The following is a 271747-nucleotide window of genomic DNA, read 5'->3' on the forward strand; positions in this document are numbered from 1 at the left end:
GATCGACTCTTCCTGTCCCAACTTCTCGGTGGCAGGTGATGCTGTTTGCCAACATTTAACTGCAGTAGAACTGCTTTCTGTAGCTGCTTTCGAAATTGGAGTCAATGCTCTAAAACCCTGCTGCTGCTTTACCAAGTCTGTGTGATAGTCCAAATCCTCAGTTGTCATTTCAACAACGTGCATAGCATCTTCTCCAGGAATAGCTTCCGACTCGGGGAAGCCCTCTCTTTGTTGCTCCTTCAGAAGCGGCTCCTCGTCCGTTTGAGTTTGACCGTGAGCTTGCCATGGTGCAGTCCCTTCTTCAGGCTCCACAGCAACTTCGGGTTCTCTTGCTCTTCCCACCACTCCGATAATGACTTCCTCCCTGAAGACTTGAGCCCTTCAGAGTCACCCATGAGGGTTGGAATCCACTTCTTCCAAATGCCTGTTAAGGTGGGAGCTCTTCCCATGAATTACCAATGTTCTTTTATTTTTTTAAGTAGCCTCCATAGGTGCAGAACTTGAACTCACCACCCTGAGATCAAGACCTGAGCTGAGATCAAGAGTCGGATGCTTAACCAGCTGAGCCACCCAGGCACCCCAAATCCCAAGTGCCCTTAATGGCGTCTAGAATGCTAAATCTTCTCCAGAAGGTTTTCAGTCAACTTTGCCCAGCTGCATCAGAGCCATCTCTAAGGCAGCTACAGCCTTGCAAATCGTGTTTGCTCATGCTAAGACCTGAATGTTGAAAGGACAGGCTGCAGGACGGGTGTTGTGTTCGCAGGTGTGAACACAACATTAATCTCGTTGAACATCCCCATTAGAGCCCATGGGTCACCAGGTGCATTGTCACCAGGGACAAGGATGGTTGTTTTCCCTCTGAGCAGTAGGTCTCAAGACGGCTTAAAATATTCAATAACCATGTTGTAAAGAGATGCGCTGCCATCCAGGCTTTGCTGCTGCGCCGACGGAGCCCAGCAGAGGAGATTCATCATCATTCCCGAGGGCCCTAGGAGTCTCAGAGTGTCCCTGAGCACGGGCTCCAGCTTAAAGCCCCAACTGCCTTAGCCCCTGGCAGGACTCAGCCTGTTCCTCTGCGGCTTTGAGGCCGGCACTGACTTCTCTCTAGTGATGAGAGTCCTACATGGCATCCTCCGCCAGCAGGAGGCTGTCCTGTCCACACTGGAGATCCATGGTTAGTGCAGCCGCCGTGGCAGATCACGTCAGCTGGCTCTGGGTAACTCGCGGCGGCTCCTGTGTCAGCACCAGCTGCTTCACCTTGCACTGTCCTGGGGACGGCTTCTTTCCTCCCACCTGCTGAACCACCTCTGCGGGCTTCAAACGGGTCTGCAGGCTCCACGCCTCCCTGGGCCTTCACAGAATTGAAGGGAGTCAGGGCCTTGCTCGGGATGAGCTCTTGCAATAGTGTTCAGAACCTTATCCTTTGTGCTTACAGCTGGGCCGTTTGGCACAACAGACCTGGCTTTGGGCCTGAGTTGGCCTTCGACCCGCCTTCCTCCCTAAGCTTAGTCAGGTCTTGCGCTGGATTTAGAGGGAGAGACGTTCAGCTCTTCCTTTCACCAGACCCTGGCAGGCCACGGTGGGAGTATTAACCAGCCTCATCTCAGTACTGCCGGGTGTCAGGGAGCAGGGAGGCCCGGGGGAGAGGATGAGAGACGGGGAACGGTAGGTTGATGGGGCGTCGAGAACCCACATTCATTGTCTTATGTGGGTGTGGTTTGTGGTACCCCCAAAACAATGATGATAGTGACGTCCAAGCTTACTGATCACAGATCACCATCACACACACAATAATGATGATAAAGCTTGAAATATTGGGATAATTACCCAGATGTGACCCAGAGACACAAATTGAGCAAAAACTGTTGGAAAAAATGGCACCAGTATATTCGCTGGAGTCAGGGTTGGCAGAAACCTTCAACCTGTAAAGCACGCAATTATCTGGGGAGCGCCCAGAGGTGAGTTGAGCCTATGTTCCCTCCAGCCCCTTCCTGTCTAGAGAAATGCCATTCACGCCAACGGCTTCACTGATCAGTGTTAGATTGTGTTTAATGAGCATCTTAAATATCGAGGCTAAGAATTCTGCATATAATAACTTACCTAGGAGTCCCCTCAGAGAAGCTGCCTGACCCCACGATAGCACCACGGTAGACACCCAAAGACCACTAACACTATGATCAGGCCTGTGTTGCAGAGGCAGAGACTGAAGCCCCAAAAAGTGGCTACAGAGCTTGCCCCAGATTACACAATGTGGGAATAAGCGAGAAAAGACGTGACAGGGCACCTGCGTGACTCAGTTGGGTAAGTGGCCAACTCTTGATTTCAGCTCCGGTCTTGATCCTCCGTGTCATGGAACGGAGCCCGTCATGGGGTTCCATGCTCAATGGGGAGTCCGTTTGTCCCTCTCCCTCCTCCCATTTGTGCTCTGTATCTGTCTCTTGCTAAAATAAATTACAATCTTTAAAAATAAATAAATAAATAGAATTTTTTTTTTAAAGGAGGCTATTATGGCAGGAACTTAAAGATGGGTGGAGGAGGGGGCAAGCCTATAGTGGAAGCCTTGGAAAGCTGCCCTCGAACCTTGACCAGAGCCAATGTGCCCCGGGGAGCTGGAGGCAGCCTCACTATAAGGCGTTGTCCTGCGTTATCAGTTAGGGGAGCATACTTGGCTTTCTGTTGATGGTCTTAAATTAGAGCCAGGGACAAAAATTAGGAAAGCCGTCTGCTATTAGTCAAGTCCTGCTATTAGTCAAGCCAGTTTGGACCTATTGTTACAAGGGTATCGTGTGGCTTCCCGCCCTGCTACTAGAGGTGGCAGGCTGGCCTCCTGGGCACGTTGTTGTAGGCTGTGGGTCAGAATCCTATCTTCGTAGCTGGTGTGGCCATCATCTGTTTGCCCGTGCAGTCTCTTAACAAAGAAGGTCAGGCCAAGGTTGGAGCTGGGACAGCCTGGCCCCATAGCTGCCCTCTTCAGCGCTGCTCGGTGCTCTGTGCTCATAGCGGGCAGAGTCCCCTCCTTGGAGGCAGCTCCACTCTAGCCAGATGCCTGGGTTGAAACCTGCAGCCGCTTGCTCACCCAAATCCCTTGGACACATTTCTCCACCATTCTCTGCGCCCGCGTCCTCCTCTGTGAAATGGGGTTGTGCCCACGCTATCCTGTTACTGTCACCAGGTACTGCGAGGTCTTCCCAGCTACCCAGTTCATTTCTGTTCTCTCTCTCTCTCTTTTTTTTTTTTAAGATTTTATTTATTTATTTGACAGAGATCACAAGTAGGCAGAGAGGCAGGCAGAAAGAGAGGAGGAAGCAGGCTCCCTGCTGAGCAGAGAGCCCAAACGCAGGGTTCGATCCAGGACCCTGAGATCAAGACCTGAGCCGAAGGCAGAGGCTTAACCCACTGAGCCACCCAGGCGCCCCCATTTCTGTTCTCTTGTTTGTAGATTAGCTCCCAGACGAAAAGGTTATAGGAGGGCAGGGCCTCACCTGTTCTACTTATCTGCGTCAGGTTCAGCTGTAGTCGATAGTCACTAAATTGTTGAATATACGAAAAGCTAACTATATGCATCATCTCCAGACTGAATTTTCTCACAAACCCCTCCTCCAATTCATTAATTTGCTAGAGCAGCTCAAAGAACTCGGAGGAGCATTTTATCTCCCTGATCACTGGTTTATTAAGGGAGAATGTAACTCAGGAAGAGCAGATGGGAGAGCTGCCTAGAGCCAGGCATGGGGAGAGGGCAGAGAGCTTCCATGTCCTCTCCAAGGAGGCCACTCTCTCCCCATCTCCACATATTCATCCACCCAGAAGCTCTCAAATCCCATTCTTGGGGGTTTGAATGGTGGCTTTATTACATCCACAATTACATCCCTGGCAATTCATGAGTGACCCAACCTTCAGCTCCTCTCCCCTCCCTGGGGGTCATCTCATTAATATAAACCCAGGTGTGGTTGAAAAGGCTTTGTTAGGAATATCGACTCCTTTATGGCTCTTAGGAAATTGCAGGAAATTGCGAGCCTGTTAGGAGGTCTGAGCCAGGAATGGGGATGAAGGCCCAATGCAAATTTCTCATTATAAATCACACTAGTGATAAATGGTAAGGCAAATATACCAAGAGAGAAGGGGCATCCAGGAAGGCTGTTAAATTTTAAGGTAGGGTTACCACGGAAGGCCTGAGGAGGTGACATTGCAGGAAAGACCAGTGGGCAGTGGGGGACAAGACCATGCAGCCACTAGGGGAAGAGCCTTCCAGGTAGAGCGATAGGGGCAGCATAAGCATGGATAAGAGATGCAGATGGGGACAGGGAACAGACAACATGGACCCTTTGCTTTTACTTTGAGATGGGAAACTGCTGGAGAGTTCTGAGGAAAAGGGACATTGTCTGACCCACATGATGGGTCATTGGGACATGATGCCAGTCATTCTGTGAAAACAGAGGATACAGGGGCAACGATGAAATCTGAGGAGGTGAGGAGCCCGGAAGCTACTGCAATCCTCCCTGTGAGTAATGTCGCTTCTGCCCACATGTTGGCCATGAAGGTGGAGTGGTCAGATATGGGTCTACAGTGTTCGGAAGGTGGCATGCATAGGGTGTTGGTTTTGTTTTGTTTTGTTTTTAGATTTTTATTTATTTATTTGACAGAGATCACAAGTAGGCAGAGAGGCAGGCAGAGAGAGAGGGGGAAGCAGGCTCCCCACTGAGCAGAGAGCCCGATGCGGGGCTCAATCCCAGGACCCTGAGATTGATGAAGTTCTAGAACCTAGGTGAGGTTTGGTGGGCTGAGGTCCAGAGCCGATGACCAAGAAAGAATTCTTGAGACATCTTTGGTGCAAAATGGTGGTTTGTTAAAGCACGGGGACAGGACCCGTGGGCAGGAAGAGCTGCTGCCCCAGGTTGTGAGGGATGGCAGGTTATGTACCCTGCTGTTGGGGGAAGGTGAGGGGAAGGGAGGTTTCAGTGGAGTTTTCATATGCTAAAGAGGGCCTACAAGGTGCCAGGATGTTCCAGGCCTGCCGGAGGCCTTGCCCTTGCTGCTGGATCAATGTTGTCTTTAGACCAGCCATTAAGATCTTTGGGAGACTTTTTGGTGGGGTGTCACAATCCTGCTATCAATCGTCTTTGTTAGTGAGATTTAGAACATTTGTAAGCCAAGGGAGACTCCTGTCTAGCAGGATTGTGAGCTCTGCAAGTTAACTATTTGCTTATTGTTCATGGCAGTCAGGGCTGCCTGAGGGATGCTACACTTATGGAGGGGAAAGGGTGAAGAGGGGGTGCAAGGCGCCAGCTTTTGCTTTGTCCTTAGCCAGCCTCCTGCTCCCTCATCAAGATCATGTCCTGAGCCAAAGGCAGAGTCTTTAACCCACTGAGCCATGCAGGCGCCCCCACAGGGGTTTTTTAGACAAGTTTAGGCTCATGGCAAAATTGAGAGGAAGACACAGAGATTTCCCTTGCACCCCAACCCCACTCATGCCCGGTTTACCCACTATTGACTTCCCCCACCAGAGGCTGCATTTGTCACCACTGATGAGCCTCTATCAATGGTCATCAGCAGAGTGCACAGCTTGTGTAGCGGCCACTTGTGATGGCACACTGAGGGTTCGGACAGTTGTCCAGTGACCCGTATCCACCACTACGGTCTTACATGGAGTCGCTTCACTGGCCTACGAATCTGTGCTCCTCCTGTTTGTCCCACCCCCCCCAACCTCCAGCAATCGTTCATTGTTTTACTGTCTCCAGTTGTGCCTGCTCCAGAACATCCTACAGTTGGAATCAGACAGCATGCAGCCTTTTCAGATGGTCTGCTTTCGCGTCATAATGTCCGTTTGAGGCTCCTCCATGTCTTCTTGTGGCTTGATATTCTGGCTCTCCAGCACTGAAGGACACACCGTTGTCTGGACAGGCCAGCTGGCTTAGTCCGCCATCTATGACGGATATCTTGGTTGTGTGCAGGTTCTGGCCATGATGAGCGGTGCTGTTGTAAACACCCACGTGCAGGGTTTTGTGGGGTCCTACATATTCAGTTCCTTTAGGTCAATACCAAGGAACATCCTTGCTGGAGACAGTCGCACCAACTGGGGTGCCTGGGTGGCTCAGTGGGTTAAAGCCTCTGCCTTCAGCTCAGGTCAGGGTCCTGGGGTCAAGCCCTGCATTGGGCTCTCAGCTAGAGGGGGAGCCTGCTTGCCCCCTCTCTCCCTGCTTGTGATTTCTGTCAAATAAATAAATAAAATCTTTAAAAAAATAAATAAATTGAACAAAACCATAAAACAAAAACAAAACAAAGAAATCTCCAGACTGTCTTCCTAAGTGGCTGTATCGTTCTGTGTTCCCACCACAAAGAACGAGGGCCCCTGTTGCTCCACAGCTCCCCAATATTTGGTGGTGTCAGTGTTCTGGATTTTGGCCGTTCTGATAGGTATACAGTTGTATCTTGTTGTTGCTTCCCTTTGCATGTCTCGGATGGCACAGGATATGGAGCAACTTTTCATGTGCTCACGTGCCGTCAGTAGAACTCCTTCCGTGAGGTGTCTGTTAAGGTTTTAGGCCTATTCTGGGGGTTGAGGGGTTAGGTTCTTGTTTTGTTCTTAAGTAGGCTCCATGCTCAGCATGGAGTCCAACGTGAAGCTTGAACTCATGACCTTGAGATCAAGAGGTGAGCTGAGATTAAGAATCAGATACTTAGGGGGTGCCTGGGTGGCTGAGACAGTTGGGCTTCTCACTCTTGATCTCAGCTCAGGTCTTGACCTCAGGGTTGTGAGTTCAGCCCTGTATTGGGCTCCATGCATGGAGCCTTCTTACAAAAAAAAAAAAATTAAAAGAGTTGAGTGCTTAACCAACTGAGCCATTCAAGTGCCCCTGGTCAGGCTGTTTCCTGTTGTTGAGTTTTAAGAATGATTTATATTTTTTAGCTCAGGTCACGATCTCAGGATCCTGGGATCGAGTCCCACATCAGGCTCTCTGCTAGGCAGGGAGTCTGCTCCTTCCTCTCTCTACTTGTGATCTCTCTCTGTTAAATAAATAAAATCATTAAAAAAAAAAGAATGATTTATATTTTTTGGACAGCAGTCCTTTATCAGTTCTTTTGCAATATGTTCTGTGTTTCATTTTAACGAAGTCCAGCTGATCAATTCTCTCATTGGCCCCACCTTTGGTGGTGTGTCTGAAGTGTCACTGCCACACCCATGGTCTGCTAGGTTTTCTATTATCTCCCATGAGTCGAATAGCCCTACATTTTATACTGAGACCTATGATGCATTTTTTTAAAGATTTTATTTATTTATCAGAGGGGGGGAGAGAGGGAGCACAGGCAGACAGAGTGGCAGGCAGAGGCAGAGGGAGAAGCAGGCTCCCTGCTGAGCAAGGAGCCAGATGTGGGACTCCATCCCAGGACGCTGGGATCATGACCTGAGCCGAAGGCAGCTGCTTAACCAACTGAGCCACCCAGGCGTCCCCTATGATGCATTTTGAGTTAATTTTTGTAAAGAGTGTAAAGTCTTTATCTGTATTTTTTTTTTTAAAGATTTTATTTATTTGAGGAGAGAGAGGGTGAGAGCTCATGAGCAGGGGGAGGGCAAAGGGAGAGGGAGAAGCAGGATCCCTGCTCCGATGCTGGGCTCAATCCCAGGACCCTGGGATCATGACCTGAGCTGAAGGCAGATGCTTAACTGACTGAGCCACCCAGGTGCCCTTTTTTTGTGTGCATGTGGGTGTCCTTTTGAGTTTGTTTGTTTTGTTTTGTTTTTGGTGTGTGTTTTTTTTTTTTTTTTAAAGTAAGCTCTAGACCCAACATGGGATTCAAACTTACGGCCCTGAGATCAAGAGTCACATGCTCCACTGACTGAGCCCACCAGGCATCCACAACATCTTTTTGTTTTCTTTTCTTTTTAAAGATTTTATTTTTTGAGAGAAAGCAAGAGAGGGAGAGAGCATAGAAGGAGATGCCTACTCTCTGCCAAGCAGGACCCCAAGACCATGACCTGAGCCAAAGGCAGACATTTAACCGACTGAACCACCCAGGAACCCCCCATCCACAAGTTTTTTAATGAGGAATTTTTTAAGGGAAGACTCAAGACAGAGATACTGAGTACTGAGTCAGTTAAGAACTCTGTTGCAAAGAAGAGAGAGCTTGGAGAACATATTTACAAGCCAGTTACCAAGGAAGCCCAAAGAACAGTGTTAACTGGGCAGGGGTTGGTGTCCTGTTTTAAATTAATCTAAGCTTATAGGAAATTGAGGTTCGAGCAAATCTGTTTACTGAAAAGGGTAGGAAAGAAAGAAGGAACAGGCACCACAGAAATTGGGAAACCAGAGATAGATGCTTTCAGCCCCAGAATCATGACCGCGTGACAGTGTTTCAGTAACGAAACCTATGGGACGAAATTACACATTTTAAAAATAGACATATAAATACTGGAAGTGGGTACTGATAACATTCAAGTAATTTCTTAAGCAGAAAGGCAGCTATATGAATCATCTCACAAATGTGTGTTTTATTCATATGTGTTTCAGCTTTTAATAGAATATATGTATAAAAAAAGACCTGGATCATAAATGTATGGTATAAAGTATAATTCTACACACCTGAATAAACACCACCCAGGCCAAGAAAAAGAACACCACCCGCATTCCACCAGCCCCGAGTCCTTCCTGACCTTCCCCTCCCCAACCCGAACCTGTCCGGAAAGTGCAACACTCATGTTCTTCTTCTCTTCACATGTTACTTTGATTTATGCCTTTATGTGCACCTGAAACGCTTCGTGAAGGTCTTCTCAAAAGGAAGTTTAGTGTAGGGGGAAGAGCGCAGACCTTGGACTCAGAAAGACCAGGTTTTAAGTCCCAGCCCAGCGGGCTACCTCCTAGAGGCTGACCTCCTCCAGGCCTTTCCCTCATCTGTATAAGCAAATGCAAACACCCACACTTCCCAGGACTGTTGCCCGGATTCAAATCACAGACTCCGCGTTTATTCAACAAGTTTACTGAGCCCTCTTGAGACCTAAGCCCTGTAGAAACTGGAGATGAGTCAAATCCAGTCTTTACCCTCAAGAAGCTCACACTGTGGAAACAGGAACTACAAAACATCACAGCCAGTAAGTGCTTTGAAACAGGGAGGGAAAGAATGAGGATGTAGTGTTTCTCGATCTGGAGTCAAAACCTAACTGCAGAGAGAGGCAGGAGGGTTCGCAGCCTCCCATATGCAGAGATGAGCTTGGGACCACCCGGAAAGGCTCTGTCCACAGATGCAGCCACATCCCCAGGGTCTCTGGAGTCACTCACTGCAGGCTGGCCCACTGCAGGGACGTGTAGACCACCTTACCATCAGGCTGAGGAGAACAGAGCAGCAGCGTCTTTCTGACGCTGGTTCCCAGGCGGCCAGCGGAAACCAGGTCCTGCAGTGGAATGGGGTCCCCCGGAGCCCAGCACTGAGCAATGTAGTGGGCGTGGAAACGAAGTGGGTCACCTGGGTGAAAGACAGACACACAGAAGGTCCCAGTGACACAGCGCTGGAAGACACCGGAACGTGTACACGGAGACAGGAATCAGCTTAGTAATCACTATGAATATTTCAAAATAGCTATTCTTGGACCCAGCAATTCCACTTCTTGGAATTTTTTACTTATAAGGATAACAGTACCAAGATATACCTATGAAGATGTTCACCCTGTTACCATTTACAACCGCTAAACCGCTAAGAAAGGGAGACAACCAAACCACGGACTTGCTAAGTTCATGGTCTCGCCACAAGACCAGCTGTTAAAATGACAAGAATGTATCCAGGTGGGGAGGTCCAGGATACACTCGGGGCAAGCCGTATGTCACACACATACAGCGATCAAGCCATCACACACATACAGCATGATCGTGTTTAAAAAAACAATACAAAACAAATATACAAATATACAAAAACGATACAAAACGATACAAATACAAAACAAAACAAAAAAAGATAAAAAACAATGAATAGATCATTGTCGTGACATAAGCACCAGGACCACGAAGTCCATCAAAGCCACGAGGAGTACACAGGATGTCAGGTCCAAGGAGAAGTGACTCTAACCGACCACCGGAAGAATTTACAATATGATGGAGTAATGAACAGATGGGTGATGAAGATGTTCCAGAAAAGGGCCCGACAGTAAATACTTGCAGGTTTGTCGGCCACGTTACAAGGGCTCACCTCTGCCACAGGCCATATGGAACAAATGGCCAGGGCCGCCTCCCAGTAGCTTTCCCTTTAAAACCTGGGTGGCGGTCTGCCCCCGATTAGGTAAATGACCACGCAGAGCAGGAGCTGGAGTCGGGCCCCAGTCAGAGGTTGGTAAGTGCCAGGAAGGAACATCGACAAGGGCAGGGTGGTGAGGTGTCCCACCTGAGAGGACCGTCCGCTGGGTGTCCAGCCAGGAGCCAGGAGCCGGGCGTCGCTGGGACACCTCTGCCCGCTCAGGAGGAAGCATCGGAATATGTGAGAAGGTTCCCTGGAACCGTTCCGGGAGGCTTAGTGCCTTTTAAGTTCAGACACCTTTACTGTTAGAGACAGGCGATGGCCTCAGTCCTTGAATATTTTCATCTTCAGGGCGCAAGGATTCTACGTACATCACGTTTACTGAGTATGTATTGTTTTAGAAATATTGACCCATTAGAACTAACAGGTCAGCCGTGCAGTTTGGTTGCAGATGTGTGATTTGAGTTACTGGTAGATTTAACCTTGTTTTAACTGGAATGTTTTAATTTAGTAAGCATACTGACAGTATTAGAACATATAAACTTAAAACTCACCCCATTTAGAACTTATTAAATCTGAATTTTTGACAAGTTCCATAATGAGGACACCATACAACTTAAAGAGGAAAATAATCATATTAAAATTTAAAATACAAGGGTGCCTGGGTGGCTCAGTCCGCTAAGTGTCTGCCTTTGGCTCAGGTCATGATCTCAGGGTCCTGGGATCGAGTCCCATATTGGGCTCCCTGCTCAGTGCGGAGCCTCCTTCTCCCTTTCCCTCTGCCTGCCGCTCCCCCTGCTTGTGCTATCCAATAAACAAATAAAATCTTTTTAAAAAATTTTAAATACAGCTTATAACATTGAAAATTATGTAACTCCTTTCACGAGTGGGATCAAACGCGGACTAACAGTCCCCTTAAAATCTGCTAGATTGGAAAAAAAGATTTGTAAATTAACCTGAAAGCTTAGAAAAGAACTAGATATCAGTATCCATATGTTTCGTGAGTCCAACGTTCATTTTCAAAACCAAAATAGTCTTTCACATACAGAAAAACAGTAGCAAGGTATGACCGTATGGTCATCTGCAGAGCACGGGGCGGTGAACTGCTCTCAAGCTCCTGAGTCAGTCCCTCAGTTGAGTGTTTGGTCTGAGAAGACACGAAGGCTCGTGTCGTGGCTCATCCACAGGACACTCCTTCGGTCTCCAGCCAGCAGCTAAAATCTGACTACTCACCTGGTGCTTCTATCCGCTGGTGTTCTCAGGAGGAACAAAAAAGGCGATTTCTTGTAGACTTACTTTTTTAACCTTTTAGTTAGACAGTAAAGGCACTCATACTACAAATTCAAAAATTACCTGGTACACTGAAAATCTCCTTTACCTACACCTGATGCAAATTCCCTCCCAGAGGTAACCGCTGTACTGGGGCTGGAGTACGTCCCTTCAGGCCTTTTTCCATTTGCTACTTGCTTTCTAGTCAATAATCTATTTTAAGTTCTTCTCATGTTCTTTCACTCGAGCCACATAATTTTCTTTAAGTAATCTCTACACCCAGCGTGGGGCTTGAACCTACAACCCTGAGATCAAGAGTAGCATACTGCCCCGACTGAGCCCGCCAAGGTCCCCGCAAGCCATGATTTTTAAGGTTATTTAAATAATGTGTATATAACTCCGTGACAACATAAAACACAATTCACTATTTACCATACCTGTTTTCGACACGTAGTTTTTTTTTTTCCTTCCCCCTTTGGTCATTTTTTCATAAATGTACGTGGACCTACATTAATCTTTTACAACTAACACCAGTAAGTAACCACTAACCTATTAACAATCACTCTGGCTGCTCTCTAATATTTCGCTACTGTAAAGAATCCCACAACAACGATTTCCTATATGTTCTGTGCACGTAGCTAGGGGTCCCTAAGTGAAACCTCTAGATCAAAGAAAGTGCTTAATCAGATTTGCTAAATTGCCCTCCAAATGGGCTTGGGTTCCCAAGTGTGGCTGTCCTTCTATGGGTTTCGGAGGCTGAGAAAAGACAAAAAAGGGAAATGGAGAGGGTCGGGGGCTTGTCAAAAAAGGGGCAGCAACAGGAGGTCCCAACAAAACTCACCAGGATAGACCAGGAAGTCACCCCCGAACTTGCCAGCAGCACTGAGGAAGAAGCCTCGCTCCCACAGGTCTCTGTAGATGCTGTAGCGGAGCTCATGGGCAGGACGGCCAGCATGAGGCCAGTCTTTGGACTGGACACGCCAATCCAGGGGCCTTGCCTTGATAGGCCGAGGCCTAGCAGTGGCCAGCTGGACCAGCAGGGCGGACCTGGGCAAGGGGGCCACCTCATTTGAAGGCCCTGGCTGGGGAGAAGAGGAACCTGGGGGCGGTGAACGCAGGAGAGTGTGGTGAATCCAAGGACAGGGTCTTCGCATCCCCCAGAGAGTTCCAGTCCCGAGATTCCCACCCAAGATTCCCCAAAGATCTCCCACCTCCTTCCACTGGCCCCTGGACTCCACTCCCACCCTCACCTGCTTCCTCGGGCTCCGCAGGAGCCTGGCTAGCGCTGGCTTCACTCTCTGCGGCAGCCGGGTTCACACCGGCCCCCTGGCTCTCGCTGACCCCTGACTCCTGTTCCAGCTTCTGCTTCTTCGCAGCCTGGCCCTCCGCAATCTTCTCTAGGAGCTCTTGACGACGAGTCTCGCGGGCCTCAGCTGCCAGGGCGCTTTGCTCCTGGAAGCCCTGTTCTTGCTGGCGTTTGAAGGATGCCAGAGCCTGAGAAGTAAGCCGGCGGGAATGCCAGGATCCAAGTCTGCCCCGCCTTAGGAAGCCAGGAACCCTGACTCCTCCCAACCCCAAAGCCCGAACCCGGGGATCCTAGTGTCCTGCATGCACACTATTCCAGAATCCAGGGCACCCAGAAGCCCTCCCACCTCAGAGACCCCGAGTCTACTTCCGCAGGTCCAGGGCGTTCGCGTCCCTGGCCCGCCCCTTACCAGGCCGTGTTGCCGCGGATCCGGGCGCGGGGCGCTGACCAGGGTCACGGCGCCGATCTCGGCCAGAAGCCGCGCCTCTTCGGGCATCAGCAGCAGCGGGAGGCCCAGGCGCGAGTTCTGGCGGGGCCCGCGGGGCAGGGCGCCCACCGTGCGGCCCCCCACTCCCAGACGCTCCCGCAGTGCCTGCACCGCCTCGGCCCCCCATACCAGGGAGCGGCCGTTCGCGACCTCCACCACCAGCATCCTCCTGCGGAAGCCAGGGGAGCACAGCGGTCACCTACACAGCGCTCCCACCGCCTGGGGTGGGGTGGGGAGTGGAGGGTCTCAGCGAGGTCCCGCCCCTGAGCCTGGAGGGTGGAGCCTTGCCCGGGCCGCGTTCGCCACCTGCCGATTCTCCAGGCCGGGCCCCGCCCCCTGGGCGCCGAGTCGCTAGGGCGCCGCTGGGCCCCCCGGACCCTGAGGTCAGCTTTCCGGCCATCACGCCTTCTCGGCTCCGAGAGAAGCCTCCCTTAGTGCGGGGCCACGCCCCCTTCGAGTGACTCCGAACTGGGCCCCTCCCCTTTCCAAACCACCGAGGCGTGGCCTCAGAACTTCCTCGCGCGGTGTCAGACGCCCACCGTGGAAGCCCCACCCCCGCCCGGACCTCTCGGCTCGGCCGAACTCGCAGCCCCGCCTCCTCCCGAAGGCCGGCGGCTCGGGGTTCGGGCGCCCTCGGCTCCCGTCAACCCCGCAGCCAGGCCCCGCCCCCTCCGGCCGCAAGAGCTCCCGGTAGGGGAGTACCCGCCCCTCTGAGCGAACCCCACAGCCGGAGGCTCCTCCTACTGAACACCAGCTGTCCGTTCCCCGCTTGGGCTGGCTCACCCCCTTCGCGAGCGTTCCCCTCAGAATGCCGCACCGTCCTCCGACAGAACAAGTCAGTCACCTCGTAAACACCAGCTCTCACTCCCGGCGGAGCCTCCCCCTACGTAGCGCGCCACGCGCCGCTTCCTCCACCCTCCCCATCCCGACCCCCTGCGTCAATTTCGTCACGCCGCCACCTCAGCGAAGCGGGAAGTCTGGGATCCGCCCCCAGTTTCGCCGTAGCCCCGCCTTCCCGTGGAGTGGCACACCTTGGTCCCGCCCTCGCGAAGCGAACCTCCCCCAGCCGCTTGGGCTCCGCCTCTAGAAAAAGTGAGGTTAATTACCTTGGTCCCGCCCTGGTAGCCTATACGTCAGCTGGGGTGCCGCCCCCTCAGGCTGGAACTGCTGTTAGCCCCGCCCCCTTGGAACGATCCAGATCGCGGCCTCCCTTCGTGTTGCTTAAGTCTGTGGTCCCGCCTCCTTCTTACCCTCTACCCCGGACTCCGCCTATCTCTTAATCTGAGTCAAACAGGGCCTGTGACTCCGCCCACTTCCGGCCGAAGCTCTTGGCCCCGCCTACATCCGAACAGGGACCGAAGCTCGTGGCCCCGCCTCCAAACTGCCGCTGATTGTGTCCAAAGGAACCCGAAGCGGAAGCCCCGCCTCCTCCCGAAGCTTCGGGCCCCTCCTCCTGGCAGGCCCGAGGCTCCGCCTCTTTACGTGCTCCTGGCTCGGCTGCTGTGCGGTCCAGGTGCGGTGGCGGAGTGGTCCTCTCCCGCGCTCGGAGCCTGCCGCTTCCCCGCCTGGCCCGCAGCCTGACGGAGCCGCGCAGCCGGCCCGAGCGGGACCGCGACGGAGCGGCGCGCGCTGGGCGGGGGAGGCGTGGCCGGAGCCAGGGTGCCAGTGAGCCAGGACTGCTCGGTCGCCTCTTGCCCGGCGGGCGGCGCGGAGCCGGGCCCAGGTGGGCCGGGGCGGGGCCGCTTTGGGTGCCGGGCTGGGGGGTGGCTGCGGACCCGCGGGCCGACCGGGGCGGGCGTGGCACCGAGAGCGCGGCCGAGCGGGGAGTGGCGTAACCGCCTGTGGCTCTGACCTGAGCTTGGGGGGAGCTGGGGAGGAGCTGGAGGGGGCGTCCTCCGGGCTTTGGGTGGGAGAAGCGTCTGCAGCTCCGGAGCAGGTGGAGGCTGGAGCCTGGGTTCCGGCAGAGGGAGGCCCGCCGGGTCCCTGGATCCTCGGAGGAGGAGACTGGAGCTCTGGAATACTGGGCTCTCCACGGGAAGGGCCCGGGACAAGGGTTGTTGCTGGGTTCTCAGAAAGCGATGTCTGAATCTTTGGGTCCTCAGTGAGGGGGGAGTAGCTTTGATTTCTGCGATCGCAGAGGGGCTGAGAGGTCTGGATTCCAGGAGAAGAGAACTGGTGGCTTGGGTTCTCAGAAAAGCGGGGCTGGGGGTGGATTCCTTTATCTTCAAAGGAGGAAGGTTCTGGAGGTCCGGATTCCCCTCTTCGCAGAGAGGAGCTGAGGGTGAGACTCCATGATCCTCGACAACTGGGGACTAGGGAGAGTGAATTCCTGAATCCTCCGAGGGGGAGGGGTGAAGGCCCGGACTCCTGGGTTCTCACCGAGAATCTCTGCCCCTCCCCCAGACCATGTCGCCGGAAGAGTGGACTTATCTAGTGGTTCTTCTTATCTCCATCCCCATCGGCTTCCTCTTTAAGAAAGCTGGTGAGTCAGGTTCCCTCCCTAGTGGAAAATGGGGGGGGGGGCAGGCAGGGGACTCCCTGGAAGGTTCCAGGCTTATGCTGTCCCTTCTCCCTGCAGGACCCGGGCTGAAGAGATGGGGGGCAGCAGCTGTAGGCCTGGGGCTCACCTTGTTCACCTGTGGCCCCCACACTTTGCATTCTCTGGTCACCATCCTTGGAACCTGGGCCCTCATCCAGGCCCAGCCCTGGTGAGGATTTGGTGGGGAGGGTTTGGGGAGGGGGGGAACAGAGGAGGGGGGAGCGGAGGGGGAGGAGGAAGCAACCTGTTATCCTTTTTGGGTCTGTCTCCCTTTCTGCCTTTGTCTCTGGGTGTCTCTTGATTATCTCTGAATACTCTGTGTCGTTGTGTCTGTTTTTCTTCCTCTCCTGCCTCTTCTGGGTCTCATCCTTGTGTGTCTCACCTGGTCCCTGAGATCCAGTTCATGTATTCAGGAGAAAAGAGGACTTGTGCAGGCCCTGCTACCTTTCGCGTTTCTATCATGTCTCTCTCCCTCCTTTTTCTTGCCTCCCGCAGAAAAAATGGAGGTTTTTCACCCGAAAGCCTCTCTTGAGCCCTCCTCATTCTCTTCTCTGTCGTCGTGCATTTCTATGTGGTTGTGTCCTTTCTTCCACGGTCCCTCCCCCATTTTCTGTGGGAGGTGGGGGAGGATCTGTAGCTAGAATCTGGGGGAGGCCGAGGCGAGGGCTCTGTACCCAGCACGGCAGCCTTCTGCCTTTGCCCCAGCTCCTGCCACGCCCTCGCCCTCGCCTGGACCTTCTCCTACCTCCTGTTCTTCCGTGCGCTCAGCCTGCTAGGCCTGCCCACTCCCACGCCCTTCACCAATGCCGTCCAGCTGCTGCTCACCCTGAAGGTCAGACTCCCCTCCAGCCCTCCCTTTGTGCGAGGGGATCTCCCCATCCTCACTTCCCCCTCCCTCGCACTCCCCAGGGAGCAAGGGAGGCGGGCTTTCATCTCCCACACACCCCAGGGGTGGGACTTCACCTCTCTCATGCTCTGGGGCAGGCCCTCACCTCCCAGCTATGCTCTGAGGTAGAGAAGCACATTCCCGCCCCCTGCCCCCCACCCTCCTAGCATAGCGGGCTGTGTGCTTCCCCGACGTGCTCATGCTCTCGAGGACTGCATGTTGGTAGTGAGCCATTTAACGAAGTAGGAGAAACAGCTTGGGAGAGAAGGCACTTACCTAAGGGTACAAAAGCAGGACGCCTGGGTCTGGCTGTCAGTCACTGGGGAGGATAGGTGAAAGTGGATCCCTAGGTCCCACCGGAGACTGAAAAGTCAGGAGCTGCCGGGTGCTGGACTCGCGAACCAGGTCTCACCTGCGTCCTGCCTTCTCCGCGGGAAGGCGAGGACAGGCAGGAGTCCGTTAGCCAAGAGTTGGAGGGAGAGCCTTTCGTGATGTCGGAGCAGTATGTGCAAGGGAGCAGGCCAGTGTGGGGGGGTGGGCAGGCCACACGCATTCAGCCCCAGGGATGGGGGTGGGGAGCAACCCCAAAGCGACAGACTCCAAGACCTACTGGTTAGATTTGGGGAGGAAGGAAGGTTTCTGGCCGGAGCAGTTAATTGGCTGCTGGTGCGGTTGCCGAGGAGACAGGCCGGAAAAGGACCTGCTCTGGGGAGTGGGTGACCCTGTGTTCCCCTCTGGGTGCGTGAAGTTTGAGGAACCCCGGAGGCCTAGGACTGTCAATGGCCAGAGGCCCCGAAATGGGTTTGGGGGTTGTAGGGAGGAGCCCAGTCTGGGGGTACAGTTCGGAGATCCCAAGAGCATGGGTGATACCAAAGCATGGGCTGCAGAAGAACCCAGGAAAGGGAGCACGGAGGGGGAAAGGCCCAGGAGGGAGGGTGGGGGACACCCACTGGCGAGAAGCCGCTACCCTGCCACTCCTGACTCCAGACTTCTGCTGCCCGCGGGAACGGACCTCAGCTCCCCGCTAAGCTCCCAGGGGCACGCTGGCCACAGCATCCCTCGGCTGCTGTGGGAGGGGTAGATGAGGAAGGCCCAGGGTCTGTCTGATCCATACCCCACCCGTGCCTCTTCCCCGCAGCTGGTGAGTCTGGCCAGTGAAGTTCAGGACCTGCACTTGGCCCAGAGGAAGGAAATGGCCTCTGGCTTTAGCAAGGGGCCCAGCCTGGGGCTCCTGCCCGACGTTCCCTCTCTGATGGAGACGCTCAGTTACAGCTACTGCTACGTGGGAATAATGACAGGTGAGTGTGCCAGGCCTGTCCCCTGCCCCTCGTCACCCTCTGTCTCCGCTCAGCACCCCGGGTTTGGTGCCCGTCTGGTATCCCTGCCTCCGCTCCAGTGTCTGCTCCTCTGAGGGCGAGCGTCGAGGTGTGGGTCTAGCTCAGCCTCTCCCACTGCTCTCCAGAGCAGACACAGACTGTTCTCGGCCTCAGTGATGGCTCCCGGCTTCTTGGGGGGACATGGGATGAAGCGGAAAGGTCCACAGAGCAGCGCTATTTCTGCCACCCGGGGAACAACTCTTCCTGTTATGCTCCCACTTGTGCCTTGGAATGTTTTTCACTCGTGTTGACCTTCCAGTAGGTTCTCTTTTCAATGGCAGCTGTGACTACTGAGCTGTAATTGGCATGTTCAGCCATTGAAATGACATGCCATTCGCTCACTCAGTGGAGTTGGGGGTTCAGCCACCACTGCATGTCATTGTAGGACAGTTGTGTCACCCCACAAGGGGAGCGCAGGCCCTGCCGCCATCATCCTTCCAGCCTGCATCTGCCCCCAGTTCGTGGACACCACCGGTCAGCCTCCTGTCTCTGTAGACTTGCCCATTCTGATCATTTATGAATGGGATCCTATTCTCTCTGGCCCTGTGTGACCTGAGAGGCTGACTTCTGTCCATCCCACTGCCCCCTCCCCTGGCCGGGTCTACAACTGTTTCCTCTCCGTCAGTGACCCCCTTTGGTCCCTGCCCTGCTTGGGATGGTGGGAGGGCAAGGGAAACTGGATTCCAGCACTTTGCAGCCTGTGGTGGTTTCCTAGGACTTTGAACAGAGCTCCCAGTCCTCAGTGCCTATAAGGCTGGGCGCCTCGCCCCTGCAGGCCTCTGACTTCCCCCACCAGCCTCTTCCTCCCCAGAAGCACTGCTTGACCCTCCCTCACTCACAGCTGCCTCCCACCCCCACCCTCGGGGTCTGGCTTGTCCATCCCCATCTTCCTGAGGGACTTGTCTCCGTAGCGTCCCTTCTCCAGGTCTTTGTTCTTCTCGATCTGGCTGTCCTCTTTCTCTTTGAGTCCCGTGAACTCTCCCTTTCTGGTGTCTTTCTTTCTTTCTCTTAAGATTTTATTTTATATTTTTGATTTCTCTCTCCTTCCAAGTTTTATTTAAATTCTTGTTACTTAACATATAGTGTCGTGTTGGTTTCTGGAGAATTCAGTGCTCTTCACAAATGCCCTCCTTAATGCCCATCCCCCATCCAGCCCATTCCCTGCCCACGTCCCCCCATCAGCCCTCAGTTTGTTCTCTATCATTAAGGGTCTCTTACAGTTTGCTTCCCTCTCTTTTTCTCCCCTTCCCCTGTGTTCCCCTTTTCTGTTTCCTAAAGTCCACATATGAGGGACATCATGCAGTGTTTGTCTTTCTCTGACTTATTCACGGAGCATCGTACTCTCTAGTTCCATCTACGTCATTGTGAATGACCGGATTTCATTCTTTTTGTTGGCTGAGTAATATTCCTTTATGTATACACACCACACTTAAGATTGTATTTTTTTTTTTTTAAGATTTTATTTATTTGGCAGGGAGACAGTGAGAGAGGGAACACAAGCAGGGGGAGTGGGAGAGGGAGAAGCAGGCTCCCCGCCGAGCAGAGAGGCTCAATCCCTGCTGCGGGGCTCAATCCCAGGACCCTGGGACCATGACCTGAGCCACCCAGGGACCCCTAAGATTGTATTTTTAAGTCCCCTCCACACCCAGCACCCAACGTGGGGCTGGAACTCAGGACCCCCAAGATCAAGAGCCTCCCAGCTCACTGGCTTCTTGTCCCTTTGAGTCTCCCTCCCCTTGTTCCAGGTTTCATACTCATCCCCCACCCTCTGGGCTTCCAGACCCTGAGCTGCGGCCCCCCTCCCAGCCCTAGGAGTTCTGACCAGCTGCCCCCTCCACAAGTCTGCTTCCCCCCCCCCATCCAGTTCGCAGTCTCGGGCCCCTTCGCCAGTCTCTGCTTCCACCCCGTCCCACCCCAGCTCCCCAGTCTCAGGCCCCCAGCCTCCAGACCCCAAGCGTCTGACCAGCTGCCCCCTCCCTCCCTCCCTCCCGCCACAGGCCCGTTCTTCCGCTACCGCACGTACCTGGACTGGCTGGAGCAGCCTTTCCCGGGGGCCGTGCCCAGCCTGCGGCCCCTCCTGCGCCGCGCCTGGCCGGCCCCGCTCTTCGGGCTGCTCTTCCTGCTGTCCTCGCACCTCTTCCCGCTGGAGGCCGTGCGCGAGGACGCCTTCTACGCCCGCCCGCTGCCCGCCCGCCTCTTCTACATGGTCCCCGTCTTCTTCGCCTTCCGCATGCGCTTCTACGTGGCCTGGATTGCCGCCGAGTGCGGCTGCATTGCCGCCGGCTTCGGGGCCTACCCCGTGGCCGCCAAAGCCCGGGCCGGGGGCGGCCCCACCCTCCAATGCCCACCCCCCAGCAGGTCAGGCAGTGGGAGGGAGGCCTCCCCAGACCCGGCAGGCCCCATCAGCACAAACTGGCCCTGCCCCTAGCAGGGAGGAGAGTGGGGGAGCAGGGGGGCGGGGTCACCACCTGTTGTCAGTGCAGTGTCGCCCCTGACCACCAGAGCCCACCTGCCCCTGGCCTAGGGACCTGCCCCTCTCCTAGGGAGCAGCACTCCCGGGACCTCCCGCTGCCCCTTGTGCTTGTCCCCTCTCGGGATGGTGGACTGCTGTCTTTTGTCAGGAGAAGGAAGGTGGCTTCTTAGCGACCATGTGCCTCCCCTATGTCGCCATGGAAGTGTCACCCCAGTAACTCCTTTGTTCTGGTTACTTGGGATACCATCTTTGGGCTGGGCTGGGCCCACTCTTGGTTGCTAGGGCAGTGGTTCCCTAGCAACTGGCCTGCCCCTCTTTGCTAGGGAAGCGGTTCCCTAGCAACCGTGGTCTGTCTCTTCCTGCCCCGGGACTGGCTTACCCCCACCCCCACCCACCAGACTGCCCTTTGCTGCTAGAACCCCGCTCCCCTTCTCCCCAGCCATGGGGTGCCCTGGCAGCCTGCACTTTCTAAGGAAATGGCATCCCTGAAGTGCTGCCCTCTAGCGAGGGTGGGGGTGATACTCCTAGCCACCGCAGGTCGCTTTCCTACCATTGCCTGGGACATACCCTGGTAATGATGAATTGACCTGGTTAACAATGTCAGACCCCCCTCCCACCCCATGCCAGTTATTAGGGGCGTCTTGTTGCTAAGGAAGTGTTGTACCTCCGTTGCTAGGGAAATGATGCTCCCAGCAACAGGGAATGGACCTCCCCACTGTTCTTGGCAACCAGCGGTGGCCTTCTGCCTGGGGCTAGGACTACAGGGAGCAGCCCATTTATGCAAATTATGAATTCCTCCTTGCTCAGGTGGGGCCATCCCCTAGTTGTCATGGACAGCCATTCCATTGGGGGGAAGCAGCACCCCCACACAATTTTGGCCACTGCCCTAGTAACCATGGTGGACCTCTGGTCACTAGAGAGGGTGTCTCCCAGAAAAAGTCAAGCAGGAATTGAAGGCTTTTCTAAATATGCTGGGCCCTGCTCTCAGTAGATGGCTCCTGTCCCATTATCAGAAGCCACCAGCGGTTCCAGTGGGGGTGGAATGTTCACCACTGCTGGGATTGTTGGCACCAGGGACTCAGGAACCACTGTATTGCTGGAGATGACACTTCTTCAACAGTCATAGGGACCAATAGCCACGAAGGGCCCTTTCTGGAAGCGTTTCTAAACATCCCAGGCCTTGTTGCTAAGGAATGCCCTTTCCCTAGCAACAGAGACCGGCCAGGTGTCACGTGGGTCTAGAACATCTCCCTAGCAACCACAAACATCCCTTGTTAGGGATGCTCCTTCCCTAGCAATCACAGCATCTGGACCACTTAGAAGGGACCACACCTGGAGGCCCCTGGGAATGTAGTGAGCTTGGCTGCTGACGAATGGCCTTTCCCTAGCATCTAGAGCAGTGAAGGGCCAGGTTGCTAAGGACTCGTAGCTTAGCAACTATAGCCCCTCCAGGCCTTTGTTGCTGCTGCAGCCCCCTTACCAAGAGGAGGAGGACCCCGCTGTTGGTGAACTGTGCCCCCCCCACCCGTCTTCCCTCCCCCAAAAGGCTCCCGCTGAGCTACCCTCCCCTGTTTCCCTAGCACACGTGGCAGCCAGAGCTCTTCCCTGGCCAGGATCCCCTCCTGAGCGGCCGGGGCTGGGACAGGAGCCAGCGTCGGGAGGGGGCGTGGCTGAGCTGCATGTATGTCCCCCACCCTCACCCTCCACCCCCCCAGTCCGGAGAAGGCGGCTTCGCTGGAGTACGACTATGAGACCATCCGCAACATCGACTGCTACGGCACGGACTTCTGCGTGCGGGTGCGGGATGGCATGCGGTACTGGAACATGACGGTGCAGTGGTGGCTGGCGCAGTATATCTACAAGAGCGCGCCCGCCCGCTCCTATGTCCTCAGGTGAGCTGGCCGGCCCCCGGGGAAAACACGAAACTACAGCTCCCGGCAGCACGTGAGGCTGCCCACGGCTTTCCTGCAGGCCGCCGCCCCTGAGGATCATGGGAGTTGTAGTTTCTTGAGGCTGGTTCCCTGCTGTGGCTTCGCGTTGCTCCGGGGCTAGACCGCTCCCCTTCCCTGGGCCTCACCTCTGTAAAGGCGGCCTCCTTCGACAGAAGCAGCGTACTGAATCCTGTGGACTCTGGCCAGATTCTGGAATCCTGGCCCTGCCAGCTCCAGAGAAAGCTTACTGAGTTAGGGGGCCTGTGTTTGTTCCAACTCTTGAATGGGGGGAATGATGTAAACAGCTACATAGTTCACGGTGAGGGCGAAGCGCGGTAAAGTGTGCCGTGTCCTCACTGTGGGGCCCGCTATGTGAGGGGTCACCGCATCTTAGCTTTTTCTCTTCACTCATGTGGTATTTCTCCGGTGGGAGCCGAGTGTGGCCATTGTGCTGTTCGCAGCCTTAGGACGCAGGACTTGGGAGGACATGGAGGCCCAGCGAGGTGATCTAACCCACCGGCATCCCTCGGTCTTCCCAGAGCCGGCAGATGAGGCTGCTGGGGCGCGGCTGACACGTCTCCGCTGGAAGCAGTTGCTCGTGGCCCCAGGCGCCCCTCAGAGCCAGGCTTATGATGGGTGTGGGGAGGAGGAGGTGGCGTCCTGCCAGATGCTGGCTGTGGGGGACTAAGGGCCCAGAAGGGCCAGTCTGGGGGTGGGGAGATCTGGAGGGAGGTGGGTGCAGGAGCGGGATAGGTGAGGGACCCCGTTGGGTCTGAGGTCACCGAGCCCAGGGTGATGGTCACGTTCAGCCAGGGTTACTGGATGGGGCATTAGATGGATAACATTGAAGACCTGCAGGAGAAGGTCAGGGTAAGAAGTGGTCACTCCAGTGTTCTCAGGTGGTGGCGATACCAAAAGCTCTGGAGCTGAGCATCGGGGCAAAGCCCAGTGTTTGCATTAGAGGTTTTCAGCTGGGAGCCATCATCCCACACACAGTCTGGGGGGCACTGCTGGGAGGTGCTGCTGGCGGCCAGGGGTTAGGGCCCGAGATGCTGCTCCTCCAGCCTGGGAGGCACAAGACAGCCCGCCTATAGCACAGAATCATCAATCCAGGCCCCAAATGTCCACAGTGTGGAGATGTAGAAATCCTGGTGTGGACTAGGGACGAGGAGGAGCTGGCAAAGTCACAACCAGTGAGCTAGGAAGACAGTCATGAAAGTGGGAGCCAAGTGAACCAAGTGTTGTGAGGCGGATGGAGGATCTCTTGTATCAGATGATGTACAACGAAGGGTTGTGTTGAGCAGGGCAGGAGGAGGAAGTCTCCAGAAACTTGAGCAGCAGTTTGGAGGGCAAGTGAGAGCCAGCTGGAACCATTGGAGGGAGACCGGAAAGAGGGAAGGGGTGGGGGTGGAGGGAACGTTGTTCTTTGGAGAGAGGTCACTGCACAGAGGAGCGGCCAGACGGGCGGGGGTGGGGGGTGCCGAGTAGGACCGAAGCCCAGAGCTCAGGTTCACCTGCGTGAAGTTCTGGGTGCCCAGCGCCTATTCATGTGCGACCCACTGCCTTGCTTCCCCCTGTCGGGGACCCTCACCTAAATGCTCCCAACCCATAGGGCTCTTTCTCCACCAGAGGTAGAAAAGAAAGTTGTGTTCATGAATTAGTTTAAACCAGGCTGCGCTACACACTGAGAGGAACCCACTAGAGAAATCACCGCAACAGGAAGAAAGCTCCCCTTTTTATAGACCCGAAGACAAGGAAGAGCCCCCTTCCCCAGCCCAGATCAAAGTCCGTGGCACAGCCTGCTCTCATTTCTCCGTCTTCCGTGGAAGTGGGACCAGAGCCTGAATTTGTGGGTCATTAACGGAGAGCATGTTTGAGTCCATAAAAAGAGGGGAAAGTGATTGGAGATTTCTGAGTCTTCCTGAATTGGAAATTACACTGATCCCCAAAAGGAAGTGGCTGGGGGCTCAGGTTCATGGGTCTTAAAGAAAGATCTGCTGAGAGGATTAACTGGGTTCCTGAAGCTCTAGAGAGTAGTGACTCCTGGGTCTGAGGGAGGAGGGGGCTGGGGGCTGGACTCCTGGGTCTGAGGGAGGAGGGGCTTAGAGTCAGGACTCCCGGTCTGAGGGAGGAGGGACTGGGGGCTGGGCTCCCGGGTCCTGAGTCGCAACCTCTCCCCCCAGGAGCGCCTGGACCATGCTGCTGAGCGCCTACTGGCATGGCCTCCACCCTGGCTACTACCTAAGCTTCTTGACCATCCCGCTGTGCCTGGCTGCCGAGGGCAGGCTGGAGTCAGCCCTGCGGGGGCGGCTGAGCCCCGGGGGCCAGAAGGCCTGGGACTGGGTGCACTGGTTCCTGAAGATGCGTGCCTACGACTACATGTGCATGGGCTTTGTACTGCTGTCCCTGGGAGACACCCTCCGGTACTGGGCCTCCGTCTACTTCTGCGTGCACGTCCTGGCCGCGGTCGCGCTGGGGCTGGGGCTGGCTCTGGGCGGGGGCGGCCCCAGCCGGAGGAAGACCGCGCCCCCGGCCGCCAGCCTTGCCCCGGAAAAGCTCCGGGAGGAGTAGGCAGGAGTCAGCCGCCACCGCACTCCCTTTGCGCGTCAGTCTGGCCACCAAGCTTTTGGCTGGGAATTCCGTGAACCAGGCTGCTGTCTCCTTTCCCAGAAAGCGCTGAATTTGGCTGGGGGCCTGGAGAGGATTCCCGTTCCTCAGCTCGCCCCCACCCCCACCCCCGCCTCCGATGCAGCAGGGCGGGGGGGCTCCCCCTGCTCCCCTGCTGTCTGCCCTGAGGGCTCAGTAAGCTGTCATCCCTCCTGGAAAGTCAAGGTGTTGTCCAGAGGAGAATCTCCCCTTGTCCCCACCGCGGCGTCCAGAGCACGCTGCCCTCCCTGCAGGGACCCCCGGGGCCACGGGGTTTCCCAGACGGATTCCCCTTTCCGGGGCGCCGGCTGGAGGGCAGCTTCTGGGAAAGCCACCCTCTCTCCCCAGGCTTTTGCCCCACATTCACGGAACAGTGTTTCAGGCCCGGAAGGGAACATTACCCTCCCATTTCATAACGGGGAAACTGAGGCACCGAGGAGCCGGCCTTTGGACATGGTTCTTGCAGCTTCCATCTGAGCCACCTCAGGGTCACAGCGCTTCTGTCACCCTCTTGTCATTCTCTGGCCTAGAATAAGGTCGGAATGTGTGAATCTACTCCCCCCCCCCCAATAAAATGTCTCACAAAGACCGTATGTGTGTCTGGGGGTGATCATAGGTGTGGGGCTCCCCCGGATGCAGGGTGATGGGCTCTGCTCCCAGGAGACACACGGGCATCAGGGGGTTTCCGTTCCCAGGGGACCTTCCGGAGCAGCCGTCGTCCTGATGGTACTCCCCGCCCCCAGCCACCTGGTGGCCAGGTACGGACCTGCCCCAGTCCCTGCCTTCCCTGGGGTAGTCCCCGCCCGGCTGGCCGCTGGAGACGGAAGCAGTTTCACCTGGGGCCGTGGAAGAGTGCCCGATGTGGGAACCGGAGGCCCGGGACTCCTCTGGAGGGTGGCCGGTACCCCGGGGAGCCAGAGCAGGTGCGGGAGTGGGTGGTGGGAGGACCCAGCCCCAGGGAGGAAATCCTGAGGGAGGCAGAGAAAGGAGGCCGGAACTCCAGGGTCCGGAGGGCAAAAGGGGGAGGGATTTCGATTCCTGGTAGTTTTGAGAGAGAGGGGAACCAGAGGATGGGGGTCCTGGGGAGGATTCTGGAGGTGCAGACTCTAGTCTCAAGGGAGGGGGGCCAAGTTCAAAAACTGAATAAGCTTTAAAAGGAAGCTGAAGAGTGGGCTTCTCAGTCCTGAGATAGTAGGGGCCTAGAGGGCCCACATTTGGGTGCTTGCGGGGCACGAGGCCCAGACTCCCGGGTCTGAGGGAGGAGGGGCTGGGAGTCTGGACTCCTGGGTCTGAGGGAGGAGGGGCTGGGGGCCTGGACTCCAGGGTCTGAGGGAGGAGATGCTGGGGGTCTGGACTATTGGTCTGAGGGAGGAGGGAGCGGAAGCTGGGACTCCTACGCCCTCCCAGCCCCTGCTGTCCTGCCCCAGGACCGTCCCTCTCTTCTGTGCTGAATGAGCTCCCCAGTGCTGCTACCCTTCGGTACCGAGGCCCTGGGGTTCTGCCATGGGGGGCATCAGAGGAGGAGGAAGAAGATGGAGACAGGAATATCCAGGCCATCGCAGAAGCTGCCCAAAAGGAGCTGGAGGAGCCCCTCCCCTCCCGGGAACTGCCCTGGCCCCTGCAGGCCCGCCGGGCACACAGGTGAGTCTCCTGTCCCACCTCCCAGCCAGGTGAGGGCCATCCTCGGGCTTGCTGGCGCTGTGTCTCCTTCTTACTGGGATTCTCCCTGCTTCTCTTGGCATCTTTCGCCCATGCCCTCATCTCTGCTTCTCTGACTCCAAGAAGTCCTGTCTCCCTGACTCTGGGACTCTTCCCTCGGCCGGGTTCACAGTCTCCGTCTCTGCTCAAGCTCTTTCTCCCTGGGCCTGAAATCTGTTCTTCGTGTTTCCTTCTCTACAGTAAGTCTGTCTCTGCCTCCGGACTCTTCCTTCTTTCCCTCCCAGGTCTGCATGATTCACTGGGCTGGGGAACAATGAACGTGCTGGCCGCTAGGTCAGCACTGAGAGGTGCCCCCCCGCTATCCCAAGCACAGTGTCCTAGCAAACCTTTCGTAAACCTGCTCTGCATAGAGCAGAGTCCTGTGCGTCTTTCCTGAAAACAAAGAAAGCACTGGAACTTCGGGCAAGTGGGGAATACCTGTGGGATACCATATGTTCCCAGAAACAGCAGAACCTAAGAAGCAGGTGTGACGCCCTTCTGAGAATGGGGTCGTGTGTCTGGAAATTGTTTTCTGAACCCCATCGTTCTGGGGGTTTAGGGCATTTTGTCACACAGCCATGCTTGGTGAAATCTTTGGCCACTAGTGACAGGACGCACCACCCAGCCCTGCTTCTCTTCCTGCAGCTGCGGGAGAGGTCCCCTAGCAACCAGCCCCCACTCTTAGTTGGGGTCCAAAAACACCTCACTTATTTTACAAAAGACACATTTATCGCATCACTTAGGGCATCCCAGAGGTTTGCCAGGGACAGGGACAGAAACCAGATATATATTTATAAATCACAGGATCATACCTTCCTTTTTTCTTTCCCTTTATGACGTTTGCCTACAGAAAAGTGTACATGGCATTGTGTATACACTGAGAGTGTTCCCATGGTGAGCTCCCAGGCAGACTCCACAGAGGGCAAGAGACACCTCCCTGGGACCCAGAGGCACCCCACATGCTCCATATCACCCCCTTTCTCCCCACAGTGTCTCCTCCCAGACTTCTAGGATGAGCTCTCGTTTTCCTGTGGCACTTTGCCACCGACGAATGTGTCCCTACAGGGCAGGCTGCGTGCTTGCCCGGAGCTCTGTGTGGGGATCCCTGCAGTCTGAGTACCCTGCCGGGCTTCTGTGCCTCTTCCTGTCGGCCCGGGGTATCCCCAGTCACCAATATGCTGCCTTTGACTTCCTGGTCCCGCTCTTGTCTTGTTGCTACATTTGGGTGGTGTCCAGCTGGGGCTGCTGGGCCCTTTCTATTCTGCTCTGAATCTGTTTTCCTACCAGGCAGAGCCATGCCAAGGACCAGAGGGCTCAGAAATCAGGTGCCAGAGGCGAGCAGTGGGCCTTGTGGCTTCGGCGGTCCAAGGAGAAGATGAAGGCGGGCCTGCACACCTTGCAACCCTGGGCGTGGACACTGAAGAGAATCGGGGGTGCAGTGGGGTTGAGGCTGGTGTCTTGGGGCGGGTCCCACTCCCCGGTCTGAGGGAGGAGGGGCTGGGCTCCTGGACTCTGGGTCTGAAGGAGAAAGACCTGGGGGTCTGGACTCCTGGGTGTGGAGGAGGAGGGGGCTGGGGTCTGGACTCCCGGGTCTGAGGGAGGAGGGTCTGGGGGCCTGGATGCCCCAGTCTGAGGGAGGAGGCCCCAGACTCCCAACAGGGAAAGGAGCCCCAGGCCTCTCTGGCTCCCCCTGCAGGCCAGTTTGGCGCGGGCACGGAGTCCTACTTCTCCCTGCTGCGTTTCCTGCTGCTTCTCAACCTGCTGGCGTCCATACTTAAGGCCTGCATGACATTGCTTCCCACCTGGCTGGAAGGGACTCCCCCGGGTCCCCCGGGCCCTAACGCCTCCTCACCCTGCGGCTTCTACGACCCCAACCCCCAAGGCCTGGTCGCCTTCCCCACCCATCTCTTCAACCTGCTCTCAGGAGAGGTGCGTCCCTGGGAGAGCCCCTCTGAGCCTCAGGGCCCCCCAGTTCTGATCGCCCAACTGCATGGTGCGCTTTCCCTTTGCAGGGTTTTCTAGAATGGTCTCCTCTCTTCTATGGGTTCTACCCACCCCGTCCACACCTGGCAGTCACCTACCTATGCTCTGTCTTTGTCATTGGCCTCCTGGACCTGCTGCTCATCCTTCATCGGTCAGTAACACCGGTCCCCCGGGGCCCCGGGAAGCTGGGCAGAGACTAGTGCTGGGAGAAGACCCCTCCCCAAGGATCTGGAGTCTTGCTCTGTGATCCCTTTCTCTCAGTTGGACTTGAAATCACACTTAAAAATGCTTCATATATGCTAAAGACCAGGGACAACGATGGGCTGTTTCTCCTTCCTGGGGCTTAGGGGTTAGGAGGGGAAAGTAAGATAGTAGCCGAGCAAAGTGACCACCTCTTTTCTGGAGGGGCAAGTGCTCTATGGGAAACAAACTGGGGTGGTTCATTCATTCCCACAAGAAATACATTTTGAGCCCCTACTATGTGCCGGCCAGTGTTCTAGACAGTGGGCAAAACAGGACAAGAAACAAACCCGACTGATTCCTGCCCCGGTGGAGCTGACAGTTTATAAGCTGGAGACAGGTGATTAACAGCCATCCATACATGAGTCAGTGACGGGGCATGTAAGCAGGTGATCAGGGCTCTAGACACAGCAGGTGAGGCGGGCTGCTGTCTTATTAGGTGCCCAGGGCTGCCTCATTGAGACAAGACTTCTAAACAAAGCCGTTGAGAGGGAGAGGGATCGGTCAAGTAAATACCCGGGCAGAGAGCATCGCAGGCAGAGAACACAGCCAGAGCAGGGCAGGAGCAGGGTGGTGTGCTGGAGGTCACCCTGGGAAGCCTGTGGGCCCAGGGCAGAGTGGGTGGGGGGAGCTGGTGGGGCCCCCCTCTGTCTGTAAAGGATTTGGAGGCTTTTGGAGGGAGATGGGACTCCCTGCAGGTTCTTGAGCAGAAGATCACCCTGATCTGATTTAGGTTTTATAAAGGATTCTTCCTTTCTGGCTCTGTGGAAGAGGGAGGGAGGGAGGGAGAAGAAGCAAGAAGGGAAGAAGGAAGGGAAGGGGGTAAGGGATGGACAAGCTCGTGGCAGGTGAATTGTTACAAGGCAGGAGACGGTGGCTGCTTGGAGCAGGGTGGTGGCAGTGGCTGATTTGGGGTTTTTCTTTTTTTTTTTTTAATTGAATTTCTACTCCCCACTCCCAGCTTTCTTGAGATACAATGGACAGAAATAACATTGTGTAAGCTTAAGGCATACAAAGTGTTGAACTGATACATTTATATATTGCAACATGATTGCCTCCATCTCTAGCCAGTGTTGGGAGACAGGAGACATCAGGTCGTTTCTGTATCTTGGCTACTGTTGGTAATGCGGTGAATGTGGGGGTGCAGATGTCTCTTTGAGATCCTCTTCTCATTAACCTTGGATACATACCCAGAAATGGGATTGCTGGACGATACGGCAGCTCTATTTTAAATCATTTTTTGGAGGGGGAGGGAGACCTCCATATTGTTTTCCACAGGGACGCACCAGTTTACGTTCCCAGCAGTACAAGAGGGTTCCCTGCTCTCCACGTCCTCACCAACACGTGTTATGTCTTGCCTTCTTGATGAGAGCCATCCCGACAGGTGGGAGGGGATCACTCATTGGGGTTTGATGGGCACGTCCCTGCTGACCAGTGATGATGAACACTTGCTCAAGCACCCGTTGACCTTCTAGATCTTTGCAGAAAAATGTCTAGTCAGTTTCTCGGCCCCTTGAAAAATTGTTTTTTGCTGTTGGATATTGTCTGTGTTCTTTTTCAATGTTTTTTTCTATTAACCCCACTATCAGGACTGGCAAATATTTTCTCCTATTCCCCAGGAACATTTGTATTCACTCTGTGCAGTTTCCCTTGCTGTGCAGCAGATCTAATGCGTGGGGTCGCCCCGCTTGCCCCTGTCTACTTTTGTTGCTTGCGCTCTCGGTGTCCTGTCCAAAAGATCGCCCCCAAGGCAGAGGTCAAAGAGGTCTTCCATCATTTCTGTTTCTAGGACTTTTTTCAGCTTTAGGTCTTATGTTGAGGTGTGTAATCCGTTCCAAGTTATTTTTTGTGAGTGATGTAAGTGGAAGCGGTTTCATTCTTCTGTGTATGGCTGCCCAGTTTCCTCAGTATTTGTTGAAGACTGTCCTCCCCTCCCACTGAGTGTGTGGGCTCCCTTGTCAAATATTCGTTGTCTATTTTTTTTTTCATTTAAAAAGTATCTCACATATCCATAAAAATGCAGAAACCCAAGAACAGAGGTGGGTATGTGGCCATCCGTATCAAGAAATAATACCTGACCAGCCTCCAGAAGCCCCCTCAAGACCTCAGGTTGCCACATATCCCCCTGAATTCCCCCCATCCCATCCTTTCTTTTCGCACCATGGACCACTTCCATCTGTTCTGTCCTTCATATAAAAGGGAGACTCTGGATGTATGTGAAGGGGAGAGCTATAGAGAGAACCACGTCAGTGGGGATTGTGGCTTTGGTGGGTTGATCCCGAAGTGGCGTTTGGACAAACCAAGGGACTAGTGAGTAGGTGGTCGCACACATGGGTTCTGCAGATGGGTCTGGACTGTAGGCACAGATCTGGGACACACTGGCATTCGAGCAAGATTAGGAGTTCCGCCAGGGGCAGGGCTGTGGTCAAGAAGGAAACCAAGGACTTAGAAAAGGTGGAGTGTCTCCTGATGCCATGCCTGGGACATCAGATGGAGGTCCCCCTACCTGGGTACACCTCACCACCCAGGAGCAGAGATGAACAGAGAGAGAGATAGAAAGCAACTTTTATATTAAAAAGCAAGTCAGTGATGTCCGTTCGGGAGCAGTACTATATAGAAAACCAACGGGAGGATATGATGGGGAAGAGAGAGCAAGGATCAGCAGTTTTTTGCTGATAAAGTCCAGATAAGAAACATGTTCATATTTTTGTTCATTTTCCAGCCATACGGTCTCTGTCTCAATTAAACTCTGCTGTTGTAGGACTAAGGCAGCTGTAGAGAATAAGCAACAGCAGCTGTGTTCCAATAAAACTTTATTTACAAAATCTGGTGCTGTAGTTTGCCACCCCCTGGGATAGAGAAAGCGTAAGAACCCTCATTAAAGGGAGCGGTCAGTGAAGGACTTGAAGAGGTGACCTGTAAGTAGAGACCAGAAAGAGAAGGAACCAGTCAGGTGAGCAACTAAGACCTGGGCATTCCAGGCAGCAGGAACTGCACATGCAAAGGCCCTGTGGTGAGAAGAGGTTTGGAGTGTTCTGAGCTATGAAAGGCCAGGAGGAGAAGGTGCAGGGACAGTATTTGAGTTTCAGGAATTAGGTGGGGTCGAGATCAGGTGCGTGCTGGCTGGCTGTGCTACGAAGGAGCTTAACTTTCAAGGACAGGGAGAAGCTGTGAAAGAGGGTTTAAAGGGCAGGACCATCTGATCTGAATAAAAAGAAGGTTCCACTGGCGCAGGAACAGAATGGATTCAAGAGGGTGCAGGTGGAATCAGAGACTGGGGAGCAGGCATCTGTAATCATCCACTCGGGAGAGGCCAGGGGCTTGCACCAGGGCATTGAGCCTCTTGGCCCACTTTTCTCCGTGTTTTCCCCTCTCTCTGATTCTTTGTCCCCTCCCTGGGTCTTTGCCCCACCCCTTGGAGATCTCCCCTCCTTTCTCTGGGCCTTCCTCCTCTACCCCCTTCTCTAGACTTCTCTGATCCCTTTCTCTAGACCTCTTGCCTTCGTTTACTGTCCCCCTTTCTCTGAATCCTACCCCCTTTGGTCTCCAGTCTCCCTTCTTAATGCGTCTCTCCCCAGGGTCTTTGTCTTTCTTACTCTGGGTCCCTGTGCCCCTTTCTCTGGAGCTCTGTCGCTATCTGCTGAGTGTCTGTCTTCCCGAGTCGGCCCCTGAATCTCTCTCTTGGTCTCTGACTCTTTCTTTGCTAGGTGGCAGCTCGTCCAACGCCCAAGGTCCTCAGATTCATTTCCCCGTGTGTCCCATAAGAGGGGTGCCCCCGCACTCATGACTGACCCTCCACACCCTGTCTCCTGGCTCTCCCCTCCCTTAGCTCCGTGTCAGGACTCAAACAGACGCTGTTGGCCGAGTCAGGGGCCCTGACCAGCTTCAGCCACCGGGTGTTCACCGCCTGGGACTTCGGCCTCTGTGGGGATGCGCACGTGCGGCTGCGCCAGCGCAGTATCCTCTACGAGTTGCAGGTGCGCTTAGGGATGGGGTGTACAAGCAGGTAGGTAGGGGGCGGGGCCAAGTACGTGGGCGGGGCCCCGAGAGGGGGTGGGACTCAGAAACGCAGGAAGGGTCTAGGAAAAAGCAGGCGGGGGGGGGGGCTGAGGGGGAAGGGGCGGGGCCGGAAGCTGCCAGAAGGAGCTTGATAAAACTGGAATTCCGTACAGGGCATGCGCGCTGGGCCTCAGGGCGCGGGGGCGTGAGGGGGGCAGGATACCGAGCACAGGTCCAGGCCTCTGGGGGGGTGCGTGGGAGGACAGGCTGTGGAGCGCTAGCTCAGCCTTCAGAGGGCGGGGCTTGGGGGATACTGGGTGGGGCCTTGAGGGGGCAGGGTGTGGAGTGCTGGGGCGTGGCCTGTGGGGCGCTGGGTGGGGCTGTGGAGGGGCGGGGCCGGGAGATCTAAATTGTCCCCTAGAGGACCAAGGAGGCACTGTGACAAGGATTGTAGAATTCCTTAGAGGGGTGTTGCTGTATCAGTTCAGGTTGACAGAAGGCCTCTGTAGGACCTGGGGGAATTGATCCCAAATGGACATCTTTCCTGGCCTCAGGTGGAGCTGGAGGAAGCTGTGGTGCGGCGCCAGGCGGCGGTGCGGACCCTGGGCCAGCAAGCCTGGATGTGGTCGGTGCGCATTCTGCTCAATCTGCTGGTGATTGCACTCCTGGGAGCAGCCTTCTATGGAGTCTACTGGGCTACAGGGGCCACTGTGGATCTGCAGGTGTGGAGGGTCCTGGGGGAGAAGGGTCCTGTGGTTCCAGCACTTACACTTGCAAGGTTAAAAGGGACTGAAGTCTATAATTCCTTAGGATCTTAGGAAGAGGGATGGGGTGTACGTTTGGACCTTGGACTTTGGGATGCTGGAGGAAGAGGCTGGGGGAGGATGTTCAGCAAGGTTCTGAAGGACCAGAACCCTAGGGTCTCTTTGCTTGGTCCCTCTCTCCCAGGAGATGCCCCTTGTCCAGGAGATGCCACTGCTCAAGCTTGGGGTGGATTACCTTCCGTCCATCTTCATCTCTGGGGTCAACTTCTTACTGCCACCTGTGTTCAAGCTCATTGCCCCACTGGAGGGCTACACCAGGAGCCGCCAGATTGTTTTTATCCTGCTCAGGTTCTAGCCTTTGGGGGTGTGCTGGGGATGATGGCAGGGCTGGCCTGAAGGACACTGGCTCTGATACATAAGCACGGAAATCCCCAGAATTCTGGACCCAGTGAGATCTGGACTCAAATCCTGATTCTTGTTCACAGAGCTTAGGTTTCTTCATCTGTGAAGTGGGGAGAACCGTGTGTTCCACACTGTTGCGGGTGGCGAGTTTCAGGTGAGCACTGGTCAGTGCTGATTCCTTTTCCCTTCCCCTTGCCAGGACCGTGTTTCTCCGCCTGGCCTCCCTGCTCGTTCTGCTCTTCTCTCTCTGGAATCAGATCACTTGCGGGGGCAAGGCTGAGGCTGAGGAGTGCAAAACCTGTGGCTACAATTACAAGGAACTACCGGTGAGAAGGAGAGGGGCCCCGAATCCTGGGTCTATGAGGGTCCTGACTCCAGGTTTGAGAGGAAGGAGGAGTTTAAGGTGCTAGAAACCCTCCCATTGAGGACAAGGGTACAGATGGTAAAAACAAAAACAAAACAAAAAAACTGAGGCCCCCCATGCCCCAGAGAAAGAATTGTTAGGCTCTCACACGCTTGTGATTTGGAGACCTGGATGCTTGCGCCTCTAGGTGCCAGGGTCCTGAGGTCTTCCTGACCCATGACTTCCTTCCTCAGTGCTGGGAGACTCGGCTGGGGCAGGAGATGTACAAACTCCTGCTGTTTGATCTGCTGACTGGCCTGGCTGTCATGCTGCTCATCCAGTTTCCTCGGAAGTGAGAGCCCCGCCCCTCACAGTGCCCCACCCCCTTCTCTAGCCCCGCCTCTGCTCCATCTCTTTGCCCTTTGTCCGCAGACCCCTCCCCTCTATTACCTAGTTACTTCCCTCTGCCCCCGCCCCTACCTCTAGCCCGCTGGGGTCGACCTCTGGACACACCCACTCCAGGACTTTAAAAGCCCCACGCCTATTCGATTTCTTGACTTCCGATTGGTGGGCGGGACGGCAGAGGCGGGGCAATGCGGGCCACCACGCCTCTGACTCGGCCCCGCCCTGTCCCGCCCCCAGACTGCTCTGCGGCCTCTGTCCCGGGGCGCTGGGTCGTGTGGTGGGAACCCAGGAGTTCCAGGTGCCCGACGAGGTGCTCGGGCTCATCTACGCGCAGACGGTGGTCTGGGTAGGGAGTTTTTTCTGCCCTTTACTACCTCTGCTCAACACGGTCAAGTTCCTGCTACTTTTCTATTTGAAAAAGGTGAGGAGTGTGGCGGATTCCTGGGTCCTGGAGGAGGATGGAAGCAACGGTCCCCAACTACTAGAAAGAGGAGGGGTCTGGAGGACAGATTCCTAGATGTGGGAGGAGGAGTTTAGGGCGTCTTAACTTGTCCGTCCAAGGGAAGAGGGGACCCAAACTCCCGGATCTGATGGCAGAAAAGGACTAGAGCCTTGCGGTTCCTGACTGAGAAGGGGCCAGGACTCCTGGGTGATGAAAAAGGACAGGCTAGGACTCACAGTCCTGTGTCTCCTTCTCGCCACAGTTCACCCTTTTCTCCACCTGCTCCCCGGCCTCCCGCACCTTTCGGGCTTCCACAGTGAATTTCTTTTTCCCCTTGGTCCTTCTCCTGGGTCTGGCCATCTCCGCCGTTCCCGTGCTTTATAGCCTTTTCCTGTAAGTGTGAGAGGCGCCTGCCCCCGCCCCCTCCACCCTCATCCAGGATTCTGAATCGCCGCCATCCTTGAACACTGCCTGTCTCTGCGCTCTTCAGGATCCCACCTTCCAAGCTGTGCGGTCCATTCCAAGGGCAGTCGTCCATCTGGGCCCACATCCCTGAGTCTATTTACACCCTCCCGCAGACCGTCCAGGACTTTCTCTTTTTCCTGGGGACCCAGGCTTTTGCCGTGCCTCTTCTGTTAATCTCCAGGTGAGGGAGCCCAGACTCCTGGATTTGAGTTTGTGTGCCCTGGGGACCCCACTGCCTCTTTCCAAGGGAGGAGGGGGCTGGGTCCTGGACTCCTGGGTCTGAGGGAGAAGGGAGCTGGGGGGCCTGGACTCCTGCGTCTGTGGGAGGAGGGAACTGGGGGTTCCACACTCCTGGGTCTGAGGGAGGAGGGAGCTAGGGGGTCCGGACTCCTGGGTCTGAGGGAGGAGGAGGGACCTGGGAGCTCTGGATTCCTGGGTCTGAGGGAGGAGGAGGGAGCTGGGGGGCCAGGGTCTCCTGGGTCTGAGGGAGGTGGGGCTGGGGGTCCGGATCCCTGGCTTCTAAGGAGCCATTACCCTGAAGATACTCCAGGAGCGTTCTGGCTTCCATTTGTCTCCTCTAGCATCCTGATGGCATATACCTTGGCCTTGGCTAACTCTTACGGACGTCTCATCTCTGAGCTCAAACGCCAGATAGAGACGGTGAGCCAGACTGGGTTCGTGGGAAGAGGTCCTGGTTATAGAAAGAAGTAGCGGGGGAGGTTTGTCTCACCTCTACTTCTCTTTACCCTTTACTCAGGAGGCGCGGAATAAGGTCTTCCTGGCACAGCGCGCCGTGGCCCTGAGCTCGGCCAGAGGGGCTCTCTGACCTCCCCAGCCTCCCTTTGTAAGTCTCCGGCACGTCGTCTCTAAGAGGAGAGAACTGGACAAGACCCCAAGCCCTCACAGCCCTGGAATTCGGAGATTTCCGGGGCTCTGAAGCTCCCCAACCCTGCCAGGTCCCTCACTCTCCGGCAAACCTCCTTCGCGCTTCAATAAAGGCAGCACAGGCTTCAGAGCACTCCTCCTAACTTGCATCCTGAGGATCGGGCTGGGGGCGGGTGAAGAGCAGGACACAGGCCAATCAAATGTAGAGGCCTCGAGGACCGGACGCGCATGCCAGCCAATCAGCTGCCGCATCCGGTAGCTTCGGGGCGGGGACACGTGATGGGCTCGGACGCTTGATAAGAGGCGGTTGCTAAGCTACGCCAACCCCAAATTCGACATCTCAGCCAATAAGCTGTCGCTACGGAGTGGGGGGCGTGGCAGTCAGCCCAGGACCAATCCGTGACTGCAGCAGGAACCACAGGGAGGGTCATCGTCTCGCCAATAGGAAGTACTCGGAGGCGGGCCTGCCAGTCGGCGGACGGCTGAGACGCCATGAATATCTTGCCCAAGAAGAGTTGGCACGTCCGGAACAAGGACAATGTGGCCCGCGTGCGGCGTGACGAGGCTCAGGCCCGGGAGGAGGAGAAAGAGCGGGAGCGGAGGGTGCTGCTTGCCCAGCAGGAGGTAAGCCCCGAGTGCGGTCGGGCGGGAATCCCGGGCCGAGCGCGCAGGCGTGTGGGGAGGGGCCGGATGCTGGGGTGGCGCGCAGGCGCGCTGCGTCCCGTGAGGCAGGCGGGGCTGGGCGCGGCTGAAAGCGCCGGGCCCCACCTGCGTGGCCCCCGCCTCCCCATCTCCCAGTGCCAACTCCCGACCCGCTGCGGGGGGCCCCACCTGCGCCTCCCCCTTGCCCAGGTTTTCTCCCACTCGCGTAGTTCGCGAGGCCAGAGTGCGTGGCACAGGAGGGGCTGGTGAAAGAAGAATCCTTGCGCAGTTCAAGGAAACTCGGTCCCGTTTAGTTTGCCTGCGCAACCTCCCTGTTGAGCGCCTACTGTATGCTCGCAGAGCGCCTGACCTGCGGCCTCTCATTCGTGGTTGGAGGGGCAATGTCCCGCCTGTGCAGAGAGGGGGGATGGCTTCCGAAAGGCCACGACGGTGGGGCGAGCTCCTTGCCGTCCCCCCCCACGCCCCCGGGCTTACGGTGCAACTGCTAATCTCTAGTTTGCAATCCTTTGTCCAGTCGGGCCCGGAGGTGATCTGCGTTCTTAAAGTTCGCTTTTGCCAGTAGAGATTGCTCGTCGTCTCCGGGGCGGTGACTGGGAGCCCTACCTTTAGTTCCGGTCGCCTGCTCTCCTGTTTTGGGCTGCCTTCACAGCTGTTTTGATGGTCACCTGAGCCTGGGACCCTACTGGTTGACCGAGCGGCAGCGTACAGGCCCAGGTGTTGCCTCCTTCCCCTGTCTCCCCGGTCCATGTACTCTTCCTTACAGCCCCCAGCACCAGCACTGGGGCTCCCTCCGACATACTCAGAAACTGTCTCCCAGTCCTTGGAGTCCCGTCTAGGTTCTGAATACTCTGCCTGTAACTTTCTTTTCCCTAGGCCCGCACAGAATTCCTGCGGAACAAAGCCAGGCACCGGAGCTCTCTCCCTGAGCTCGAATCAGCAGAGGCCGGAGCCCGCGGTTCTGGCCCTGTGGACCTATTTCGGGAGCTGCTGGAGGAAGGGAAAGGGGGGACCAGAGGCAATAAAGAGTACGAGGAAGAAAAGCGACTGGAGAAAGTAAGCTGGCCCCCCACCTAGTGAGTCCTGGGTAGAGCCTGGGGGTGACTGACTGGAATAGTTGGCCGGGGGGCCTGGGGGGGGGCGGTGGATGGTGATGAGATGAGCTCAGTATGGAACACCGTACTCAGGAGTGTGGGTTATTGCCATCCAGGCCTGCAAGGGGCTTGGAAGTGGGTGCTGGAATCCCCTCCCCGCCCAGCTATGGGACTGTTAGGTATAAACCCCTTGATGGGACAGGGCCCTCTAAGGGTTAGGGGAAGGTTACGGAGCTCTTTCAGTGTCCATCACCTCACCTGCTGTCAGGGATTCCTACCAGATCCTAATCTTGCCTTTGTCTTGCCTCACTTTTACTTTGCGAGCTGCTTTCAGGTCTGTCTTCAGCTTATCTCCCCAGAGTTGCCTGCCTCTGAACCCTAAAGTGTACCCTGTCCTTCCCTGATGCTTGTTACTGTCCAGGGCATGAGCCCCACTGTCCTTAACACATTGCTGGGCTGGCTAATGCTGGTTCTGCCTGTCCAGGAGCCTCAGGTGTCGTGTGGTCACGTGGAGGGCTCCCCGAGGGGACATCCTCACCTCCCTAGTTTCTGTTCCCCTCAGGAGAGGCAGGAGAAAGCTCTGGGCATCCTGACATACCTGGGCCAGAGTGCAGCGGAAGCCCAGACTCAGCCACCTTGGTACCAGCTCCCCCCGGGGCGAGGGGCCCCCAAGCCTGGCCCAGGTCCAGATGAGAAGATCAAGAACCGCCTGGACCCTCTTCGGGAGATGGAGAAGCATTTGCGGAGGAAGCGGCGGCACAGCGGAGAGGATGGCGGCCACAAAATGAAGGGGAAGGGGGTGCCCGAGAAGCAGCGGCCAGGAGGGTAAGCAAGCTGGGCTGGCCTGTGGGCTCGAGGACTGGGGCTGCGCGGCTGAGAGGCCACTCTCCACATGCAGTTTTGGGACCCTGACACGGCAAGCCTGCTTTCCTGAGATCCCTAGGCAGTGTTCAGTGTGGAGTGGCCGGTGGCTTCTGGGGAGACACTGCAGGTACAGGACACCTAGCCTCGTTTTGAGTTTTTTTTGGTGTTTCCATGCAAAATAGTGGTTAGACCCCAGAAAGCTTTAGGTCTCAGGGGTTTTGAGTTTGAGAGCCATGGGGTCAGCAGGTTTGTGTCCCAGCAGGACAACCCCCCCAAGCAGACAGTTGGGTCATCCACAGAAGGGGAAACTGAAGCCTGGATGTGTTGTTTCAGCTGATTAACAGGGAGCTTTCTGGATCTGGAGAGGCACTGACTGTAAAGGGCCGTGATGGGATCCTTGTGCGCAGCATGAAGCCAGCTTCCCACCCCCAGGCCTCACAGTCCAGAGCGTCTGCTGCAAGGTGGGGGTTGGGGGAGTGTTCCAGGGGCTATGAACTTCCTGACCTGACTCCTTTCCCCCAGGCCCCCATCCCTGGACCAGCTTCGAGCTGAACGTCTTCGGCGGGAAGCAACGGAACGGGCTCGTGCAGAGGCCCTGCTGGCCCAAGTCCGTGGCACAGCCCCCCAGGAAGACCAACCTGAAGAGGAGGCCGATGAACGGCGGAGGCGGTACAACTCCCAGTTCAACCCCCAGTGGGCCCGGCGTCCCGCCAGCAAGACCCAAGTGCTCACTGACTCCTGGGGGGAGAGGAGAGGCCGTAGCTGCCAGCCGTCATATAAAACTATTTATTCATAAATATTTTCCAAAATGAAAATAGGTTTACCAAAAAATGTCCCTCACTGGGGAGGGGAGGAGGGGGCAGCCCTCGCCCCCGGGGCCCCCAGGTGGGGCTGCTTCCTGGGGGAGAGGGCTGCCCCTGGCCTGGGGCCTCCCCCAGTCTTCCAGGGCAGGGCCCTCGCCTGGGCAGGGGGTGGGTGTCAGCATGCGGGGGGGTGGGGAGGGTGGAGGAAGGGGCCGGTGTCACTGGAGGTCCCGGTCCTCCAGGTAGCGGTACTCAAAGGTGAAGCCTTCCTTCTTCCGCTGGCCCCACTTCTCGTAGTCAAAGTAGATGTAGGTGCCCTGGCCAGGGGAGAAGGTGGTCAGTGAGTGGGCGCGGAGGTGCAGGGGCTCTGGGTTGCACGGACAAAGGGGACAGAGCTCAGGGCCAGATTGTGCCAGGCGCTGGGCCAGGGGCCCTGCATGCACAGGCCGTGTCCCTCCACCCTCACCAGGCTCTTCTCAGGCTCTCCTGCCCGTCAGAGGGAACGGGGAGGCGCGGAGAGGCCCCAGCTGGGTCTCCACCCCAGGCACGTTTACACAGTGTCTGCGGCTTCTTGGATGGCTGCGGCGTGAGGGCCAGAACTGGCGCTCGGTGCCCGAGCTGGGTCCTAGCATTTAGTTTTCACACAACCCTGAGGCCGTTACCCCATCCGAGAGAACGGAACAGGCTCAGTCTACAGCCAGGCACGCTGTTGGGACAGATGTTTTATTGGTGACCGTGGTGGTGTGATATTTCTGAAGGAGGGAGGCCTTGACGGGCACTTGGAGGAGTGCATGGGCCCAAACCAAGATGGGACAGGGAATCTGGTTAACAGCTGAGAGGATGGGGAAGGAGGCTGGGTCTGCATGATTGTCTGATATGCTTCAAGGAAGCTGAAAGAAGGGAGGTGAGGGGACTGAGCTCCAGGAGGACAGGGTTTTGTTCAGTACTTGGCCTCGGGCAAATATTTGGTGGAAGAGACCAATGCGGAATATAGTGATTCAGAGTTACTGGAAACGAAATACATGCCTGATGCCTGATACCTGACCACGGAGTGGTCGTCTTAAGTACTTACACGTCATTAACTCAGTCCTGGTAACAACTGCACACGGGGTGTGGCAGCCTGTGTTTGCGTGTGAGGAGAGGGAGACAGGTCCAAGCCACTCGCCCAAGGTCACCCAGCTTGGGCTGGCCTCAAACCCAAGTGGAGTGCAGCAGATGGGGGTTCTGATTAGCATCCCCCTTCGTGTGTGCTACAGAGCCCCAGCTCTGCTGGGCGAGGGGCGATGGGTCGGGGAGCGGCTCATGCTCCCAGGTGGGAGGCAGCACGCACAGTATGGGCCCAGGGGCTACGGGACCACTAGCAGCCCATAGAAAGGAGAAGATGACAGCCCCCCCCCCCCCCCCCGCAGAGCACAGGGCTCATGCTGGAGGCAGGGAGTGGGCGGGGCACAGGGAGGGGCCCTCACCTGCTCAAACTCATCGGTGATGGTCTTAGGCTCCTCGTGCCTCTGGAACCACATCATGTACTTGGTGTGGAATCGCCACGACTGCTTCTTCAGGGCCTTGGCTGCCAGGTACTGCGCCTTCGTGCCCTGGAGGAGGAAGGGTGGAAGCAGGGGTCAGGGGGCCCCCACATTGGTGGAGGCACGGGGCACAGGGCCTCAGGCTGACCCGGGGCCCGCCGTAGGCTGAGGTGGGGCCGGTCAGTCCGCTTGCTGAGGGGCTGGGGCATGGAACCTACCACTGCTGGTCAGCGGGTATAAACCGCTCAGAGCAGCTTCAAGAGAAGAAAAACTACTGCGTGCTGAGTGCGGAGGACGGGCAGTTAGAAAGCTTCCCCTGGCAGGACTGAGACTGGGAGGGGGAGCTTGTCACGACTCCCTGGGGTCATGCAGAGGAGGCAGTTCCCTAGTGGCCTCCAGGGGCTGGCGAGACTGCATGGGGATGGACACTGTGGGCACAGCCACGGGCGGCCGGAGTGGGGCTGAGGCTCCCTGGTCCCCGCAGTGGACCGACCTGGCCCTCGACCTCAACACAGACATGTCTGTGCTGAAGTGTGTGGACAGGGACGGGTCTGCCTGTGGGGGAAGTGGGGGGCAGGGAGGGCAGGACTGGGGGATGGGGAGGGGGTGCGGTCCCGGTGGCCGCAGTGGGGCACCCACCTCACCCCTCCAGCCCGAGGGGGGACGGCGGCGGTGGCGGCGAAGCCGGGGGGCCCGAGGCTGCCCCGGGGGCCCTGCTGTACCTCCAGATAGTAGAAGATGAAGAAGAGCGTCTCTGTTGACAGGCGCTGGTAGAACTCCACGGTGTCCGAGTGTGGGGGTGGCATCTGGTGGTGGTAGGGGGGCGTCGGGCAGGGATTCCGGGGGAGGTACTGCCTGTGAAGGGACAGGAGGTTTGGCGGCCATGCCCAACAGGCCTTGTGGTCCGTGGACCGGATCGTAGCCACGACCTGCCCCCTGTGCCCCACTGCTCAGGGGCAAGGTCTCCAGCACCTGGTCATCCCCACCCCAAGTGCCTCGGACCCCAGCTCTCATGGACAGCCCCAAGTCCAGTGCCCAGCCTGACCTCATGTCCCAGGACCAGGGGACCAGGTCCCTGGCCTGGACCGCCTCCCACGTGCCTAGGGGTCCCGGTGCCTCACCGGATGCGCTCTGAGTCTGAGGGATGAGGCATGTGGTGCCAGGCAGCCTCCTCCATAGCCTGCTGGTACAGCTGCTCCTTGGTGAGGGGCACAGGCCCCAGCGGACACACGCCCAGGGACAGTGGGATGTTCACCTCTGACAGCTGTAGGGGCGGCTGCGCGGAGGCTGGTGGGGCAGATGTGCTGCTCAGGATGATGTCTGTGGGGGGAATGGGGACAGGCCCTTCGGTGAGGCTGGTGGGGGGCCTGTCCCCCTGCTCTCCAGCCACCTTCCGCCTCCCCCAGACCCACACCTCGCTCAGTCAGGTGCAGCGCTGGCACGGGGTCCTCGATGCCGGAGCTGATGGCTGCCCGCTCCGCCATGGACTTGAGAGAGCTCAGGGGCTCTGGGGCCTGCAAAGAGAAGAGTGCTGGCACCACGCTCCACGTCCTCCGATGGGCGTCGGGCCAAGGCCACCAGCGTGAAGAGCCCTGCTGCCACCCCACCTAACGGGGAGATGGTGTAGATGTGGGGGCAGGTGCAGCATCTGAGGAGTGGCTGTTTGCTGGGGCCCCTACCACGCCGGACCACAACGGCAGGTTCGGGAACACTGGCCTGCACACCCCCACCCCATTGCCCAGGATGCTACACCGCGTGCGCCCCACCCCCCTGTCCAGCTGGCACAGGGCCGTGGGGCAGTCTCCTGGCACCCATGGCATCCCAGCTCCTCGCTGGCGGACAGGCGGGCCTGCAGGTAGTGCTGCCTGCCCAGGCCTCCGTGCTGCCCAGGCCTCCGGGGCCGTCCTCGCGAACCTGACCCTCACACCCTCCCGCCCCCCATGCTTTTCTCAGTGGCCCCAGAGGGACTGGTCTAGCCCCATCCTTCTCTGTCCTTTCTCCACTCACAAGCCAGCAGACCCCTCCTCCTCAGAGACACGCAGTAAATTTCCTGTCTGTGTACCTCTGAACCACGTGCTTACTCTGGGCCCCACACCATTCCCAGGGCTTGTGTCCTGTCATACCAGGGGTGCAACTGGGAGCACCTGCTTTGTCCAGAGGGAAGGCCATGCAGGACGGGGGCCCAGACTCTGACACGGCAGAGCTAAGGTTAAACGCAGGCCTAGAAATTCACTCCCACATCCTACTCCCCTTTCGGACTCTGGCAGGACCCCACTGCCTCCCCAGAACACCGGACCACGCTCGCAGCCCTGCAGCCCACTTGTGCCCCCATCTCGTATCTGCGGAGCCCTGCCCCAGCGTTCTCCCCCGCTCCAGTAGCGGCCCTCCTGCAACCCTGGCACGAGAGACACAAGAGAACCACCCCTTCCTCAGCCTTTCCTGACCCTGGGACCCCCATTGCTCCCAGCTTAGGTCTCCTCGCCAAGGCCTTGCTGAGCCATCACCCCAAGTCCAAGGCACCTCTGCAGGTCCACAGCACCCACTGCCCCCAGCCCTGTGCAGTCCTGGTCGGCTTCCTATAGAGGAGGTGGAAGACCTGGGTGTGCTCACCCAGCACGAACCATGGCCCAGAGTGGACGCCAGTGAAGGGAAAAGGAGGGCGGTGAGCCAGAAGGTGGGGTGTGTGCCGGAGCAAGGGGATACGGGGATAGAGAGGACGGTGGGAAGTCAGAGCACAGGACAGAGCTGCAGAGTGCCAGAGCCTGGGGACCAGGTGAGGGTGTATGGGGTGGGGGTGGCCAGCAGACCCGGAGGAAGGGGACAGCACACGTGCAGGGAAGCCTGCGGCCCACCTTGATCTCCGGGGCAGTGCTGAACTGCGGAGGCCCGTTGAGCAGGGCACCGGCTGCCTTGGCCTCGCTGAAGCTGGGTGTCGGGGAGCTGGGAGGGTTCACAGGAAGTGGCACCAGGAGGCTGGGTCCCCCTGTGTTGTTCCCTGAGCCTGGAGCTACACCCCCAGCTCCCGCTGAGGCTGCCGCACTGGGTTCTTTCCTGGGAAGGAGGGAGAAGAGGGCTCAGAGAACAGGAGGCCTGGGCAGGTGGGGGATGAGTCGGACCTCTGCACCAGTCTACGGACGGGGACCAAGGGAGAGGTCAGTGTTCCACCCACAGCATGGGTCGCCTCAGGCAGATGCCCCGTGAGGTGGCCCACCCAGAGCCTGGCGGTCGGGCAGACCCTGGAAGAAGGTCTTCCCTATTGTCCTTCGGACGTCACAATCTTTCTGGGGGCAAACTTCTGAGAAATGAGGACTCTCTCGAAAGGTCTGACCTGAGAACTGAACAAGCAGCTTTTGGAGGGGAGTCAGGTGGGTCTAGGGCAGGCTCTGGAAAGGGGACGTGAGGGGACTCTAAGAACAATCCCAATTGCCCGAGAAATGTTTTAAAACATTCCAAAGGGTCAAGCTAAGGGACTGACTGATACTATGTCCTGGGAGGAAAGAAGTGGGGACATGACGCCCGACCAGGTGGGCGAAGTCCTGGCAAAGGCAGGGGCAGACACTCACGAGGTGCTGGGAGGTGGGTTGTGGGGGCCCGACGGGGGGCCCAGAGCCTGGCTACTGGCGCTGCTGCCCCCACTGCTGCTGAGTGCCACCTCTGCTGGGCTGTCTGCCACCACTGAGCTGTAACCTGGGGGCAGGAAACGGGGCATGAGAACGGGCTGACCACAGCAGGACCCCCTCCCCCCCCCAGCCACCCTGCTTACTGGTGGCGCCGTTCTGCTTGCCAGGGCCTCCACCTCCACTGCTGTTACTGCTGCTGCCGCTGCCGCCCCCTCCGCCGCCTCCCCCTCCCCCACCAGGCTGGACGCTGGGCGGCCGGGGCTGGGTGCTGCTGGACCCACTGGGGGCTGGCGGGGCCACAGCCTGGGCATAGGGGGCAGGGGTGCCTGACCCGTGGCTGGGAGCCGGGCTGGCCTTGGGGCCCAGGGCGCTCGCCGGCGCTGCTGGGGTAGAGGCCCCATTGTTGCCAGAGGCAGTGCTCAGGGCGGAGGCAGCAGGCGGGGGGCCAGGTGGGTAGCTGGGCGGCATAGCCGGGGACTGAGGGTGCTGGCTGCTGTGGACAGGCTTAGAGCCATTTTTGGCTGGAGACTGCAGGGAAGAGAGAAAAGGGTGAGGCCCCACTGGGCCAGTGGGTCTGCTGAGCCCCCCTGCCCCAAGCGGGGCTCCACCATCCTTGCAGTGCCCGGCTGCCCCTAGCTCTCCCCTCCCCTTGACCTTACCCTCAAAGCTTCAATCACCACCTTGACACCTAAACTACTCACACGCATTCCCGTCCACACCCAGCCTCCCACATCCTGCGTGGACACCTCCCCGTGGCAGCCCACAGGGGAGACGCCCCCACCCCCGGACGTCAGGACAGCAGCTACGTCCTCAAGGGAAGATCAGCTGGAAGCAGCTAACAGTTCAAGAGAAGGAAAAGCAGCCTGAAATGGGCCAGTGGCTCTGAAGGTCACTGAAAGGCTCACAAAGTAACTGGAAGGGCCGCTGCTGACCAGCCCCCAGAAAGCAGCAGGGACACGCCTGCCACCCAGCACTGCCTGGTGGCCCGCGGCCCAGCCCTCGCTGCACACCCCAGGTCCTGAGAACCTCCCCACTTCCTCTCAAGCCCTCCCAGCAGGCCACTCCTTGACACCCTGGTTGAAGCACATGCTCCTGCCCCGGGAGGTCACACCTACCTGGCTGACTTCGCTATCCGTCGAGCGTCCCCTTTTCTTATCATCTTCAGAGTTTTCCTGAGGTGGGGTGCCGAGTGAAACTGGTGTGAGCTCGAGGGACCCAGTAGAGAGGCCCAACTCTGATGCCCCCGGGACCGCTGTGGGACCTGTGTCCCGAGCCTCACCGGGGAGCCAGCACCCCGCCAGCCTCTACAGCCCGGGGACTGCTCTCCTTAGGGACTCCAACCCTCGATTCCCTGCCCGCGCCGCACGCCCAGGACCCATCCTCAGGGCCCGCACCCAGGACACCGAGCCCCCACTCGCTCAGTTCCCTCAGGTTCCCCTTGGGTCACCTCCTCACCGTGGTGCAGTTGGCCGGGCTGGGCGGGATGGGAGAGCTGGAGGTCGTGGAGGTGGGTGTGCTGCTGGACTGGTTGAAGATCTCATCCTCCATGTGACTGTGGCTGGGGGGGGAGGTGGCGACCAGCGCCTGTGCTGTGGGGGCAGGAAGAGGCAGGCTCGACGGGCTGGGACACCCCCCCCAACCGGGCCCTCACTGCCCCATGCCCGCAGGCCAGCCCCGGGCCTCACGAATGTCCTCGAGGTCCAGGTCGTCGTAGAGGAACTCGTTCTCCTCGAAGTCGGGGTCCTGGGACGAGTCGACGTAGTACTCGACGTCATCCTTGATCTTGCGGATGGCATCCACAAGGATGGAGTCATTGTCCAGCATGCGCAGGATGGTCTCCAGCATGCGGACGTGGTAGCGGTGCTTCTCGATGTGCCGCTTCAGGCCCTCGATCCGGTCCTGCTTCTGCTGGCGAGCCCAGGGCCAGGCTCAGGGGCTGCAGGGCGCCTGGCCAGGCCCCTCCTGCCTCCACAGAACCTGTCCTCAGTCCCTGACCCCCACAGAGACCCAGAGGCTCCACTCCGGCCCCTCCTGCCGTAGGCAGTATGGAGTCAGTCTGTGCCCCATCCCAGCCCCTCAAGGATCCCCAGCTCCCACCCAGACACCCCAGGAAGCTCCCCCAAAACCAGAAAGCCTTGTGCTCCTACCCCATGGCCCCCTGCAGCGCCCAACAGCCCGGACCTCCAAACTGCAGCCCATCGCACCCCCATCTGCTCTAACCCCAACAGTGATGACGCCCGTTTGCAGGGAGCCGGCATCTCTGTCCTCACGTGGCCCACCCTGCGGGATACACATTCAGCAGCTTAGCCCCTGGGCTCTCCAGGCGCCAGCCCCGGCCAAGGCCTCAATTCTAAATCCTCTCCCTCCACAATGACCTATTCCATCTCTCCTTCAGGCTCCAGCTTCCCAAACCCCTTGAGGCTCAGACGCCCAAACCAGGCTCATTTCCCACCGCCCCGCATCCTGGACCCAGCTCTCCATTCTCTATGTTTCCTGTGCCAACAAGTACATGTGCTCTGCAGCCCCCGGAACCCACACCCTATGACCCCGGAGTTTCGGCATCGGGGCCCCTAGATCTGGCTTTGCCCCAAAACTACTCTTCTCAGCGCAAATGAGCCTCATTTCTCCTTGCGGCCTCAGGACCTGGGCCTTCTCAGAACTAGGATGCCACGGCTTCAGCCCTCAGACCTCCCCACCCCGTGTGGCCAACCGCTCTTGCTACGTCAGCGACCCTGGCAGAACCCAGCATGTTACCCCAAACTGCTCCTCGTTTCCAGGGTGCCACTGCTTACTGAAGCTGGACCCAAGACTGGTTCACCAACATGGGTCACCCCCAGTGGCCACTAACCCCCGACTCGCCTCAGCCCGTCTCTTTCCCCTGGGCGCAGGGTCCCCCACTCACATCCTTGTCCCCCTTCTTCTTGCGTGTCTGCACGGACAGCGACTCCACTTCACTCTCGAACTGGTCCACCTGCATGTTCAGGGTGTCGATGGTGTTCTAGGGGAGAGGGCGAGCAAAGGCAGGTGGTCAGCCAGGGTCCCCATGGATGCCCGGGATTGGGGCCCTGAGGTCCCCTCCTCTTCTCTTCCCTGACTCACCGTGAGCCACTGGCCAACCTCCTCCTTCTCCTTCTGGGCAGGGTCCACCTTCTGAGCCAGGCCCAGGCCCTCTTTGCTGTAGGCTTTAGTCTTGGTCTCTCGCTCCACAACTTTGAACCGTTCCATTTGCTGTGGACAGCACAGGTGGAAAGAGATCTCAGCCCACTGCCTCTTCCCTTCCCCCTGGGAGGGAGAAACCTTCCTCTTCTAGGGACTTCTGGGGACCCAGGAATCAACCACCTCCCACCTCTCAGGTTCCAGGCTCTGGGCTCCTACCGTCTCAATGAGCTTGCGGTTGTCTATGAGCTGCCTCTTGTCCTTGATCTCGTTGGACGCTACCCATGTCTTGATCTGGTCCCTCAGCCGCTGCAGGTGGAGGAAAAGCGAGACAGTTCCACCGCCTCAGACCCGGGCACGGAGGCCGCCAGCCCCTCCTCCCTCCGCCCTCAGGACACAGGAATCCAGGCTAGTCCCCTCACTTGGAGCTTCTTAATCTCCTTCTTTAGGTCAGCCTCATACTTTTCTTTCTGGTTCGCGTTGGCTGCATTGTGGAGCTGAGGGATGAAGAGAGCCCAGGCGTCAGTGTGGGACTTGGGGCCCTCGTGCCCACTCCAGTGGTAAAACTTGTCTCCTAGGGCTGGGGACACCCACCCCCCACCCCAGTCCATCTCAGAGCTGCTGCTTAGGTCCTCAGCACCTGGACCCACAATCCCTCTCCCTGGCCTACACCCACAGACCTGAACCTCGTCCTGTGCTCTCCTCCCCGGAGACCCAGATCTTTAGGGTCCCATGCCCTGTACCTTCTGCCAGATATCTTCAAACTGCTCCACGCCCTCGGACACCTTCTTGAGGCAGCGATCAATCTCACCTGGCCAGGGACGAGAGAAGGCTGTGAGCACCCTGCCAAGGCAGCAGGCATCCGAGGAGGACCTCTGAGGACAGTGAGCATGTGGCTACACAGGCAGCGGGCGAGGAGACCAGTACCTTGGAGTTTGCGCTTGTCCGCCATCTTCCCTGCCCTACAGATGCAGGCTCTTCATACTCTCTTGGAGACGGACGCTGCTGAGAGAGAAGGAAGGGACGCGTGTTTACTCCCTGGCTGGTCCAGACACGGAGACATGAACGAGGCTGGGAACGGGAGGGTACATGGCATGGTAAAGGGAAGACGCATTTATTATCTGATGACAGAGATCAGGCCGAGTTCTACTTATGCTGCCCAGACAGCCCAGCACAGGGGCTGAGTTCTCTGGAAGATTGCTGGAACAAGGAACCAGATGTACTTTTTCCCAGGAAGTAAGAAATTCCTAGAGCGTAGAACACCTTCTTGCAGATGACGCTCTAGATGATTTAGAGCAGGAAGCAGCCAAGCAGCCCACGGCTGGGTGCAGGGGAGGAAGGCCCACAGTGGGGTAGGGCACACAGGTGACTAGAATCCTAACACCAGAGAAGTGACCCCTCAGACAGCTCAGAAGATGAAGACTTTGCGGGAAAAAGAGCCAGACGCTGTCTGTGTTTAGTAACTGTAGGAGACGGAGTGGGAGCAAGGGGAGATGGGAAGGGCCTGAAATCAGGAAAAGCTAAACACACCCGTCTTGTCAGGGCTGGGTCCCAAGCAGAAGAGGGCTGTACACCACCAAATTTATTCCACAGCAGTCGTTCAAACACGGGGGACAACCCAACCAAAAGAATTAGATGTATGGGGGCAGAAGGCATCACCCCAGAGAGGGCCAGGAGAGTGAAAGGGGACCTCAACTGTAGGAGAGCTGTCTGTGCACACGAAGGAGATACTGATCAGATGCGATGGTGACACAGATGTGGGAAAACATAAACCACTAGGACGTGTGCCCAGTAAGTACTTAGAGAGTGGGGCATCTTCACCCTGAAAGTACATGCAGCCCAGAGGAAACCAGGAGCTCTGGCCCAGGAAGAAGAAGCCACAACTTAGGGTCTGATATCAAGATGGGGGGGGGGGATGCAGGAGCCTTGCAGAGGGGTTAGGCCAAGGGGACTCGTGCACTGCCCAAGGTCACCCCCCAGAGAGGGGGCCTCTACTGAAAAGCACAGCTCCCTAAGAGAGGCCCCAGAGCAGCTTTGAGGACTAAGAGCCTCAACCCAAAGGGAGGCCACACCAAGAGGATCCCCACCCACAAAAACAGTCCCAACCGAAGACACTTTCTGCAACAATAGAAACATTCCACATCTGGGCTAGCTGTACCCCTGAACGCTGAAGATGTGGCTTGTGCACGAAACAGTGGACCTTTTCGTTTTTACTTCAGTTACTTCACTGCAGGTGGCTAGCAACTACCGACGGGACAGCGAATGACCACGCTTGAGAAGGACAAGTCCTAAAGCTGTGTATACCAGCCCCCTCCACAGGAGTCCATTCTGGATGGTAGGGAGAGGCTAGGACACCTTAGACTGGAGGGGGCACAAATCTCCAACGAGGGCCGACCGAGACAATGGCTATACCCCGGGCCCAGGGCCAGCTGACACACTGAGGTGGGGCCCAATCCCCACACAAGGAAGATCCCAGCTTTGGGAAGGAGAGGTAGCCAGTAGCCCAGAGGGGATGCGAACTGAAATGGGGGAAGGGCCTTTGGCCTGGGAGCTCGGGAGAGGGCCAGGACCCCAACACAGAAACTCCTCTTACTGCCCCAAAGTAGGTACAGGGATGTGACACAGGACCTTGCACTGCCTGCCTCCAGCCCAGAAAAGAGGACGCCTACTTTACAGCCCTACACAAGGCACGCCACATGGAGGAGTCGGGTCATCTAGCTTAGAGGAGGTGGTGATGCCCCCAAGAAGGGAACAGACGGAGGGAGCAACAAGCCCTCATGGAGTCGGAGGCACGGGGCCAGGGGAACAAGAGCCTCAGCCCAGGCAGGTGAGGTTTCAGACCCTCGAAGCGGGGAGCAGCTCAGGCCCAGAGAGGACAGCACGGGATTTGCAGGAGGCATCACGGGCCCAGCTGGGCACTGCAGTGGACAGCAGTCTTCCCCACAGAGGTAACAGCCCCTCCCTCTGAAGACAGACCGCCCCACCCCCAGCAAAGGATGAGGGAGAAACGTGGAGCTTGAGCCTTGAAGTGAAGGTACAAGCACAGAAAAACCCTGTTCTTACGGAGCTGGGGGCCCCCACTGCTCCTACGGGGGTCCACCAAGATCTCCCAGGGTAAGTAACCACAGTAGGCTCACCCTGAGACAGGGCCGGGGGGGGGGCATCTCAGGCACCCCAGAGCCTTCTCGTTCACGGCATGGGGTCTCAAACAGAACGGAGGAACCGGGGAACCCTGGCCCAGGAGGCTTCACCAGGTCTCGTCCCCTCAAGGAGCCCGTTCTAGGTCAGGGAGAGTGATCAGTGTGCCAGACTCACAGCAGCCAAGAGCCGTTTCACTGAGGGGCCCAGAGAATGGACAGCCCCTGAAACCTCAGCTGAGGGCTGAGGGCACAGTCCCAGAGACCTGAGGACACCAGGCAGGAAAGTAGAAGGCTCAGGCCTGGGACCCAACACAACCCTGGGGGCTGTCACCGCCCCTGGTGAAGAGGCCTTGCACCGGGGCAGGAGCGCCGGCAGGCAGTCCGAAACTGGGAGGCTGCCGCTGCCACCCCAAAGAGCGCCGGGACTCTGGGAGAGGGACGTGTTCGGGCCTGGGGTGCAGGCAGCTGTGTCCCCACTGGGAGGCCCAACAGCCAGGGCGGGGGTCTGGGAACCCCAGCTGGGAAAGACAGCAAAGGGACAGCGGCGACGTGTCTCCGTGGTATCTCCAGCACCCCCTGGGCTGGGAAGGCAGAAGCCTTAGAGCCACGCAGGGGGACCGCGCAAGAGAGCAAAGCGTCAGCCTGGGCACCGCCAAGGGCAGGACCCTGCGCCTGGGGAAGGCAACCCTGACGGAGCTCCCTGATTCCGGAGCAGAAGGCGCACCCCAGCCAACACAGTCTGCACATCCCAGGGCCAGACCTTAGCTCCCTGGGTTCCAGCTGCGTGCGAGGGGGGACGCGTGAGCCCCGGACCCCCGGCAAGCGCCGGCGTGACCGGGGGCGCGCGCGGGCTGCGGGGGGAGGCGCCAGCACGCCCACACCCACGGGCAGGGGCGGCGTCTGGGGGAGGAAGGGGTGCTTGCACGGCCCACGGCGGACCTCGGCTGCGGCACGGAGCGGGCAGCGGCGCCACGGGGGAGCCCTGCGCCCGGCACAGCGCTCGTTAAGTGGGAGTGACATCACCCGGCCCGGCAGAGGGGCAACCCGCGACCCGAGGCGGGCCCGCACCCCTGCCCGCCCCGCAGGCGCAGCGCCCCGGGCCCCGACTTTCCGCTGCAGGGCAAACTTTGGCGGAGACCGGCGGGCCGTGCAGGGGTCCCGGCCGTGGGGCAGATGGGGGGACGGAGACGTCCGCCCCGCCTGCGGGCCCGGCGCCCACGGGGGTCTGCCGTCCGGCCGCCCGCACCGACGCGAAGAGGAGCGGCCCCGCTCGCCCGCACCCCCGCGGGAGGGGACCCCCGGCGCGGCCGCGGGGCGCGGAGGAGGGCGCGGGGGCGGGGGGGAGGCCAGCGGCGGGTGCCGCGGCCGCCCCTGCCGGGAGCCCACGCCGGGGGTCGGGGGCGGCCATGTCGCGACAGGCGGCGGTGGCGCCGGGGGAGGAGGGGAAGGGGTCTGGCCCAGTCGAGCCTGACGCTCTCACCACAGGAGCTGGCGCCGCCGCTGAGGAGCGTATCGCGACAGGCGGGGGAGGCGAGCGCCCGCCGCCTTTTTCTCGCGCCCCGGGTCCGGGCGCTATCGCGATAGCGGCGCGAAGCGGAAGTGGGGTGGGGGAAAGTGGGCCCGGGGTTGTTCTGACGACGGGGTCGGGGCTCAAGGGAGGCCGCGGCGTCTGCCGATGGCTCCGCGGAAGCTGACCGGGCCCGGTCCAAGATGGCGGCGGCGGAGGAGGCCTCCCCTCCTCTCTTCTCGTCTCTGGCGCCGACCCGCCCCCGAGACCCGAATATAGGCCTGTGATTGCTCCTGCGGCCTGTCGCTCTTGCCCCTCGGACGCTCCCTATTGGTCCTTGGCAGGGATGCAGCCGGCCTCCTCTCGCCGATTGGGCAATCGCTCCAAGGCGCGGCGTTCGATTGGCCTCCCGCGCAGGCTGCTAGGATTGGCTCAGGTTTTCTTCCCCGCTCCTCCTCCTCCCCGCCTCAGGGCACAACACGCCAGCGCGAGGGCCCGTGCGTCAATCAAGAGGCCACTGTCGTGCTGATTGGATACACCCGCCCCCTTCTCCTAAACTAATTGGCCGGGGGGAGGAGCTAGGCTGATGAGGGGCGGGAAGACGTTCGTCTAGTTTAGAGCCGTTTGTAATTGGTTGTGAGAGGATATTCTGCCCTGAAGCTATTGGTTGGGTTCGGAAGTGGGTGGGGAAAGTGGAGGAAGGCATGGCGCGTGGGCGTGAAAGGCAGCACACCTAATGAGCGGCAGACAAGTGCCTTCCGGGCGGGGGCCGGGCGGAGGTCGCCTGCCAATCAAAGCCGCCCTGGGGCCCCCCGGAGGGAAGCGGTCCCCTCGGTGGCCCTGCCTGCTGCCATTACCCCTGGCCGGTGTAGAGGGTAATGGTGTAGAGGGCAGCCTCCCGCGTTCCTCGTGTCCCTGCAGCTGGCCGGTGTTCGGCATGGGTCCGGGACCGGGTCCTGCGGGTGGGAGGGAGCAGTGGACGGCGCCCCACGTCGCTCGCGCCTGCACGCCCGCGGGGGTGAGGAAGCTGCAAGGAGGTCCTACTCCCTGCACGTCCGCGTCCTCGGCGCTGGCACGACGCTGCAGAAGGCACTCGGGGGATCCCCGCTTTCCCACTCTGGCGCCGCTTCCGTCACTCCGGGATGATTCCGGTGTGCTCTCCCGGAGCTGGCCTCCGCGGGAAGACAGGAACTGTTTGCTGAACGAGCGAGCGAGTGAATGCGAGGGCTGACTTGCCGCTGCCGACTCCAGGGTCAGACAGTCACGATGGGAAGGTGGATGGAGGGAGGATGCACCGGCATCGCAGGGCAAGGGAGGGGACAGGGTCCACCTGTCCCTGGGAAGGAAAGCCTGGAGGTCGGCACTGCGACACCCTTCCCTGCGCGATCCCCATGCTCACTGGAGTTGGGAGAGTCACTCCTCTAGAGCACCGCTCCTCCCAAGTGGGGACCCTGGCTGGGGCAGGGCCTCTCACACACCCCGGGAACCATCTGAAGATTTGTTAAAATGCAGATTCTGCCTCAGGAGGTCCCAGGTGATGCTGATGCGCCACAAGATTCAGAGCGGTGGTTCTCAAACTGGCCTGCACATCAGAATCACCTGGGTGGCTTGAAAGAAAAGTCCAGATACTCATCCTTTTACCCTAGACCACTGAAATCTTAATTTCTGGGGATGGGGACCAGAAGTAACTTTTAAATCTACTGAGATGATTCCAACATGCAGCTCATCTGATAAAGAATTTTCTAGAAGTGGTTCTCAAAGGGAGTCTCAAGCATCACCCAGGAACCTACCAGAAATGCACACTTTTGAGTTCCCACCCTGGACCAACTGAAGCAGTAACCCTGGGCCCTCCAACCCTGGTTTTAACAAGCCACCCAGGTAATCCTAAAGCATACTAGGTTTCAAGCATCTCTTCTAAGACTGTGCAGGACTGCGGCACAAAGTGAGTCAGATCCTTTCCTGACTCCCACCAAGGAGGTGGAGGTTCTGAAGGGTGGCAGACAGAGCACCCTTCCCCAGAAGACCTATCAGCAGAGAGAGCCAAGTTGGTCACTCTCCAACATGGCTGACCTAAAGCCTCAGGGATAAAGTTGGGGAAACTGAGTTCTGTGACCTGGGGTAACGTGGCCATTAGAAGGAATCTCCCAGGTGGTGTAGACTCTGATTTGAGGGGAGAGATTCCGAGAGCGGCCGAGGTGCAGAGCGAGCCTTGCATTGAGGCACACTTGGATCAAGTATGGCAGCAGCAGCCCAGAAAGAGGAATCAGGGAGCTCTCAGACAGGACCCAGCCAACCAGAGCCCCAGGGAGAAAGCGTGAACCAGCGGATGGGAGATGGGCAGAGATAGGAAGCATCACCTTCTCAAGGATAGGTTACGCACCCACCTCCTGGGCAACTGAGAGGGGCGCCAACTGGCCTCATAGGTCGGTGACCAGGTCTCTGCGCTGTGTGCTGGGCAGCCCAGCTCCAGAGCCCAGTACATGGCCCCCAGGTGGTGCCTTCCTGAAATAGCGCTTGCAAGGTAGCCCTCCTGACCGCCCCTGCCTACAACCTTGTCCCCAGCTGCCTACAGGCCACCAGCCCCGCAGCCTGCACCTTCCAGTGAAGCAAAGGGGACCTGGGCTGAGCCCCTGTCCCAGGACAGAGGAACCTGGCAGGAACTCTTAGAGCACTGTGTCCGTGCCGGCAGGGAGTCCGTCTGCTTGGCCCCATCAGGGCTTGGCACAGCAGGCTGGGCAGGGAATGCCTTGCAAATACTGGTCCCTGACAGGAGCCTACCACCTCTCACATCCTCACAGGTGGCCCTGTGTTAGGGGTGCAGGCTTGGAAAGGCGAGGCCACTCACCTGACACCACAGCTGCCCAGGCTGGCCTGTTCACAAAGCTGGGGCTTTCAGTAGCTGCATCCCTTGGGTGTTAGAACACATGACCTTCTCCAGGCAGGCTGGAGACAGAGAGGGCTCTGCTCTTCCTGGGATCCGTGACAGGGAAGTGAAAGACCAGGGACAGGCCCAGATACACCTGGATCTGTGCCCCCAACCCCCACAGCTCTGACTCCTCCAGTCACACGTTTGACAAATGATCACTTCCCAGGGACAGAACCTGATAATGTGCTTTTAATTGCACTTTTTCCAAAAGTATCTCCCTTCCTAGTTAAAATACAAAAGATGAGGCAAGATGAAGACTGGCTCTGCCGCTCTGCAGTGGGGAGCAGTCTTGGTGCTTGGGGGGCCGGGCCTCCTCCCAAGCCACCCCGGACAGTCCTGGCACCAGGCTGAGGACCGGCCCTCCCAGCCCTATCCTGACCAGGATCCCTTCAGAAGGGCAGGGCCTGCGCAGCTTCAGGGTCATCCCCCGAGGGCGCAGCCCCTCAGGTGGACATGATGCCGCTCTTCTCGCCCTTGACCTTGAGGAACTCCGCCATGCTGGAGAAATACTTCTGGTTGGCCTCAGCTACCTTCTTCTCGGCTGCTTGTGGGTTCACAATCTCCAGGCCCTGGGCAGGTACAGGAGGTGATGATGGAGTGGGGAGATGGGCCAGCCCCTGACAAGGCTCGCCCATCCCGTGAAAGAACGTGAAATGTCCAGGACGCCCTTCTCAGTTGTCCTTGGGCTCCAGGGCGATTTGAGAACAGATGACCACTCACCAAACTGCCGCCGCCCCAAACCTGGGAGATTCTGACTCCAGGGGTCTGGGATTGGGGGAGAGTGGGGAGGACCTGGGCATCTGAATTTTTAACAAGTCGTCCAGGTGATTTTAAAAATACCAGTGTTTCAAAACAGCTGACCACGTTTGGTTCCTGAGTAAGGAAACCAAGTCACAGAGCTGAGTGACTTGCCTGCGGCCCTAGTACAAACCACAGCAACACCACTGGTGACGCAGACCCACGCTAGCTCGCAGCATTCCCAGCATCTTCCTGGGCAGTCCTCACCTCCTCTCTCAGGCTCCCTGGGCGGCTCCAACCAGCCACCGTGCTCCCACTCCCTTTCCCCTCCATGCACTTCCTACCTACCAGCAGGCTCTGTATCTTACTTCCGGCCCCTGCCACACCACAAGCTCCAAGAGGGCAAGGCTTCCCGTCTCGTGCTTGTGGCTCTATCCCCAGCGCCTGCAATGGCGCTCGGAGCTCAGTACACCCTTGCTGATGGGGCGAATGAGCTCACGTGAGACACGCTGGCCCTCCCTGGGGGAGCAGAGAGACAGACAGATGCAGCGGCTCCACCCAGTGCATCGGTGGCTGGGTGGGACCTCCCCGTCCCAGCCAGCTAGCTATGACCTTTCTTAGTCTCAACCCTGAGGTTGTCCCCACCACCCAGCGCCTCCGGGAGGGGCTGAGCCAGCTCCAGGTCACAGGGAACAACTGGTCACCCAAAGTCCCAGCCTGATCCTAAAGCCAGCCTGTGCTTGCTGGCACGACGTTTCCCTTCTGTCCCTGTGAGCTTGAGCACCAGGAACTGCGCTCTCCCTTCCAGGGCCTTCCCTGAAACGCCAGCCACAACAGCCCAATGAGGAACTCCATGTGCCCGCCTCAGAGGCAAAGAAACTGGAGCCCAGAGAGGGATTTGCTCAGGGCCACTCAGACCAGAGGGATTTGCTCAGGGCCAGCCCAGACCCGGGCCCCCTGACTCCAGCACCCAATACCTGGAGCGGGGTGAAAGCCACACTGGAGGCGGTCCCTGAGGAGCGGTCGCGGATGGTGGACTTCCCTCCATACACCACGCTCTGCTTCTGCAGGGTCCGCTGTGGGGGGAGTGGACGGGAGGGTTGGGCTGGGCCCAGACTCTCTCCCCGGAGCTCCCCCACCCTGGGCCCACTCCGGCCAGGCCCGTACCTGCAGTGTCTTGGAGATCCTGGCTTTGGTGGCCTCGTTCACCTGTGTCTGCCGTACCCGCCCGCTGCCCGACTTGCCCAGATGGCCCAGGCTGAAGCCCAGGTCCTCTTGGTAGGCGTCCTCCTCGATCTGGCAGGAGAGGAAGGCATCCCAGAGTTCACCAGATGCCCAGGCGGTCACCCGATTCAGGTGCCTGCTGGGGCCCAGTGAGCACGGTCCTGCTACCACTCCCCAAGCAGACAGCCGAGAGGGGCTGTGTGTGTAGCTCCGCGCGCATGTGCATGCACGTGCACACGCACGGGGCTCAACAACGGAAAGCCGGCTTGCTGGTGAAACGGCATCTGAGCTCGTTCTTGCAGGACCGGTAGGAGGATGCTCAGCGAGACTGACAGCACAGGGGAAGTCTGGGAATGGGCACATACAGAAGGGCAAGGCTGTGGGGAGGGACAGGGCCGGCACTGAGTACTACATTGGTCCCGTGGGGGGCACGGATGTGGGGTGGTGCCCGGCAGAGAGGAAGAAATGTGAAAGGGGCGTCAGGGTTAAGGGCCTGACCTCTCCAAAGCTCATGCGATTGGCTTGCTTCCGGATCTCAGTCAGTCCTAGCCGCTCCTTCATCTTGCGGTACCTGGGGATGGGCAGCAAGGGTCAGCTGGGCGCGTGAGCCCCCCTTCCCACCCCCATGTTCCTTAGGGCCCACCTGCGGCCGCCTCGCTTCTTGCGCTGCCCGTCAAGGGGCGCAGGCAGTGGCTTCACCTGCTTCACAGGTGGTGGCTCCTGCCACTTGTCGAACTTCCGCTCAATCTCGTCCTTCAGTTCGTAGCCCACCTGGGGAGGGCAGAAGGGTCCCATCAGGGCCTTGCCCCGCCATCAGCCAGAGTGTCATGCCTGTCCCCAGGCCTAGGGGTCCTATCCTCTGTTGGGGTTTAGTTCTACCTCATGCTCAGGTCGCGGGCTCAGACCTCTCCCCGCACCCCTCACATTACTATCTTCTTGATGGGGGATGGGGGGGATACCAGCAGCCCCCCAAATGCAATGCCTGTCTCCCCTCCCCAGCCTTCAGCTCTGGCCTGCACAGGTGGCCAAAGGGGGTCACCTGGGAGCCTCACCTCCATGGTTTCTATCCCACTGGGCTTTTTCTTCTGGAAAGACCCTAGATCGGCCCCCGTCAGCACCTCTGCTAGTAACCGAGCTCTCTCCGGGGCACACAGGCTCCGCGTGACCTGCCCCCTCCCAAGGCCTTCTCTTCCAAGCTTGCTGTGTGCCAGGCCCGGGGCCTTTGCACTGGCCGTTTCCTCTTCCTGGGACTCTTCCCCCAAACACTCGCCTGACTTGCTTGTTAGCTTCACTTGAGTACATGACGTTCATCTTTCCAGAAAGGCCCTCCCTGACATACCGGTTAACCCAGCACCCACTCTCCCTCACCAGCCCAGGACCCTCTGATCCCATCTCCGCATTTACGCAGCACCCTGGACATACCACAGATGTCCCCGGTCTCCTCACCCCGCCCCCGGCCAGAACATGAATGCCACCGAGGCAGGGCTGTGGTCTGAGTGGCTCACTGCTCTCCCCCAGCACCTCGACCAGTGGTTCAGAGGGAAAGAGAAAGGGTGAGGGAGAAGGTGGGGAGGGGAAGAGAAACGAAGCCCGAATGCGGTCAGGCTGGGTGTTTGAATGCCAACGTACGAGACAGAAAACACACCCACTTTCATGGAGCAAGCCTGCCAAGGGAGACAAGTAAACTGCACCATGACAAGGCTGGTAGAGCAGACAGATCAACAGAGACGGACACCTGCCCGCGCCTCCTCACCTTCCCTTCTGTGCTCTCGTGGAAACTGTCCACACGGGCTGCCAGCGTGCACTTGGCGGCCACCAGCCGGGCCGCCTTCCGCCGGAGATCCTGAAGCGGCGGAGATGGGGCAGACCTGAGGGGAGGCTCCCTTTGCCAGCATCGAGCTTTCCCCAAACCCCAGCCACCACCATTTCCACCACATGTCACCATGATAGAGTGTTATGGCACCACCATCACGGTTTTCTTTCCCCAGGCTTATTATGGACAGCCGGAAGCCGTCTGCAGAGACAGCCGCCTTACTGCAGGTAGAAGATGATCACATGCTAAAAACAGTGATTAAGACAGAAAACATCCACCTGTGTAGCAGAAAGGTCAGTGGCCCACGCTCTGAGACACACAAAGATGGTAGACGTAAACCCCCAGCCACACATCTAGTTGGTAGTGATAACAAAGTTAGCAGCAAGCGCCTATAACCCTGCCCTGAGGCCAGCCCTCAGTCCTCAGCCCCTGGGCGGTGAGCTCTGCTGGCCTGGGGGCCTTGGACAAGGCAGAGACCAACCATGGGATTGGAAATAGGGTCTTTGGGTGACGGGGTCTCAACCTGGAGCCCAGCTCAGCCACCTGGGCTACCCGGTCACGTCTGCACAAGTGAGCCCCAGTGGAGACTCCGGAATTCGGCTCAGCCAGGCTTTTTTGGGGGCGGGTGTCCCTGCACGCGGGCAGGTGTGCAGGCCAGGAGTGACGTGTCTTGACAGGGAGAGGACAACTGGGAGTGCGGTGGGTGGCACCATCAGGCCCTGCCCCACATGCTTCCTCCCCTGGCTGATGTGAGTCTATCCTCTCACGACCGCAAGCCCAGGTGGGTCGGCTTGGAGTCCGTTCGTCCCTTTAGGGGGTTACTGAACCTGAGGACGGTTTGGGGACCCCTGCCACTTGCAAGCTAATGCTGACACTGCTTGTTACATCCAAGTGGGGTCTGAAAGAATTCCATTTGTAGCAGTCCTAATCCCAACCCCACGAGGCAGGCTCTGTTCCCATTTGACAGACAAGGACACTGAGGCACAGAGCTCATGCCTCTTGCCTTGGTAAGTGGAGCTCTAGAACCCCAACCCTGACACATCGGCTCCAGCATCCTCGTTCTGATGCCCCGTGTGACCCTGTCGTCTGAGCTCCTGACCATGGTCCCCAGCTCTGACCAGTGGGAACTGAGGAGCTGAGGCTATGTCTGACACAGCGGAAGCTCCACGGGGAGCCACGCTGGGGGCAGAGGGGACTCACCGGGGGCAGAGATTGCACGATGTCGCTGTGGTAGATGTAACCAGTGTGTGGCAGCACGGATGTGGACGAGAAGCCGGACAGCGTCTTTCGTTGTGCCCCAAGCAGCATGATGTTACAGGCCGGCATCTTGGAGAGGTTGGTTAGGCCCCCCGCCACCCCTGCAACCGGAGGGAGGATGTCAAAGCCGCTCAGGGTGTTTATTTGGGGGCTCACTGCGTGCCTGTGTGTGTGTTTCTGATTGAATTCCTGAGTTGGCCCTGCAGAGAGGGCTGACAAATCCCGTTTTAGAAGGAGGATACGGAGGAGGCTCAGAGAGGTGAAACCACTGGCCTGAGGATGCACAGCAAGAAGTCAGCCCAACAGTAACCCGCGCCCCGAGTCTGCAGAGCTCTGTGTGTCTCCCACCAGCTGCCAGCACCCGGGGGACACCTGGAGGATGGGCCTGGCATCAATCACCCCGGCTTCCCATGAGCACGTCTGCAGGCTGGGGGCAGGGAAACTGCAGCTAGAAATGCTGCAGATGGGGGTCTGCTGCACGCCAAGCCCTGCACTGGGGGTTTTTAAGGTCGAGGTCGACTGTGTCATCAAACACACGCCTCCCGCACAGGGACGGGCCCCCACACACCCCCTGCCCACACACACACACACACACACACACACACACTCTGATTCAATCTGCATAACCTACGACGCTTTGCAGATACGATCATGTGAAGGACTCTGAGACGGGGTAAGTGGAAGAGAAAGGCAGAGAGTCACAGGGAGGTGAGACAGGAGACTTTAAGACGGGGGAATGCAACAGCCTCTAGAAGCTGGAGAAGACAGAAGCGGATTCCTCTCTAGAAGCTCGTAAATACAAAGGAACGCAGGAACTGGCTGACACCCTGATTTCTGCCCAGCACTCACAGGACAGTAGCAAAGCCCTATCACACCTGGGGAAACCGAGGCACATGCTGTCACCTGCCCAAAGATGTGAAGTCAGTGAGGAGGGAAGGAGGACCCACACACAAGTTTATCTTGCCCTGAAACCTCTGCTTCTTTCTACCCTGCACACGTTGGCCACCCAAGCCTGAGCTATGACCCAGATTCCTATGTCAAAGCCCTGCACCTGGTTCTGTAGAACGGGACCGTGTTTGGAAACAGGCCTTGAAAGAGGTGATTAAAGTGTTAGGACATCAGCAGATGGGCCCTGATCCAGCACAACCAGTGTCCTCGGAAGAAGAGCTGAGGACACAGATGTGCAGAGGGGAGGCCGTGGGAGCAGCTGGCCACCGACAAGCCGAGGAGAGAGGCCTCTGCGGGGCCCAGACTGTTGACACGCTGGTCCCAGCCTCCCAGCCTCGGGGACCATGTGACAGCGAACCTGGGAGCTCAGCCCCTGCCCCCGCCCGCGGTGCTTGTTAGGGCAGCCAGAGCAAAGCCGCACCGGTGCTGCACACAGCTCCCCTGAAGACTCTCATGGCTGAAGGCGTGAGGAGCCCGAGAGGGCGCTCTGAGGGGATCGAGGAGGAGTGCCCACCTCACTCCTGACACGTGGTCAGGACTGCAGTCCCCATCTCGCGGGTGAGACCAAGGCCCCGAGAGCTGTCGCTGCTAGTGCCGGGCTGCCCAGGCGTCTGTGCAGAACCGGGAGCTGCTGGAACGTGGCAGCCAAGGGGGCAGCCTCTCCAGCAGCCATGCTCCTGCCTCCTCCAGCCTGTTCAGTCCAGCCCTGCTCAGGGCTACCATTCTGTCCCCGCATGTCTGCAGGAAGAGCAGGGCAGCTGACCTCCGTGACCTCTAGGAGGGGTGACAGGGGCAAGGGCAAGGGGGACACAGTGCTGAGGGCCCAGGCCAGATGCCCCATCTTGTAAAGGAGGGACGAGGCTTCCCCAAGGTTGCATTATTCAAGGACAGCCCTGTGTCCGCACTCTGCCCTGGGCCTCACCCATGATCTTGGCGGCTGTGGACGCCCCTATGATGATGGAGAGGTTGGGCGCGATGAAGGACATCCGAGACTCCACGTACTCGTAGATGCGGTGCTTAGAGGCATTCAGCTCGAGCGCCATGTCGCAGGCCTCCTCCAGCCGCTCCAGCTCCTCCTCCGACAGCTGCTGCCTGCAGTGGTGAGGGACGTGGCTGGGTTGGACCCCGGCCTCCACGGGGTGTCCTGTCTGCCTGGCACAGGAGCCCATGTCCCCCCAGCTGTGTGCACAGCCAATGGCCCTGAGGCCTGGAAGCAGGGGCTACTGGGAATCCTGGTTTTCAGGGGGCACCTTGCCAGCCTGGGCCTTGCCTGCCCACACCGGTCTCTGCCTTTGCCCACGTGTCCCTGCCAGCTCCTCCTCCAGGTCTCACCCTTGCCTGCCACCGAAGCCGACTGCTGACCAACGACGCCTCTGTAAGGCCGCTCCATGACCCGCCCACTTCTGTGCCAGACCAGCTGGCCCCAGGAGAGGGACCCCACAGCTGTGTGGCCCTCAGCAGCATGCCCAGCGCATACCTGGCACACAGAAGATGTTGGGCGAGTACTTACGGCAGGAAACCACAAAGGGGGGGCTGTTATTGCTGTCATTTTACTGAGAAGGGACACGAGGCCCAGATGGTGAAGGGACTGGCCTGAAGCCACAGAGCTGGTAGCCAGACCCAGCCATACCCCTCCCTCCTTCACCCCATCTGCTATAAGCCGCAGAGAGGAGGGACCATGGAGCCGGCCGAGGCACCTGCAACCACAGCCCAGTGGGCTGATGCTCACGGCTGCCCCCAGCAGTGGCAAGCTAGGAGCCCACTTGCTCTCCCACTGGAGAGCTTGGTCCCTGCCTAGAGCTGCGTCGTCACCTCCTCTAGGAAGCCACCGGCCCAGGAGGACAGGTCCCTCTTGTCTTGTTCTCCATGCCCCTTGGCACCCCGTGTGCATTCTAACACTCGCCCTCCAGCCTTCGACCTGTGTGTGCACCTGCTTTCCCTCAAACAGGAGCATGGGCAGGGCAGTTTCTGCTCTGCTGAGTTCTCTAATCTCTGACCTCAGAACAGTGCTCAGTGCTCGGTAGCATTTACTCAATGAGCAGAAAGGCAGCCCAAAGGAGGAGGTCTCCATGCCACTGGACTCTGCTCTGGGGTTACAGACATTTCCTCCTCATGGGCACAGATGCCAGAGGGGAAGGTAGAGACCAAGGGGCCAACACAAAGTCCCTGCCTTCACAGACCCCTCCATTCCAGCGAGGGATGGCGTGCCAGAGACAAATGCTTCTACTGTGGGTTTGCCCTCTGCCTCGCCAGTTCCGACTACAGGTCCCTCGCTGACTGAGCATCCCCGGGAACAGCCCGGTGCCTGGCTTACAGCGGGCCCTCGTCAAACATGTGAGGAACAAAAATGACCTGTCCTCTTGAGACGGACACCTGTGCCACTGGGACCCCAAGATCTTCATCGGCCACTAGATGGGCCTGAGGGGCCCCAGTGACTTCTCCCCCTGTGCACGCACCCCTGGGTGGTAGAGGCGGTCACACTGACGACCATGATGGTGGCGTTGGTCAGGATCTGCTGTAGGTTCTCATTGTTCTTGCACTTGTCCAGGCTGTTACCCAGCTCCTAGGGGTGAGAAGGCAACAGAGGGGAGGAGCAGAGACTCAGGAAGGCCCTAGAACCTTTCTTGCTCCTGCACACACCTGGGTCTCTTCTGCGGACACAGGGACAGCTAGGGACTATACACAGGGTGCCTGCCGCCTCCCAGTCCCAGGGACTTCACTGCTCAGAGCATCAGCAGCATTTGCCCGGCGCGGCCACTCAGAAACTCGGCCCAGGCAGACCCGCTGCGTGCATCAACTGAGGTTGCCAATCTAACCACACTGCCTCGCTGTGCGTAGGCCCCCCAACCATCCGCACCTTCTCCTAGCCTCACGCAGGAGACTCCTCACTGCTGTCCCTGCCCTCCCTAGCACCTGACCCTCTTGTGGCTTTCCCAGAAGGCCCACAGCCTTGGGGTCACATGGGACCCGACCTCATCAACTTTGCTGGTCACTTCCTCCTTTCTGAACACAGCAGGGCTTGTGACCACCCAGGGTCTTGGTACTTGTGACCTCTTCCCCCAGATCTCTGCACAGCTACCCCTGCATCAACCTTCAGATCTCGACTCAAATGCCACCGGCTCCAACCACTGTTGGTGGCACAAGGGACCCCCTCATCTCCCTGCCTGCTTCCTCGGCCTCGAGCAGCTCGCAGACCTTCCTGGGAGACCCATCCAGGGAAGCGGCGGCACTGGACGTGAGGCAGAGTCCCAAGGACATCCTTTCCAGGCTCCATCCGTCTCTTGCTGGGAAGCCTGGAGCAGATGACCTACCACCCATCCCCTCCAGTATCTCTAGGTCTCAAGAGAACAAGGAAGGCAGCTAAGGCTCGGGCAGCCTCACTCTGGGCCCTTTACTTGCTCTCTGCCCCCACCTCCCACCTTCACATGAGGGGCGATCCAGGGGACTCAGTTCCTCCTGAGTTCTGACCTCTCTCTGCTCACCTTGACTGTGCGGATGTAATCCAGTGCGTTGGGGACCAGAGATTCCAGTTCAGGGAAGCGCTTTGAGTACTTATCTCGGATGAACTTGTGGATGATGTCTAAGAAACATGGGAAAGGCAGTTATCTGATGAGGGCAGGCAGACTTTGCTGGCTGTCCCCAGCACCCATCCCCCCTCCCTCCTCTGGTAACCAAACCCCTGAATTCAGCTGGGCTCACGGATAACCAGCAGCCCGTTCTGCTAGATGTGGCCACATGAGATCATTCTGGTCTACAAGATGTGATCTTAAGTGACACGTGCAATTTCCACGTCACCCCCTTAAAGAACTGTGCCCTCCTCTTCTTTCCCATTCTGCTGGTGGGGACGTGGAGGTGATGGCTGGAGGTAGGCAGTCATCCTGTGGCCCGACACAGATGGCAGGTCAACAAGACAGAAAGAGCCTGATCTAGAGTCTTGCATCAGAGGAAAGCACGCTTCCTTCTTATTCAGGCTGCTCTGTTACAGCAGCTGAACCTGGACTTGAACTAGGATGAGGATTTGCAGGCAGGACCCTGGGGAAGGCAAGCAGGATCCTGCTTATTCCCTCCTTAGGGATGCGAGGAGGAGGTGAGGGACACCACATGGGGCCATGTCTGCTCGCCCTCCCAGAACTCACTCAGTTCATTCTCGATCTCCACGGTCAGGTTGTTCGCATCCACAATGACCCGGTATTCAGGTGCTGCCTCGACCGGTCCCATCACTGTGAGGACGACAAACCACCTGGGTGGTTGGGTGTGTATCAAAAGGCTCCCACAGCTGGGGGAGTCAGGGGGCAGCGGCGTATGGCTGGAGGGGAGCTGGGGACTGAGGACAAAACCTGGAGCGGGGCTTCCATGTCAGCCCACCTCCCATCGCTCTCCTCCAGGCCAGTTGAGACATGACCCCATTGCACTCCAGGACTAACACCTCCAGGGGCTCTCCATGCACTCAGGCAGAGAGTCAAGTCCCACAGAAAGGAAGCCCTGTGAGGACAGGTACTGCGTGTCTACCATGGCTACGCCGCCGGTGCCCAGCACAGTGCCTGGCTATTTGCTGACTGTCTGGCTTTGCAGTTTCTCTCTCCGATGGCCTCGGCACTGTCCCAGCCCCACGCTCTCGAGACGCCCCCGTCTTATCGCAGGCCAGCCAGGAAGGGCTGTACCACCCGGGCACTCGGCACTGCTTCGCTCTCCTCTGGGCCTCTGCATATGCTATTCCCACTCGCTGGCACATCCCTTCCTCACCTGTTTCTGAGAAGTTCCTCTCCAGGTTTTAACAACAATCATAACGATGAGGACACTGCGGGCGTCATAAGCACAGTGGCCGAAACCCACGACTTACCACGTGTGCCGCTGCTCCTGCAGCCTTATGGGTACTGCCCTGATCTCCCACAACCACCAAGGGAGGCTGGTGTTACCAGTGAGCAGGGAGAGAAATGGAGGGACGTGGCCTGATGCCACAGAGCCAGCACACAACAGAGCTGAGATCTGGCCCCGGGGCCCCCATTTGTAACCCTGACAGTTTAAATGTCTCTGCTTCCTGAGGACTTGGTGGCACCTCAGGATCCTTTCCTCTTTTCAGGGTCTCTCCTCTGTGCTCCCGGGGCACTCTGGCCCCATCCAGTAGACACAGCCGCCACCCAGACTGGAGATGCTCCGTGTCCACCTCCCCGACCAGACACCAAGTAGGATCAGGTCTGACTTAACCTGAAGGCTGACCCACCACCAGGGAGTGTCCCTTCCTCCATTCCCCACAGCTCTCCGGCCCACCGCCTCTGCCACTCCAGACGAGTGAGGCTCTGCACACACAGCTCCCTTCACCAGGGCATACAGCCACTGCTCTTGGCCTGGGGTGTGTATTCATGCTTCGAAGCCCATTTCAGCGATCAGCTCTTCCTAACCTCTGAGGCAGGGTCAGCCCCCACCTAGCAGCTCGTGTCCTGCACTCCCCCCACCCCAGCAGGCACTGCCCACAACTGCCCAGACATGGGCTGTCTGCTTTGCCAGATCCTGAGCATTCTGAGAGCAGAGAGCTGGGTAGATTCCCCAGGGCACCAGGTGCCCACACAGGCCTGCCTCGGGGCATCTCATGAAAGCTTCAAAGGAAGGAAGGAAAGAGCAGGTCTGCCCGGGACTCTGCTCTGCCCACACCGCGGCTGTGCCCACAACATCTGCTAACAAATCCCAGCCTGGAGCTCCACCCCCTCAAGAATCGGCAGCAACAGGAGCAGCACCCAGAGCTGGGCCAAGTGCTCCAGACACAACCCAGTGTCCCCCACAGCTGACGGTCTGATAACTGCACGTCGGAAGGCTACTCTCTATTTACCAAATGACACCAGTTTTCCACTCACGGTAGCAAAGAGCCCCTCTTAGGCAAACTGAAAGAAAAGACTACGCTGAATTAAAGAAAGCAGGAAGTAAACAACAGAACAAGTGGTTTACGGATGTGGCAGGACCCTTAACCAGGCACAAGAACCCTGGAAGGTGAGCCCTAAGGCCACGAGCAAGCACTCGGCTCCGAACACGGACTTAAGGAGAGTCAGCCTTACAGCATGACGCCATCTCGGGGAGAAGCCTGTGCTGGGATGGAGATATGGGCTCTCCAAAAGGCCGAGAGAGCGAGAGACTGAACTTTCAAAGCTGTGCGCAGTGAGAGAGCCCAGGGGCTGGGAGGGCGAGGGGGAGCAGGAGGGGAGAAGGTACCTTCCGAAGCCTTGGCCTGCTTGCTGATATACTCCTCAATCTTCATCATGATCTCGGCAAACTGCTCAGGGAAGACAGAGAGTCAGAACTTGGGACTGGGAGGAGGCAGAGCGACTGCACACATCACCCCTCCCCGCAGCTTCTCTTTGCAGCCGGCTCACCATCTTGCTGTCCCACAGCTTGGCGATGCTCTTGACCGAGTCCCCGGAAAGATCCAGCTGCGTCTCCTCCTGCACATCTTCGATTGCTGGCTCCTCTTCTTCCTCCCCATAGCTTCCTCCTTCCTCCTCCTCTGCCGCCTCCTCAAGGTCAGCCAGGAGCTCATCTGCCAGGGACATGCCGAGGCCTATGGGGAAGGAGAGCAGGGTCCCCCCTCATTAATGCGAAGGGCTTCTCCCCGCCCAGAAGGGCTGGTCCTTCCTGGATCGACACCACAAGAATTTTCATGCGCTTTTTCTTCAGCGCCTGGCACGTAACAGGTGCTCAGTCACTACCAAACCACTCTGTGAGCAAACCTCCCAGAAGCAGGTGGTCTCTGGTCACAGCTCACACCACTCACTGTTCTCACACTCACGTCACTGGAAAAGATAACAGGATACCCCACACGCCACCACCTCACTAAGACTTAAAAAATTTACATCCTCCCCTTGATGAGATGGGAACCTTGCCTCAGACCCTTTTTTGTCCTATACCAGAGACCCCTTCCCCAAACCGTTGGGCCCTAAATGAATGACAGATGTCCTAAAATACTGATCTCCCCAGCCATCAGGGCAACCAGGTGCAGCCTAAAACATCTAGAGCCCCCAGCCTGACCCCCTCTGGCCACGAGCAGCCTCCTCGTTGACTCCAGGGGCTGGACAAAATGAGTATTTTCTCTGAGTCCCATGAAATGGAAAAGAATGAGAGGGACTACTCAACAAGGTATAAACCTACCATCCTTCTGGTTGCTCTTAACTTTTTTTTAAAGTGAGAAAACTGTCCTCCTTCCTGTTCTTTTCCATTTTTCGTAAAAACAAACCCCATTTCTCACTTCCTACTCTTCTACACCGCCCTCTCCTGAAGTGTAAAAACAGAGACTTTGCGTGGGTGATTTGTGGAGTGAAGCACGCGGGGGGGCTGGGCAACAGGAAGAGCAGAGAACTCCCGGCCAATGTAAACGCGCAGCTGACGCAAACCTATGGACTTGCTTCGCAAGGGGGACCATCGGTTGCATGGTGCCAGGATTTTTCTTTCTTCAAGAAATTCCGAATTTTTATAATCTTTTAGTTTCAACGTTGCCTCGTAATTATTCAAATGGATAATTTAACTAAATCTAAAACCCTCCAGACCACCACACACGGCACAGGCCGAACCTGAAAGGTTACAGGACGGATCTAGCCCTTGAAGTGGGAGTTTGGGACCCCTGGGTGCCCAGCTATCCCTATGAGATCAGTTTCCCTCACACCCTCCTCCCTCCCTTGGACGCAGTATCCTCTTTACTCTGACTTCTCTTTAACACACCTGCGTGGTCTCACATGTGTCTTTCTCTGAAACTCACCTCCTCACTTTCTCTGCACAAGAAAAACTGTATTTACTTTTGTACTTATTTGAGAGTGAGAGTGAGCACAAAGGGGTAGGGGCAGAGGGAGAAGCAGACCCCCCTCTGAGCAAGGAGCCCGATGCCGGATACCCGGTTTGATCCCAGAACCCTGGGATCATGACCTGAAGTGAAGGCAGACGCTTAACCGACGGAGTCACCCAGGCGCCCCTCTTCCTTACAGAATATAGGGCGCTCCCCATACATGTAACACTTGGTGTCTGTGCGTGTCCTGTCTGTCTCCACTCAACGGTCAGCAGACCCAGGCACCGCATCTGTCTGCTCACAGCTACATCCTCACATCTAACGGAACGTCTAGCACTGTGGCTGGTACCGAAAAATCACCTGCTGAACGAGGGAAGGGCTCGATCTAGTCCTTACGCCGGCGACATCACGCTTTCTCCAGGTCTCTGAGTGATTTGCTCGTCCCTCAGGGGCACAAACACTGCTTCCCGCCGCGTGCGTCTCTGAGCCCCGGACCAGACCCCATCCCGCTGTTAACACATCTCGGAGCCCTTTCGTTCGTCCAGACACTTAAGGCTGTTCGGACTTCTAACACTTTCAAATGCGCGTCTTCCCGGTTCGGAGGACATTTCCGCAGGAACCGGGGCCGTGCCCCCTTGGCTCACCGCTCGCCCTGCCGCGACCAGCCCACCGCAGGCCAGCCCGCCTCTCCGGCCGCGCCACCGCCGGGACGCCCCTCGCCCCCTCGCCCTCCGCGGCCCTCAGCTCCCTCCCGCCTTCCCACTGCAGACGGGACGCGCCCCGCGCGTCCAGGCCAGTGTAATTACATAATCATTACCCGACTAAGCCGGGGCACCGGGCACGGCGCTGAGCGGCAGGGAGCCGCTAGCGCACGGACGCTGCAAAACACAGAGGACCTCCGCGTAACCAACCTACTAAGGCCTGCCTCTCTCCCTGCACACGCCCGCCTCCGGGCCCCGTCTCCGGCCTCCCGTCCTCACCCCGTCTCCCTCACACGAACCTCTCTCCGCCTCGCACGACGGTTTCTAGGGAAAGTCGCTTCCGAACAGCGCTCGACGCTCGCTGATGACCTCTGATTCTCGCGCCGGCGTCGCGGCAAAGGCGCGCTCTGATTGGCTCCTGTCCCGCGTCATTCTCGGCCGCCTTTGGAACAACAACTTTATTAGCTCTTGCCGCTAGGCGCAGAAGCGGTAAGGACGAGAGGAGAGGGGACTTGTCGGCCTGACGGCCCGCCGAGGACTGACCCTGCTAACTGGGGAATCGCCCTAGCCAGACGGAAGGTGCAGGGACAAGAATAAAGACGGGGGCAACTCAGACGACTCGGGAAGGAGTGAGACGAAAAAGCAAGGACTTTAAGCCGGGCGGGACTCAGGGCGGAGGTGGAGGGGGGTGGGGAGCGGAGCCGGAAGCCGGGAACTACAAGTCCCAGAGGGCCTAGAGGCTAAGTCCCGGATGTGGTGGCCGTGAAGCCTGATGGGACAGGTAGTTTTGCGAAGGACCTAACCCAGAGGTTTGCGAGGTTGGACGTTCTGAGACCTGAGGCGCCGGGAGCGGGAGACATGGAACTGGAGCAGAGAGAGGGGTGAGTGGCTTTTGGGAAAACTTCTATTCCCAAAAGGCATTGCGGCTGCATCACGTACAGCCATGTGCACTTTTCCTGGAGGGCGGATGGGGACTGTAGTTCATGCGACTGCTTTCGTTCAGCGGTCTTAGGGACCAGGGTCTGTACTCGGACATTCTGGGGGAGAAAGTTACGGCTTTGGAGTTCTGGATCTGAGAGATGACGAGGTTGGAGCCCCGGCCTCCCGAGCTTGAGTGAGGCGATGGGGATTTGAACTTCCTGGGATCCTCTGGGAGCAAGTTTGGAAGTCTGGACCCCTGGGTCTGAGGGAGGAGGGGCTGGGGGGTCTGGACTCCTGGATCTGAGGGAGGAGAGGCTGGGGGTCTGGACTTCTGGTCTGAGAAAGGAGGGGCTGGGGGTCTGGACTCCTGGTCTGAGGAAGGAGGGGCTGGGGATCTGGACTCTCGGGTCTGAGGAAGCAGAAGCTGGGGGCCTGGACTCCTGGTCTGAGGAAGGAGAGGCTGGGGGTCTGGACTCCTGGTCTGAGGAAGTAGAGGCTGGGGATCTGGACTCTTGGGTCTGAGGGAGGAGGGACTGGGTATCTGGACTCTCGGGTCTGAGGGAGCAGAAGCTGGGGGCCTGGACTCCTGGGTCGGAGGGAGGAGAGGCTGGTGGTCTGGACTCCTGGGTCTGAGGAAGGAGGGGCTGGTGGTCTGGACTCCTGGTCTTAGGAAGGAGGGCTGGGGGTCTGGACTCCTGGGTCTGAGGAAGGAGAGGGCTGGGGGTCTGGACTCCTGGGTCTGAGGAAGGAGAGGGCTGGGGGTCTGGACTCCTGGGTCTGAGGAAGGAGGGGCTGGGGGGTCTGGACTCCTGGGTCTGAGGGAGGAGAGGCTGGGGGTCTGGACTCCTGGTCTGAGGGAGGAGGGGCTGGGGATCTGGACTCTCGGGTCTGAGGAAGCAGAAGCTGGGGCCCTGGACTCTTGGGTCTGAGGGAGGAGGGGCTGGGGGTCTGGACACTTGACTCTGAGGGAGGAGGGGCTGGGGACTGGACTCCCGGGTCTGAGGGAGGAGGGGCTGGGGATCTGGACTCTTGGGTTTGAGGGAGGAGGGGCTGGGGGTCTGGACTCCCAGGTCTGAGGGAGGAGGGGCTGGGGGGTCTGGACTCTCGGGTCTGAGGAAGCAGAAGCTGGGGGCCTGGACTCTTGGGTCTGAGGGAGGAGGGGCTGGGGGTCTGGACACTTGACTCTGAGGGAGGAGGGGCTGGGGACTGGACTCCCAGGTCTGAGGGAGGAGGGGCTGGGGATCTGGACTCTTGGGTTTGAGGGAGGAGGGGCTGGGGGTCTGGACTCCCAGGTCTGAGGGAGGAGGGGCTGGGGGGTCTGGACTCGCGGGTCTGTGGAGGAAGGGTGGCGGCAGTGGGGGGGTGTGTCTGGACTCTCTGGTCTGAGGGAGAAGGGAGCTGGGCCATAAGTTTAAGGCCTCTGAACCCCCTGACCTTACAGGACCATGGCAGCTGTGGGCTTTGAAGAGTTCTCGGCACCACCAGGCTCGGAGTTGGCGCTGCCTCCACTGTTCGGCGGTCACATCTTGGAGAGCGAACTGGAGACAGAAGTGGAGTTCGTGTCTGGGGGTCTGGGCGGCTCAGGGCTCCGTGAGCGAGATGAAGAGGAAGAGGCCGCCCGTGGCCAGCATCGGCGCCAGCGGGAACTAAATCGTAGGAAGTACCAGGCGCTAGGGCGGCGCTGCCGGGAGATCGAGCAGGTAGGTGAGTGCGGAATCCCCCATTTTGGGGCCCCCTGGCCAAAATTACCCCTTCCTGGTCTCCGCCTGTCTGCGTGCCAGCCTTCCCCACCTACCGAGGGGGCACGGGGAAGAACCTGCTACCCACATCTCTCCTTGCGTTGGGTAGTTGCTGGTAATCACCGCTGCTCCCCAACTGGAGGATCTCTGCCTTCGTGTTCACGTGGCGTTCTCCCAGGGTGTGCCTATCCGTGCCCCAGTTTCCTCCTCCTGTGAGGACCCGGGCCCACTTACTGACCTCATTTCACTTGATTATTCTCTACGAAGACCCTATGTCAAAAGAAGGTCGCGTTCGGAGGTACTGGGAGTTAGGACTCCACGACGTTTTGGGGGACATCATCCCACCCCTATCGGTGGTGTTGGGGCGCTGGGGACGATGGGAGGCTGGTGTCGTGTGAGCCGGAGCAGGGGTCAGGAGGCAGAGCCGGTGGAGAACAAGGACGGACATTCAAGTCCTCTTTGGATGCAGAGCGTACCAAGTTGCCTGGAGCAGGACAGAGGTTTGTGCTGACAGATGGCAGAGAGGATCATGCACGAAGTGGGAGCAGGGCGAGTGCTTGGAGCAGGTCGGCTCCGTGTATGAAAATGTACTCCCAGAGGCTACACCCCATGGCCAGCCGCTCCTGCACACCCAGTGACAACTAGGAGGTTCGCAGGGCATAGTCTGCCGCATGGTTGCATATGTGCACAGGTGTGATAGACAGTAGGGGACAAGTCGGACGTGACACAGACCAGATATTCTACTTCCGGCATGAGGCGGCTGTCGGCCCCACCCCGTCCTCAGCTCACCCCAGCCTCCTTCCCTCCTCCAGCACCCCTCTTACCTCTTCTCTCTCTGGTGACTTCCACCATAGCAGTGACATTTCATCCCTGGCATTGTGTTTACACAGCTCCTCGGTACACGGGTGGGGACATCAGAGCAACCACGGTCACACGGGAGCGTCCACAGGACCTTTCAGGACGTCCCACTGCCCCTACCCGTCCCCACACTCCCCCAGCTGGCAGCGGGATCCTGAGCCCCATTTAACACATGGATCCTGAGCTCCAAAGGGACTCAACCGTTTGCTCAGATGGAGCTGGCACTGGAGTTCCTGCTCCGTCCTCCCCGTCCAGGTGGGCGGTGGCCTGATTCCTCTTTTACAAACACAGGCTCAGCAAGGGTCTAGGTGACTCACCCAAGGGCACGCAGCTGGACGGGGCAGGCTGGGCTTCCAACCCAGGTCTTTCTGACCCGGAGTAGTACCCACTCATTCGTGTCCCAGCCCGCACACCTCTCTGCTGGCCCTGACGTCGCCACCGCCTGCCTCATCTCCAGCAAGTGGGCCTACGTGGCGCCTGTCAGCACTTTCCACAGCAGAAGTCGTGCGGAAAGTCACGCGTTCAGCAAATACTGATGGGGCACCCCTGCCGCCAGGTTCTGCTCATGGCATCGGACCCTGTCCTTTGGAGCTTGGGGTCTGGTGGGGGAGGCAGACAGTGAGCAGGGAAAATGGATAAGCTAGAAGGCAGTGAGGAGTTTTGTAAGGGAAACTGAGGCAGAGAGGAGTGACTGAGGGCACAAGGAGGGCAGAGGATGTTGCAGTGTAGCAGGAGGTCCCTGAGGAGGTAACCTCTGAGGCCAGACCTGAGGGAGGGAGGTGTGCAGGCACGTGAGAAGGACTCCAGGACAGGGGAGGCCAGCCGGGGAGCAGCGGAGGCGAGGGAGAGGGGCAGGGAGAGAGTGGGTGCAGCAGGCCCCGGAGGCCGTGGGGCCAGCTCCCTGGGTCCCCGCTGGGGCTCAGTTCACTGCGAGAGGAAGTGAGCAGAGTCTGGGTGACTTGAGCCTTCTGTCTCCCTGCAGGTGAACGAGCGGGTCCTGAACAGGCTCCATCAGGTGCAGAGGATAACACGGCGACTTCAGCAGGAGCGGAGGTAACCCCTCACCGGCCCCCTGGGGCCCGTGCCTCTGCCCCCAGCCACTGTTCCCGCCCACTCTCAAGCTTCTTGTTGGCTTCAGTCTTCCCAGGCCTTGCGGGGAAGGGGATGAGTGAGGGCAGAGCCAGGGCGGGGAGGCAGGTCCACTCCCTTTAAATGGGGTGCGCAGCAGAACGGATCAGGACAGAGGCCCTCGCATGGTGTCAGGCAGTTTGCCCTCTGCCTCTTAGCAAGCAGCAACCCTCTCTGAGCCCATTTCCCGTCTCAGCTGAGGTGGGTAATGCCACAATCTCGTGGCTACTGAGGGTTGAACAGGAGCTCAGGGGAGGGGATGAGCCCAACCAGAGCCTCCCGCCACACGCTGTGTCCCATGTCCCGTGTCTGTGGAATGTGTCCAGCAGCTCAGCCAGTTCTTCCCGGCACCCACCTGACCCACAGGAGGCGCCGGCCCTCACCCACCTGCTTCCCCTGCCTCCTCTGACTCCTCGCCATTCCTCCTCGCCCCAGTACCCCAGGGCTCGGCCCTGGGTCCCTCCTGTCCACACCTCCACTGTCCAGCACGGTAGCCCCAGGTGGCGACTTAACCAGACTTCGTTAAATTTGAAATCTAACATCGGTCCAAGTAAATTTTAATTCACTGGCATGAAAGAAAGTTCCATTTCTCTGTTCATGTGCTCAGCAGCCACCAGTGGCGATTTTTACCCAAACTGAAATGAAGTGAAAACTTCCATCCCGCGGTGGCGCTCGCCACACCGTAGCTCAGTATCACATGTGACAACTGACATCGAACCCCAAATAAATTACCTCAGAAAGTCAGTTCCTCTGTGGCTCTCGCCACATGCCAGGGGCTCCATGATGGCAACAGGTGGCCAGTGGCTACTGTAGCGTGTTGCATGGGAACGGGACATTTGTGTCCTCATAGAAGGTTTTGTGTGTGCTTCCAGAAAGTCTTAGAGCACCATCGTCCTATGAATCCTGGCTGCAACTCTTTGAACTCTGTGTCCCTTTGTCAGCCACCCACTGGACAGTGGCTTCAGGTCCCCTCACACGCACGCGAAGCTAAGCCTGACCTCGCTCCCTGCTCCTGATCCGCTCCCCCTCAGAGAACAGATCCTCCCAGCTGCTTCTCTCTCTTACCTCCTCGCTTGATGCACCCTCGGAACAGACCCAGGAGGCCAGCACCCTGGGCCAAGGGACTGGGTTCCTCGCCCCACGCGAGCCGTACTTGCGCTGGCCTCCCTGACCCTCCGTAGGCTCCTGCCACATACCCTGACCGAACATTTTCCCCCAGTTGTACCACTAGCCAAGATTCTCTCCTATAGTAAAACCAGGAGAGTTTATGGAAGGGAAGGCTGGTCTTTCTAGTTCAAACTTCCAAAGTTCGGGAGCGCGTCTGCATGTGCTAAACTTCCCTTAACCGTACAGATCAGTTGGGGTGATCATGCTTTCGGAACGGTCCACCTGGAGCTCAGCCCCATGCTTCTCGGAACATGGCTCCTGGACCAGGGACCTGGGCACCTGTCACAAATCCAGGTTCCAAGGCCTCACCCCAGACCTACTGTGTCAGAAATTCAGGGGGTGGCGAGAAAGTCTTCTAAAATAAGACACGCCACTGCGTAAAAACTACATGGCCATTCCCCCAAATTTAAAAACAATTACTCTACGATTTAGCAACTCCACCTATCTGTAAACCCCCCAGAAGAGTTGAAAAAGGGGTCACTGATGTGTCTGCCCACGATCATAACAGTACTCAAGATACCCCAAAAGCAGAAACATAGAGGGTCTGTCTGTGGGTGGATGGAGAATGCAGGGTGGTCCCCATGGAGGAAGACCACCCACTCTCAGAAAGGGTGCCGCACCATGAACCGCGAAGACATCGTGCTGAGTGCAGTAGGCCAGTCCCAAGAGGACAAACACTGTGTGATCGCACTCTGGTGAGGGCTGACGATCGCGGAGCCTGACAGGAGAGCGGTGGCTGCTAGAGGCAGGGGCGTGGGGAGGTGTTTAAATTTGGGGAGAATGGAGAGTCATGGAGACAGATGGGGGTGACGGCTGCACAAAGTGTGAATGTGCTTAATCCACCAAGCTGGACACTTGACTATGGTGGCAAATACCCTGTTAGGTGTATCCTACCACAAATTTTTAAAAAAGGAAAGGCAAGTAGACCAAGTCACTTCTCTGTCCAGAACCCTGCGGGGAGTCCCACCTGAGTCAGAGCCAGAATTACCTACAACGGCCAACAAGGAAGGCCCTTTGTCACAGCACACATGCTACTCAGGGCCTCGGCACTGGCACTGGCTCTTCCTCCCGCCAGAAACGTTTATCTGCCACTCCCTCACCTTCTCAGTGAGGCATCCCCCATCATCTTTTGGAGGTTTCAGCCCTCTTCCCGGTATCCAGTGTCTGCCTGCCTAGCTTGCTGTGTGTTGATTTGCTGATGTCCCCGAGTTCAGTAGGCACAGGGGATTTTGTGTGGTTCCCCGATGTAGCACTAGCATGGAGAACCCGTGAGCCCGTGGGACACACACCCAGTAAGAGACTGGGACACATGGGGCATGTGAAGTGCCCCGCCGGGGTGCTGGCCCCGAGGCAGCATTCAGAGCTTACAAAATCCCCGGCGTTCTTAGAAGCAGGCACAGGGGGTAAGCAGAGAAGGTAGTCCCCGCAGGAGGGCTCCGCACCCGTCTTTCTCTTGCCCTCCTGTTACTGATAAGGACAGTGGCTGACAGCGGAATGTAGGCCAAGCACTAGGAGATGCCCTTCTACCTATCCTGTCACCCAACCCCGCTCAGGGTTGTCCTGAATTGTTGACAGAGCAAGAAACAGGTGCAGAGAGGTCCTCTTGTTTGGCCCAGGGTCCCGCAGGCTGCTCAGATACTTGGCGCCCAGGTCTCAGACGTGGAAGCTCCAAATCTTCTGGGTCTGTGGGTCCAGGGAAACCTTGGCTTCAGAGCCAGGGCTGGGCTGTGGGGTGTCCCTTTCCCCACCCACCAGACGCTGAGGTTGCAACCCTGGTGGCCCCTGACACAGGTTCCTTATGAGAGTGCTGGACGCTTATGGGGATGACTACCGCGCCAGCCAGCTGACCATTGTCCTTGAGGTGAGTGGGACCTCAGGGCAGGCGGGGGGTGGAGGGGGGGAGGCAGGGGAGTGGGGGCTGGGCACCAGGACAGAGCCTTCACCTGCTGCCCCTTCTCCCCACCAGGACGAGGGCAGCCAGGGTACAGATGCCCCCACTCCTGGCAATGCTGAAAATGAGCCTCCAGAGAAAGAGGGCCTGTCCCCGCCCCGAAGGACACCTGCACCCCCAGAACCCGGCAGCCCGACCCCCGGTGAGGGGCCCAGCGGACGCAAGAGGCGGCGAGCGCCCCGGGATGGACGCCGAGCGGGAGCCGTGTTGAGTCCAGAGCTGGCCCCGGTGCAGGTGGGACCAGGGCTCCCGGGTTTGGCAACAGTGCTGTGGGGGCTGGGGACCACTGGGGAAAGGAGGTAGGGCGGGAATGGTTGGGGGTGGGTAGGGATGGAGAAAAAGCTGGAAAAAGCCAGGTGAGGGCTCTGGTGGAAAAGGAAGGAGAGAGACCTGGAGGAGGCTTCGGGGAGCAGGAAAGAGGACTAGAGCAGAGAGGGAGGGACGGTCAGAGGCCACGGGTGGAAGGGAAGGTGGAGTGCTGGGGTTTTCGCCCAGGTGCATAGAGGAAGCCTACTCACACCTGCTCCTTCTCTCCCCCAGATTAAGGTTGAGGAAGACTTTGGCTTTGAAGCAGATGAGGCCCTGGACTCCAGCTGGGTTTCTCGGGGGCCAGACAAACTGCTGCCATACCCCACCCTAGCCAGCCCTCCCTTTGACTGACCCCCACCCCCAATAAACTGACCCCCACAAACGCCTTGGCCGCTGTCTACTGTTTCCACCTGTGATCACACACAAGCTCAGATTCTGGGGTTGCTTTTCGCATTTTATTGACTACAGGGGAGGGGCCTCCTCCGTGTCACAGGGCGTGCTCACAAGTTCTTCAGCCACTCCAAGCTGGGGCCCTGGGGGTCCTGAGGGTGGCTGGGCACATCAGGCATGTTTCCATCATCCCGAACGGGCACTGTGGGGCGGGAGGGTGGGCCACTGAGACTGGTAGATCTTGGGAGGCTCATAAAGGCTATTCAAAGAGGGAAAGGGAACCCCAGGGGAGAGAGGGGACACAGAGAAGCAGGAAGATAGAGACCTAGAGGCATGGGAAAGCACAGAGAGAGACAGAATGACGAAAATCCAGAAAGGAATACAAATGTGGAATGACAACAGAAACTCAACAAAAGTGTGAAAACAGACAGGAAATGAGTTTTAAGGCACATGGACTAGATCTCAGAAGAAAAAGCCCATCCCATACTGCAGATTCTCAGACCACGGCAGAGGAAAGACCTGCCCATGACTCTTTCTCCTCTGGCAGGAGGTTACCCCCCAACCCCCACGCCCACTTGGAGCCAGTCCTTGCTCCCACTCACCCGGATAGTTGTAGGGTGTGACCTGGTTGATCATGGCGGCATATTTGGTGAAGGGGCTGAAAGCCGGCAGAATTATAGCTGTGGAGAGACAGGGGTGAGGCCAGAGGAGGGGGTGGCTTTCAGGCAGGCGTGGGAGGGGAAGGGGCAGAAGCAAAACCTTGGCAAACTATAAATCAAATACATAGGAGGAGGGGAGCAGGGAGTTCCTGACCCTCCAGGAGACCCCTTGGCATTATGGGATCCCCGTTTATCAGCAGGAGAGGAGATGGGAGCCAGCAATTCAAGGACATGTGGGATCTAGAGAGCACGGGGTGCGGGGCGGGGGAGCCATGGGGGTGGTCACAGTATTCAGTGCATGTGCAGAGGGGGTCAGGGAACAGAGGGTGGTGCATGAGGGGAGTGCTTTGGGAATCCTCCAGAAGAATCATGAACTGTTACAAACTGAGGAAGGGAGGGCTGTACAGGGACTAGTCGCTGGGAAATTACAGTCCGCCCAGGGTGGGAGCCAGGAGTCTGGGGGGCAGGGGTAGGGGGTAAGAGCAATGTTCAAGGTGACGCTGTCCGATAGAATATTAAGAGCTACACCTTAGTTTTAAGCCTTCTAACAGCCACATTAAAAATAAAGTTGAAAACATCAATTTTTGAAATGATTTAAGCCGGCATACGGGAAACGTCGTTTCAACGTATGATTGAAAGAAGCGGAGGTATCTTGTAGACTTGTCACCCTCTCCGCAATCCAGCGTGTCCTTTCCATGAGCGGAGTGTACCAGCTCAATTCCTAGGAGCTGCGTTTCAGGCGCTCAGCGGCCAGGGTGGCCCGTGGCTGCCAGAAGGGACAACAGCTCTCGAACCTCACCCACGGCATGTGGCCCACAGACGGGCCGCGCGGACAAGATCTGGGGCCCCGGGGGATAGGCTGGGGCCCCGGGGGATAGGCCGCGTCCCCGGCCCCAGCCCAGCCCAGCGCAGTGACAGCCTGCATCCTAGCGACCTCCCGCACCTGACTGCGCGGGCTGCCCCGATCTAGGACAGAGCCTGTCCACAGAACCGCGAAGGGATTTTCACAGCACACGGCTTCCCCGGCGCCACCGCCACCCCACGAGCTCCCCACCGAGCGTGGAGGGGACGAGGGTGAAAGGCGGGGAGCATCTGGACACTTGTTTTTGTCGCTCAGGCGGTTTCAGTGCACAGCGGGGTTGAGAACCTCTCCTTGGGGAGTCGGGTTGGTGTACCCAGGGTGGGAAGGAGCGGGCTGGTGAAGGGGTCATAATATTCGGGATGGGGTGGGCAAGAGGTCGTCGTGGGGGGGGGGGACACACGAGGGGGCCACGGAACGTGGATGGAACGCTAGTGGGGAGCGACGGGGCCTTGGGGCACGGTGGGGGCGATGCACGCTCACGCACCGAGGCCCCCGATGGTGAAGGACGCGACCAGCACCGGCTCCTTGGCCCAGGCATCCTTGAGGAAAGTGGCGAGTCCTGGAGGGGCGGGGGAAGAGGGTCACCCCAGCAGGGGACGCCTCCTCTGACCTCTAACCCTCCCGCGCCGCCCCCGCCCTGGAGAAGCCCTCTCGTGACCTCGGCGTCCCCCTCCGGCCAGGACCCCACCGCCTCCACGGAGGTTCCGCCGTGCCCCAGTCCCGGCACTACCGGGGCTCCCGGAACCACCGGACCCCGCGCGCCCGCGGCCGCCCTCACTTACTCCCGGCCATCTTGGTCGCAGCGTCGGCGGCAGCCGCGAGCCAGCGCGCGGAGCACTCTGGGAATTGTAGTTCCTGCACCAGAGTCTTCCCTCTCCGAGTCTGCGCGAAAGCCCCGGCACCGAACTACGGTCCCGGGCGGGGGCGAGGGCGCGAAGCACTCTGGGAGTTGTGGTCTCCGCGCGCCAGCCTCATCCCGCTGAGTCTGCGCGTGCGCACTGGCGCAGAACAGCTGTCAGGAGCTGTCGCGGAAACGCTGGCGGCGCTGCAGAATTAAACGCCGACCTGTCTCTTCACCTAGGAGTCCAGCCTGAGGTGTGCTCCATCCAAGCCACGGCCCATCCAAGGCGGAATGCAACAGTCTTCATTTTAGAGTTTACTCACGAAGGCCCGTTTCACAGACGGAGAAACGGAGGCCGGGAGAGGACAGATGACAGTATCATTTGCGGTCGCAGCTCGACATCAGTTCGTCCTGGAACCTTTCACTTTCGTCCCAGAGGGTTAGGGGTCGTCTGTGGATCCTCTCAGCGCCACCTGTGACCTCTAGGGTAGCTCACTTTTTTTTTTGTAACCCAGCTGGTCCGCCTGTCTTTAATTCAGACTGGGAGCTGCGCTAGGGCATTAATAGGGTCTGACGCCTCTCTGTGCCCCCAAAGTAGCGCCGCACAGGGTCTGGTACATAATACGTGCTAGTTTCTAGTCTCTCTCTCTTTTTTTTAAGCTTAACTGGTGAACACAACTGGTTATGACTGCCCCTTCTCCCAGGTTTTTCCGCAGCACCATGGGGCTGTGACACAGTCTCCCAGAGGCCCCCACTTCCCTCCTCCCTTCCTTAAACAGAGCTCTGGCTTTGGCTCTCAGACATTGCATTTCCTGAGAAGAGAGAGGACACAGCTGAGCCCTGGCTCCTGCTTCTGCTCCAGCCAAGATCTGCCCGCCATGGCTCTGGTGCTGATCCTCCAGCTCCTGACCCTCTGTGAGCCACTGCCCTCTTCTCCCTGGGTCTCGGGCTGGTTGGGGTGCAAAGAGACAGGCTCTGGGGACCTGGGCACCCTGAATAGGGAGGGGGAAAGGAAGAGGGCTACTGACTCCCCTGGGGCAGGTGCACCATGGTCAGGCAGCACAATCTGAAGGTTTGGAATTCTAGACCGGAATAAGGGGATAGGACCTAGATCCTTGGGTCCTATCAAGGAAGGACACGGGGGTCCTGAATTCCTGTTCCTGGACAAGGAGAGTGGGGGCAGCATTTTCTGGGTGTTGAGTCAGGAGGGTGCTAACTCCTGGGGATAGCAAGTAGAGTTCGAGATTTCAGAGCAGGAAGAGATGGAGCCAGAACACCTGGGTCTCTGGGAAAGGGGGGAGCTGGTGACCCAGACTCCTGATGCCCAGGGAGAAGGCACTGTGGACTCTAATTATTGCCTCCTGGAAAAGGGGGATTCCAGAGGTCTGAACACTGGGTGTAGAGGCAAGAGGGGGCTGGCGCCAGACTTCAGGCTTCTCAAGTAGGTGGGGATTACGAGCCTTGAGTTAGAGCAACTGAGAGAGGACATATGGGTTAGATTCCTGTTTCCCAGAGGAAGGATTTAGATTCCTGAGTTTGCAGCGAGGTAGGACTGGGAGAAGCCTAGCTCTCTGAAAAGACTCAACCCCTCCACCTTCTATAGGGCCTCTGTGTCATGGAGACGTCACTCCAGCTGGTGAGTAATATCGCCCATCCACTCACCTGCAAGCTGCTAGAAGCCCATTTCCAGTTACTCACATTTTATTTTGGTGCTCAGCCTCACCTCAGGTTTCCATATTTCCCTCCCTCTCCTCTCTTCTTTCATCTTTTCCTTCCCTCCCCTCCTTCCTTTCTTTCCTTCTTATCTTCCTTTAGTGACCAGCATAGGTGGGTAGAGAAGACCATGAACTTTGGAGCTAAAGAGACCTAAGCTGGAACCCCACTTTCACCAAGTTATTCATTTACAACTTTGAATGAACCACTGCTTGCTACTCAGTTTCCTTCTCTGTGAAATGGGCTGTTGTGAGGATTTAATAAAACCACCCACGTGTACGGGGCACCGGGCTGGCTCAGTCTGTGCAGCATGTGACTCTTGATCTTGGGGTTGTGAGTTTGAGCCCCATGTTGAGTGTAGAGATTACTTAAAAAATAAAGGTATTTAATGAATTTTTAAAAATCACATGTGTAAAACCCTTGACTCAAAGCTTGGCACAGTGTGGGGCTCAAGAAATAGGACCTCTGGCAATGCCAATTATTCACCCATTTGGAAGCCCATTTCCACCAGAGTAGGATCATTCACCCAGAAAGAGCCTTGAGTTTCTTTCCAGGTCTTCTGACTGGTGAGATCTCTGTCTCTCAAACCTCCCCACTACAACACAACTTCAAATAAAAATCTCCTGGAAAACCACTGATACCTTAGCTATCAATTTATTTTATTTTTAAAAATATTTTATTTATTTGTTTGACAGACAGAGATCACAAGTAGGCAGAGAAGCAGGCGGGGGGTGGGGTGGGGGAAGCAGACTCCCCACTGAGCAAAGAGCCCGATGCAGGACTTGATCCCAGGACCCAAGGATCATGACCTGAGCCAAAGGCAGAGGCTTTAACCCACTGAGCCACTCAGGTGCCCCAGCTATCAATTTATTTTAAATTATTATTTTTAAATGCTAAAGCTAACATATATTCATGGTTTAGAATATGATTCCCAAAGGACATATAACCTCCCTCTTCCCCTTCCTCATCTTCCTTAAATAAGCTCTGAATCCTTACAAGAAATTTCCATGTATTCAGACGCATACATATATTTATATACTCCCTTGTTTTCTTGCCAAGACAAAATGATATTTCATGACACATTGTTCTGCACATTTTCCACTTTACAATCTCTCTTGGAGATGGGGCCATATCGTTATAATTAACTGCATGGTTTTTTTAAAAAAAAGATTTTTATTTATTTATTTGACAGATAGAGATCACAAGTAGGCAGAGAGGCAGGCGGAGAGAGAGGAGGAAGCAGGCTCTCTACTGAGCAGAGAGCCCCATGCTGGGCTCAATCCCAGGACCCTGGGATCATGACCTGAGCAGAAGGCAGAGGCTTTAACCCACTGAGCCACCTAGGTGCCCATAACTGCATGCTTTTAACAGCTACGGATCATTTGCCACTGTGTAGCTAGGGTCTAGTTGGCCCTCTTCATGCATAGTTAGGTTGTTTCCAGTGTCCTTCCCCAGCCCCACCCCAGTCAGCACCTCAGTGAGTACTCCAGTGTGAGCTTTCTGTGCTGGTGTATGTACCGTTGTCTAGCATGAAACGGTGGAATCATGAGGGTATGCCCTTCGTGTATTTAGACAGAAAGGAATAAACCGCTTTCTCAAAAGGTACACTCAAGTGTACCTACATACCTGTTTCACCGTGTCTTCACCCAAATAGAATATAAACCATTATTTTAAGTTTTGACAACCTGGTAGGCAAAAAAAACCCCTGTTGTTTTAATTTTTTTAAATGATTGCTAGTAACATTAAACAACTTCCCCCCCTCCCCATGTGTTTTCTATTGGACTTCCTCTTCTGTGCCCTGCCTGATTCATGTGTTTTGTCCAATTTTCAACTCGGCTGGGTTTGCGATTTTTTCTATACTCTTAATCTATGTGATGAATGAGTCCTTTCTGCCTGTGATGTTGCTTGCCATCTAGCTCCATTTGTCTATTCTCCTACACAACTTGAAAATTTCGCAGTCATCAAATTAACCTTGTCTCTTCTGAATCTTTTGTTTTATATTTTAAGATCGCTTTCTCCATCCCCAGGACAAATGCATTTTCCTATATGTTCCTCTAATACTTTTACAGTAAAATAAAACAATATAGGTCTTTAATTAACCTGGAATTGGTTTTGGGGAATTTGGTCTGAAATTGGTCTGCGGTAGGGCTATACCTTCTTTTTTATTTTATTTTTTTCTCATATAGATAGCAAGTTTTGGCAACTACTGAAATATTTTGACTATGTCACAAATAGTCTGAAGAGCATTTAAAATTACAGATTTCTGGGACCCGATCCCTTAACACTATGTTTCAAAACCATGGAGTAAAGCTCGGCAGTTGCCCAGCTACGCTCATTTGCAGCGAGGGCTGCCAATCCCTGACTGGGGTCCACCATCTCCCCTATTTTAGAAGCAGGAAACTAAGGATGAGAAAGAGGAAGGGGCTGCCCCAGGTGATTCTCTTCCCACCCCATCTTCTCAGGCTCCCAGGAAGCCCAGGGACACAGCAGCCCTGTTAATTCAGTCCCCCCAGCCTTATCCCTCAAGCCATCGCTGGGGGCTCAGCCTGCGGCAATTGTAACCCCTGGGGTCAATGTGACCTTGAGGTGCCGGGCACCTCAACCTGCCTGGAGGTTTGCACTCTTCAAGTCTGGGTACATCACCCCTGTGCTGTACCGGGATGTGTCCATGGAGCTGGCAGAGTTCTTCCTGGAGGAGGTGACCCCAGCCCAGGGGGGCAGTTACCACTGCTGCTACAGGAATCCAGGCTGGAATCTGGGTGTCTGGTCTCACCCCAGTGATACGTTGGAACTGCTGGTCACAGGTGAGGTCCTGGCAAGGGTGGGGGCGGTGGGAAGAAGGGACTTTGGGGTGTGATGAGGGATGGAGAAGGAGGGACGGAGAAATACAGGGAGAGATATAGTGAAAGAGACATACGGAGACAGACTTGTACTGACCCAGAGCAACAAGATCTATGAGGGAGAGAGAGAGAACTGGAGAAAGGGGTGATCCTTAACCAGGGGACTGTGCTCCCCAGGTGACCTTTCTGGCAATATCTGGGGACACTGTTTGGTTGTCACTACCACCAGAGATGCTGCAAAATATCCAACAATGCACAGGACAGTCCCCATCCCCACCCCCTACAACAAAGAATTATCCAGATTTGAGCGCTGAGGTTAGGAAGCCTTGGGAGAAATCCAGAACACCAGAAGAAGCAATTCCAGAGGCTGCCTCTGAGATCCAGGGTAGTGAAACACACAGGACCGGACACAGGAAGAGAATTTTGGTGAGGCTTAGGCCAAGAGAGAAAAGGGGACATCGAGGGAGAGAGAGACAGAGCCGCAGAGAAAGGTGCACTTGGGGACAAGACACACAGGGAGCCAGGGACAAGGATGCAAAGGGCACAGACACCGACAGGGAGGCAGAGACACTGGGAGACACTGGCAGAGATAAAGAGAGACACGATGTGGGGGAGGTAGTGCAGAGTGAGGTACAGGTTAGGGGGCCGGTGACGCGACTGAGGGAGAGAGGGCAGGCGGGAGGGCATGAGGAGGGAGGTGGAGGACAGGGCGGGGGAGGAGGGGCGGGAGCGAAGAGGGGCGAAGGTCCCGCGGCGCAGGGCCACGCCAGCGCTCGTCCCGGTCCATGCCCCTCGCAGACCAGCTACCGCCCCCGTCGCTGGTGGCGCTGCCCGGGCCGGTGGTGGCGCCCGGAGCCAACGTGAGCCTGCGCTGCGCGGGCCGCCTGCGGGGCATGAGCTTCGCCCTGTACCGCGCGGGCGAGGCGGCGCCGCTGCAGTACCGCGACTCTACCGAGTCCTGGGCCGACTTTCCGCTGCCCGGCGCCCGCGCGCCCGGCACCTACAGCTGCTACTACCACACGCCGTCCTCCCCGTACGTGCTGTCGCTGCGCAGCGAGCCGCTGGTCATCCGCGCCGACCACGGTGAGAGCGGCGCGCCCCGGCCCGGCCCGGCCCCTGCTCCGCAGCCCGGGGGTCCAAGCCCCCAGCCTCTCTCCCTGCTTCCCAACCTGGGGGTCAGGACCCTACCCCCTCCTCCCCAAATCCAGGAGTCCAGGACCCCTGACCCTATCCACTACAACTTTGAGACTGGGAGCTGTGTCCCCAGTCTCACCCTGGAGGCTGGAGACCGAGAGGGTGGGGCCCGGACGGTGGGTTCCGGAGCCAAGCCTCTCTCCCTTGCTGTCCTGCAGGCTCAGGCTCCTTGGACTACACACAGGGCAACCTCCTCCGTCTGGGGCTGGCCGGCCTGGTGCTCATCTCTCTGGGCACACTGATTATTCTTGACTGGCGCAGCCAGAACCATGCCCCAGGTGTCAGGCCCTGAGCCCCAGAGGACTGGATACAGATGGCTGCAGTGTGAGAAGACCTCCCAGAGGCCAGGATTCCTGGGGTTGGACCGGCCCTCCCAAGAGCTCCACAGTCCCCCTGGCTGTGTCCAGCTTCTGGGTCATAATAAGCTTCCTACAGTGTGTTCTAGCTCCCTTCTGGGTCATTCCTCTAGTAGGTCAGTGGAAGGCTCTATCCGGCTTCCTGGACACAAGGGTTCAATTCCCAGTGCCAGCCACCGCTCACTCACTGGATTATTAAGAAAGAGACCTTTCCCAAGTCTCATTTGCACTGATTGTAAAATGGGCTTACTGGTAATACCCACTTCTTAATCTTGTTGTAGGATAAAGTGGGCAATACAAGCAAAGCCCTTGAAAGTGACTGGCCCATAGTAAATGCTCAATAAATGTTAGCTATCCTGTATCTGCGGTTTCATCTGGGCTGGAATGAACTTAGCTTTTTTTCTCCCCCTCCAATGCACATGAAAAGCTGATCCTTTAAGAAATTCACTGCCACTTCCTTCATGACATCATTGCAAACCTCTTCCAAACCCCTTCTCAGACATTCCCCAAAGGTAGACCGAGATCAGATCAAGGACAACTTCTTCCCTATTTAAAGCTTCATTTGCATGCAGTGCAGGCTGATTTTCTGAAGCTGTCATTATGATTAAGTGGAGTCCATTGTCAAGGCAACAGCAAGGGCAGTGTGTGCCCTAGAGCTCTGACCTAGACACTTACACCTGATGCCTAGCCTGCTTCCCACGGCTCTTGGTGGCCTCCACAGTTGTAAAGATAATGCAGACCCTTCCCCCTTGCATCCTGTTTGCTCTCCCCTCCTGCCTCTCTCTCTGGAAGGCCTGACTACATTCAGTTTCTCCAGAGTTTATTAATTTAACTTCTGTTTTAATCTTGGTAGCTCAGATGCCTTTATCACCCTCATACACACATTTTCTGTCTCTAAGCACCTCTTACTGCTCCTTTCTTGCTTTATACGTAATTTTGATGGAGCACACATCCTCTTCTGTTACTAAATTTTCCACCGTCCTCTCCTCCTCTCCCCACTTTATGAAGGAGAGGATGCCTTCCATTTTTTGGAAAGTCCCTCCAGGGGGATGGAATAGCCTTGAGCAATCTACAGACCCTCCTGATTTTTTATCTCTGAAAGAGGAGGGGAAGTATCTACAATGTTGGTTGGAGATAACCAAACAAGATAACTTCTCCCCAACATGTCAGAGAGAGATCAGAAGAGCTCAGGTCAGCAGTTTTAACCTATCCTGCCCACCGCCCTTTTGGGGAGACATGAGCAGGAAGCAATGCTTACATCACAGCCCTGTACACAGATCCATTTACATCTATGAACTAGAGTTCGAGTTCTATGAAGCCATATTAACATATTATTTTATTATAATCCACTTTACTAAAAATGCTGATCACGATTCCCTTCACTGATGGAGCAGCTCCCTAACACCCACGATGAGACACGATTTGAGGAAATTGAGCAATATTTGTTGGTGTTCTTTGGTTACAGAAACTGATCTCTGGACTTGTGTAAAGACTGGGAAATTCAAAATACAGCTAAACAGCATAAAACGGTGCTGTTTCAACACCCAGTTCTCCTGGTGGCTGAGATTTGGGTACTGCAATTAAGCAGAACTGAAATTTGAAGTCAGATTAGCTGCCTGGGTCCACTGACTTGCTGAAGGGATGGGAGGAGAGACTGGAAGCAGGATTCTCTGGGTCCGTACTGAGTCCTGATGCGGGACTCCTGCGAAGCATATCCTGGGCTATCTCCCCGTGGACTGGATGTGCATGTGGGAAATCAAGGGGGAAGCAGGGACCCAGTGTCACAGGAGGGACCCAGACCTGGATGGGGCTGCAAAGGCATCAAATCCAGGTTCCTCGTTCTACAGATGGGCACTGGCGGCATGGAAGGGTCGCACGAAGCCCCCGACAGTCACACGGGAAGTCAGTAGCCCATGAGGGAGGCTCCCCATAAGCTCCTACTTCAGCTCCCTGCATCCGTTCATTCTCCAGTTCCTTTGCCATCCAACCACTCCCCCCACTCACTGTCATCCACTGATTCTCATCCTTGTGTCTTTCTGTCCTACCCAACCATTCATCCCCTTTCCTCTTGCTCTTTTTAAGATTTTATTCATTTATTTGACAGAGAAAGAGACACAGCCAAGAGAGGGGAACACCAGCAGGGGGAGTGGGAAGGGCAGAAGCAGGCTCCCAACAGAGCAGGCAGCCTGATGGATGGACGCATGGGCCGGGCTCAATCCCAGGACCCTGGGATCATGACCTGAGCCAGAAGGCAGCCGCTTATCGACTAAGCCCCGCAGGCGCCCCTCCTCTTGCTCTTATATGAATATATACCCTTCCTTTTGCCCTTACGTATCATCCATTCATTCTTACATTCATTCATTCCTCCCTTTATTAATCAGTTTGTCAATTTATGAATCCACTGACCTATTTATACTTATTCAGTATCCATCAACCAACCTATGCATTTATTTATCCAACAAGCCTGAAGATTTCTTCTTCAGTGGGCAGAGGGGGAGGGGAAGTTGGAAAACTTAGTAACAACAGAAGAGGATGTGTGCTCCACCGAATATAGGCATAAATCAGGAAAGCAACACATGAGTGTTGAGTGGTGAGAAGTGTTCTGAGGTGGAAAATGTGTGTATGAAGATGAGAAAGGAATCAAGGCTAACCAGATGAAAAATATAATATTATTGACAGATAATATTGATAGGATATTATTTTTATTTTTAAAGATTTATTTATTTAAATATCTTATTCATTTGTTTGAGAGAGAGAGAGAGAGAGAAGCAGCACACGTAGTGGGGGGAGCTGCACAGGGAGAGGGAGAAGCAGACCTCCCGCTGAGCAGGGAGCCCAATATGGAGCTCCATCCCAGAACCCTGGGATTATGACCTGAGCCCAAGGCAGACGCTTAACCAACTGAGCCACCCAGGAGTCCCTATTCATTTATTTTAGAGAGAGAGAGAGAGAGCACATGAGAGCATGGTGATGGGCAGAGGAAGAGGGAGAGAAAATCCTCAAACAGACTCCCCACTGGGCATGGAGACTGACATGGGGTTTCATCCCAGGACCCTGAGATCACAGCCTGAGCAGAAACCAAGAGTCGGCTGCCCCACCTGCTGAGCCACCCAGGTGCCCCGGTCACTTCCACTTTTGAAAGAGGAAGAGAAAGGGGAATATTATCACATTTAACTATTGCAAAGCAATTTACTGTTCTTGAGGCAGTGGTTCCTCTTTTTCTTTCTTTTTTTTTTTTTTTAAGATTTATTTATTTTAGAGAGGGGGAGGGGCAGGGAGAGAGGGAGAGAATCTCAAGCAGACTCCCACTGAACGCGGAGAGCCCCATGTGGGGCTTGATCCCACAACAACCCTGAGATCCCAACCTGAGCCGGAACCAAGAGTCGGATGCCTTCCTGACCGCACCAACCAGGTGCCCCCAGGCCGTGATTCCTTTATTTGTTACCCACAAATGCTCATCACTCCCAGGATGCTCATAAGGCCCTTGTGACAGACCTGCTACCAGCTCTCCTTTCTATGTGCTCACGCCTGTGCCAGCACGCCCCTCCTTCTGGTCTCAGACTGGATGCTTCTCCACTGCAGACTGCTACTGGGCCCAAGTGTGTTCCCACAGAGCCCTATCGGACCCGAACTGAATATCTGCACTGTATTCAGATCCTCTCTCTCCCAGACCGAGACCACAGCTACTCCCAAGAGGGACCAGGTGTGTCCGGGGCCTCGCAGTGTGGCCCGCGGAGCTCAGCATGCTGCAGGTGACCCGAGGGAGCTCCATACCTTTGGCCTTGTGCCTTGGGCAGAGTGAGGTCCCCCACCACCCCCACCCAGATGTCCCAATTCCTGGAACCTGGGAAAATGTTGTAGTGGCCAAAGGGCCCTCACAGGTGTGATGAAATACAGCATCATGAGGTGGCGGTGGGAGTGGGGTTATCCCAGATTATTTAGGTCCCATGCAGCCACAAGGGTCCTTATTTGTAAGAGGGAAGGGATCCGAGTCAGGGAAGCAATGTAGACACGGAAGCAGAGGTCAGCATGATGCAGGATCACGAGCCAAGGAACGCGGGCTCCTCCAAATCTGGAAAAGTCAATGAAGTGGATTCTGCCCTAGAGCCTCCAGAAGGAATGCAGCCTCTCAACCCATTTCGGACTTCTGACCTCCAGAACGCAAGGATAAAAAATTTATGTTTAGGCCACTACTTTGTGACCCTCTGTCACGACAGTAAGAGCAAAACTAATACTGTCAGCTTCAAGGGAACCTCTTTCCTCTTCCCACAAATCCAGGCATGTTCGCCCTTAGGATTTTCATTTCTGTCCCCAACCCTGTTTGTCCCCCCAAGTTCCCACTCATCTACTTGCACACATCTGTTGAATGCTCACCACGGGCGGCATGCTGTGTTGGCGGCAGGTGCAAGCCTGAAGCTCAGGGGGAGAAGCTTTAACCGAATTGCGGTGTGTACCGTATTGTTTAGGGAGCACCTCAAGTGGCTGTAAAAAACGGATCCCCTCCAAGGAAAAAACTATGTGATTTTATTTCTCGGGGCACCTGGGTGGCTCAGTTAGCTTTGTGCCTTCGGCTCGGGTCATGATTCCGGGGTCCTGGGATCGAGCCCTACATTGGGCTCCCTGCTCGGCAGGGAGCCTGCTTCTCCTGTGCCTGCCTCTCCCCCTGCTTGTGCTCCCTCTCTCTGTCAAGTAAATAAATAAAAAATCTTTAAAAACATTTATTTCTCTCTCACTTAACAGTATGCTGTTGAAACAGCCTAGGGCCATTATAACAGCTCTGCTTTTGTCGACATGTGGCTTTCCTACATGGTTCTGAGCCAGCATGAAGGGAGGAAGAGAGAGAGAGAGAGAGAAAGAGAGAAATCACATGGTCATTTTTAAAGAGTGGGACCCCGGATTTGAACATGTGTCTTCTGCTTTCATCCCATTGGCCAGAACTCAGTTCCACGGCCAGGTCTAGCTGCAAAAGTGGCTGGGCTCCAGTGTGTGCCCTTCTAAAAATGGGGGGCTCCTGCTACTTAAAGGAAGAAGAAGGGGCACCAGGGTGGCTCAGTGGGTTAAGCCTCTGCCTTCGGCCCAGGTCATGATCTCAGGGTCCTGGGATCGAGCTCCGCATCGGGCTCTCTGCTGGGCGGGGAGCCTGCTTCCCCTCCTCTCTCTGCCTGTTGCTCTGCCTACTTGTGATCTCTCCCTCTGTCAAATAAATAAATAAAATCTTTAAAAAAAAAAAAAGGAAGAAGGAAACTTGGGTTCTAGGAACCTGTGAGCCATCTCCATCAGTACAGCTATAGCAAAAAAGAAGAGGGAGATTTGAAAGCCTGTCTTCAAGGATCTGATCTCATCTCGGAGATCTCGGATGGCTTTGCTGAAATGCAGAGGTGAGATCTGAACGTTGAGCAGACTTCACTATAGGTGAAGGTGCTGGAAGCCCAGCAGGTGCAGAGGCCCCCTGCGGAGGAGCGATGGCGATGGGGAGCGGTGGGGAGGGGAAGCAGTAGCGGTGGGGAGGGGAAGCAGTGTGCTACTGCCACCTTGTGGTCACATCTTTTCCCCGGAAATCCCTGAACGCCCTAACGGGCGCTTCAGGGGACTGTAGCCATCCTCCTCTATTCTGGCTGGACACTGAGTTGTGACTGGCAGCGACCCCTGTCGCTTCCGAGCTGGAGCGTGTCACCGTAAGGGCTCCCTCCTCCCCACTCCGTGCTCTCTCTTCTCCTGGACACAGTGACCAGCAATGTTGGAGATGGCGGCTGCTCCACTGGTCTGCATGCCTGAGGGACCAGGATGAACCGCGGCCCCAGCCACGAGTTTCTACGACAGTCTCCCTGCCCCACCAGACTCCAGGCACTCCTCCCAGGAGCCCATCGAATACCACCATCTTTTTGTCCACTTGTCTCAGTCAACTCGGGCTTTTAAAAAATGCCATTCACTGGGTAGCTGGAACAACAGAAACTTACTTCTCACTGTTCTGGAGGCTGGGATGTCTGAGACCAGAGTGCCAGCATGGTTCTTGTGAAAGCCCTCTCCCTGGTTGGCAGTGGTCTCTTGTATTCTCACAAGGCAGGGAGAGAGAGGGAGAGGGAGGGGGGGGAGGAGGGAGAGAAAGAGATCCAGGGTTTCTCTCATGTCTCTTCTTTTTTTTTTTTTTTTTTTTAAAGATTTTATTTATTTATTTGACAGAGAGAGATTACAAGTAGGCAGAGAGAGAGAGGAGGAAGCAGGCTCCCCGCTGAGCAGAGAGCCCGATGCGGGACTCGATCCCAGGACCCTGAGATCATGACCCGAGCCGAAGGCAGCGGCTTAACCCACTGAGCCACCCAGGCACCCTCATGTCTCTTCTTTTAAGTAGGACACTAATCCCAACCATAGGATCTCCACCCCCATAATGTCATCTAAACCTAATCACCTCCCAAAGGTCCCACCTCTTAATACCAGCACACTGGGGGCTAGGGGCTTGATCACAAGAATTTGGGGGAGAACCCTACATTTAGCCGGTAACAGCATCCGTCTGGAGATCCGGTATCCCCTGCTTATTTTTAAAGAATTATGGAAAGTTCAGGCCGTGGGAAGGGGGTGGGGAGGCTCTTCTATGGGATCCTGGAAACCCTTCCCACGTCCGCAGAGTCAGACGCTGGCCCTGCAGCTACTCCGAGTCTGGGCACAGGGCCTTGGGATCCTCCTGGAACATGAGAAGACGAGAGGCTAGTGGGAGCCTCTGGGAGGCTGGGAACCCGTGTCCCACTCACCTTACTTCCCCCGGGAAACTTTCGCCACACGCCTTCAAGGTGCTTCTCAAGTTCCAGTGAGCTGAGGCGCTTTCTGCCCTTTCCCCTCAGAGGAGAGGCAGTAGATAAGCACACTTAACCACAGTCTAGATTGCGCTTTTGTGATTCAGTGGCCTTTGTTTCTGGTTCCTGGCACAGAGCTCCTAAACCCCTTACTTCCTCAGTGACGGGAGCATTTTTTGTGCAAAGGAGGCCACTCTTGATGAGCCTCTAGGTACCTTGGGGATGGGGGCGGTTGTCAGAAAGGCCAGCCATGCAACTAGAAACTTGGAAACTTTAGCACCAGCCCCATTTCTGGGGAGAGGGGGAAAGGCTGGATGTTGAGTGAGTCACTCAATGGCCAATAATTTAATCAATCGTGCCTCTGTAATGGAATAATGTAATGTGATAAAGATTATTTAAGAAATCTGGTTAGGAACACCTGGATGGCTCAGTTGATTAATCATCTGACTCTTGATCTCAGGGCAGTGAGATCCCCGTGTTGGACTCCATGCTGGGTATGGAGCCTGCTTGAAATTAGTCAGTCAGTCTGGTTAAAGTATGAAGGTGAAAGCTTTGCCCAAAGTATCACTTTTGTTCTCTGATGCAAGTAGGAGAATGATGCAAATATTCATTCATGACTTTTTACTAAACTCTTCTCTGTTGAAATAAATCTATGCACAGAAGTGATATTTAAACAAGAGTCTTATAAGAGTCTCAAGACTTTAAAAATTGTCACCACATCTGTTGAAAATCACCTTCAAAGAAACGCCTGTCATTATAGTTGGTTTCTCTCCTTGATAATCCATTACCTTGTTGATTTTTCTGTGTCACTAAATGGAGAGACAAGTAAGCCCTGTCAAGACAATTGTCTCAGGGGCATGGCGCTTGTCTCCCAAAGGAATGGTATGAAAATCATAAAAACCTACGATGTGCTTGATTTCTTATTTTCACAAAGAGATTGAAAATGTTGTCTTATTTAAATTAGCATATCTATCAAATACAGTTTGTAGACTTGTAGTTTTCAGATTTGAATCCTGATTTTTAAAAGAAAACTGACAAAAAGAGTGTATTTGAGATGATTGAGGACATTTGGATCCTGGGGGGACATTAGAAGGTATCAAGGAAGGACTGTTAGTTTTCCTGGGATGATACTGCTTTGGTGGTTACATATTTTTTTTTAAAGATTCTCATCTGAAAAAGATAGCTGTGTACTGAAAAATTGGGGGATTAAAAAGATGAGTTCACAAGAGAAGTCACTCAGTAAAATTTAACTATTACTTTATAGCTACTATATATTACTTCTTTGTCTGATTGCTGTGGCTAGGACTTCTAGCACAATGTTGAGTGCAAGTGGTGGGAATGGACATCACATATATATATGTACGTGTGTATATGCGTGTGTATATGTTTGTGTGTTTATACACATACACATATATATGTACATACTATATATAGCTCCTGACTATTATTTAAAGTTATTTTTTAGTATGGTTGACACTACTGTTTTCAGGTGCACAACAGAGTGACATGGCTTCTCTCTTTGTTACGCTGTGCTCACCACACGTGTAGCTGCCATCCGTCTCCACGCAGCACTAGCACAGTATCAGGGATACATTCCCTGTGCTCTCCCTTTTATTCCTGTGACTCATTCATTCCGTGGCTGGAAGCTGAATCTCCCTCTCCCCTTCACCCATTTTGCCCATCCCTACCCCCTCCCTTTCTTTCTGGAGACCATCCACTTGTTTTCTGTGTTATTAGGTTTGATTCTGCTTTCTGTTTATCCACTTGTTTTTTAGTTGGATTTCACATATGAATGAAATCATACAGTATTTGTCTTTCTCAGTCTGACCTACTTCACTTAGCATAATACCCTCTAGGTCCATCCATGTTGTTGCAAATGACAAGATCTCACCCTTTTTATGGCTGCATAATATTCGTGTGTGTGTGCATGTGTGTGACTTCTTTATCCATTCATCTATTGATGGACAGTTAGGCTGCTTCCACATCTTGACTGCTGAAAATAATGCTGCAATAAACATAAGGGTGTATATGTCTCTTCGAATTAGAGTTTTCATTTTCTTGCATAAACATCCAGTTGTGGAATTATTGGATCATAAGGTATTTCTATTTTTAATTTTTTTAGGACCCTCCATACTGTGGCTGCACCAGTTTGCATTCCCACCAACAGTGCAAGAAGGCTCTCTTTTCTCTACCCTTGTCAATACTTTTATATCTTGTTTCATTACAAACATTTTTTTAAATTGTAACCATTCAGACAGATACCTCATCATGATTTTGGTTTGCATTTCCCTACTGATGTTGATGCTGCTCATCTTTTCATGTGTTGGTTGGCCACTGGTATGTCTTCTTTTAATTGGATTGTTTGTGTTTTTTCTGATGTTGGATTGTATAAGTTCTTCATATACTTTGAGTATTAACTTCTTATCAGATATACCATTTGCAAATATTTTCTCCCATTTAGTAGGTTGCCTTTCTGTCTTGTTGATGGTTTCCTTTGCTGTGCAAAAACTCTGTTTTGATGTAGTCTCAATAGTTTATTTTAACCTTTTTCCTTTCACCTTAGGAGACATATCTAGAAAGATGTTGCTATGACTGATGTCAGGAAAATTACTCTCTGTGTTGTTTTCTAAGATTTTTATGGTTTCAGGTCTCTTAGATCAGGAACAAGACAAGGATGTCAGTTCCCACCACTTTTATTCAAATTGTCCTAGAAGTCCTAGCTACAGCAATCAGACAAGAAAAAGAAGTAAGAGACATTTAACTGGTAAGGAAGAAGTAAAATTTTCACTATTTGCAGATGACATGATATTGCACATAGAAAACCCTAAAGACTCCACCAAAAACAAAACAAAACACCAAACTTGGGTGCCTGGGTGGCTCAGTGGGTTAAGCCTCTGTCTTCAGCTCAGGTCATGGTCTCAGTGTCCTGAGATCGAGTCCCCCATCGGGCTCTCTGCTTAGCAGGGAGCCTGCTTCCCCCCTCTCTCTCTGCCTGCCTCTCTGCTTATTGTGATCTCTCTCTGTCAAATAAGTAAATAAAATCTTTTTTAAAATTTCTTTAAAAAACCCACCAAACCTACTAGAAGGAATAAATGAATTCAGAAAAGTTGCAGGATATAAAATTAATATCCAGAGATTGGTAGCATTTCTATATACATTAATAATGAAGTAGCAGAAAAAGAAAACAATCCAATCAGAATTGCACCAAAAAGAATAAAATACCTAGGAATAAATTTAACCAAGGAGGTGAAAGTCCTATACACAGAAAACTGTAAAACACTGATGAAAGAAATTGAAGGAACGCAAAGGCATTCCATGCTTGTGGATGACAAGAATTGATATTGATAAAATGCCCATAGTACCCAAAGCAATCTACAGACTCAATGTGATCCCTATCAAAATATCAAAGCATTTTTCACAGAACCAGAACAAATAATACTAAAATTTAAATGGAACACAAAGACCCCAAAATGGCCAAAGCAACAAAATCTTCTATCAGGCATAAGCACGGGGCCCTGATCTATTTCCCCTCTACCCCGAAAGGCTACCATAACCTGGTGCAAGTTCATTTCTTTTCTTTTTTTTTTTTTTAAGATTTTATTTATTTATTTGACAGACAGAGATCACAAGTAGGCAGAGTGGCACGCAGAGAGAGAGAGGAGGAAGCAGGCTCTCTGCCAAGCAGAGAACCTGATGCGGGGCTCGATCCCAGGACCCTGGGACCATGACCTGAGCTGAAGGCAGAAGCTTTAACCCACTGAGCCACCCAGGCGCCCCAGTCTTTTTTTTTTTTTTTTTTAAGATCTCTTTTTTTTTTTAATTTGAGAGAGTGAGTACGCCTGAACACATGAGCAGGGGAGAGGCAGAGAGAGAGGGAGAAGCAGGCTCTCCACTGAACAGGGAGCCCAATACGGGACTCGATCCCAGGACCCTGAGATCATGATCTGAGCTGAAGGCAGACGTTTAACCCACTAAGCCAGCCAGGCTCCTGGAAATTTTCCTTTTTAAACACTGCTGTAAACATAACATGGGAGCACCTGGGTGGCTCAGTGGGTTAAGCATCTGCCTTCAGCTCAGGTCATGATCCCAGGGTCTTGGGATCAAGCCCCATATCAGGCTCCCTGCTCATCGAAGACCCTGCTTCTCCCTCTCTCTCTGCCTGCCTCTCTGCCTACTTGTGATCTCTCTCTCTCTCTCGATCTGTCAAATAAATAAATAAATAAATCTTAAAAAAAAAAAACAAAAAACAACTACACAGAACGTGCACCATCTCAGCCATGTTTAGATGCATGGGTCCATGACGCTAAGTACATTCACCCGTTGGGCAGCCACCACCACCGTCCACAGATCTCCTCGTGCTGCACAGCTAGAACTCTGTGCCCATCAAACCATGCCTCCCACTCCCCTCCCCCAAACCCTGGTTCCACCGTCTACCTTCTGTCTCTACGAATCTGACTGCTCTATGGACCTCATTGAAGGGACTCGTACGGTATTTGTCTTTTTGTGTCTGACTCATTTCATTGAACATAATGTTCACCCCCATTGTGGCAGGTGTCAGAATGCCTTTCCTTTCAGAGGCTGAATAATATTCCATTGTGTGTATAGACCACATTTTGTTTGTCCGTTTATTCGTCAATGGACACTTGGGTTGTCTCTACCTCGTGTACTGTGAACATGGATGGAGAAGTATATCTTTAAGATTCTACTTTCAGTCCTTCTGAATATACACCCAGAAGCGGAATTGCTAGTCAGTGATTAATTTAATTCTGTTTTCAAGCTGCAGTGAAGCCCCAGAGTCAGGGGTTGTGACTTTGCTTTTTGGTGCCCCATGGAAGGCATGCACCTGCTTCTTTTCCAGTTCCTGTAATTGTATCAACATTTCTTGTCCTACATTTGCTCCTTCCTCATTCCCTTTCTTCCTTCTTAGCTTTTGCCCTCCTAATGAATCCCTTTACTGTGTTTCAGTGAGGTTTTGGGAAGAGATATGTCTGCCCCATCTGCATGGTTCTGTGGAAGTTCTTGTATCTGTCCCTAAATCCAGCAGTCCCAGATTCTAAGCTTTACAAAAATTCACTTCTTTTTTAAACTTTGAGTTTTTTCATCCCACAACACCTCACTTAAAATTTCTAAAGGCTTAAATTTCAGTAACATCTAATGGGGTAAAATTAACTTATCAGTTTCAGCCAATTTAGAAAGCACATATAAGCAAAAGGAACAAAAAAATATCGAGCACGATTCTACTACTCAGAGTAAAACACTTTAAATAAACTAGATTTACCTTCTAGATTTTTCCATGTGCACATCAGCCCCTGCCCGTCGCCTGGGTCGGCCATCTGGGTTGTCTCTCACTGTCTACACCACCACTAGATGTAGAATACAGCTCCTCGAGTTCTCCTGAAGAGCCTCCTTCCACCCGAGACCTAATGACAGGGGATTTCACAGAAGAGATTTCACGGAGGCGATAGTTCCCATCGTGTCCTGCCTGCCAGTGAGGGTTCTTCTGTCTTACCTTTTTTTTATAGGGCTGTTGCCACATTCTCCTGGATCCCCACCGCTCCCTGATGCCCTACGGCTTCCCACTTCTTTGCCCTCAGCTCTGACCCCATTGCTGCCCTCAGCGTCCCTGGGACATTACCCAGAAGTTGTGCACGTCACTTCACTCTCATCCTGTGACCAAAAGGGCCCACAGTTTCCTGAAGGAGAGAATTATTGTTTGTTTGTTTGTTTAATATTTATTTGAAGGGATGGGCAGAGGAAGAGGGAGAGAGAGAATCAGACTCCCCACTAAGTGCAGAGCCCAACATAGGGCTCCATCTCACGACCCTGAGATCACAACCTGAGCTGCACCCAAGAGTCAGATGCCCAAATGACTCAGCCACCCAGTGCCCCGAAAGAAATGTAGTTCTTATTCTGGATCACTGGGAGCCCAGGTATTTGCTGTCACTGTGCAGAAGGGGATGATGGTGATTGGGTTCCCACCGGCCCCATCTCCCATGTTTTGCATATTCATGGTTATGCCCTAGAAGTGGGTGACTGACTTCGTGCTTTTGGGAGGACTCAGTGTGTCAAGCCCATGGGAAGTGGCTTGAGAGCATGTTGCAACAGTCATTTCCGGATAGTCTAGAAGACAGAAACGGGTTGTGCAGAGTGGAGGATTGAAACACCAGGGGCAAAGCTGTTCCTGCACGTCCTGGAGTCAAGACAACATCTTGGCTTCTCACCGACAAAAAGACTGACGGAAGATCCTTGGAAGAAGCTTGTGGGTGCCGCCATGATGTCCCAGCTGCTGGCTCTGCTCTGCACTGGTATGTTGTCAGGGGGCGGGGGGGCAGCTACTGGAAGGGTGGGGCTGGGCTGCGGTAGCAGCTGGAGTTGGTGGGGCTTGTGGGGTGGGTAATGGTGTGGGGTGAATAAACACAGGCTAGAACCTTCCATTCCCTGAATGCAAATTAGGTGCAAGGAGAGGTGTTGGGTGCTTTACACACATTCTCCCGTTTCCCCAAACTCAGTCATCCCTGAACTTCCCCCATGACATTTTCCTCTATGTACGTGATCGCTGTATTCTTTCCCACGTGATCTTCCTCTTCAAATTTCCCAGGTTTTTATATTATTATTTTTGTACTCAACTCTATTTTAAAAGAAAACCTGTAAAACACTTCTATTAGTAGAAAATCAGTGTCCCTCATCAAAAACAGACCCTGATCACCTCTGGTCCATGGTTTCCTGGGTCCTGTTTCTGAGAAGAGGCAGTGATTCTGGGAAGCCAGCTTCCATCAAGCAGCTGGCTGTGATATTCTTCCATGGGATCCAAGAGAGAACCAAGAACAGAGAAGAGAGACTTTCTCACACAGGCTCAGTGACCCTTCCTCTCCCGTCATTGTATGACCTGAAGTCACCTTCCATCTCTTAGAAAAAGCCTCCCAAATAGTTCTCTTGACCATACTGCATTCAAGGAACCTGATAGTCACAGCTGACGTATGTGCCAGGGTCACTCAGGTTCTAAGCAGAGAAGGTGAATTCAAATTCTGGTCCGCACAGTGCCAAAGACCATAGTTTTCCACTGGTTCATATGAAGGAATCAAAAAGGTCCTATTTTGGGGACATGGGGGTGGAACTATCTGGAGGGTGCATGAAGGGAGTCGCGATTAGAAAAACCTCAAGAAAGTAAATGAACCGTGGATCCAGTGATCTTAGTGGGTGCTAACAACCTTCTCCTGTAGAGGGCCTCATAGACAGGCTCTGTGGTTTGCGTGGTCTTTGTTACTTACCATCCAACACCTGTCAGGATGGCTCTCACCAAGAAGCCACGAGGCAAGACATGTTGGTGAGGACATGGGGCATAGGGACTCATGCACTGGCGGTGGGAATGAAAACCGGTGCAGCCCTGCAGAAGACCGTATGGAGGTTCCTCAAAAAGTTCAAAGTGGGGGTGCCTGGGTGGCTCAGTTGGTTGGGGACCTGACTTGTGATTTTGGCTCAGGTCATGATCCCAGGGTCATGAGACTGAGCCCCAGGTCAGGTCCTCACTGAGCGCAGAGCCTGCTTGGGATTCTCTCTCTCCCTCTGCCCCTCCCCTCTGTGCTCATGCTGTCGCTCTCTTTCTAATAATAATTTTTTAAAAAGCTAAAAGTAGAACTGCCATATGATCATCAGCCCCACTTTGGGGTTATATATCTAAAGGAAATGAAAAGAGGAAATTGAAGGGAGGTCTGTGTCCCCATGTTCACTGCAGCGTTATTCACAGCAGCCAAGACATGGAAATGACCTCAGTGTCCATCCATGGACAGACGGTTATAGAAGATGTGGTCTGTATGTATAATGGGCTATTATTCAGCCACGAGGAGGAAGAAAATCCTGCCATTTGTGACAACATGGATGGACCTTGAGGGTGTGACCTGAAGTGAAACAAGGCAGGCAGAGAAAGACAAATACTGTATGACCTCACTTAGGATGAGTTTGGTCTAGATCTGAAAGTAAGGCCACCAGAGGGGAAAGGTGAGGAACATGCACCTCACCCTTCCTGGTAATACCAATCTTAGACTTTTGAGATTGATTCTGGGGCACCAAAGAGAGGACTCATGGCCAAACCTAACATCAGGAATGCATTTAGGCCATTCCCCAGGGGGCAGACAGAAGCTTCTCCATGCAAAGGACTGAGTTCTCGGGAGCTATTTCTCCCTTCTCATAGGGCAGGGATCTCGCCACCCCCTTTCCTCACTCTCGGTTGACTCAGATGGTTATGCTGTTGTGTTCAGAGAGAAATTGGGGAACTCATCATTTCTGGAACTTACCACGTAAGGAAATGCAAGGCGGCAGGTGGAACTGAAGTTGCTTATCAGCTGGTCTTAAAGGAGGAGGCTCTTCCGGATTATCTGAGTGGTCACAGTGTAACCACAGGGTCCCTAGAGCAGTGAAAGAGGCAGAAGAGGGTGTCAATGCACCAACCACTGCTACTTGTAGAGGCAGAGGCAGAGGGAGCCACCAAGAGGTGTGGGCATCTCTAGAAGCTGGAGAAGGCCAGGAAATGGGTTGTCATCTAGAGCCCCCAGAAGGAACGCAGCCCTGAAGATACCCTGGTTGGAGCCAGTGGGACTTGTGTTGTTGGGCTTTCCTAACCCACAGAATGGCAAGATGAGAAATCCGTGTTGTCATAAGTCACTAAACTTGTGACACCTTGAGACACCAGCAGCCCCAGGAAATTAGCTTAAGGGCAAACCAGCACTCATGCTAGATGGGTTCTCTGGCAAGAGGCTAGGACTGCTGCTGACTGTGATGACAGGGATCCCTTCTCAGCGGCAGCCCCCGGGAGGCCCCGCAGAACAGGCTCCAGGTGGGTGCTCGTGGCTCATGGATGGTTCTCTTGCAGGGCTATGTGCTGACCAAGGAAGCAGGGGGACTGACGGTGAGTTCCCTCAGACTCTCCAAACTTCCCGTATCACTTCTCTTTCCTTCAAGGGGTTTCCCGGGAGCAGACAAGGGCACCAAACCCCATCCTGATCTCTGCTTCCTTCCAGAGTCTCTTCCCAAGCCCTCCCTCAGGGCCTGGCCCAGCTCGGTGATGCCTCGCTGGAGTAATGTGACGCTGCAATGCCAGACTTCTACCAAGAAAGTCAACTTTGTTCTCAGAAAGGGAAAAGTTCCTTTGGAGTCTGTGCAACCATGGATTTCCACAGATGGGCTGGCTGAATTTCAACTCACTGACCTACAAGCAGGCAATGCTGGAGAGTACACCTGTGACTACTACAGACAGCGGGCCCCGCGCACGCGTTCAAAGCCCAGTGACATCCTCCTACTACTGGTGACAGGTGAGGAGGGTGCCTTGGAGGGACACAGAGTCTTGCAGAGACAGGTGTGGGGGAGGAACCGAGGGAAGGAGGGGGCAAGGGGAGACGGAGAGACACAGAACAGAAAGAGCCAGGGCTTGAAGGGGAAATCGCCTTCCCGTAGTCAGAGTAGAAAGAGGGTGAGATCAGGGATCTGTCATTTCCCCCACGTGGCAGGAACCCCTGCCGGGAGAACAGGGTGGGTGGGGGATGCAGGGCTTCTCCCCATGACCTTGGAGCCCTCCTTCTCTTCCAGGAGATTTACCTAAACCTTCCCTGCAAGCCTACCAAAGGGGTGAGGTGACCGCAGGTGACACCGTGACCCTGAGGTGCCAGACGCCAGCCAATGTTTATGAGACTATAATGTTTGCTCTACTGAAGGCGGGAGCAGCAGGGCCCATTCAGCTCCAGGGTCCAGTAGAGAAGGAGACAGACTTCTCCCTCCAGAATGTGACAGCTGGTGACACTGGGAACTACAGCTGTGTGTACTTCCAGACCAGTGCTCCTTTCTGGGCCTCCGAGCCCAGCGATCATCTGGAGATCTGGGTGACAGGTGAGGTTTGTACTGCTGGGTGGACCATACCTGGATTACCTGCTGCTGAGATGCTGGGACCTGAGGGAGTACGGTGTGGGCACAGTCTGTCTCCATGAGACTCTGCAGCTTGGAGAAATCTTGAGAAAGAACCAAGGGAGGGCCGGGATTCTGCAGAACAGTATGGAGGATCTTCTGCCAAGATGGAGCTCAGAAGGTGGAGAGGCTGGTTGAGGGCTTCCCACTGTAGGTGGCCACTTGTGCTCTGGGTGAGGGGGAGAAGCCTTCGGGGTGAGGGGAGATCTGTAATAATTGACCCCCCCCCCCAGGCAAATAAGATGTAGCCACAAAACCATCACACATCTCCTGGGCAGGGCGCAATTCATTTAGACTTAAGTGTGAATGACACCTCCTGGGGTTATGTGGGTGGAGATTCTAGCAAAAAGGCATAGGAGGAGGGAGAGAATAACAGAGCCCAGGAGCATCTTCTTGAGAAGGACTCGCAAACTCCAGGAAGATCTGTGTTCCATTTTCATTGGGACTCCAGCATTCCTGCCTTTTAGCTTAGCTGAGTCGAGCTTTTCTCTTCCCGCCAAGCCCTTTCTTTCAAGACACCTGATTTTTTACAAGTTATGGCAAAAGTGCATAAGGTAACAGTTACCACCTCATTTTCAAGTGCACAGCTCAGTAGTAGTGCACCTACACCAGTTGCCTCCACAAAGCCCTTCGTCTTGCAGAACTGAAACTCTGACCCCATCAGACAGCCTCTCTGTACCCACCGGCCCCCAGCCCCTGGCTCCCACCATCCTACATTGTCTCAGTGCATCTGACTAATCCAGGAACCTCACATCACTGGGATCATATGCTACTTGTCTTTCTGGGATTGGCCTTTCTCACTCCAAAATACATTCTCAAGGCTCACCCATACATTCAGCATGTAGCTGGATTTCCTTCCTTATTGAGGCTGAGAATGTCCCATTTTAGGGACAGACCACATTTCACTTACCTTGTCATCAGCTAATGGACATTTGGGTCCTTTCCACCCATTTGGCTACTGGCTTGTCACCTCCTGGCCACCAAGTGGCTATCAGTTCTTCCAGATGTTTATGCAGAAACGCGATTGCTGGATTGTAGGATGGTTCTCCCTTCATTGGGAACCCACCATCATACTGTTTTTCCGAATGGCCACACGGTTCTACATTGCGACCGACAGTGCACAAGGATTCTGCTGGTTTGTTCAGGAGGGGGATGTTTCCTGACCCTTGTGTATGAGGGCTATTTTTGATGACTGAGTTTGTCCAGGACAAGGGGAGGAAGAGAGACCATTAGGAACCAGGCCTCCTCCTAGATGGGGGCTGAGCTCCCTAGTCCCGAAAGGATGACCAGTCATATCAGCACAGGGCAGAAAACACAAAAGTTGTGTGTTCCACAGTTTCATGTTGAAATCCTAACACCTAACGGGACAGCACTGGAGGCGGGGCCTTTGGGAGCTGTTTAGGTCATAAGTGTGGAGCCCTCATGATGGGTCTAGTGCCCTTATTAAAGGAGACCCCAGAAGCTCCCTTGTCCCCTTCTGCCACCCAGAAGAGCCCCGCTCCCACCCGTGGACGATGCTGGCACCCTGATCTCAGACTTCTAGTCTCCAGATCTGTGAGAGAAAGATGTCTCTCGTTCACCTGCCCTGCTCCCAGCCTGTGGCATGCCATTAGATCAGCCCAAAGGGACTAAGATGTCTAATGAGGGTGAGTGCTCAGCAAAGCTGTTTGCTACAGAATTATAGAGCCCTGGCCAGAGCAAGAAAATTCCAAGGTCCCGATGCTGATCTGGAGACCATGGGCAGCAGCAGGTGAAGGAGAAGTTTTCTCTCTACCCCAGGGTCAGGCCTCGGAGCCCAGGCAGGGAATTCCACGTGCCTAGGGACCCCTTCCCTGCATCTAAGACCCAGCTACTCTGTTGTCTTCCAGGTCAACGTGAAGGACATCCCCGCCCCCCCACCCGCCCTCCCCTCCCCCTGCCGCCCCAGGGAGAAGTCAGGTAATCAGGAGAAAGGGAAGACCAGTCTAACAACCACAGCCACTTGACCAGGGACAGCACCTGCCACTTGGGTAGATGGCCCCCCTGCCTGGAAGGCTGTGTACCCTCTCTTGTTTTGCAAATAATTACAAGCGTTTGGATTTTAGCTCGTTAACAAGCTATCTGCCTTCAGATTACTTAGCCTCTGCCTCAGCTTCTGTCCCTGTTGAATGGGATTGATAGTAGCACACACACAAGGGCCTCAGAGGTGAGATTTTGAGGAGTTAATTTACCTAACTCCTTTCTAAACTGCATCTGGTGGATGGCAAGTATCATCTAAGTCTTTCCCATTATTGTCATTATGAACGCCCAGAACTTCTCTCTCTGCATGCCAGAGCAGCTCTGCTCAGAGCTGCACTCCTAGTGGGAGACTTTCTAGGAAACAGAGAATGTGCGTGCACTGCAAAAGCTGATGGCAAATATCTTCACCGTTATAGTGACTTACAAATATCAGTGGAGCATTACATGACCTCCTGAGGTCTTCCAGGGTCTAAAAAGGCCGAGGGTGCCCATCTGTGTCTCTAACTCAGCTCTGTTGCATGTGACAAGGCTAAGCACAGAGGAGATGGTCTTTTCAAGACACAACGCTCAAAGAGACAAAACTGGAAGAAAAATATGGTAGGCTGGACCTGCTCTCTGCAGAAGGCAGAAATTTTAAATAATTTCGGGGTATTCAATGACTGGCGAATCACTTTTTTGGTTCTCTTCTTGATCCTTGGTGTATAAGGAACTTTCTGAGTTTCTTGCGTGATGGTCATCCACAGGCTGTCCCTAGCCTGAGTACGTGAGTGACAGAACGGCTCACCTGGAAGGACCCAGGAAGCTGTCATCACGCCCACTCGCCACCCTTCCCGTGTTCCTTCAGCCCCCATTCAAACCCTGACAATCGTCACCAGGGGCAACAGGCTGAGGAAGACAGGAGGGTGTCATCTGTGGGGAGGGGGGTGTTTGGCACGGAGATGATTGGATACAGGTGCAGGGACAGATTACTGCAAATGGGGCCCAAGAGTTTCCCTCTGGGATTCGCCAGAGCCTTTCATGAGCCCTTCTGGCATTTCTGGTGGTCACCGCTGGGGATGGGGGATAGAGGATGCTCCCCGCATCTAGGAGGTTGAGACCATGGAAGACACAAAACACCCCGGGATGCCCAGGACCCCTCCCCACCAAGAGCCTCTGAAAATTGATGGCGCTCAAGTCAAGCAACCCTGCTCCAGACCCTCTGTCTGGTCTCCAGCTAGACACCAGAGTGCCTGCAGGGATTTTGAGAGTGGAGACCACACTCTCCTCCAATTCCTGAAGCCTCTGATTACTTAAACTATGTGCCCGAGACCAGCAGCTGTTCCAGAAACCACCTACCAGAATACTGGCATCGTTGCCTTCCTTCAAAGTCACTTGCGGTGTTCCAGGTGTTTTTCCCTTTTATTCCAAAGTATGGTTTGTCTCCAGTTTCCCAGTGATTTCTTCAGAGCCAGACCCTAGGGTCCTGATGGTTTGTGGGGTTTACTCACCATCTCTAAAGCTGGAATGAGATCAGTGCAGTCTCTGGTTTGCAGAGAGCAGAAGGCAGCTGGCAGGGGCAGGAGGAGAGAGTGAGTAGACAGGAGGGGGTTGAGTCCAACTGTTCCACTTCTTGATGGTGTGGCTCCGTAGGACAGAGGCGAAGAGCTGCGGGTGATACCACCCGGAACAGAGGACACAGTGGCCTGGAGTGAGCACACATCCCAGGCCTGCTGCCTTTTTTGAAGCATGAGGCTGGGGGAGGAGGTGGGGTCTTCAGATGGTCTCAGGGATGTGCTTCTTCTGCTTTGGTCCACTCGCAGCCAGCACAGCTGTGGATGGTAAAGGCAATGAAGAGTGACATGGTGAGTATCATCAGATTAGTGGGAGTCCCACCCCTGGCTCTGCTACTCACTAGCTGTGCGTCCCCAGGCAACTCATGTGGTCGGCAGGGTAGACGCGTGGAAGAGAGCTGATGCTGAGTCTGGGGGCAGCTGGAAGCAGAATTCCTTCATCCTCAAAGGAGATGGGTCTTTCTCTTTGGGCCTTCAACTGATTGGATGAGGACCACCCATATTATGGGGAATAATCTGCTCTACTTACACTCTCCTGACTTAGTGTTAATTACGTCTGTTTTTAAAAATGAATTTAGTTAAGATTGCATTTCTTTTATTTTATTTTAACTCCAGTGTAGTGAACATGCAGCATTATATTAGTTTCTGGGGTCACCTTCCTGGCAACCGGTCCAGACTGGTATTTGACCAAGTAACTGGGTACTGTAGCCTAGTCAAGTTGACACAGAAATTTCACTATCACACCCGCCACCCGTGAGTCTTGGGGTCCCTGAGTGGGGTCCGGACACTTCCAAATACACTTGCCTTTTCTTTCTGTTCTGTTCCCTAGATAGACCCCAAACTCAGCAAACCCTCCCATGACCCAGCAAGAGACCTGATAAGAATTTCCTTTCTTTTGAGTAATCTGAAAAATACTGCCTAATAGAAGTAACAATCAAATAACAGATAGTCCCATATCCACAGCCTGGAGTTAGACTTGTTTATAGTTTGTCATATTTGTTCCAAGCTGTTTTCTTTCCACAAATAAAGATTTTTAAAAAGAGAGTTCTCTTTCCTTCTCAACATTAATCCCATGATTTTCCCCCTTCCCAGTAGAACCTTCTGCCCTGAAGTTCGTGTTATTTCTGTGCATGGTTTTATATATATTTTTTTTACTACAGGGGCATGCCTTTGTAAATAATGTATAGAGTTTGAAATTTTATTTTAATTTGTTTAAATTGAAAACCTGAATAAAGAATTCTGTCTTCTAGATAAAACTGAAATGAAGCGTCCCAAGACGGTGGGAACAGGAATAGGTAAGAGAGCAGAGCTTCCCGGGATATGCACTCATCCACCCGCGGGATGAGACGTCCTTGCGAAGCCACGACTCCATTCCACCCACGAGTCATCCTCCTATCCATTCGGGAGGATGTCTGTCTTCTGGTGGTGCCTGAAGGCTGTGGCTCAGTGCAAGGTCTTTCGAGGTGGGGAGGATCACAGGCACAGCTCTACCTCCTCGGTAGCTGGGCCACTTTGGAAATGGTACTTCAACCCTCTGATGTGCAGCTTCTGCATCTGTAAAATGGGCATCGCTGTCTCTCTTCCAGGAGACCTGTAGGTATGAACATAATGTAGTGAGCTCTCCGGCGCGTGGGTAGGAACTTGATCGATGGTAGACACACTGAGGCACCAGAATGTGTCTCAGGAGACCGCAGGCCCTCTTAGCCCTCTCCTCTCCCCAGGGACCCCTGGGATCACCCTCCTTGTCATCTCCATCCTTCTCGTCCTCCTTGGAGCCTTCCTCATCTGCAAATACACCCGGTGTGGTGAGTTCGGGAAAACAACAGCTAAATATTTGGGAGGAAACGGGAGAAACAGAACAGGGAAGGAACACCACGGGGTTGATCCCGTCTCTTTTTTGTCCCCAGGGGCAGCTCCTCAGAAGGTGACCAAACGGTAGGGCTGCTCAGCAGATCCCATGAGCCCTACTGAATGCTTCCTCCATTGCTGCCCTGACTACTCAAGACCTTCTCTCTTCCCTCAACAATTTATGTGGCCCCAACCAGCCCCAGCGACCCTCCCAAGTGTCTCTCTCCATGTCCTCTCTTCTTACGACCACCCTCCACTTCTCACCCTGCGTTCTTTCCTTGGGTCCTTACCTCACGGACCACACTGACCCCAACCACTTCCCATCCTCAGCTCTCAAGACTGGGCTGAGCACCTGAACAACGTGGGGGCCACAGAGGGGGGTTAGAGTGTGCAGGAAGTGGGGGGACTTTGGTTTACACATGATCTGGCTTGACACCTCCCTCCACCTACCCACAATGATCCCAATGTCTCACTCCAACTACCTTTACCTCCAATGCGACTCAGTTTCTTTCCTTTAGCTCCCACTCTGAGGGACCTGAAGAAGTGTGGACAAGTACTCAGCCTGAGAAAGAGAACGGCGGTGGGTCCACGTGTGTGCATACTTGTATGGGTGTGCTGTGTACGTCCATGTGTGCGGCCTGTGCTCACGTGCGCATTCATTTGAGCGTGCATGCGAGTGTGCACGTGCAGGCGTGCGGGGATCATGTGTGCGTGTGAACATTGTGCGCACACATGCGAGAGCATGCATGTGCGAACATGTGTGCGAGTGTGCTGCGCTGTACATGTGTGGTTTGCACCTTCGTGTGCATGTGGGTATGTGTATGAGTGTTTGTGCATGCACACATATGTGCATTGAGAGAATGTATGTGTGTGGGCATGTGTGTACATGTGTGGTTTGCACGTTTGTGTGCGTGTGGGTGTGTGTATGAGTGTTTGTGCATACACACATGGTGCATGTGTGTAGGCATGTGTGGTTGTGTGTGTGCTGCATGTGTACATGTGTGGTTTGCACATTTGTGTGCGTATGACTCGAATGTGCATGTGTGTGTTGAGTGTCCGTGTGTGCACATGCATGTGCATGCGTGTGAGAGCACACACGGGTGTAGGTGTGTGCACATGAGAGTATGTACGGTGAGTGGGCATGTGAGTGGGTGTATGTGTGCAGACTTAACCCCCAGTGCCTGGGATGAAGCAACAGTGCCAAGTTTCCCCCTCAGATCTGTCCGCAGCTATGACGAGCAGCTCTCTGGCCTTGGTAAGTCTCCCCTGGGCCATTCCCGTTCTACCCGTAGTCCCAGGCTCTCCGTCACTCCCTCCCTCCGGCTTTGTTAGTGGTTTCCACATCTGCCATCCTCCACCCCTACCCTCACTCTACTGTCCAGGAGAATCTGGTCTGAAATCTTCTGTGGTTTCTCTGACCAGGGAACCTCCATCCCATGACGAGTCCTTTCGGGGAACATTTCCCCCGCCTGACATGGGGTTGATGCTGCTGTTATTATAAACTATCTGTTTCAATCATGGGCCGGTGACCATCCCACCCTGAGCCTCTGTGTCTTCATCTGGGCAAAAGGAACAAGGTGCCGCACATCTGCGAGCTATTTATGAAAATACGGCAGCCGCCGACCGTGAAGTGGCCACGTAGAACAGCCTGGAGTAGCCCTTGCTTTTGGCATTTACACTCCAATTTTTAAAAAATTGTGGCAAAATGCTCATAACACAAAATTCACCATTTAATCAGTACAGTTTAGCGACTGTTGGAGTATTTATTCATGATGTTGGGCAAGAATCACCATCATCTAGTTCCAGAACATTTTCATCACCCCAGAGGAAACACCTGTAAGCACAGTCCGCATGCCCACCCCCTGCCCTGGCCAAGCCCCTGACCACCACTAGCTTTCTGTCCCTAAGGACGGACCTATTCCGGACATTTCATACTAACGCTCTCTCTGACGGCTGTTTGTGTGAATTATCTATGGTTTCATAACCAATCAGCCCCAAACACACGACTGAGGGCAACACTTATATCTCAGTGGGGTCTGCAGGTCGGGAATCTGGGTGTGGCTCAGGCTGGGTCCCACAGCCTGGGATCAAGGGGTTGGCCAGGGCTGGTTCAGGCTTCAGTAAGAAAGCGTTTGTTTCCACACTCACTCAGGTGGTGGCTGGTGGGGTTCTGTTCCTCACTGGCTATCCACCAGAGACCACCCTGGCCACATGGGCCTTTCCATAGGACAGCTCGTAACACAGCAGCTGGCTTGGTCAGCATGAGCGAAAGACCTGAAAATAGGTGGGAACAAGAGGGAAGTCCTGTCTTTCATCACCTAGTCTTGGACACGAAAGCACAGGACAACCCATCCTTTTCACTTATCCCGTTGGACACAGGCATGCCCCTAGGTCCCACCAACCTTCCAGAGGGTAGGGGAATGCACCAAGACTCGAAGAGCAGGAGGCTCTTTCTAACACAGCTATCTACCACACTGCTGTCGCAAATGCTGAATCTTCATCACCAACCTCCTCCCCAGGAATACTTGGTCCTCTTCTCCTTGCTTCCCTTCAGGATAGAGCATCCCTGGTCTCAAGAGCTGAGGAGCCTCACGGAGTGACTTATGCTGAGCTGAACACCAGAGCCCTAAGCGAGCGTCCTTCCAGCCAGACAGAGCAGCCTCTGGAAGCCTGTGTGTACTCAACTCTTAAGGCATAGCCAGGAGACCCCAACAAGGGGATGGATGAAGGAGAGAGGACCCTTGAGGCACTCGATAAATGGGAATCCCTTTCCTCAAATCTCCAATGAAGACGTGTTTCCTTCTTCTAAAAATTTATTTATTTTTAAACGAGAGGCATCATTTGCATGGAGAAAACTACACAGACTTTGCTAAGTAAATAGATATGTATATATATAGGATATTGCTACCTATCCCCTTGGGTATAACCACTGTCCAAATAAAAACAGTATTTCTAGCACTCCAGAAGGCTTCTTTGTGCCACTCTCTGGCTAACCACCCTTCCCCTGAGATCATTCCTTTTTCTGACGTGCATCACCTTGGAGGATTTGGGCCCGTTCCTCGTATGAACTCATACACACGCATGACACCACGCGCACTCTTCCACACGGGCTGCTTCCACCCGAAGACATTGTTTCTGAGGTTCATTCCGGATGTAGTTACTCGCCTTGTTCCTCCTTCGCTTTTTACTGATGAGTATTACTCCATCGTGTGTTCATGCCGCAATTTGTCGATCTGTTCTCTGGTGGGACGACATCTGGGTTGTTTCCAGGCTGAGGCTTCCATGCGTCAGCTTGCACGAACGCTCTTAGCTACATCTTTGTATAACAGGTGCGTACGCAGGCCTTCCCTGGATTATACACAGTGGGGCGGCTGGGTCAAAGAACAGGTGTGTGCCTCATTCCATGAGACACTTCTGAACAATCTCCCAGAGGGGTTGTCCCACTTCCTGCTTCCTTCTCAAGTGCCCAGTGCCTTTCTTTTTTTTTTTTTTTTTCTAAGATTTTATTTATTTTATTTGACAGAGAGAGAGATCACAAGTAGGCAGAGAGGCAGGCAGAGACAGAGGGGGAAGCAGGCTCCCCGCTGAGCAGAGAGCCCGATGCGGGGTTCGATCCCAGGACCCTGGGATCATGACCTGAGCCGAAGGCAGCGGCTTTAACCCACTGAGCCACCCAGGCGCCCCATCCCAGTGCCTTTCTTGACTGCCACCCTTCTGCTCCCACCCCTCCTCTCCACAGAACTGCCCCCATAACCCCACACACATCTGTGGGCTTGATGAGCCTCCACTGTGGCCTGTGACCTCCAATCATTCTCACTCCTGGTATCCGTGCCCCTGTGTGATCCCCTCCCCTGGTTTCAGAGACTTGCTCCTAACCGACAGAAGACAGCAAAGGAGACGGGATGTCACTTCAGCAGTCGTGCTGATAAAGGATACACCCACCACCTGGCCGGAAGGCTCCTTCCTGCCTGTTTGGACTGTGCACTCACACGATGATGTGAGCTCCCCGTTTTGGAGAAGCCCCCTGGGCCAGGAACCGAGAAGAGTCTCCAGCCAGGGAGGAACCAACCCCTGCTAGCACGCATGTGGGCCTGCGTTGTATAATAAAGAAGCGGACTGGTCTTTGTCCTTGGTTCTTGGGAGGTAATCTCCATGTGACATGCGTGGAACCTCTCGCATAGCAGAAGCATCTTTGTTCTTTGCGGTGGATGCTTAGTACCACACCCGGGTTTATGTTAGTGAGGTAACCCAGAATGAGGGCTGGTGATGCCAGAAAGACTAACCCTGTGATTACAGGGTTACAGCCTTGACCTCTGGGGATGACAGGGGGCTGGAGACAGAGTTGGGCATGTGGGCAATGAGTCAATCAATCACACCTGTGAGAGGAAATCCTGATGAAAATTGGGGACATTCGGGGAGCTTGCCTGCTGGTGATGCATCCTGAGGACATAGGAAGCTTCGCTTTGGGGGCCCTCCCAGACTCTCCCCTGTGTGTCTCTTCAGCTGGGTGGTCCTGATTTGTATACTTTATAATAAAAACTATTATCATAAGTACAGTGCTTTCTTGAATTCTTCGAGTGGTTCTAGCAAGTTCATGCACCTGACAGGAGTACAGGACCCTCCAGTATTTTCGGACATCAGCTCAGAACTGCCGGTGACTTGGGAACACCCGAGCCTGTGGCTCGTGTCTGCAGCGAGGAGGTCTCATGGGCGCTGCACCCTCAGCCACGAAGTCTGTGCTGACTCTGGGTGGGTGGTGTCAGAACGGCAGTGCAGCTCGGAAGTTGATCCTTCCCCAGCTGAACTTTCAGATCAGACCCCAGCCCTGGCTGAAGTGGTGACTGCAGCCCATGGGGGATCCTGCTTGCAGTGCTTGGGTTCCTGGCCTCACAAACTATGAGATCGTGAAGGTGTGTGGCTGAAGCCACTGTATTGGTGGTAAGGTTGTTACAGCAACAGATAACCAAAACGCTGAAACCCTCGTGTGCACCCTCCACATACTGAGCCCAAGACGAGGACGCACCTGCACCACTGTTAGGGGAGCCTCCAGTGGTTTTCTGGGTTCCAGAAGCTGGGTCCCAACCCTTGCCCCTGCCTCTCCCACCTCTATGCCTTTGCACAAGGGAACCCACCCCGCTGCCCTCACTTTACATATTTCTAGTTAACTTGCCCCTGCTGCCTGGATTTTACCAAACACGGTTTGGCACACTGGTTCACCTGCATCATGAACTCAGCAAGTTGGTCAAAATGTAAGTGGACGGGGACTTACATTTGTAAGTGGCAGAGACATACTTTGCTACCTAGAGATAAAATCAGGGAGGGCGGGGAAAGAAAATGGGAAGCTGTCATTTCAGACCTTCTGATAATTTCATTTCCTGGCTAAGAGCGAGTCACACACAGCTTTTCCAGCAGACAAAAATGATTTGGGGTACAGAGACCATGGCCTCATGAAAGTCATGGCAAGTCATGAAGAACGTGGCGCCGGGCCCACGCATGCTGGTTATTTGAGCATGGTGCTGTGAGATTCGTTCCAGCAGGAATTGTCTGAGCTCCTGTGCTGACACACAAATGTACCCCACGACACCGACCTCTGCTCATGGGACGAAACCTACTGGTTAGTAGGGTTGCTCTGTAACCCTGGATCCGAACAGTCCTGGAGGGCTCTGTGCCAGCTTCTCAGCATAATTTACTCATAAACTTTGGCACGATGCTTGAAACCGGCTCCTGTGAGACCCTCCAGAGGGCTCTGTGACTGGGACCAACATCACGCCCATCATGGAATAGGAAACCTCAGCCAAGGACCCGTGCTGGGTCTCCCGGTTCTGGGGGCTTTGCTAGTGATGCCTGCCTCAAGAGAGAAAGTCCATCTAGGAAGTTGTGTGAAAGGAGAGAGATCCTTTTTGCCTGGGGTACACACTCCCACTTCAATGCCAGGCAGCTGCTCTCCTGTATTCTCCGGCCACACTCGGTGTTTGGGTCACACATGCCTGCTTGAGCAATTGAACCTCACTGGCAGAGTCAGCGGAAGAACTGTCAGGTGGGGCACCTGGCTGCTGCACTCAGTGGAGCATGCGACTCCTGATCTCAGGGCTGTGAGTTCGAGACTCGTGATGGGCAGGAAGTCCACTTAAAAAAAAAAAAAAAAAGGAAAGAAAAAAGGAACTATTTGACTGTAGTCCTTAGCTCTTAAGACAGTGGGCAATGTTGGGGTGCCTGGGTGGTTCAGACAAGGAAGCATCTGCCTTCGGCTCAGGACATGATCCCAGGGTTCTGGGATGGAACCCATATCAGGCTCCCTGCTCAGTGTGGAGCCTGCTTCTCCTTCCTCTTCTGCCCCTCCCCCCTGCTCACATTCTCTATCGCTCTGTCTCAAATAATAAAATCTTAAAAAAAAAAAAGTGGGCAATGTCTAGCAATCTGTCTGTCCAGGATTTTCCAATCTTCTCGACAGTAGAGTACCCTTATGTCTTCTGAGGAATCCTCTAGACTCAAGCCTTGGGCACTTGGTGGGAGTCGCACATTTGACCTCTAATGTCTGAGACAGAGGAGGAGTTGCTGTGAGCCACATCCTTGGAGCTCAGTGTGTAAGAAATATGTTGTAATCAGCAGGACCAACACTGTTTTCAGAACACAGTGTGGAAAGAGGAAGTGAAATTCAGAAAAATCATTACTTCCCACGCTGTTGACACAGAGCAAAGCTGCAGCCAGCCCAGTTCGTTGCCCATCTGCGGACGGCAAATCCAGCAAGGCATCGAAAGCTGACAGGGACGTGCTGCCATGATCTCTAAGCTAGTGACGCTCCTCTGTCTCAGTAAGTATCCGGTGGAAACATGTTGGGACCATAGAAAACAACAGAACTGGTACGAGGTTTGGACTAAGGACAGGAAGAGAAAAGGTAACACCAACTTGGGTTTATCGAGCGAATACTATGAATCAGAAATCTTGTGGAGTGTGATGTGTCTGTCACCTCTGAACCGAGGCTTTAGAAATCTCACTCTTGTTCCAAGTTCATGATTTCTGCCAAATGCCTTTATACCTGTTCTTATTGGCTTAATGAGTTTTGTTTTTCATACAGAGTCGGCTTTTTGTGCTTAAAGTAAAGTGCTTACAATACAAACTCTCCATACTATGAATAAAAATCCAGGTCAAATACAAGAATTATAAAGTAAACACAACAATAAGGAAACAATGTTAAGATATTATAACTACACGCGCTGGTCCTCGTCAGCTTCCGAGCCTGAAACATGCTAGTTCTTTGCTATAAGGGCAATTAGCCACGGGGCACCTGGGTGGCTCATTGGTTAAGCATCTGCTTTCAGCTCAGGTCATGATCCCAGGGTTCTAGGATCGAGTTCTGCCTCAGGCTGCTTGCTTAGCCAGGAATCTGCTTCTGCCTGCTGCTCCTCCTGCTTGTGCTAGCTTGCTCTCTGAAAAATAAACAGTATCTTAATATAAAGGCAATTAGCTACAATCCATATATATCAGACTAGATTCAAGGAGGCTTGCTTTTTCTTTTATTTTTAAGATTTTATTTATTTATGACAGAGAGAGAGAGAGCATGAGCAGGGAAACATCAGGCAGAGGGAAAGAGAGTGGGAGGGGGGAAGCAGACTTCCTGCTGAGCAGGGAGCCCGATGCGGGCTTGATCCCAGGACCCCGGAGATCATGACCTGAGCCGACAGCAGCGGCTTAATCCACTGAACCACCCAGGCGCCCCCCAGTGCCTATTTTTAAAAGATTTATTTATTTAAGAGAGAGTGCTCAAGCGCGCGTGAGAGAGTTGGGGGAGGGTCAGGGGAGCACAGAACCCCTCCTGGGGCTCGATCCCAGCACGCTGAGATCATGACCTGAGCCAAAACCAAGAGTCCGAAGCTTAACTGTGCCTCCCAGGGACCCCCATGTACTGCTTTGACTGTCCTTCCTTCCACCTAAAATCATCACACAAAACACAGGTGGGATGTATTCCTCATTTGGGGAATACCACTCTGACGCATCCCCCTCAAAAAACCCCAAAAATTTATGAAAGAGAACAAGGTTCACTTTTACAAATGAGGAATCACACTTGAAGAGATTTGCCTCAGACTGCGCAGACTTGCCCCCTGTGCCAAAGGGCAGCCAAATCTCAACCCAAAGCTGTCGAGCCCCAAAAATGTTTCCACTCAACCACGACATTAAACCAAGAGGGACACATGCACGGGGTCCAAGGTATGGAGCACTCGAGGCATGTCTGGAAGGACTCTGGGCTGGAAAAAGCCTGAGGATGTAGAGAGGGGTGATTCAGAATGTCCCCAGTTACAAGACTGGAATTGTACCTCAGAATGAACTGGTTTCCAGAAACCAACAAAGATCATAGCCACATAACGTCAGGGGATGAGGACTCGCCTCCGTGTGGCCCTATGCACTCAGCTTCCTGTTCTGGCCACGGTTCTCTGATCCCAAGACCTCAGGCTCTTCCCTGGAGCGCCCCTGACACCAGAGGCTCGCCTCGGGAAGACACAGCTGCTTGTGTGCAGAGAGAAGACAGGGACACGGCGACCGCCACCGAGTTCTGAGGACTCCGCTCACGCACACAGTCCTTGTGGGGCCTCAGGGAACACATGCCCATCGATGCAACTTCCCTCATCTTTTGGAATTACTTTCACAGTCAGGTTCAAGCATGCACGACCAGTCCCTGCTCAAAAAGATGCTCTTTTCATGTTTACCATTCCTTGCATCATTCATTCTTCTCTGGCCCAGTGAGACGCTGATTCCACTCGCGCCCGTCCGGAGAGCTTCCCTGGACACACGTATGAGACTTTCTTTCCTTCTCGTGGCTGAGGACTATGCTGCTTATGTATGGGTCCCATTTGATCTGTCCACCTGCCGGTGGTCCCCTGGCTTGTTTCGACCTTTCGAAGGTTCCTGATCTTTCTCACGATAATGAGATTAATCTTTCCTTTTTTTTTTTTTTTTTACTTTTCAAAAGATTTTATTTATTTATTTGACAGAGAGACGGAGAAATCACAAGCAAGGGGAGCAGCAGAGGTAGAAAGAGAAGCAGGCTTCTTGCTCAGCAGGGAGCGTAATGCAGGACTTGATCCTAGGACCCTGGGATCATGACCTGAGCTGAAAGCAGACGCTTACCCCACTACACCACCTGGCATCCAGGATTAACCTTTTTTCATGTTGTCTTTGAGAAATAGTGAGTGTCTCCTAGTGGACTTCCTATTGCTCCCCTAAGCATCAAGGTTTCTGAGCTGAAGACTAAGATAAGATGAGATGAGACAGGCTGAGCTAAGCTGTGCTGTGCTGTGCTGGGGCCTGGGAACCCATGATGAGTCCCACGTGACCTGAGGGTGTGTCCCACCACCAACCACCCAGCTCTGCAAAGCCCTGAATCCGCTTTGAGCTACCAGAGCACAGGCCATTAAAGGGGTTAGACCCGTGTTTCTGAAAGATTCCTTTTTACCCCATGTGGACCAGTTTTGTGTCTTGGAAGTGAAAAGGGGGATGTTACCAGGTCTTTGTGCTAAAACTGCCTCCCTACCACCAAAGTTCTCTGATCCCAAGAAGTCAGGCTGCCCCAGAGAGCGTTCCTTACATCACCTCCTACATCCCTCACAACACCTCCCTCAAAGGCACTGGAACCTGAGTGTCTGGGCGAGTGCAGGAGAGGGCTGATGGAGGAGGTTTTGCAAAAACTCCAAATTTTCTTTTTTAAAGATTTTACTTATTTGACAGAGAGAGATCACAAGTAGGCAGAGAGGCAGGCAGAGAGAGGGAGGAAGTAGGCTCCCTGCTGAGCAGAGAGCCTGATGTGGGGCTCGATCCCAGGACCCTGAGATCATGACCTGAGCCGAAGGCAGACACTTAACCCACTGAGCCAGCCCCAACTCCAAAACCCACAGGCCTCAGAATGCCCCATGAGCCAAGAGCGCGCCCACGCGGACTTCTTGGCCCTGACCACAATCCCCCCCCGCAGTGTCCATGCCATCGGGAATTTATTCAGATGCCCACTTCTTCTGGACATCTCACACAGCCCAGAGACATCCTGCGTCCCTAAGAACTTACAGGCTCTTCCAGGGTCGTCCGCAAGCTCGTGCCCTTCCCTTGCTCTCCACCACAACACGAGGCTGTTGTTCACAGATGGCTCTCACCTGCTGTGCGGAGAGAAGGGGCTCCCACTCCCAATCAGTGCGGTCCGTCAAGAGGGCACAGGCTCTGTGCCACGGGTTCCTCTTCTTCTTGATCAAGCATGGCAGGAGGAATGAAGATCTGGGCTCCCAGGGTTTTCGTGCTCAGAGAACAGGCTCAGCCCAGAGTTCGGGTCATGCTGCTTCCCAGGCACGGGGCGTGGGGACCTCTAATACCTTCGGGTGTCCACCGACGTGTGCTCTGCCCACCTTTTTCCTGTTTCCATTCTCTGTGGATTCACTGACTGCGAGAGTTTTCAATACCCTAAACACACCCATTATGCTCCCCATGTTATTGTAGCACATTACACATATATAACATTTATCCTCTTAACTTCCTGTGTCTGGTTGGTGGTACTTAATGCATTCACAATGACGCGCAGCCTTCACCCAAAACCTTTCATCATCCCCAACATAAACTCTGCCTTCGTTAATCGAAAAGCATTCTTCTTCTCTTTGTCCCCAGCTCCCCTGATAACCTCTGTTCTATGTTCCATGAATTTGCCTATTCTAAGTACTTCGTGTAAGTGGAATCATACAATATTTCCCCTTCTGCGCTTGGCCGATTTCACACAGAATAATGTTTTCCAAGACCACTGGTGCTGTGGCATCTATCAGAATTCCATTCCTCTTTATGGCAGAATCGTCCTCCCCTGTCTACAGACCACACACCTGGTCTCTGTCCAGGTGTCTGCTGGTGGATGCTTGGGTCTCTTCAACTTTGGGCTCATTATCACTTTTTCAAAACGTGGAGAGTAATATATTGTTTTTTAATTTTTATTTGACAGACAGAGATCACAAGTAGGCAGAGAGGCAGGCAGAGAATGAGAGAGAGGAGGAAGCAGGCTCCCCGCGGAGCAGAGAGCCCGATGTGGGGCTCGATCCCAGGACCCTGGGATCATGACCTGAGCCGAAGGCAGAGGCTTTAACCCACTGAGCCACCCAGGCACCCCGTGGAGAGTAATATTTTTGATTGGTCCATGCAATTTTAACACAAGGGTAACTTCCCCCCTTTTCACAACTAAGACACAAAACTGTTTCACACAGGCAAAAAAAAAAAAAAAAAAAAAGTAAATTTCTTAGAAATCGTAGGTCCAACCAAGTATCTGTGGACTGAGAGCAATTTCTCTCTTCTGGTAAATTCTGTAAACAGGCTTGATGTTATCTTTAATGAGATCTTAGAACTCAGGGCAAACTCTAACCACCACAACTGGGCAATATTGGTGGTGCCCGTGAGGGTCAGAGAGGCACATGCCCCCCATCACTTGCAAGTCTCTTTCTACGCCAACAGATTTCGAACAACTGTGCTGCAGCCTTGAGAAATGTTTTTCTAGGTTTGGTCACTCAGGGAAATACTTGTATCTCCCGGGAGATTTCGCAAGTTTGGTGCTTGAACCCTATCCCAAGTGATTGGGATTCAAGGCTTTCATGCTTTGGTCTGGGCCCTGGGATCTCTAAGCGCCCCTGCCCCCCAGGGGAGCACAATGGGCAGCCAAGGCCAGGAACCACTGAGCTTGGGTACCCTACAGATGGACCCAAGTGTGGGACAGCGGAGGAGGCAGGTTCTCCCTGTTCTGGGATATCCACGGGGATTCTCTGAGGCTTGTTTTAGAGGACAAAGCAATAACCTCTGTCCTACTTGGAGTACCAAAAGATGGAAAGAGATCATGGCAAAGATGGGATCAGAAACTCACTAGATTAAAGGCTGAGGCTGACTTAACTGGCCTTGTCCAGGGACAGAGCTCTCTCCATCTCTGAGCCAGCCCCGACTCCCAAGTGGACGTGGGTGACCTGGTGAGGTCTGGAAATGGAGCTGGCCTGGCGGGAGGAGGATGGGGAAGATAGGGAGATGCTGCATCTCGTCACATCCTCGGAGAAGCTGCGTTTACACGCGCATCTCATCAGCCCATCAGCGTGCGTTTGCTGAGGTCCTACGGTGTGCCGGGACCTGCACAGATGCTGGGCACGCTGAGGAGAAGAACACAGGCCCCGCCGGCCAGCTGCTCACAGGGAGTGACATCCTGTGGCTCCCGAGGTGCGAGGTGCACAGCTTCTATGAGCTTAGTTATAAACTGTCACTCGCAGCACCCAGCAGCCTTCGGCAGGGGCTTCTCCCAGCTCATGCGAGACTGTCAGCAGACCCTCGGTGCCACTCAGGGTCTCGAACAACTTCAGAGGTGGGCTAGGCTCCCACTCCAGTCCTGTGCTCCCACATCTTTCCCACGGTTCCTGCCTTCTTCCCCCCAAGGGTGAGGTGCGGGGAGTCCAGAGACTGTAATACCAGCTCAAGAGAAACGCAAGATTGAGAGTGGTTCACAACGGAAGCTGCGAACAGAGGGATTTATGGACATCTGTGGAACCAGGACAGGTCCTGGGGCCGTGGGAGGAGCGGGGTGCACAGGAGACCTTCTGGGAGAAGCGAGGAAGGAGCCAAGAGCAGAGCTGGAGCCACAGGCCAGTGTGAGGAAATGAGAAGCCCCAGAGGCCTGACCTCCAGGGTCCCTTCTCAGCGGCAGCCCCCAGGAGGCCCCCGGGACGAGCTCCAGGTGAGCATTCGTGGCTCATGAAATGTTCTCTTGCAGGGCTATGTGCTGGCCAAGGAAGCAGGTCGATTGACGGTGAGTTCCCTCAGACTCTCCAAACTCCCCGTATCACTTCTCTTTCCTTCAAGGGGTTTCCCGGGAGCAGACAAGGGCACCAAACCCCGTCCTGATCTCTGCTTCCTTCCAGAGTCCCTTCCCAAGCCCTCCCGCAGGGCCTGGCCCAGCTCGGTGATGCCTCGCTGGAGTAATGTGACGCTGCAATGCCAGACTTCTACCAAGAAAGTCAACTTTGTTCTCAGAAAGGGAAGAGTTCCTTTGGAGTCTGTGCAATCATGGATTTCCACAGATGGGCCTGCTGAATTTCAACTCACTGACCTACAACCCAGAGATGCTGGAGCGTACACCTGTGACTACTACAGACAGTGGGCCCCACGCACACGTTCAAAGCCCAGTGACATCCTCCTACTACTGGTGACAGGTGAGGAAGGTGCCTTGGAGGGACACAGAGTCTTGCAGGGACAGGTGTGGGGGAGGAACCGAGGGAAGGAGGGGGCAAGGGGAGACGGAGAGACACAGAACAGAAAGAGCCAGGGCTTGAAGGGGAAATCGCCTTCCCCTAGTCAGAGTGGAAAGAGGGTGAGATCAGGGATCTGTCATTTCCCCCATGTGGCAGGAACCCCTGCCAGGAGAACAAGGGTGGGTGGGGGATGCAGGGCTTCTCCCCGTGACCTTGGAGCCCTCCTTCTCTTCCAGGAAGTTTTCTTAAACCTTCCCTGCAAGCCTACCAAAGGGGTGAGGTGACCGCAGGTGACACCATGACCCTGAGGTGCCAGACGCCAGCCAATGTTTATGAGACTATAATGTTTGCTCTACTGAAGGCGGGAGCAGCAGGGCCCATTCAGCTCCAGGGTCCAGTAGAGAAGGAGACAGACTTCTCCCTCCAGAATGTGACAGCTGGTGACACTAGGAACTGCAGCTGTGTGTACTTCCAGACCAGTGCTCCTTTCTGGGCCTCCGAGCCCAGCGATCATCTGGAGATCTGGGTGACAGGTGAGGTTTTGTATGATTTTCTTAGAGCATTTTAAAATTTTAATTAATTTCTTAATTAGTTTGTTCTTATTTTGACTATTTTATTGGCTTTCTTGAGTTTTCTTGACCTGTAAATGACTTACAACACTGTGTTAAAGTGTGCAACATTTTTTTTTTTAAACCGGAGAGCATTTCTTCTGTTCTTTCCGATTCCTGTTTCTCCTTCGCCTTCCTGATCATCTCCTTTTTAAACCTCTCCTTTCCTACTTTAGAGTCTTTGGCCTTTGTTACTTGGCCTTCTGGGAGACTTTCTCAGCTTGCTCTTCCAAACAACCCATCCCGCCCCCACCAGAGCCCCTTCTGCCACCCTGGGCGTCCCTGAGAGCGGTGGTCCGTCCTGCTGATGGCAACTTCAGCAACTAGAGCAGAGGGCAGTACCTTTCTCACTCTTAGAACATGCTGCTCCCTGGCCGCCTGCTGTCGTGACACAGCTGCAGTATCTTCTAAACTTGCTGTGGGAGGCTGCGCCCGCATCCTCAGCCTTGTGCATGTTTGTGTGTGCGCTGTGGTCGGCGAACGTTCTGTAGTTAGGACGCAAGGTCAGGGTGGGCAGTGCCGAGAGGTGCAGAGGGCATTCTGGGCCTGGCGGCGTCCTCCTGGGCCTCTCTCCACGGACTCTGTGTCCTGGGAGGATTGTTGCTGATGGGTTTAGACTCGAACTCTGCACTCCTGGCGTGTGTGAGCTGGAGAAGTCAGATGCCGGTTCCCTGGGAACCAGAGCCAATGGTGAGCCCGAGCTCTTCTTGGGTGAAGCTGAAATGAAATGCACGGTTGTCCCGATGCCCAGCTACTAAGCTGGAATTTTTTTGAGCTCACTGGCTGCACTAAGTCTTTCCTATGAGGAGGGGTGCAGACGCAGCCCCTGAACGACTTCCCTTTTCTGTGCGGCGGTGGGTTTTGGGGTTGCTGCTAAGCCTGGTTCCTACTACGAGGAGGGAGAAGGGGAAAGGGCAGTGCGGGAGGGTGGAAATGAGATGACGAGCAAGGACAGGAAGGGGGAGCGGTAAGGCAGAGAGACTGGGAAGGAGACCAGGGAAGAGCCACTACAACTCTCCGGAAATCCCACGTTGTGTTGAGTGACGACAGTGTCGGGAGGTAGAGCTGAGCACTGACCAGGAAGCACCAGCGAGTGCAGGACAGTTACACCCGACAGGTCCACGTGAGAAGGAGGAATGCTCCTTTCCAGCTGCTGCTCATCCTCTCCTCTCTCCCAGCTCCACCAGGGGCCGAGTCGGAGGACTACACCTTGGGCAACCTCATTCGACTGGGTCTGGCTGCCGTGATTGTGGTGATTTTGGGGGCTCTCGTGGCGGAAGCCTGGTGCGGCCAGAAGGAGTCTCCACGGGGATCCACATAAAACAGCTGAGCGCCTCTCTTGTTTGGGCTGGTGTCGCGGCACGGGGATCCCTCAACACCAGACTCCACCATGGGACTTCTTGTGGTTCTCAACATAGACATAGACGTCATTTTGGGTGGGATAGTTCTTCATCACAGGGGACTGTCCTGTTCATTGTGGGAACACTTAGCACCACTTCATGTTTCCATTGAAGAGCAGTTGAAGCCCCAGCCATTGTGGAAGAAGATAGCAAGCAAGTTCTATCGTGCTTTTCCCAACACCCCTAGATGTGGAGGATGGGAGTGGGGGTGGTGTTGCCCTGGTGGACAGCCTGCGTGAGGAGGCCAGGGAAATAATATTCTTCCTCTTCCTCCCTCTCCTGGCCTCAGGTCTGTACTGCCCACATGCCCCTGGCTGCCCAGGAAGGATGAGCACTGGCGGGGAGCCCTGCGGATTCTGAGTCCCATGGAACCTGCACTCTTCGCTCTATGAAGAACCACTCGTGGACGAGACTTGGCTTCCCTCTGCTGCAGCTTCGCCTGGGGCAGAGGACAGGCTGGAGCCTAAAGATGCACCTCATAAAATTGGAGGACCTAAAAAAATGCTTAAAGCTTCAGAGTCAGGCTGGGTAACCTGTGTCGTCACTTCCGTAGGAACTGTCATTCCACTGAGAAGTGGGGAAAACACTGTTTCCCGCGTATCCATTACTGACTCTTCTCCATTCTCTATTTCGTGCTTCTGGACCAATGAGTTGGGTATTTAAACTTCCATACTCATCGCACATGTCTTTTGACTTTGATTTCCCAGAGTCCCAACATTCCAGCTCATTTGGAAGACTTCCTCTCAGTTTCGTGGCACTGAGCTGACCCAGAGGTGCACCCGCATGACTCATTTCCTGGTGCAGCTGTAAAATGTTCCACAGTATTTTCACGTTCAAGATCTGTTGTTTGTCAATAATCTTGTTCTTTTTCACAAATACCCCTTCTTACTTTAGAGCTGGTATCGCCTCCCTTACAACCCGAGAGAGACACTTATAAAAACCCAGCTCTGATCAGAGTAGAAATGGTTCTTGTGGATGTAATTCTTCAGTGCGTCTTCTTCCCTTCAGTACACCGGCTTTCCGCAGATCATGGCTGAGCCTCCTTCGGGGTGCTGGAGGCAGGAAGGAGCTTCTCCTGGGCTGTGTATCTCGTGGCAGGCTTTCTCAGTGTGGACACTCGGCGAGGCTCAGGCAGCAGTTCAGTATTTCTCCCCCTTCGACCCAATGAGTAGTAAAACTCAGGGTTCCTCCTGGGTTCCTCCTTGCATTGCTATTGGTCACGAGTGGTTGAAAAGGACAGAACTCTGGCTTTACAGCCGGCACAGGCCGGCACACCGGATGCCAGCTGCTCAGTCTATAGCTGCGTCTTGCCGCAGCCTCCGGCCACCTTGGCCATGCATGGTTCTTGATGTGCCCATTCCCTCACATGTGACTGCCCATGGCTCCTTCAGATTGTGTCTCCTCTTCCGTCAGATCCTACTTTTACTTTGAAATCGTCCAGTTCCCAGGAAGTTGCAAACTCAATGCAGATACTGGCACCCTGGACCCAGTTTCTCCGATGGCGCCGTTGTATGTCCACCACAATATGAAAACCAAAGAGTTGACCCTAGGACAGCGTGTAGGGTTCTAGGCCATTCTATCATGTTTAGATTCATCTGGCCACTGGCACAATCAACATACGGCCAGTCTCTTACCATGAAGATGTCCCTCATGGTGTGTCTTACTATCACACCCTACCTCTCCCCCTAACACAACTGTGACCATGGGCTTGTTCCCAACCTTTAAAATTTTGTCATTTTCAGAATGTTCTACATCCTACTACCTGTTTTTCATTTCCTCAATGTGGGCATGACACAAAAACTTGTGGGTCACATAAGAGGAAGGAAGGGAAAAGCTGGAAGAAAGAGATCACTGCCCACACCGAGCTTCCCTCCGTCCTGTTGGTGACCACAAAGCTGAAGAGGGATCCTTACAGCAAGCTGCAGGGTCAGGGCCATGACTGTGGCGATTAGTAGGAACTTTGGTAAGTTCCTTAAGATGAGGGTTCAAGTTGAGGGTGGGGTTCCAGAGGAGGGTGGACTGACAGACTGAGAGACATGAAGAATGCAAAAGAAACAATGCCAGCTTGTGTTTACTGACTGCCTCACACACATTAGGACCCACGTTTGAGTTTTCTCCAACATCCACATATATACATTCCACATTCGTGACATACGCTGTGCCTAGATCACCTTCACTTATTTAATGATTTACTGACAGTGAGTCAACATTTTTTCTTTAAATAAAGGTATTTATTTGAAAATAGAAACTACTTAGCAATAGTTTAATAATGCAGGGTCACCACCTATGTTAATGCAGGGAATTAACATAAACATAGAATACGAAGGAAAAACAGAAAATGTTAGGACATTTTAGCCTTTTGTGGTTGTTATGCTTCTGACCCAATGGCTGACCACTTCCTAGCTATAAAGGGTGATAAGCCAGAGAGAAAGCTGTTCTAAGTCCACCATAAATGGAACTTCTCCCCTTGATGGGATCAGAAGGGCTTGACTGAAAGGGTAATAACTTTCCGATGCTGTGACCAAAGCTATAGGGCACTGTGCCACCATGTGGCCTAAAATCACTTCCTTGGGCACCTGTGGTTCATACGCCACCCTGAGGGAAATACCACTCTGACCCTTGCAAACAGTCCTGTGTGGTGGGAATTAGGCCCAGGGGTTAAAGAAGGACCCTGAGACTGACAGCTGAGGGTTCCTGCTCAGGGCCACACAGAGAATGAGCAGAACAGGCAAAACGCAAGCCTAGCCTGCCTGCCTCTAACGTCATGACTACTTCCACCAGCTTATAACAGGAAATTAAGATGGATACAAGTATGGTGTCTTCAAAACAGAAATGTCCTTGGAGTGACTGAACACATGCTGACAAGGGGAAATTCTAGAGACATAAAAGAGGATTAGCTCATCATGGCAGGTGAAAGACCAGTCACAAAAGGCCACATGCTACACGATTCCATTCATATGGAAGTCCAGAATAGGGAAACCCACAGAGAAAGTAGGTTAGTGGTTGTTTAGGACTGCAGATGCTGGGGGAAAGAAATACAGCAGAAGTTGAAAAGTAACGGGGTGTCATTTTGAAGCCATGAAAGTGTGTTAAATTTGACTATGTGAAGTTTGCACATATCTGTGAATGTAGGAAAGCCCATAAACTGTGTAGTAAATAGGCAAACTATATGGCATGTGAATTACATCTCGATAAAGTTGTTTTAAAATTTCCTGGGTGTGGGGAGCCTGGGTGGCTCAGTGGGTTACGCCTCTGCCTTCGGCTCAGGTCATGATCTCAGGGTCCTGGGATCTACCCCGCATCGGGCTCTCTGCTCAGCAGGGAGCCTTCTTCCCCTCTCTGTCTGCCTCTCTGCCTACTTGTGATCTCTGTCAAATGAATAAAGAAAATCTTCGAAAAAATAATTCCTGGGAGTGGAACAGGGTACAGCTCAGGATGCCTGTTTGCAGGTGCCAAAACCTCTCATTTCCTCAGACAAGGACAGCATGTAGTTCTTGGCTCATATTTGGGCACCATGACTATAGATCTGAGTTCTTACCACATTTCTCTGAACCCTAGACTCTAGGATAGTCTATAGGGCTCTTTACTTCAGAACTCCACCTTGGGAAAATGAAAAGTATTCTTTTTTTAAGGCTTCTATTTGTGTTTCCAGGAGAGGAAGAATCAGGTGTGTGTCTTCGGAGCCTCCATGCCTGCACATGCTGGTCGAGTGACTCTGAAATACATCCGTGGTGCTGGGGCTTGGTTAGCTTATCCACACAGTGAGGGCAATGACGAGCGTCTGCAGGCCCACCGCAGTGACTAGAGGCTGTGCATGCACAGGAAGATTACTGTTACTCCCATGGCGGAAGGAATCCTGCCATCCCCCTCCCTGGCTCAGGCGCTATTTCTGCTGGAAATCCCCCACAGAGAGCTGTCCATCATCGGTGAGTGAAGCAAGCATGTCCCTTTGCTCTCCTCTGTCCTTGACAGAACGTGTGCCCTGTCATCCGGCTCCCAGGCACCCGCCCCTCGTGAGGTAAGACTTCTGAGAGTGTCTCCTCCCATCACTGTGTAGGTGACGTGCAGAGCTGACATGAGACAACAGTCAGACATGAAGCCAGGTGGTCAAGAGCGTGTCCAACCAACATGTTCTTCCAGCGATGCTGGCTGAAGCCCTCAAGTCTCAGAGGGACACCCAACTCGGGAGGTGTGGAGGGTCCAGGTGCCCCCTCAGCAGTGTGTGCAGGAGTGCGTGAAGACAGGTGTTGAGCAGGCAGGAACTGAAGAGGTCTGGAGGTTTCAGAACCCTGAATGGTCCTTAGCTGGGAGATGGCACACTGAGGGAATTGAATTCTGGTAGGAATTCACTTAAAATTACTTCATGATGCTTTATGATGATATTTTCCTTTTTTTTAAACAGTTTTTTTTAAAGATTTTATTTATTTATTTGACACAGAGAGAGAGAGATCACAAGTACACAGAGAGGCAGGCAGAGAGAGAGTGGGAAGCAGGCTCCCCACTGAGCAGAGAGCCCAATGAGGGGCTTGATCCCAGGACCCTGAGATCATGACCTGAGACAAAGGCAGAGGCTTTAACCCACTGAGCCACCCAGGCACCCCATGATGATATTTTTCTTAACTAAGTTTAATTTACAGGTTAAGCTGGGTTCTCACTCCCAAATTCCTCCCTTTGCTCTGATTTTCCCAACAACTATGAGCAACTAAAAGTACCTTCAAATTCTTTGACTCTAAAATAATCACACTCACTCCCACAGGTAATCCTACTTCATCGCGAACTCTGCTCACTTTGCTCTGTGCACTTGCAGGAGGTTGTCTGATGTAGGCCTACCATCTACCTACTTTCAGCAGTATCGGAAGGGGCACATATCCTGCTCAGTGGGGAAGGGTCTGTCCTGGGAGTTCCACCCATTCTGCAGGGACTGGGCAGGAGGGACAAAGGTTCAGGCCCCCAGGGCTTTGATGCACAGGGCCCAGGGGTCCAGAGGTGTAGGTCAATGCTGCTTCCCATGTGCAGCTTCCAAGTGGATTCGGGTCTCCACACGCCTCTGCTGTCTCTGTAGTTGTCCTTTTTCCATTTCCTGGTTCCTCTAACTTTGCAACATTTCTTCACATACCTCAGCACATGTCCACTACCTTCCATTTTCTCAGACTACAGATTAAATTTGCATGAGGTATGCATGTGTTTGCACCTAAAAGTCCTAATAACTTCCTACTTTCCCCCTGAAACATCTCAAACTGTTCCTCCACACAGGAGAAATAAAGGAAATTTCTGTTCTTGGAATCACATGGATAACTAAACCCCTACTCCTCCTTGTTAACATAATATCCTTACTACAATAATATTCAGGTATAGGCATGATGTCAATTTCTAGGCAATTTTAGCACTCAGGCCAAAGTATCCTCCCCGCACAGATACTCCACAATGATAGTATCACCCTCCTCTACCCCAAACTGCATCTAATCTAGCCACTTATTCTACAGCCTGCGTTACATGTTCTAAATTGCTGTACCTGAGAGAGAAGGCAGTAACCGTGGGGAAGACTGGTGATGGGGTCTGACTCTAGCCACCTTCTGCCATTAGCCAAGGCCATCTGGCATAAAGTGACCAGGAATCTTCTCCCTCAATAACAGCTTATATCCCATGGGTGATTCCTTTACAGGGCTTTGTCCTGGCCAAAGGGATACAACAGACGGTGAGTGTTTTTTCTTATTTAGATGCTACTTGTTTTTTCATCCGAAATTCCCCCATCCTTCCCTTCTCCTTTAAGGGGAAAGTAAGGTGTGTGCGTAATCTGACCTGCGCTCTACTCCTTTCCAGGGTCACTTCCCAAGCCTTCTCTCAGTGACTTGGTGGGTGGTATCTCCCAAGGGCAACGTGATTCCTGAGTGCTCAGCTCTCACCAGGAAGGTAAAATTTGTTTTCAGAAAGGAAAGCTGCTCCTGGATCCCATGCAGCTACCCAGTTCTACGGGGATCTACAGCTAAAATCTACCTCTTTAATCTGAGTCAGAGTGATGCCAGGGAGTCACTTGTGAAGATTCCACGGAAAAGGCCCCTTTCAGACGCTCTCCAGCCATACCCCTGTACTGATGGCTACAGGTGAGGAGGGGGTGCATTAGGATGACTCCAGCCCTCCAACACAGGCTTCCTTGACACAGAGAACAGAGCAAGGCAGAACTAACAGAAGACTGGGAGATAAGGAGCTCTCAACCTCCTTGCCCCGCATAGAAAAACAGAATAATCCAGAGTCTGCACAGGGCCCAGGGTCCGTCCAGAGGTGCAGGTCAATTCTGCACCAGGTGGGAGTAATTTCCAGAAGGAGATTGAATCCACGCCCAGGTGGGAGTAATCAGGGGTCAGCCATCTTTTCTCCGATGTGACAGCTCCCTCCCAGAAGTTCAAGGGAAGGAGAGAAATGAGGATACCTCTAACACTGTTACCGGAAGTGACCTTCCATTACCGGAAGCAATCTTCCACCACCGGAAGTAACCTTTCCTTACAGGAAGTGACCTTGCCTTACAGGAAGTTTGCGCAAACCTTCTCTCCAGGCCCTTCGGAGGCATGAGATCCCGGGAAGAACCGTGACTGTGCAGTGTCATGGGCCAGACAATATGCTCGAAAATGTAATGTTTGTTCTCCTGAAAACAAGTACCAGAAAGCGTGGATAGCACCAGCGACCTGAAAGACAAAGGAGACTTCTCCCTTAGGAACGTGACAGTCAATGACACTGGAAACTACAGCTGCGTCTACTACCAAAGGCTCCTTTCTTGGCCTCAGACCCCAGTAAGCACCTTGAAATCTTGGTAAGGGCAAGGTTTTATGTGATGTTAAGAAAGATTTACTTTTCCAAAGATTTTTATTTATCTGATACATAGAAAGGGAGGGCACAAGTGGGGAGCAGCAGGCAGCGGCACAGGGAGAAGCAGGCTCCTCCCTGAGCTGACAGCGTGATGTGGGGTTTGATCCCAGGATCCTAGGATTGTGACCTAAGTCGAAGGCAGAAGCTTCAGGGACTAAGCCACCCAGGCACCAGATTTTTTTTTTTTTTCAGCTTAACAGTTTTCATTTTTTTTGCACCACACCCAGTGCTCCATGCAATCCGTGCCCTAATAATACCCACCACCTGGTTCCCCCAAACACACACACACCACCACTTCAAACCCCTCAGATTGTTTTTCAGAGTCCATAGTCTCTCATGATTCACCTCCCCTTCCAATATCCCCCAACTCCCTTCTCCTCTCTAACTCCCCATGTCCTCCATGCTATTTGCTATGCTCCACAAATAAGTGAAACCATATGATAATTGGCTCTCTCTGCTTGACTTATTTCACTCAGCATAATCTCTTCCAGTCCCGTCCATGTTGCTACAAAAGTTGGGTATTCATTCTTTCTGATGGAGGCATAATACTCCATAGTGTATATGGACCACATCTTCCTTATCCATTCGTCCGTTGAAGGGCATCTTGGTTCTTTCCACAGTTTGGCAACCGTGGCCATTGCTGCTATGAACATTGGGGTAGCAATGGCCCTTCTTTTCACTACATCTGTATCTTTGGGGTAAATACCCAGTAGTGCAATGGCAGGGTCATAGGGAAGCTCTATTTTTAATTTCTTGAGGAATCTCCACACTGTTCTCCAAAGAGGCTGCACCAACTTGCATTCCCACCAACAGTGTAAGAGGTTTCCCCTTTCTCCACATCCCTTCCAACACATGTTTCCTGTCTTGCTAATTTTGGCCATTCTAACTATTGTAGTTTTTTTAAAGTCTTGAAAACAGAGGCTGAAGAAAAAACAACAGAGGCTATTGGGTCATCAGGTTTTTAAATTACTCGGGCAATTCTAGATCTTTTAAATTTCCATGTACATTTTAGAATCAACTTGTCAGTTTCTACCAAAGGCTACTGGGATCCTGGTTGGGCTTGTGTTTATGCTCTCTATCACTCGGAGAAAAGGGACATCTTAATACTGAGTATCTGGTCCAGTACAAGTTTGTATCTTTATTTAGACTTCTCCAATTTCTCTATCAGTGTTTGGCCTTTTTCACACTACAGGTCTGGCATATGTCAATTAAATTTCATCCTTAGGTTTTCATGCTCATTGACATGCTCTAAATGATACTGCCTCCAGATTTATTACCTGCAGTGGTTCCCTGCAATGTGCACATCAATAGTAATTTTTAAATTTTGTCACTGAGACATTCTGCTATCTTGCCAAGCTCATATATTATTTCATATAGCTTTTTATAGATTTCTTAAAGTTTTTTACATATTCCATCATATTCTTTGTGACTAGAGACAGTGACAGTTTTCCTTCTACTTCTAATCTGTATACTTTGGGGGGGGGCTAATTTCTCTAGTTAGAATATCTAGGATGCTGTTGAGGAAATGAGTGAGCATGACTATCCTTGCTTTTTACATGATCTTACAGTGAAAGCATTCAGTTGTTCACCATTAAGTATGCTATTACTTTAGGTTTTTCACAGATGCCCTTCATACATCTGAGGAAGTTCCCTTCTATGTTCCTGGTTTGCTGAAACTTCATGCCTTATAAAAATGAAATCAAAGTGTATCAAAGATTTGAATTTAAAATGTTAGAAAACGTTCGAAAGAAAACATGACAGAAAATCATCTGGATCAAGGGTTTGGTGAAGAGTTAACAGACACAACCCCAAATCATGACCCATAAAAGAAAAACACAGTAAGGTACATTGAATCAAAATTGAGTCACCACTCTGCACAACTCAGAAGGGGATCAGAAGACAAGCTATAGTCTGGGAGAAAAAATTTGCAAATCCTGTATTTGACAAAGGCCTTTTATCTAGAATAAATCAAGAACTCTCTAATATCAACAGTAAAGAATTTTTTTTTTTTTTTTAATTGGGACCTGTTTAATGGAGACAAGAGTTTCAGTTGTGCAAGAAGAGAGCTCTGGAAGTAGATGGTGTTGGTGATTGCACAGCAGTGTGAACATACTTAGTATCAATAAATTGTACACTTCAAAATGGTCAAGGTACTAAATATTATGTGCACTTTACCATAATAAAAATATTGGAAAAAAATTAGAATTAGAGAATGGCGAGGTGCCTGGCTAGCTCAGTTGGTAAAGCATGGGATTCTTTTTTTTTCCCCCAAATTTTTATTTGAACCCTATTTAGTTAACATACAGTGTAATATTGGCTTCAGGAGTAGAATTTAGTGATTCATCACTTACATACAACACCCAGGGCTCATCACAGCAGGTGCCCTCTCTAACACCCACCACCTCTCTAACAGCCCATCCCCACCCACTTCCCTCCATCAACCTTCAGTTCATTCTCTTTCAGTTTATTATGGTTTATTATGGCTTCCCTCTCCTTTTTCCCCCAGTCCCTGCATGTTCATCTGTTTTGTTTCCTAAATTCCACATCAGAGTAATATGATCTGGTATTTGTCTTTCTCTGACTTACTTCACTTAGCATAATACATTCTAGGAGAGCATGTGATTCTTGATCTCAGGGTTGAGTTCAGGTCCTATATTGGGTGTAGAGATTACTTAAAAATAAAATCTTGGGGCACCTGGGTGGCTCAGTGGATTAAGCCTCTGTCTTCGGCTCAGGTCGTGATCTCAGGGTCCTGGGATCCAGTCCCGCATCGGTCTCTCTGCTCAGTGGGGAGCCTGCAGTTGCTGGTCAAGTTTCTGAGCTCAGGGTGGCTCACCTCTTGTCAGAAGGAAGATTAGCAAGACACGGAGGTGCCCACCCCTTAACATGACTGGAAGTTACCGAAGTGCCTTTCTGATGCGTGATCAATACTACAGAACGCAAGGTCACTGCATCCCCTCAAATCATCCCACAGAGCACCCATGGCTCTTCTCTTGTGCTGCAGGAAACACCACTCTGAGCAATGTCAAGTACCCTCAGGAAGGGACTCAGACCCGCAGGGATAACGAGGGCCTGCAGCCTGAGAGCCGAGGGCTCCTGCTCACGGTCACACAGAGGAGCGGCACAGTCAGCATTCAGACCCAGGCCTGTCTGGCTCCAGAGTCCCTGCTGTCTCTGGCCAGCCACAGTGGGACATTAAGAGGAATGCGTGTATGGGGTCTTCAGAGTGCAAATGTCCTCAGACGGAGTGTACAGATGGGCAGTGGCTCATCTGCGGAGGTGACACAGGAGTGGGTCACACAAGCGTAGGGAGGCTCTCAGGACGTCTGGCCTCTCGAGTCTGTCCGTAGGCACCACAGAAGCCTGGTGTCCCCAAGGCAGGTGGGTGTGATCACCAGGCAGTGGTCACCATGGCCCAGCTCTGTCTTCACCATGTTCCTCTGATCCCGATACTCCAGACTAGATCGAAGAGCCCCGTCTTGGGAAGGTGAGCGGGATCCACACTGAAGCCGCCCACCTGTGTTTCCAGGAGAGGAGGAATCAGGTGTGCACCTTGCAGCCTCCACGCCTGCACATGCTGGTCGAGTGACTCTGAAATACATCCGTGGTGCTGGGGCTTGGTTTCCTTATCCACACAGTGAGGGCAACAATGACCGTCTGCAGGCCCACCGCAGTGACTAGAGGCTGTGCATGCACAGGAAGATTACTGTTACTCCCATGGCGGAAGGAATCCTGCCATCCCCCTCCCTGGCTCAGGCGCTATTTCTGCTGGAAATCCCCCACAGAGAGCTGTCCATCATCGGTGAGTGAAGCAAGCATGTCCCTTTGCTCTCCTCTGTCCTTGACAGAACGTGTGCCCTGTCATCCGGCTCCCAGGCACCCGCCCCTCGTGAGGTAAGAGTTCTGAGAGCATCTCCTCTCATCACTGTGTAGGTGACATGCAGAGCTGACACGAGACGCCAGTCAGACAAGAAGCCAGGTGTTCCAGAGCGTGTCCAACCAACATGTTCTTCCAGCAATGCTGGCTGAAGCCCTCAAGCCTCAGAGGGACACCCAACTTGGGAGGCAGTGGAGGGTCCCGGGGCCCCTCAGCCGTGTCTACAGGGGTGCGCGAGGGTGTTGAACAGGCAGGAACTGAAGAGGTCTGGAGGTTTCCGAACGCTGCGTGGTGCTCAGCCGGGAGACGGCAGGTCAAGGGCACCGAGTTCCAGTGGGAATCACTCAGGACGCGCTTCATGATGCTGAGACTCCTTCCTTAACCGAGACAAACTGGACCCTCAGTCCTCAATCTGTCCTCTGCCCTGATCCTCCATATCTCTCGGCCGCCACTCTGGTGTCCACCGCCCTGTCCGCTCCCTTTGCTCCATCCATACTGCGAGCCCTCCACCCTCACACAGCTACAGCCAGAGCAGCACACCCACCCCCACAGCACGGTCACTGCAACGGGGACCAGTCCACCTTGGGGCTCCACGTGTCTGTAGGCACTGGGCAGGAGGGACAGGGGCCCAAACCCCAGGGCTCTGGGACACAGAGGCCGGGCTGTCGGTTGGGGGTCCTGCTTCGTTCCGAATGTGTCTTCCCCACGCCTGCTTGCCGGAACTCACAGACTTGCCGGCATGTGTGCTCTTGGGAGCTGGGAGCTCCCTGAGATGTCATCACTTTACATTCCTTCTCCAGGAACTTCGAGTTCTCCGTTTCCTTGGAGTCCATCCCTGGAAAGTTCCCACATTCCCTGATGGTGTTGCTTGCTTCCTCAGGCTTCTTCCAGCGGGGCTGTGCCGGGACACCTCTCCCGGCCCCTCTGGGCTGGCGCAGGTGGGCTCTTCCCTGAAGGCAGCTGTGGGGTGTCTGAGGTGTGGGTGATAGCAGGTCTCTCATGGGACTGGGTCTCGGGGCTTCCAGCCGGGGAGGGGGACGCAGCAGCAGCACAGGTCCTGGGAGGACAGGGCACGTCAGCAGCTGAGGCTCCTGGGGCAGGTCCCTGCCACAGGGACAGCCCCAGTCCCAGGGAGCCCCAGCGGCTGGGACTGTGGACTGTCAGCTGGGATTGGCCTCGGGTGAATACTGTGGGGCTCATGGGGGTGAGGCTTGCTGGGTTCCCCCGTGCAGTGCAGCCCCTCTAAGGGGATGTCCCCCCCGGGGCCCAGCTGCTCTGCACTGGGGGACACAGGGCTGCAGGTCGAAGGCTGCCCTCACTTCTCCACGTGACCACACCTGCCTGTTGCGCTCTCAGCACTTCTGCTGCCTCTTCGCCGCAGTCGGAGATTCCCCAGAGCTATTTCCGTCGTCTGTAGCTGTGTTTTGTAACCGTTCTTGTTTTTGTGGGGGACCCGAGCGTCGGGGCCCCCACAGCCCACCATCTTGCTGATGTCACCATCTGCTCTGGGAGTTTCCACAGCCCCCCCCCCCGGGGAGCCCCGCGTGTAGCCAGTGTTGGAGCATACCCCACACACAGCTGTTGTGTGGGACAGTGTTGTGTGGGACAGGGGAGAAACACGGTCTGTTCCTGAGACCTGTTTTAGGGCGCTACACAGGGAGCTCTGTCCTGCTTGGAGAAATAAGGGATGAAAATACATAACAGAAAAGATGGGCTCAGAAACGTTCCAGCACAAAAGGCTGCGGTTGTCCTCACTAGCTCCTTCCCCCGAGAGGACATGCTGCACCTTCCCGCCACGTGGAGGTGGGTGATGACGGTGTCACCCTGGCACCGGGAGGGAGGAACAAGGGCAGTTGTTATAAGTTTGCACTGTCTGAATGAACAGACCATCTACTGGGTGGAGACTTCTAGATGGTGCCAAGAACACAGTGAGATGAACGGACAGCTGTCACCTCTAAGAAGATTATGACTGAGTCGAGGACCCAGCATCACTCGGATTCAAAATGGAGCCAGGGTCTATCTGGAAAGTTCTGGCATTTTCTGCTGAGGATTAGGACAGGACTGAAACAGCCCTATGACTTTGCATCTTCTACCATCTTCATAAAGTCTGAGCTGTGCTTACCCGGGCACCTCGCCAGCCGGTCAGTGTGTGCTCACGGGGGTCCTACTATGGGCCAGGGCCTGTGTGGACACTGGGCATGCTGAGGGGAAGAACACAGGGTCCCAGCCCTCCAGCTGCTCACACAGAGTGATATCTTCTGTCTCCTGTGGTATGAGGTGCAGACTTTTACAAACTCGAAGATTTTATGACCCACTCGCTTCTGCCTTCATTATGGGGGACACTTTCATTGCAGAGCAGACTGTCTGGGGGCTTCCAGGCCCACCGAGGCTCTGCATATCAGCAGGAGTTAAGCTGGTTCAACAGTCTCCTGCACGATCCTGCCTTCTTCCCTGGGGGATGGGGAGTCAAGGAAATTGACTCTAGCAGCAAACGCTAAGAATAAGGGTCCTTTGATAGAGGATGTGCATGGAAGAAGGGCTTGTGGACATCTGGGGAACCAGGACAGGTCCTTGGGCCATGGGAGGAGCGAGCTGCACAGGAGACCTTCTGGGAGAAGCAAGGAAGGAGCTGAGAGCAAAGCTGGAGCCACAGGCCAGTGTGGGGAAATGAGAAGCCCCAGAGGCCTGACCTCCAGGGTCCCTTCTCAGCGGCAGCCCCTGGGAGGCCCCACGGGATGGGCTCTAGGCGGGCGCACATGGCTCATGGACAGTTCTCTTGCAGGGCTGTATGCTGGCCGAGGAAGCAGGGGGACCGACAGTGAGTGTTTCTTGTGGATACCCTCCTCACCATTGTTTACAGCCCTGAGGCTTCTTCTCTAGCTCTTGTCAAGGGGCAGAGGATTCTCCTTCCTCTTTTTTTTTTTTTTAATTTTATTTATTTATTTGAGGGAGAGCACAGAAACAGGGGGAGAGGCAGAGGGGGAACAGGCTCCCTGCTGAGCAGAGAGCCCAATGCAGGACTTGATCCCAGGACCCTGGGATCATGACCTGAGCTGAAGACAGAAACTTAACTCACTGAGCCACCCAGGCGCCCCATTTTTAAAAGATACAAACGTCATATGACATCATATTAGTTTCAGGTGCACAACAGGAGCCAAAATTTGTATATATTGGGAAATGACCACCACAATAAATGTAGTTAACATCCACACCACACAGTTAACAATTTTTTGGTTGCTTTTTCTGGTTATGAGAACTCATAAGCTCTACTCTCTCAGCCGCTTTCAAGTAAGCCCTACACGGCTGGTCACTACAGTCCCCGTGCTGCTCGCTAGAGCCCCAGGACTAGCTTTGTAACTGGAGATTCGGAGCTTTTGGCCCCCTTCGCCCGTTTCACTCGGGCAACCATCTATCTGTTTTCTGTATCTCCGATTTCTTTCCTTCTTTTCTTCCTTTCTTTGACACTCCACATGTAAGTGATGTCATAATAAATACAGTATTTACGTCCCCACGTCCAATTATCGTAGTGTAATACTTCCAGACCCATCCACGATGACACAAGTGGCAATATTTCCTCTTTTCTGTGTAATATTACGTGTAATATTCCATTACACAATTACCCACACCAAATTTTCTTTACCCATTTGCTCATCAGTGGTCATGTTTTGGCTGTTGTAAATAATGCTGCAGAGAACACGGGGGCGCAGATGTGTTTCCAATTCATTCAGCTGTATTCCCAGTAGTGGGGCCGCTGGATCTAGGGCAGATCTACTCAGGACCGCCCGACTGTTCTCTGCAGCGGCTGCCACTCCTTACCCTCCCAGCAGCAGCGCGCAGGGTTCCCTGTTCTCCTCATCCTCGCCGACACCTGCCATCTTGTTTTCTGGGTGAGCGCCATTTGGACAGGTGCAAGGTGACATCTCATGAAAGAGCTCGCTGAGAACCGGCGAACTCATCAGATCCAGTCCCAGAATCTGCTTTTTTCCAGGGACGCTCCCCAAGCCCTTCCTCAGCACCTGGCCCAGCTTTCTGGCACCTGCCGAGGATGACCCTATGATGCTGGACTGCTATCAGGAATGCAGAATCCACTCTCAGCAAGGGAGAATCCCGCTGCCCTCTTGAGTCCATGATGTCCGTGGGCCATTCAGGAAGGATGGCTGAAGTCCCCCTCGTTAACCTGAGTCAGCCAGACTCGGGGAAATAAGCCTGCAAATACTGCCAGAGAGAGGTCCCGCGCCAGTGCTCCCCAGCCACAGACGTCCTTCTCGTGGTTCCAGGTGGGAAGGAAGCATCCCAGAAAGATCTGGTCTGACCCATCCGGCCCTCCCACATCAGAGGATGAAGAGGGACTCAGAGGAGAGGACAGTAAGTGGTCTCTCCCACGGCAGGGCTCGAGGTCAGCACTGGTTTGATCAGGGATTAGCGAACGGGAGGTCCTGATTCCTCGACAAGGCTTTGCTTCCAGTGGGGCAAAGGTGCATCTGGAATTCTTGGCTCACACGCCCTGAGGAAACACCTTTGAGGACACCAGGGATGACGGGGACCCTCTGCTTCTCCCCGTCACTTCTGACCCTCTTTCTCTTCCAGGAAGTTTACCTAAACCTTCCTTCCTGACTCAGAGAGGCTGATGGTGACACCAGGAGAGAACGTGACTCTTCAGTGCCAGGAGACAGACCTCATGATGGCATCTGTCACGTTTGCTCTGCTGAAGCCAGGTGCTCCTGAGCCTGCTGATGTCTGAAGACCATCGGGAACATGGCTCACCTCGCCCTCGGGACTGTGAGAGCCAGGGACGGTGGCAGCTACTGTCTACTATCAAGCCGAGGCTCCTTTCTGGGCCTCACAGCCCAGCAACAGCTTAAAACTGTAGGTGAGAGGTAAAGGGAGGACGAATTTATAATTAAATAACCCTAACCCCTCACTGTTGTGCCCTGTATCCTTGCCATGGTCATGTCCCTTACGCAAACACAGGCGCAGACAGAAGCAGACACAGTCGGATACAATGTTGCTCTGGACTTTCCGGTTACTTGCTGGATCACTGAAGAACAGGAAAAAATGAAACTTCTCACTTTTACCTTCCCTTATTCCTCTGATGCCTTGCCCTTCTCCACGCAGACCCAAGTTTCTGATTCACATCACCTTCCCTTCACTGAAGAACTTCTGGTAACACTCCGTGCGAGGCAGGTGTACCAGCAACAAATTCCCTCAGTTTCTGTCGGTCTGAGGAAGGCTTTACTGCTTCACTTTGAAGGACAAGGTCTCAGGGTCCAGGATGTTAGATCAGCATTTTATTTCTCTCAACACGCTGACATCCCACAGCACTGTCTTCCCAGGTGGTTCCCAGGGAGTCGGATGCGAGCCTCACTGTCGCTGCTGTACAGCCGAGCCCTCTCCTCTCGCTTCCTTCAGGATTCCCTCTGACTTTCTACCTTGAAAGGGTATGCACAGAGGTAGTTCTCGGGATTTATTTCCGATGTTTATCCTCTTTGCTGTTCTCTCAGTTTCTTGGATTGCGGTTTTATGTCTGACATTAATTTGGAGAAAATTCAGCTGTCATTTCTCTTATCTCTTGTGTTTCTCCCTCTCTGCTCATGTTGGTACCTATGACGTGCGGGTCACACCATCGTCCACAGCCCTTGGACCCTCCATTCTGGGTTCTTCCCAGCTGGTTTCTGCTTGCTTCCTGGGTTCGGAGGCTTCTGCTGGCGACTCCTCAGGCACCGATTTCCTCCCTCGGCCGTGCCCATCGAGGCATTCTTCGTTTCTGGCACAGTGTTTCTGGTCTCCAGAGCTTCTTTTGGAGTCTTTCTCAGGATTTCCACCTGCTTGCTTACACCGCCCATCTGTTCCTGCCTGCTGTCTGCTTTACCTGGGGCAGCCCCAGCATGTGAATCAGGGTGGTTTTAAGCTCCTGAGATGATCCTTCCAACATTTCCGCCGGATCTGCATCTGGTTCTGCTGCTGCTGTGTCTCTTCCAACCGCTTGTTTGGCTTTTGGTACACCCTGTCCTTCGCTCCTGATGGCCAGCCACAATGCGCCAGGCAAAGGAACTGCTGGAAACTGGCCTTTAGTGACCTGGTGCTGAGGGGCTGGGAGCCTTCTAGGGTCCTGGGATCATGGCTCTGGCTTGCAGGAACCTGTGCCCCTGGGCTGTGACCCTCACAGGGCTTCTCAGTCCCCCTGCTGTGGTGGGACATGGTGGCCAGAGCTGGCTAGGGTTGGGTGTTTCTCTCCTTCCAGGTCACTTAGGCTCTGATCAGACCCCAGGAGGCGAGGCTCAGTATTTCTTTCTTTTCTGTGTAATATTACGTGTAATAGAACTCTGCTTTATTTCCAAGTAGATTTTCCCCTCTCCCCGCCAGAAGCAGAGGGGGATTTTTCTTGGCTCTTCACCAGAAGAACCTGACAGAGCTCCAGGAGGTGAAACTCCCAGACCCCAATGCCCGAGCCCCTGTGACCAGCTCCCCGGAGTTCCTAACTTGCAGACTTGTCCAAGCCAAGTATCCCTACCTGGCACGGGTTCCCACGGAGGTTTCGGCTTGTGGGATCTTGCTCGGCAAACTGTGATTCTCTGGACTCCCAGGTTGGCTTCTGAGAGCCCCGCAGAGGGCTGCTCTGTGACCTCATTGCCATTTCAGATCCAACAAGAGTTAGAGACTTCTCAGTCTGTTCTGCTTCTTACTCTGTTACCGTGGAGTGACAACTTCCATGCTCAACCAGAAACCAGAAGCCAAGACCTCTGTCATCTCGATCTGGGGAAATCCTTAGTCAGGGACTCTGTCTTGCTTAGGGACCAGGGCCTCCATCATCAGAGAGGACACACACAAGAGCACTGTCTCTTCAGTCTATTGTTCTCAGCACCACGCTGGGAGAACAGAGGCCCTGGGAGCCAGCACGAGCTGAGACACATTGGAAGGGACCCTTGCGCACAGAGTGGGAGGCAGGACAGTGACTTTCTCCCCCACATGACCCAACCTGTGACTAGTAGCAATCTCTGCCTTTGGGGGTTTGAGGATTTCCCCTTTCACCATCCATTCTCCTCCTTGCATTATTTGTTCCCTGTCATGATGCAGCACACGCAGAGCAGACCTCTTCTTTGGCCCTCGCCAATGTACATTTTACATATTTTGAATTGATTATGAATTTTAAGAAAGCATTGTCCTAGAGGCCATGGTATATAATGCATTCTGTGTCCTGGTGCTTCTGTTTCTGTTCCCTGATGACTCCGGATGGCAGCTCACTGACCAGCAGGCACAAGCGGGCTCTGAACATGACAGTCAGAGTAGGAGGGAGGGAGGGTGCTCTGCGGTCAGGGGTGAGCGCTTGTCTCTTTCCATTTCCTCAGATATGGCACCAGGAAATCACACCAAGATTAACCTCCTCCGACTGGGTCTGGCGGCCCCCTTTCTGATTATTACGTCCGGGCTGAAGCCTGGCTTCCACAAGGAGCCTCTGCGCAGACCCAAGTAAACAACTGAGCACCCCTCTTTCTCATGGGCTGTCCTAGTGATGGGGGGGGCATGTCAACACCAAACTTTCCTTGTGGGGACCTCCTATGTTCCTCAACAGTGGCATGACTGGCATTTCTGGTGGGATACTTCCTACCACATAGGACTGTCTGGTTCATTGCAAGAACATTCAGCATCTCTTGCATCTCTCGTTCAAGCAGCTGAAGCCCCACTCACTGTGCTGACAAGCCAACGGACACTCCCATGCCCTCTCACGCATCCCCAGATTCAGAGGAAGTGTGTGGGATACAGTTCCCCTGGTGGAGAACCTGTGTTTGGAGGCCAGGAGAAATCATATCTTCTTCTTCCTCCCTCCCCTGACCTCTCTCTGTCCTTCTCCACCTTCAGACCCCACAGCTGTTGAGGGGAATGATGGGTGTTGATGAAGTTGGACCCACTGACCGTGAACAGTTTCCAGTAGAATGCGCATTCTCACCTCTGCTGAGAGCCACTCCGGGACTAGATGACGGTCTCCTCTTCTGTACTCCTCACCTGGGACAGAGAACAGGACAGCACCTAAGAATTCATCCCACAAGTGATTACTTCATGCAACGCCGAACACTCCAGCACTCCTGTTGTTGCACCAACAGGACATGCCACTTGGGTCCCACCCCAAATGTCCATACACAGACGAACCTTTTTCTGGGATCATTACTCTAGCTATTTGCTGTGTCCTTCTTTCGCATTTTCCTGATAGCGAATGATACTGAGTGTCTGCTCATGTACTACTGACCTTTCTAAAGATGTTTATTAAAATACAATCAACATATAATGCTATACTAGCTTCGGGCACACAACACACTGATTCAACGATTCTATACACTCCTTGATGCTCACCGTGGTAAGCACAGTCACCATCGGTCACTACACGACCTTTATTTTAATTCCCGATAAAGTATCTGATTAAATATTTGCCCATTTTTAATTGGACTATTTGTCCTCTTAATACTGAATTGCAAGAATATATACATACTCGGGCCACAAGTCTGTTAACAAACACCTACTCTACCCGTATTTTTTCTTATAGTGTGTGACTTGTCATTTCATTTTTAAACCTCTCTTAAAGAGAAGTTTTAAGTTTTTGATTAATCTCACCAATTATGAATTATTCTGTCCTCTGTGGTTCGAGTTTTTGTGTCCTAAGGAATCTTTGCTTAACTCAAGGTCACAAAGATCTTTTTCCTACATTTTCTTATGTAACTATTATAGTTTCAGACTACATTTACATCTTAATCTTTTTTTCTCTAAAGATTTTATTTTTATTTATTTATTTTAGCAAGAAAGTGTGCGCATGCGTGGGAGGCAAAGAGTAAGAATACTTGAGTTGAAGTCTCCTCCTTCTAGGACTGCGTGTGTCTGTTCCCGAAAGTTCGCAGGTGGAAACCTTAACCCCCCAATGTGATGGTGTTGGGAGGTGGGGCCTTTGAGAGGTAATTAGGTCATAAGGATGCGGTCTTCATGAATGGGATTAGTCTCTTCTTATAAGAGTCTCTTTTTATAAGAAAGATGATCTCTCTTCACCATGTGAGCTTAAAGGGCAAAGGCAGCCATCTATAAACTGGGAAGAAGGCGCTCACTAAGAATCCCGTGTTAGCACCCTGGTCTGGGACTTCCAGCCTCCAGAACAGTGGGAAGTAAACATGTGCTGGTCGGGCCACCCGGTCTGTGGTCCTCCGTTAGGGCGGCCTGAGCTGACGGACCCCCGCAGGTGGGACAGGGGAGGAGTGCAAGTCCTCCCTTTCTTGGAATACCCACTGGGATTCTGTGGTTTTAGGTCACCAAGCAGTGAGCCCTGTCCTGTTTGGAGTATCGGGGAATGAAAGGAGACAATGGAAAAGATGGCTTCAAAAGCCTTTCCCCGCCAGAGCTAAGGCTGACACACGCATTTCTCTGCGAGGACAGGGTTATCCCCATCTCCGAGCCAGCCCTTCTCCCCTCAGGTCGGCGTGGGTGACTATGGGGTGGTGTTAGAAGTGGTGCTCACTTCGCGGAGGAAGATGGTGAGTTCTGGGGACCTGGCATCTTTTCACATCCGTGGAAAAATCTCTGAGGGGCGCTCCCACTGGGCATCCTCTCAGTCAGCCACTGTGCATTTGCTGAGGCCCTACTGTGCACCAGGACCCCTGTCCACAGATGCCAAGGTTCCCAGCACAGCGTCCCTGCTTTCTGGGCGAGGGACATCCCACCTCCCGTAGCATGAGGACATCCACTTCTATGAACCTGCTCGAGACTTTACAACCAGAGGGATGTTAGCATCCTGGTGACAGCAGTCAGTCCGCTTCTCGCTCCCTTCTGAGCACAAATCCACGTCCTTATGTGAACGGAAGCACCTCTGCACAGCTCATTGGGACGCCAGAGACCCATCCCCGTGCGCACGGAAGGTGGGTGGCTTCACTGGAAGAGGGGGGCAGCGAAGGGCGGGGTGACAGTCTGCAGCCTGGCTGCCGCTCCTCAGCAACACCCCCATTTCGGAGGAGGTCTCTCTTCCGGGCTCCTCTGCCTGCCCAGAAGGAGCTCCGGGATCCCCGCTTCGAGGACCCCCCTACAGCAGGGACACACCCGGAACAGCAGTGCTAAGCACACCCCTCCCCACTCTCAGCCACCCCACCTCTCCCCCAAACTGCTTCTTTTTTTTTTTTTATTAAATTAATTTATTTATTTTCAGAAAAACAGTATTCATTATTTTTTCACCACACCCAGTGCTCCATGCAATCCGTGCCCCCTATAATACCCAATCTGCTTCTTCACAGGCTCCCAGTCTCGGTTGGGAGGCAGTGCTGCCAAGAGAAACTGAGATGGGTGCCCTGGCGCCACCTTCTGGGAAACAGAAGAAAGGATGCTACCAACCAGCGTGTTGAACCCTGAGAATCAAAGAGAGAAGGTGCTCCCTCCTTCCAGGGCGGGGGCAGAGAGCCTTCTCACCAAACACGGAAAAATCACGGCAGCATAGCATCACGAAAAGCAAATGACAATTTCCCAATAACCAACGAATCCAAAGACAATACTGAGATCTGAGAAAGAATTCAAAAGAGCTGTGGTGGGGCACCTGGGCGGCACAGGCCATCCCGAGTATCTGACTAACTCTTGCTTTCAGCTCATGTCAATGTCAGGGTCTTGAGACTAAGCCCCACATCTGGCTCCGTGCTGGGTGTGGAGCCTGGTTAGGATTCTCCCTCCTTCTCCCCCTGGCCTTTTACTCCCCACACCTGCAGCTCCACTCTCTGTGCTCTCTTAAAAACAAAACAAAAAAAAACAAAACTGAGCACATGGCTGGCTCAGTGGGTGGAGTGTGCAATTCTTGATCTTGGGGTTGTGATTTCAAGCCCCACGTTGGGCATAAAACCTACTTAAAAATAAAAATTTTTTAAAAAGTGAATTCAAAAGAGCTGCGATGAAGACATTCAGTGAGCTACAAGAAAACTCAGGAAGTCAGTACAATGAACTCAGGAATAAAATTAATGAACAGAAGGAGTATCTTACCAAAGAGACTGAAATTCTAAAAAAGAGCCAAACAGAAATTCTAGAGCTGAAAAACTCAATAAATGAGATGGACACTACATTAGGAAGCACTGGAAATAGAGCAGATCACCTGGAGGAGAGACCCAGGGGCCCCAAGAACTAAGATTTTTAAAGCAAATAAACCGTACAGGAGGGGCGCCTGGCCAGCTCAGATGGTGCAGTGTGTGGCTCTTGATCTTAGGATTCTGGATTTAAGGTCTACATTGGGTTTAGAGATTACTTAAAAAAATAAAATAAAATCTTTTTTTTTTTTAAAGATTTTATTTATTTATTTGCCAGAGACAGAAAGAGAGAGAATACAAGCAGGGAGAATAGCAGGCAGAGGGAGAAGCAGACTCCTGGCTATGCAGGGAGCCCCATGTGGGACTCGATCCCACGACCCTGGGATCATGACCTAAGCTGAAGGCCAATGTTTAACCAACTAAGACACCCAGGCATCCCCCCAAAAAATAAAATCTTAAAAACAAAACAAAACAAAACCCTTACAAGAACCAACAGACTCCATTACAGGAAACAGTACCAAGATTAAAGGGTATACCAGAAGGAGAAGAGAGGGCGAGAGGAGACAGTATTTAAAGGAACAAAAGCTAAGAATTCCCCAAACCTGGTGAAGGAAGTAGACATAAAAGTCCACAAAGCAGGGACACCTGGGGTTAAGCATCAGCCTTTGGCTCAGATCATGATCCCAGGATCCTGGGATCGAGTCCCGAATCCAGCTCCCTACTCAGCACAGAGCCTGCTTCCCCTCTGCCTGCAGCTCCCCCCTGCTTGTGCTCAGGCTCTCTCTCTGACATGAATAAGTAAATCCTCAAAGCTAACAGATCACCTTATTATCTCAAGAGAAAAGACCTTCTCCAAGACACATTACAACAATGCTGTCAAAAGACTGTGATAAAGAAAGAAAGGTAAAGGCAGCCAGGGGCAAAAGGCAGAGACCTGTAAAGGAACTTCCCTGAGGCTATAAGCAGATTTCTCACAGAAATTCTACAGGTCAAGGGACAGTGGAAAGACATATTCAAAATACTGAAAGACAAAAATCGCCAGCCAAGTAAACTTCAGATACAAATGAGAGTAAAGACTTTCTCAGACAAACAAAAGTTCAGGGAGCTCGCCCCCCACTACACCTGCCTTTCAAGAAATGTTGAAGGCAGTTCTTCAAACTGAAACGGACAAAAATACACAAAATTCTGATTAAGGTGATAGCATTAGAAAAACGTAACATTTTTAAAATAGTATATTAAACACTTAAATACAGCATGAAGGTTAAAGAAAAAGGAGCATTAAAAATCACCAATTCGGGGGCGCCTGGGTGGCTCAGTGGGTTAAGCCTCTGTCTTCGGCTCAGGTCATGATCTCGGGGTCCTGGGATGGAGCCCTACATCAGACTCTCCACCCAGCGAGGAGCCTGCTTCCCCCTCTCTGTCTGCCTCCTGCTCTGCCTACTTGTGATCTCTCTGTCAAATAAATAAAATCTTTTTTAAAAGTCACCAATTCAGTAATGAAATCACGGCATAAAAAGAAATCATTTGTGGTATCAAAAATGTACAAGGGAAGGAGGAAAAGGATGAGACTTTGAACAGGCAAATGAAGATAAACTATCAGCAGAAAGAGAACTGTGTTATCTAGGAGATGTTTGATGTAAACCTCACAGTAATCATAAGGCAAAAATCTAGAGCAAAGACATGAAACATGGAAAAATGCACAGACTCAGCAAATCACAACGGAAAAACACCAACTTACAAAGGTGGACAGAAACAGGAATACCAGATAAGGGGTTAATACCCAAAATACATAAAGAACTCAGACAACTTAGTAACAACAACAACAGCAACAAAAACAATCCAATTAAAATATGGCCAGAAGTAAGCAGACATTTTTCCAAAGAAGACATCCAGATGGCCAACAGACACATGAAAACGTGCTCAACATCACTCATCATCAGGGAAATGCCAATGCAAACCACAACGACATGTCACCTCCTGTCAGAATTGACTTGCATCCAAAAGACAAGAGATAACAATGCTGGCGAGGATGTGGTGAAAAAAACCCAAAAACCCAAGCTCAAACCCAAACCCTTATTCCCTGTAGTGGGAATGAGAATTGGTCCAACCATTATGGAAAACAATATGGAGCATGTTCAAAAAATTTAAAATAGAACTATGAAATGAACCAATAATTCCACGTCTGGGAATATACCCAATTGAAACAAAAACAGGATTTCAACGAGATCTCTGCATACCCATGCTTATCGAAGCATTATTCACGAGAGCCAAGATACAGAAACAACCGCGATGTCCACCAGCTGATGAATGGATAAAAAGATACAGTACCGGGGTGCTGTATCAGTCCCTGCAGCATGCGACTCCTGATCTCAGGGTTATGGGTTCCAGTCCCAGGCTGGGTGTAGGGATTACTTGAAAATAAAATATTTAAAAGAAAAGGTAATACATATACACAACGTAATATTAAAGGTAAATATCCCGCCACTCACAACAACATGGACGGACCCTGAGCGCACTGTGCGAAGCCGGGTAAGTCAGACGGAAAGACAGGTGCTGTATGCTATCGTTCACATGTGGAATCTGAAGGAGTCAAACCCGTAAAACGACAGAGTAAAGGGTGATGAGCAGGGCATGCAGGGATTAGATAACGTTTTTCAGGGCACAAAACTGTAATGAGTAGTAAAGAAACCACGGAGACCCAAGGCACGGCGGAATGAATACACACAATATTACACTTGTAATCACACGGCGGGACCACTGTTGGTGCAGCAATCGTTTTTACCACATATAAATGTATCAAAACAACAGGTGCACACCGCAATCCAACACAATGTTACACATGAAATTTACGCAGGAACGCTAAATGTCCGGCGCGCCCTCCCTTAAGACTGGTATTACTAAGGGAAAGCTCTGAGGAGAAAAGACCTCCTTGCATATTCAGGGCGCCCTTGAGATGCCACACCCAAAGCACCTGAACCCCAGGAACGCCCCCCCCCCTTTCCTCGGAGAGGCGGAGGCGGGGGTCCAGCGCAGGCGGGTCTACGGGGCGCACCCCAGGGCGCGGGGAGCGCTCCCCAGGGCCGGCTGAGCGGCGTCCTCCCGGGAACGCCCGCGCACCTGGCCACGCCGGGGAGCTCGCGGCCGCTACTCACCTGCCCGGGACGCCACTCCCCGTCCCTGTCGCCCGGGACGCGACAGGCCGGGTTCCCGCCGCCCAGGAGCGCGATCTCAGGCTGCCGCCGGCGCAGACGCGCAGGACGCCGGGGTGTACGCGGCGCGCACGCTGGAACGACCGACGGAGGGGCGGAGGGGCGGAGGGGCGGAGAGCCGAGCGCCAGCCTCTGCGGTGCGGGGCGCAGGTTGGGAGCGCGCGGGGCGCAGGTTGAGAGCGCGCGGGGCGCAGGTTGGGAGCGCGCGGGGCGCAGGTGCCCTCTCCGGGTCCCGCGACCGGTGCCGGGACTGAGCAACGGTGCCCTGTGCATCCGCGGGGATGCCGAACTGCCCCAGACTCTGCCCTGTGAGAGTCCCCAGCATGTCCTGGAGCCACGCTCGGAGGGACAAATCTGCGTCCCTTCCCACCCCCACCACGGGAACAGGGTCGGGCCCGCACGGGCCGCTGGGACTTGTAGTCCCCAGGACGCGGCCGACGCGGCCGAGCGCCCCTCTGGCAGACAGTAGGGCTGGGGACCGCTCCGTTTTACAGTGTGGGAGAGCGCAGTGCTTCCCTTGCGTCAGGTCCGGGTCTGTATTACTGACTGAGTGCCTGCTGTATGCTGAACTCATTAGCTGGACTTGGGGGAGGGTCGGTGAGCTCGTGGGCACTTTAGGTTAAGCAGGAAGATGAACTTGCAAGGAAGAAGATCAGGAATAAAAATGACAAATTCCGGGCGCCTGGGTGGCTCAGTGGGTTAAGCCCCTGCCTTCGGCTCAGGTCATGATCTCAGGGTCCTGGGATTGAGTCCCGTATCCGGCTCTCTGCTCGACAGGGAGCCTGCTTCCTCCTCTCTCTCTGCCTGTCTCTCTGCCTGCTTGTGATCTCTCTGTCAAATAAATAAATGAAATCTTAAAAAAAAAAATGACAAATTCCAAGTGCTGTTGGAGGTCACCCAAGGGCCAGAGACGGGGTAACAAAAACTTCCCGGAGGTTGTGGGGTTCCAGTAAGGCTTTGAAATGTTGGATGATTGGGCACCTGGGTGGGTCAGTGGGTTAAGCCTCTGCCTTTGGCCCAGGTCATGATCCCAGGGTCCTGGGATGGAGCCCAGTGTCAGGCTCCCTGCTCAGCAGGGGAGTCGCCTTGTCCCTCCCCCTCTGATCTGTCTCTCTCTCTCAAATAAATAAAATTAAAAAAAAAAAAAGCGAATGTTCTAGATGAGAGGAGGGTGGCAGGAGAGTGGTCTGCCTGTAGTGAGAGGTTCATGACACACAATGCTGAGCAAGGCTTAGGTGGGGATGTGGTCACCGGTGTCTTTGGGTCTCCCTTTCAGAAAGGCCCTCCAAGGGACACCTGCGTGGCTCCAGTCAGTTAAGCGTCTGCCTTCAGCTCAGGTCATGGTCCTGGGGTTCTGGGATTGAGTCCCACATTGGGCTCCTTGCTCAGCAGAGAGTCTGATTCTCCTTCTGTCCCTGCCCGGCTTGTGCTCTCTCTCTCTAATAAATAAATAAAAATCCTTTAAAAAGGGAGGAAAAGAAAAAGAAAGGATATCAGTTTTGAGTTTCCCTCTAAGGGAGATTATTGGTACAGACAAGGAGATGCATCTTCAGGTTTAAATGAAAGAGAACATCTCACTGCTAGTTTCCAGTTTCTGGACACTGTTGCTCTAAGACTCGATACATGTATACAAATCGATCATTAACTGGTAAGTAGCAAAATAGGATTGAGTTGTGTGCATGCTAGATAAAAGCCTTCAAAAGATGCTTCCATTTTTGTAACTGTTTTGGCATTTATTCAGTTTTCATATACCAGAAGTCTCAAGGGAAGAGAACCCCAATCTTTCTTATCCTAAAGGAGCATGTGTGCTTTGGGGCTTGGTCCTGGGAGCAAGGGATGATTTATGAGAGCAGTTTTGATGTCTTGCAATGGCTTAGACATAAACCCACGGTTCAGAAAATCCTTTTCCAGGCCACTTGTTTTTATCTTCTGATTTCTGAAACCAAGATCACACTTAAGTAAAATATATTTATTCTCAAGTTTCTCTGATAATGGAACACCAAGAAGTCATGATGCTTTTACTTTTACTAAAACATTGTGGAATGCTGTATCGCAGTTAACTAGTGTGGATGGAGTTTTTTTGGTTAAAGTCTACATTTTCCATATCCTGGTTCCAGGAAAAGTGAGCTGGTACCATATACTTTATTAATTTTGATTTTGATACATGAACAACTTTGCAACCAAGTGATTCTGTCTTAATCTCTGTCATCCTGAGCACCAAGAAGCCTTCAATATGGGGGTCCAAGAAGCCTTCACTCAATCCTAGATGACACTCACAGGGGCCACTTTGGGTCTTCCATAATGTCAGGAAATAAGTGAGGTCACATTTCATCTGCAAGCTTCCCAAACCTCCCCCCAAAATCTCACACAGGCTGTTAACTTGACCAAGGATGCCTCACTCCCCCAGATAGCTGTGGAGCCTATGCATAGAAGGACAGACCTGAGATCAGGAGAGGGAGGAAGAGAAGAAATATTTCTCCTGGTCCCCAAACACAGGCTGTCCACCAGGGGAACACCACATACTCCTGTCCTCCACATCTAGGGGTGTTGGGAAAAGGACGATAGAACTTGCTTGCTATCTTCTTCCACAATGACTGGGGTTTCAACTTCTCTTTAATGGGCATGAGAAGTGGTGCTAAGTGTTCCTACAACAAACAGGACAGTCCCCTGTGATGAACTATCCCACCCAAAATGCCATCTGTGTCTATGTTGAGAACCACAAGAAGTCCCATAGTGGAGTCTGGTGTTGAAAGAGCCCCAGGCCGCGATACCAGCCCAAACAAGAGAGGCGCTCAGCTGTTTTATGTGGATCCACGTGGAGACTCCTTCTGGCCGCACCAGGCTTCCGCCACGAGAGCCCCCAAAATCACCACAATCACGGCAGCCAGACCCAGTCGGATGAGGTTGCCCAAGGTGTAGTCCCGGGACGCAGCCCCTGGGGGAGATGGTAGAGAGGAGAGGATGAGCAGCAGCTGGAAAGGAGCATTCCTCCTTCTTACGCGGACCTGTCCAGTGTGACTGTCCTGCACCCGCTGGTGTTTCCTGGTCAGTGCTCAGCTCTACCTCCCCTGACACTGTCGTCACTCAACACAACGTGGGATTTCTGGAGAGTTGTAGTGGCTCTTCCCTGGTCTCCTTCCCAGTCTCTCTGCCTTACCACTCCCCCTTCCTGTCCTTGCTCGTCATCTCATTTCCACCCTCCCGCACTGCCCTTTCCCCTTCTCCCTCCTCGTAGTAGGAACCAGGCTTAGCAGCAACCCCAAAACCCACCGTTGCCGCACAGAGAAGGGAAGTCGTTCAGGGGCTGTGTCTGCTCCCCTCCTCGTAGGAAAGACTTAGTGCAACCAGTGAGCTCAAAAATATTCCAGCTTAGTAGCTGGGCATCGGGACAACCGTGCATTTCATTTCAGCTTCACCCAAGAAGAGCTCGGGCTCACCATTGGCTCTGGTTCCCAGAGGGAACCGGCATCTGACTTCTCCAGCTCACACACGCCAGGAGCACAGAGTTCGAGTCTGAACCCATCAGCAACAATGCTCCCAGGAGACAGAGTCAGTGGGGAGAGGCCCTGAGGACGCCACCGGGCCCAGGATGCCCTCTGCACCTCTCGGCACTGCCCACCCTGACCTTGCGTCCTAACTACAGAACGTTTGCTGACCACAGTGCACACGCAAACATGCACAAGGCCGAGGATGCGGGAGCAGCCTCCCACGAAGCAGCAAGTTTAGAAGATACTGCAGCTGTGTCACGACAGCCGGCGGCCGGGGAGCAGCAAGTTCCAAGACTGAGAAAGGTACTGCCATGAAGTTGCCGTCAGCAGGATGGACCACCGCTCTCGGGGACGCCCGGGGTGGCAGAAGGGGCTCTGGTGGGGGCGGGATGGGTCGTTTGGAAGAACAAGCTGAGAACATCTCCAAGAAGGCCAAGCAACAAAGGCCAAAGACTATAAAGTAGGAAAGAAGAGATTTAAAAAGGAGATGATCGGGAAAGCGAAGGAGAAACAGGAATCCGAAATTAACAAAAGAAATGCTCTCCGGTTAAAAAAAAAGAAAAAAGAAAAAAAGGATGCACACCTTAAACTAACAGTGTTATAAATCAGTTATAGGTCCACAAAACTGGAAAAAGCCAGTAAAATAGCCCAAATAAAAACAACTTAATTAAGAAATAAGTTAAATTTTTCAAAGTCCTAAGAGTCATGCACCTGTCGCCTCACCTGTCACCTGGATCTCAAGATGACTGCTGGGCTGTGAGGTCAAGAAAGGAGCCTTCATCAGAAAGTACACACAGCTGTAGTTCCCGGCATCATTGACTGTCACAGTCCGGAGGGAAAAGTCTGTCTCCTTCCCTACTGGACTCTGGACCCGTATGGGCCCTGCCGTTCCCTCCTTCAGTAGAGCGAACATTACAGGCGCAAAAATATTGTCTGGCCTCTGGCACTGCAGGGTCACTGTGTCTCCTGCGGTCACCTCACCCCTTTGGTGGACTTGCAGGGAAGGTTTAAGAAAACTTCCTGGAAGAGAAGGAGGGCTCCAAGGTCATGGGGAGAAGCCCTGCATCCCCCACCCACCCTGTTCTCCTGGCAGGGGTTCCCGCCACGTGGGGGAAATGACAGATCCCTGATCTCACCCTCTTTCCACTCTGACTACGGGAAGGCGATTTCCCCTTCAAGCCCTGGCTCTTTCTGTTCTGTGTCTCTCCGTCTCCCCTTGCCCCCTCTCTCCTTTGGCCCCCCCCCAACACCCGTCCCTGGAAGACCCTTTGTCCCTTCGAGGCACCCTCCTCACCTGTCACCAGTAGTAGGAGAACGTCACTAGGCTGTGAACGTGTGTGGGGGGGGGCCCGTCTGTAGTAGTCACAGGTGTACTCTCCAGCATCTCTGGGTTGTAGGTCAGTGAGTTGAAATTCAGCCGGCCCATCTGTGGAAATCCATGACTGCACAGACTCCAAAGGAACTTTTCCCTTTCTGAGAACAAAGTTGACTTTCTTGGTAGAAGTCTGACATTGCAGTGTCACATTACTCCAGCGAGGCATCACCGAGCTGGGCCAGGCCCTGAGGGAGGGCTTGGGAAGGGACTCTGGAAGGAAGCAGAGATCAGGACCGGGTTTTGGTGCCCTTGTCTGCTCCCAGGAAACCCCTTGAAGGAAAGAGAAGTGATACAGGGAGTTTGGAGTGAAGGAGAAGGAAGATCTGTCTGAAGGAACTCACCGTCAGTCCCCCTGCTTCCTTGGCCAGCACACAGCCCTGCAAGAGAACCGTCCATGAGACATGAGCACCTGCCCAGAGCCCATCCCCCCGGGGCCTCCCTGGAGGTCAGGCATATGGGGCTTCTCATTTCCCCACACTGGTCTGTGGCTCCAGCTCTGCTCCCGGCTCCTTCCTCGCTTCTCCCAGAAGTTCTGTGTAGCTTGCTCCTCCCATCGCCCCAGGACCTGACCCCTGAATTCTTAAGAGAGTTTATGTACTCATGCTCTGAGAGACACAAGGCTTTACTGTCCCATCAACACCTGGAAGGAAGTTATTCTGTTCTCCTTAGCATGCCCTGTGTGTAAACCACCCTGGAACACAGTAAGAATCAAGAAAGCACATTGGGCAACTGAAGAGATGTCCCAATTTAAGCAGGGCTCAGATTTTTCAAGGCTGGTAGAAAGATTCAAACTTATAATACCGTCCTTTCTTCATTTCACCAGATAGACCAGCCTGAAGGCAACAAAAGCCCCATGGATTACCCTAGAATCTAGGGGTCAGCGATTATTGTGAAAATCAATCACATCGCTGGGACCCAATCAAGCTAAGATGATGCTGTCCCTATTTGTGGGAAGCAGGTTTTCTTAGCACCAGCAGATCGACATCCGGAGGTGCCCCCAGCTTTACCATGCCCCTGAACATTTTGAAGCACTCATCTTTCATCTTCTTATGCTTTTCCCAGCTGACATTTGCTGACTCACCCTGGGGACTTTCCCATTCTGAAGACCCACCATGCCTCATTCTTAATATCCCATTATGACCAAGTGAAAACAGCAGTGACTTTGGATCCAGACAGGCCTGGGTTTGAACTTTGAGGTTTCTGCTCACTCACTGCACAGCCCTGAGCAGGAACGCTGAACTGTCAGTCTCAGGGTCCTTGTTTATCAACATGGGTTTGATTCCCATCATGTAGGACTGTTTGCAAGGGTCAGAGTGGTATTTCCCTTGGGGTAGGATACAAACCACGGGGCCCTACAGATGATTTCACGGGATGCAGTGACACAGTATTTTATAGCATTGATCAAGGCATCAGAAAGCTGAAACCCTTTCCAGTCACTTCCACTCCTTTGATAACAACAAAGAATTCCTTAGGCTAGAGATCAGCCTTCTCACACATCTGTCTCTGGCCAACTGCCCTTTGTGATAGTTAAGTAGCTGGGCATGGGCTCAGAAATGTGATGGCCAACAGCCCATGGCTAGACTGTCCTAATGCCTTCCTCCTTTAATTTGCATATATGTTTACACCAACCTATTTTTTGCTAAGTGACCCTGGCTTTTCATTTGAATTTTATTTTTTTAAATTTAAGTTATTGGCATTAAATTCCCATCTTCAGATGAATGTGCTTGTTCAAAGACATAGAAAAAATAAATAAAACAAAATAAAATTAGGATATTGAGTCAATAACATTTTAAGTAAGTAGGGATGACAGAGGCAGAGGACAGGTTATGGCGTGAAATGTATTTGCCTACCGGCGAACATCTGACCGATAAGTTGTGTCTCAAGACTCCCCCTGGGTTTCTGACACACCCGAAGCAATCAGTGGAGACAAGCAGACCTTACTGCCCCTCTTCCCATTTCGAGTGGTCCCATCTTTCTCCACCCACCTTCACCCCTAACCCCAGTAGACGGGCCCAAGAGACTTACCAAAGCAGAGGAGGCAGAGGAATTCAGGGATCATACTGGCCCTGCAGGCTGCTCTGGGGGCCCCTCTCTGGTCTCATCCACGACAGGGAGGGAAGCTGGATGTGGGTGGTGACATCTCTGGCCAACCCTTCCCTTCCTTCCTCTCATGTGACCTACAGGTTTTGTGTTCCAACCACATCCAGGAAACGAGAAGGAATAAAAATGCTCCATGAGGTCATAATTTATGCAAACTCTTTATATGAACACAGTGAATTCAGGGCTCAAATTCTAACCCAGCCAGAGGCACTGGACACCTGGGTCCAAATGATTCCACTGAGGAGATGGAAACAGGTTGGTGCAGACACTGCTGGAGATTCCCGGTCTATAGGACCCTGAATAGCTAAAGCAATTCTGAAGAAGAAAAATGAAACTGGAGACAACATTTCAAGCTGTATTGCAAAGCTGTGATCATCAAGACAGTATGGCACTGGCACAAAAACAGGCACATAGATCAATGGAACAGAACAGAGAGCCAGAAATGGACCCTCAACTCTATGGTCAACTAATCTTTGACAAAGCAGGAAAGAATGTCCAATGGAAAAAAGACAGTTTCTTCAACAAATGGTGTTGGGAAAGCTGGATGGCAACATGCAGCAGACTGAAACCGGACCACTTTCTTACACCATGCACAAAAATAGACCCAAAATGGCTGAAAGACCTAAATGTAAGATAATAAACTATCAAAATTCTAGAGGAGAACACAGGCAGCAACCTCTTTGACCTTAGCCACAGCAACTTCTTATTAGACATGTCACTGGAGGCAAAGAAAACAAAAGCAAAAATGAACTATTGGGACCACATCAAGATTAAAAGCTTCTGCACAGTGAAGGAAATAAGCAACCAAACTAAAAGGCAACCTACAGAATGGGAGAAGATATTTTCAAATGATATATCTGATAAAGGCATAGTATTCAAAATCTATAAAGAACTGGGACATCTGGGTAGCTCAGTCAATAAGTGTCTGCCTTCAGATCACATCATGCTCCCAGGGTCCCAGGGTCAAGTCCTGTGATGGGGGGGGGGTCCTTTCTCAGTGGGGAGTCTGCTTCTCCCTCTGCCTGCTGCTCCCCCTGCTTTTGCTCAATCTCTGACAAATAAATAAATAAATAAAATCTTTTTTAAAAACCCCAAATCTAGGGGCACCTGGGTGTTTCAGTGGGTTAAAGCCTCTGCCTTTGGCTCAGGTCATGATTTCAGGGTACTGGGATCGAACCCCACGTCAGGCTCTCTGCTCAGTGGGGAGCCTGCTTCCCTTCCACTCTCTCTGCCTGCTTGTGATCTCTGTCTGTCAAATAAATAAATAAAATCTTAAAAAAAAAAAGAAGACACACAAATGACCAACAGACACATGAAAAGATGCTCAACATCACTAACCTCAGGGAACTATAAATCAAAACCAGGAGAAGATACCACCTCGCACCTGTCAGAATGGATAAAATTAACAACACAAGAAACAGCAGGTATTGATCAAGATGTGGGAAAAGGGAGCCCTCTTACACTATTGGTGGGAGTGCACACTGGTGCAGTCACTTGGAAAACAGTTTGGAGGTTCCTCAAAAAGTTAAAGATAGGGACACCTGAGAGGCTCAGTGGATTAATTGTCTGCCTTCAGCTCAGGTCATGATCCCCGGCTCCTGGGATTGAGCCCAGCAGGGAATCTGCTTCTCCCTCTCCCTTTGGCCCTCCACCCACTCAAACTCTCTCTCTCTCTCAAATAAATAAATAAAATCTAAAATAAAAAAAAGTTAAAAATAGAACTACCCAAGGATCCAACAACTGCACTACTAGGTATTTAACACAAAATTTACAAAAACACAGATTTGAAGGGGTACACTCACCTTGATATTTATAGCAGCAATGTTCCCATAGCCAAACTATGGAGAGAACCCAAATGTCCATCAAAAAGATGTGGTATATATATACTACTCAGCCATCAAAAAATGAAATCTTGCCATTTGTAATGGATGGAGCTAGAGCGCTAAGCGAAATAAGTCAGTCAGAGGAAGGCAAATACCATATGATCTCACTCATATGTGGAGTTTAAAAAACAAAACAGGTGAACATATGGGAAGGGGAAAAAGAAAAAAGAGAGTGAAGGAAAGCATAAGAGACTCTTAATGATACAGAACAAATTGAGGGTTGCTGGAGGGAGGTGGTGAGGGATGGGCCAGATGGGTGATGGCGATTAAGGAGGGAATTTGTTGTGATGAACACTAGGTCTTGTAGGTAAGTGATCACTGAATTCTGCTCCAAAAACCCTGAGATCATGACCTGAGCCAAAAATCAAGAGTCCAAGGCATAACCAACTGAGCCACCCAGGTGCCCTGAAAGCCACAATGGTTTTGAAAGCCATGCTGGCAAAACTGTTGCCAATCTAAGCTTTAAAAAATTATACAAAGACTTGAAGTTTCAACTTCCTGTGTGCAGAAAGCAAGCTGAGAAAATGGGCCATCTATCAAGTGGGTCATATTCTCCAAGGTCTTCTTCAGAAGTGGATAGGAAGGTTGATAAAAGAAAGACATCTCAGAAGGAGGAACCAAGACCTCACAGGACAGTGGGCTGAGAAACTCCTCATGAAGAACAGAAATGAAACTTTGTGAAGGAACATTTCCACCCCCAGAATTGTGGCATCTAGCAACATTTTCCCAGAGTGATTTTTGAAGCTGCTGCAAACCAGTGACTGCTTTATGTCACCTACACACATAAGGAGGAAGCTTTCTCAAGTGGGAGTATTGTGGTTTTCCCACTTCTGTTTTGTCATCATATGGCAGATGTATGGGGCAGCTAATTTGTGTTTTAGTTCACGAGTCCTGGATCCAGAGGAGCCACCAATAGACTTGATAATGATCACTAGATCCTGGATTTAAAGCCTGATGCCATTATTGGATGGAAATTTGGGGGACCATGTCCTGGGGTGGGAATGAGCATATTTTGTACGTGGGATGGATATGAGTAACTGTGGCCAAGAAGTCAGAGTGAAATAGATCACATCAATAGCCCTTCAACTGTGGATTCAGCCACGTTTTTTGATTTGGCCAGCAGGATAAGGTGCAAGTAGCAACAGTTTCACTCCAGCCCAGGTCTTCAGGGGTACTGCATATTTTGATTTGGTGCCTGTGCATCTTCCCTTTCCACGAGAAGAACATGTGACAGCTAGCACATTGTTCTCAGGGGAAGATGAAGGACATGTGAACTGGAGCCAAGTCACCCCATCTGATGGAAGAAAGAGCTGGACCAGAAATAAGTGGATCTGGGAGACATGGAGGGAAAGTGTGCACGAGTGCATTCACACATACATCCCTCTTACTAGTTAGTGTGGAACGTTGGTGACTTCAAATCTTAATAAAAATCAGGACTCACTTTCCCTTGGCGTTTTGTCAGAAACGTAACTTCTGAAGAATTGTACTGAAAAAATAATTTCAGGGCAAGGTTGAGGTTGAGTCAGAAGGCAAGGAGCCTGTATGAACTTCAAACAAGATGTCTTTGATAGACATATAGTGGTCCAGAGTTGTAGTGGCCCAGAGTTGGGGATCTTCTCTTCTTACTCTATCTTCTCTTCCAGTCTTAGTCCCTTCAATCTATAATTTCAATCCAACCTAATAATTTCAATCTAACCTCTCTGCCCTTTCAGAGAGTGTATGAGAATCTACTTTTCATTTTTGGCTCACCTGCCTGTTACCTCTGCTAGGGTATTGTGTATCAGAAGTGCTGACATCTGCTTTGAGATGTAGTATAGGATTTTTCAATACTTGTAACATTGTGTATCAGTAGATACACCTCTCATACCTTCAGAAAGGGGACCTAATAATTCTAGAAAACAGATGTAGAGTGATAACATTGTGGCATCTGCATATGGTTTCAGCAATCTCATGGTTAAAGACCCATGGCTAAGGGAGAGAAGAATCATAGATTAGTCCTTGGAAGGAGAAAAAGTCTTGCCTGGGCACAGCCTGAGATGGGCAGATAAACGCACATAGTGGGCAGTACTGACTTTTTGCATGACTACCTATTCATATCCAGTGTATCCTGGAATAACTGTCTTCACTGGGACATTGACCACTTGTCACTTACTCTCTGTGTTTAAGTGAAACTGATCCAGGGGCGCCTGGGTGACTCAGTAGGTTAAAGCCTCTGCCTTCAGCTCAGGTCATGATCCCAGGGTCCTGGGATCGAGCCCCACATCGGGCTCTCTGCTCAGCAGGGAGCCTGCTTCCTCCTCTCTCTCTCCCTGCCTCCCTGCCTACTTGTGACCTCTGTCTGTCAAATAAATAAAATCTTAAAAAAAAAAAAAAAAAGAAACTGATCCAGACTCCTAGCTGAAGGTGTGCTCGTACGTACCAGAAAGGCCAATTAGTGTGATCTATCTCTTTGGTTACATTTATTGATTTAGGAATGGGCATATAAACCAGGATCAAAACAACATTGAGTCTGCCTTATGAGTTTCATTGCAAGTGTTAGTGCTAACACACTATTTCTCCCTGGAGATGCCATTGGATATCATCCCACCACATGAAGAAAACCAACCTGAGTGTGAAGTCTACACAGTGGAAAGAGGCACCTAGACATGGAGAAAGACAGTACCATTATTTGAAGCTTTGGATCTACCCATGCTTGAACACTGCCTTCGTGTTTTCAGTTATGTGAGGCAATCATTAACCAACAAGAGTTCTTAATGGACCTGGGAAGCAATGTGTAGCTGGGAAGGAAAGATGAGTGTTGTACTACTAGAGAGGAATTTGCTTCCTTAATTCACCAGTATTCCCGCCTTTGTTCCTGGAAAATGGGATTACCCTCTTCCCATTTGGGAAAAAATGTTGAATAGAAGCTTTTCAATTTCCCTTGGTTTACTTTCTCTTCTATAACAGAAAGCACAGGAAAACTCTGATGTTGTGGGACCCATTTGTCAAGGTTTACGGAAAGACAAGTGGCTCAGCCTCAAAATTTCTGTTTTCCTGTTGACCACCCTGCTCTCAGGAGCAGTGGGTTCCCATCTTTTACCAAAGACTCCTGAAGGATGTTCTGGATGTTACCACGTGCTTGCCCAGGCATCGTATTGTGCCAATGCCAACTTCCTGGCTTTCATAATATACAGCAGTTCTATTACCAATGGGAAAGCTGATTGATGGTTGTGTGGGAGCTCTGTAATATTTTTTTTATTTATAACTCTAAAATATTTTCCAAAACAAATTTTTTTAAAGAAAATGTCTTGGTCAGGACTTCAGATGAGATAGGACAGATCTCAGAGTGGGTGGAGCTGGAGGCACACACACGACATTTATGAGGGAGATGTTGTCACTGATGGTTTCCTGGCTTAGTTGTGAGAAGGAAACTGTACACCAGGCAGTGGAGAACCAGCGTGTTGGGGTAAGACCTCTACCCACACAACGTGGAGACAAAGTGGGGAGGAGGGACCCGCGATGGCCCAGTTCCCCTTCTTCCTTTGAACTGTAAACTGAAGACGGGATCTCAGTCTGAGTCAAAGGGACAGTATGCTCACAGAATTCCTGTCCCTGCTTTGCCTTGGTGAGTCTCCAGAACTAGGACAGATGGGTTTGGGTGGGTGAGAAAATTCACGGTGAAGCGGGGGTTGATGTGAAATGATATCTTCTGTGTACTGGACACATGCTACCTGTCAGAGTTTCATGGGCTGTGGTGTGACACTCCTCTGTTCTGGGGTCCTGGGGAAGTGAGGTTCAGAGTCATGGGGCGATACCCTCATTTACTCAGCTAAGCAATACAGAGCTCCCATGAAGTCTGCAAACCTGCTTGGTCCAAATCCCACTCTTGCCATGAATGTTTGTTGGCATAGAGGAGGGCGGGATACATAGGGTGTGGAACTATGGGTTTGGGCACAGACCAAGATTATAAAGAAGGGCTACGTTTGGGGACAATGGATGAAAAGAAAAATTTCTGACCAACCCCATTCTCTACTGATTTTAACTGTCCTCAACTTGAATGTGATGTAATCAAAGGGACTTCAGCCTGTTAATAGGAAGACCTGTGATTATGACCTTGGCTTGGTCTCATAGGAGCTCTAGACTGTGAGCCAGCAGTTCCACTGACCAAGCTCCCAGTTCCTCTTTTGTGAGGTGGAGCTGAGGGGTGTCTGCAGAAGATATCAGGACTTGTCATCTGCCCCAGTTCCTTCCTCCTTCTTTTGAGATACAGCCCTTCCTTTGGGTAATGCTTTGAGCTTTAGGTGTGGCTATACCCTGAGCCCCTACTGCAGGGCAGAATAAGTTGGACAGTCGAGAGACTCACCTCATCCTGCCCATAGTCATTTCCCGAAGTGCCAAACACCAAATGGCTTAAAACAACAGAAATCTATTCTCTCAGAGTTCTGGAGGCGAGATGTCCAAGGTCAAGGTTCCAGCAGGGCTGGTTCCTTCTGAGGGCTCCAAGGCCCCAAGGGAGACTCTGTTCCAGGCTCCTCCCTTCTGGGGATGGTAGGCAGTCCTTGGGTTCCTTTCTTGCAGGTCCTTTGCTGCAATCCCTCATGTCCTCACATGGCCATCTTCCCTCTGTGTCTGTCTCTCTATATCGCCCCACCTCTTATGGGGACACCAGTCATACTGAATTATGGGACTAGCCTACTCCCAAATAATGCTGTTTCCAAATAAGTTCGCACTCACAGGTGCTGGGGGTTAGGGCTTGAACCTACCTTTCTGGAGGACACAATGAATCATTATTCCATGGACGGGTCTATAATGCTTAGCAAGGCTGTCCACTTCTTTAGGAAGATTCTCAGACTAGCATTGGGATTCAGATAAATTTTGGTTCTCAGTGTGACCTTCCAAAGATACCAGACTGTACCTGCCTACAGACTTGCTTCCAGGCTCCTGGTCCTGTCATGACGATACTCAGAGGGAATGAACATGGCAGCTGAGAGAAAAGACCCTAACAGCCCTGAATCCCTAGGTCAGTCTGCTTTGGAAGCCAGATTTGCTGTTGCACTTAATGGAGGTTTTGTGCCTAAACTAACACAACTAGTCATTTCTGCTTCTTACCTCAGGTGGACTTCTGCTATTTCAATCTCTATACTTCTTTAGTACAGAGGGCAAATGAACCCAACTTCCGTAAAATTTTTAAAATGTGATACAATTCACCTAAGAGTAACCATTTAAAGTAGACAATCAAGTGGCATTTTAGACACATTTCGACATTTAGACACAATGTTATGTAACCACCAAAAATGTTTTCATCACCCTTAAAGGAAATGCTGTACTCACAAAGCAGCCACTCGCCATCCCCCTTCCCAGGGTGGGGGGAGGGGGATGCCACCCATGTACTTTCTGTCTCTCTAATGGAGCTATTCTGCATCTATCATGTAAATGGAATCATACATGGGACTTTTCATGTCTGGATTCTTTCTCTAGGAATGATTTTTTAAAGATTTTATTTATTTATTTGTCAGAGAGAGAGAGAGCGCACAAGCAGGCAGAGAGGCAGGCAGAGGTGGAGAGAGAAGCAGGCTCCCTGCTGAGCAGAAAGCCCAATGCGGGACTCGATCCCAGAACCCCAGGATCATGACCTGAGCCAAAGGCAGTGGCCCAACCGACGGAGCCACCTAGGCATCACAGGAATGATATGTTCAAGGTCCATCCATGATGTGTCACCCAACATTTCTTTCTACAATAGAATAGGAGAATATTTTATATAACATAATCTGAAGAATTCTTTAGATGCAATTTTTAAGCTTTCCAGATGATGCATCCAAAGGACCTGTTAAATCGTAATTTAACAGGAATCTGGAGATCGATTCTGGTGCCCAGTTCCAATGTGTGGGGGTGGGCCCCGGACACCACCAAGAAATTCTTGAACACCATTTGGGTGTCCTGTAATTTAACTCAGCTCTGATACCATCTACCTGGAGTTAGCATCAGATCCTGTTGGTGAGGTCTTAGTCCCGCAAGACTCCCTCCCCCCCATTTTAGATGCCAATGGCAAGTCTGGGTGATCACCTGATCAGTCAGCTATCTATCAGGAATTCCCAGGACCCCCTCTTTGGGTTTAGTTAATGTGCTAGAGAGGCACACAGAACTCACAGAAATATTTAAGTTACTGGTTGCCAGTATACTAGAAATGGCTATAACTCAGGGATAACCACATGGAAGAGATGTGGAGGACCAGGTATGGGGCAAGGGTGCCAAGTTTCCATGTCCTCTCCAGGCACACCACTCTCCCTGCACCTCCCCCTGTTCATCAACCTGGAAGCCCTCTGAAACCATCTTCCCCCCCCTTTTTTTAAGATTTTATTTTTATTTACTTGAGAGTGAGAGGATGAGAGAGAGAGAGGACAAGAAGGGGAAAGTCAGTGGGAGAAGCAGACTCCCTGCCAAGCAGAGAGCCCAATGCAGGACTCGATCCCAGGACTCCAGAATCATGACCTGAGCCGAAGGTAGTCACTTAACCAACTAAGCCACCCAGGTGCCCTGAACCCATCCTTCTGAGCGTTTATAGAGGCTTCATTACATAAGCACAATTGATTAAATCATTGGCCAATGGCAATTGATTCCATCTCCAACCCCTCCCCCATTCCCAGAGGTCAAGGAGATGGAATTGAATGTTCCAAGCTTGCCATCCTATGGTTGGTTTCCCTGGCAACCAGCCCTTATCCTTAGGTCTGGTCCAGAAGTCACTTCATAACATAATGAAAGACACTTACATTGCATCCAACCATTGGAAAATTCCAAGGGTGGGTGTCTGGTTCATTTAGTTAGAAGAGCATGGGAGGGGCGCCTGGGTGGCTCAGTGGGTTAAGCCTCTGCCTTCAGCTCAGGTGGTGATCTCAGGGTCCTGGGATCGAGCCCAGCATCGGGCTCTCTGCTCAGCCGGGAGCCTGCTTCCCCCCTCTCTCTCTGTCTGCCTCTCTGCCTACCTGTGATCTCTGTCTGTCAAAATAAATAAAATCTTAAAAAAAAAAAAAGAAGAAGAAGAAGAGGAGCATGCGACTCTTGATCTTGGGGTCATGAGTTTGAGCCCCTTATTGGGTGTACAGATTCCTAAAATAAATAAACAGTCTTAAAAAAAAAAAAAAAAACATGGTTAAGAAAATTCCAAGAGCTTTAGTAGCAGCTGTGTGCCAGGAACCAGGACAAAGACCAAATGTGTATTTCTTATCATAAACCACAGCATCGCCTAAGTTTTTAGGGAGCTGTGGTTTCTCATGTCCCCACTGCTACCTGTCTCAGTAGGAGTTGTAGCACCCAATGAGGCTGGACGTTGTTCAGAGCACGGGTAGAGGGTAGATGACAGTGGCCCGCCAAGGACCTGCCGAAGAGTATAAGTGTGTCAGTGTTCAGAGTCTGTAAAGAGTCCGTCGAATGAGAGACACTTGGTAATTGGTGGGTTTTCATTGTTCTTCTTTCCTGAGAAATGTATTTTTTTCCAGTTATCCTGCATTCCCCTCAATGACAGTTCCTTCTGTGTGGACAGTCCTCCTTGTCTATGTCCGCTGTGGTCTCTTGTTAGGAAAGAGGGACAAGTTCTGAGGAATCCAACACACAGCATGGAGACTGTAGTTAATCATTCTGTGTTCTCACCCCGGACACACAGGCACGCACACACGGAGGGTCACCACTCTAGGAGCTGATGGATGTGTTAATTGGCTTGATTGTCATAATTTTTCTATGTATGTGTGTGTATATACATATAGATCATGTTGTGTAACTTAAGTACACATAGTTTTATTTGTTAAAGAAAGAGAACCTCTCTCTCGCCTTTACACCCTATTCTCCTATTCTCCAGTAGGGTTTCATAAAGCAAAATGAACTAAAGGCATCTCGGTGCTTACTTTAAAAAGGGGTGGTCACTGTTTGAGCAGAATATTGGGTGATACCAGAGCTGACACAACATGAGTCTAAAAACCGGTTTGTTGGGGGAGGACTAAAAAGGGAACATGAGACCTAGGACTCCCTGACCACTCAGAGGATGATTTCCTACCTATAAATCCCACCACTGTCACTGCAAGTTTGGCCTCAGTGTACCTTTTTTCTTGGTGAAACTTGGGGGGTTCTGTGTTGTGAGTTAACCCCTGAATTTAAGCAAGGGCCAGATGTTCTGAGATATTCTCACATCTAGAGAAATTCTAGCTTCACTGCTTGACAGACCCGCAAGACAGGTTTCCCATATTTTCATCCAAGGGATGACCTTCCTATCCCAGAATGAAATACATAGAACAGAACACAGGAGAGGTAGGGCCTGACATTTGTGAAGATCAAAGTCACATGTAGAAAGAGCATTTAGGACCATGAATGTCTTGAACTCCTTGAGAAAAGAAGAATCTTGTCAGAGAGAGCGACTTCTCTCCATTTGAATCAGGGAGGAAGCCCTCTGCTCATACTCCACAGTAAAATAATGACTGTGTTATTTAAGGGTGAAAAGTGCAGTCATGGAAAGCAGGAGAAGAAAAAATAGGCAAATCTGCAAAGATGTCTAGATGGTGAAAGAAAGACTGATCATGAAAGCAACATCATAAATGGGTAAAGGCTGCTGGAACTTTGTACATAAACGTAACTCCTGAATGAGAAACAATGGGACATAAGCAAAAGGTAAAAAAAATCAATCCAAGGAAGTGCCTCCAAGAAATAGGAAAGATCTCTAACAAATTAGCCATGCGTTCTCTGCCTGATATGTACTCAAAGATGAGTATACAACCCATGTTTCATGAGGGTTTCTCTTCCAGGACTCAGCCTGGGATTTGAAGATGAGAAAAAGAATGGTAAGTTTTCTTGCATAAACCCTATCTGTTCCTGCAACCCAGATTTTCTCTTTAATGCTCTGAATTCTGGGAGGGCACTGGTGGTCATCATGATGAAGAGTCAGACTAACTCTGAATTCTTTCCAGAGACACTTCCCAAGCCCTCCTTCAGTGCCTTGTCCAGCTTAGTGGTGGGATACAGAGGCAACGTGACCCTGAGGTGCCAGTCTCACTTCCAGAATGTGACATTCATGCTGGGGAAGCTGCAGGACTCCAGGTACAGGCAGGAGCAGAGGTCCACAGGACACAAGGCTGAGTTCTTCCTTACTCACCTGGAGCCAAAGGATGCTGGGATGTACTTTTGCGCCTACAAGACAATGGTCTCCCAGGAGTGGTCAGGCGAGAGTGAATACCTACAGCTCAAGGTCAGAGGTGAGAAAGGCTGCCTCAGGTTTGCTCTTGAGGCATATATTCCTGTGCTGTGATGGAACCTGGCTGGGCAAGGAAAAGTCCGGGAAATGGACAGATGTGACCATTTGAATGTAAAATATGGTGGAAATAGGAAGTGAGTGTGGGGAAAGGTTCTCATCAGAGATTCTGAGTGTGGATCAACGAGGTGGATGTGGGAGTGTTTTAGAATAGAGTTTTAGGGGACCTGGATGGCTCAGTGGGTTAGGCATCTGCCTTCAGCTTGGATCATCTGCGTTCAGCTTGATCCTGGGGTCCTGGGATCAAGCCCCATGGCGGGCTCCCTGCTCAGTAGAAAGCACACTTCTCCCTCTTCCTCTGCCACTCCCCCTGCTTGTGCTCTCCTTCTCTATGTCAAATAAATAAATAAAAACTTTAAAAAAGAATATAGGTATGAATAGAAAATTTGAGGTAGAGTATGGCCAAAGATGAAGAGATGATTGTCATTGAGAAAAAGATAGTTTGAGGGCACCTGGATGGCTTAGTTGGTTAAGTGTCTGCTTTCAGCTCAGATTGTCCTGGGGGAGCCTGCTTCTCCCTCTAGCTTGTGCTCTCTCTCACATTCTTGCTCTCAAATAAATAAATAAATAAGTGAAATCTTTAAGAGAGAGAAAGATAGTCTATTAGAGTTCCCAAGAAAAGGGGTATAGCAATGCCATGCAGGACCACATAGAGAAGCACCAAAGACAGTCAAGAAACAGAGGGAGGAGGAAGACTGGGCAAGAGTCTTTACTGAGGTTTCTGTGGGAAGGAACAGACTTAAGATTGGCCCTGGTGTACAGAGGTTGTCCCTGATTATCTGGTATCTAACAGGGAATATCAACCCAGAGTGTGAGAGCCATAGAGGAGGTGGTTGGCAGTATGAGCTCTGGAATGTTTGGTTTGCACCTGAGGGGTGTGCTTGGGGAAGTGGATACCCTTGGTGGAGGATCTCTGCAGGGTCAGCAATGTCCCAAGATATCAAAGTGTCAAATTCAGAAAATAAAATCTATGGTTAATAGAAAGATGGGTAAGAATATCCCCAGGTTCATTGGAAAAGAGGAATCCCTGGTCCTTCCCTTCACCCATGCTGCTTTGGCCTCTTCAGGATCAGTCCTAAACCTTCCCTCTTACTCAACATAGACCCTAAGATGACTCCAGGTCACAGTATGAGACTCTGATGTCTGATTGCATACGACAGACCCAAATGTATTGTTATTGTTCTGCTGAAAACAGAACTCCCAGAGCTGCTACAAGTTGAGAAAACAAGAAAAATCCAAACTATCAGGACGGCAAAAGACATCCCTCATTTTTAACCCCCCACTTCAACAATAGAAATTTGGCATCCACCCACAAACCAAAGTGCCTTTGTGGGAGTTGTGGGATCTGGCACCACACAGCAAGGGACCCAAGAGGAGTCTCCCCCACCTGTGCATTGAGTAATAGGCAGACAGATCTCAGTACCAGCTGTGGAACCTGAGGGAGACTGTAAATTAATTCCAGGTCCTGTTGGCCATGGCCTAGAAGCACGTGAAGACTTGGGCAATCACCTATGGGCAAGAGAATCTTTGTAGAAGTCTATAAGCCAAGACTGAATCATGAAGAAATAGAAAATCTGAATAGATCAATAACAGATAAGGAGATTGCCTCAATAATCAAAAACCTCCTAATGAAGAAAAGTGACCAGCTGGTTTCACTGGTGATTTCCACCAGCATTTAAAGAAGAAATAATGCCAATCCTTTTCAAAGTCTTACTAAAAATGGAAGATGTGGGGGTACCTGGCTGGCTCAGCTGGTAGAGCATGTGACTCTTGATCTCAGAGTCATGAGTTCAAGCCCCATGTTGGGTGTGGAGCCTACTTAAAAAAAATTGAAGATGTGGGAACATTCCTACATTCATTTCATGAGACCAGCATTACCTATACCAAAGCCAGATAGTGACACTGGGAGAAACCTACAGAGCAATGTCCCTCATGGACACAGAGGCAAAAATTCCCAACAAAACCTTTGCAGCCAAATTCAACAGCACATTAAGAAGATCTTACATTATGGTTAATTGGGATTTATCCTTAGGGTGCAAGGATGCTTCAACGTACACAATCAGTAAATGTCATAGACCATGTTAATGAATGAAAGACAAAAAGACTATGATCATCTTAATAGAGGCAGAAAAAGCATTTGACAAAACACAATGTCCTTTCAAGATTACAATCTCTCCACAAATCAGGAATAAAAGCAATGCATCTCAACATCACAAGACAGACACAACAAACCCACAGCTAGCATCGTACTCGAAGGCGAAAGGTCAAAATATTTCCTCTGAGAACAGAAACAGGACGAGGACGTCCACTCCTATCTCTCCTCATCAACATAGTACTGGAGGTCCTAGCCCGAGCAATCAGGCAAAACAAGGAAATAAAAGGCATCCAAACTGGAAAGGAAGAGGGACAACTGTCTTTATTTGTAGATGATATAATGTTATACATGGAAAATCCTAAAGACTCAATCAAAAGACCTGTTAGATCCTGAATAGCCAAAGCAATACTGAGAAAGAAGAATAAAGCGGGGGCTACTGTAATACTGATTTCAAACTATACTACAAAGCTATGGGGGTGCCTGGGTGGCTCAGAGGGCTAAGCCTCTGCCTTCGGCTCAGGTCATGATCTCAAGGTCCTGGGATCGAGCCCTGCATTGGGCTCTCTGTTCAGTGGGGAGCCTGCTTCCCCCTCTCTTTCTGTCTACTGTGATCTCTCTGTCTCCCTGTCAAATAAATAAATAAAATCTTTTTAAAACTTTTTTTAAAAAATTATTTGACAGACAGAGATCACAAGTAGGCAGAGAGGCAGGCAGAGAGAGAGAGGAGGAAGCAGGCTTCCCACAGAGCAAAGAGCCTGATGCGGGGCTCGATCCCAGGACCCTGGGATCATGACCTGAGCTGAAGGCAGAGGCTTTAACCCACTGAACCACACAGGCACCCCTAAAATCTTTTCTAAAAACTGTCATGTGATAGCAAGGATTCTAGGCTACTGAATAGCCATTATATAAACTATGAAAATAACAGAAGTGCATAAAACAATATTTTTTAAAAAGCTATAGTAATCCAAATGGTGTGACATTGGCATAAAAATAGACACATATATCAATGGAATGGAATCAAGAGCCAACAAATGATGTTGGAAAATGGGATAACCATATGCAGAGGATGAACTGGACCCTCATCTTGCGCCACTCACAAAAATTAACTCAAAATGTATTAAAGACTTAAACATAGGACCCCAAGACATAAAACCCCAAGAAGAAAATGGGAAAATGGGAAAAGCTTCTTTACATGACCTTGACAATGATTTTTTTTATATGACCCATAAATGACGAGAAAACGAATGCAAAAATAAACAAGTGGGATTACATCAGGCCAAAAGCTTCCACACAGCAAAAGAAACAGTCAGCAAGATGAGGAGACAACCTACCAAATGGGAGAAAATATTTGTAAAATGGTGGTGCTCCTTCCTGGGATAGGGAAGACTGGCAAGGAATAGGACTGGAAGGGGTAAAATTAGTGAGATCACTTATAAATGTTTTGTTATTAAACATAATATGATAAAACTAATGTGAAACTCAGGAGTACTAAAAAGAGCCATCTGGGGGTGCCTGGGTGGCTCAGTCATTGAGCATCTGACTCTTGATTTTTTTTTTTTTTTAATTTGACAGAGAGAGATCACAAGCAGACAGAGAGGCAGGCAGAGAGAGAGGAGGAAGCAGGCTCCCTACTGAGCAGAGAGCCAGATGCGGGGCTCGATCCCAGGACCCTGAGATCATGACCTGAGCCGAAGGCAGCGGCTTAACCCACTGAGCCACCCAGGCGTCCCCATGACTCTTGATTTTTGACTCAGGTCATGATCTCAGCATCGTGAGATGGAGCCCCATGTCAGGCTCTGTGCTCAGCATGGAGTCTGCTTGAGGTTCTCTTCCTCTGCCTCTCCCCACCCCTCAAATAAATAAATAAATACAATCTTAAAAAAAAAAAAAAGGGCCATCTAATGTTATGGCCCAGGTTTGGGGACCCAGTGAGCATCCCAAGGGGAAAATAGGAAATGGGAAAGACATTTTCCGCTTCCTAAAGGGGGCTTAGAGTCCATAAGCAGAATAAGAGGACCTACGTCCCCAAGATTTCCACTCAATCACTGACTTTTTCCCCCCCTGCATCTTGTTTTCTAGATGTCCACGATGGACATGGAGCTATGGAAGGAAAAAATGGTAAGATAGTCTGAGAGATATTTTTCCAATTTTTATCCACCACATGAGACAGGCAGTCCCCTTTGGTTAAAAGGCACAGAAGAACTTTGATGCTTGGTTTCTCACTGTGATAGGGAAGATGACTGCCTTTCTGGGAAGCTGACCTCCAAGCTCCTCATGGGTTAAGGAGAAGCCGATGAGTAAAACAGTTAGAGGTGCGTCGTTTGTCTTTTTATGTAGTGAAACACCATGGCGGAGTCTTGTGAAGACTGGGGATGAGCTTGTGTGTCCAGTTTGGGCAACAGGATGGGGACCCATGGAGCCCAGGTGCTTTGGGAATGTGTGTGATCAAGGATTTGCTAAAACTTTAGAGTTCTTAAAAACAGGTGAATATTAAGTTATTTTTCTCTGATGTTGCTTTTCCATGAGGAGTTGACTAAGAGTCTATCCTTGGAGATGCTTGTAAAAGTTAGAACTTTTGACATCTTTGGATGAAAACAGCTCATCCAGATTTTAATGGCCAAATATATAATGTAAGTTGGCATCTAGTTGCTTACTCATCTTTAATTTTTGCAACTCATAACCTCCCTGTAATCTACTCCAACAAGCCAAAATTGTCCAAGACTGTCATTAGAGTCTATGCTAGAACAACGTTGTTTTTTTTTTTTTTTAAGGTATCTCCCAAAATGTCCTTGCAAAATAAGTAATAGCCTTTGAAAATGTTTTCATTCGGTATTAGCAGACTTGGGGAATGAGCTCTACTCCAGCCTTATGAACATAAGTCACACCAGGAATGTTTTCTGGGAGAAATCTGAAATTGGATTGAGTCAAGGACCGTGGAAGTACCAGAAATAAGGAGGGAAGTCTAGCGATGGGTGAGAGGGGAAAGAGGAAGAGGAACAGTCTTCTTTTTGGCTCTCGTATTACTTATTTTCTTTCTTTTGTATTGATTTGTAATTCACATCCCATAAATCCAGCCTTTTAAAGTACACGATTTGGTGGCATTTGGCACATTCACAAGGTTGTGCAACCAACGCCACTCTATCATTGCAGAGCATTCTCATCCCCCCCAAACAGACTCTCCTTCCCCATCAGCAGTCTCTCCCCATTCCTTTCCCAATGATGGACATTTGGGCGGTTCATACCTCTCAGGTATCGCAATTAAGGCTACTATGACCTCTGGGGGCGGGGCGGGGGTTGGCAAGCACCTGTTTGAGTTCCTGCTTCCAGTGTTCTTGGATATCTACCTAGGAGTAGAATTGCTGGGACATATGGTAACTCTATGTTTAACTTCTCAAGAAACTGCCAAATTGTTTTCCAATGTGGCCGCACCAATTTACATTCCCACCAGTAATACATGTGGGTTCCAATATCTCCACATCCTTGCCAGCACTTATTTTCCTTTCATTTTATTATAGACATCCTAGTGGGTGTGTAGATCATTTCTTGAGATGTACTTTCTGAGCTCAAATTTATACCGCAGCAATTCTAAATGGGATAAAGTCTTTAAGCACAGATAGGATGCTCCCAGCCCATAGAGGGTCACATATGTGCACATAAAGCCTGGCTTCCTCTCTGCTGCCTGAGGCCTCATTTACGCCCGTGGCAAGCTTTATTCCACTGCTCCCTGTGATTCCTTCATGGCGACACCAGAGACCCTTGCTAATTTATTCTAGCAGTTTGTAAAGAGTGATGGGAAATTTGGCCAGGAAACATGGATGCCTCAGGGTGAATGCAGATCAGTGGGTTGTGTCGCTGTAGGAAGGGGAAAGTCTTGTGATGGTTTACTTCTTCCTTCTAGTGAGGGGCTGTGGGAGAGAAGCCCAAGGCCAGATGAACGGTAAGCAGGGCTGATGTCTGGAGCAGCTGTTCCCACCCTGCTTTCTTAGGCTCCCCGAGAGGCACTAATAGTTTGCTGCTTTGAGGGTCTCTTGGATTCAGTGCCACCAAAAGATTCAAACAAGTATTGATTGTGAAAGTGACTGTGTAGGAGGTGCCGGGGAAGGAGGGCTGAGAAGAAAAGGTCTGAGCAAGAGTGCGATATCCATGTCCCTCCCTGGTGTCTTTTGCACTGTGCTGGGCTAGGGGGTTCAGGCAGTCCTGGGAAAGAGATGTCCCTGGGATACAGAGATCCCGAGGCATTTGGGGTCCTTCCTGGCAGTCTCCCAACAACGAGATGCAAATGTTCACATTGGAAAGTGAAAGAAACCATGATCCAGAGAGCATAAAAATGGCAAAGGGAGTGGAGGAGCGCTGGCATCCTCTGCGACAGAGGGAGACAGGTGTGGGTGGGATATGGGGGGAGAAAATAATCATTATCACTACAATCTCATTCCTACACATTGAGTCAGATTTTAGACTCGGCTTTGAAGCCAGCGTTTCCCATCACTACTCAGTTCTTCCCGTTCCGTGTTCTCTTCCCACCCCTCTCCTTACTCCCCTTCTGGAGGCATAACTGACCAAAGTGTGCAGGTGATGGTCTCGTCTCCAGGACCTACTCCTCTGTTCACTGGTAGCCTTTTACCAGCCTCTTCCCACCTCCCCACCTGCTACTCTCCTTGGCCCCTGGCAACCACCACTCTACTCTCTGCTTCTACAAGTTCAACTGAAAGATTTTTTTTCTTTGTTTCAGATTCCTCACATAAGTAGAATCTAATCAGGTAGTATTTGCTTTCGTTTGGCTCATCTCCTCAGCATAATGCATCTGCACTGTTGCAGACAGCAGGATTTTCTACTTTTTTCATGGCTGAATAATACCCCAGTACAAATACCATTTAACTCTTGAACTCTTGAATGTGGCTTTTCATTCCTCTGGGATGGGACTTACTGTTCTCTCTGCGGCGTCGCAGTGACGGGGGTAAACGTATGTCTCCCCAGAGCGTGAGGTCACTTCTCTGGTGTTTCCACACCCAGAGGCCAGCACGGAGCTACCCATCCCAGCTGTGGAGTCCGAGCAATTCCCTTAACTTGTGCATACTTTGTTCAGGTTAGAATGAAATGGGAACAGTAAAACTACCTTGTATGTTTCTCTCTTTTTTTGTAATTTAATGTTATTTTGTTTAAATTCAAGTAATTAACGTGTAATGTATTATTGGTTTCAGAGGTAAAGGTCAGGGATTCATCAGTCTTATATCACACCCAGTGCTTATTCCATCACGTGCCCTCCTTAATGCCCATCACCCAGTTACCCCATCCCCCTACCCAGTTGCCCTCCAGCAACCTTCAGTTTGTTTTCTAGAGTTAAGAGTCTCTTAAGGTTTGCCTCCCTCTCTGATTTCATCTTGTTTTGTTTTTTCCTCTCTTCCCCTGTGCTCCCTTATTTTGCTTCCTGAATTCCACATATCAGTGAGATCATAACAATAATTGTCTTTCTCTGATTGACTTATTTTGCTCAGCATAATACCCTCTGGTTCCATCTACGTCATTGCAAATGACAAGATTTCATTTTTTTGATGACTGAGTGATATCCCATTGTGTATATATAGACCACATCTTCTTTATCCGTTCATCTGTTGAGGGACATCTGGGCTCCTTCCACAGTTTGGTTATTGCGGACACTGCTGTTATGAACATTGGGGTGCAGGTGCCCCTTCTTTTCACTACATCTGCATCTTTGGGGTAAATACCCAGTAGTGCCATTGCTGGGTTGTTAAGGTAGCTCTATTTTTAACTTCTTGAGGAACCTCCACACTGTTTTTCAAAGTGGCTGTACCAGCTTGCATTCCCACCATCTCATGTGCTTCCTGTCAAGATGAGAAGAACGTGTGAAGCCCCTACCACAGAGAGGCTCACCATAAATAATCAGAATTATGGATATGGCTGAAAGGTTTATTAGGGAATTCCCTTGGGCGAGGCCCTCTCTGCGAGTGCCCACCCAGTTAACTCCCTGCTATCTAGTCCAGTGGCTACTGTTCTTATCCTCACTTTGAAGAGGGAAATGAAAAGTCAGAAAGATTAAGGAAATTCCCATAGTCATTGGAAGTCCCAGCTCAGAAGTGGTAGCAGCAAGTTCTGGAAGCCGGGGTATCTGACTCCTCGCACCTGTGGGGCTGAACTCGATCAGGTGTTTCAGGAGCCAAACTGATTCTATGACCTGCTCCTCTCCCACCAGCCAACAGATTGATCTTTGCTGCCACCTTCAGCTGCCTTTCCATTTCCATCCTCTTCCTCGCTGTCTTCTTCATCAACAGATGCACCCAGCATGGTGAGTTCAAGGAAGAACTGGTTTGTTTGCTTGTTTAATAAATAGACTTCACACCCAGCATGGGGCCTGATGCAGGGCTTCAACTCATAGCCCTGAGATCAAGAGCCAGACACTTAACTGACTGAGCAACTCAGGCACTCCGGGGAGCCCTGGTTTTAAACATTGGGGAAGGGGAATGAAGTGATGGATTTTCTCATTATACAAATCCCTCCCCATTTTGTTGTTGTTGTTGTTGTTTTGTAGGTTCGTCACATGGAGATTCCACCAAGAGGTAGATATACTTGACGAATCTTATGTCCCTCCCTTCTCCAGAACCCTGTTTGCACTTCTGTGATTCCCATGCCTCTTCTCTCCAAAGCCCTGTCCTCTCCCTCAGTCTTCAGATCCCTAATGTGTTTCTGTCTCTTAGAATCAGCCATTCTGAATTTCCCAAGCAGGAGGCTACAGGTGAGTGGTAAGAGAGAAACCACAAGGGAATCGTGGGATGGGAAGAGTAAGTCTCACTCCTGCAATCCGAGACCTGATTTTTTTTTTTTTTCCATTCACTCACATGCAGATTTATCCAACCTGGAGAGGATATCTGTCTCGGTGAGTTCTCCCCACTAGGTCACTTAGCACCATAGGCTGACCCCATCTGCCTCCTGGTTTAGCCCACATTCTGGTTAGTTGGATGCCCTCAGTTCACGTGACTGACAAGAGGCCAATTAACATTGTGTTTAAAAAACACGTGCCTTGACCAAACTCATCAAAACAGAGGGTAGAATAGTGGTTACCAGGGGTGGGAGATATTGCCCAAAGGATACAGACTTGCAACTAGTAGATAAGTTAAGTCATGGAGATATGACCCACAACACCGTGATTATAGCTCACAACGCTGTATTATAAACCTCAGAGTTGCTAAGAGACTAGGTCTTAATTGTTCTCACTGCAAAAAAGAAATGGTAATTATGCAGCAGGATGGAGATGTTAGCTGACATCATGCTGCAATATATAAATGTATCAAATCAACCCATGGTCCCCCTTAACCACATACAATGTTATATGTTAATTATATCTCAATAATTCAACAAAGAAACACCTGCTTTGTATCCCACAGTAGCTGGGTTCCAACTCCCCATGGCTACTGTTTACCGCCAGTATGGTCTGAGACAACTCGTGAAACCCCTGTGATTCGGACGCTTTATTCCCTCCCTTATCTAATGGGGATCAAAATCCCCCATGAAAAGGCCTGTGTGAATCCAGTGACACACTAAACATAAAGGGTTTGCTGGAATTTCTGGCAAGTTTTAAAACATCAGATGGATGGCATGAAAGCAGTGATTAACAAATGTTAATCGATGTACATCAATCAATTTTCTCTGTTTAAAAAAACTGCTTGCTTGTCCTTTAACATTAACTATCATTACCTCTAAGAGCAACTATCAGATGACATTTGTACATTTTTCTATAGGACACAGAGTTTCCTTGGTCCATTCTGTATGCCAAAGCATGTAAAAAGGGGCATTAGCAAAAGGTGCAAACTGTTCGCTGTTGTACTTGAAAAATATCTATGCCTGTGGCGTTCATTGAGATACATATGTATTTTTTAAAAGGTATAGAAAAACATAGTTCACAGGTTCACAAATGAACCATCAATGAACAAATCTAGTCCATGTTAAATGTTGGGTAAATGACATTGATTAGCAACTTGTTGATAATAACAATATTATAATAACATGATATTATGGTGGGGTACCTCACCATACAATGAAATTCTATTAAACAACAACAACAAAAAGGGAAGAAACTAGTGAAAGATCCATGTGCTAAATGAATACACTGCAAAACCATTTAGCTAAGTTATGAAAAGAGCCAGATACAGGAGACTGTCCATTGTCCCATTCCTGTAAACTCTCCCCAGGGAGTAATTCAATAACCGGCTGTGGCTAGAGCCAGGAGGGTGGGTATAACCACACCCAGGAGGGCGGGTATAACCACACAGGCACAAAGGGAACTTTTCTGGTAACGAATGTCCTAAAAGTTATTCTGACCGAGGGCTACCTCAGTCCACAGATCCACTAAAGGTCATCAAATGGTTTACCTCTGTTAGGTGAATTTCATGGTATATGAATTATATCTCAATAAAATTGTTTTTAAAATAGCATGATATTAACACAACCAATAGGTAATTCTTACGGGATAGGAGTTCTTATTCTCAACCCCATAAATTTGCAATGACTGTTCTTGATACCAGTTATCATTAGTAGTGTTTTATGATTAAAACTAGAGTCAAAACCCTCATCCTCCCAAGACCACAGCCATTCCTGAAATGGGGCTGTCCAGTAATGGACAGTTTGCCGCAGTAATGGACGCGTCCTATGGCTGTGTTATCGGATACAGCAGCCCCTGGCTACATGTGGCGATTGTACACTCAAAATGCATCTGGTATGACTGAGGACCCGCGTTTTAAGTTAAATGTAATTTTAATTCACTTAAATGTCAGTCACCCTATGTGGCTTGTAGGTACCATATTGGACAGCTAAGCTCTAAAAGCCCATCTCTTTCCCCCAAAGACTGAAAGACCCCCCCAGGGAGGGAGCCATGCTGATCTCTACCTGAGGCAGTCTCTGTCCTCCGCCGAGGAGCCCCAGGATCTTGTGAATGTGCAGTGCGGCAGGTAAAGGATGACAGCCAGAGCCCTAGAAAAGGAGAACGTGCGTTAAGATGCTGGAATGACTGGTCTCATGGAAAACAGGTCACTCCACGTCCTTGGCTCATAATCCATAGTAACAAAATTAAAGTTCTGCTTTTTTGATTCCGTGTCTCTCAAGAATTACTGGCTGGGTTTTCCTAAAATCTGGAGTGTGACTTTAGTGTGGACTGACTTGAAACATGTCCTGTGTCTACGGGCTGATGGTACTGTTCTAGCTACTTACGGGATTCTGGATGGCACCCCACAAATAGAAAGACTGTTCCCCAGAAAAACCCATTGGTTGTTGTTGGGTGAGGGCCTGCCATAGACAGAGGGATTTTTGAAAAGGAGCGCAAGGTGGGCACCTGGGTGGCTCAGTCTGTTAAGCGTCTGACTCTTGGTTTCAGCTCAGGTCACGATCTCAGGGTCCTGGGATTGAGCCCCATGTTGGGCTCCTTGCTCAGCACAGAGTCTGCTTGAGATTCTCTCTCTCATGCCCTCTCTTGCTTTCTCTCAAATAAATTAATTAAATCTTAAAAAAAAGGAGCACAAGATACAAGCCACAAAGATGGACACTCAACGGTGAACTAACTAAAGCAACCATAAGAGGTCTGCACCAGGGTAAGCCCCAAGCTGTGTTTGGTTCATGATCCTTCCAAGCAGTGCTGGGCAGCCCTCTAGTCCCAAAGCCAAGACCAGTTTTCTTGTTGACATGAACAGAAGCGCTTTCTCAGTGTCGTCATATTTCTTTTCTTATTATTTCTTTAAAACCAAAGGATACAGGGCGCCTGGGTGGCTCAGTGGGTTAAAACCTCTGCCTTCTGCTCAGGTCATGATCCCAGCGTCCTGGGATTGAGCTCCGCATCAGACTCTCTGCTCAGCAGGGAGCCTGCTTCCCCCAACCCCCACTCTCTGTTTGCCTCTCTGCCTACTTGTGATCTCTGTCTGTGAAATAAATAAATAAATAAATAATAAGTGAAATAAAACCAAAGGATGCAATGGAGCTAGACTTACCAAGTACATGTGGATTTTGTCACTTGGCACCCAGAACCTCATTAACTTATGTATTATGCCATTGTAAGGACTTTCCTGAGCGTGGACTTTTTTCTGTGGCAGTGACTTGGAATGGCCAGCTGCATGCAAACACAAGTAAGTGAACTCTGCTCCCACTTACATCACCCGATCAGGATCGAAAGTCATTTTTTTTCATCTCTGAGTGAACAAAAGTGGAAGAATTTGGGATGCACATATAAATATTCTTAGCTCACAAGCACATGCTGGGCAACTTTCCTCTTTTAAGGTTTTTAATTATGAAATAATTTGAACATAAAGGAAAACACCAAACTACAGAAATGGAAATATGCACACTATACTTATTTTCTAGATGTTTTCGGTTATGTTTCATGACGCCCGCTCCCAATCTGTTGTCCTTCCTCTCTTCCCCAGAGATGACCTTTATGCATGTTATTATATGTTATTCTTATCCATTTTCTCATACTTTTACAACACAGACATCTACTGATTGTCAGTATATGGCAATACTCTATGTGTTAACATATACACATATATGGGATCCTCTTGTATATTATAATTCTGTGACTTTTTATTGTCCCCAATATGATGCTGTTGAAAATCCAGGTGAGTGCTGTGGGTCTAGCTCATAGACCCATACAGCTCATTGCCTGCCATACAGAAGTCAGCTGTTGGCCATACCATGGAATATTGCTCAACCCCAAAAGGAATAAAGCACCATGATTTGCCACTGAACATGAGTGAACCTTGAAAACATTACACTCAGTCAAAGAACCAGTCACAAAAAGCTACGTACATGCTGTAGGAGTCCATTCCTGTGAGATGCCCAGAAAAGGCAGACCCTCAGACACAGAGAGCAGCAGACGGATTCATGCCTGCCAAAGGGCTGAGGGAAAGGAGGAAGTGGATGGGATCTCTCTTTGGGGGTGACAGAAATATTGTGGAAGTAGAGGCCAGAGATTGTTGAACATCCTTGTGAATACTCTTCTTTAAAAAATGCTGAATTGGATGCCTTAGAAGTGTAGATTGTACAGTATGTGAATTGTATCTCAGTGAACCAAATTTGCACAAAGAACTAGTTGGCTGCACCAGTCATGGCTTCTTTTGAGTCCTTCCTCCACGACTAGATGGTTGGGCTCTTTCTGGGGCTTTGCTATCAGCAAAATGCTGCAATAGACGTCCTGTCCACAAGTGTGATCTCTTGGTGGCATATTTAGGAGTAAAACCTGTCTTTTGTACTATCTACGCCTTTAATCCCACTAGGAGAGCCAGACTGAGACCTAGTAGTTTTCCCTATTTTTACTTCCACCAGGGATGTATAAGTTCCCAGTTCCCCACGTCCTTGCCAATTCGGAAATATATTAAACCTGATAACTTTTGCTGATTAAAATAGATGAACTCATAACCCACTTTAAGCTGCCTATATAAAGATATCTCATGGTTGTTTTAATTCGCATTTTCCTGAGAATGAGTGAGGCTTATTGACCATTTGGGGTTTCTTTTCTGTAAATTGATGATTTCTATCCATTGTCCACTTTTCTGTTGGTCTTTTCCTTTCTGATTTATATATGTATACCAGGCACATCTTTCCTCTTTGTAAGCTGTATGCTGCAAAGACCTCCTTGAAGCCTGTGACATATTTTCATCCCTTCTGTATCTTTTAATGTTAGCTATTCAAAGTAATTCATCTTTTAATTGATATGTCAAGGGACTTCCCATTGTCTTGACTAGCTTTACATGATGCATATACTCCCCTGTATCTTCTAAATTAACATTTTTAAAATTTCATTTTTCATATGTAAAGCATCTGATATTAATTTTTGTCTAAGGTGTGAAGGAGGGATCTAATTTTTCCACTTGGAAAACCAACTACCCTAGTACCCTTTATTGAAAGACCCATTCTTTTTCCACTGAGTTTGTGTCTTCAATCTGCTGAAACACGCTCACTTCTGTTTCATCCGCACTGCCTTCCTTCATTAGCCTACTTTAAACTCGTGGATGGAAATGACGAAAGGAGAAACTTGATTTGAAAAGATTTGAAAACAATAAAGGAAAAGTTGAGATGCACGACTGGCTCAGTTGATAGAACATGTGACTCCTGATCTTGGGGCTGTGAGTTCAAGCCCCACCTTGGTTGCGGAGATAACATTTATCTTTTTTAAAGATTTATTTATTTATCTGAGAGAGAGAAAGAGAGAGAGCGCACACATGCACATGGCAGGGAGGGGCAAAGGAGAGGGAGAAAGAGAATCTCAAGCAGGCTCCAGGAAGCACAGAGCCTGACAAGGAGCTTGATCTCAAGACCTTCAGATCATGATCTCAGCAGAAACCAAGAGTCAGATGGTTAACAAACTGACCCACCACCCAGGTCCCCCTAGAGATTATGTTTAAAAAAAAAAAAAAAAAGAGGGAGGGAGGGAAAGAAGGAAGAAATTGAGTCATGTAACCTAACCAAGGAAAAGACAGAGCTAACCACATTTCAGAAAATTGCATCCCCAGGCTCCAAAATCATTTAGACTTTTCCTGTCTCTATCTCTCATCTCTGTTTCTATTTCTGTGTTATCATTATTATTCAGACCAGCTGTCCTGAGGAGTCTGAGACTGACAGTGACAATTCTAGGCTCACAGCCTTGCAGACTTTTAGCCAAAGAGGTAAGGGGGGCCTTTCGCTTACTGGATCGATTTAGAAAAAGATATTACTGGCTACCTTTGGAACATGCTAGAAACCCACTCACAAAAGATTTAAGCACAGAGGAAAGAAACCAAGCATTTATCTTGCCTTTCATTTATAATCTATACCTCAGCACAGAGTCAAGGAGGCCAAGCTTCTGCTCATATATTACCACAACAAATATGTAAAGAAGAAAACCTCCAAGTCTTACCTTTGGCTAATGCATGCCCACCTTATCAGGAACAATACCCAAGGGCAAGGCTTAGGGTCTTTCATCCACGTATCTATATAGTGGATAGAAAACCCAAGCCTGCCCAGTCCTAGACCAGAGGTCAGCAAACTTTTTCTGAAAAGGACCAGAGGATCTCTATGTCAACTCATCTCTGCTCTGGAAGAAAGAGGGCAGCAGTATCTGTTATACAAACAAGTAGGTGGGGCTGTGTTCTAATAAAACTTTATTTACAAACACAAATAATGGGCCTGTTGCCAACACCTATCCTAGACCAATGCTTTCGGAAAACTGAATCCATCACCAGAATGAGAACTGAATTAAGCCAGGAAATATGTGTTCTAGGATGCAATGGAAGGCTTTTTTGGGGGGGCGAGGGGGCGGCTTCCTCAGTTTTCAGATCTGTAAAAGTGGAAAACAAGCAAGACAGGATGGTTTCTGGGGTCTTCTCTGTCTTGACATGCTAAGTTTCTGGGGCCATCCTTCCTACCACAGAGGTGCTTTACCTAAGGGAGGGGGCCCAACCAACATCTCTTCATGAAAAGACCCAGCCGGCTCTACAACTTGGATGGGGCTTGTTTCCCAGGAACTTGGCAGCCCGTGGCTTCCCCTTGACAGCCTGAGTCAGCCTGTAACTCACGGTCAGGCTTAGGAAGAAGGTGAAGGGGTCCTAGAGCAGAGAGGCCTTCTGAATCTTGGGGCCCTGGCCTGTCCCAGATTCTTTGACCTCCTTCAGGTGTGTCAGCCTCTCTGCTCTCACTCTGTGTGTGTTTGGGGAGGGGAAGGTACTCTGGGGAGTGAGAACAGAAAGCAGAGGAGAATGTGGGGTCCATAAGCTTGGAGCAAGGGAGAGAAGGGGCCTCTGCTCTACGAAGAGTGGCTGGCTCACGCTTTCTTTCTCTCTCTCTCACACATACACACACACACACACACACACACACACACACGTGCACACACTATTAGAGTTAAACAACGGGCATTTATTTATTTCCTTAGTTCTGGGAGCTATAAGTGCAGGACGGGGTGCAGGCCAAGTCGGCTTCTGGCGAGAGCTCTCTTCCTGGCTTGCAGAGGCCACCTTCTCACTGTGTCTTCTCATGACCTCCCCTCTGTGCTCATGCAGTGGGTGGAGAGACAGAGAGAGACAGAGACAGAGGACGAACTCTCTGGTGGCTCTTCTCCTAAGGACCCTAATATGATCAGATCAGGGCCCCACTCTTAAACGACCTCATTTACCCTTAATTACTCCCGTAGAGGTCCATCTCCAAATCCCACTACATTGGAGTTTAGGGGGAACACACTTAGTCTGTAACAAACAACACACACACACACACACACACACACACACTATTCTATGAAGACACCCAGAGGAAGAGCTGCACAGACCCTCTACGTGTCCACAGCCACACACACCAGCTCACACTCTCATAGGCTCAACTTTGTCTACCCCCAAAATTCATATGTGTAAGGCCTAACCCCCTGCATCTTGGAAGGTGGGCTTGGAATGGTGGTCATTCCAATGGGCTCATTGCAGACCTAATTTAAAAGATGAGGTCATACTGGAGGAGGGTGGCCCCTTCACCCAATATGACTCTGTCCTATAAGAAGGGGCGCCCTTTGGGCACAGAGATGTACACAGGGGGAACACCATGGGAACATAAAAGTGGAGATTGGGGTGATGTTTCTACAAGCCGAGAAGCACCAGAAGCCAGGAGAGAGGCCTGAGACTGAAGGAACCAACCCTGCTGACCTTGGTTCCCCCAAAACCAAGAGAGAATAGATTTCTGTTGTTTAAGTCCACTGGGAGTCTGTGCTGCTTTGGGAGAGCAGCCAGGAGACCAGGAACCCAGGAGGGGTTCCCTCTGCCAAATAAATAAATAAAATCTAAGGAGGAGGCAGGAGGCTCTAAGCCCCCGACTTAGGCTGCACTGTCTTACAGGAATTCATCAACAAAACACAGATCCCAAGATAAATGACTAAGAACTTCAAGATGATGAGTACAGAGTAGGAAGCCCCAAGCTCAGGGTCCCTGCGGAACATGAGGACCCGAGGCACTAGTTGCCTGCCCTGCAGGCCCTTGGAGCTGGCCAAGTGGGTGCCCCAGCCTCCACCAGCAGCTCCCTGGCTCCGTGCACATGAAGGAGTCTCCCCTTTTCTCCCCTCCGCTTGCTGGGGCACAGCCCATGACAAGGTGCTAAAGCCCCCGGGGGAGTTGCTGGGCGGGCGGGGGAGCTGTACCTCTGTTCCTCCTGTCGGGGAAGTCATTCTCTCTCAAACTCGGGAGCTCTTGGTGGCCATCTGTCCCACCATGTGGAGGAAGCCGGTCTTTAATGAGAAACCCGAAGATGACTCAGAGCATCGGTGGAGAGAGCCTGCAGCTTTTGTTTTCTTGATTCAGGATGCTTCCAACCCTAGCATCCCCCCTCTCCATGCAGCCTTCCTGTTCAATCATTCTGGGAACCCTCTGAGTCAAAAAAATAATAATAATTAAAATAAATGACAACTGGAAAAGTTTTCTGAGTTGGAGCTAGTCCGAGAAGGGATTTCGTTATGAACAGCGTCTGGACAAATACTGTTAAGATCGTTCGCTGGCCCTAACAGATACCATTTGTGGACACCCACTCTGGGATTCATCCCGAACCACAATTGTTTATTTGCTAAAATTCCAAATGCAGCATAGCAAGAGTCGTCCACTGGTGTCTTCCTAACTTGGGTCTTCCATGACCCAGGGGGCATGCTTGGGAAGAGGCCAGAGCTATGGAAAGTCTTTTGCTTTTAGATGGTATTGGGTCTACGTCCGGGTTATGTGAACCTAAGGAAGATTTCTTAAAAACTCCAGGTCTTGGGGGTGCCTGGGTGGCTCAGTGGGGTAAGCCTCTGCCTTCAACTGAGGTCATGATCTCGGGGTCCTGGGACCGAACCCCGCATTGGGCTCTCTGCTCAGTGGGGTGCCTGCTCCCCCCTCTCTCTGTCTGCTGCTCTGCCTACTTGTGATCTCTCTCCCTCTGCCAAATAAATAAATAAAATCTTAATAAAAAACAAACAAACTCCAGGTCTCTACATCCTGGCCATAAAGCAGGAGAGAGATGGGATAGTGTTGTTAGCAGCAGTAGGACTCGCCGTCCCAGTTTCCCCAGGACTGGGGCTGGGGCGGGGGCTGCCCCGGGACGTGGGAAGGAGGAGTTTCACAGAACATGGATATTTCAGGGCTGAAACTGAGAAAGCCCTGGGCAAAGAGGACCAAGTTCGTTCCTCACCCTCACTGTAAGCGGAGGAGCCGTAAGCAGGCGTGATGAGAACATTGGCTCTCTCCTTCCGCCCCCGTTACCCTAACACACCCACGTCACGGGTCTGTGCCCTTGGGACACATCTGGGACAAGTCTTATGACCTTCACCGTCATCTTAGGTAATAAAGGTGTCCAGTTAATCACATGCAAGGGAAAAATCGTGTCAGTTCAGCAATGGAAATATTTTTGACAGGTTGCCTGCGGCCGCAGTGAGCATGATCAGCTTTTTCTTTATTTCCCCCCCTGGACCTTCTGCTCCTCCCCTCCCCCTCCGCAGGCCACCGTTCTCTCCTGGTGCCTGTAAGTGCGTCTCCTCCATGTGCTCACCCAAGGGCCGGGGCTCTGTCTTTGGGGTCAGTCAGTCCATTTCCAGCCTCTCCGCAGGGTTCGCCTTCCATCTCCAGGTGGCGCTGGTGGAAAGCACACGAGACACCTGATTCACTCATTCCTCCCCAAAAGTCCCTAGAGCTGTGAGCCACAATCCTGAGCCCTCCAGATGGTTCCATCTTGAGCCAGATTCCATTCCACTCTGAGCCAGCGCTGACCGAACACCAAATGCTCCGAGTGGTCCAGTGGACGCTTTCCCCCTCGAAGCTGGAAGTGAGAGACTGACCTGCTTGCTACCCTCCTCTGTGGGGACGCACAGCTCTTGAAAACAACACAACTCTTCTAGTTCCAACCTGGCTTTTCCACACCTTTGGGTGAACATGAACCCCACCCTGACACCTGACCAGCACTCCTCAAAACCATCAAGGTCCTTCACATCATCAAGGTCATTCAGATTCTCATGGGCATTCAAAACAAGGAGTTTGGGAGCTGCTGCGGTCAAGAGGAGGCACAGTCTATCAGTGTCATGTATCCTGTCACAGAAGACAGGACACCGAGCAAAAACTAAGGACATCTGAACAAAGCACAGACTCCAGTTAACAGCACTGTATCCTGTCACAAAAGAGAGGACACTGAGCAAAAACTAAGGACATCTGAACAAAGCACAGACTCTAGTTAACAGCACTGTATGGAGGCTGGCTCATTAGTTGTGACAAATGCCATACTAATGCAGGATACCGACAATAGGGGTAATTGGTAACAGGTCAGAGCATAAATGGGCCATTGTGTACTCTCTTTGCAACGTTTCTGAAAACCTAAAACCATTCGAACATTAAAAGTTTACTTGTGGGGCACCTGGGTGGCTCAGTGGTTAAAGCCTCTGCCTTCAGCTCAGGTCATGATCCCAGGGTCCTGGGATCAAGCCTCACATCGGGCTCTCTGCTCAGCAGGGAGCCTGCCTCCTCCTCTCTCTCTGCCTGCCTCTCTGCCTACTTCTGATCTGTCTGTCAAATAAATAAAAATCTTAAAAAAAAAAAAAAAGAAGAAGTTTACTTGTGGGGCGTCTGGGTGGCTCAGTCAGTTAAGCATTTGCCTTTGGCTCCGGCCATGATCCCAGGGTCCTGGGATGGAGCCCTGCATTGGGCTCCCTGCTCAGCGGGAAGCCTGCTTCTCCCTTTCCCACTTCTCCTGCATGTATCCCCTTTCACTGTCTCTCTCTGTCAAATAAATAAATAAAATGATAAAATCTTTAAAAAGAAAAGTATCTATACCACGAGTAACTCAAAACCAGGTGCTAAAAATATGAAATAAAATAAAATCATAAATTTTAAAAAATAAAGTTTACTTGTTAAAGGGTGAGAGAAAGCAGCAAGAGAGAAAGGACCAGGGAGAGGACAATTCGGCTCAATGCCAAGACCCTGCCCCCATGTCTCCGTCTGCCATTAAGGTCTTCCTCCCAACTGAGGCTGGGATGGTGGAGAACAGATACCACCATCCCCACTGTTCTCTGCCCAAATTTCCAACCTTACAGTCCATGGGCATACTAAAACGAGGGCTGTTTTAGGTCACTTAGTTTGGGCTGGTTTGGTATAAACCGGGGGCTAATCGGAAAGGAGAATCAGCGCTGGGAGCGGGGCAGCTGAGGCCAGCAGAAGGGACGCCGTGGTGAAAGCCTTTATTCCCGCGGCTCCTGCTTGCTGCCAGTTCTGCAGCAGGTGGCGGCCAATGATTGTCTCCGGCCCAAGGAAGATGGAGCCGGGGCAAGGCACGGCTGTCCTCACCCAAAGCCTAATGTCCAGCACAATACCACTCAGAACTGTGATGGTGATTTCTTTACAGAAGCCCAGTCCCATCCTGCAGGTGTCCACACCGATACCCTCATTTCCAGCCTCAAGCCGTTTGCCCAGCCCTGGGAGGCTCCCCAAAACGGAGCAGGAGCCACACACATTACATGTAACATGGTAACAGTGTCCCTTTACTCTGTTCCAAAGACCCCCGTTCTGGTTCTGCAGTTTGAAAAAGGCAGCAAAGCTGGGGAGGTAACCCTCTCTCCCCTGCTCTGTTTTCTGCCCCACAGTCAGTCTTTTGCTGACCCTTCAGGAAATAAGATCCAGTTTATTGCGACATCACACTCCCCAAAGCCACCCCCCCACCGAGATTCTCCTGCTGCGAGTCCTCCCTGACAGGACAAAAACTCAGACCATCGGATTCCAACTCATAAAATAGAATTCCCACGCGCTCCAGCCGCTCTGCTTCTGGGCACGTGCCCAAAGGAATCGAAAACAGGGGACTCCAAGGTGCATATTTGTATCAGATATTTGCACATCCGTGTCCACAGCAGCACTGAAGGCAGAAGCAATCCGTCAACGGGTGAACAGATAAACAAAATATGGCACATACATGTGTATTAATCAGTGATGAATTCACATTAGTGATTAATGGTTAATTCCGTGAGAGCCACAGCCATCACAGAATACTGCAGTTGGCTTGCTGAAGCAGCTGAAATTTGTTTTCTTGTAGTTCTGGAGGCTGGAAATCTAAGATCAAGGTGTCGGCAGGGCTGGTTTCTGGGGAGATCTTTCTTTCGGGCTTGCAGATGACTACTTTCTCAACTGTGTCCTCATGGGGCTTTGTCTCAGTATGAGGAAGGAGAGAACATGAACGAGCTCTGGTGTCCTTTCTAGAAAGCCACCAGCCCTATTAGATTAGGGTACCATCTTCCCGACCTCATCAAGCCTTAATTTACCTCCTTAAAGCCCCTGTCTTCAAATGTACTCACATTGGATGTGAGGACTTCAACATAAGAACTTAGGGCAGGCAGATTCTGTCCATAACACCCCATGATAGAATATTACATAGCCTTCAAAAAGGAAGGAGCTTAGAGGTTTCCCATGCTACAACACGGAGGAGCCTCGAGGACACGATGCTCAGGGAAATAAGCCAGGACACAAAAGGACACATACTGGATGTTCCCATTTCCGTGAAGTGCCTGGGGCTGTCAGATTCATAGAGACAGAAAGCAGCTGCCTAAGGCTGGAGGGAGAGGCGAGTGGTGACGGGTGATGCGTGACTGCTTCATAGATAGAATCTCACTTTGAGAAGACAAAATTCTGAAAGTCGACAAGCACATGAATGGACTTCATGCCACGGACTCCATCTGCTTTCAGGCTTTCTCTGTTCTTGGTGGACATTGTACCTGTGGCAGTTAGACCCTGGTCCGGGAGGCAGGAAACAGACACCTGACGCAGACTCCCAGTCTTGAGCAAGCCCCTCCCATTTCTGGAATTGTTTATTTATCTAGCTATTTAACAAACATTTACTGAATGCCTATGATATACCAGGATATTTTTTATTTTTTTGGAAGGGCTATTACGATTTTTAAAATCCCCACCTTCATGGAGCTTCTATTCAAAGACAGGCAGAAACAAGTAAATACACATTTATAGGGGGCCTGGGTGGCTCAGTCAGTTAGGTGTCTGCCTTCAGATCAGGTCGTGATCCCAGGGTCCTGGGATCAAGTCCCACAGTGGGCTCCTTGCTCAGCAGGATGCCTGCTTCTGCCTCTGCCTGCTATTTTCCCTACTTGTGCTCACTCTCTTTCTGACAAATAAATAAATTACATCTTAAAAATAAATATTTATAGGGACGCCTGGGTGGCTCAGTTGGTTGGATGACTGCCTTCGGCTCAGGTCATGATCCTGGAGTCCCGGGATCGAGTCCTGCATCAGGCTCCCAGCTCCACGGGGAGTCTGCTTCTCTTTCTGACCTTCTCCTCACTCATGCTCTCTCTCACTGTCTCTCTCTCAAATAAATAAATAAATAAAACCTGTTTTTAAAAACAAAATAAATAAATAAATAAATATTTATAAACTGTGATGAGTGTCAGGCTGGGTGTAAGTAGAGTCATACAATATAACATAATGGGTGTGTGGAGGAGAGGTCATCCCTTCAGGAAGGGAGTTAGGGAAGGCTTCGAAGGAAGTGTGTTTACGAGAATTAGACTGCAAAGTTTCCAGCCATGAGGAATGTAAAGGGAATGACACTGGGACAGACATTTCAGCAGGTGCAAAGGCCCTGAGGCAGGGAAGAATTGGCATGTTCTAGTTCTATAAACCCAGCACATGGGCACTGCTGCTGGGGCAAAGCGGGCTGGTCAGAACAAAGCCCGGGAAGAAATGTACCAAGCTAGATCACACAGAGCCATGAGGAATCTGAATTTTTATCTAAGTAGGAAAGGAAGTAGAGCTTGGAAAATGTCTTCATAACACAAAAGGAAGACATGCAGATTTCTAGGCCCTCCTTATCTTATCTTTGGCTTTGCCCATCTCACACTGCGTATGTGCTCCTTCTTTATCCTCGAGGAGGCCGTGAATAATGGTCAGAGCTGGTCTCCTCAGATTCTGCACCGTTCCCTCTTCAGACTCCCCGTAAACTTCTCTAGGCTCCTGTGAGTAGTGCTGCTGGGAACATTCATGTATAGGTCTTTGTCTGAGCACCTGTTTTCAGTTACAGGAAACACCCTGGATTGGTCAATCCACAGAGACAGAAAGTAGATGAGTGGCTGCTGGGGACTAGGAGGAGGGGGGAAATGGACAGTGGCTGTTTGGTGCAGACAGGGTTTCCTTCGGGGGCATGAAACACCTTGGAACAACACTGAGAATGTACTAAATGCTGCTGGATTGTTTGCTTAAAAATGGTGAATGGTTAATTTTAGATTATATGAATTTGCCCTCCATTAAATAAGTAAATAACTTTGTAAACATCGCGAAGGCTAAACAGACACATCTGCGGGCCTCCTCTGTCCCTCCGGCCACAGGCTTGAATCTTCTTCGGGCTTTAAAAAAAAAATAAAGGGATGCCTGGGTGGCTCAGTCAGTTAAGCTGCTGCCGTCAGCTCAGGTCATGATCCCAGGATCCTGGGATCGAGTCCCATGTGGGGGGTCCTTGCTCAGCAGGGAGCCTGCTTCTCTCTCTGCCTCTACCTGCTTATGCTTTCTCTCTCTCTCTCTCTCTGACAAATAAATAAATACATAAAATCTTTTAAATAAATAAATAAATAAATAAAAAGACAAACATTACACAGAAAAATAGATACAGTTCGATTCTATTTACATGAAGTTCAAACGTAAGCAAAATGAAACAACACTTTCTTTAAAGAGTAGAATCATAGTTTTGCAAAACTACAAGGAAAAGGGGAGGATTTATTCAAAATCCAGGTTGTGGCTGGTAATCTTGGAGCTGGGCACTGAGGTGGAGATGAGCTCAGTTAAGAGCCTACGCACGGCTTCCAAGATCCGAGTTCTTTTTCTCAGCCAGCGTTCTAAGAAAGCGAGTGTTTTTTTATTCTGATTCTTTAAATGGGATGTTGAGTTCTTACACACGCTTTTGCATATATGATGCATTCCACATTTAAAAATAAATGTGGGCTGAATTTCAAAAAGACACTTTCGGACATTGGGTAAAACGTTAGCAATGGGGGGGGGGGGGACCTGAGAGAAGAGGCTGTGGGTCTTCTGTGCATTATTTTGATCCTTGCAACATATCTGTAACTTTGAAATTACATTCAAAAAGTTATAAAATGGATTCAGAAAGGACAGGATTGTAGATTTCAAGAAGATTCTATTTTCCTTTACTGCAAAAAACAAAAAACAAAACAAAACAAAACAAAAAACCCAAAAACAAAAGGAAGAGAAGCAAGTTAATGTTTCTGCAAATTATCCCATGGTATGATGTGGTTCTCATTACTGGTCTTTGGTGGGTCTCCATTCCCTGCCCCCACCTCTGAGAAGTCCACACGGACCCTGGGCAAGAAAGAGGGTGCAGAGTGCAGGCCCCGCGCAATGAGCCATTCCCAAGACCGGAGGACTCTCCCTCTGCAGGCGGACATCTCTCAGAGCCTCCCCGAGCCAGCTGGGCTCAAAGTCAATTGAAAAAGAAAAAAAAAGGGGGGGGGTTTGCTGATTTCACTCCCTGGCTTTTATCTGAGTTTATAATTACACGTTCATTAGTGTGATTATGTGATTAATATCTGTTTTCATCACCAGACTGTCAGCTCTTTGGGTGGCCCCATTTTTGCTCTCCACTGTACGCGGGGGCCCAAAGTGCCACTCAGTAATAAGAGCAGCAGGGTGGATGGAGGGGAGCCCGGGGGCCAAGGCTCTGCAGGGATTAGGACGGCGGGACTCTTGGCAGTGGCTCTAGAAGGTAAGCCCTGAGAGGAGCTCTCCAAAAAAGAACGCAGAAGTGGAACCCCAGCAGCCCGGCCCAGGTTTCTGTGGCCACTGCCCCACGCCTCCTCTGCTCATCCAAGGAGGACGGGAACCCCCCATCTTCAGCATGACGCTGGCTTCAGTACATCAGGAAATGAAGAGAGGGTCCTGCCAAAGAGGGCCCCACGGAGTCTGAGACAGGGGTGCAGGCCTGGCAAAGCAACAGAAGGCCACCCCACATTTCCTGGATGAAAAACAATCTCCCCAGTGAGGAGGTTGCTGGGAACCCCGTGATAATTTGCAATCATATATACATAATTATTTATGTTCTATAACATGTGGCGTTATATAAAGATTATGTTGCATGTTATGTTATAAATATTATTATATGTTTATACATTAGATATTGTGTTTTACCTGTGTAATGTTATGAATACTATATGTATATGATAGGCTAGTATTATAGCATTTATATAAAGATTACTATAACATATAATGATGTTACATTATATAGTTACATAATACATAATTGTATTTATAATGTATAATCAAATATAGAAATGTGTAAGAGAATATAGTAACATTTAAATATAATACCCACAGTATTATTAATATAGTAACCAAGTGACTATAAAATACTCATATGCTATATATGATACTGACGTAATATATAATATTATATATAAATATATAATTGTATGTATAAATTGAGCAACATTTAAAGGAATCAATCTCTGGGTATTAACATATTTGTATTCATAAATTTGTTTAAAATTTATTTTTAGGGGTACCCGGGTGGCTCAGTGGGTTAAGTGCCTGCCTTGAGCTCAGGTCATGATCCCAGAGTCCTGGGATTGAGCCCCACAGCCTGCTTCTTCCTCTCCCTCTGCCCATCTCCCCCATCCTGACTTGTACTAGCTCTCTCTCGCTCTCTCAAATAAAATCTTAAAAAAAAAAAAAGATTTTATTTTTAAGTAATCTCTACATTCAACGTCAGGCTTGGACTCATAACCCCCAGATCAAGAGTTGCACGCTTTCAGGCATCCCTGCGTCCTTAAAAATCCCTAAGTATTTTTAAATGTTTAAGAGACTTTGGCCGTTGAGAAATAACAGATCGGCTTTGGCTTTTCCTGTGTAACTGAAGAATGCACTTAGGTTGTGATTCTGGGGTTGAAATACATACCTGGTCTTCACAAGGCTCAAGGCCAGCTCTTTGGCCCCCACAGGATGGGAACACTTGACCCAGGGCTTCCTTGCCCTCTGGCACCCGCTGCTGCTGCTCCAGCTCTTACCAGCATTCTGTTCATGTGGTCACTGCATTCCCCAAGAGGACAGCTCTTCGGCCTATCTTGGAGCCCTGAAGATGCACATCCCCTCCCACAGTCTCCTGGAGGTGATGGAGGCTTACCCATCATGCACCTCGAGAGTGGCGTTCTTAGCCTCTCCCAGACCCCAATCCCAGAGCCACGTGCCCATCTTTAGGACCTGTTCCCAGGTCCTGCTGGAGCCATCCTCACAGAGCACCACAGACTGCGCTGTCCCTGCTCTGGAGGCTGGAAGCCCAGGGTCTTCGCGTCCCAGGGCTGTTTTTGTTTGTTTGTTTGTTTGTTTTGTTGAGGACCATGGGGGAGGATCTGGGCCGGGCTTTCTCCGGGGCTCAGAGGTGACTGGCCACCTTCTCCCTGTCTCTTTCCTCCGGCCTGTCTGCATCCTGATCTCCCCTCCATACAAGGACACCAGTCCCTGGACTAGGGTCCACCCCGAGGACCTCATTTTCACTTCATCACCTCTGTATAGACCCTCTCAGCAGATCAGGTCTCATGCTGAGGTCCTGAGCTTAGGACTCCATCATAGATGTGGAAGGAACGCAGTTCAACCTACAATATTCGTGCTCTAGATCGCTGAATTTTCTTACCACTGTCTGTGGGTTTCTTGACATGTGACTTCGGGGCTGAGTAAAATGTCACAGGTTTCTGGAGAGCACAGGGGAGTCACCTTTCTCTACCCCAGGACGCACAATCACACCCAAACAGACTCCAAATAAAAGCTGTTAAATTTCCAAACCTTTAATCCCAAACCGACCATAGCAAGGTCAGACCCAAAGATTTCCCCTCCCCTGGTTCCCCAAGGTTCAAATTAGGTTGAAGAGGTCTCTCCCACAAGTGAACACATCCAGATCAAGAAAACGAGTCGGTCCAACTCCCTCCCAAGACCCCCTGGCCTCATCCCGCCACCCCACTCCCTCGTTACCCCATCAGGTCCCCTTCCCTCCCACCTTCCCTGGGGACCCTCGTTTGCAAAAATCCTCTCCCCATCCTACCCCCAAGCATCCCAATTCAGCCACAGAGAAGAACATATTCACAGAGGGAAAAGATGAGGCAGAAGCAGGTCTGTGCGAACCCCATGTGCCCCACAACAAGGCGAACACAGTCTCTCCAGGATTGGGGGGGCAGATTTGGGGGGATAAAATGGAGAAAAGGAAGGGATTAGAAGTAGCTTGCACAAGGCGCAGAGGTGGTTCTAGGCGGCCCTGTGCCCCTGCTTGGGGCAGAGTGAGCCCCAGGGCCAGGGAGGTAAGGTGAGCAGGAGAAAGCAGCCGCCCCCCAGCAGCAAGACCAGGCTGGCCCCCACCCCACAGCCCAGGGACCAGGAGTATTCGTAGGTCAGGGCGGGGGCAGGGGGAGGCTCAGGGCTGACTCTCCGCACGAGGGCTTGCACGGAATGCCGGAACACCTCCAGGCTGACCAGGAGCAGCAGGCCTGTGGGGAAAAGACAGGCACGGTGCTCAGGGCCCCAGGGGAAATCCCCCCACCTGGATCTGAGCGTTTCCCTAACATGCTCCATCTCATGCTCCTGTCACCACCCCCCATTCATCCAGCTGACGCTTACTAAACACCCACTACACAGCATGCACAGTCTGGGAAGCTGGAGATACAGAAGGAACACAACACAAACTGAGAGGGACAGAAGGACAGAGGGATGGAATGGTGGCCACCGGAGGCTGAGGGACCGGGGGAATGTATGGGGGTTGCTTCTTCACGGGGCAGAGTTTCAGCTGGGGAAATACGAAAGTGAAAAAGGGGTGGAGATGGGGCGCCTGGGTGGCTCAGTGGGTTAAAGCCTCTGCCTTCAGCTCAGGTCATGATCTCAGGGTCCTGGGATCGAGTCCCGCATCGGGCTCTCTGCTCAGCAGGGAGCCTGCTTCCTTCTCTCTCTCTCTGCCTGCCTCTCAGTGTACTTGTGATCTCTCTCTGTCAAATAAATAAATAAATAAAATCTTTAAAAATAAAAGGGGGGGTGGGGATGGAGAGCGGCGCTGGCTGCGCCACCGGACAGACCGGCCACAAAAATGGATGAAATGGTAAATTTCATGTTGTGTGTGTTTTATAGCCTTAAGAAAGAAAAAAGCAGGGGGTGTCTGGGTGGCTCAGTCTGTTGAGCATCCTGCTTGACTTAAACTCGGTCACGATTTCAGGGCTGTGGGATCAAGCTCTGCGTTGGACTCCATGCTAGACATGGAGCCTGCTTCAGATTCTCTTTCCTTCTGCCCCTCCCCCTCCTTCAAACAAACAAACAAACAAACAAATAAAGCCAGCCCTGGGATCAAGAACAGCAAAAAGCAAATGACAACTCCATTTTAAAATATTTTTTTAAAAAAAGAAAAAGAAAAGAAAAGGGGTGTCTGGCCAGCTCAGTTGGTAGAATGTGTAACTCTTGATCCCAGGGGTTGTGAATTCAAGCCCCACATTGGGTATAGAGTTACTTAAACCAAAAACAAAAACAAAACTCCATCAAGGCTTTTGGAAAGAGTGATGATGGAATCTGAAACAGTCCGACTCATGGGAGCCCAGAGTAGAATGTGGTTGCCAAGGGCTGGCGGGGAGGGGAGTTGGGGAGATGTGGGGCAAAGGGCACAGAATTCAACTATGCAAGGCGAAAGGCGAATGAGTTGTGGGGATCTGAGGTCCAGCCGTGTGACTATGGTTAGCAACACTGTATCCTACACTTGAAATCTGCTATGAGACTAGGTCCTCAGAGTTCCCACCATGCACACGAAGGCAGCCATGTGAGGTGACAGATAGGGTTAATTAGGCTGACTGTAGTTTTATCATTTCATGATGAGCAGGTATACCAACACATCAACTTGGACACCTTGAATTACTACGATTTCCACTCATCAACCATACCCCAGGAAAGCCCATTTGTCATACCCTAATGAAGAAGTGGGATCATAAAACGAAAAGAAAGTCAGTCAAGTCGCAATGCAATTTGGTTAAAAACAACAACGACAAGAGAAGAAGAAAGAACAAGACAGACAAAGACGCTAACCTCATGGAGCTTATGTTCTACTCGGAAGAGACAGGTGGTGAGCAAGTAAAAAAAGCTTGCAAAACTTAGATGCCCGCAGGAGGCAACGAGGAAGTATAAATCTACAAGGCAGGTGAGTGTGGTGGGAAACATGAGAAAAAGCAGCCAAACCTCAGCTTTGGCCAACCTTCACTTCCCCTTCAGAAATAGGGACTTACATTGCCAGACCTTCTGATTTTTCAAGGATAGCTGGAATTTTTTAAATGATGACTGTTTTTATGGAAATTCGCCCAACCTTTAAACACTTGCTCAGAGACATTTTTACGCACTGCCCGCCCAAGTACGTTTCTGGGTCATTGCTGGCTGTGGGCTGCCAGGCTGTAACTTCCAAAGTAAACACATGAGGAGACAAGATAATTTCAGACAGTGATGTGTGCCGGGAAAGGAGATAAATACAGGGTGATGGGAAGGGGAGTGACATCCAGGGGTGGAGCAGGGACTTTAAGATGGTGACACCAGGAAGAGCCATTTGAGTAATACCTGGAGGATGAAAAAAAGAACGAGGCACACACAAAACTACGTGATGGTTGTTCCAAGCAGATGGAACAGCTCGTCCAAAGGTCCTACGGTAGAACGAGTACAGGGTATTTGGGGGAAAGAGAGAAGGTCAGTGTGGCTGGGACAAAGAGAGTGGGGAGCAGAGAGTGGCGGGTGATGGAAGTAGAGAGGCCAGCAGGGGTCAGGTCACGTAGGACTCTCTGATGGTCATCCATGAGTCATGGGTCCTAGCGGTCTCCTCTCTCTGACCCTGAGTCTGGCCCCAATCTCAATCCCAGACCCTCCTTCCGCCCGGCAATCTGCTTCCCTGTGTGGTTTTTAATCAGGGGACTGGAGAATGCAGCCAGGAAACTCTGTCCTATGGGTCACTGGCTCCCTGCTGAGGCCTCCTTGACCCCACACAGCTCAGTTTAAGGGACTGGAGTACAAGAGCATTGGGACAAGGAGGAGACGTTCTCCAGTCCCCTTTCTTCCTTGGCTAATCCACTCATCCTTCATTCATTCAACAGACCTTCCCTGAGCTCTCATTGTAAACAAGACTAACAAAGACCCTGCCCTCCTGGAGCTCCATCCCAAAGGGAGAATTGGACAATAACCAGGTAGATGTATTGCTGTGGGCTGAATTGTGGCCCCAAACGTTCAGGTGTTGGTGTCCTGACCTGTAGTTTCTCAGAATGTGACTATATTTGAAGATAGGATCTTTAAAGCAATAATCAAATGTAAATGAGGCCAATAGGGCCCTCATCCAATACGGAGAACAATATGACTAATATCCTTACAAGAAGAGGTGGTGAGAACACAGACACACGGAGTGATGATCGTGTGAGGACACAGGGAGAAGACAGCCATCTACAAGCCAAGAAGAGAGGCCTTGGAGGAAGGCAGCCCTGCCCACACCTGGATCTCAGACCTCCAGCCTCCAGAACAGTGAGAAAATACATTTCTGTTCTTTAAACCCCTTCCCTCAGTCTCTGGTATGTTGCCATGGCAGCCTGAGCAAACAAATACATACATAAATACATAATTTCGGGTATTGATCGAGTTTGTGGAGGAAGAAAAGGCAAGGTAAGGACATACCAGGTAGTGGACCTACTCTAGACAAAGTGGTCAACAGTGGTCCCTCTGAGACGGAAATATCTGGTCAGAGACTTAGATGATACGAGGAAAGAAGACACGGAAAGATGTAGTGGAAGAACATTCCAGGCTAAGGGGACAGCAATGCAAAATGCTCTGAGGAAATGAGCTTGGAGTATCTGAGGGGGAGTGGAGAAGCCCACATAGCCTGAGTGGAGGGAGCGAGTGGTAAGAGCTGAAGTCCCACGTAGTCAGGAACCAGGCCACGTAAGACCTTGGACCCACATTATTCTAGTGGTAGTAACTTATTGTTACTCTATTGGCCTTTGAACTAGGTAGGAACCACAGTATGATTCGCGGTTTGAAAACATGACTAACCCCAAAGACAAAAAAGGAAGGACTTGGCCATGGGCTATAGTCTGTGGACCCCTGGCCTTGACACACTAGCTTTGTACCAAGAATCTCACCAAATGCTGTCGTGTCTCATCTCTTCCCGCTAGACCTTACGAGATATGTATTATTGTCTATAGATGGGGAGTGGAGCTTGGGTTTGAGGGAAGCCAGGGCTACTCCGTACACTATTCTGTTAAGCACATCTCTCTACCTCCTCCTTGACCAAGCCTGACATCCCTTGTATGACCTAGAAGGGCCCATGTGATCTGGCCCTTGCCTACTTCTTCAGCCCCCTTTTGGCTGCTCTTTTCACCTAATAGTAGAGAGTAAGACTTCTTTCAGCCTTTAGATGCACCAAATTCTTTCAAGCCTGGAGGCTCGTATGCATCCCTATCTACGTTACACTTCTTCTGAGAAGACCTCCCTGATCACTGCTGCTTAATTCAATATCAGATCTCCCTCTTATACATTTCCTTCTTACTCTGTTCATTTATAGCATTTACCACAGCCGGAATTATCAACATATATTAATTCATATTAGTGCTGTCTGGCCGGCCAATTTCTATCTCCCTCACTAAACTATAAATGCACAAGGGCAGGAAACTTGTCTGTCTCAGAGCTCTAACACATGAACAACACGTGATGTGTATATTTTATGAAGAGAAACAATATTACCCAAATATGTCCCTTTATCTAAGGAGACCTTAAAAACACAATCTGCACAGTCCCTGATACCCGATATAACCAAAGCACCTACAGCATCAAATCCGCCCCCTCACTTTCATTTGGCTGTACAGTCTGCAGAAAATTTCATGCCTGAGACTTCCATAAAACACTTTTCTATCCACACCTCCATGGCACCCCCAGGAATAACCCGGGTATGAGTTCAGTAATAACAGCAGCACCAAATCCCTACCATGCTGTAAATTCCATGAGAACAGGGACATGTTGACCTCATTCATCATTCTATCCCCCAGTGGTTCCTAACACAGCATCGAGCACTTACGAGACATCAAAAAAATACTTGTTCAATAATTGGATGGATGAACAGATGGAAAAATAGATTAGATGGAGAGGAGGAGAGAGAAAGGGAGAATGGAAAAGGAAGAAGAGAAGAGAGTGGGAGGAGAATTAATGAATTGATAGATGGATGCCTGGATGGACGGAGGGGATGGATATTTGACACATGGATGTTTGGATGAGTGAGTTCGGGGATATAAGAACATTTGGGCTCAGAGATTAAAAAAAAAAAAAAAAAAAAGATTTGCCAGATCACGTGACTCTTCAGAAATTGGGATTCCAACCCAGATCTCTTGATTCCCTGGTCCATCTTTTATACCAGGATCCGCTTCACTCTCCATGCTCCAGCCACACTGGCTTTCTTTCAAGACCTTAACTTCATCAAACTCTGTCTAACTCGGTTACTCATGGTAACTCTCTAACTCTCTGCTTTAAACCAAGGATTCTTATTATGCACTCTCACAGAAATCTACTTTCCTTTTCCTCTATAGCACCTAGAAGTTTATAATGGTGGGATGACCTGTGATATTTCTGTGTCCTTAACCAGATGATAATCTCCATAAGGGAAAGCACCTTTCTGTCTTGTACATTCTGATAGGACCTCTACATACATGTACAAATGTATTGTGTGTACTGTGTCTGTGTGTGCACCAAGAGTAAAATGAACACATGAATTAATGAAAGAAAGGAAGGGACATGACTGAATTCCCCCTCTTATTTAGGAAGATACCTAAGGCAACAAAATAATAAGAATTGGCCATTATTATTTTCCAGTCATATGTTCGTGCTCTCGAAGACTCATCATGTCTCTCTTACCTTGCACCAGGATCTACCTCTCTTGTTGTTAGAGTTACCATGTACCATTGTGCAAGATTTGTCCTGCTTTATGCTCTGACCTTCATTCTGTTCCTCAAACTTGTTAAGTCTTTTACAACCTCTGTATATGCTAAACCTTCATCACCATCATCATCACCATCATTGCCAACATCACCACAAACACCACCAATTTTGCCACCACCTCTGTCACCACCACACTCTGATAGGATGATTCCCATTCATTCTTCAATTGTTAGCTTAAATATCACCTTCTCTGAGTTTCTCGGACATACCCTCACTACAATACACTCCCCTAATAGGCTTTATCCTGACTCTCGTCACAATTATGGTTGTAATATGTGTAATTACTCATTACGGCTCAATTGTTTATTATATTTTATTTATTTATTTGACAGAGTGAGAGAGCATAAGCAGAGGGAGCAGCAAAAGGAGAGGGAGAAGCAGGCTCCCTGCTGAGCAGGGCACACAATGCAGGACTCCATCCCAGGACACTGGGATCATGACCTGAGCTGAAGGCAGATTCTTTTTTTTTTTTTTTTTAAAGATTTTATTTATTTGTCAGAGAGAGAGAGCGAGCACAGGCAGACAGAATGGCAGGCAGAAGCAGAGGGAGAAGCAGGCTCTCTGCCGAGCAAGGAGCCCGATGTGGGACTTGATCCCAGGACGCTGGGATCATGACCTGAGCTGAAGGCAGCCGCTTAACCAACTGAGCCACCCAGGCATCCCTGAAGGCAGATTCTTAACCAGCTGAGCCACCCAGATGTCCCCGGTTACTAGATCTAATTCTGTCGGAATCTAGGCTCTGTGAGGGACAGACACCATGTCTTGTTAGTCTTGTATCTCCAGCCCTTAGCACAACACATGAACTATAGCAAGTGCTCGTAAACACACAAAGCATAAATAAATGAAGCTAATATAATTAATGATGTTTATATCTTCCTTAGAAAACATTCGATCCAATGAGGACTACATTAACAAAATGTAGCATTTTTTTTTTTTTTTGACCATCAACTCCAAGAATACAACAGTCCTTAAAGACCCCAGTTCCAAATCTAAAAGAATGTTTGGAGACCTTCCAATTCTCAGTGAACAATAGGGCTTAGAATCCTCACATTTGAGCCTACAATAGCCCTGTGCTTCCCAGAATCCAACAATGCTAAGAGATGTCCTTCAACTTCCTAGTATACAACAGTGTTTGAAGACTCCAGGTTGAACCTGGAGATGCACCCCCCCACACCAATTCCCAGCCAACAACAGGGCTCAGAATCCTCCTATGTTTGAGCCTGCTATAAACGTTGAGCTTCTCCAATCACCAGCATCCAACCCAGCATGCAATAATCCTTGGGGACCCTTGGTCCAAATTTAAAATAGTGTCTGGAGAACCTTGATCCCCAGACAACAACAAAACTTGGAATTCTTGGGGTGCCTGGGTGGCTCAGTGGGTTAAGCCTCTGCCTTCGGCTCAGGTCATGATCCCAGGGTCCTGGGATCAAGCCCCACATCGGGCTCTCTGCTCAGCAGGGAGCCTGCTTCCTCCTCTCTCTCTGCCTGCCTCTCTGCCATCTTGTGATCTCTCTCCTTCTGTCAAATAAATAAATAAAATCTTAAAAAAAAAAAACTTGGAATTCTCCCATTTTGGAGCCTACTATAGCCCATGGGTTTCCCTCAACTCTCAGCATGCAAGAGTGTTTGGGGACCCTACCTCCCAGCATACAACAGTGTTCAGCACACCCTACCTCCCAGCATGCACAGTGCCTGGAGACCCAACCTCCCAGCCCAGAACAGTGCCTGAAGATCCAACCTCCTAGCATGAAACAGTGCCTGGAAACCCAACCTCCCAGCATGCAACAGTAGTTGGAGATCTAACCTCCCAACATGCAACAGTGCTTGGACACGCTACTTCCCAGCATGCAACAGTGCCTGGAGATCCAACCACCCAGCATGCAATTCCCTCAGTCTCCAGGCTCCCAACCTTCACCTGAGAGGCCAAAGCAGACGGCTCCAACTCGGAGTAGGAACTCTGCACCTTTGCTGAGCACCATGATGACACAGAGGCACCCCAAGGCCATGACTGCCAAGCCTAGGACTGCTATCACTGCAGCTGCCAGATTCACTTCTGCAAGGGGAGGAAAGGGAAGAAGCAGAGAACATGGGATGTAGGAAGATCTCCCCTATAGGGACCCAGAACTAAGAAGATGGAAGATTCAGATCTAGTCAAAACTTTTCAGGTAGATCATCCAGTCCAATATTTTGCTTACGCTGTTGAAGGAACTAAGACTTGCAGACGGCCAGGGATTTGCCTGAGACCCCAGAGCAAAGAGGAGACACAGCCAGGATAGGAAGGGAAAGGTAACATCATTACTTATGATCTGGTCCCTGTTTGCTTACAGGTGAAGCAGCTAAGACAGTGGATGTGAGGGTGACAACAGAGAAGAGAGTATGTTACAGTGAAATGGTCCAAGTCAGAATTCTCCCCAGCCACTTCCTCATTGGAAGACTGTAGTAGAAATCACCAAACCTCTCTGAGCCTTGGTTTCCTCCTCTAGAAAATCAGGATCAAAATCTCTATTTGATTGGGTTGTTGTGAGGATTAAAAATCTAATGTGTCCAGTGGAGCGCCTGGCACACAGCAGGTGTGCTGAACACCGGCACGCTGATGACTTCCTCTCCCAGACAGGCACAGAGACTTGCCTGAGCTCACTGAGCACAAAGACAAGACACAAAGGAGGGAGACCCACTCTACTATGCACGGGACACCACACCGTCTGTTTTAGCTGCATTGTCGCATTAAATCCTTACAAAGACTGGATAAGAGTCATGATACGACCACAATCCCTTACTGGTGGGGAGGAAAACTGAGACACTGGGCTGATGGAGAGGCTGTGGTTGTAGCAGAAAGGGTAAAATTCTAAGAGTTCCATTATTCAGTATGTGTGTGGTCTATGTGCAGTCTTTTCATTTTAAGTGGACTTAAATTAAAACAAAATTTGGGGTGTCTTGGTGCTCAGTGGGTTGAATGTCTGGCTATATATTTTTTTAAAGATCTCACCCTACTTGAGAGAGAGAACAAGTGTGGATGAGCAGGGGAGGGGGCAGAGGGAAGCAGGCTCCCTGTTCAGCAGGGAGCCTGATGTGGGGTTCCATACCAGGACCCTGAGATCAGGACCCGAGCTGAAGGCAGATGCCCAACTGACTGAGCCACCCAGGTGGCCCATGAAGGTCGGACTCTTGATCTCAGCTCAGGTCTTGATCTCAGGGTTGTGAGTTCAAGCCCCACATTGGGCTTCCATGCATGAAGCCTACTTAAAAGCAAACAAACTCCAAATTAAAAAACAAAAAAAAAACCTAGTTTCTGGTGGCTCAGTTGTTAAGCCTCTGCCTTCAGCTCAGGTCATGATCCCAGGGTCCTAGGATCGAGTCCCACATTGGCCTCCCTGCTCAGTGGGGAGTCTGCTTCTCCCTTTCCCCTTGCTCCTCCCCCCTGCTCATGCTCTTTCTCTGTCAAATAAATAAATAAATTCTTAAAACACACACACACTGAGTTTCTCCATCACACTAGCCACATTCCAAGTGCTCAGCAGCCACATGGGGCCCATGGCTACCATACTGGTCAGCAAAGATAACATTTTCATTTCATGGAAGATTCCATCGGAGATCATTGCCTAGGAGTCAGGACTATTTGGGTTTGAATTCTGCCACTCCCTCTGCCACTTCCCGGGAGAAGTAAATGTAACCATTTCTGGGCCTCCATTTCCTCATCTGGAAGATGAAGACAGAGCTGCTGCCCCACGGGGTCATGTAAGGGACCAGAGTTCTTAGAAAGGAAACCTTCAGCACTGTGCTTAGCATGTGGTGAGCACACATCACTAAGATGTTAAAATACTACCCACAGAAAGGGGCTGTGGCCTGCCTGAAGTCACACAGCACGTGACAAAGGCAGAGCTGGGGCAGAAGCATCAGGCATGGCAGGGCTCCCCCAAAGATAGGACCTCCCAGGACGAAGCAGAGAAGACAATGTCATCAAGAACTCCTCCAGCATGGCCAGCCTATCCCCTCACCCCCGCTCCCCCACCGCAGGGTTCAGTTCTCACCTTTCTTTGTAGTTCTCTGGAAGATGCGTGCATTTTCCCCCGTGGTAAAGAATTTAAAATAGGTACAGTTTGCTTCTGTGGGAGCAGGAGAGAAAGAGGTGGTGACATGGAAGTTGCTAGGCTAAGGTCAGGATGGACATTTAGCATCACTCACAGCAGCCTAAAAATAGGACATCCGCATCCCTGACAGACACAGGACACAGATGATGCTCGAAGCAAAAACCACCTGCCGTCACCTAGCTATCAGGAGCTGGGGCTCCAGTCTGCTCTGAGGTCCAGATCTGTGACTTAGTGAGAGCCACTGGCCTCTCTGAGGCCTCTGACTCTTTCTCTATAAAATGAGAAAACAGTCTTGTTCCAGGCTCCACCATATGGGTTTGCTGAGGGCCACGTGGGATTATAAACAATGATCGCTTTATTCAACAAAGGACACCAAGATATGGGGAACAGAAGGCTAATAGACTCGGAAGAGATTCTCATCTCAGAAAGAATTCACTCCTGCAGGTCAGCAAGAAAAGAGAGGGAAACCAACTGAAAAATGGGCAAAGGACAGAAATAGTCAATTCACAGAAGACGTCTGAATGACTCACACGGATATGAAGAGATGCTCCACCTCCCCAGGGATCGCAGAAATGCAACTTAAATCAGCAGGGGAACGCCACTTTATATCAATTAGATTGGCAAATATTAAAAGGATAATATCAAGCAGTGGAAAGAGAAGAGGAAACAGCTGGGAGTATACACTCGTGTTTTTTGGAAAGCACTCCGACGTCCTTTACAAAATGAAGTACATTGATAACCTATAGCCCAACAATTTCATCTCTGGGTACGTGCCCAGGCAAACACTAGTAGCAGGAACATACATGTGCATGTTTGCTGCAACACTATTGCTAATAATGGGAATCAGAATCAGCCCAAGCATCCATGTCTAGGGGCTCAAGTAAGGGTGAGGGACTGGCTCTTGAGCAAATCTCTGCAGCACACAGTAGCCAAGAATTAGAGTAACAAAGCCATGTGGGGAGATCTGAGCAAGTGTTGAGAAAAAAAAAAATCATAAACAGGAAAAAAATCCACAGCATGGTATCATTTATGTAAATTAAAACACAGACAGATATAAAGAATGCTCAGTATTTTCCAAGTTAACATGTATATTAGTGTGTGCATACCCAGCCCTTTAAAGAGCCGAGTTAGAAAGGAATGGTGGTGAATGGATAAAGAAGATGTGGTATATATACACATGGAATACTATGCAGCCATCAAAAGAAATGAAATCTTGCCATTTGTGACAACGTGGATGGAACTAGAGCGTACCATGCTTAGCGAAATAAGTCAAGCGGAGAAAGACAACTGTCATATGATCTCCCTGATATGAGGAAGTGGTGATGCAACATGGGGACTTAAGGGGGTAGGAGAAGAATAAATGAAACAAGATGGGATTGGGAGGGAGACAAACCATAAGTGACTCTTAATCTTACAAAACAAACTGAGGGTTGCTGGGGGCAGGGGGGTTGGGAGAAGGGGGGTGGGGTTATGGACATTGGGGAGGGTATGTGCTTTGGTGAGTGCTGTGAAATGTGTAAACCTGGTGATTCACAGACCTGTACCCCTGGGGATAAAAATATATTATATGTTTATAAAATTTTTTTTAAATAAATTAATTTTAAAAAAAGAAAGGAATGGTGGGGGGACAGGGAAGAACAGCATCTAAAATAAAGCATGAGAAAGATCTTGGGAAGGCAACTGTTGACAATTGTGGTGTCCGCCAAAGAAGAACCAGATTCATCCGACTTGGTGTACCTGAGGTCCAAGGACACCAAAGCTTTAAAAAGGCAGGAGAGGGGGCACTTTACGAACTGCATTTCAAAACCAGCACCTCTCAGAGAATTTGCCTGGCCCTACACTCTCCTTCTACAGATGGGGAAAATGGTGGGAAGGCAGACAGGAAGAGAGGTTCAAGATGTAGGAGAGGGGGGCTGGGTGGTCTGGAGAAGGAGAAAGGAACTGACCAAATTGTGGAGTGACAAGAAATAAGGTGTGTTGAGTCAGGCGAGGTGAGGGGAGACCCCACAGCTGTGCCCCAAAGGAAGGCGAGGGGCAGGCGGGGTCCCGTCCAAAGCAGTTTGACGGGAGTCCTTACCCCGCAGTGGCAGCAATCTTGCAGCAGCAAGATGTAAAAGATGCTTCATGCAGTAGAGCAAAGGGTGAGGCTGCTTATTTTGTAGCAGTCAGTGGGGGACCAAGGGTCTTCATCCATGAGGGAAAGGTGAAGTCCCATCTAGAGAGTAAGAAGGTCTGGTATATCTTTCTGAGAGAGTGCGGGCTGTCTGGCCTCCTGTTTTGGCTACTCAGGATTGAGGACCTCTCACCTCTGACTCCAGATGGCATAGCCCATTTGGAAAAGAGTAGGATGGCTCACATACACCCTTCTCCCCATGCAGCCCAGGGAAATATGAGAGCCCTTTGAAGACCAGGGCAACGTGTGGGATAGTCCTGAGATAATGGAAGTTGTGAGTTTCTGGAGGGTCCCCTGGAGGGTCGGGACTTGGAGGGAGGATGGAGACCTTCCTGGGAGGAAGCTGAAGTCCTTTCTGATCAATGGGGCGGGGAGGCATCAAGGGATGTGAGGAATCCTGCCTTGTGCAGTGAGCTTGGGGCAGGGGGCGTCCCCTCAGGGGACAGCCAGGACCTCTGGGACATCTTTGTGGACTAGTGAGATGCAATCCAGTGTAGTTGTTAAGAACAGAGACAACCAGCGTTCAAATCCCCGATGACTAGCCTGGGTACAGAGATAAAGCCGCTTAACCTTCCTCACTCCTCATTCCTGGCTTCTATAAAATGGGGATGATACGTAGTACCTATCCAGAAGGTTGCTACAAGGATACGAGGATTAATGAGTTCACACATGTGAAGTACTTCGAACAAAGCCTGGGGGCATAAGCCTCCAAACATATTACACAAGCATAGGATTCCCACGGCAGCTCATTTTGGCAACATTTGGGAACTTCCTGCCTGAGACAACACGGGGCAAACAGAAAAAACAAAAAATGAGCCCATCTGCAGAAGCGAAGTGTTTAATCCAGACCCTGAGTGGGTAGGGAACTCACACAACAAGGGGTGCTGGGCATCTCATTTTGCTCTCAAGGACTTGGGACATCTTATTTGGGATCCTATGGATATAAGATAGCACATCTAGATAAGTGAGAAGGGAAATCTCATCCTGAGCCCGGAGGGGTAGAGGATCTTCTCTGAGGAGCACTGAGGTGCTGGGAGAGTAGAGTGCTGGAGATCTCATGTGGGTGATGAAGCCCGTGACAACCCGTACAGACAGCGAGGGTGTGGGATACAGAGCAAGAGCCCGCTGGGGCTCCCAAGGGGTATAGGATGTCCCACTGGTGTACATGAAGGGCATAGCATGCCCCGTCGGGGAGAGTGTGAGGTATGGGATAGCTTTCTGGCATCGGCAGGGGTGAAAGGGCATTCTGTAGAACAGTGAGGGCTGTGGGGTGTCTGTAATAGAAAGTAAGAAAGACCAGAGGGTCCAGTCTGGACACTCCAGAGTGGGAGGGATGGAGATGAAGCTGCACGTTTCCCGGAGGCATCAGATCTCCACTGGGATGTTGCAGGGTGACTGGCAAACCCCAACTCTCTCTCCAGGAGCCCAGGCTGTGTCAGGAGTGTGGGTGCTTCTGGGAAGTGCAGGCTGCTTGCATTGCCAGCGGTGTGGTGGGGGACAGGTCGGGGCTCAGGACACGGGCTGCATGGAGAGGTACAAGATCTCTTCAGGGAGCACGGACTCTCTCTGGGATACAGGCTGGCCTGGAGACACACAGATGTCTGGGCCCGCATGCTCTGCTGGACGTACAAGAGCTCTGGAGGTCAGAGCATGGTCTGAGGCACAGGCTGGCCTGTGGTACCAGCTGGTCTGAGGGTGCAGGCTGGCCTGGAGTTCAGGCTGATCTGGGGGTGCAGGCTTGTCTAGGGTGAAGGCTACTCTGTACATACAGGCTGGTCTGAGGGTGCAGGCTGATCTGGGGGGTATAGGCTGGTCTGGGGGCACAGGCTGGTCTGGGGGTGTAGGCTGGCCCAGGCGCACAGGCCAGTCTGGGGGTACAGGCTGGTTTCAGGTATGAGCTAGTTTTAGGGCACAGACTAATCTGAGGGTACAGGCAGTTTGGGGCACGGGATATAACTGGGACAGGCTGCTTGGGGGGATGGGTACAGAAAGGCCAGTTACAGGCTAGTCTGAAGTAGTCTTTCTTCTCTCCCTCTTCTCTCTCCCTTACCCCCTACTCTACCCCCCCACCCCCAATATAGTTTGCGTCTGGGGCAAAGGTTATACCAGTGAGCACTGGCTGATGCGGGCATGGGCTGGTTCTGAGGCTGCAGGTTTCCTTCTTGGGGCTCAGGGTCCCCCTGGGGTATGGGTTCCGCTGACCCCCACCGCTCCCACTCCCTCGGGGTACAATCCTCGGGCTGGGGGCGTGGCTTCTCACCTCCTGGCAGCTCCGCGGGGCCGCAGGTGTCTCTGCCCGCAGGCACGTCGGACTGCCACAGCCGCTTGGTGCACATCTTCCACAGCCCCATGTGGGCGGCCTCGCAGATGGCACTGCCATTGGTCTTGTAGGTGTTGAGCTCTACCCAGAACTCGGTGCCCACGGCCAGCACGGCCAGCGTGGCGCCCACGGCGCTCAGCAGGAGCCCTAGCTTGATCTTTCCCTCCCGCTCGGGGGTCAGCTGGTGCTGCCCCTGAGCCCGCCGGCGGCTCGCAGCCTCCCGCCGCCGCCGGTCCTCCTCTTGCATGAAAAAGTTAGACCACATCATCATCCTGGAGGCGACAGCCCTGGCGGGGCTCAGAACAGGTGCAAGAGAGGCAGAGCGGAGGAGGGTCCTGAGGGCGGGAGCGGGGAGGCAAGCGCCTGTGGTCCTGAAGGAGTGAGGGGCTCAGTTTCCACTGGATTCTGAGAAAGGAAGATGTGAACCTTCCCCAGAACCTCCAGTAGGGGAGTTGAGGTTTCCTCCGGAGCTTAGAAGAGGAAAAAATAGAGCCTCTGGGAGGAAACCCTCCAAGTTCAGAGGAGGGCCTGGGGAGGCCCAGAAACTCCACAAGGAAGGTGGGACCCAGAAGAAAGGCAGGGTACCCCCAAAGTGCAGAGCTGGAACCTGGGTCTCTAGCAGAGGGACCTCAGGGCTCCAGAGCAAGAACTGAGCCCTGGCTGAGGCTCTGAGGGGTCACTCTGGGTCCCCACTGGGAGGAATCACCAGAGGGAAACTGGGTGTCCAGGAGCACCCCACTAAGGCTCAGAGCTCGGGGTACCCAGGGAGGGTTGCTGAGGGCCTCTTGAGTGTTTGAGAGAAGTCTCCTGGTTCCTTTTGGGCTCAGAGTCTGGAGTGGGAGAAGCTGGGTCCCCTCTGGAATTCAGAAGAGATCCGAACTCCTTCTGGGTCTCAGAAAGGCGGTAGGGCCCCCAACATTCACAGAAGGGGACAGTGGAGTCCTGACGTGGCTTCAGGAAAAGGGGGTGGGTGTCTCCCTGGCCATTCAGAGACGAGAGATCAGAGAGTCTCCCTGTGTCTGAGAGAGAGGACAGTGGCTCAGAGACACAGTGGGGTCCAGAGAAGGGGGCTGGCGGACGCCCCGGGGCTCAGGAGGGGGACCTGGGGTCCCTATCGGGGCCAAAGGGAAGGGCTGTGGTCCCCACTGAGGCTCAGGAAATGGGCACGAAATCCCCCCGGGATTCGAAGGACAGCTGGGACCCGGAAGGGACTCAGCGTCCCTTTGGGATCACTCGGCTCCTCCTCCCCCGGGCTCCCAGGGCCTGCCGGGCCGGGAGGGCTCCAGGCTCAGCTCCAGGCCAGCTGCCTCCCGCAGGCCTCCCACCCTGGTCTCCCGGGCAGGGCCCCCTCTCGCTCTCCTGCCTCCGCGCCGCGCCGGCCCCAGCTCCGCGACGCCTCCGAGCCGTCGGGTCCTGCAAGTCGCCGCCCGCTCCGCCCCGACGCGCCGCTCGGCTCCGTCCGGCGTCGCCCCACCCGCCTACCCCCGCGCCCTCCCGGGCTATTTCAGGCTCGACCCGTAAATAACACCCGCACCTGTCGCCCAGCGCCTGTTGCCATAGGGACCCTGGGTATTTTAAGGGGACGCGAGGGGAGGAGGGAAACTGCCCCGGGAGGAGGGCCTGGGGGCGGGGTCCTGACCCGGCTGGAGCCCGAGGGGACTTTTATTTCCTTAAGGGGCAAGCGCCTGAGCCGAGGATCCCATCTCCATGGTGGCAGGGAACCTGGATTTGGGGTCCGGAGCAGGCCTGGCTGGGAGCCTGAATTGCTAGGTCTGGGGGAGGAGTGACTGGGGCCCCTGACTCCTGGGTCTGAGGGAGGAGGAGGGGCTGGGGCTGGGGCTGGGGCTGGACTCCTGGTCCGAGGGTGGAGAGGACTGGAGGCTTGGATTCCCCGGTCTGAGGGCGGAGGGGGCTAGGGGGCTGGACTCCTGTGTCTGAGGGGGTAGGCTAGGGGCCTGGACTCCTGGGTCTGAGGGAGGAGGGGGCTGAGAGCCGGAAGCCCTGGGACGGAAGACTGGGACTCAGACTCCTGGGTCTTGATGGATGCAAGAACTCTTGATGGTGCTCGCGTCTTCAGCTCCCCAGGGGTGAAAGGGGCAGGCCTCAGGGAGAGGCTGGGTGTCAGGGGCCCTGGAACCAGAACCACAGTCCTCATCATTGAGTTTATTAGACAGGGGGCCCCCAGGGGACCTTCCATGCAGTTTCAGCTCCCCTGGGGGCAGGGACAGGGATGGCCATGTGGAATGGCAGCAGGGCCTCATCTTCACCCCTTCCCCCTCCCTCAGCCCTTGTGCAGATGGGCCAGGTGGGACCCACCTTCCACCACCTCTTCTGTTCATCCATGGTTGGCCGCTCCAGGGTGCACCCTGGCCCTGTCCGTCCGCCCTGCTGTGGACACGTTCAGCGCCCTGTGTGGCTTGCATTGGAGCATGAGTTGCCTGGAATGTGACTGTGTGTGTGTGTGTGTCTCCAGCTCTCCCACCAGCCTAGGGCAGGGAAGGGTACAGGAGAGACTCATCTTTGTCCTCAACACCGCCCAGCCCAGGACTGGACACACAGGAGGCCTTGGGAGATGTAAATTGGGTGACTTAAAAGGATGGACTGGTGGATGAAATGAGATGTGACACACAGACAGGTCCTCCCAAGAGAGGGGAAGGGGCCCCGTCGGGACGCACCTCCCTCTATGTTCTAACCAGCCTTGCTCCCTGTCTCTCAACCAGCAGCTGGGAGATTGCCGGCCAGGCTCCTGGAAGGCCTGGGACTCCTTAAATGAGTTACACCTGTTCTCTCCTTTCTCAAGCCCGGCAGGACCCAGAGGGGAGCCGGAGCATTCGGAGCACACCCTGCCCGGGCAGCACAGTGCCTATGTCCTGACTCCATCTTCCCCTCCTGGCCCGGGTTGCCTACCCCCCCCACCCCCCCACCCCCCCGCAATCCCCTGGTCTGCATCTCACCCCCGCTAAACCACGTGGGAGTGCACAGTTCTCTCCTGCCTCCCCTTGCTGTCTTTTCCCAAAAAGTATGAACTTCCTTTGGTATGAAAGCCCTTGTAATTTTCATGCTAAAAAGTGGCTTGCCCCTTTCCCTTCTTCTGGTCTCAACCATTGCACTGAAATGACCTCTTACCAGGCCAGACCTCGCCATCCTCTGGCTTCTGGGCTTTCTCTGCAGTTCTCAGTCCCACTGGCCACTGTCTAGCCCATGGTCACCTCCTCCCCCAGGGCTTCGTTTGCTACATCCTCTTCTCCCCCACACAGATGACCCTGAGCCTCTAGCCAGGGTCACCTCTCTGTCGGCATTCTCCCTCTAGGCACCCCCTCCCCCACTCAGGGCAGCCCCGTGGCTTCAATGTCTCCTGTATGCTGACCTTTCCAAAACTTATATCACCAGCCATGGCTTCTCCCTGAAGCTCACATATCCAGCGGGTTACCCGATACCCTGAATTGGGTTTCAGGCAGGCATCTGTAACTTGACATGTCCAAAGAAGGACGCCTGGTCCCTCCCACCCAAATCCTGATTCCTTGTTCCAGGACCCCTTTCCAAGCAACACACCACAGCTCGGTGCTGTGCAAGTCCGATTAATAATTCCTCTTTCTGTCACTCAGGCTTCCTAAAATGCAAATTTCTTCCCAGGACTACAGGATGGGCACCTAGCCTATGCCCTGACCTTGCCCTACTGTGTTCACCCCTGTTAATCGGCCTGCCACAAGGTCTCCTCCCAAACCTCCCGTGCCACCTTGGGTGGCCTGAATGCTTGTCCTGTCCTCTTTCCATGTGACAAGTCCCATATCTGTTCAAATGTCACCACTGCAGTGAGGCCTGAAGTCCCGTGTCCCATCACTGTCACCACACCCTGGATAGTGTTAATTCACCTCTTGGTAACCACGGTGTTTATCGTTGGTCTCTCCCGAGGATCCCAGAGGGCAGGACCTTGACCGTCTGCCCACCACATTCCGTAGGCCTAGCCTGGGTCCAGAACAGTTTGGCACTTGATAAATACTTCTTGCATTCTAATCCTGAACACAAACAAAAGTGGGTCATTCCTATCCTGTCTCCACGCTTGCTTTGGGGCAGATCTCTGGATCCGTCTCTATGGTTCCACCTCTCTGTCTCTGTTTAGTTTTGTGTACCTCTGAGACATCCATGCTCTGACATGTGCACCTCTGCTCCCCTCTCTCTCCACATCTGCTCACCCTCAGGGTCTTCAACTTTCCCTGGCTCTGGGACTCTTACATCCCCTCCCTCAACCCCGCTCTTCATCCTCTCCACTCCTCTTCATCTCCCCCATCCTTCACCTCTTTCTTGCTCTATATTTGGCCTTTGGACTCTAGAATCCATGCCCCCCCCCAACCAGTTCTACCCCCTCCTCCACCAAGGAATCCCCTCTCCCACCCATCTTGTCTCTCTGGACTCTGCCTCTCCGTGTTCTGTCTCTCCATTGAGCTTCTGTACACTCTGTCCTGTAGTCCTTCCCCCATATTTTCTACCCACTCTCCCTAAAACTGCTCCCAGGGAATTCCTCCCTGGTTCCCTGCCCTCCAGGTTCTCCCTGTTTCTAGTCCACCCATAGGGCCCCCAAGGGGAACTCCCAACACCCAGTCTGATCCCATCCCTCCCTTGGCTGCCTCCTGTCATCAGAACAGAGGCTGCTGAAGCCCCTGGCACCACCAATGACTGCTTCCTCCCCCTCCATGTCCCAGGCTTTCTTCCCACCAGACTGGGAGCCCTAGAGGGCTGGGCAGTGTCTGAAGCATCTCCATCCCCCAGTATGGTCAGGCTCAGGGCCTGGCACAGAGGAAATATTTACTGAGCAAATGAAGGAACATCCATGAAGCAACGTACCTTCTACATCCCCGGTGGCCTTTGAATCCATCCCCTCCACCCCCACAGCCCTTGCTCAGCTCACCTGTGGCCCTCTTCTCCCCTATCCCAGAGCATCAGCCTCTTTCACCACTTTCCCAAGTGGCTCCTTCTAACACACAATCCAGTCCTGGACTTCTGCTGCTCAAAACTCCCGTTTCTCCTCACTGCCCTCAGAATAAAGCCCAAACTCCTTCACCTGGCACTCCAGCACCTTTCAGCTCTGGCCTCTAGCTCCTTCTCTGACCTGACCTCTGACCCTACCCAGGCCTGCGATGTCCCAGAACTTTGAACCCTGTCCCAAATACAGAGTGCCATGTCTCTCCCCCTGGCCCATGCCTGGGTCGCCCCCTTTGTCACTTGAAAGGTTCCTATGCATCCTTCTTAAACTTCAGCTGGGATTAGGTTCTTCGGGAAGTTTCCCAGAGTACAGCTGACTGCTGGAGCTCAGTCACTGTGTTCTCCATTCAAGTGTCCATCATAGTCCCTGTCACAGCACCAATCACCCTGCCCACAATACAGTTTTTGACGACTCCACCTCGGGAGCAAGGGAACGGTCTGTTTCATCTTGGGGGACCCTGATCCCAACACACACTACCTGGTATGTTAGCAGAGGCACAGAAATGTCAATGAGTGAATGGCTGAATTAATGCATGAATGAGACACAAATGTCTAAGTCCCACAGAGACAGGGCTTCTCCTGTACACCAGATGCCTTGCTGTGCTCTAGGATTTTGTGATTATCTGCTTCCTCCCAGGAATGGGAGTTTCAAGGACCAGGGCCTGTGTTTGATGCTGAATTTCAGCCTGCCTCTGCCTCTCACTCTCCTCTTTGATTTCTGGCCTCCCTTTTGTGCCCTATTCACATTGTGCTCCTGTTTAAAGCCATTCCATGGCTCCCTGCTGCCCTCAGAATGAAATCCAAACTTCTGACCTAACCTACAAGTCCCTGGGCAGTCAAGCTGTGTCTACCTCTCCAGCTTTGTCTTGTCCCATCTGCACCTGGCTTGCTACACTTAGGCCCTCCCTGGAAGCTCTTCCTGCCCCAGGGCCTTTGCATATGCTGCTACCTGGCTGAGACACTTCCCCAGCTTCACCCGGCTGGTGTCTTGTCATCCTTTCAATGTCAGCTAAAATATTCCTAACTTTTAAATTGGGTTACATCTCCCTAACAGAGCAAGTCAAAGCATTTCAGATTTCTCCTGGGTTCTAACCATAACTTACTCTTTGTATATACAGTTCTTTGATGAATGTCTCTCTTGCACAAGATGCAAACTCTATGAGGACATTGGGGAATGCTGTCTTCCTTCTGTAGGCTCAGCGGCTACCCCAATGCCTAATGCTTAAGTATACCAATGGATTTCAGATAACGAATGAACGAGTCACCCTCTGTGGCCATTATGTTCCCTCCCCAGGACCTTCCTGGTGCATAAGAGGCACTCAATAAACCCTTGTGGAATAATGAATGAAAAAGTGAATGAATGAGCACGTCCATTCCTTGTTACCTTGCCTTTCTGCAAGCCTTCTCTTTACCTTTCTGCCTCTTCACATAGGGCATATATATAGTTTGTAGGATAACTATATATTCGTGTGTTATGGGCCCCTCTCCAGGAGTTGGGCTGGGCTGGGAGTCCCTCCCTCCCCCCCGCCCCGCCCCCACATGCACACAGCAAAACATTAAAAAGAAAACATCTCAAAACTGCAAAAAAACTCCACGGCCCTCCCCCCACCCCCCATCCCCCCCAAAAAATAAAACACGACGCCCCCTCCCAACGGCCTCCACCCGGTGGGGGTCCCCGATCCGAGCGCGGGGCGCGGGGGAAGGCCAAGCAGTCTCCAGCGCGCTCGCGGGGAGGGAGGGGCGCCCCCGCCCCCACGGCAGCCTCGTTGCACGCGCGCCCGCGCACGCGCCCCAGACACGCCCCCTCGGCGCCCCCCGGCGCGCGCCCCTACACCGGCGTGGTTTTCCTGTTGAGCGTGTTGGTGTTGGAGGCGGCGGCCTCCTTGGCCAGGGTCCCGGGGGCTGGCGCGGCGGGCGCGGGCGCGGGCGGGGCGGGCGCGGCGGGCGGCCCTGTGACCGTGACCGTGACGCCGCCGCCCGCCTCCTTGGGGAAGGCGTTGTGCAGCGTGAGGAAGCCGGGCGCGCCCCCGCGGTCCCGCTCGGCGCCCGCCCCGCCGCCGCCCGCGCCTGCGCCCGCGCCGCTGTACGCCCCGCCGCCGCCGGCGCCGCCACCACCACCGCCACCGCCGCCGCCGCCACCGCCGCCGCCGCCGGCCCCCGCCAGCCCCGCGGCCACGCTGCCCTTGGACGGGTCGCGGCTGAGCGTGTACATGGAGATGTCCGTGGAGGCGAAGCCCGGGCCCCCGGCGCCGCCGGGAGACGCATCCCGCGACGGCGACGGCTCGCTGGAGCGGGAGCTAGAGCGGGAGCGGCGGCGGTAGCGGAAGCGGTAACTGGGCAGACGGAGGATGGCCGAGGGGCCGCTCCCGCCACTGCCGCCCGCGCCCCCGCCGGCCTTGAGCAGGTCCGAGCGAGACTGGCAGTGCGCCTCGCGGCTGCGCTCGATGTAGATGTTGACGGCCAGCACGCCGATCACCTCGGCCAGGATGAACGACAGCCCGCCGAAGTAGAAGGACCAGCCGTACGAGTAGTGGTTCTTCTTCTCCTCGTCCCGCTTCGGGCCCGGCTCGCCCGCGTTGGCCGAGATGTACACGATCACGCCGATGATGTTGCTCAGGCCTGGGCAGGGGACGGTCAGACGGGAGCCTGGAGGCCACCTTGGCCCCGCCCCGCCCCCGCTCCCGCCCCGCCCCGCCCCGCGGCCCAGCCGCGACCGTCCGCACAGTCTCGTCCCAGGTGTCTAACTCCTCCCGAGCTGATCCACAACCCGCCCCGCGGTGGTCTAAGCTCCACCCACCGGTGGTCTAGTTCCTGCCCCAAAGGAGCCCTGTCCCGTCTCAGGTGCTTTAATTCCTGCCGAGCTGGCCCAGGCCCCAGCCCACGCTGGTCTAATCTCCACTTCCGAAGGGCGTAAGCCCGGCCCCAAATGATCTCTGCGCGGTCCCAGGTGTTCTAACTCTTCCTTGGCTAGCTGGGGACCATGCCCCAGCTGGTCCAGGCCCTGGCTGGCCCAGACCTTGTCACGGTCGGTCTAAACTCCTTCTCAGTTGATCTAGACCCCAGCCTTAGAGGGTCAAAACCCCCAGTCCCAGCTAGCCCTGGCCCCAGCGGGTCCAGGCTCGGTTTGGTCTTATCTAAACCCTGCCCGTGATGACGTAATCCCGGCCTGGCTTTCCAGGCCCTACCCTGAATAGTCTAACTCAATCTTTCATGTTATAAACCTAGGTTTTCTCCCGAGCCCTAAACTCGTTTAAACTGTTAATGTGGTAATTCCGCTCTGATTCTCTAGGCTCAGTACCCGGCTGATCTAAACTCTTACTTTCATGGTATCAATCCAGACTGGTTATCTAGTCTAGGCCCTCCCCGTGCTGGTCTAAAATTCGCCCTTACTGAATCGGGGCCCCCCTTGCTACCCTAGGCCCCGCCTCCAACTTATCAAACCCCGCCCCCTGCGGGTCCAGACATGGCTTCTCCGCCCGTACCCCGCCTTTGAGTCCTCTGGCCCAAAAGCAGATCTTGACCCATCCCCAAAGCACCCCCTTCTCTTAATGCTAAATCCTCCCCCTTCTCTGGATTCTGTCCCCTAGCATTTCCCAGCACTACTCATTTGACGTAGAAAAGAAGGGAAGCCAGGGGTGCGGGGGGAGGGAAGTGTGGGGAAACCTCACTCGAAGTTGGTCTAGATAGCGTGCGAGGGCAAGCTCTTCTTGGATCAACCGGGTTTCACGAGGCCCCGCCCCCTAAAACAGGTTCCCCCCTCCATCTGCTGCCAATTCCCTTTCTCCCTCTCGCGCTCAGTCCTCGGGATGCCAGCCCCGCCCCTCGATCCTCAAGACCCCAGTTGTCTCAAGGCCCCACCCTTCTCCTTAGACCCGCCCCTTCCGTCTGCTGGACCGCGGGCTTCGGAACCTGAGCTCCCAGCATCCCCAATTACGCGCTAGACACCTGTCAGTGCTGGCTTGTTCCCCCCAAAGACGGCGCAAAGGCGACACCTACCTTGCCCAGCGGGTGGCGATGGAGCTCAGGAAGAGCCTAGGAAGGCTCCAGGCCCCAGCAGGCGCCTGGGGCAGGGTGGCTTTACAATCGCGCAGACACGCGCGCACACACACAAACACACACACGTGCGCCCGCGCAGGTGGCCTCCCCCTCCCTCTGCCTCTCACCTGCTGCCACGAACAGGATCCCTGCGCCCAGAATGATGTTCCTCTTGGATTTATAGACCCGGGAGGCCGCCACGCACACGCCCCCGAGCAGCAGCAGGATGGCACTGAGGATGGGGAAGATGCTGGAGGCCCGCACGACCCCTGCGAGGGAGAGGAGAGGAGGGGAGAGAGGATGGGGGCGAGGGCGTCATTTGCGGCCTTCTGGGCCCCCTCGAGCGCTGCGCCTCCAGTCTCCGAGCCTCTCGCTAGAATCCTCCAATTCTCGCCCTCTGCCTGTGTTCTGGCCATTGGTTTTTTTTTTTTTTTTTTTTTTTTTTTTTCATTCTCTCTCCTCTTTAAAATTTTTCTGTTTCTCGGTCCGATCTCCTCTCCCGCCTTTTTCTTCCTGCTTTTCTTTCTCTCTCGGCCTAGTATTCTCTCTCCTGACACATTTTCCCCCCCTTTTTATTTCCCCAAATCACTCTCCCTCTCTGTTTTTCTCTGACCTTCTCTGTGGACCCTCCCTCTTTTTATCTTTCTCCTTCTCCTCTACGTATTTCTTTCCTTTCTCTGGATTTATCAAATCTCTTAATATCTTGCCCACCCCCTTTCGGCGGGGCTTCATCTCTCTGGGTTCCACGCCCTTCCTCCCTCTGAGCCCCACCCCCTATCCTTCTGCCCGGATCCATCTATTCCTCCGGGCTTCGCTTGTGTGTGTGTCCGTCTGTCTGTCTGTCTTGTCTTTCTCTCTGCAGTCCTTTCCACCCACCCTCCAGACCCTAGCAAACGGATTTTGCGATTTCTGAGCTCCGCTGAGGCCGCAGCCAATCATAATTCAGGATTTGCCGCGTTCTCGGAGTAGCTACCAATCGCACCACCGGCTTCCCCGGTCAGCTCTCGAGAGTGGCCAGTCCGCGCTGCAGGTTGCCTCAGAGCCAGGGCGCAGCGGCCAATCCCAGCCCAGAAACCGACAACCAGTCACGGAGCAGTGTCTACGCGAGCTTGGGCTGTAAGACGGCCAGTCACCTCCTGGGATCCCCCCCTCAGCCCGCCCCAAGGTGAGAGGAGGGGGCGGGAGAGGGATCACTGAACCAATTGGGGTCCAGAGGATCTCAGCCTCCGGTTCTGGACTGGCCGGCAAGTTCTTCCCTGCCTGTCGATCTAAGTGCGCTCCCCCGCCCCTCCTGCCGCGTTCCGCCCCCGCCCCAGCAGCCCCACCCACCCACTCTGACTCAGACCCCCACGTACGGAGCAGATACTCCGCGCTGTCATGATCGTAGTCCGTGTCCTCCGGGAAATGGTTGATCTTCACGCAGACGCCTCTTTTCAACCCTGGAGGGGGATGGGGGTGATGGTGGCGGGGGACACTTAAGAGTGGGAAGAACCCCCGGCGAGAGAAGACCCCTTCCTTCCCCAAACCCCTCCTCTCTCTGGGCCTATTGGGAGACAGGAAATCCTGGCTCCCGAGCCTTTCAGCATCTGGGACAAACTAAACTTCTCTGGCCTCGGTTTTCCCAGCAGTTAAAAAAAGAAAAGAAAAGAAAAGAAAAAGGAAGAAAAAAGAGAGAGCGGGGAAGGAAGGAAGAAAGAAAAGTAAGGAAAAAAAAAAAAAAAAGCAAAAACCATGCAACACTCACTAAAAGGCCACAAAGACCTTTTTGTCCTGTAACCCGGGCTAGGACACTCAACCTCTCTGGCCTTCTGTCTTCCCCCGCTATGAGAAAGAAGGCGCCGGTCTCAGCAATGTCAAGGCGCTCTGCGACTCTGAACTTGTCGACAGGTCTGAATACGCGTGGGAAAACGAAGGAGCGCGCAGAAGGCGAGGACTACATTTCCCGTGAGGCCCTATGAAGTCGCAGCCCCAGTGGACAATGGGAGTTGTAGTCTCTTCAGTTCTGCCTCTAGGGAGAGGGATTCCCAGTCTCTTACCTGGAATCCTCTGGAAGATGGAGTGGCTGGAGCAAGTAGAGGCATGTGAGGAGGTTTGCCTCTAGACGTCATGCGGTCTCACCCCCTTCTTCCATCCCAGAATCCTCATCCTCACACCCTTTGGGGACCCATCTTCTCACCTTTGGGGAAAGTTCCTATTCTATCTCTATCACATAACTAGAGATTGATATGTAAATAAATATAAATATAAATACATTTAGACTCCTCGATTCTCCAGGCTCCTTCCAACCTGCAGGCCTTTGCCCATGCTGTGGATTCCGTTCACATTCTTCACTGGTGAAAAACTTAGGCTGCAAGGGGGCAGCTCACAGGGTACCTGCTTGAGGAAGCTTTCCCTTGTGTGCGCACGAGCGTGTACACACACGCCTCCCACCGAAGATGGGTCAGCGTCCTCCTCCAGTGCAGAACAGCTCCCTGCAGTACCCTACTCCCCCCTCCTTTTTGGGCGTGTCTAGGGTTGCTTTATGAGCTTCTTTTCCTCAGTAAGCTGGGGGTTTCTGCAGGCCGACAGGCATGGAGTCTGATTCCTGTGTGTCCCTAGCATTGCCTGACACAAAGGAGGGAGGCCTCAAGAAATGGGTGTTGAATGAATGAATGAAATTATGAATATAGGGAGAGCAGGAGGGGAGATTGTAAGCAGAAGATGATGGGGAAAGTGATGGGGATAAAGGAAAGGGTTGAGAAGGAATATAAGGCAGTGAGTAATTCCACTAATAGGTAACATTTGCTAAGTGCTTCCTAGGTGGATTAACTCATCCAGAGCTCCCACGAGTCCCATGAAATAGATAATGTTATTGGTGTTGCACAGTGGCCAAATGTTGGGAATTGGACTCACACTGCTTGATAATGAAACCCAACTCCATCATGTCCTGATTCTGTGACCTTGTCGGTGTTACTTAGGCCAATTTGCTTCAGTCCTTTCACCTACAAAAGCGGACAATAGGACCTACGTCATGGAATTGTTGTGAGGATTGAAGCCAGATAGAGATTGAGCACTTTGTAGAACATAATTAAGTGCTCAGTTGATATCAGTCCATCTACCCATTGTCCAGATGAGGAGGCAGAGCCACAGAAAGGATTAATCAATTCCCAGCTGATGGGTGGTGGAAGCAGAATTAAAACACACAGCAGTTTGCCCTACTGGCATATAAAGTTATGGGTCATTCACTACTATCTTCCAAGCATCTAGAACAACATCTAGTAAGTGCTTAATAAATATTTTTATGAAAGTATGATTGAATGGGCCAAGGACACGAAAAGATGCTCAACATCACTAATTAGGGAAATGCAAATCAAAACCACCATGAGATACTGCCTCATACCCACTAGGATAGCTACTATTTAAAAAAGCAAAGCAGAAAATAACAAACATGGATGGGGATGTGGAGAAATTGGAACCTTTGTGCACTGTGAGTGGGGATGGAAAATGGTACCAGCTGCTACCATTTAAAAAATTAATTTAAAGATTTTTATATTTAAAAGTGCTACTATATGACCTCACAATTCCACTTCTGGATATATACTCAAGAGGATTCAAAGCAGGGTCTCTGAGAAACACGTGTACCTCATTTTCCGGAACAGCACTATTCACAACAGCCAAAGCCAACCCTATTTTCCATTGGCAAATGAGCAGAGAAACAGAATGTGGTCGATACATTTAACGGAGTATTATTCAGCCTCCAAAAGTAAGGGAATTCTAACGATGTGATGAAACAGATGAACTTTGAAGACACCCTGCTGAGGAAAGGAGGCCAGTCACAAAAATACCAATATTGTATGATTCCATTTCTAGGGGGTATCTAGAGGAGTCAAATTAATGGAGACAGAAGGTAGAGCGGTGGGTGTCAGGGGCTGGTGGAAGGGGGCATGGGGAGTTTTTGTTGAATGGGAACAGTTTCATTTTGCAGAATGAGAAGAGTTCTGGAGAACAGGTGCACAGCAATGCAAGTGTACCCTTAAAAAGTTACGATGATAAATTTAATGTTATGGTTTGTTATATTTTACCACAATTAAAAAAAAATGAATGATTGATTGATTATACACCTCAAGTGCAAACTCTCATCCATCAGCACATTCATTATGGTGTGGTCGGTAAGACTGGGGGTTCAAGTTCTCCCCTTTCTTGAGTGGTATCACAGCACACCTCTCAAAACACTCATCATAATTAAATGAGGTTGAGCATGTAAAGCACAGGGCACACAGTCCCTCTCAACAGATCAGTGATGACAGCAGTAATGACAACCAGTACCTACTAAGGGGCTAAGCACACACCAAGCACCTAGAGCATTCGACAGGTAGCAATGCACTTGGGAATTATTACAAACCCTAGGGATACTGGATAATAATGATGTCCCTGCTTTACAGGTGAGAACGGAGCATAGAGTGGGAGACTGCTCAGTTCCGTGTAGATGGTAAATTGAGGGGAAGGAGATTAACTGTACCTGGGCTTCAGAGGTGAGCATATTTAAGACAGTCGAGCACAATCCCTGAAATCACATGCCAGGACAGCTGCTTCCCAGCTGTGTGGCTTTGGGGACTTGAATGCCCCTGAGACTCAGCTTCCTCATTTGGGAAATGAAGACAATGCCATGACCTCAGAGGCTTTGCTAAGGGTTCAGTGGAACACAGGATCAAGTGCAGAATACAGGCGGCTGGGTAACATGCTTCTGTGTATTATCTGACCTGACTAGGCTGAGCCAGGAGCTTTTTCTGTCCAGGGATGGCAGTAATGTGCCCCTGGGTCTCCCTTGAGCCTGCCTAGCACAGACCTGGGTAGGTGGGAGTGAAGAGGGGGCTGTGCTGCAGTGAGGGTGCATGGAGAAGTGGGCTCCAGCCTGCTCTGCCCCTCACATGTTGGGTGACCTTGTGGCTGACTCACTTCCCTTGCTGACCATCAGCTTCCTCCTCACACCACTTCCCCCCGCACAGTTGGGAGGACTGGGGAGATAATAAGATGTGCAAAGTGCTGGGCACAGGGGCTTGAGATACCCCACTTGAAGGACTGGAGCTGTGGGTCTGGGTCTTGATTCCTGAGGAGGGAGCTACACCCACACCCATGTTACCAGCCCCAGGTGGCTCCTGGGCACTTGAAATGTGGCAATTGAGATGAAGTGTGAGCATAAAATACGTACCAAATTTCAGACTTAGTGTGAAATAAATGCATAATATTCCATCAATAATTTTTTACATGGACTAAATATTAAAATGATAATATTTTGGCTATGCTTGGTTAAATAAAAGATATTAGCCTTTATATTGATTTATTATAGTGTATAAATTCTATTTATTAAATTATATTCATTGAACCTTCTCCTTTTTCCTTGTTTGAGTGTAGCTACTAGAAAATTTTAAATAATATATGCAGCTTGTGTGAAGGGCAGTGCTGGGTAAAAGGCCGAGATTTCTGGGCTACCAAGGGAGGGGGTACTCAGGATAGTCACCTGAATTCTGAATAATTAGAACAACAACAACAACAACAAAATATCAATGACACAATCTAACCCTTACTCTGTGCCTGCTAGCCTTTTAAATACCTTACATTTACAGCTCATTGAACCCCTCCATAATCCCTGGGAGTTAAGGAGTGTTGCAAACCCCAATCCTTGGAGGATGGAAATGAGGCACAGAGAGGTTCAGTGTGGAGCCCGAGGTCACCCTGCTGTGCTCAGCAGGCAGCAAGTAAACCCAATCCCAGTCTTGTCCCAACGTCTGTGTCTCAGTCGCTCTACCTACTGCATCTGTCCGGGAGACTCACAGGGACATGGGGACGGAACCCGAAAATCCCCAGGGATCGAGTGCCTTCAGGAGGCAGTGGTCCGGGGGGCTTGGTTTCTACATTCCCGGGTCCCTCGTGGGCTGGAGGCTGGCGGATGCCTTGCTTTGTTCTCCTAGGAAGGAAAACAGACCTGGATTCAAATCCAGACTCGACTGCCTATGAGTCGTGTCACCTTGGGAAAGTCATTGCACTTTCTCTGAGCCTTCACCTGCATTTCTAGAAGGTGGGGATGATGGGGCTACTGTGAGCGCTGTGTGGCAAATACGTGATGATTACAGTAATAATGGAGCCGGCCTTCATTTACACCCTCCTTACCACATCTCCTTTGGCTTCTGGGACACCCACTTACCTCATTTTCCCTAAATCTCCATGGCTTTTGCTTTCTGAGCTCCTTTTGCTGGCTTCTCTCATCTCTCTTTTAATAGTGGACTAGCTCAGGCTGCAGCCCTTCAACTAATTGTTTGGTATATTTCTCTCTTCGCATTATCTAGGTGACCTCATCCATCCATATGCAATGACCCCCCCAATTTATATCGCCAGCCCAGACGGTCCCCTGAACTCTGGCCTCATACAGCATATCACTCACAACCTAGATCAGGGGTCAGCAATCCACAACCCGTGGGCCAAACCCAGCCTGCCAAATCTGGCAAAGAATGGGTTTTACATTTCCTAAGTGAATGGAAAAAAAAATATCAAAGGAGAGTGTTTCGTGGCACGTGAGAAAGATACAAAATCCAGAGGTCGGCGTCCACACAGGAGTTTAACTGGCACACGGCCACGCTCATTCACTCACCTGTCCTCTTTAGATGTTTTCAGGAGTGGCTGTGACAGGCACAGGTCCACAGAACCTAACACACCAACCGTGCGGCCCTGAGCTATGCCCACCCCTGTCTTAACACTTAAAAAGCATCCTAAATGCAACACATCCAAAATCGAACTCCTGCTAGCTGTCCTCAGAATAAGTTAGACCAGAGAAATTAAAGACAGAAAATGAAGTACCCTCTGAACCGTCCCCCAGAGGCCTCTCTGCACCCACCTCCCACCCCTCCCCGGCCATTCTTGGGCGCTCAGGCCACAGCCTTGGGAGCAGTGACTCCCAACCAGGGATGAATTTATTCCCGGACAGAGAAAGTGGACAGCTTTGGTTGTCATGACTTGGGGACGGCTCTCGGCACAGAGAAGAAAAGGCGGAGGCCAGGATGCTGCCGAGACCCTACAGTGTGCAGGATGGTTCCCACAGCCAAAGTGTCCGGAGTGCTGAGTTTGAGAGATGCTGCCTCGGAGACCCCCGATCTCTTTCTCTCTCTCGCCTCCCACAGCCACCCTGCCACAGTGCCGCAACCCCCACGGCCACTCTGGTTTTGGGACACACTCTGAATCCAAACCTCTCCTCCAACTCCACCCACCCACACCCCAGACAAGCGTCCACCTGTCCTCCCTCTTGCCTGACCCCTCAGTCTCCGCCCAGGGCGTCCAGAGCCCTCCTGTCCGCTAGGTATGTCAGGAATGCTGGACGGGAAAGCCAAGTCACATCCCAGCACCTAGAACATGTGAAATGGGGGCCTGTTCTCTCTTGGATTGCATCTCCCACCACACACTCTTGCTCATGTTACCAGGGGCCAGACACCCAGGCTCCCAGCTCAGGGCCTCCGCCATGGCTACCTTCCCTCCGGAGAGCCACGTGGCTCCATGTCCCCTTCCTTTAGGCCTCCACTCCGAGGTCGCCTGATGGGTGAAACCCATCTTCATCTCCTCACCTGTAATGTCACATGTATGTCCTGACACTTTCCAACATGTCCCCTGTCCTCCTTAGCGCTTAGTGCCAGCTAACACCCTAAAGGTTTTGTTTACTTATCTTCTTATCATTTGTCTCTCCCTCGTGAATAGAAGACATATAAAGCTGGGATGTTTTGTTTTTTCCTGCCATTCACCCCCACAATCAAGAACAGTGTCTGGCATATAGTGTAAACTCAATAAATATCAGTCCTATGGATGGATGGACAGATGGATGGATGGACGGACGGATGGATGAATGGCATTCTTATTATATGCTGTCCACTGTCCTAGGGGTTTCAGGACACAAACCCCCACCCATGGCTGGTGCCTGGCGTTTGGTCCGACCAGTGAATGGACCGGACTCGAACGCCCACAGGAGGAAGGAAGTACAATAATAAGACAGTGGACAGATGTGAGGGGACAGGGAGCAGAGGCGACTGTGGGGACGTGCACACCACATGCCTGATCTGCAGGGGCAGCGGCTGCTTGGACCGGCCAGTCGTGGCCACTGCAGAATGAGGCCCTGCGCTGTCAGATCTTCCACTAGTTCAAAAGAAGCTGGAAATCAGATTTTCAATGTGAAGTCTCCCTATTTTTAAATGTTGGCAACTGATTCGGATTTTGGTTTCAGTTTTAAACACTTGGCACACCAGACAAAGCATATCAGCACATCCCATCCTTGAGACCTGGGTTCTCTTGGCTCTGCCCCAGTCACAGCTGGGTGACCTTGGGCAAGTGGCTTAACCTCTCTGAGCCTTGGTTTCCTCATCCCCGACAGGATCCTGCCTCACAGGATTAAAGGAGACAACTGCGCTCCTCACTCACCGCGAGTGCTCAGCAAAAGAGAGGAGGAAAGGATGGGAACAGAGAAGGATGAAGAAGTGGAGGGACCTTGGTCTTTTTGATGCTGGAGGAGAGGTCTGGGACCGTGGAGTTTGCATAAGAGCCGTGAGGCTCAGGGAGGTGAACAGATAGTGATCACACAGGAGGCGGACGCATGGTGGGCCTGGGACCCAGATGTCCTGCCTCCAGCCCCGGGCCCAGAGCTGTGCAGACACCCCTGAGTGGGAGGGAGGAGGGGCTGGGGCAGGGGGCTGGGAGAGGACAGCAGTGAGTAGGTGAGCAGAGGTTGAGGTAGAGGCCCCCCAGCATGGAGAAGGGCTACAAGAGGGAGAGCAGCACCCAAGGACAGAGCAGAGATGGAGACTGGGAGAGGCGGTGGTCTTAGGGTTCCCGAGCGAGGTGTTCAAGGAGGAGGAAGAGGTGGAAGGAGGCGTGAGTGGAGTGAAGATGAGGCAGAGGAGGCCTAGGGCCAGGCCGGGAGGCTGGAAGAAATCCTAATGGAGAGGGCCAACGTGACTGGAGTCTACAGGAGGGAAGGGAGGAGAGGGTAAAGAGCTCTGACCAGAGAGGGCTCGACCATGACCCATGACGTCTTAGGGAGAAACAGCCCAGGAGGAGGAAGCAGGGGCAGGGGGGTGGAGGGGACGGAGGGGGGGCGGGGGGGGGGTAGGGTGTCTCTCGAGAGCAGCCGAGAGGGGGGCCGGAGGAGGCCAGCCTGCCCAGCAGAGGAAGGGAGGGTCCCCGGGAGAGAAGGGAAGGGGAGGGAAGGAAGATGGAATGCAGAGGGCACCGTGGAGGGAGGAGGCAAAGCGAGGGATGGGGCCGGCGGCAGGCGGGCCACTAGGGGACGGTGTGCGGGACGGGGTGGGAGGGTGCAAGAGGTGGGGCCGGACCCCACGAGAGGGGACAGAAGCAGCCAGCGGGAGGGGGGGTCCCCGGCCCGCGGAGTCTGGAGGGGAGGTGGGGCGCGAGGCCAGGGCCCCCCGCACCCTACCTTCCAGGCAGCAGATCCTCCAGAGCCCCGAGTGGGTGAGGCCGCCGGGGTCCTTCTTCTCCGAGGAGCCGCTGCCCCCGCGGTGGGGCGGCGCGTCGTCGCTGGCCGTGAGGTTGGTGGTGTTACAGATGAAGGCGCGCGTGTACAGCCAGTAGTCGGTGCTGATGGCGATGGTCATGAGGCCGAAGGCTGCGAAGGCGCCCACCGTGGTCAGCAGCACCTGCACCCCCTTCTCGCACCAGAGGCCCCTCTCTTCGTTCCAGCGCTTCAGCGACTCCAGTTTGACCACGGGGAGCCGGGGGGCCGTGGGCCACCACCGGGGCAGCGGGGGCGGGGCCGTGCCGGCGGCTGGGGGGGGTCACAGCGCAGGCAGAAGTGGGGGCCCGGGGCTGGCCGGGCTGCGCGGGGGCGGCGAGGAGGAGGCGCGGCCCGGGAGGGGGTCAGAGGGCGGCCATGGGCGCCGGCTGGTGGGGGCAGGAGCGGACACAGGGTTAGTAGAGAAGGAGCGCACCTCCCCCACCGCTGCCCAAACCCCACAACGGACCCCCACTGTCTCCCTGCTTGAAGAAACTCCTTCCACTCGGGGTCTCCCTGCCTCCCTTTATCTGGAAAGTCTCCCTCGGCCCAGGGCAGGCTTCCCACCAAACCCCACTGGGAGTTGGTGGGAAACCGCCGGCCACCGAGCCTGACGCTGCGCACCCCCCTCCTGCGCCCTCCTGCTCCTCCCCCTGATCCTCACGTCTTACCCACCCGGAAGGCCGCTCCCCCCTACTCTGGCCCCCCCGGGCTTCCTCCTCCCAAGGAACCTACAAGAGCCCCATCACCATTCTTATCTCGCAGGGTTCTGCCTGCTCCCCTCGTCCCCTGCAAGTTTCACCTCCTCGCCTACTGTGTCCTCTCCGCAAGAAACATAAATCTCTCAATCTCTCTCCTCAGCTAACAAAAATCTTCCCAACGGATCCTCACTGTTTGCACAACTAAGAAGAACCACGTGGTCACCACCACTCCCACTCCGGCCCCCTCCGGCCCCCACTCAGACCCCTATGTCTCTGGACCAGGGTTCTCAACCTCTAACACAGCTGGAAATCACCGAAGGACCTTAGAGATCAGGATACCCGAGCCCCACCTGGGCAATTCCAATTTCATTGGTCTGGGGTGTGGTCCCTGAGCATCTAGGTTTTAAAAATTTCCCTGGGGGATTCTAATGGGCCACCAGCACATGGAACCCTCTGGTTTAGAAGGATGTCTCCAGCCCCCTCAAACTCACTCCACAGTCCCCACTGTCTCCCTTGGACCAGCCCCAATCCCCTACTACGTCTTGGACTCAAGCAAAATACCCCACCCTCTGCTTTGCTTCAAGAAGTCTTCCGAATCTGGCCCCCACTGTCTCTACAACTTAGGCAAACTCATCATAGCCATCACTCTCTCCTCCTCCATTAAGAAAAATTTCCTCCATGAGCTCCACGGAGAAGCTACTCACAAGAATCCCTTCCCCCAGACCCCCAGTTCCTCTCCATTCAGAAATCTCCTGATGTTTGACCCAGACTCCCACTGCTGTCCAGGGAAAGTCCCCCACTCTGCCCAGCATCCCCCCTCCCACCCCATTCCTCTGCCCTTCCACCATCTCCCATTGCCTCCAAATCCCCTAACTGGAGCTCTGGTTCCCCGTTATCTTCATCACACTGATGAACCCCCAAGTCTAGATCTCCCCAACTCACTTGGAGCTCCCACTCTCTTTAACTTACGAGAACCTCCCCCCTTCTCCCTAACCTGACTTCTCTTATACCACCAAGAATCCCCTTCCTCCACCAACATCTCCTGTACTCAGGAAAATTCCCTTCAGGAGCCCCACTACCTTCTCTTCTTGGGAACCCCCCCACAACTCCCCTTACTCTTTCTCCTGTGCTGAAGCACCTACTTTTTTCCAAATGTAAATGGAGCCCCCCATAGACAGTGCCCCTCAGAAAAATTTCATCCAGGAGACTACAAACTCTCTTTCCCATTCAGTAACCCCTGTGTCTGCTCATTTCCCTCTTCCACAGCATGCCCACCACCACACCCCCAGCCCTGCCTTCTCTACCCCAGCCCTCCTTCCGGGCACACGACCCATACCTGCTTCCACCACTCACTGTTTCCTAGACTTCTTCCCCAAATCCCATGTTACAGTTCAGAGCATGGAAGCCAACAGAAGGAACCCCCCCACCCCCCCCAACCGCCCCGGGTCCTAGTACCAGGGTGACCTTGGCCTTTTCCACCCCAATCAGCTGGCCCTGCCTGGGTCTGCTCCTAGGAGGGGTTGCTGAGAAAGGTTGTCTATGGGGGGTATCTCCATGGCAACTGGGCCTAGTGCCCCACACATGTGTTCCCTCCCCCACCTCCACTAGCCTGCCTACACGCAGCCCCTACCTGTGCCCATTCATCAGCCCACTGGACACTGGCATCCCCCAGCCCCCATCCTCGGTTCTGGCCCCTTCCTCTTTCAAACGCGGTGTTTCCTCTCCTCGGCTCCTGGTTTCTTCTCCCCCATCCGTACCCCTCGCCACCAGCACCAACGCCTCCACTGTCCTAGCAAATCTCTGCTTCCACCCCGGGGTGAGCCCATGACCCCGAGGTGTACCCCTCCCCCTGCTGGACCCCCCACAATCCAAGATAAGCAGGGAATGGAAATGGGGTGAGTGAGGGAAATTCTCCATCAAAAAAAGATTTGAAGATCTTTTCATTTTGTCGATTTGAGGGGCAATCTGTTTGGTTTTAGGGACTCTTCCTTTCGTCCATCTGTCAGCGGCAGCAAAAGAGGAGGGAGCAGGGGACCCCCAATTCTAAAGCTTCCGGATATGAGAGGGGTCGCCAGCCCTTCTCCCTCTGAAGGGGCTGACTCTTTCCTCCAGAATTAGGGGGGGTCACAGAGCCTTCCTTCTACACCCGCCCACCTCCGATTAATAAAAAGATCTGTCTCACCTCTGTTAACGATAGGTCAACTCTCCGATGCACTGGGGAGGGGACGATGAGCCCCCCTGTCTGCACCCCCCCAGAAAAACCCTTGTGGCTCCCACTTCTCACTGCTCCCCCTCCCCCAGCAGCGAGGGACCCAGGCGTCCGACCTGGTTGGGGGGGTGGAGATGAGGAGGCGGACGGGGATTGAGGGTGTTGAGGTGGGAGGGGATGCTGAGGGGCAGCTCTGAGCTCGGGCCCCAAGGGAGTGGGGGTCGGGATGAAAAAAAAAAGGTGAGGAGACAATTTGGTTCTCGTGTCGCTGGGTAAAGTGCGGAGCTGGAGGACGAGAGAGGGAGGGAGGAGGGAGGGGGGAGGGGAGCCGCTGAGGATGGGGGAGCCACAGAGAGGAGGTGGGGGGAGGGAAAGGATTGGGGGGCAGGGTCTGGGTGGCAGAAGGAAGCTGAGGAAAAGGAGAGAGAGAGACCCAGAGAGGGAGGGAGAGAGACAGAGAGAGACAAGGAGAAGCGGAAAGAGAGAAACCCAGAGACTGTGAAACAGAAATGGGGGAGGGAGAAATTTGGGGGAGGCAGCGGCTGGTAGCAGAAGGAAGTTGGAGAGAGACACACACACAGAGAAATATCCAGAGAGAGAAGGGGACAGAGACAGAGACACAAAGAGAGAAACCAAGAGACTGGGGGACAGATGGGGGGTGGGGTAAGGGAGAGGATGGGGGGGTCAGAATGGGATAACAGAAGGAAAGAAGAGACAGGGACAGAGTCATCCAGAGAGGGGGAGGAGAGACAGATGGGGAGAGACAGACAGAGACCGAGGGTGGGGGGGAGAGAGAAAGGGAGAAAGGGAGAGAGAAATGGGGGGTGGGTGCAAGGTCTTAATAGAGAGAAGGATGCTTTAGAGAGAGAGAAAATGGAGAGAGACAGAGAGAGAGAGAACGGACAAGAGAGTAAATAATAAGAGAGATTTAGGGGAGAAGGCTCTGAGTGGCAGAGGGTGGCTGAACACGGAAAGGCAGGTGCGGAAGGAAAGAGAGAGACCCACAGAGAGGTGGAGAGCGCCTGACTGGGAGAGACCCCGGGAACGAGACACAGAGAGACACTGAGGAGGCATCAGAAGGAAGCTGGAGGAAAACAGGAGAGGGGCCAGGCTCCGATGGATGAAGGAGGTCAGAGATCCAGGACACCCGCGCCCCCTCCCCTACCACCTCCCTCGCCCCTGATCCCTACCCCCATCCCCATTTCAAAGCCACCACCCCACCCCCACTAGCCTCCATCTCTCCACAGCATCGCCTGCCGCCGCCACCGCCTCTTCCTGTCGTCATAGCAACAGGATCCAGGCGCCCAGCCAAGGCTGGCAGCAGCGCCGGAAATGAGGGGAGGGCCTTTCCAAAAGGACCCCAGGAGCTGTCCCCTTTCCCCAAATCCAAGGGACAGCTCCACCTCCCGGGGCCTTCCCACCCCCCCACAACTGCCAAGGGCAAAGAAATTCTCTTGTATTCAAGTTAGGAGGGTAGCAAGCCCTTAGTTCCACTGACATTTCATTCCCCCCCCCACCCGCCCCTTGCTCCAGAGTGAGAGTCCCCCAAGACAGGAACGGGAGTGAGGGGGCAAACAGGAGGTGCGAAACTGGAGTGAGAATCAGTCTTAAATCTGCCTGGGGCTGGACGGGACGGCTCTACAAGTTTGAAGAATAATGATTGTTGGAGTTCCAGAACTAGCCAGTGGGCAAGGGGGTGGGAAAACTCGAAGCAGAAAATCTGAGATGAGAGTCAGAAAGTTCATTCTTGGATTCAAGTCTCAGAGATGCCTGTAGCCAGTGGGTGACCTTGGGCAAAACATTTCCTCCTTTCTAGACTCAGTGATAACAGGAACAAATGGAGAACGGGGATAGAAAAGGTCTTTGCACACTGCTCTAGACAGACAATTATTTCAAAGACAGTGTCCTCCTGCAAATGCTATCCAAACCCAAAAGCTAGGCGTGACCACACACTTGGGCTGGGGAGTTTGCATGCTTCGGTGTCTTGTGGAATTCTTACAGAATCCTTGTGACGGGGCACTGAGAGTCCCATATTACAGATGAGCAAACTGAGGCTTGGAGATGTATGGCGAGCTGCCCAAATTGCTCAGGGAATAAAAGGCAGACTTGGGGATGAAGCAGCCTCTTTGTGGGGCTTGACAGGGGTGGACAGCCAGAGGGGAACCTCAGAGCCATTTAACATGCCACTTTGGGTCCCTTGCCTCCCTTTTGGAGACTGGCAGAGACAGAGAAAACCTATATTTCTCACACATCCAGTCCTCTTCCCCTGGAGGAGCCCTACCCTGTACCCAGCATCTCTCATATCCACTGGAGTTTCTAGAGGTCAGTTACTTAATTCTCACCATGGCCCACGGGGGAGAGGAGTTTAGAGAAGCATTCTGACACCCCTTGTTTGGAAGCAAAAAAACACCAGCCTCAAGGGAAGGGGCCTGGAATTCATTCATTTGAGAACTATTTGTTCTGCCCCTGCTCTTTTGCCAGGGAGAGGGACGCAGCTGCGAACAGGCTCGGCCGCGGACATAAACTGAGCTGCCGATATTACAGACTCAAAGTCATTTGCAGCCATTGACTCGGTCTCTTGGCTTCTGTCATCGGCCCCCGTTTCAAAGACGGGGAGACTGAGACCAAGAGAGGTAAGCACATCACCAGGGTGGAAAGTAGCTACAATCAGAACCGAGGTTTCAGATCCCAGAGTCTGTGCTGTTTTCTCGGCTAATAATAAGCAAAAAAAAAAAAAAAAAAAAAAAAAAACCCAGAAACCTTATTATGAAACTAATAAAACAAGCCAGGGTTTCCAAGCCTCGGAACTAGTGATACTCGTGGAGTAATTCTCTGTCAAGGGGGGCGTTCTGTGCCAGAGGCCAGGAGCAAGGGGTTATTATAAAAAGAAGTCAATCTGTCCCATCTCAAATCCTGTTCCTTTTTGGAAAAGCCTCTTAAAGTTTTTGGCTGTTTCTTCTCTGACTTACCTTACCATCCTTAAACAATAATTCTCTCCTGGATGTGTCAGCCTTATACATCATGGATTCTTTTTCTCTGATAGAGATAAGGATTTCACTCATTTTTCCCCTCCCTTCCTGCCCAAACACATATTTTTAGTTTTTCTATTGGTTAACTTTGTGGCAATAAGTGACAGACTTTACGTTGTGATTCCTTGTTTCAAGGGCATATATCTGGTTTCCTTTTTTTAAGATTTTATTTATTTATTTGACACACAGAGAGAGATCACAAGTAGGCAGAGAGGAAAATGGGGGGGAGCAGACTCCCCACCAAGCAGAGAACCCCACCTTGGGCTCCATCCCAGGAGCCTGAGATCATGACCTGAGCCGAAAGCAGAGGCTTAACCCACTGAGCCACCCAGGTGCCCCAATAAATAAAATAAAAATTATTTTTTAAAAAAGATTTTATTTATTGGGGCGTCTGGGTGGCTCAGTGGGTTAAAGCCTCTGCCTTCGGCTCACGTCATGATCCCAGAGTCCTGGGATTGAGCCCCACATCGGGCTCTCTGCTCAGCTGGGAGCCTGTTTCCTCTCTCTCTCTCTCTGCCTGCCTCTCTGCCTACTTGTGATCTCTGTCAAATAAATACATAAAAATAAAAAAATAAAAATTAAAGATTTTATTTATTTATTTGAGAGAGAGAGCATGGGGAAGTGGGGGACAGAGGGAGAGGGAAAAGCAGATTCTCTCCCGCTGAACAAGGAGTCCAATGCGGGGCTCGATCCCAGGACCCTGAGATCATGACCTGAGCAGACACTTAAGCAAATGAGCCACCCAGTGCCACCAAAGATTTTATTTTTTAAAAGTAATCTTTATACCCAATGTGGGGTTCAAACTTGCAACCCTGAGAACAAGAGTCACATGCTCCCCGAAACTGAGCCAGCTGGGTGCCTAGGTCACATGTTTTTGCATCTCTTGGGCATATACTTAGGAGTGGCATTTCTGGATCCTGTTTAACCTTTTGGGAAATGAGATAGCATCTTTGGACTTTGTGTTGTAAGATAGATACGTTGGACCCACTGATCAACAATTCAGTTCATGGAAAGGCTCTTCAGAAGGAGTGGCACAGAAGGTACAGGCCGTGGCTCCATTCAGATCTCATTCCTATATTTGCTGATGAATTCATGTCACATTACCCAGGGTCTCCCATGGGCTGGACCTAGAGATCTAGAGACTGTAGAACCAGAGAGAAGCCTGCGAAGCCCCTAGGCTCCAGAAGGTCCTCTACCCTTAACTTCCCCTGTGGTCGGCAGAACTCTAAAATAACCCCCAACATCCCCCCTGCCCCCAGGCATACACACCCTTTAGAATTGCCTCCCCTTGGGGTGCCTGGGTGGCTCAGTCTTTAAGCATCTGCCTTCTGCTCAGATCATGATCTCAGGGTCCCAGCATCGAGCTCTGCATCAGGCTCCCTGCTCAGCGAGAAGCCTGCTTCTCCCTCTCCCACTCCCCCTGCTTGTGTTCCCTCTCTCGTTGTCTCTCTCTCTCTCTCTCTCTGCCAAATAAATAAATAAATAAATAAAATCTTTAAAAAAAAAATGGCCTCCCCTTGAGTATGGGCAAGTTTGTGAATAGAGTGAGGCGTCATTGCCACAGTAGATTATATTATACGGCAAGGTGAGGGGATGCATATGTAATTAAAGTCCCTAATCACCTGACTCGTAGTTAATCCAAAGGGAGGGTATCTGGGGTGGGCCTAACCTAATCAGGTGATCTCTTTGACAAGGATCAAGAAGTGGCAGAGACTCAGAGCAAGATTCTCCTGCCCTGTCCTTAGGGAAGGCCACACACTACACACCTGAGGATGGCATCTGCCGGATCCGCCAGCAAGAACACAGGAACAGCGTCTGTCATCCCAGGGAAATGATCTTTATCTCTATCCGAGGGAGCGTGAGAGAAGACCTCTCCCTAACGGAACTTCCCCATGAGAATGCCGCCAGTCGGCTTCTGGACTGCAGCCTTGGGAAACCACGAGCAGAAACCCCGTGCACTGTGCTGGCATCCTGAGCCACCGAAAGTGTGAGATTAATAAACACGTGCTGCTTTAGGCCACGGCATCTGTGGGCATTTGTTACAGTGGCCAGTAACTGATAGACTCTGGAAATGACATCGCACCGTGAAGGTCACACAGAGGCTGTTCAGCCAAGGGTGCATCCATGTCCACTCTCCATGCCTCCCTCTTACTCCCACAACCAGTCAGTCAGTCCCCGCGTGCAGACTCCTCTCTCTCCAGGATCCCTTCCATATCCATCCCCTTCTCTCTGTCTTGCTCTTGACTGGACGGTCCCACCAGCCAGTGGATGCCACCAGTCTCCCTTCAGCCCGATTCTCCTTTGGCCCCTAAAGACTCCCTAACACTCAGAGCGGACCCTTTCCCTCTTCTGCTCAGAATTCTCCTATGGCTCCCTATTGTCCTCAGGAGAAAATACAAGCTCTTCACCTGTGTCCTTTGCCAGAAGCGCCAGTCTTGTCTTATGCCATCTCCACAGCTGCCTCCTGGAGCCTGGAGTGGTTTCCCCCACTCTGCTCAGCTCCTTCACACTTCTGAAGTTCCTGAGTGTGGCTCCCTCACCTGGAACCCCTTTCCATCTCTTCCATCTCTTGGAATCTTCTTCTGTCTCCCACATGAAGACTCAACTGAAATGCTTCCTCCTCTGGGAAGCGTTCCCCGACCTCCCAAGGCTGCATCAGAGGAAATAGCTGCACTTCCCCCATGCCCTGTCGTGCCTCCATTAGAGGAGGGTGACCACCTGGCATTGTGACCGGCATGTCAGTCTGTCCCCCCAGCAGAGTAGGGGCTGGTGCCCCTCACTCTCCTCCAGTGCCTGGTTTTGGTACTGCAGGTGCTGCACGGACAGAGGGACAGACGGATGCAGGAAGGAGTGAAAGACTCGGGGAACAAGGGGATACATATTCTAGGGTCCTCTGGCAGCCAATTACAACCTCCCATCCCTGTCCAACCCCTCTCCCGCCTCATATCCTGAGTATGCGTTCTCCCAGGTGTTTGAGTGTATCTTGTCAACAACAGCTGGGGCCTTTGTGTTTTCTCAAGAGGAACAGAGTGGTGGTGGCGTGTTTTCCCGCTGTACCAGGAAGAGAAGATCAGCGTTTCTAAAATGTCCTCATTCAGGGTGAAGTGGAAATATTCCAGTGCTGAGGAATCAGGTGGCCTGAGTTCTAATCCTTGCTTTTCCTTGCCTCCCCAAGGGACCCCAGAACCAAATCCCTGTGCTCTCGGCACTTTGTGCTCTTGTCTGTAAAGGGGATGGGGAGGGGGGCAGTGATCTCGCTCCAAATGGGATGTCCTGGGATGATGACTCAAAGCCACACATCCAAGGAATTCTGGCAGGGTTTTGGGGTGTCTGTGAAGCCGAACATTGCCTCTGAAATTTTGTGAATATGGGTACTCTTCTCTGGAGGCTCATAGCTTTCATCCCGTTCTTGAAGGGTCCCCTAATCTCCTACAAGTTAAGATTGACTGTCTATTGACAGATTGAACAAAATCTCATTTGTGTCAGTAAAAATAAAAATTTTTTTAAAGAGCAAGGGAGAATACATGAATGCAAAGTTATTGTCTAACGCAGGTTTCCTCAACCTGAGCACTAGCCATATATCAGACCAGATCATTCTTTGTGGTGGCATCAGAGAGCAACCTGTAGGTACCATTCCCTGGCTGCTACCCACCAGAGGCCAACAGCAACCCCCAACTGTGATATACCTAAAGCTGCCCACCCCCCAGGGGTGGGGGGTTGGGATCAGTGAGAAGATGAAAGGCACTTTTTTCTTTTGGTCCTCTGCTGCTTAAATTTGAAATTCATGACTAAACATTAAAAGTATAATAAAAATGAGTTTAGGGGGTGCCTGGGTGGCTCAGTTGGTTAAGTGACTGCCTTTGGCTCAGTTCATGATTCTGGAGTCCTGGGATCGGGTCCAGCATCCAGCTCCCTGCTCAGCAGGGAGCCTGCTTCTCCTTCTGATCTTTCCCCTCTCATGCTTTCTCTCCTCTCTCTCTCTTTGAAATAAATAAATAAAATAAAACTAAATTTTAAAAATGAGTTATTGCTAAAAATAAGTTACCTCCATTCAAGGGACACACACAGCTGTTAAAAAAAAAAAATGGGAAGAATCTCTACATTTGAAAAACAGCAGAGATGTTTAATGTGTTTACTCTCAGAACCCCTCTATGGGCTTTACAATGCCAAGGGGGGTGCGCCTGGGTGGCTCAATAGGTTGAAGCCTCTGCCTTCGGCTCAGGTCATGATCCCAGGGTCCTTGGATTGAGCCCCTCATCCAGCTCTCTGCTCAGTGAGGAGCCTGCTTCTCCCTCTCTCTGTCTGCCAGTCTGCCTACTTGTGATCTCTGCCTGTCAAATAAATAAATAAAGTCTTTTAAAAAAATGCCAAGGGACCTCCAAAAACGTTTGTTTCTGCGTGTTATGTCTGTGGACACATAACATATTCAAAATTCAAATGGGGGAGACTTAACAACCTGTATTAATTTCAGTAAAATAATAAAATCATTGAATGTTTACCTAGACAACTCATTTTAGTGAAAAATAATTGTATTTTCCCAAAATACAATTGGCACACAAAAATACAGTGGTGTTGACTTATATTTTTGAGAATCTATACAGTGTTTGGTCTACCAGAAGAAAGTGGGGTTCTCATATCTCCTTCTGCATTCAATTTATTCTGATAGCACCCGTTGTGTAGATACAAAAAGACCCTGGACCTTATACATGCATGAGAGACTGAAAGTGGCAATGGCAGACCATATCTCAGTATTCTTGTAAAAGTGGTTTTGACCTCATGGACCCCTTCATCAGGTCTCAGGGAGGCCCCAGGGTCCCTGTGCCACACTTTGAGAACTACTAACATGTGTGGTAAATTAACTGAGTGGGGTAATGTGGTGTAAGAATGTGATAGTTGGGGGACCTGGCTGGTTCTGTCAGTAGATTGGGCTTGGAGTTCAGGCTGAAGCTGCCGGTTTTTTTTTTTTTTCTTTTTTAAAGATTTTATTTATTTATTTGACAGACAGAGATCACAAGTAGGCAGAGAGGCAGGCGAGGGAAGGAGGGAGCAGGCTCCCTGCTGAGCAGAGAGCCCAAGGGGGGTTGGCGGGGGTGGGGGGGTGGGGGGGTGGGTGTGTTACATTCCAGGACCCTGGGAACATGACCTGAGCCGAAGGCAGAGGCTTAACCCAATGAGCCGCCAGGTGCCCCAAGCTGGAGCCTTCTTAAAACAAATAAAACTATGATAGGTAAACAGATGGAACATTGTGGCTCAACATACTCAGAGTATACAGCTCAGTGGTTAAGTGTGATCAGTTCAGGAAACCCCCACGTTTCAAATCTTAGCTTGACCACCTATAAGCTGTGAGACCAGGAAAAGGTTACTTTACCTCTCTGCATCTCCAGGATCTCATTTTATAAAAATGGTATGAAAAGAAAAGCACCAGTTTCCCTGGGCTATTGGATACAAAGTGGCTGGCACATAGAAAGCAGTCAATAAATTATGCAATTAATTTATGCAAACTGTTGTTATTAAGTGTCCTTGAAAAACAATAAGGTAGCATTATATAACTGATACTGAATACTCTTCGTAATACAGGGCCCTGTGAAACTGGGAGGGGCAGAACTCTGTGTACACAACGATAAAAGCCATGTCAAAACTACCTGTATGCACTATGTATTCAGTTGTATGTGGATTTAAAAACGCGTGCCTGGGGGCTCCTGGGTGGTTCAGTGGGTTAAGCCTCTGTCTTCAGCTCAGGTCATGATCCCAGGGTCCTAGGATTGAGCCCCGCATCCAGCTCTGCTCAGCAGGGGGCCTGCTTGTCCCTCTGCTCCTCCCCTCACTTGTTCCTTCTCATTCTCTGTCTCTCTCTCAAATAAATAAATTAATTTACAAATAAATAAAGATAAAGAAATCTTTAATCTTTAAGATCCCATTCCATTTTCAAAAATGTAAAAAACAAAACAACCAAACCAAACCAAACAAAAAAATCTTGGTTAGTTCTTTTTTAAAAAAAGAACTTAAACTTTAGGACATTAGGTTTGTTAAGTTTTGGACAAAATGAGCAAATATCCAGCAAACGTCCAGCACTTACTCCAAAACTGTCCTTTCTGCAGGCAAGACAGACAGCACCAATCGACAGGGATGGCAGACAGCACCAATCAATCCAACCAGTGGGGATATCCCTTCCCAATGAGCAGACAGATATTAAAAATCCCTCTCCACACCATGTTCCAGGCAGCCAGTAGGAATTGATTCCTCTTGACAAAGGAGCTGAAACCTCTTTGCCAACCCAGATCTCAAACATGACCTCCAGAAATTCCTGAAACCATTGGAAATGACTCAGAATATTTCCCTCAGGGAATCTGATCCTGCTGAATCGTCTTCTTCCCTGCTAACCTGCCCCCACCACTCTCGCTATTCCAGAGGGATTTGGAGTCCTTCTGCCCATCCCCCCTCCTTTTTACAGAAAAAGAAACTGAAGCCCCAGAGATTAAAAGACTTCTCAAGGTCACAGGATGAATTTGCATCGAAGTCATGGTAGTGAAATAGAGTGGCTTGAGAGAGGCGGTTCTGGGATCAGATAGGCCTGGGAGAAATTTCTCCCTGGCATCTTACCAGCTGGGTGATCTTATCTCCGGTGTGCTGGTTTCTTCCTCTACAAAATAGGGCTGTTTGCAATGCCTAGTTCCAAGAGGTTTGGGAGAATCCAACCAGCGTGGTCTTGATTGTGGGAGCTGTCCAGTTCGCCCCCAAGAGCCCAAGTCCCAACAAGGCAAAGAGCCGAAGGGCTAGCGCTGTTTCCTTTCCAATACACTTCAAGGAGAAGCTTGGTAAACATCCAGGCTGTTTTCAGCCCCTCGGTGGAGTAGGTGAGATCACAGATCTCCGGGCCCGCTTGGAAGCCTCAGACAGGGACTGTGGGCAACGTCTCGTGAGATCACGTAGGGGAGGAACGCGTGCATCCCACAGTAGGGGCGCAACAAATGCAGCCATGGTTTCCCAACAGAGCATTGGGAGAGCCCGCTGCTCTCCGTGGGAGCGCAGGGAAGCTGAGGCTTGGGCACCAGATGAATCTGCTTTCAGCTCTACCTCCGCCACTTTGAAGCTACGCGACCCCGGGTGGGTCATCTCCCCTCCAGGGCCCTATCTGCAAAATGACTTCAGGAAATTCAACACGTGGGCTTGGGGAGAAAACCCGATGAAGCAATAAATGTAGAAGGCAGGCCAGCGAGAGTTACAGTACTCTAAGTGGTCATGGTGACACCAAGAGTTAATTTTTATTGATCCTGATGGGTGTCGTTTGCTGTCCTACACGCTTTACACGAAGCGAATTATAAAGTGCTGCTGTTAATAATGAGGATGATTAAGCAACTTAACAAAGACCAACCTAACCTTGTTCTGCGGGACTCAGAGGCCCCCACCCTGGGGGCAGAGACCAGGACCCAGACTCTGTATCCGATCCCCTCCCCCTCGGCAGGCGGAGACGTGTTTGAAATAAAGTTTATTGAAGTTTCTGTCGGTATTTACATATGATACACGGCAAATAACAGAGCCAGGCCCCCCCACCCCACCCCTTCCCCACCCCGAGCCCCCCTCCCCCCAGCCTCGTTAAAAATCGCTGCGTAAAGACAGGTTAACTGCTGCGGTCCCCCCTCCCCCCTCCCACCTAAGATGCAAACTAAAAGCCCCCGTCCCTCCCCTGCCCCCTCCCCCCACCCCGGGGGCTTTTCTGGTTTCGTGTACAACACTGTGCTACCTCGCCCCCGCCCCCCAATGGGGGGAAGGGCGAGTTTCTGGTGACCTTCCCCCCAAATCTGTCCAAGGGGGCGGACGGACCCTTGAAAGAGGCCAGAGTTGGGGGTCTAAGATGGGAAGGGGGACTTCAATGAGGGGGAGTGCCAGAAAATGGAAGACTTCGAGGTTTGGGGGGTTTGGACCCCCGCTACTGCCTCTCCCTCCCCCGACGGGGCCTCGAGGGGGAAGAGGCCGGCACAGGTGTGGAAATGGCACGGAGGAATTCCCTCCACCCTAGGGTCTCCAGCCCTATTGTGTGGCGTGCGGGGCTAGATGCACCTAGAGGCTTTGGGTGAGCGGAAGGAAGGAGGAAGGGAGAACGAGCTCGAAGAAGAAGAGAAAGAAAAAGAAGCCAAGGGCAGCTGAGAAAGCAAGGAGATCCTTCCGATGGCGCCCCCTGAAAGGCAGGTGACCTTCAGGAGGCCGAGAAGAGTCCAGCCGGTGAGGAAGAATGGGACCTCCCAGGGGAGTAGAGAACTGAGTTGGGGGAGGGGAGACACCGAGTTGAGCACGCCCCGGCCTCCAGCCTCCCACCCGACCCTCAGCTGAGGGCGCAGCAAAAAGACAGCCCGCTGCACCCGCCCGCCCAGAAGATCCGGAGATGAGATTGGGCGGGGAAATAGAGAAGTCGGGGCCGAGGCGAGAAGAGGCTAGTTGGCATTCCAGGCGGCTGCCCAACCTACTCTCCAGCCGCAGGCTGCGGGGCTCAGGGTGGGTGGGCGCCTGCACCGCTGGCCCCCAGCGTGCAGTGCGCGGGGCAGGGAAACCCGCCGCCGGGCGCTGGAGGGGAGGGGAGGGTCAGAGGGAGGGGGCGGAACCAGGGAGAAACTGGGGGCCCTCTGCGAGTGGCTGGGACGGAGGAGGTCGAGAGACCCCGAAGGGGGAAGGAGCCCTTGGAAAGTATAGGGACCAGCACGGAGGCGCGGGGCCACCGGGAAGAGGGCGGGGCTAAAGCGTGCGCAGCATGGGGGGGGGGCGGGGTAGTGAAGTTCTGAGGGAGGGAGTGGAGCCCTGGGGCCTAGAGACCCCCAAGGGGAGAGGTGGAGGAGGAGGAGGAGGAGGGGAAGGAGAAGGGAGAGCCGAGGGGCGGGCCTCAGCAGGGCGAGGTGGAGATGTGCAGGTGGTCCGGGTACTTGATGGCGGGAGGGTAGTTCTGCGTCATCTGGATGGAGACGTCGCTGGAGATGTCGGAGGGGCTGCGGCCGCGGCGCCACGCCTCGGGCTGCAGAAACTGGCCCGAGTAGTCGGAGCAGTCGCTGAGGCGCGGGCGGTAGAAGGCCGGGTGCGGGCGGTACATCTCCTCCTCCGCGTAGCGCTTGGTGAACAAGTACACGGACATCACGCCGGCCCCCTGTGGCAATGCGGGGTCAGGGTCCCAGAGGCTGGCCCCGAGCTCCCAAGGACCCCAAGACTCCAGACCCACCCCCCAGGCCCTCCTCTCTCAGACTCAAGAGTCCAAACCCCTCCTCCCTCATTCCCTGGAGTCCAAACCCCCAGCCCCCTCCTCCCTCAGACCAGGAGTCCAGACCCTCAATCCCTCCTCCCTCAGACCCAGGAGTGAGTCCAGGCCCCAGCCCCTCCCCCACACCAGGACCCCAGAAGTTGGGAGCTGCCAGACCCTCCTCCAGGACCAAGGGTTACGTCCTCAGTCACCACCTCCCTTTTAAATCCATCATCTATGCCCCCAGTTTCCTCTTCCTCCTGAGCCCAGGAATGAGCCTCCCTCCTCCAGACCAGTCTCCATTCCTGTCTGGGCCCCACAGACATCACCTCTTTGAGGAGGAAGGAGGAAGCGGCGAAGGCAAAAGACCACCCATAGCGATAGTGGAAATACTGCTCAGAGCTGCTGGGCCTGTTCATGACCTCGTCGTTGATGCTGGAAATGTAGAGAACCAAGCCCACCACCAAGGAGAGGCCTGGGGAGCAGAGAGTGCCCTTGGTATCTTAGCAGAGGGTCCCTCTCTCCAGCCCCAGCCCCTCCCCCATCTCACCACCATCCCCTCCCCTTTCCTCCCTGCTCAGTCCTGAACTAAATCCATTTTTTGAAACCTTTTTGTGTGCTGGGCCTTGGCCGGATGCAGGGATTCTGGAGACAATGAACTTTCTCTTCCCCCCTCCCCTAATCTACAGTCCAGGAGTTCACAGGCAATTGGGGAAGGCAACTAGGGACACTGGTGGGTAGTCACATAAATGGTGATATGCGCAGTCAGGGAAGTAGCAGCACAGAATCCTGTGGGTCCAGGAGAGACACCAACCCACCTAGGGGACGGGCAGGGATGGTGGGGGTGGTGCAGGGGAAGTCAAGGAAAGCTTCCTGGAAGAAGGGCCTTTGTCCAAGTCCTAAAGGATGAGGCCTGGGGAGAAGAATACACAGTTATACCACGCTAGCCAGAGGGAACAGCGTGGCCAAAGGGTTGGAGAGGGAGCACCGAACTGATCCATCCATATAGCCAGAACACCGGCCCCAGCCACAAAATATGAGGCCAGAGAAAGGGGCAGAGACACGGCCATAATGGGCCTCAAATGCCAAGGGCACTAGGGAGCCATGGAAGGTCTGGAGCAGAGGAAGGGCAGGTTCAGTTCAGAGTGTTAGAAGAACCCTTGTAGGATGGTTGGTTCTGGGAAGAGAATGAAGAGAGAGACTAGTTGTGACATGCCAGGGGGACGAGGATGAGGCCCAAGTTGAAACTGGATAATAGCCACAACGTCAGTAATAATATTAATAAAACAAGAGCAACTGCTCGTTTAGGTCTTGCCCTGTACCAGGCACTGTTCTCAGTGCTGTGTATGTATCAGCTTCTTCAAACCTCCCAGCCACCCCTCCAGTGGGTATCATTTTTATCAACACTGACAGCTGAGGGAACAGAGGCACAAGAAGAAGGTGCAGAGGAGATGTCTGCATTGAGAAATTGTTAAGAGGCAACTACCACTTCTTCAAGCTGAACCTCTTTTAAGCAGCAGCCATACCAAGTGTGGCTTAAGGAGGTGATCAGGTGTCCTACCCTAAATCAATCCAAGTCATCCCCATCGGCATCATCCCCCAGAATCCGACAAATAAACACTTGTGTGCCCCTTGCAATCTGTATTCCTTCCACTGCCTGCAACAGGGGTCGGCCAACGACGGCCCATGGGCTCCATCCAGGCCACCCCCTGCCTTTGTATGGCCTGCGAGCTAAGAATGGCTTTTCTGTGATTAAACTGTCGGAAAAAAAATCAAAAGAAGAGTGGTATTTTGTGGCATGTAAAAAGTATATGAGTTTCATTTGGCAGTTCCTCCAAGTGTTAAAGATAGAATTACCACATGACCCAGCGATTCCCCTGCTAGGTATCTCCACCCGAGAGAATAGGAAACATATGTTCACACAAAAACTTTGCATGAATGTTTGTAGCAGCATTCTTCATAATAGCCGAAAAGTGGAAACAACCCAAGTGTCTATCAACTAAATGGATAAACAAAATGTGGGATAGCCGTATAAAGGAATATTATTCAGCCAAAAAAAGGAATGCAATACTGATTTATACTGCCACATGGATGAACTCAGAAAATAAGCTCAAAGAAAGAAGGCAGATACATAGTGTATGATTCCATTTATATGCCATGTCGAAAATAGGCGAATCCATAGAGAGAGAAAGTGGAATAGTGGTTGCCAAGGAGCGGGGTGGAGGGGAGATTCCCACTAGCTGTCGCTAAAGGGTATGAGGTTTCTTGCTGGGGTGATGAAAATGTTGTGAAGTCAGGCCCCAGGGGTGGTCCCACAACCTGGCAAATATACCACAACCACCGAATTCTGTGAACTTCATGTTTTGACCATGGTAGTATCTCGGCTTGCAAAGTATATGGATTCCTCATGTCAGGGTGTGTAAATAAAATGTTACTGGGGGCCTCTGGGGGGCTCAGTCATTCGGCGTCTCTCTTCCTGCCTTCGGCTCAGGTCATGATCTCAGGGTCCTGGGAGGGAGCCTGCTTCTCCCTCTCTGCCTGCCGCTCCTCCTGCTTGTACTCGCTCTCCCTCTCTCTGACAAATAAATAAGTAAAATCTTTAAAAAAAAGTTTCACAGCATATTCTTCTGATGAGGCTGGGGTAATGAGGAAATGAGCTGTTCTGCGTTGCTGGTGGAAATGCAAAATGGCCCAGCCCCAGTGAGAGGGCATCTGGCCATGCCTGTCAATACCGTGCAGGGGTCGGCCCTTCAACTCCGCCATCTAACCTATAGTAATGACCCTGGAGCTCTCTGTCCATCCATGCAAAAGGACACAGATGCATGCTAATCCATGTCATTACCCGGAACTACAAAACCCTTGGAATGACCTACAGGAACTTACACAGAGGATTAGTGGGACAGACTGGGAAACATCACGGAGCAGAGGACCGTGTCACTGTGAAATGAGAATGAGCAAGGTTCCTGGGAACTGGAGTGGAGCTCAATGATAGTCCCAGACTCTGTTACTCGGTTTAAAAGAAAAAGTAACACTCAAAAGAGTATACAGGATGCTAGCTCTTAAGCAAATAAATAAGTAAAATAAAATACAAATGGGCATCTGCTTATTTTTGCAGAAAGAGACACAGTAAGGAAAGCAAACGAATGAGGCTGGTCACCTACAGGAGCTGGAAGGGAAGAGAGGGAGGGACGCTCCTAGGAAGGGAGCGGTGCTCTTCTGAGTACATATTTTTGCATGATTTGGACCCTTGGAAGAATGCTCAGCGTTTATACATTTAGAAGCTAAGATCAACAAGGATGGGGACAGAAAGTCTAAAGTTGGATACCAACAAAAATAAACATAGCTAATTTTCTATCAAATGATGATACCACCCCAGGAAGGGGTAAAAGTATTCTAGTAACTCTTGGATACAGTACTTTGATTACATTTCACTTTAAAGACAAAAGATCCGCAAAGAAACCTTGAACCTTACTTCTTTCTGGGAGAGCAGCTTAGAGGCAGCAGCCCTTAAGCAGTTGTAGGGCTGAGCACATTTGCAAATATACTGATATTTAGGGAGCTGGATTCTGGTGCTAAAAAAGGGAAGACACAGATCAGAATGGCCCAAGATGAAGAAAACCCCGGATGTCAGTAGCAATGAGCATACTTAGCGCCCGGCTTTTGGTCTCTAACAGCATTCCCCACTAAATAAGAAGCAAGGGCTTCCAGAAGAAATCGCTCATTTGAAGCCTGGGGAGAGGCAGTAAAATTGTACTTGGGCCACAAAGGAAGGAAAAACTCAAAAAATGAGAGGGACACATCAGAAGAGGATGCAGGGACTAGTTTGAAAGGGGATCCCTGATCCAACTAGGGACAAGTGGAAGAACAAAAGGAATAATGGAAGTAAGGCCCGTAGCGGGGTACCTGCATGACTCAATTTTGGCTCAGGTCATGATCCCAGGATTGTAGAATTAAGCCCCAGGGATGGGCCCCATGCTCGGTGGGGAGTCTGCTTTTCTCCCTCTTCCTCTGCCCATCCCACTCAGTGTGGATGCTCACGTATGCACCACACTGTCTCTAAAACAAATCAATAGTGGCTCAGTAGGCTAAGTGGCTGCCTCTGGCTCAGGTCATGAGCCCAGGGTCCTGGGGTCAAGCCCCACATTGGGCTCTCTGCTCAGCAGGGAGCCTTCTCCCTCTGCCTGGTGCTCCCCCGCTTGAGTGAGCTCTCTCTCTCTCTCTGGCAAATTAATAAATAAAATCTTAAAAAAAGAAAAGAAACAGCATAGAACGTGCTGAATTTTTAAAAAATGTGAACCCATACTGACATCCTTTTTAAAAATAAATAATAAAACAAAAGAGAAAAGTCTTCTTTTTGGGGGTATACATGTAGATGGAACAGCAGATTTACAAAACACCATTTCGCAACCCTACAAGTAATCTTAGGATCCCAGCCAGCACCGTCAATGGCATTAAATCATGTTATATCTGTCTATATGCCCGACAGAACCTTCCCCTGGAATATCTATTAATTATAAAGAGATTTTCTTTTAGACCCCCTTTATCATAAAGGAACCTAACATCCCATCTCAGGCAAGCGACTAGAACTAATGCCACTAAAAGCGGGGCAGACAGATACTGTTCACTCCTGACGCGAGCCTGCCGTGACTCCATTTACGTAGGATTCCTGCTGAAAATGTGTAACCCGAATCCATTCCTAAGAAAACCATGGGCATTCTACTAGACGACTGGCCGCTCTCTTCAAAAAAAAAGCCAACATCAAAGATATTTCTTTTTTAAAAAGGCGCAGGCGCTCCATAAAAGATAAAAGGCCACAAAAGAGACAGGACAAAGACATACAAAGCATGATCCTAGATCGGATACTGAATGGGGGGAAAATGACTCTAAGAGACAACACTGGGACAATTGGTGAAATCTGAGTATGGACTGTGCTTTAGCTATAAGATTGGACAAATATCAAACTTCCTGAATTTGGTTATTACACCGTGGTGAGAAGAGGGAGTACACTTGTTTTTAGGAGATACTTGCTGAAGTATTTAGGAGTGAGGTGTTTGTAACTTATGTTCCAGTGGTTCATAAACTTATGTCTGTAAATATCTCAGATACGATATATACACTTACAGATACATATATACATAGAGAGAGAGAGAGAGAAAGCAAATGTGGCAAAATATTAAAATTTGGTCCAGATGAAGGGTATATGAGAGTTCACTGTTTTATTTTTGCAACTTTTCTGTAGGTTTAAAATCTTTCCCCCAAATTTCAATAGAATGGGGGAGGGTTTTACCTTCCCAAGGTACCAAAGCATTACCTGGCAAACCACATATTAACTGGAAAGAGGAAAATGTGCCTTATCAATGAACAGCCCCCATGGTCACCACTTTTATTAAGGGTTCCGACGTGATCAAGTTTCTACCTGACAGTCTTTGTCACCTGAAGGGCTGGGATATAAGGAGCAGGCACCAGCTCTGCCTCTGTTTGCTTGCCAAACCTGTCTAACCCAAATCTAATAAAGCCTCTAGTCTAGACAGAACTTGCAGGTTAGAAAACACAAGGAAACAGGAGCAAATCAAATGATGCCTAGTCAAACCAACCTAGGATGTGGGGCATTCTACATGAGGCCCTGGCCTCCAGTCTTCAAAAGGACAATGACGGGGGCCAAGCTGGTAACACCTGAACCAGTGATCATCCTTAACATCTCAGGAAGAGCCAACCAGGCATTCTTATGTGTCTGCATGCTGTGCGGTAGGATGTAAACAGCACCCCCTATCTATGAAGTATTTTTGGCCTCCAAAAAAGCACCCCAAAATAGAAACAAAACCCACAAATCTGGATTGGGTCAACAGCAGTTTTATAAGAAAACAGAGGGTTGATTGAGTACCTTGCACCACAACAGAGGAGAGAGAGAGCACAGTGAGAAAACTCAAAGGTGTGGGCATTCTACAAGACAAACGACCAGATTTCTTCAACAAATAAATGGCAAGGAACCAATAGGGGAGAGACTATTATAGATTAAAAGAGGCTTCCGAGATCTATCAGCTAAATGCACAAGTGGAATTTGAAACCTGATTTGCAACAAACTAATTGTAAAAAAGCATTTATTTATGAGACAAGGGGAGGAAGTTGAGCATTGACTAGGTATTAAATGATATTAAGTAGCTGCTCTTAATTGTTTGGGCATGATGGCTATGTTAAATAACAAAGTACTTATTTCTCAGGGATATACTGGAATATTTGTGCATAAAATGATTTAATGGTTGAGTCTGCCTTAAAATAATGTACTGAAGTACAGAAGGGAGATACGGCAGTATGACTAAAAAAAGATTCGCCATATGTTGATAACTACTGAAACTGAGGGAAGGATACATGGGATTTCATTTATTTATACTATTCCTTCTATATTTTTGTAATGCAATTCATTTTAGAAGTCAGTGTTGTAAAAAAGAAAATAGTGGGGGAACTAGTCTAGAGTAAAGGAGACGTGAACTAAATGCCGTGTGTGAACCAAGTCTGAATCTCAGTGGTGGTGGTGGTGGGGGGGAGCTATAAAAGGCATTCTTTAAACAATGGGACAGTCTGAAAATGGGATAAATTATACTATGGAACTATGGCAAAATTTCTTGGTATGATAATGGCATTGTAGGAGAAGAATGTCCTTCCTCTTCAGAGATGCATACTACAGTGTTTATAAATTAACAGTCATGACGCCTGTGACTTATTTTGAAATAGTAAAGACCCAAAAAAGTACATGTGGAGAGAAAGAGAAAGAGAGAAGGAGGGAGGGGTGCCTGGGTGGCTCCATGGATTAAAGCCACTGCCTTTGGCTCAGGTCATGATTTCAGGGTCCTGGGATCGAGCCCCACATCGGGCACTCTGCTCAATGGAGAGCCTGCTTCCTCCTCTCTCTCTGTCAAATAAATAAATAAAATATTTTTTTAAAAAGAGAGAGAAGGGGCGCCTGGGTGGCTCAGTGGGTTAAGCCGCTGCCTTCGGCTCAGGTCATGATCTCAGGGTCCTGGGATCAAGTCCCACATCGGGCTCTCTGCTCAGCAGGGAGCCTGCTTCCTTCTCTCTCTCTCTCTCTCTCTGCCTGCCTCTCAGTGTACTTGTAATTTCTCTCTGTCAAATAAATAAATCTTAAAAAAAAAAAAAAAAGAGAGAGAGAAAAGGAGGGAGAATATGGCAAAAATATCAGCAAAATGCAGGATTTAGGTGGAGGAAGGTAGGCTAGTGCTCATTGCACTATTTTATCAATTTCAAAGTTTTCATTAAAACACTGGAGCGATTGAGATAAAATAATGCCCCCATCACTCTCTCCACCAGAATACTTGGAACTAGCCTATTATTTCCTCCTGCACCCCTACCATCTAGCACAAGATCCAACACGTACTAAACACCAGTTGAATGGATAAGTGTACCTACCAAGCAACTGGGGCTTCTGGAAAAGATCGTTAATTGCTTCCCCTTTTTGAACCCATGCTAAATCCCACCATTCCTTCATTTTCTCTAAGAATTAACCTTTCCTTGCTCTGAACTTCCATAGCACTTTCAGTTTCTAGTATTCCATGATTTTGATATTCAAGAAGAGAGGGTCCACAAAGTATTACGTGATGGAAAAGCATCTGAGATAGGTCTAGAAAGATGAGCAGGTTTAAAGAAAAGAAGGAATCCCACAGTCCACACTCACTCAGGTACCCTAGTCCAATGCAGGGGAGTCATCCTGATTTTACTCTCTCTCTCATCCAGCAAAGATGTTCAGTCATCATGTCAAGTCCATTTTACTTCCTCCATCTCATGAATCAACACTCTTCTTGCAACCATAAGTTTTCTCAACCAGTTAAAACTTACTTTATATGCTTTTACCATTACCCCTAAATCCTTGTCCCCCTGCTTTAGATCCTGGTTCTTTCTAAAACCCAAACAAACTCAATCCTTCTCTTATCAAAATTCTTCCTTGGGGCAGGGTGGGGGGGGGCGGGCAGACTCAGTCAGTTAAGCGTCTGCCTTTGGCTTAGGTTATGATCCCAGGATCCTGGAATCCAGCCCCACTTCAGGCTCCCTGCTCAGCGAGAAGACTGCTTCTCCCTCTTCCTCTCCCACTGCCCCTGCTTATGCCTTCTTGCTCTCTCTGTCAAATAAGTAAATAAAATCTTAAAAAAGAAAAAAAAATTCTTCCTTGGCTCCTTACTGACCAGAGGAGGTTTTTCATTCTTCCGCCTGACATTCTAGACTCTTTGATCTGATTCCTGCTAACCACCCAAACACACACCTTAAACTCCATATTTCACATTGTAGTTCTAAGTAACAGTCTCTGCCAGGTGAATCAGGGACAAGAGTTGATAAGGAAACAAATATTTCCAAAGAGAAAGAACGTTTGCTGTTCTTTGTTGCTTTTGCTTTTATTTTTAGTAATTGAAAATCACATGAAAACAATCACAAAAGGTAAGTTATTCTTGCCATTCTTTCTTTTTCTTGGACATTTTATAGTAGCTCTGGTTCTCCAAAAATAATCTTCTTTCCCCCTTTTACTCTTTTCCTCTTTTTCTCCCTCCTTTCTCCCTTCCTTTCTCTGTAATCCAACTCCTACTCCCTCTTCCCCCTCACCCCACCTCTGTTTCAGAATTGCACAGTAGGCAAGAATCACCTACATTCCAGGCTGAATAGAAACAGCCCAGCCTTAGAACAATAGGATTTCAGCACCATGGAGAGCTGCACATGCATCTACCTGTGTTCCATACTTTCTGGGGCATTAACAGATGCTGGAACTTCCACCTCCATACAAGACACTATTCTTTCCTCACTTGAAAAATTCTCCCTCACCCTTTCAGCTTCATCTACTCAGACGTCACCTCCTCTTGGAAGCCCTCCTAAGTCATTCCCCCCTCTCCACCACCCGACTGTGCCAAGTGAATGCATCCTCCCCTTTTCCAGAATGCCCTAAGTTGTCCTTATCACTCCTCTCTTATACAAATACTTCAATGTGTACTTTGTACCACCAATTCATCTAGGCTCTGCAGACACAAATAAGAGCATGCTTGTAAAGTTCCATATTTGTCAGAGTTTACATTCTAGCAGGAGACGGAAAACGTGTAACATGACAATAACTATGAATAAAATACAAAGCATGCAAACTGATGGTATAACGTGGACAAGGCAACATTACATACTGTGGTCACAGAAAGAAACCCTGAAGAGAGAAAGTTTGAGCCCTTTGAGTATCAGGAGGAAGAGACTTCCAGGCATGGAGGGCTAATGAGTGTAAAGTCTTCATGTGGGGCTGAGATGAGCGTTTTCAAGGAATAGAAGGAGGCCAGTGTGGCTGAGGTTGTAAGCAATGGAGAGAGTGTTAGTGGGTTAGGAAATGAGGTCAGAGATCTGAGCATTAACTAAATCCTAGAAAACCTTGTAAGCTAGCATGGAGAGTTTGCCCACGTGCAGTGGGATTGAAGCAGGTGTGTAGTTTTGATGGACAGGTGGCTGGGGCTGTTCTGTCATTGACTGGATTGAGCATTCACCTAGGATTCAGCCACATAGTCAGTGCTCAGTGCAGAGCCACACAATGTAGGATGTCTGTGTAAATGCTTGAGGAGCAAATGAAAGTGCACATGCAAAGGACGTGTTGAGGGCCAGAGGTTAGGACAGGATTTGCATGGGAAACCTGCTTCTTCTGACCTGGAAAAAGAAAGTCAATGTCATTCCAGCCTCCTCCCTGCTTCTCTTGCCAACCATATCCAGCCAGTCATCTGGTTCCATTGATTCTTCTGTCAATATCCTTCTCTGTCAAAGCCATCCACTTGCTTTTATCTTTCCAGCCCCAGCCCCAGCTACTCATACCCACACCACTGCATTAAGCTTCCTCCTTGGTTTGCCCATTCCCCATCTCTTTCCTGCTCGTCCATCCCTGAAGATGCTTAAATCCCAGGTGAGACCCTGTTCCTCCTCTGCCCCAACCCTCCCACCCCTTTCTTCAGAACTGAATGCCAATGCCACTATCTACCAGCCCTTAGGCAACTCCTGTCTCTCTCTCCAAGTCTTGGGAACATGAACTGATTAGACTAGATTATTCTGTTCCCAGATCTAAGATGCAGTTACTGTCATCCTTCCCTTTCCATTTAAATCTCCTTCATTTTTTGGGTGCCTGGGGGCTCAGTTGGTTAAGGGACTGCCTTCAGCTCAGGTCATGATCCTGAAGTCCCAGGATTGAGTTCCCACATGAGGCTCCCGGCTCAGCAGGAAGTCTGCTTCTCCCTACGACCCTTCTCCCTCTCACGCTCTCGCTCTCTCTCTCTCAATCTCCCAAATAAATAAAATCCTGAAAATATAAAAAAATCCCCTTCCTTTTTATGATTTTTTTAAAGTAGGCCCCACACCCAGCATGGAGCCCAATGCAGGGCTGGAACTCATGACAGGAGATCAAGACCTGAGCAGAGATCAAGAGTTGGATGCTCAAAAGACTGAGCCATCCAGGTGCCCCCCCCCATTCTTATGATATTTTAAAATTTTTTATTTCTTATTTACTACCCTATTTTTTAAGCAATCTCTACACTGTCAGGGTCGAACTCATGATCAAGAGTAGCTTGCTCTACTGATTGAGCCAACCAGGCCCCCCATATTTTGATGACGTTAATTGTGGTGGGGCAGCATAGTGCCACAGGGAAGGCCTGGGTGGGAATCCTGCTTCCACCATGGAGCAACTTAACCTCTGGGTGCTTCTGCTTCCTCACCTGGAGAATGACAACAACGACATCTGCCTTATGAAATAAAGACAAAGACTTCACGTAAAGCACTTAGAGCTTCCCCCAACCATGGCACTCAACCAAGTGTGTATTATTTTGGTTGCTGCTGTCACTACAACTATGAATGAACAAATGTATGTTTTTACTGAGCACGGGGTCAGCCCTTCACATCTGTGAGGAGACCAGGGGCTAGCAAACGACCACATATCCCGGCACGTGTTTTTGCATGGTTTTCGAACTAAGCATGGTTTTTACATCTGTAAAAGGTGCAGGGGGTTGGGGTGGAGGAAAAAACAAAGGAAGAAGAACTTTTCAGGGGCACCTGGGTGGCTCAGTGGGTTAAAGCCTCTGCCTTCGGCTCAGGTCATGATCCCCAGGTCCTGGGATTGAGCCCCACATCGGGCTCTCTGCTCAGTGGGGAGCCTGCTTCTGCCTTTTTCTCTCTACCTGCCTCTCAGCCTACTTGTGATCTCTCTCTGTCAAATAAATGAATAAAAAAAAAAAAAGGAAAAAAAAGAAGAACATTTCATGGTCATGAAAATTACATGGAATTCAAACTCCAGGGCCCATAGGCAGGGTCACTGGGACACAGCCACACCCATTGCTGCACCTCTGCTTCATTTCGAGTTATAATCCTACAGTTCACAAAGCCTGAAACACTTACTCTTCGGCCCTACACAGGTTTGCCAGCCCTAGACCAGGGTTTGTCCTCTAGACAACTCCATCAATGAAGGCTCCTTTCCCCTCTCCTTTCTCTGTAATTCAACTTCCACTCCCTCTCCTTTCTCACCCCACCTCTGTCTCAGGACTGCACAGTAGGCAAGAATCACCTACATGCTAGGCTGAATGGAAACAATCCAGCCTTAGAAAAATAGGGTTTTGGGACCATGGAGAGCCCATGCAGTTAAGGGGAAGAATTCGCACCCAGGTCTTTCTAGGTTCGCAGTAGCATGAACCATCAGTCACTACACCTCGGAACCATGAAAGCACGTGACAGACTCCTTGAAGTGGGATGCACGGGCCATAGTCTATGACATGAACTCGAGGAAGGGCTTCTAGAAGTAGGGTTCAATCCCCCTAAATTTCTCTACTGTTACATCAGAAGCCTGACATCCAGTCCTGACAGCACCACTGATCCTCAGTGTGGCCCTGGGACATCAGAGCCTGGAGGATCACAAGAGCGTGAGTTTGGGTTTGGGGATGTAAACACCCTCTGGACCAACCGCCCCTCCTCCACGAAGCTATGCTGCCCCTTCTGTGAACAGCAAACAATGGGATCTTCCCTCTACTGTTTTGGGTGGATTGAATTAGAGTCTCCCTGCTTCCTACCCTTGTCCCACTTTCTCTCTCTCTAGGCCACTATTTTTCGGTATGAAAAATGATGACACTTTTCTGCTCGACGCTCTGGGATGGTGATATCGTACGTGTCTTATTTTAGCTCCACACGCCATGATTCAAGTTTACTGGGAGGTTGCACCCTCGTTTCTCTGGAAAAGGTCTCGTCAGGGTAGGCTGGAGGCACAGGGGAGGTTTAGCTGGCTGAAGAGCAGGGACGTTCAACCCTTTGCCAATTCTAGAGAGGGACCTGGGTGTAGGCCCCAAGGGACAGTATGGAAGCCAGCTGGAAGCGGGGTTTGTTCATAAAATATCAACTGGATGAAAAGGACGTGACCGGAGTTGATGAAATGATGTTGAATTAATTTGAACGGAGTCAGAATGGACCGGATGGATGAGTTAAATGTGTTAGGCCTGGGCTGACCTGGCCTGACCTGAGCTGAGAGGGACCGAATTGGACCAGATAGTGCTGACACTGGAGGTGGGTGACGCCTGAGAAAGAACTCTGCTCAGGAGCTCAGGACACTCGGTTCCCCCCACCCACTCCCCCCCCCCCGCCCCTCCAGCTCAGGCTGGTGTCTTGGGCAACTCCCTGCACAACTGTGGGCCTCGGTGCCCCCGTTTAATCAAGTGAGTTCTAATAATAACTCGGCAGCAGAGATGTTACGGGAAGGGTGTGAGATCGCTCAGGCACAAGAGCCTCGTCTCTCAAAAGATAAAAGAAAAGACAAAGACTGAACAGTAGCTAATGACACGCAAGGTGACATATTCAGGATGAAGCATATGGACACAACTCACACTGAACCGCATAAAGAGGTAATAATAAGGTGGGCTGGAAGATGGACAGATGGACAGACACAGCCAGTCTAGTCACAGGGTAACGGTTGACTCTGAGTGGTGGATTCATGGGAGCCCACTCCAAAATGCTTTCCACTTTTCTGTTTGAAAATTTTTCAAATAAAATGTCGCACAGAAAATATAGAGCTTTGATGTATGTTAACTGCTAAAATATCAGGAGGGGTGAATGGCAAGTGTGTGGGCCCAGCTCTGTGTCTCCAAGGTCCCGTGGCCCTGAGCCACCGTCTGTTTGTACATCCGCACAATGGGACTGTAAGAGAATTTGTCTCACAGGGCTGTGGTATCAGAACGGAGCCTAATAAGCACCTAATAAATATTATTTAGAATGGGGTCCCCCCAGCAAGCTGTGAGATGGGTACTGCTATCTCCATTTCACAGAGAAGACAAGTGGCGCTCAGAGAGGTTGGGCAAACCCTCCAGGGTCACACAGCAAAGAAGTGGTTTTCTTAGTGGAGGAGGGACCACAGGTTCCCAGAACCGAAAACAGTCCCAGGCCCTAAGTCCTTTCCTTGAGCTCACCGGATAAGATGAAGAAGATGCCAGAAACGAAGGCCAGAATGGTCCTCTGCGGGCGGATGTGGCCAATGTTACTGATGACGAAGGCCGTGAACACTAGGAAGAGACTGACCATGGGAAATGGGGTGGCCGTGCGCACCGTCTCTGAAGGAAGGGTAAAGGGAGAGACAAGGGGTGAGGGGGGCCTCGGAGGGTGACACCTCCCCATTCCCCTGGCCACGCCTCTTGCATGGCCCCGCCCCTTAATGTGGCTCCTCCCCTTCCGGATACTTCATTGCTGACCCTTTCACCCAGGCCACACCCTTTAAATTGACACCCCCCCCCTTCCTGTGGACTCCACCCACTGCCCAGGCCCTGCTCCTTCAACCTGGCTCCTCCTCCTCATCCAACCACTGCACTTCCTCCCCGCCACCCCAACCCTTTCCTGGTGCTGCCCTTTCTCCCAGGACTCCCCCCTTTGTCGAGGCCCCCTGCTTCCCCTCACTCAGAATATTCTCCGTGTTTTCCGTCACCAAGTTGATCTCCGGTTCAAGGAAATACTCCGAGGCCACACAGCGACCCTTCTCCCGGCCTGGGGGTAAGAATTGAAAGCACAGCTAGATGAGGGGCAGGTGGCACCGTGGGGAGACCCCAGGTATATGAGGCTTGATCCAGGGATTACTGTCTATACTATTCTTGTGGGGGAAGGCGGGGCGGGTCACAGAAGGTCTGGGAGCTCCTTTTCTGAGCTTTTCTGGAGACCCATGGTTGGAGGACAGGACTGGAACTCCGGGTCCCAATGAGGAGGGGCTGTGGGCCAGAACTTCTGAAACCCTAAAGAGGATTGGCGGGAAGGGGGTTCCAAGGAGGAGGGTCTCTGGGGTCGCTGGAGGGCATGAATTCTTTATTCTGCCCATTCAACACTGGAACTATGCAGGGGACAAGCTCTGATGCTAGACTCTTGCTTCTAAGTGGGGACTCTCCAGGGATTAGGGGCTTGGCATGGGGGCTCTTAGATCCAGGAAATAAAGGGCTAGAAATCGGGTCTCCGGGTAGAAATTTGCCTCCCCAGGAGAGTAAACAGGGTCAGTTTCTGGATATCTAGACCCGAGGGATGGAAGTGTGGATAAGGACCCTCGGGTCCCAGGCAAGGCAAGGACAGTTGAATGGAGGACAGGTAGGGTCTGTACCTGCGAAGAAACAGACTCGCCAGAGGCCGGCATGCAGCGCCATCTTGACCTCCGTGGTCTGGTTCTGCGGCAGCACCGTTCCCTCCTCCATGTACAGCCAGTAATCAGTGCTGACCGCGATGCCCACGAGCAGCAGGCCACACGCACCAAACACGCTGCTCAGCAGGGTCAGGGCGCGGCTGCTGCAGTGACTCATCCTCAGCGGCGGGGGGCGCCCTGCGGGGCCTGAGACGCGAGAAGAAGCTGCGGCCTTGGAGAGCCCTGCTGGGACTAACTAGAGTCCCCAACTCCATGCAGCCACCTGGGACACCGACCCCAAGCCAGAGACACCATTTCATAAACTAAAACTTCTCAAATCTGACCTCCCTGCCCTAACCCATGACCGTATTTCTGGATTTGAACCAGTGACATCAACTGTTGACCCTCAACCCCAGAACTGGTCTTCCCAAACCTGACACTTGTTTCTGGCTCTCGGTCCTGATGAGAGACACCACACCGGATCCCAGACCCCAGGATCGGCCTTCCAACCCTAACCTGCAGCCCAGACCCACAGACTGAACCTTAGCTCCAACCATGTGCTGGACCTGGGTCCCAAACTTCATAACTATGAATAGGAACTCAGTTTCCATATTCTCAATGCCAGAAGTAGTCCCTCCAACTCTCACCTTGTGTCCTGATCAGAGACCTTAACCCTAGACACCAGACCTCCCCAGGATCCTTAACCTTGAGCCTGGGCTCAAAAACTATTACACCGATCAAGCATTTCAATACTGGAACCACACAGATTTCCCCAATGCTGCCTCCTGGCATCCTGGCCCCTTTCTTTTGGACTCTGTTAAATAACTACCAGAAATCCCCCAAGTAGGTTACTAACCAGAACCCTAAGCGTCCTACTAACCAAGGACCTACTAACCAAGACCTGAGCAGAGGTCTAAACCTAGGTGTAAACCCTTGGACTCTCATCTTGACCTTTAATAGTTAAGTCTAACACCAGGACTGTGACCCATGACCTTCTCACTTTGATCCTGTGCCTTGACTTTAATTTGGTACCTCAGTCTGAGATCGTGGCTCATGACTCAGATCTCAGGTTTCAGAACCTGAATTCCCCCCATCCCAGATCCAGGTAGGGCTCTGAACTTAGGATGCTGGGACTGTCCTGGATCCCAGGACACTGGGACCCTGGAGCCTGGATTTTGGCTAGAGATTCCAGAAAGTCAAAACCATGATCTGGGATCCCCTTCCCCTGCAACTCAGCACTCTAACCAGAGTACCCTAGGCCATCCTTGAAACTAGGGATCAGGGCTCTGAACCCTAAAATCCCAAATCAGGAAGCCCAGGATCTTCATCCTCCTCATCCCCTTGGCCATCACAAGATCCCCAAATTCCCTATCAGAGATTTTGGACTCCAATTTACATGCTAGGACTCCCAATTACAAAACTCTTTTCAACATCTCGCCTGGAACCCCTCTGACACCAGGCCCTCAAAACAGGAGATCCCCAGTTCATAGCTGTGGCCTTGCGAATTCCAGTCAAATATCTAGAGATTCTAACCCGGGAGCTCCTAATCTCTTATCTACCACGCTGACCGCCCCCCCCCCCCACAACTTTTCCCCAAACTGCACAATTCCAATTTGCAGGACTCAACTTGTCATCCCCATTCTATCTCATCCTATCTCAGCCAAAGACCATCCCTGAATACCAGTGATCCCCATCATCTTTTCTAACTATGAAGGTTAAGACCCCAAAACACTCCCCAACAATGCAGCCAAGACTTGACACCTGGCTAATCGTAATTCTCAGAGCCTTGAAACTCTGCCCCATGCCAGCAAAGATCTTGGCGTCAGACAACTTTCATCACCCCCGCCCCTCCCCCACACCTCGGCATCCAGAGCCCCCATCCCACCAGGCCCCACCCCCTAGCCTCCTGGAGGAGTCAGGGATCCGAGTTTGGCCGAGCTCTGACCGGCTTTTCCTCCCATCCCCCGTCCCAAGGCTTGACCGCCAGCTGCCTCCTGTTCCAGCCCGCTCAGCTCAGAAACAAGCATCGAAAACCCAGTCACCCCGATTGCCTAGTCCCAAGTAGCTGACCTCAGCTCCCCCCGTACCCGCCGCCCCCGCCCCCCCCCCCCCCCGGGCTCCTTGGACTCCCAGCTGGGACCTTGCCCCTTGACACCTTTCTACTTCCCCTTTGAAACCCCCTCCTTCGCTCGGATTCCGTCTCACTCCAAATGGCCCGCCCAGATCGCCTCATTCTCTTCCAGCCCTTCCTCCTTTGGGACCCTCCCCTAGGCCTGGAGCCACCTTCTTACCCTTCTTTATCTAATGCAATCTCTCCTAGATTCAGAGATTCGGATCCCAGGAGTCCCATTCTCCAAGCCCCAAGTCCAAACTCCGTCTCCCTCCAATCTCTTCAGGAACGTATTCCCCGTTTCTGGGGACCCCTTCTCAGACGTGTCCTGCTCTCACCGGGCCCGGGCCCTCCCCACTTCCTCCAGGACCGCCTCCCTCAAGGACCTGGCCGGCACCCTCCTCAAGGCCCACGATCCCTAAGACTCGGACATGAAGAGTCTTGGAGCCCCACTCCAGGACTCTAGGACCCCGTCCTCCCGGATTCCTTAGGCCCAATGTCCCCTCACCCCCCCCAATGCCTCCCGAACTCGGGCGTCCTGACCGACAGAATCCCACACCCCGGGGCCACTCAGACCCCTTTTAGCCCCAGCCCCCAGCTCCCAGCCACCTCAAGAGGAGCCCCCACTCCTTCCAGGACCCTCCCCTCGCGCTCACCTCGCTCAGGGCTGGGCGCACGCTCCGGGCCGCGGGCCCCGCAGCCGCATGACCGGCCCCGCGGCTTGCCCCGGCCGCCGCCGCCGCCACCGGGGTCGCCGATGCCCGCGCCCCCCGCCCCCGCCCCGGAGCCCGGCGTCCCGGCCCCCTCCCGGCCTCCCACCCCCCACCCCCCGCGCCCGCGGCCTCACTCGGCGGACGGCGCCGAGAGCTGGGACCCGCGGCCGCTCATTGGCTACTGAGGAGGAGGGGAGGGGCGGGGAGGGAGGGGGAGGCTGCAAGGAGGGAGGGAGATGGGCCTTGAGAATGGGGGAGGCAGGGAGGGAAGGAGAATAGAAACAGAGGCAGAGAGCCCGAGAGGGGCAGGGGCACCCTGAGAGGCAGACAGACAGAGCCGAGGATCTAGACTCCCACCGAGACCTCGAGGCTGAGGAATACTGAGACTCGCAGGTCTGGCGACTGGGGGAAACACAGAGGGGGCCTGAAAGAGACAGAGAGAGAGAAGGAGAGGCAGAGATCAGGTCTAAGACCCCGCTGTCCTCGGGCTCAGAGCTTCTGGGGCTCTGGAAGTGGACAGATCAGAGAGAGACAGAGAGACAGAGAGACAGGGAGACGCTCACAGGCCCTGGGCTGAGAGATGCTGAGACCCAGACACCTTGAGCTAGGGAAAGAGACAGACAGAGAGAGAGACAGAGGGAGAGAGAGCCCCTGAGAAGGAGAGAGCAGGGGCAATCCTGGGGCTCCCCTGATAAGGACTGGGGCTCTGGGCAGGCCTGGGGCGGAGCCTGGGCTCTGGGCAGCTGGAGGAGGCGGGAGGGGGCGTCCCGGGCCGGGGTCCCCAGAGCAGCAGGCGGGCGCAGAGCGGAGCCGGGTCCTGCAGCCGCCGCGGAGCCGGGAGCCGGGCCAGCCCCCCCCCCCCCGCCGTGATGTCAGCGGGGCCACTCTTAAAGGGGCAGGCCGCCCGCCGAGGGTCGGAGCGGGGGCTGGGGGCGGCGGGCAGAGCACGGGGGTTACTGCTACGGTGCTGGGGGATCCAAGGGGAGCCCCAGCACCCAGCTGGGCTGAGTCCCGGAAACCCAAGAGCCTGCAGAGACGAAGAGATGCCGGGGCTCCCCGAGGGAGCCTGCGAAGCTTTGGGGCTCAGTCCCCTCCAAACATACAGACACAGACACACCATTCAACTGGCCTGCCCGGGTCCGGGACTACATTTTCCATCAGCCCTAGCGGTGAGGGGCCGCACTTGGGGAGGAAGGGTCCGCTGCGGTGTCTGCTGGGAACTGTAGTCTGTTGGGACTGTTTTGTGCGCGCACACCCCCCACCCCCACCCCTGCAACTGGGTCAAGGCAAAGAGGCCCGTCTTCTGGCTCGCGGGCTGACTCTTAAGTTCGCGGGCTCTGCTCGTCTGGTTTCTCTCTCGTGGAGTCTCCAGGTCTCTCAATAGGAGGCCAGACTTTCATCTCCCCTCTCAGGACTGCGCCCACCCCTGCCCCAGTCACTGGGTCTCAGTGTGGGTCTGGGAGCTTGTGTATGGCTCTGGGTGAGTAGGTGCATGCCTGTGTCTCTGGGCCGGGGGTCTCTCCCTGACACTCCCCGTGTTCTGTGTGTCCATCTCTACCTCCTTGTGCACGTGCCCACTTGGGTCCTCGCGGCGGCACTCACGCCTCCCCCCACGCCTGGCCTCTGCTCTTTCTCTCTGGCGCTGTGGCTACCTTCTCCCCACTTTCTGGGTCTCTGTGCTTTCCCTCGCTCTCTGCTGCCCAGCCCCCCAGCCTCTGTGTGTGTGTTTCCGTGTACAGTCACCGGCCCACCTCCACACCCCCTTCATTCTGCGCGCTTAGAAGAAAACATCCAAACACTTCAGCATCAGCAACCCAAATTTATTCTCCGGCAGCTGTGGCCGGGTGGGAAAGCCAAAGAGAAGAGTGGGCGCGGGGAGGAGGAGAGAGTCCCAGAGAGTGGCAGGCACGGGGTGGGGCGGAGGGAGAGCAGGAGGGAGGAGGGGTTCCGAGCAGGACTGGAGCCATGCACCTGGCAGGCGAGCAGTGATGGGTTTAGGATGGGGGCGTCTAGAACAAAAGCTGATTGAGAACAGCTGGGGTAAGAATCTTTAACACATCCCAGGAATCCCTAGAGTGTAGAAGAGGAGTACTGGAATATGGGGGCACAGCCTCCCACTTACTCCAGAATGAGCTGAGGGAGTTTGGAGGTGGGGAGTTATTCTGGAATCCAAGTCTGGAACAGCCCACCCCTTGAGACTATTTCCCAGAAAGGAAAATAAATAAATAAATAAATAAGAAAGAAAAAGAAAGGAAGAAGGAAAAGAAGAGGAAAGAAAAAGAAAAACGAGAGGTACAGATTCTACCGAAATGGAGTCTAGAACCCCGTGGAACTGGGAGAGTGGTGGCCATTCTGGAACCTGGTGGAGCAGAGTCCCGAACACTGAGGTGCGGGAGAATCCAGGGCTCAGCACAGCAGAATCTAGACCGCGGTGCGGCTCTAGAGGCTGTACGGAGGTTAGAATGACAGGAGCGCTGGGGAGGGGCGCCTGGCCCCTGCAGGGCAGAGGCGAGAATGCTGGGGAGCAGATCTAGAGTGGGAAGGGGGTGAACAGGGGGCTAAGGCCGGCCTGGGGAGGGAGCGGTGGGGACACCTAGTGGCGGCAGGAGATATTACATGACTGGCACAGGCGGTGGGCTGACGGGGCTGCGGGCGTCGGGGTGCACAAAATCCGGGTTCACGTAGGTGAAGCCTTGGAAGTCGGCCTGGTCGATGCTGGCCAAAACTAGGCGGTCCGGCGGGGTCAGTGCGGGTGCCGCCCGCGTGAAGAATTTGTCGAAGTTCTCGCCGCTGCGTCCACACTGGGGGGGGAGCACAGGGAGGGAAAGATGAAATTCTCTGCTCCTTGGGTGTCCCTTCGGGTCCCCTCCGTCCATCTCCTGCCTCCCTTGGAACCTCTGCACATCCTTCACTGCCTCTGCATGTCCCGTGAGGGCGTCTCCACAGAGGGACCCCCACCCCACCTCCACATATAGGAACTGGAGCTCTTGGGTACCACCCCACCCCCCTCCAACCCGAAGGACGAAGAATATTCCCGCAAGGTGGCTGACCGGACGGGGTCTGAAGGGAGGAGCGATCTCCAGCCGTTCCAGGCGCTCCCAGTCCATCCAGCGGAAAAAACCATGGGCACGGATGGCGGGCTCCCCGTCCGGCCCTGAGCCCAGGCGTTTCGCTGGGTGCTTAGTTAGGAACTGTGGGAAACACAGAGACAGACAGACAGACAGAGTCCCAGACAGGGAGGCACAGAGAACGAGCAAGAGAGAAAGATAAAAACAGAAGAACAGAGACACAGCATAGAGACCCAGAGAGCGGAGAGCAAGGGGGAACAGAGTGGGGGAGGTGGGGGGGGGAGAGGAATTGGGGAGAATAAATGAGAATGAGATGGATGAACTCCAAACCCAGAGACCCGGGGACAGACAGACAAAGAGGAAAATCATGGCATCAAGGTACGAGGGGCAAGAAACCCAGAAAGAGGAAGGGCACAGCAAAGAACCCCAGAAAGAGAAGTTGGAGAGAAAGAGAGAAGGAGAGGAAAAGGGAGAGATGAAGGGAGGGAGAGGGAGAGAGAGAGCGGTTGGAGACCCAGAGTAAAGGGGGGATAGAGAGCCCAAGAGGGGGAGATAAAGACCCAGGGGACCGGCAGAGACCCAGAGAAGGTGGGAGATAAGACGCAGAAAGAGAGGATGGAGATTCAGCAGACAAACCCCCAGAGAGAGAGGAAAAGACACAATATGAAGGCAGAGACTCAGAAAGAGAGGAGGAGAGTTCCAGAAAGAAGACAGAAATTCAGAGCATGTGTGTATAGGAGTTGGGGGCAAGAGGGAAATAGACACCCAGAGAGAGGCACAAAGATGTGAGAGGTCGATGGAGATCCCCAGGGACACAGAGAAAAGGTGGAGACACAGAAAGCCCCATCGAATGTAGATGGAGGCAGAGGTAGGAGACAGAAGCCAGAGAGTGACAGTCAGAAAGAATGGAGACAGGAGCCGGAAGCAGAAGGGTGCTAATGCTTGTTGAAAAGCTGCCACAGGCTAGGCTCTTTCTCCTGCACTAACTCCATAACCCCAGGAGAGGAGTCAGACTCCCGGAGTTTGGGTGGCTGGCCCAAGATCCCACAGGAAGAGAAGTGGCAAGAGTTAGGTTCACCTGACCCACCCGGTTCTGGAGAAGAAGGCCCTGGCCTTCCAGCACTGCCCACAGTGAGCTGGGGAGTGGGTGCTGCAGAGGGGAGGAGGCTAGAGGCCATCCTTGGACTGGAGGTGACAGCAGGGCAGTCCATCAGTGTTCTAACGACATCTCTGTATGATACAAACTTTTCCAGCAGATGGAAGGGCAGTAACTTCAGGGGTGGGAGCCTTTTTCTAATGAGCACAGAGCCACTGTATGGGAAGCCCAGGATGGTGGTGGTGGGGCACAGGGGTTGTCTGGAGACTCTGGGGGTCAGGGGGCTCTCACCCCCTTGCAGATCGCCACGGCTTCTCGGGAAAGTGACTTGGGGTAAGTGACAGTTTGTTCCATGATGGCCTGAAACAGCTCTTCCTCATCCTCCCCATCAAAAGGGGGCTGAGAAAATAGAGGCATAGAGTCAGAGACTTGACAAACTGGTCTCCCCCAACTTCCATACCCTCATCACCCAGCATGAACTGAACACCCCCCTCCAACATTCTAGGGAAAAACTGGACCAAGCGACCAAAGATTTCTCTCTTTTGTCTCAGACTCTCTGCCTTCCTATCTCAGATGTACCAGCTCTCTGCACCTCCTTGCTGTTCTGTCTCTCTCTGCTATGCAAATCAGCAGGGCATTAATTAGACAATATGTCACTTAAATAGAAGAGAGACCAAAAATGCAGGTAAAAAAAACTGTAAAAGCATTATCTGGTTTGAATGAGTTGCTTCCAGTCTTCTGGGATTAGGAAAAGCAAAACCAAGGGAAGGATTCTTTTCTTTCTTTCTTTCCTTCTTTTTCTTTCTTTTTTTGTTTTTAAGAGCCTGCAGGAGCAGGGGAGGGGAGGAGTAAGGAGCAGGGAGAGAGAGAGAGAAACCCAAGCAGGCTCCATGCCCAGCATGGAGCCCAACACAGGACTTGATCTCAGGACCCTGAGATCATGATCTGAGCTGAAATCAAGTCAGATGCTTAACCAAATGAGCCACCCAGATGCCTCCCAAGGCAAGGATTCTTCATGTGGGGTCTAGGAAGTCTGTTTATACAACTGAGGGGGTCCATGAGCTTGAACAGGGAAAAAAGTACATCCTTATTTTTTAAAAATCTCTAACTGAAATTTAGCATTCCTGTATAAATGTAGGCAAAAACCACAGTGGCAGTACTTGTGACTTCATCACCAACAGAAATCACAGATATTTTCTTAGCACATTAGATTTGCAGATTTCTCAAAATGTTAGTCATCTCAGCTTCAAGATTACTGGTAGACCTTCACGGTTATTTCCCGTCACTGTGAGATAATACTATTTAGTTCATTAACAGGAAATCACATACGTGTCCACATCCCAGTGCTTAATATTTACTTAACTGTATACTTTTAAATTAAATTTATCTAGCTGGCTGAACTGTTAAATTAAAATTTTTGTTTTATAGCCATTTCAATGCGATTGGTTTCCCTTGTAATCCTATTATTTTATTTCATGTATTTAAACACTTTGTTCTGAGAAGGGGTCCTTGGCGCCAAGACAGTTTTAAGAACCTCTGGTCTGTGAGAAAATAATGCTTCAGGACCAAGGACAGCACTATCCAGGCAGGACTTTCCCCCTGCGCAGCACCCCTCCTCAGCCCACAGACATCCCTTCCTAACCTGCTCCTTTGAGATAAAGGCCCTGTGACAGGGGGCATCCCACGTGGTGCTGCCTTTAGCCAAGCCAGCCTCCCCCTGGCTTCGCTTACCTGTCCTGCCAGCATCTCATACAGCAGAACCCCAAAGGACCACCAATCCACAGACTTCCCATAGGGCTGGTAGGCAATGATCTGGTGAGGAAGGGTGGGAGGCAAGGAATCCTGGCCTAAGACCCCTTCTGGCCTCGCCCCCTGGGAACCCTACCCACGTTAAGCGTTTTCAACACAAACTCTTCCCGCTCAGAACACTTAGGCCAGAGCTCCATCTTTTTGCAAAATTCAGATACAAAATTTACGTACGTAGAACATTCCTTTGGTCCCCAAAAGACCATCTAAGGACCAAGTCAAAAGTTCCAACCAGCTAGAATATTTAGGTAACCAGACCTTCTCCTTAAGGAGAGGGTAAATGAGGGCTAAATTTCAGAGACGAGAGAGTTTTAAATCTGATGCACTTACAATTCATCTAGGAGGCTGTTCCTAGCCCTAAGACTTCCAGCCTCAATAGGTCAGTCAGAAATATGTGTGTGTTTTTCAAAATCTCCACAGGTTCTGAAACCATCAACACTGATTACCTGGGCATTAGCGCTGAATCACCCTAAGAGATTAAGAATGGCACCACCAACACCACTTCCTCCCTCAACTGAGAAAAGTCAGGACCCTTTGTCTCCTTATACATGGTCAGATCACTAGCTTCAGTCCCTTAAACAAAGTCAGAGTATACTCCCCTGATGTGAAATATTCAGAGGACAGCTCAGGACTCTGGGGGGATGCCCCCCCCCCACTCAGAGTACACTGGAAGTTGTCTCCACCCTCTAGAATAGTCTAGAATAGTCCTGCTCTCTGAGAATTCTTAGAAGCCAAGTGGGTCCCCCTCTGTTAGCACACTCACCTGCCTGGCCACCCACATTGCCAGCTCAGAGACCCAGCTCTAACTACTGGGAATGCGGGGCACACAGGCCCCTCTGCATTGCCTGCTGCTAGACCTACCCAAGACTCAGGTAAAGACCCCAGGGTCAGGACCCCCACATTCTGAATGTTAAACAACCAGCCACCCCCAGCTGGCAAACTTGGAGGGCAACAAGAGCCGCAGAGGGAGATTACCTCAGGGGCTATGTAGTCTGGGGTCCCGCAGAAGGTGCGGGTCGTGGTCCCCGGGAAGACATTCTCCTTACACATGCCAAAGTCAGTGATTTTGATGTGTCCTTCGGCATCCAGCATGACGTTGTCTAGTTTCAGGTCCCTGGGGGTGGGAGGCAGGACGGAGAGGAGTTGAGGGAAGGGTGGAGTCCCAGCAGCTGGGGGGGGCAAGCGTTTGTGTGTTTTCTTTTAAAGTAAGTTCTTCGCCCTCGCCCAAGGCGGGACTTGAACTCATGACCGACCGCGAGATCACCCATCGCTTGCTCTACCCACTGGGCAGCCAGGTGCCCCTGGAGCCGCCCATTGGATCCCTTACCCTCTTAGAGACCTGCTGGCCTCCAGTGAAAGGCCAGACCGCTCACCGGTAGATGATGCCCTGATTGTGAAGGAAGAAGAGGCCGATGGCGATTTCCGCTGCGTAGAACCTGGAGAAGGGGCCAGGGAGCCAGAGGTCAAAGGCTGGGGCCCTCTTCCCCCCACCCCTCCTCGTCTCTTGGCCAAGACTCACGCGGCATGGGGCTCCTTAAACTTGCCCAGCTGCTGAATGTGGTACATCAAGTCGCCCCCGGTGACATACTCCATCACGAAATACAGGCGATCCTGGGGCGGGCGGGGGGCGGGGGTGTGGCTCAGAGGAGGGGACACGCGGAGCAGAGGGTAGGACAGGTCCATTTCCGCCCACTCCAGACAAACTTGCATCAGAAACCCAGAGCGGCTAGGCGGTCCGAGGACTCAAGCCTGCCCCCCAGAATCTCCACCTGCCCCTCCACCTGCCTCTCCGAACTGGCCCCGCCCTCTGAGAATGGAGACCGAGACCGAGGCCTGCCATTCCCCGGAAATCCCAGGGGCGCCACCGCCTCTCCGCGCACCTCCTCGTGCAAACGTGACCCCGGCCATCTGTTAGGGACGGTGTTTCGGGCCCCGCTTGCAATGCACGATAACGTTTCTCGAAATCCAAGAAGCTGGCTACATCTATCCAGAGCTTTCTTAAGGAGTCACGGCCTCTCCAACTCGGGTGATTCTCACTCCCTGCCACACACCACGAACTGGAGGGCTCCAACTCGGGTGATTCTCACTCCCTGCCACACACCACGAACTGGAGGGCGCGCCCCATGTCTGACGAGACCTTCCCTCAGAATCCGAGAGGGACGACCTCCTTCCGAGCAGCCAGCTGCTGGCAGCCGCTCGACCTCGTTCGGAGCAGCCAGCTGCTGGCAGCCGCTCGGAAGCCATTCTCCTCGGATTCTCCTCGGGCACTCCCTCTACTCCAAACTCCTGGGCTCAGACCACACCCACCCAAGACCCCCTCGGTGCAGGCCAGGCCCACCAGACCCCCAGCCCTCTGGCCACGCCCAGTCAGAGTGTGGAAGGTTCTTGGCTTCGCGGTAGTCTCAGAATCCCGGAGCGGAAGTCTGATCCGAGCTAGCCTCTGCACCCCTCCTTTCTTACCGGGGTCTGGAAGGTGGAGTGCAGCTGGGTGAGAAAGTGGGGCCGCCCCCCCGGGCCTCGGCCTCCCAGGGCCAGCACTCGCTTCTCCACAAGGGTGCAGTCCACGTCGTCGTCCTGGACAATCACGTCTTTCTTCAGGATCTTGATGGCATAGAGCTCATCAGAGCCCCTACGCTCAGCCAGCATCACCTAGAGACAGAGGTCCAAAAGGCCCATTCCATCTTGGAAAGGAACCCAGAGATGCAGATTCCTGCCCCTCCCCTTCAGGGACACAGAGAAAGAGAATCCCCGGTCCTTCCTCTCTCTCTCTCTCTCTCTCAGGGGACCGGGTACCCTGGTTTTGCTGAACACTCCTTCCTGAAAGCATCCCAGTCTTTATGCCCGACCTCTCAGGGACACTCAGGGGTCCCATCAAGCCCTCTTTGGCGACTCAGTTGCCTAGTGTCCCTCCCCAAAGACCAGGAATCTGATGTCCCCCCAGACATCCTCCCCTTTCCCCCCAGAACCCCAGGAGTCCAACCTTCCCAAAACTGCCTTTTCCTAGAACCATGAGGAAGCTGAAGTCGGATATGTGGAGACGTCCGGGGCTTGTTCCAAAGAAACAGCGCTTGGAGTCGGTGGGACTGGGGGATGGGGAAGGGATGGGAGAGGAAGAGGGACCCATCCGCACGCGCTGTGAGAAAGGGGAGAGATCCGGAGGTAGTCAGACTCCAGATGGGGAAAAAAAGATGCCCCTGAGAGAGACAGCATCCAAGAATGGAAGGGATGGGGAGAGACAGAAAAAGAAAGTTGTCTCTGCCCCACCCCCCACCTCTTGGCATAAGACCTTGCACCGATTTTCCACAGCCTGGAGGTCTGATCATTAAAATAACACTTAGACACATTACTATATGCCATTAGATAAGCTGCTAGCACCCCCCCCCATTTAATTTTTTATTTTTTAAGTACTCTCTAAACCTATTGTGGGGCTCAAACTCACAATCTCAAGATCAAGAGTCTCACACTCCACTGACAGAGCCCACCAGGTGCCCCGACCCCACCCCAACTTTGAGAAGAGGAAACTGGCACAGAGATATCAAATATCTTGCCCAACATCACATAGATTAAAAAGCAGAGCCAGAATTCAAAATCCATGAAAGCCAGAGACTGTCTCCCTCCTTCTTGTGTCTTCAGCATTGCCCAGCACAGAGGGCGCTGAATGGATGAAAGGCTTCCAGGATGTGCGTGTGCATTTCCTATTGTGCAACCTTGAGAGCACACCCAGAGTCTAAACACCTTTTCCACCACTGCTTCCAGCTCTTCCCACCTGAGTCTCCACAGAGCCTCCTCCCTGCTTCCCCTTCCACCCCTTTCTATTCTCCACACAGAGCCTTGTCCTGTTCAAATGGAAACCACCTCCTGCCACCTTTGATGCTCCCACCCTCCCACCCCATCTCACCTAGTTTAAAAGCTACAATCCTTCCAGCGAATGACAAGTCACTCCCCTTCCCTCTCTGATTTAATTTCCTACTTTTCCACACCCTGTCCCTCTTCAGCCCCGCTGTCCTCCTTGTTGTACTACTCCCAGCCTGCTTCTACCACAGGGCCTTTGCACCTGCTCTTTCCTCTGCCTGGAAGGTTTTCCATCCTTCAGCCTGGAAATCTAGTCTCCCCCTCCTGTGCCTGGAAAATCCTACACTTCCTGCTGGATTCACCACCCCCCCTAGGAAGATGTCTCTGGCTCTCTTAGGCTGTGCTTCCAGTACTCCCCAGGGCCTGAGGCTACTACCTCCATTATCAAACCCATTCCTTCCTGGTGGATGTCTCTCTATGTAACTTTCTCCTACTTTGAAGTTGACACTCCCCAGGGAATGGACTGATTCTACCCCCAGAACAGGTTTTAGCTTCTGTGACACCTCAGGAAATAGGTGTGAGTGAGTGAGAAAAAGAATGGAAGAGAGAAGGCCTCAGTGATAAACAGAAAAACTCAAGGATCGGTCAGGTATAGCCTGGGGCACCTATGAAACATTACATCATCCTGGAATTTAAGTATCTGTCACTGCGGGACTTGGGACTTGCTTAAGGGTCAGGTTCCCCTTTGGGGTGCTAGGTTTAACTCAGCAAGCCCGACACCAGCCGCCAAGTCTGTGCCCAGCCAGATACCAGGGGAGGGAGATGTGGGAAGAAATAAGCAGACCACAGGAATCAAACTGTCTCCATTCCAGGCCTGAGCTCTACTCACCTCATATAGTTCCAGGGGGTAGTTACAGGCCTGGGGGAGAAGAAAGCCAGAGTCAGAGGCCCCAGAGAGGTAGGAGGTTGCGCTAAAACAGAGGGTGGGGACTCCAAAGCCCCAAGCCATGGGAATGGATAGGAACTCTAATTCCCATCATACCCTGGGGCAAGAGTCCCCTAGAAAAGCAGGAGAAGGATCCCCCGGGCCTTCTGGGAATTGTAGTCCCAGGACCCCTGGGCACCCAGCCACTCTGAACTGTGTGTGCGGGGCTGGATCCCCCTGGGGGAAGTGGGGCCTGAGTACCTCAAACTTCTGGAGGAGGCTGCAGTTGTCAGCGTCAGCCACCGGCACATTGTAATATTCGCCCTCCTCCTGGTTCAGTAACTTGTACCTGACACACAGACGGAGACCAG

The 271747-nt window shown here is 52.3% G+C and overlaps 17 protein-coding genes and 4 long non-coding RNA genes across 56 annotated transcripts in view; 10 read left to right on the forward strand and 11 right to left on the reverse strand.

Annotated features, from left to right (window-relative positions):
- Positions 1–8954: 8954 nt before the first annotated feature.
- Positions 8955–14249, reverse strand: TSEN34 (tRNA splicing endonuclease subunit 34). Of its 3 annotated transcripts, none has more exons than XM_045076971.1 (5): positions 14061–14249; positions 13200–13446; positions 12735–12954; positions 12326–12583; positions 8955–9453 (listed from the first exon to the last, which is right to left on the reverse strand). In XM_045076971.1, the coding sequence occupies exons 2-5, from the start codon at positions 13440–13442 to the stop codon at positions 9266–9268; spliced, it is 909 nt and encodes a 302-aa protein (XP_044932906.1). In that variant the 5' UTR covers positions 13443–13446; positions 14061–14249; the 3' UTR covers positions 8955–9265. The 3 variants fall into 3 exon arrangements, with proteins under 3 accessions (XP_044932906.1, XP_004779834.1, XP_004779833.1); XM_004779777.3 differs by having other exon boundaries at positions 12735–12978; positions 14122–14245; XM_004779776.3 differs by having other exon boundaries at positions 12735–12978; positions 14061–14244.
- Positions 14250–14726: 477 nt separating this feature from the next.
- Positions 14727–25721, forward strand: MBOAT7 (membrane bound O-acyltransferase domain containing 7). 5 transcript variants are annotated; one of them, XM_004779780.3, is made up of 9 exons: positions 14731–15000; positions 15508–15558; positions 15681–15759; positions 15856–15985; positions 16522–16648; positions 17841–18000; positions 20076–20436; positions 22267–22443; positions 24666–25721. In XM_004779780.3, exons 3-9 carry the CDS (start codon positions 15684–15686, stop codon positions 25051–25053), a joined length of 1419 nt encoding a protein of 472 aa, XP_004779837.1. In that variant the 5' UTR covers positions 14731–15000; positions 15508–15558; positions 15681–15683; the 3' UTR covers positions 25054–25721. The 5 variants fall into 5 exon arrangements, with proteins under 5 accessions (XP_044932899.1, XP_044932900.1, XP_044932901.1 ...); XM_045076964.1 differs by lacking the exon at positions 16522–16648 and having other exon boundaries at positions 14727–15000; XM_004779779.3 differs by lacking the exon at positions 15508–15558 and having other exon boundaries at positions 14732–15000.
- Positions 25722–25900: 179 nt separating this feature from the next.
- On the forward strand, positions 25901–36882 carry TMC4 (transmembrane channel like 4). 3 transcript variants are annotated; one of them, XM_004779781.3, is made up of 15 exons: positions 25901–26051; positions 26556–26769; positions 28114–28259; positions 28523–28755; positions 28839–28960; positions 32879–33026; positions 33603–33770; positions 33997–34160; positions 34414–34540; positions 34812–34909; positions 35200–35383; positions 35667–35797; positions 35895–36050; positions 36451–36529; positions 36627–36882. In XM_004779781.3, the coding sequence occupies exons 1-15, from the start codon at positions 25988–25990 to the stop codon at positions 36693–36695; spliced, it is 2103 nt and encodes a 700-aa protein (XP_004779838.1). In that variant the 5' UTR covers positions 25901–25987; the 3' UTR covers positions 36696–36882. The 3 variants fall into 3 exon arrangements, 2 of the variants coding, with proteins under 2 accessions (XP_004779838.1, XP_044932896.1); XR_006605795.1 differs by lacking the exons at positions 35667–35797; positions 36627–36882; XM_045076961.1 differs by lacking the exons at positions 28114–28259; positions 28523–28755; positions 28839–28960.
- A 157-nt stretch (positions 36883–37039) lies between these two features.
- Positions 37040–40187, forward strand: LENG1 (leukocyte receptor cluster member 1). The gene is made up of 4 exons (XM_004779784.3): positions 37040–37378; positions 38291–38470; positions 39071–39333; positions 39895–40187. The coding sequence occupies exons 1-4, from the start codon at positions 37247–37249 to the stop codon at positions 40166–40168; spliced, it is 849 nt and encodes a 282-aa protein (XP_004779841.1). The 5' UTR covers positions 37040–37246; the 3' UTR covers positions 40169–40187.
- On the reverse strand, positions 40145–53362 carry CNOT3 (CCR4-NOT transcription complex subunit 3). Of its 7 annotated transcripts, none has more exons than XM_004779786.3 (18): positions 53095–53358; positions 49402–49476; positions 49218–49285; positions 48897–48971; positions 48694–48783; positions 48418–48546; positions 48221–48316; positions 47004–47226; positions 46774–46907; positions 46434–46490; positions 45462–45846; positions 45262–45385; positions 44551–44749; positions 43113–43212; positions 42820–43018; positions 42421–42553; positions 41642–41767; positions 40145–40492 (listed from the first exon to the last, which is right to left on the reverse strand). In XM_004779786.3, the coding sequence occupies exons 2-18, from the start codon at positions 49424–49426 to the stop codon at positions 40394–40396; spliced, it is 2262 nt and encodes a 753-aa protein (XP_004779843.1). In that variant the 5' UTR covers positions 49427–49476; positions 53095–53358; the 3' UTR covers positions 40145–40393. The 7 variants fall into 7 exon arrangements, 6 of the variants coding, with proteins under 6 accessions (XP_004779843.1, XP_012905024.1, XP_004779842.1 ...); XM_013049570.2 differs by having other exon boundaries at positions 47004–47223; positions 49402–49479; XM_004779785.3 differs by having other exon boundaries at positions 49402–49479.
- A 2994-nt stretch (positions 53363–56356) lies between these two features.
- PRPF31 (pre-mRNA processing factor 31) lies at positions 56357–70909 on the reverse strand. Of its 2 annotated transcripts, none has more exons than XM_004779788.3 (14): positions 70790–70909; positions 68390–68574; positions 68229–68289; positions 66164–66247; positions 65510–65607; positions 64484–64590; positions 62950–63119; positions 61023–61180; positions 59763–59852; positions 58653–58780; positions 58508–58580; positions 57953–58081; positions 57763–57861; positions 56357–56616 (listed from the first exon to the last, which is right to left on the reverse strand). In XM_004779788.3, the coding sequence occupies exons 2-14, from the start codon at positions 68564–68566 to the stop codon at positions 56491–56493; spliced, it is 1500 nt and encodes a 499-aa protein (XP_004779845.1). In that variant the 5' UTR covers positions 68567–68574; positions 70790–70909; the 3' UTR covers positions 56357–56490. The 2 variants fall into 2 exon arrangements, with proteins under 2 accessions (XP_004779845.1, XP_004779846.1); XM_004779789.3 differs by lacking the exon at positions 70790–70909 and adding an exon at positions 70150–70413.
- A 55-nt stretch (positions 70910–70964) lies between these two features.
- Positions 70965–78945, forward strand: TFPT (TCF3 fusion partner). The gene is made up of 6 exons (XM_004779792.3): positions 70965–71371; positions 72853–73111; positions 74991–75061; positions 78095–78164; positions 78270–78488; positions 78795–78945. The coding sequence occupies exons 1-6, from the start codon at positions 71349–71351 to the stop codon at positions 78912–78914; spliced, it is 762 nt and encodes a 253-aa protein (XP_004779849.1). The 5' UTR covers positions 70965–71348; the 3' UTR covers positions 78915–78945.
- A 54-nt stretch (positions 78946–78999) lies between these two features.
- NDUFA3 (NADH:ubiquinone oxidoreductase subunit A3) lies at positions 79000–81392 on the reverse strand. Its single transcript, XM_004779793.3, has 4 exons — positions 81257–81392; positions 80959–81033; positions 79556–79633; positions 79000–79155 (listed from the first exon to the last, which is right to left on the reverse strand). The coding sequence occupies exons 1-4, from the start codon at positions 81264–81266 to the stop codon at positions 79064–79066; spliced, it is 255 nt and encodes an 84-aa protein (XP_004779850.1). The 5' UTR covers positions 81267–81392; the 3' UTR covers positions 79000–79063.
- A 92-nt stretch (positions 81393–81484) lies between these two features.
- Positions 81485–87779, forward strand: OSCAR (osteoclast associated Ig-like receptor). Of its 2 annotated transcripts, XM_013049587.2 has the most exons (6): positions 81485–81802; positions 82095–82230; positions 82919–82951; positions 85491–85832; positions 86667–86951; positions 87221–87779. In XM_013049587.2, the coding sequence occupies exons 2-6, from the start codon at positions 82194–82196 to the stop codon at positions 87352–87354; spliced, it is 831 nt and encodes a 276-aa protein (XP_012905041.1). In that variant the 5' UTR covers positions 81485–81802; positions 82095–82193; the 3' UTR covers positions 87355–87779. The 2 variants fall into 2 exon arrangements, with proteins under 2 accessions (XP_012905041.1, XP_044932910.1); XM_045076975.1 differs by having other exon boundaries at positions 81485–82230.
- On the reverse strand, positions 85775–106031 carry LOC106004421. The gene is made up of 4 exons (XR_001177405.2): positions 104113–106031; positions 102498–102608; positions 99485–99626; positions 85775–85872 (listed from the first exon to the last, which is right to left on the reverse strand). It is a non-coding gene; the product is annotated as an uncharacterized LOC106004421 (long non-coding RNA).
- LOC101679372 (T-cell-interacting, activating receptor on myeloid cells protein 1) lies at positions 100247–112519 on the forward strand. 8 transcript variants are annotated; one of them, XM_013049581.2, is made up of 9 exons: positions 100248–100511; positions 103073–103108; positions 103221–103511; positions 103786–104082; positions 108956–109000; positions 109427–109510; positions 109613–109640; positions 110072–110133; positions 110771–112251. In XM_013049581.2, exons 1-9 carry the CDS (start codon positions 100478–100480, stop codon positions 111052–111054), a joined length of 1161 nt encoding a protein of 386 aa, XP_012905035.1. In that variant the 5' UTR covers positions 100248–100477; the 3' UTR covers positions 111055–112251. The 8 variants fall into 8 exon arrangements, 7 of the variants coding, with proteins under 7 accessions (XP_012905036.1, XP_012905035.1, XP_012905034.1 ...); XR_006605796.1 differs by lacking the exons at positions 100248–100511; positions 103073–103108 and adding an exon at positions 102701–103036 and having other exon boundaries at positions 110771–111389; positions 112108–112238; XM_013049583.2 differs by lacking the exons at positions 100248–100511; positions 103073–103108 and adding an exon at positions 102705–103036 and having other exon boundaries at positions 110771–110808; positions 112108–112519.
- Positions 106204–150485, reverse strand: LOC123391162. 2 transcript variants are annotated; one of them, XR_006605800.1, is made up of 4 exons: positions 149714–150485; positions 143477–143532; positions 109197–109296; positions 106204–107963 (listed from the first exon to the last, which is right to left on the reverse strand). It is a non-coding gene; the product is annotated as an uncharacterized LOC123391162 (long non-coding RNA). The 2 variants fall into 2 exon arrangements; XR_006605799.1 differs by having other exon boundaries at positions 106204–109296.
- On the forward strand, positions 116176–125749 carry LOC101672534 (T-cell-interacting, activating receptor on myeloid cells protein 1). Of its 5 annotated transcripts, none has more exons than XM_045076972.1 (6): positions 116180–116448; positions 122308–122343; positions 122456–122746; positions 123022–123318; positions 124572–124718; positions 125083–125749. In XM_045076972.1, exons 1-5 carry the CDS (start codon positions 116331–116333, stop codon positions 124712–124714), a joined length of 885 nt encoding a protein of 294 aa, XP_044932907.1. In that variant the 5' UTR covers positions 116180–116330; the 3' UTR covers positions 124715–124718; positions 125083–125749. The 5 variants fall into 5 exon arrangements, with proteins under 5 accessions (XP_044932908.1, XP_044932907.1, XP_044932909.1 ...); XM_013049588.2 differs by lacking the exon at positions 122308–122343 and adding an exon at positions 121974–122271 and having other exon boundaries at positions 116188–116364; XM_004779771.3 differs by having other exon boundaries at positions 116188–116364.
- On the forward strand, positions 129286–146782 carry LOC101673295. Of its 3 annotated transcripts, none has more exons than XR_001177404.2 (9): positions 129286–130488; positions 130614–130894; positions 131318–131598; positions 134659–135456; positions 135588–138349; positions 139520–139896; positions 140119–142998; positions 143389–145421; positions 145791–146782. It is a non-coding gene; the product is annotated as an uncharacterized LOC101673295 (long non-coding RNA). The 3 variants fall into 3 exon arrangements; XR_006605798.1 differs by having other exon boundaries at positions 130721–130894; XR_006605797.1 differs by having other exon boundaries at positions 129286–130894.
- A 1408-nt stretch (positions 150486–151893) lies between the features above and the next one.
- On the reverse strand, positions 151894–156784 carry LOC123391163 (T-cell-interacting, activating receptor on myeloid cells protein 1-like). 2 transcript variants are annotated; one of them, XM_045076978.1, is made up of 5 exons: positions 156659–156776; positions 154975–155010; positions 154553–154843; positions 153982–154278; positions 151894–152705 (listed from the first exon to the last, which is right to left on the reverse strand). In XM_045076978.1, the coding sequence occupies exons 1-5, from the start codon at positions 156690–156692 to the stop codon at positions 152572–152574; spliced, it is 792 nt and encodes a 263-aa protein (XP_044932913.1). In that variant the 5' UTR covers positions 156693–156776; the 3' UTR covers positions 151894–152571. The 2 variants fall into 2 exon arrangements, with proteins under 2 accessions (XP_044932913.1, XP_044932912.1); XM_045076977.1 differs by lacking the exon at positions 151894–152705 and adding an exon at positions 152712–153711 and having other exon boundaries at positions 156659–156784.
- Positions 156785–161987: 5203 nt separating this feature from the next.
- Positions 161988–179074, forward strand: LOC101690096 (V-set and transmembrane domain-containing protein 1). Of its 2 annotated transcripts, XM_045076979.1 has the most exons (9): positions 161988–162220; positions 167382–167417; positions 167544–167828; positions 172059–172097; positions 176188–176280; positions 176524–176551; positions 176690–176727; positions 176837–176868; positions 178833–179074. In XM_045076979.1, the coding sequence occupies exons 1-9, from the start codon at positions 162187–162189 to the stop codon at positions 178938–178940; spliced, it is 693 nt and encodes a 230-aa protein (XP_044932914.1). In that variant the 5' UTR covers positions 161988–162186; the 3' UTR covers positions 178941–179074. The 2 variants fall into 2 exon arrangements, with proteins under 2 accessions (XP_044932914.1, XP_044932915.1); XM_045076980.1 differs by lacking the exon at positions 172059–172097.
- A 15682-nt stretch (positions 179075–194756) lies between these two features.
- On the reverse strand, positions 194757–211081 carry CACNG6 (calcium voltage-gated channel auxiliary subunit gamma 6). Of its 4 annotated transcripts, XM_004779830.3 has the most exons (4): positions 209481–211079; positions 204988–205062; positions 202875–203012; positions 194757–195465 (listed from the first exon to the last, which is right to left on the reverse strand). In XM_004779830.3, exons 1-4 carry the CDS (start codon positions 209809–209811, stop codon positions 195227–195229), a joined length of 783 nt encoding a protein of 260 aa, XP_004779887.2. In that variant the 5' UTR covers positions 209812–211079; the 3' UTR covers positions 194757–195226. The 4 variants fall into 4 exon arrangements, with proteins under 4 accessions (XP_004779887.2, XP_044932916.1, XP_044932917.1 ...); XM_045076981.1 differs by lacking the exon at positions 204988–205062 and having other exon boundaries at positions 209481–211080; XM_045076982.1 differs by lacking the exon at positions 202875–203012 and having other exon boundaries at positions 209481–211080.
- Positions 211082–211683: 602 nt separating this feature from the next.
- On the reverse strand, positions 211684–228358 carry CACNG8 (calcium voltage-gated channel auxiliary subunit gamma 8). The gene is made up of 4 exons (XM_045076984.1): positions 228001–228358; positions 219911–219994; positions 218684–218824; positions 211684–217139 (listed from the first exon to the last, which is right to left on the reverse strand). Exons 1-4 carry the CDS (start codon positions 228176–228178, stop codon positions 216349–216351), a joined length of 1194 nt encoding a protein of 397 aa, XP_044932919.1. The 5' UTR covers positions 228179–228358; the 3' UTR covers positions 211684–216348.
- Positions 228359–231743: 3385 nt separating this feature from the next.
- Positions 231744–237878, forward strand: LOC101672340. The gene is made up of 3 exons (XR_201321.3): positions 231744–232114; positions 233467–233618; positions 235709–237878. It is a non-coding gene; the product is annotated as an uncharacterized LOC101672340 (long non-coding RNA).
- A 3698-nt stretch (positions 237879–241576) lies between these two features.
- CACNG7 (calcium voltage-gated channel auxiliary subunit gamma 7) lies at positions 241577–260763 on the reverse strand. Its single transcript, XM_045076985.1, has 6 exons — positions 260633–260763; positions 257849–258073; positions 257164–257250; positions 256683–256823; positions 243564–243709; positions 241577–243144 (listed from the first exon to the last, which is right to left on the reverse strand). Exons 2-6 carry the CDS (start codon positions 258042–258044, stop codon positions 242887–242889), a joined length of 828 nt encoding a protein of 275 aa, XP_044932920.1. The 5' UTR covers positions 258045–258073; positions 260633–260763; the 3' UTR covers positions 241577–242886.
- Positions 260764–262488: 1725 nt separating this feature from the next.
- Positions 262489–271747, reverse strand: part of PRKCG (protein kinase C gamma) — a 17303-nt gene continuing 8044 nt past the window's right edge. The window contains exons 9-19 of the mRNA XM_013049590.2: positions 271638–271725; positions 271341–271370; positions 269640–269792; positions 269120–269308; positions 268179–268270; positions 268033–268095; positions 267635–267773; positions 266585–266665; positions 265145–265252; positions 263740–263880; positions 262489–263490 (exon numbers count right to left, since the gene is read on the reverse strand). Of these exons, the coding sequence (XP_012905044.1) occupies positions 263302–263490; positions 263740–263880; positions 265145–265252; positions 266585–266665; positions 267635–267773; positions 268033–268095; positions 268179–268270; positions 269120–269308; positions 269640–269792; positions 271341–271370; positions 271638–271725 (1273 nt within the window). The 3' untranslated portion in view covers positions 262489–263301. The remainder of the gene's footprint in view (positions 263491–263739; positions 263881–265144; positions 265253–266584; positions 266666–267634; positions 267774–268032; positions 268096–268178; positions 268271–269119; positions 269309–269639; positions 269793–271340; positions 271371–271637; positions 271726–271747) is intronic.

The sequence above is a fragment of the Mustela putorius genome, unplaced genomic scaffold (genome assembly GCF_011764305.1).
Source record: "Mustela putorius furo isolate JIRA1106 unplaced genomic scaffold, ASM1176430v1.1 tig00000196_pilon_pilon_pilon, whole genome shotgun sequence".
NCBI classification, from domain to species: Eukaryota; Metazoa; Chordata; class Mammalia; order Carnivora; family Mustelidae; genus Mustela; species Mustela putorius.

What these genes read in the sequence shown, in the direction of transcription:
- TFPT (XM_004779792.3), top strand. Translation starts at nt 71,349, where the DNA reads ATGGAACTGGAGCAGAGAGAGGG. An exon ending in CGACTTCAGCAGGAGCGGAG is followed by an intron (nt 75,062 to 78,094) that starts GTAACCCCTCAC and finishes CCCCTGACACAG; the next exon opens with GTTCCTTATGAGAGTGCTGG. An exon ending in AGCTGACCATTGTCCTTGAG is followed by an intron (nt 78,165 to 78,269) that starts GTGAGTGGGACC and finishes TCTCCCCACCAG; the next exon opens with GACGAGGGCAGCCAGGGTAC.
- CACNG7 (XM_045076985.1), bottom strand. Translation starts at nt 258,044, where the DNA reads ATGAGTCACTGCAGCAGCCGCGCCCTGACCCTGCTGAGCAGCGTGTTT. An exon ending in AAACACGGAGAATATTCTGA is followed by an intron (nt 256,824 to 257,163) that starts GTGAGGGGAAGC and finishes CCCTTCCTTCAG; the next exon opens with AGACGGTGCGCACGGCCACC. An exon ending in CATCTTCTTCATCTTATCCG is followed by an intron (nt 243,710 to 256,682) that starts GTGAGCTCAAGG and finishes TCTGCTCCCCAG; the next exon opens with GCCTCTCCTTGGTGGTGGGC.
- LENG1 (XM_004779784.3), top strand. Translation starts at nt 37,247, where the DNA reads ATGAATATCTTGCCCAAGAAGAGTTGGCACGTCCGGAACAAGGACAAT. An exon ending in AAGAAAAGCGACTGGAGAAA is followed by an intron (nt 38,471 to 39,070) that starts GTAAGCTGGCCC and finishes TGTTCCCCTCAG; the next exon opens with GAGAGGCAGGAGAAAGCTCT. An exon ending in GAGAAGCAGCGGCCAGGAGG is followed by an intron (nt 39,334 to 39,894) that starts GTAAGCAAGCTG and finishes CCTTTCCCCCAG; the next exon opens with GCCCCCATCCCTGGACCAGC.
- LOC101672534 (XM_045076972.1), top strand. Translation starts at nt 116,331, where the DNA reads ATGATCTCTAAGCTAGTGACGCTCCTCTGTCTCAGTAAGTATCCGGTG. An exon ending in TAAGGACAGGAAGAGAAAAG is followed by an intron (nt 116,449 to 122,307) that starts GTAACACCAACT and finishes GTTCTCTTGCAG; the next exon opens with GGCTATGTGCTGGCCAAGGA. An exon ending in TCTGGAGATCTGGGTGACAG is followed by an intron (nt 123,319 to 124,571) that starts GTGAGGTTTTGT and finishes CCTCTCTCCCAG; the next exon opens with CTCCACCAGGGGCCGAGTCG.
- LOC101679372 (XM_013049580.2), top strand. Translation starts at nt 102,931, where the DNA reads ATGCTAGATGGGTTCTCTGGCAAGAGGCTAGGACTGCTGCTGACTGTG. An exon ending in GACGGTGGGAACAGGAATAG is followed by an intron (nt 109,001 to 109,426) that starts GTAAGAGAGCAG and finishes TCCTCTCCCCAG; the next exon opens with GGACCCCTGGGATCACCCTC. An exon ending in CCTCAGAAGGTGACCAAACG is followed by an intron (nt 109,641 to 110,071) that starts GTAGGGCTGCTC and finishes TCTTTCCTTTAG; the next exon opens with CTCCCACTCTGAGGGACCTG.
- NDUFA3 (XM_004779793.3), bottom strand. An exon ending in CTTCACCATCGGGGGCCTCG is followed by an intron (nt 79,634 to 80,958) that starts GTGCGTGAGCGT and finishes GTCTCTCCACAG; the next exon opens with CTATAATTCTGCCGGCTTTC. An exon ending in CACACCCTACAACTATCCGG is followed by an intron (nt 79,156 to 79,555) that starts GTGAGTGGGAGC and finishes CCCGCCCCACAG; the next exon opens with TGCCCGTTCGGGATGATGGA.
- LOC123391163 (XM_045076977.1), bottom strand. Translation starts at nt 156,692, where the DNA reads ATGATCCCTGAATTCCTCTGCCTCCTCTGCTTTG. An exon ending in CCTCTGCCTCCTCTGCTTTG is followed by an intron (nt 155,011 to 156,658) that starts GTAAGTCTCTTG and finishes GTTCTCTTGCAG; the next exon opens with GGCTGTGTGCTGGCCAAGGA. An exon ending in TCTTGAGATCCAGGTGACAG is followed by an intron (nt 153,712 to 153,981) that starts GTGAGGCGACAG and finishes CCTACTTTATAG; the next exon opens with TCTTTGGCCTTTGTTGCTTG.
- CACNG6 (XM_004779830.3), bottom strand. Translation starts at nt 209,811, where the DNA reads ATGATGATGTGGTCTAACTTTTTCATGCAAGAGGAGGACCGGCGGCGG. An exon ending in CCCCGCGGAGCTGCCAGGAG is followed by an intron (nt 205,063 to 209,480) that starts GTGAGAAGCCAC and finishes CTGCTCCCACAG; the next exon opens with AAGCAAACTGTACCTATTTT. An exon ending in CGTCTGCTTTGGCCTCTCAG is followed by an intron (nt 195,466 to 202,874) that starts GTGAAGGTTGGG and finishes TTTTCCCCACAG; the next exon opens with GCCTGCTGCTCCTGGTCAGC.
- TMC4 (XM_004779781.3), top strand. Translation starts at nt 25,988, where the DNA reads ATGTGGGAACCGGAGGCCCGGGACTCCTCTGGAGGGTGGCCGGTACCC. An exon ending in GTGCTTTATAGCCTTTTCCT is followed by an intron (nt 35,798 to 35,894) that starts GTAAGTGTGAGA and finishes TGCGCTCTTCAG; the next exon opens with GATCCCACCTTCCAAGCTGT. An exon ending in CCTCTTCTGTTAATCTCCAG is followed by an intron (nt 36,051 to 36,450) that starts GTGAGGGAGCCC and finishes TGTCTCCTCTAG; the next exon opens with CATCCTGATGGCATATACCT.
- CNOT3 (XM_013049571.2), bottom strand. Translation starts at nt 49,426, where the DNA reads ATGGCGGACAAGCGCAAACTCCAAGGTACTGGTCTCCTCGCCCGCTGC. An exon ending in CCTGGACCTCGAGGACATTC is followed by an intron (nt 46,908 to 47,003) that starts GTGAGGCCCGGG and finishes CTGCCCCCACAG; the next exon opens with CACAGGCGCTGGTCGCCACC. An exon ending in TCATCTTCTACTATCTGGAG is followed by an intron (nt 41,768 to 42,420) that starts GTACAGCAGGGC and finishes TTCCTCCTCCAG; the next exon opens with GGCACGAAGGCGCAGTACCT.
- TSEN34 (XM_004779777.3), bottom strand. Translation starts at nt 13,442, where the DNA reads ATGCTGGTGGTGGAGGTCGCGAACGGCCGCTCCCTGGTATGGGGGGCC. An exon ending in ATCCGCGGCAACACGGCCTG is followed by an intron (nt 12,979 to 13,199) that starts GTAAGGGGCGGG and finishes CTTACTTCTCAG; the next exon opens with GCTCTGGCATCCTTCAAACG. An exon ending in TGCGGAGCCCGAGGAAGCAG is followed by an intron (nt 12,584 to 12,734) that starts GTGAGGGTGGGA and finishes CACCGCCCCCAG; the next exon opens with GTTCCTCTTCTCCCCAGCCA.
- PRPF31 (XM_004779788.3), bottom strand. Translation starts at nt 68,566, where the DNA reads ATGTCCCTGGCAGATGAGCTCCTGGCTGACCTTGAGGAGGCGGCAGAG. An exon ending in ATTACATCCGCACAGTCAAG is followed by an intron (nt 64,591 to 65,509) that starts GTGAGCAGAGAG and finishes TCTCACCCCTAG; the next exon opens with GAGCTGGGTAACAGCCTGGA. An exon ending in AAGAAGCGAGGCGGCCGCAG is followed by an intron (nt 58,581 to 58,652) that starts GTGGGCCCTAAG and finishes GCCCATCCCCAG; the next exon opens with GTACCGCAAGATGAAGGAGC.
- CACNG8 (XM_045076984.1), bottom strand. Translation starts at nt 228,178, where the DNA reads ATGACCATCGCCATCAGCACCGACTACTGGCTGTACACGCGCGCCTTC. An exon ending in GAGGATCTGCTGCCTGGAAG is followed by an intron (nt 219,995 to 228,000) that starts GTAGGGTGCGGG and finishes ATCCCCCTCCAG; the next exon opens with GGTTGAAAAGAGGCGTCTGC. An exon ending in GATCCTGTTCGTGGCAGCAG is followed by an intron (nt 217,140 to 218,683) that starts GTGAGAGGCAGA and finishes TCCCCTGCCCAG; the next exon opens with GCCTGAGCAACATCATCGGC.
- OSCAR (XM_045076975.1), top strand. Translation starts at nt 82,194, where the DNA reads ATGGCTCTGGTGCTGATCCTCCAGCTCCTGACCCTCT. An exon ending in CCTCCAGCTCCTGACCCTCT is followed by an intron (nt 82,231 to 82,918) that starts GTGAGCCACTGC and finishes CACCTTCTATAG; the next exon opens with GGCCTCTGTGTCATGGAGAC. An exon ending in GTTGGAACTGCTGGTCACAG is followed by an intron (nt 85,833 to 86,666) that starts GTGAGGTCCTGG and finishes TGCCCCTCGCAG; the next exon opens with ACCAGCTACCGCCCCCGTCG.
- LOC101690096 (XM_045076979.1), top strand. Translation starts at nt 162,187, where the DNA reads ATGCTCACAGAATTCCTGTCCCTGCTTTGCCTTG. An exon ending in CCTACAGCTCAAGGTCAGAG is followed by an intron (nt 167,829 to 172,058) that starts GTGAGAAAGGCT and finishes CTTGTTTTCTAG; the next exon opens with ATGTCCACGATGGACATGGA. An exon ending in TCCCAAGCAGGAGGCTACAG is followed by an intron (nt 176,728 to 176,836) that starts GTGAGTGGTAAG and finishes ACTCACATGCAG; the next exon opens with ATTTATCCAACCTGGAGAGG.
- MBOAT7 (XM_004779780.3), top strand. Translation starts at nt 15,684, where the DNA reads ATGTCGCCGGAAGAGTGGACTTATCTAGTGGTTCTTCTTATCTCCATC. An exon ending in CTCATCCAGGCCCAGCCCTG is followed by an intron (nt 15,986 to 16,521) that starts GTGAGGATTTGG and finishes CCTTTGCCCCAG; the next exon opens with CTCCTGCCACGCCCTCGCCC. An exon ending in GCCCGCTCCTATGTCCTCAG is followed by an intron (nt 22,444 to 24,665) that starts GTGAGCTGGCCG and finishes CTCTCCCCCCAG; the next exon opens with GAGCGCCTGGACCATGCTGC.